Source organism: Mobula birostris, chromosome X, assembly GCF_030028105.1.
Source record: "Mobula birostris isolate sMobBir1 chromosome X, sMobBir1.hap1, whole genome shotgun sequence".
Classification (NCBI taxonomy): Eukaryota; Metazoa; Chordata; class Chondrichthyes; order Myliobatiformes; family Myliobatidae; genus Mobula; species Mobula birostris.
The window spans coordinates 69358998-69607954 of NC_092402.1; the positions used below are offsets into that span (position 1 = coordinate 69358998).

A 248957-nucleotide genomic window follows, 5' to 3' on the forward strand; every position below is an offset into this window, starting at 1 on the left:
ACAACCATGACATGTCAACACTGTCTCTTTTGTATAGAAAGAATTATTTTAAATTATGACATAAATGTATGCATTTTTCAGTAGAGGCCAGAGGCAGCTAGCAACAGAGGGAAAACAAGATGGCTCCTGTATACAACTCATACATGTCGTGTAAAATAAAGTGTGTTTTGTCACCACTGTCAGACGTCAAAACCGTGGTGACACATAGTTTGACGGTGTTGACAAATCATCCTCAATGGAGGCTTGAGTATAATTTATGATCACAATAAATAGTAATATGGCTTGTAATGTTTCATTAACCTCTATTTATAATATACATAATTTCCCCTTTATTTCTTCCACACAGAGGCCTACAATATTTCTTTACTATATGTATCCCCGATGACTAAAACCATAAATGAATTTAGTTGCACCATTTCATAATCATTTTATAAAATTTCACCAAATTAAACATAATTAAATTCATAGTAATTCTGCACAATTTCATAGTAATTCCATTAAATTCTGACCTTCCTTTTATGTATTTTAGGAAGTTATGGCCACGCAGCAGCTATCAGTGGAGGAGCGAAGGAGAAGAAACAGGGAATACCAAAAAAAGCAGAGAGAGAAAATATATAGTGAGCCAGAGTTAAAGGAGGAATACCTGAGAAAGGAAAAGCAAAGATGGAAGAAGAGAGTAGAGGGTGGAAAGATAAAAACTATCAGTGAGTTGATTGAAAGGGAAAAGAGGAGTAAGAGAAAGGCGTGGAAACATAGACAGCAAGAGTCAAGAGAGCGTAAGAGAAAGGGCCCAGAACGCCCAGAAACTCCCCCAGATTGTCCATTGGATCAGACTATACAGGAGCTAGCTCACAGTAGGCAGTCTATAGCAGGGGAAGGGAAAGAAAGAAAACAAGAGCAAGGTACTTGAGAGAGATGACAGCTTGGAAAAATAAACTTCAAGAGATATTAAAAGAAAGGAACAAACTGAAAAAGTGTTGGCGACGAGAACAAACTAGAAATTAATAAACACAAGAATCAACAAGAAAAAAAAAACAGCAGATGCTACAGGGAAGCAAACTCAAAAACCCCTCCATCAAGAAAACCCTGCTCTTCCACAATTGTCTCATTCAAGAATTTAACCAAAACAAAATAATTTACTGTCATCCCGCAAGTCTGCTCAAAAATCAAAGAACTTGACTCTGTCAGGCAAGGCTCTAAAGAAATATTACCTAATACACCAGACAAAGCAGTTCGGGCTGACATACAACACACTGCAAAAGAGAAGGACTACCGACAAAAAAACCCACTTACATTCAAACAATAACCCAAGTGGTTCAGGATTTCTACTATAATGCTGCACGAATGATGACTGACAAACAGGACACGATAACACGGAAGAAAATAAAGCATCAGAGAATGATTCTGACTGACACAATATTCAACCTCCACAGGGAGTTCATCAAAAAGGAACCAACTGTAAAACTCAGTTATTCATCCTTCTGTGCTTTACGTCTATTCTTTATGTCAGATCAAAAGACATGCCAACGCCAGTACCATGAAAGTGCAAAGCTGATGCTTGAGGTCCTAAGAGTATATGGCATATAGCAAATTGGAGGATAGTTTTGAACTTGTGTGTTGTTCTCAGACAAGCCAGGCATGTCTTCTGCGCTGCTGCACCCGGTGTCTCCACAAGCACACACTTCCCACCCCACAGCAAGAGTTGACTGATGTTGAGTGGCAGCAATGGGAATGAGTTCAGGACCAAACAGCAGATGGAATTCACTACAATACAAGACTTGTGAAGCACAATGGCACACTGGCAGAGCTCATCAAACTGTATGAAGACAAACTAAAGAGTGAAGCAACAACACGTGTGCTTGGTTCAGAGCCAGTCCAGGGAATACAGGAGCTTGATACAGAACTGCAATGAAAGCACTGTAATTGTGCATGTGGACTTTTCTGAGGTATGGAAATGCAAATATAGTTCTGAGGTACAGTCATGCCATTTTGGTCAGAACCTCCCACAGCTCAGTCTGCACACTGGCATGTATGACACAAAAGAAGAGAAAGCAGGATTTTGTATAATATCAGAATCCAAGCGACAAGATGCTTCTGCCACTTGGACTCACATGGAACCAGTCCTCAGACATATTGGTTTAAAATTTCCAGAAGTTGATACCATTCAGTTTTGGTCAGATGGCCCCAGCAAGCAGTACAAAAACAAGAAGAACTTCTCTCTCCTCTGCAGTGTCCCTCCAACACTTGGTTTCCAGAGAACAACCTGGAACTTCTTTGCAACTTCACATGAGAAGGGAGCTCCAGATGGCATTGGGGGAACCGTGAAAAGGACTGCAGACAGCCTTGTACTACGGTGGAATGGCAAGACCTTCCATGAGATGGTAGGGAGAAGCCTTTGCAGTACTCAGCTCTAGGGGGGAGAAGATGGCGACGCGACACAGCTTGCAGTGGCCGCTCCGGTGAATGATATCTGTTATTTGTCAAGTAGGATACCGTGCACAATCCTGATTCGATGGAGACAGACATGAGAGTACAGAGGAACATCTGGTGAAATTTCTGAAATGCCTGTTTCGCTGTCACTGCTACTGTGTGATCCAGAATCTCCAGCGGGGAAGGCCCTGAGTCCTCGGCTTTGCTTGTTGCTCAGCAGCCAGGACGGGGTCGAAGCGCTTGGCAGAGATGGTGCTCAGTGTCAGAGGGCTGGTCAGAGGCTCGAAGTTTTTGGACGGACTCAGAGTCGGCTACGGTCGGGTGCGCCAATGCATCAGCAAGTTTGCGGTGCTTCCATCTGCGTGTAATGATGGGGCTATCGGGAGTTTAGACTTTTTTTTATCATGCCCATGGTCTGCTCTTTATCAAATTACAGTATTGCTTTGCACTGTTGTAACTATATGTTATAATTATGTGGTTTTGTCAATTAGTCTTGGTTTGTCCTATGTTTCTGTGATATCTTTCTGGAGGAACATTGTATTATTTTTTAATGCATGCATTTCTAAATGACAATAAACGAGGACTGAGTGTCCTCATAATCTAATCTAATCATATTGCTGAAGGTGACATGCAGGCATATGATGCACTCCTTTCTCAACCACTAAAACCTGTACCAGCAATGAGGAAAATCCATTAGGTCATACCTTACGGAAACAGCATCCATTACAGATCATTGTCATGTTTCTGCAGTGAGCTACAGATGTGCCAGTGTTTCAGCCCAACAACTTTTCAGTTGACTGAAAATACACATGCCAGGGTACAGGCTGAGGAGAATGATGGCCCTACCACAATGGGAAAGAACAGAGGGCCTTTGGCAATGCTGATGGAGGAAATAGAGTAGGCACCCCAGAGTGGTCCTGACGGGGCTACGACAGACATATCTGCTGGTGTCATTAATTGTGGAGATTGGCTTGCAGTCATTTATGACCAAAATTGGTGGTTAGCAAAGGCTGTCACTGTGGATGCTCATCATCAAGATGTTCAAGTGGAGTTTTTCCACCCTCTTGGGCCCAACACGCGCTTCCATCCAAAACCAGGTGGAAAGGATATGTGCTTCGTATCAGTTAGAAATATTCTGGTCAAACTGATGGAGCCATCATCACCGGGTCATGCAAGCAGGACGAGGGAGATCTACCACCTGTCTGCTGATGTCATGGACTTCATAGAGGAGGAGCATATTAATCGTCTACTTCCTGATAAAGCTGACTGAACGTTTTTGAAGATTTTCAAGCCCAGAAATGGATGGAATTTTTCTTTTAAGTTCCTGGTGTGTTTTCTGATGTTTATACTTAAACATTGCAGTTGTACTATAGTTTTTATTTTGTTTACCGTTGTTAATATTTACAGAAGGATAAAATGTACATGACAGATTGTTATACTTTGTACCAAATTGTTAATTAAATTTGTTAAGCAAGGAAGCATTGACTTGAGTGGTGAAAAGGCTGGAATTGTTTGTTGTAATTAGGCCACTCCCACCAGTGTCAGGTTTCTGTCACTTTCTTTGTTTTAAATTAATATGCTTACAATCTGTTCCTCCAAAACAGTTGATTTATTAAAGTAATTGTCTCTTTAAAATTAGAAATGTGTTTATGTCCAAATTTGTTATTTTGTATATTTATTGCTGATAATAAAAGTTGCATGATGTAACAGTTTTTAAAGGAGTACACGTGAAACACTATAAAAAATGAACAGAAGTGTTTATTCAACATTTAACAGCATATATGTGTACCTATAGTGTAGACACAATGATTTCATATCTCTAAGTCTATATAAGACTAAATAAATAGGAATAATTAGCTTTTTATTGTGTCTGACGTGTTGACAAAAACTAAGTAGTGACAGGAAAAACACATTTTATGAAAAAATTACATAATCAAGAGGTTGCACTGAAATATTGCTTGATTGCTGAGACCTTGTTCTGTAAACATATGTTCAGATTTCTTAACATTTAAAATTTTTTCTTTTCAAAATTAAGACCTGTTTTATCCAAATTCTCAAGAATCAGTGAGGTGTATTTTTACTACAATCAATTGAAACACCTTGACTACACATGTTGATCTCCATTTAACTAATTCTGTGATTTCTAGATCCATTTGGCTGCACCAGTGATGATTTGGTGTGTCATATTAAAGGGGGTGAATAATTATGCAATCAATTATTTTGTGTTTTATATTTTTAATTAATTTAGATCACTTTGTAGAGATCTGTTTTTAATTTGACACGAGTTTTTTTTTGTTGATCAGTGTCAAAAAAGCCAAATTAAATCAACTGTGATTCAATGTTGTAAAACAATAAAACATGAAAACTTCCAAGGAGGGTGAATACTTTTTATAGGCACTGTATTTATACACAGTAAACTATATAATCATCATGATTATGTGCCATGTGGTATGACGTAGGCTATCATGGTCTATGATCATGATTGTTCTTGGCAAAATTTTCTACAGAAGTAGTTTGCATTACCTCCTTCTGGGCACTGTCTTTACAAGACAGGTGACTGTCAGAGACTCTTCAGAGACTGTCTACCTGGCATCAGTGGTCACATAACCAGAACTTGCGCTATGCACCAGCCGCTCCCATGGCTTCACGTGACCTTGATCGGGGGGCTAAGCAGGTGCTACTCCTTGCCTAAGGGTGACCTGCAGGCTAGCGGAGGGAAGGAGCACCTTACACCTCCTTTGGTAGAGACGTATTTCCACCCCGCCGCCCAATGCTGTACAATACAACCACTATATACCCATCGACAACATAGTAAATTTTAAATTGTCCCATTCAGGCCTAAAGATTTAATCACGGTGGAGGATTTTGTACTCTTGAGGAATAACATCTTTCCTGACATGGGGGGTAGGGGGCACTCTGCTTGCCAGGTGGGACTTGTGGTTGTGAAACAATCTCAGGTTCTGGGGCTGCCTCCGTGGTGGTCGTAGGAGTTAGTTGACTGGAACTGCAGGAAATGGTTCAGACAGCTCTGGACACCTCTCTTCTCCAACAATTGACTCTGCTCTCCTCAACTGATCAATGTGTTGTCTCCAGATGACACCAGACGCAATCTCCACTGTGTAGGAGAGTGGTCTAGTTCTGTCCTTAATCTTTCCAATACCCACTTTTGATCACCAATGTAGTCCCTCACCAGGACTGCTTGTCCAGGAGTGAAACATTGAACCTCCTTGTTTGAGGAACATAAATTTGTCTCAGCTGTTTGTCCTGCATACTTGTCAAAACCACAGATTTGGCAGTGCAGTAGATATGGCAATCGCGCTTGCGAATGTGCATGTGTCAGCTAATTATTATCTAATTGTGATAGTATTTAACTCCATACTTGTCATCGTAGTGCTTGTCGAGACTGCATTCGGCCTTGCCTGAGAAATTGGACTGTTGGGTCAATTGACTCTGAAGACTAGCAGTATTCGTTTAATGTTTAGGTGTTCTTTTCAGCCGCAGTGTAGGCTTCTTTTCCCTTTTGAGAGTTTTAATTAACGGCCCTGTTTGGCCCAGTGTTTATTGTTTTATTTTCCCTTTAACGCTGTTCGTATTAAAGTCTGTGAACTATCGACCCACTTCAGTGTCTCTCACTCCGCACTTGGGCCATATCTGAACCTGGTGACAATACTCCTTCTGAGATTGCAGGAACAGTGTAGCTGGCGAGTTGTTGCTTGTGTAGTGTGCTACATTACGATATGCATGAAAGAAATCATCGAGCTACTGATTGTGTTAGTGTAGTGTGTTCTGCTAATATTGCTTGCAGTGCATTTTTTAGCTCTGGATAAACCTTTGCACCAATACATTTGTAGCTGGGTGGTATGGTGCAGACGTAATCTGTCTTATTCCATTCCTTTTCAAGAATAACTGAAAATGTTCTGCAGCAAACTGTGGTCCATATTGTCACTGACTAAGTGTTCTGGAATATCAGTCCTTGAGAAGAGGCTTCTCAACACATCAACAGTGAACGAGGCTGTAGTGGAGGCTATTGGGAGCACTTCTGGCCATTTGGTAGCTGCATCCACTGCTATCAAGAAGTTTGTGCCCATGAATAGTCCAGCAAAATCCACGTGAATCCTCTGCCAGGGTAATGCAGGCCATTCCCAGAGATGGAGAGGCGCTGCTCTTGGCATCTTCTGGATGTGTGGCATCCCGAACAGTGCGTGGAAAGTTGCTCGATCTGCTGATCTCTCCCAGGCCACCAGACAAAGATTTGAGCCAACACTTTCATTTTGACCACATCTAGATGACCAAGTGTGTACTATAGTTCCTCTCAGCTTGGATGGTACAAAAATTCTCAATCTCTACATAAGGCAACCTCTGTCAAGGGAATGTTCATCTTGGCACTGGTAAAAATGGGGGACTGGAGTTTCTGTGTGGGGTCTTTTCTGGTTTCCCTTTGGATCAGCTCTGCTGTAATAGGGTGACATTTGATTTGCATTAGGGAGAATACAGTATGTCAAGAGGAGTGTCTTTATTTTGTAAATTTTCAAGGTATTTCCTTTTCTGAGGGTAAACGGGTCAATCCATCAGCATTTCCATGATTGGTTGTCCTCTTGAATTCGATCTTGTAATTGTGTCCTCCGAGAAACAGAGCCCACCGCTGCTGCTGTTAGTGGAACCCCCTTCAGTGGATTGAAAATGGACACTAGTGGTTGATTATCAGTAATGAGGGTAAACTCTCTCCCATATAGTTACTGGTTGAAACATTTTACACCCCAAACCAGACTCAAAGCCATTCTGTCAATCTGTGCGTAATTCTGCAGCTGCAAGGGAACATGATGCAAAGACTATGGGGCACTCACTTCCACCTATACCATTCAGCAAGGTGTCACAGGCAAGCTTCCCTGGATGATGTGAATCATAATATGTGAGTACAATGTCTGACATCACCATTTCCTCTACCTCTTTGAAAGCCATCTGACACTGTTTTGTCCTTTGCCATTTCTTCCAAAACTATAGTAATGAGTTCAAGGGGCAGAGTACAGTAGCCAGGTTTGGTAGAAACCTGTTATAGTAATTGCTACAAGAATCACCCTTTGTAATAATGATCAGAGAGGCACAGAGAAACTGTATTTACCGACAAGTACCTTTAATGTCTCAGTGGAAGAGCATGTGAACTTGCACAACTGATACCTGTGTGCATACCAGCTAAGTTCTCTTGACTTTCCATGAACAGTCAAAGAACAGGAAATATAATACCAGTTTAAAAAGGAGTTTCTGCTGCTGGCCACATGTTCCTCGAATCTCCATGTGTCTGTGGGGCATCTCACGTCCGCGATAGTTGGTCTCCTACAGAGTCACCAGCACCAGCACACTTGAAGTGTCTGTTTTTATACCCATTTCTTACCAATTCAAATGTTACATTCCAATGTCATTGGCTGTAGGTCGTGTGTCTGACCTTTAAAACCATTTTATAGGCTCTGCTCCAGGCCAGGATCCATGTATTGCCCTCTTCCCAGCAAGTTTTCAATCGGTAATTTATGGCTCTTTGTTTTCAATCAGGCACCAGGTTGAATCATGCAAACTCTAACATTCACAAACCTGCATGTTATATCCAACAAAGAACAACTCACAATTAACTTCTATTTTGAAATTATCCCTCATTCAGCAGATTATATGAGGCATCTGAAGCACCTTCAATAATTCCAAAAGACTGAAGCAGGGTAAGTACCGGAAGGCTTTTATTCGCAGTAAGACGTGACCTCCATGCTGAGTGTCTGCCCTTGGTCTGAGGGGGAGGAGCAGGGTGAAATCACCTTTATTCAGGGGTCTGTGGGAGGAGCCACAGGGGCAGTCAGCAGAGGGGCGTGTCCAGACAGATAACCCAGTTACAACATATATATAGTTTACCACAGCATCATTGTGTCTATTATAAAACAGTGATCAAGCCAAGTGACTGACTCACAAAATGGAGGACACAAACTCTTCATAAAATGGCAGCCTCCATCTCCTCCCTCATGGCAAGAACAAAGGTAATTGGTCTGTCTGCTTCCACTGTCCTTGAATCATTCAAAATCATTTATTTGGTCTGTAGTTCTTTCTGGCCAACATTGATTGACAAATCCTAAAAAGGACTGCAAGTGTACACACCCTTCGGCCTTGGGGCATCCTTTACTGCTCGAATTTTCCAGGCACACTTGTGTAATCATTGTGTGTCAATAGTATGACCACGGTAAGTGGTGCTTGGTTTAAAGAATTCATACTTGTTGTGTCATGCTCTGAGCCCACAACCTTCTAATCTTTATAATATTGTCTTAAGATTTTGGAGATGTTCCTTGTCATCTTCACTGATAATAATTGTGTCATCCAGGTAACACTGGGTGCCTGGGCAGCCTTGCAGCACCTGGTCCATAGCTCTCTGCCAGAGTGCAGGTGCAGGTGCTACTCCAAAAATAAGCCTATTGTCAGTGTTTGGTGAGAAACACTTTGGATTCTCCTTTCACCTTCATCTGTTGGAAGGCCTCAGCTAAGTCTACTTTGCTGAAGTGTTTCCCTCCAGAAAAGTTTGCAAAGATATCCTCTATCCTGGCCAGAAGCCATTGATCTACTTTCAGTACTAGGTTGATGGTCACCTTAATCACGACAGATCCTAACAGACCCATTCTTCTTGGCCATGGGCTTCACTCAACCTTGGAAAGAATTCCTTCAACCTCCATGTGATGTATCTCTGATGGTACAGGAACTGGACAGGCTTATAAAACCTGGGTGTGGCATTTTCATTTAATACTAGATTAAGATTAAAGTCTGTCACGAGCCTTGTGGCCCATCAGGCCGGTGCTTATGTGTTTCCGTGGCGCAAAGTGACTGAGAGTGCTCTTTTCCATAAATGCTGCGTGGCCTGCTGAGTTCCTCCAGCATCTTGTGTGGATTTATAAAAGATATTAGTAGATAGACTGTCTCTAGAGATGGAGATGTCAGAAATGGCCCGTAAATTTGAGGGCAGGGTGGAAGCTGGAGGGAAAGTTGATGAAGTTGACACGCTCAGCATGGGTGCAGGAAGCAGCACCATTGCAGTTGTAAAAGATGACCTGATTTCCAAAAGGCGTAAAGTCAATATCACAAATGACCTGACTTGGTCCAACCAAGCAGAGTTCACCGCCAAGAAGGCCCACCAGCGCCTTTCCTTCCTGAGAAAACTAAAGAAATTTGGCCTGTCCCCTAAAACCCTCACTAATTTTTATAGATGCACCGTAGAAAGCATTCTTCTAGGGTGCATCACAACCTGGTATGGAAGTTGTCCTGTCCAAGACCGAAAGAAGCTGCAGAAGATTGTGAACACGGCGCAGCACATCACACAAACCAATCTTCCGTCCTTGGACTCACTTTACACCGCACGCTGTCGGAGCAGTGCTGCCAGGATAATCAAGGACACGACCCACCCAGCCAACACACTTTTCATCCCTCTTCCCTCCGGGAGAAGGCTCAGGAGCTTGAAGACTCGTACGGCCAGATCTGGGAACAGCTTCTTTCCAACTGTGATAAGACTGCTGAACGGATCCTGACCCGGATCTGGGCCGTACCCTCCAAATATCCGGAACTGCCTCTCGGTTTTTTTGTACTACCTTACTTTCCATTTTTCATTTATGATTTATAATTTAAATTTTTAATATTTACTAATTTTTACTATTTTTAAATTTTTTAATATTTAATATTTGTAATCCAGGGAGCGGGAAGTGCAAAATCAAATACCGCTGTGATGATTGTACGTTTTAGTATCAATTGTTTGGCGACAATAAAGTATAAAGTACACTAATGGTCTGGATGATGGGGTGGCAAATTGGATGAGTAAGTATGCAGATGATACTAAGATAGGTGGAGTTGTGGATAATGAAGTAGGTTTTCAAACCTTGCAGAGAGACTTAGACCACTTAGGAGAGTGGGCTGAAAGATGGCAGATGGAGTTTAATGCTGATAAATGTGAGGTGCTACATTTTGGTAGGACTAATCAAAATAGGACATACATGGTAAATGGTAGGGCATTGAAGAATGCAGTAGAACAGAGGGATCTAGGAATAATGGTGCATAGTTCCCTGAAGGTGGAATCTCATGTGGGTAGGGTGGTGAAGAAAGCTTTTGGTATGCTGGCCTTTATAAATCAGAGCATTGAGTATAGGAGTTGGGATGTAATGTTAAAATTGTGCAAGGCATTGGTAAGGCCAAATTTGGAGTATTGTGGACAGTTCTGGTCACCGAATTATAGGAAAGATGTCAACAAAATAGAGAGAGTACAGAGGAGATTTACTAGAATGTTACCTGGGTTTCAGCACCTAAGTTACAGAGAAAGGTTGAGCAAGTTGGGTCTTTACCCCTCTCCACCCCTCTCCGCTTTCCGCAGGGATTGGTCCCTCCGTGACTCCCTGATCCACACGTCCCTCCCCACGGATCTCCCACCTGGCACTTATCCCCGTAAGTGTAAGTGCTACACCTGTCCCTACACCTCCTCTCTTGCCCCCATTCAGGGCCCCAAACAGTCCTTCCAAGTGAGGCAACACTTCACTTGTGAGTCTGTTGGGGTCATCTATTGCATCCGGTGCTCCCGGTGCGGTCTCCTCTACATCGGTGAAACCCGACGCAGATTGGGGGACCGCTTCGTCGAGCACCTCCGCTCCGTCCACCACAACAGACAGGATCTCCCGGTTGCCACCCACTTCAACTCTTCCTCACATTCCCATTCAGATATGTCCATACATGGCCTCCTCTACTGCCATGATGAGGCTAAACTCAGGTTGGAGGAGCAACACCTCATATACCATCTAGGTAGTCTCCAGCCCCTTGGTATGAACATAGAATTCTCCAACTTCTGGTAATTCCCTTCCCCTCCCTTCCCCTATCCCTATTTCACTCAGCCCCCTCCCCCAGCTGCCTATCGCCTCCCTCATGGTTCCGTCTCCTTCTACTACCCATTGTGTTTTCCCCTATTCTTTCTTCACCTTTCCTGCCTATCACCTCCCTGCCTCCCCTCCCTGCTTCCCCTTTATCTTTCCCCTTACTGGTTTTTCACCTGGAACCTACCAGCCTTCTCCTTCCCACCCTCCCCCCACCTCCTTTATAGGGCCTCTGCCTCTTCCCCCTACAGTCCTGACGAAGGGTTCCGGCCCGAAACGTCGACCGATCTTTTCCACGGATGCTGCCCGACCTGCTGAGTTCCTCCAGCTTCTTGTGAGTGTTGCTTTGACCCCAGCATCTGCAGATTATTTTGTGTTTGGCTTTATTCTTTGGAGCGTAGAAGGTTGAGGGGGGACTTGATAGAGGTATTTAAAATTATGAGGGGGATAGATAGAGTTGACGTGGATAGGCTTTTTCCATTGAGAGTAGGGGAGATTCAAACAAGAGGACATGAGTTGAGAGTTAAGGGGCAAAAGTTCAGGAGTAACATGAGGGGGAACTTCTTTACTCAGAGTGTGGTAGCTGTGTGGAACGAGCTTCCAGCAGAAGTGGTTGAGGCAGGTTCGATATTGTCGTTTAAAGTAAAATTGGATAGATGTATGGACAGGAAAGGAATGGAGGGTTACGAGCTGAGTGCAGGTCGGTGGGACTAGGTGAGAGTAAGAGTTTGGCACGGACTAGAAGGGCCGAGATGGCCAGTTTCCGTGCTGTAATTGTTATATGGTTATCCTTCCCCTAATTCAGGACTTTAATCTTAGTCTACTCTAGTCCTTTCCCATTAACAACCCTAAAATTTACAGAATTATGTACCCCTCCTGACAGTCCTTCCTCTTGCCCAGCAACGTTCCCAAAGGTTAGATTCAGTACTGCCCATCTGTAGTAGGAAAGCATTTCTAGATGCTCTACAGCTTTCACGCTAACAAATTATAACCATATAACAATTACAGCAAGGAAACAATATGATGAACTGGTAAGCAAGGCTTTGGGCCTGCTTCAGGCTGCTCTGGGGTTTGGATCTGAGGGCTCAATTTGGTTTGGATTGTTGTTGCTCACTTCTGTTGTTGGCATGATTTGTGTTTTTTTCCCTTTTCTCTGTGCATCAGGTGTTGGTCTTTATCTTATTTTTAAAAATTGGGCTATTTTGGATTTCTTGCTTTGTGGCTGCCTGTAAGCAAACGAATCTCAAGGTTGTAATATTTATACATTCTTTGCTAATAAACACACTTTGAATCTTGAATCTTTGAATCTTCAATCTTATGTTAGAAGATATGCCTTCAAATACTCAAAAGTCAACAAAGTTCTAAGCACCATAACCAGTATCAATTATCTCTTAGTCCAGTTTGACCTGTTATGCTTATACTTTACAATTCATTTAGTACCACCAACATTTGTGCTGGCAATGAGCAATATGCTTTTCACTGAGATTATTTTTCTTGATCAGTTGATTTTAGTTTACATCTCTATGATTTTTGTTGAGAAGAAAATAGTGTACCATAACTGGGTACAGCTGTTGTGTATTTAATATTTCAGTAATATTGTAAAGATATTGATTGATTAAGCATTCCTTGTTTAAATAATTCATGTGAATGGTATACATCATCACATGATTTGCGTATGCCTTGCTTAAAGTAAAACTGAAACTGAGACCCCTTCCCTTGTGCTCCCGTCTTTTTCTCCAGTTACATTTATGTTTTGGAGTTACAACACATAACAGTGGTGACAAGGAAGTTTTAAACGAACCTGAGACAACAACTTCCTGTTGAAGCACAGCAAAATGTTTGAGTTTTAAAAGAAGCGCAGTGAGACATTCCACTTTTTTTAAAAAGCACAGCATGAAACAGTTGAGTAAAGAAAACATGATAATAATCATAAAAAAGTGCAGAAATGTATGGCTACATCAGAAAGATTGACATGTTTGATTACACAAGAGATAACTGAATATTCTGTATGGAATGGACTGAGCAGTATTTTGAAGCAAATGGAATAACCAATGAGAAACAAGTACCAATTTTGCTGAGTGCATTGGGTGAAAAAGCATACAATTTGCTTAGAAGTTTAACTGCTTCAACCAAACCAGCTGAAATGAGAATTGCTGATATTGTGAAAATAAATGCAGGAACATTTAGAACTAAAACCATTGTTGATTGCAGAATGCTTTAGCTTTCATAAGTGGAATCAAAGGGAAGGGGAGTCCATTTCAGCATACGTGGCTGAATTGAAGAGACTGTCTGAGCATTGTCAGATCAGTGATGGGCTTAATGACACACTGAGAGATTGTTTAGTTTGTGGAATCTTACAAGAAAATGGATCCTAACTGAAGCACAACTTATATTTAAAAGAGCAATTAGAATAGCTGTATCAATGGACACAGCAGAGACACAATTGAGTTGCAGGCAGGAATGATAGTCAGCGTTTACAAAATCGCAATGCTTAAACAAAAGCTGGCCTGGCTGAACAAATTGTGTTACCATTGTAGCAGGGGCTCACATACACCAGAGCAATGCAGATTTAAAGGAGAAACTTATAGAAGATGTAACAAAGCAGCACACATACAAGGAGCATGTCAGGCAGACAAAAGCAAAAGGACGGCACAGAGAAGAAAAAAAGATAAAAAGTCAAGTTGCAGTTTCAAAAAGAGCACTAATCTGCATGTTGTTGATGGAAAATCTGATAACCATGAGAGTTGACATAGGACTGAGTAGCCTTGAGATTTACAATGTGGAAACTAACAATAGACAAGCAATATGGGTTACATCAGAAGTGAACAGCAAATTAATTAATATGGAATTAGACACTGGCTCAGTTGTTTCAGTCATTCCACAAAATGAGTTTGAATAGCATTTCAAAGATACTAAACTGAAGCCTGCAGATATCCAGCTGAGAACTTTAAGACCATAAGATCTAGGAACAAAATTAAGCCAATTGACCCATTCAGTCTGCTCCATCATTTCATCATTGCTGACCCAATTTCCTCTCATCCCCAATCTCCTGCCTTCTCCCCGTATACCTTCACACCCTGACCAATCAAGAATCTATCAACCTCTTCCTGAAATATACATAAAGACTTGGCCTCCACAGCTGCCCGTGACAACAAATTCCATAGATTCACCACTCTCTGGCCAAAGAAATTCCTCCTCATCCCTGTTCTAAATGGAAATCCCTCTCTTTTAAGGCTGTATCCTCTGGTCTTAGACTCCCCCACTGTAGGAAACATCATCTCTACATCCACTCTATCGAAGCCTTTCAACATTCGATAGGTTTCAACAAGATCCCCTCACATTCTTCTGAATTCCAGTGAGTACAGACCCAGAGCAATCAAGCACTCCTCATATATCAAGCCTTTCGATCCTGGAATAATTTTTGTGAACCTCCTTTGAACCCTCTCCAATGTCAGCACATCCTTTCTTAGATAATAAGCCCAAAACTGCTCAGAACACTGTAAGAGAGGCCTCACCAGTGCCTCGTAAATCCTCAAAGCTACACTCTTGCTTTTATATTTTAGTTTTCTTGAAATGAATGCTAACATTGCATTTGCCTTCCTCACCATCGACTCTAAGTTTCCACATATTGACAGGGACTCCCATACTGTAAAAGGGCCAGATGGGATAGAGTTTGTCAAATGTGCTCAGGAAAATTCCCTTAATCAGTACATAGAATTCCCAATGAGACAATGTGTAATACTTGATCTGCTATTAGGGAATGAGACAGGGCAGGTAACAGAAGTCTGTGTAAGGGAACCCTTTACATCTAGTCATCACAATGCCATTAGTTTCAAGGTAGTTATGGAAAAGGTCAGGTCTGGTCCTCAGGCTGAGACTCTAAATTGGAGAAAGGCCAATTTTGATGGTATCAGAAAGGATGTGGCAAGTGTGGATTGGGACAGGTCGCTTTCTGGCAAGGGTGTATTGGTAAGTGAGAAGTCTTCAAAAGTGATATATTGAAAGAAGAGAGTTTTTATGCTTCTGTCAGAATAAAAGGCAAGGATAACAGGTTTATGGAACCTTGGTTTTCAAGAGATATTGAGGCCCTGGTTAAGAAAAAGAAGGAGGTGCATAACAGGTATAGGCAGGAAGGAGAAAATGAGGTACTTGAGGAGTATAAGAAATGTAAGAGAACAGTTAAGAAGGAAGTCAGGAGGTTGCCCTAGTAGACAAGGTGAAGGAGAATTAAAAGGGCTTCTACAGATATATCAAGAGCAAAAGGATTGCAAGGGACAAAATTGGTCCTCTGGAAGGTCAGAGTGGTAATCTATGCGTGGAGCTGAAAGAGATGGGGAGATCTTGAATGGATTTTTTTGAGTCTGTATTTACTCAGGAGATGGACACAGAGTCTATAGAAGTGAGGCAAAGCAGCAGCGAGGTTATGAACACTATACAGATTACAGAGGAGAAGGGAGTGTTTGCTGTCGAGGTAAATTGGGGTGGATGAATCCTCAGGGCCTGCTAAGGTGTTTCCTCGGACCCTGTGGGAGGCCAGTGCAGAAGTTGCAGGGGCTCTGGCAGAGATTTTTAAAACATCCTTAGCCGGAGGTTTGGAGGATAGCTAATGTTGTTCTGTTGTTTAAGAAAGGCTGTAAGAATAAACCAGGAAATTGTAGGCTGGTGAGCCTAACATCAGTAGTGGGAAAGTTATTGGAAGGTATTCTAAGGGACTGGTTATATGAGTGTTTTGATGGACAGGGATTGATCAGGGATAGTCAACATGGCTTTATGCATGGTAAGTCCTGTCTAATTAATCTTAATAGAGTTTTTTGAGGAGGTTACCAGGAAAGTGGAAGAAGGCAAGGCAGTGGATGTTGTCTACATGGACTTTAGCAAGACCTTTGACAAGGTCCCACATGGGAGGTTGGTCAAGAAGGTTCAGTCGCTTGGCATTCAGGATGAGGTAGTAAATTGGATTAGACATTGGCTTTGTGGGAGAAGCCAGAGAGTGGTAGTAGAGGGTTGCCTCTCTGACTGGAGGCCTGTGACTAGTGGAGTGCTGCAGGAATCGGTGCTGGGTTTGTTGTTGTTTGCCATCTATATCAGTGATCTGGGTGGTAATGTGTTTAACTGGATCAGCAAATTTGTGGATCACACCAAGATTAGGGGTGTAGTAGACAGTGAGGAAGGCTATCATGGCTTGCAGTGGGATCTGGACCACCTGGAAAAATGAGCTGAAAAATGGCAGACGGAATTTAATGCAGACAAGAGAGAAGTTTTACACTTCGGTAGGACCAACCAGGATAGGACTTACATAGTGAACGGTAGAACACTGAGGAGTTTGATAGAACAAAGGGATCTGGGAATACAAGTGGATAATTCATTGGAAGTGGTATCACAGGTAGATAGGGTCGTAAGGAAAGCTTTTGGCACACTGGCCTGTGTAGATCAATGTATTGAGTACAGGAGTTGCAATATTATGTTTAAATTGTATCAGACGTTGGTGAGGCCTAATTTGGAGTATTGTGTGCAGTTTTGGTCACCTACCCACGGGTGAAAGGTGTAAATAAGATTGAAAGAGTGCAGAAAAAAATTTACTAGGATGTTGCTGGAAGTAGGAGACCTGAGTTATAAGGGAAGACTGAATAGGTTAGGAATGTATTGCTTAGAACTTAGAAGATTGAAAAGAGGTATACGATTGATAGAGGTATTCAAAATTATAAGGGGTATAGATAGGGTTAATGCAAGCAGGCTTTTTCCACTGAAGTTGGGTGAGAGTACAACTATAGGTCAGGGGTTAAGGGTGAAAGTTGAAAAGTTTAAGGGGAACATGAGGGGTAACTTCAGTCAGAGGGTAGTGAGAGTGTGGAATGAGCTGGCAGCGCAAGTGGTGCATACGAGCTCGATTTCAATGTTTAAGAGAAGTTTGGATAGGTACATGGATGGTGGGGGTATGGAGGGCTGTGGTCTGGGTGCAGGACGATGGGACTAGGCAGAGTAATGGTTCAGCAGTGACTAGATGGGCCGAAGGGCCTGATTCTGTGTTATAGTTTTCTATGACTCTAAAACAATCAGTAGTTCTTCAGTTGACAATAGCTCCAATACACTGCAAATGATTACCCTGGATTTTATCAGACAAAACCTTTGGTGGTAGCTTTTTTTTCTTTCTTTCTTTTTAAATCTTTTTATTGAATAAGTATACAAAAAGGTAAGCCATATAGGCACTAATATACTGTTAGAATATAATAAAATTACAGGAGATATTAATACAAAAAAATGATACAAACAATGTAATTTAAACATAACGTACCAAGGTAACATAATAGTATACTAATTTTTATATATATGTATCAATAGAGAAAAGGAAAAAAAAGCCCAAAAAAAACCCACCGTGCAACTAACTAAAAGCAAAGCAAAGCAATGGGCTAACTTGAAACCAAACAGAGTTAAAAACTTAAAATCACGTCCTCAATCCCGACCTCCATTAAAAACAGTAAAAAAAAACAAGAAGGGTATATATTACATTAAATGAAAATATTGAATAAAAGATCTCCTGGTCTGTTCAAATTTAAATGAGGAATCATAAAGATTGCTTCTAATTTTCTCCAAATTCAAGCATAATATCGTCTGAGAAAACCAAAAAAAGGTAGTTGGAGCATTAAGCTCTTTCCAATGTTGTAAAATACATCTTTTCGCCATTAAAGTAAGAAATGCATTCTACGGGCTGAACGAGAAAGATTACTGGAAATTTTAGGTAGTCCAAAGATAGCAGTAATAGGGTGAGGAGAGATATCTATATTCAATACCTTGGAGATAATATTAAAAATGTCTCTCCAAAAGGTTTCCAGAGTAGGACAAGACCAAAACATACGAGTTAAAGAGGCTATCTGCCCTGGACATCTATCACAAAAAGGATTAATATGAGAATAAAAGCGAACTAATTTATCTTTGGACATATGTGCTCTATGAACAACTTTAAATTGAATTAGGGAATGTTTAGCACAGATAGAGGAAGTATTGACTAATTGTAAAATCTGCCCCCAGTCATCCACGGAAATAATAGATCCCAATTCTTGTTCCCAATCTGACCTAATCTTATCAAATGGAGCTTTCCTAAGTTTCATAATAATATTATAAATAATAGCCGATGCACCTTTCTGACATGGATTAAGGTTAATTATAGTATCTAAAATGTATGTAGGAGGAAGCATTGGAAAGGAAGAAAGTATAGTACTTAGGAAATTTCTAACTTGTAGATATCTAAAAAAATGTATTCTTGATAAATTATATTTATTAGATAATTGTTCAAAAGACATAAGGGAACCATCTAAAAATAAATCCAAAAACCGTGAAATACCCTTAGTCTTCCAAATTTGAAAAGCACGATCCGTAAAAGAGGGAGGAAAAAATGTTACCTAAAATAGGAATCGCAAGCCCAAATTGGTTAAGATCAAAAAATTTTCTGAATTGAAACCAAATATGTAAGGTATATTTAACTATTGGGTTAGATACCTGTTTAAGGCGTTTCAAATCAAAAGGAAGAGAGGAACCTAAAATAGAGCCAAGTGTATAACCCTGAACAGATTGTAATTCCAATGCTACCCATTTAGGAATGGATAGTATATCCTGGTCAAGTAACCAAAATTTCATATGTTGAATATTAATTGCCCAATAATAAAATCTAAAGTTAGGTAATGCTAAACCTCCATCTCTCTTAGCTTTCTGTAAATGTATTTTACCCAGTCTCGGGTTTTTATTTTGCCAAATAAATGAAGAAATTTTGGAGTCAACTTTATCAAAAAAAGATTTTGGAACAAAAATTGGTAATGGCTGAAATATATATAAAAATTTTGGCAAAAAAAACATCTTAACTGCATTACTACGACCAATCAAAGTTAAATATAAAGGAAACCATTTAGATGAAAGTTGAATAATATGGTCAATTAAGGGTGAAAAGTTAATCTTAAATAAATCTTTGTATTTACAAGTAATTTTAATCCCAAGATATGAAAAATAATTATTAATCAATTTAAATGGAAAGTTATGATATAAGGGAAGTTGTTTATTAATCGGGAAAAGTTCACTCTTACTAAGATTTAATATATAACCTGAAAAAAGACGAAATTGTGCTAATAGCACTAAAACAGCAGGGATGGATTTTTGGGGATTAGAAATATATAAAAGTAAGTCATCAGCATAGAGTCATATTTTATGGGACTTTAAGCCCCGAGTTATCCCAGTAATATTTGGAGATTCTCAAATGGCAATTGCAAGAGGTTCTAATGCAATATCAAATAATAAAGGACTAAGAGGACAACCTTGTCGAGTACCTCGAAAAAGAGGGAAAAAAGGTGAGCTTAGAGAGTTAGTACGGACCGAGGCTACAGGAGAATGATATAACAGTTTAATCCAGGATATAAATTTCGAGCTAAAATTAAACATTTCAAGCACCTTAAATAAGTAAGGCCATTCTACTCTATCAAAAGCTTTCTCAGCATCTAAAGAGATAACACACTCAGGAACATTTTGTGAGGGGTATAAACAATATTTAACAGTGTACGAATATTATAAAAAGAGTAATGACCTTTAATAAAACCCGTTTGGTCTTCCGAAATAATAAAAGGAAGTACTTTTTCTAATCTATTTGCTAATAACTTAGAAAAAACTTTAGAATCAACATTTAATAAAGATATTGGTCTATAAGATGCACATTGAGCAGGATCTTTATCCTTCTTTAATATTAGAGAGATTGACGCTCTATTGAAAGATTCGGGAAGTTTACTAAGTTTTAATGAAGCCTCAAAAACCCTACAGAACCAAGGGATTAATGAAGGTGCGAAACATTTATAAAATTCTACGGTAAACCCATCAGGGCCAGGAGCTTTCCCCAAATTCATAGAGAAAATAACATTCTTAATCTCATCCATGGTAATGGGAGTATCTAACATCGAAGACATATCCTGTGAAATCTCAGGGAAGTCTAAGTTATCTAAAAAATCATTCATATATTTAGAATCTCGAGGAGACTCTGATTGATATAAGGAAGAATAAAAATCACAGAAGGTTTGATTAATCCCCGCATGATCAAGTATCAGTCAGTCATTTTGGTTATAAATCTGATTAATTTGAGATTTAGCATAATTAGACTTCAGTTGATTAGCCAACAGTTTGCCAATTTTGTCACTGTGTACATAAAATTCACTTCTTGTTTTCTTTAATTGGTTTACAATCGAGGACGAAAGTAATAAACTGTGTTCCATTTGAAGTTCAGTTCTTTGTTTATATAACTCCTCAGAAGGAGCTATAACATATTTCTTATCAATTTCCTTAATCTTTTCCACAATTACCAACTCCTCCTGCTTCAGCTTCTTCCTCAAAGCAGCAGAATACGAGATAATCTGACCACGAATATAAGCTTTAAAAGTATCCCAAAGAATGTTCACAGAAATATCCTCTGTATAGTTAATTGTAAAAAAAAGATCAATCTGTTCATTCATAAAGTTAACAAAGTCCGAGTCCTGAAGCAACAGCGAATTAAAACGCCACTGTCTATTATTTTGTGTATTGGCCTGAATTTTAATAGAAAGCTTAAGTGGAGCATGATCCGAAATGGTTATAGAGTCATAATCACATTTAATCACTGAAGAAATAAGACGAGAGTCAATAAAGAAATAATCAATTCTTGAATAGGAATGGTGAACATGTGAAGAAAAAGAAAAATCTTTTTCCTGAGGATGCAAAAAAACGCCAAATGTCCGTCGACCCAGAATCAGAGAGGAATGAATTAATCAAAGTTGCAGATTTATTAGGTAAGGTCCGTAGAGGAGCCGAACGGTCCAAAGCTGGAGATAAACAGGTATTAAGATCTCCGCCCCAGATCAATGAAAACTCATTCAAATTCGGGAACTGATTGAATAATGATTTATAAAATTCCGGACAGTCTATATTAGGAGCATAAACATTAACCAAAACTATCTTTTTATTAAATAGTAGACCACTAACCAATAGAAATCTACCATTCGGATCAGAAATAGTATCAGCTTTTTTTTAATCAACTGCAAAGTATATTCACAGGATCTAAAACTGTGTATACATCACCCACGATGGTAAGAAATTGTTTTGACCTGATCATCCACAACCTGGCGAAGGATCATGGACCAAAAAGGACAATTGTTTCTCTTTTCCCCCAATGCTGCCTGACCTCCTGACTGTTTCCAGCATATTTCCTCAGTAAACCACAAATGAATACCTGAGTTATAAGAAAAAGTCGAATAGGTTAGGACTTTATTCTCTAGAGCGTAGCAAAATGAGGGGAGATTTGATGGAAGTATACAAAATTATGAGGGGTATAGGTAGGGTAAATGCAGGGAGGCTCTTCCACTGAGTTTTGGTGTGATTAGAACTTGAGGTCATAGGTTAATTGTAAAAGGTGAAAAGTTTATGGGGACCCTGAGGGGTAACTTCTTCACTAAGAGGGTGGTGAGAATGTGGAACGAGCTGTTAGCAGAAGTGGTGGATACGGGGTTGATTTCAACATTTAAGAGAAATTTGGATAGTTAGATGAATGGGAGGGGTATGGAGGGTTAAGATCTGGGTGCAGTTCAATGGGGCTAGTCATAATAATAGTCTGACATTGGCTAGATGGGCTGAGGGGCCTGTTTCTGTGCTGTAGTGTTCTATGATTCTATGAATTATCTTTCTGGGAGCTCTGTGTACTTCTTTCACTCTTCATCTGCAGTATTTGTCAATGGCAGTCTTGGGAATTTAATTAGCGTAAATTTTGTGCTTAGTATTGCAGTTTAAATCCTCCAGAATGGCACACCAGAAGCACACAGTTATGTCAGATGGGAAGTGCTCGTTCAACAGATTGGTTAAAGGAAGGAGCCCACCTACACCTGTCTGATACCTTTGCTTGCATTCTTGAAAACCTGCTCTACAGGCCAATAGATTCTTCTGAAAACAGATTGCTGTGGGCTTCAACCAGGATACTGTAGCCAACATCTTAAATACAGTTACATGCTTCTGGAGCCTGGAGAATCAGTAATCTTATCAAGCCTTTCTTGTTGCAAAGCATTCTATGTTTTGTATCCTGAGACCTGTTATAATGACTTTCCAATTCCCAAGAAATATTGTTTCTTTCTCTATAGTCATAGTCATACTTTATTGATCCCGGGGGAAATTGGTTTTCATTACAGTTGCACCATAAATAATTAAATAGTAATAAAACCATAAATAGTTGAATAGTAAATGTAAGTTATGCCAGTAAATAAGTCCAGGACCAGCCTATTGGCTCAGGGTGTCTGACCCTCCAAGGGAGGAGTTGTAAAGTTTGATGGCCACAGGCAGGAATGACTTCCTATGACGCTCTGTGTTGCATCTCGGTGGAATGAGTCTCTGGCTGAATGTAGTCCTGTGCCCAACCAGTACATTATGTAGTGGATGGGAGACATTGTCCAAGATGGCATGCAACTTGGACAGCATCCTCTTTTCAGACACCACCGTGAAAAAGTCCAGTTCCATCCCCACAACATCACTGGCCTTACGAAGGAGTTTGTTGATTCTGTTGGTGTCTGCTACCCTCAGTCTGCTGCCCCAGCACACAACAACAAACATGATCACACTGGCCACCACAGACTCGTAGAACATCCTCAGCATTGTCAGGCAGATGTTAAAGGACCTCAGTCTCCTCAGGAAATAGAGACGGCTCTGACCCTTCTTGTAGACAGCCTCAGTGTTCTTTGACCAGTCCAGTTCATTGTCAATTTGTATCCCCAGGTATTTGTAATCCTCCACCATGTCCACACTGACCCCCTGGATGGAAACAGGGGTCACCGGTACCTTAGCTCTCCTCAGGTCTACCACCAGCTCCTTAGTCTTTTCCACATTAAGCAGCAGATAATTCTGCTCACACCATGTGACAAAGTTTCCTACTGTAGCCCTGTACTCAGCCTCATCTCCCTTGCTGATGCACCCAACTATGGCAGAGTCATCAGGAAACTTCTGAAGATGACAAGACTCTGTGCAGTAGTTGAAGTCCGAGGTGTAAATGGTGAAGAGAAAGGGAGACAAGACAGTCCCCTGTGGAGCCCCAGTGCTGCTGATCACTCTGTTGGACACACAGTGTTGCAAGCACACGTACTGTGGTCTGCCAGTCAGGTAATCAAGAATTCATGACACCAGGAAAGCATCCACCTGCATTGCTGTCAGCTTCTCCCCCAGCAGAGCAGGGCGGATGGTGTTGAACGCACTGGAGAAGTCAAAAAACATGACCCTCACAGTGCTCGCTGGCTTGTCCAGGTGGGCATAGACACGGTTAAGCAGGTAGACGATGGCATCCTCAACTCCTAGTCGGGGCTGGTAGGTGAACTGGAGGGGATCTAAGTGTGGCCTAACCATAGGCTGGAGCAGCTCCAGAACAAGTCTCTCCAAGGTCTTCATGATGTGGGAGGTCAATGCCACCGGTCTGTAGTCATTGAGACCGCTGGGGTGCGGCGTCTTCGGCACAGGGACGAGGCAGGACGTCTTCCACAGTACAGGAACCCTCTGGAGCCTCAGGCTCAGGTTGAATACATGGTAAGGTACTCCACATAGCTGAGGGGCACAGATTTTGAGCACCCTGGTACTGACACCATCCGGTCCTGCAGCCTTGCTTGGGTTGGGACGTTTCAGCTGTGAAGCCCACCGTGGGTGGTTTCGTGTGGGGAAGGGGTATAGTCATGAGAGCAGGGTGGGGGACTGTGAGGAGGGGAGGTTGGAATATGTGTTGGTTGGGGGCCGACAACAGATGGCTCATGTGGGGGATGGGCAGGGGCCACAATGTCAAATCTGTTAAAGAACAGGTTAACTTCATTGGCCCTGTCCACACTGCCTTCAGCTCCTCTGTTGCTAGTTTGCCACATCTACCACATCAAAATCCTTAATTGTTTTGAAAACACCCTTGTTTTTAGACCATAAGACCATAAGACCAAGGAGCAGAAGTCGACCATTCGGCGCATCGAGTCTGCTCCGCCATTTTATCATGGGCTGATCCATTCTCCCATTTAGTCCCACTCCCCTGCCTTCTCACCATAACCTTTGATGCCCTGGCTACTCAGATACCTATCAATCTCTGCCTTAAATACACCCAATGACTTGGCCTCCACTGCCACCCGTGGCAACAAATTCCATAGATTCACCACACTCTGGCTAAAAAAATTTCTTCTCATCTCTGTTCTGAATGGGCGCCCTGCAATCCTTAAGTTATACCCTCTCGTACTAGATTCCCCCACCATGGGAAACAACTTTGCCACATCCACTCTGTCCATGCCTTTCAGCATTCGAAATGTTTCTAAAAAGAAGCGGCCCCAACACGGACCCCTGTAGAACACCACTGGTAACTGGTAGCCAACCAGAATAGGATCCCTTTATTCCCACTCTCTGTTTCCTGCCAATCAGCTAACGCTCTATCCACGTACGTAACTTTCCCATAATTCCATGGGCTCTTGTTTAGCAGCCTCATGTGCGGCACCTTGTCAAAGGCCTTCTGAAAATCCAAATACACAGCATCCCCTGCATCTCCCTTGTCTAGCCTACTTGTAATTTCCTTAAAAAATTGCAACAGGTTTGTCAGGCAGGATTTTCCCTTAAGGAAACCATGCTGAGTTCTGCTCATCTTGTCATATGCCTCCAGGTACTCCGTAACCTCATCCTTGACAATCGACTCCAACAACTTCCCAACCATCGATGTCAAGCTAACAGGTCTATAATTTCCTTTTTGATTCCTTGCCCCCTTCTTAAATAGCGGAGCGACATTTGCAATCTTCCAGTCCTCCGGAACAATGCCAGAATCTATTGACTTTTGAAAGATCATTGCTAATGCCTCCGCAATCTCCACAGCTACTTCCTTCAGAACACGAGGGTGCATTCCATCTGGTCCGGGGAGATTTATCTACACTTAGACTATTCAGCTTCCTGAGTACTTTCTCTGTCGTAATTGTGATTGCGCACACTTCTCTTCCCTGACACCCTTGAGTGTCCGGTATACTGCTGATGTCTTCCTCAGTGAAGACTGATGCAAAATACTCATTCAGTTCCTCCGCCATCTCCTTATCTCCCATTACATTTCTCCAGCATAATTTTCTATCAGTCCTATATCTACACTCACCTGTCTTTTACTCTTTATATACTTGAAAAAACTTTTAGTATCCTCTTCGGTATTATTTGCTAGCTTCCTTTCATAGTTCATCTTTTCCCTCTTAATGACCTCCTTAGTTTCCTTTTGTAAGCTTTTAAAAACTTCCCAATCCTCTGTCTTCCCACTAATTTTTGTTTCCTTGTATGCCCTGTCCTTTGATTTAACTTTGGCTTTGACTTCTCTTGTCAGCCACGGTTGCATCCTTTTTCCATTCGAAAATTTCTTCTTTTTTGGAATATATCTGTCTTGCACCTTCCTCACTTCTCGCATAAACTCCAGCCACTGCTGCTCTGCCGTCTTTCCCGCTGGTGTCCCTTTCCAGTCAACTTTAGCCAGTTCCTCTCTCATGCCACTGTAATTTCCCTTACTTCACTGAAATACTGATACATCTGCCATGATGGCTCAGTGATAAAAAATTGGAACCGATTTACTAAGTTGGATGTTTCTATAATAATGATTCTCTGCAAAATTTATTTTTTACATCTAGAAACAATTAACTCTTGAGTTCTGTGTTATTGTAAATTACATCATAGAGTCATGGTAGTGACACACATCTACTAACTCAAATTATTCACATAAAGATCTAATCACTCTGACCAAATCTGGAACCAGGTTGTCTGAGAGGCGCCAGACCTAACTAAAATTCTGTCACATTATCCACTCCAATAAATTAGAAATTCAGTTATGGTGGACTGTCATTGTGAAGATGATGCTGAGATCAAAGGCTTATTGGGCCTTATTTAAATTATTTGTATTTCAGCAACCTATAGTTCCCATAGAGACAATACTGGGCAAGCTTGCCAGTGAAAATGATCCAGAAAATAGGCACAGGTGTAATGGGCAAAATCCTGACTTTTGTTTTGCTGACATTGATTTGGATGGCATCTTGACTTAGACAGGTCTTAATATTGGACAAGTTATTTGGAGTCAGAGTTTGAATCAGTGGAGGAAGTAGAATGGTGTTGCTGTTTATTTTCTGGATAGGAATATCTGTGATTTTAATTGTAAGTTAATGTCAGCATTTTAGGATTTGGGGAGTGGAAGGAGAATCTGGGGATTGAAGGAATGGATTATGAGACCATTCCTTCGAGTGGTCCAACTGTGGAGCACAAGGTAAGAACCAGATAAGTTTTTACAATACAGTAGCTTCATGGTGATCTTTACTGAGATTTCACTGAGAAAAGTGGAGAAAGGAGCCATTTACCTTTGTGAGGTAAACAGATGGGGTTGTTTTCTGTTGTGTCAGTGAGGGTTCACTTGAAGCAAACCAGTGCTGATGATGGCAATCCTCCCAAAAATACAGTGAGTACCCCTGCAGCAAATGTAGTAATAGGGCCAAGAAAGGCGAGGAAAGATATTTTTTGATCAACTAGAGGATGCCAGTTCAGTCTTCTGACATTCTGTCTTCTTGATAGGTTCTGTCACAATCATTAGAGAGATTAGGTCAATACACATAGACATAGACATAGACATAGAAAATAGGTGCAGAAGTAGGCCATTCGGCCCTTCGAGCCTGCACCGCCATTCAGTATGATCATGGCTGATCATCCAACTCAGAACCCTGCACCAGCCTTCCCTCCATACCCCCTGATCCCTTTAGCCACAAGGGCCATATCTAACTCCCTCTTAAATATAGCCAATGAACTGGCCTCAACTGTTTCCTGTGGCAGAGAATTCCACAGATTCACCACTCTCTGTGTGAAGAAGTTTTTCCTAATCTCGGTCCTAAAAGGCTTCCCCTCTATCGTCAAACTGTGACCCCTCGTTCTGGACTTCCCCAACATCGGGAACAATCTTCCTGCATCTAGCCTGTCCAATCCCTTTAGGATCTTATACGTTTCAATCAGATCCCCCCTCAATCTTCTAAATTCCAACGAGTATAAGCCTAGTTCATCCAGTCTTTCATCATATGAAAGTCCTGCCATCCCAGGAATCAATCTGGTGAACCTTCTTTGTACTCCCTCTATGGCAAGGATGTCTTTCCTCAGATTAGGGGACCAAAACTGCACACAATACTCCAGGTGTGGTCTCACCAAGGCCTTGTACAACTGCAGTAGTACCTCCCTGCTCCTGTACTCGAATCCTCTTGCTATAAACGCCAGCATACCATTCGCCTTTTTCACTGCCTGCTGTACCTGCATGTCCACTTTCAATGACTGTGTATAATGACACCCAGGTCTCGTTGCACCTCCCCTTTTCCTAATCAGCCACCATTCAGATAATAATCTGTTTTCCTGTTTTTGCCACCAAAGTGGATAACTTCACATTTATCCACATTAAATTGCATCTGCCATGAATTCGCCCACTCACCTAACCTATCCAAGTCACCCTGCATCCTCTTAGCATCCTCCTCACAGCTAACACTGCCGCCCAGCTTCGTGTCATCCGCAAACTTGGAGATGCTGCATTTAATTCCCTCATCCAAGTCATTAATATATATTGTAAACAACTGGGGTCCCAGCACTGAGCCTTGCGGTACCCCACTAGTCACTGCCTGCCATTCTGAAAAGGTCCCGTTTATTCCCACTCTTTGCTTCCCGTCTGCCGACCAATTCTCTATCCACATCAATACCTTACCCCCAATACCGTGTGCTTTAAGTTTGCACACTAATCTCCTGTGTGGGACCTTGTCAAAAGCCTTTTGAAAATCCAAATATACCACATCCACTGGTTCTCCCCTATCCACTCTACTAGTTACATCCTCAAAAAATTCAATGAGATTCGTCAGACATGATTTTCCTTTCACAAATCCATGCTGACTTTGTCCGATCATTTCACCGCTTTCCAAATGTGCTGTTATCACATCTTTGATAACTGACTCTAGCAGTTTCCCCACCACCGAAGTTAGGCTAACCGGTCTATAATTCGCCGGTTTCTCTCTCCCTCCTTTTTTAAAAAGTGGGGTTACATTAGCCACCCTCCAATCCTCAGGAACTAGTCCAGAATCTAAAGAGTTTTGAAAAATTATCACTAATGCATCCACTATTTCTTGGGCTACTTCCGTAAACACTCTGGGATGCAGACCATCTGGCCCTGGGGATTTATACGCCTTTAATCCCTTCAATTTACCTAACACCACTTCCCTACTAACATGTATTTCGCTCAGTTCCTCCATCTCACTGGACCCTCTGTCCCCTACTATTTCCAGAAGATTATTTATGTACTCCTTAGTGAAGACAGAACCAAAGTAATTATTCAATTGGTCTGCCATGTCCTTGCTCCCCATAATCAATTCACCTGTTTCTGTCTGTAGGGGACCTACATTTGTCTTAACCAATCTTTTTCTTTTCACATATCTATAAAAGTTTTTACAGTCAGTTTTTATGTTCCCTGCCAGTTTTCTCTCATAATCTTTTTTCCCCTTCCTAATTAAGCCCTTTGTCCTCCTCTGCTGAACTCTGAATTTCTCCCAGTCCTCAGGTGAGCCACTTTTTCTGGCTAATTTGTATGCTTCTTCTTTGGAATTGGTACTATCCCTAATTTCCCTTGTCAGCCACGGGTGCACTACCTTCCCTGATCTATTCTTTTGCCAAACTGGGATGAACAATCATCGTAGTTCATCCATGCGATCTTTAAATGCTTGCTATTGCATATCCACTGTCAACCCTTTAAGTGTCATTTGCCAGTCTATCTTAGCTAATTCACGTCTCATACCTTCAAAGTTACCCCTCTTTAAGTTCAGAACCTTTGCTTCTGAATTAACTATGTCACTATTAACTATGTTAGCTATAGTGTGCCAACTATTAACTATAGTTGGCACACTATAGATTAATGATCAAATATCTAAGTTTGATCAAATTTCACTTTCAATAATGTCAGCTTAATAACCCATTTCAACAATTACTGTACAGAAATCCAAACAAAAATGTTTGATTTCTTGTGAACATTGAACCACACAGTCAGAGCTTCCTGCCTGTGAAATATTTTAATATGGAATTTGATACAGAACTGGGACCTAGGGATGAAGTTGCAGCATTCGTTCAAATCTATAGTCCAATTGAAAATGTGTGTCAATAAACTTAACCATGTAAATGAATTATTCAAGCAATTCCATTAACTTTTGCAGGGTTCTAAACAAGCAAAAATGTACTCAGGGAAATATTTTCTTTTATGCAAATAGCTGTGATTTCAGTCAACATTGTAACACATGGTACTTAACTGTAGTATTTACTGAACAAACCAGTCAATGGTAGTTGTTCAGCTAGTCAGGCAGCATCTATAGAGGGAAAGGAAGGGGGAAGAAGTCAAAATAAGAAGATGGAGGAGGGGAAGGAGTACAAACTGGCAAGTGATAGGTGAGACTAGATGAAGGAAGGAAGTGGTTCCCCATTCTGGTGGCACTCTCACCCCTTCTCTCCCTCTCAACCCTTCTCTCCCCCTCTCCTGCCTTCATGACTGGCATGGATGTCAATATTTTAATCTCGCTTTAAGGCACTTTGCAAATGCTCCTTTAATCTCGTGATAATGAAAGTTAGTTTTCAGGTGATGTTATGTATGATGCACAGAGACTGCAGTGCCTTAAAACTAAAAGTTTGCAAATGCTCCTTTAATCTCGTGATAATGAAAGTTAGTTTTCAGGTGATGTTATGTATGATGCACAGAGACTGCAGTGCCTTAAAACTAAAAGTTTTAGTTCAGGTAGAAGTTACTGGGCATCAAGCAGAAAATACTCCAAGGTTGGAGTCTTACCTCACATAAATGAAGATGACTGTAATTGTCAAAAATCCATCATTGCAAGAATTCATCAGGACAATGACCTGGGTCCAACCATTTAAAGCTGCTTCATTAATGATCCTTCTTCTATCATTCAGGTAGAAACATGATGATTGTCCAATATTCAGTTGACTTCGCAACTTGTCAACAAATGAACCATTCAGGTAATTGGATGAGAATCAATAAGAGATGAAATGTAGATCCATTATTATAACACAAGAAACCAATGCTATTGTTGTTAATTCTACCAAAAGAAAGCTGACAGTTGCCACTCATCATGGTCACAGAATAGGAAGAATTCTGTGCATGTATCGAAGGATACTTTAGAAGGGTATTTGGATTGAATTACAAGCCCCCCCCCCCCAAAAAAAGGAAAAAACAATTCAGGGTACCCTGAATTTTATGTGTGTCAATCAAAGTATAAAAGGGATGTCTTTTAAGGTCAGTAGGTTAAGGAACCAATTGGCCGAACAGGCTATCTTAATCCAGTGTTTTGTAATAGCAAAAGGTTAATTGATCTGGTAGTGAAAAGGTCTTTAAGGAAAAGTGATCATAAAATGATAGGGTTTTATATTAAGAATGAAAATTATTTAGTCTTAAATCAAGGTCTTAAATCTGAATAAGGCAAATTATGGAGGTGTGAAGCATGAGTTGGCTGCTGTTAGCTACTTTAAGATATATGACAGAGACAATAAATGACTAACTTTTAAGGAATTAAATTAAAAAGTAAAGAAGAAAAGTGATCAGAAAACCACAGAAGTGAAATAAGTTTACAACATTACCAAATAAAAAACAATAAACCTGAGAATTTATTAAAGGATGTCTGGGTATTGATAAGGAAATGAAGAGTCTTTAAAACATAGAAGCAGGTTGTAAGAGCCGCATAGGTATATACTTCTGAACAGATATTTTCTGTTTGTGTTCAGAAGTACAGAAAACCTCTCAGAAATGGTAGGTCTGTAATGGACAGGTCCAGAGAGGAGCTCAAAGCAATTAAAATAGTTTTGGAGAAATTAATGGGATAGGAAGGTAATAAATCCCCGTGACCTAAAGACAGTTCACCATGACTATTCCTGGGATGGCAGGTTTGTTGTAGAAGTTCATATTAAGTAGACTGGGTCAATACTGTCTGGAGATTAGATCAGTAAGAATTGATCTCATTCAAATATACAACATTATTTTGGGATTTAGCAGGGTGGTTGTGAAGATTATGTTTTTCCTGGCTTATGTATCTGGAACCTCAGATAAGGTATTACCCGTTTACAATAGAGACAAGACATTTTGTCATTCAGGGGGTGACAGAACCTTGGAATTTCCTACCTAAGAGGGCTGTGAAAGTTCAAATACTGACCATTTTCAAAATAGAGATTAATAAACTTTCAGACATTAAGGGAATTAATGGATATGGGTTTAATGCAGGAAAGTGGCACAGAGGTAAAAGATCAACCATGACCTTATTGAATAGGGGAGGACACAAGTGGCCAAGTGACCTACTGATTCTGTTTCTTCTGTTAAATTATTGCAAATTACTTTGTCAATATCCATAAAGTACTGTATATCTAATGGTTGTGTCCAGAATAGAAGTCCAAAACTTTTTAAATCTATAAAAATATAGATGCTGGAAATCTGAAACAAAACCAGAAAATACTTGAGGACTCAACAAGTCAAGCAGCCTGTGGACTGAGAAGTAGTCAATGCTTTCGGTTTGTGATATTTAGATGTAACCCAATATGCCAGAAACATATAAGACCTTAAGATATAGAGACAGAATTAGGCCAAATAGATCATGGTTGATCCATTTCCCTCTCATCCCCATTACCTGCCTTCTCCCTGTAACCTTTCACACCCTAACTAATCAAGAACCTAGTAACCTTCACCTTAAATACACCCAATGACCTGACCTCTACAGCTGCCTCCGGCAAAGAATTCCACAGATTCACTGCCCGCTGAGGTACAGAAATTTCTCCTTATCTCTGTTCTGGATGAATGTCCCTCAATTCTGAGGCTGTGCCCTCTGGTTCTAGACTTCCATACTATAGGAAAAATCCTCTCCACATCCTCTTTATCAAGGCCTTTCAACATTGGATAGATTTCAATCAGAATCCCCCTTATTCTTGTGAGTTCCAGTGAGTACATGCTCAGAGCCATCAATTGCTCCTCATACATTAACCCTATCATTCCTGGAATCATTCTTGTGAACCTCCTCTGAACCATCTCCAATGTTAGTACATCCTTTCTTAGATAAAGGGCACAAAACTGCTCAGAATACTCCAAGTGGAGCGTCACCAGTGCCTAGTCCTCTCAAAATGAATACTAACATTGCATTTGCCTTCCTCATCACCGACTCAACCTGCAGATTAACCTTTAGGGAATCCTGCACGAGAACTCCCAAGTCCCTTTGCACCTCAGAATTTTGAATTTGCTCCCTATTTAGAAAACAGTCTACCCTTTTATTCCTTCTACCAATTTGCATGATCATACACTTCCCGACACTGTATACCATCTACCACATCTTTTCCCATTCTCTTAATCTGTCTAAGTCCTTCTGCAGCCTCAACACTACCTGCCCCTCCACCTATCTTCATATCATCTGCAAACTTGGCCACAAAGCCATTAATTATGTCATCCAAGTCATTGACATTTAATGTAAGAAGAAGCAGTCCCAACACTGACCCCTGCGGAACACCACTAGTCACTGGTAACCCATCAAATAAGGCTCACTTTATTCTCACTCTTTGCTTCCTGCCATTCAGTCAATGCTCTATCCATGCTAGTATCTTTCCTATAGCACCATGGGCTTCTAACCTATTAAACAGCCTCCTGTGTGACACCTTGTCAATAGCCTTCTGAAAATCCAAGTACAACAACATCCGCTGATTCTCCTTTGTCTATCCTGCTTGTTGTTTCCTCAAAGGATTCCAACAGATTTGTCAGGCAAGATTTTCGCTTCAAGAAACCATGCTGACTTTGGCCTATTTTATCAGGTGCCTCCAAGTACTCCGAAACCTAATCCTTAACAATCAACTCCAACATCTTCCCAACCACTGAGGTCAGGCTAACTGGTCTATACTTTAACAACAAAAACAACAGGAATTCTGCAAATGCTGGAAATTCAAGCAACACACATCAAAGTTGCTGGTGAACGCAGCAGGCCAAGCAGCATCTGTAGGAAGAGGTGCAGTCGACGTTTCAGGCCGAGACCCTTCGTCAGGACTAACTGAAGGAAGAGTGAGTAAGGGATTTGAAAGTTGGAGGGGGAGGGGGAGATCCAAAATGATAGGAGAAGACGGGAGGGGGAGGGATAGAGCCAAGAGCTGGACAGGTGATAGGCAAAAGGGGATACGAGAGGATCATGGGACAGGAGGTCCGGGAAGAAAGACAAGCGGGGGGGGGGGGGGGCGGACTCAGAGGATGGGCAAGAGGTATATTCAGAGGGACAGAGGGAGAAAAAGGAGAGTGAGAGAAAGAATGTGTGCATAAAAATGAGTAACAGATGGGGTACGAGGGGGAGGTGGGGCCTTAGCAGAAGTTAGAGAAGTCGATGTTCATGCCATCAGGTTGGAGGCTACCCAGACGGAATATAAGGTGTTGTTCCTCCAACCTGAGTGTCTATACTTTCCTTTCTTTTGCCTCCCTTCCTTCTAGAAGAGTGAAGTGACATTTGCAATTTTCCATTCCTCTGGAAACATGCCAGAATCTGATTCTTCAAAGAATGCCCCCATAATCTCTTCAGCTACCTCCTTTAGAACCCCGAGGTGTGGTCTGTCTGGTCCATGTGACCTACTTATCTTCAGGCCTTTCAGCTTCCCAAGCACCTTCTCCCTAGTGATGGCAACTTCACTCACTTCTGCTCTATGACACTCTTGAACATCCAGCATACTGATAGATTAGATTAGATTCAACTTTATTGTCATTGTGCCGAGTACAGATACAAAGCCAATGAAATGCATTTAGCACCTGACCTGAAATGCAAAGAATAATGTTATTTACAAAATAACTGGGAATAAAAAAAGTGCTAGAGCACACAAATATAAAAGTATTGAGACAGTACAATATGGATGCAATACTGCTTAGCGCTGTGATGAGAGGTTCAGCAGTGTCACAGCCTCAGGGAAGAAGCTCTTCCTGTGCCTGCTGGTGTGGGAGCGGAGGCTCCTGTAGTGCCTACCAGATGGGAGGAGAGAAAACAGTCCATGGTTAGGGTGAGATGCATCCTTGATAATGCTTTTCGCCCTGCCCAGGCAGCGTTTATGGTAGATGTTCTCAATGGTGGGCAATTGGATGTCGATAATCCACTGGGCAGTTTTCACCACATGCTGGAGTGCTTTGTGGTCTGATACGGGACAATTTCCACAGTGAAGACTGATGCAAAATACTTATTCAGTTCATCTGCAATTTCCTTGTCTCCCATTACTACCTTTCCAGTGCCATTTTCCAGCGGTCTAATACAAATTATACACCGGCTTTGTGGCAAAAAAGTGCAACTGCGTCTCTTCCACCTCAGGCAATTGAAGAAGCTTGGTATGAGCCCCCAAAGCTATATAGGACCCTGGTCAGACCCCACTTGGAGTACTGTGCTCAGTTCCGGTCACCTCACTACAGGAAGGATGTGGAAACTATAGAAAGAGTGCAGAGGAGATTTACAAGGATGTTGCCTGGATTGGGAAGCCTGCCTTATGAGAATAGGTTGAGTGAACTTGGCCTTTTCTCCTTGGAGCGTCAGAGGATGAAAGGTGACCTGATAGAGGTGTACAAGATGATGAGAGGTATTGATCGTGTGGATAGCCAGAGGCTTTTTTCCCAGGGCTGAAATGGCTATCACAAGAGGGCACAGTTTTAAGGTGCTTGGATGTAGATACAGAGGAGATGTCAAGGGTAGGTTTTTTACGCAGAGAGTGGTGAGTGTGTGGAATGGGCTGCTGGCGGCGGTGGTGGAGGCGGATACGATAGGGTCTTTTAAGATGCTCCTGGATAGGTACATGGAGCTTAGGAAAACAGAGGGCTATGGGTAACTCTAGGGATAATTTCTAAGGTAAGGACATGTTCGGCACAGCTTTGTGGGCTGAAGGGCCTGTATTGTGCTGTAGGCTTTCAAACATAACACCATCAATCCTGTATTCATCATCTTTTTCGATATTGTCCCCTTGTTACACTTCAACTCATCCCACTGACTGCAATTTTGCCCGATAACCTGCCTGTCATCCTGTCAGTCTCACTAGGTACTGCCTCTGCTTGTGTACCAACTGCCTCATCCTCAGTCCTATCACTCCAGGGCCCATCTCCTGCCAAATTAATTTAAACCCTCCACAACAGTTCTTGCAAACCTGCATGCAAGGATGTTAGTCCCCCTTGGGTTCAGGTGTAACCTGCCCCTTTTGTACAGGTCATACCTCCCCCAGAAGAGATCATAATGATACAGTAATCTGAAACCCTGCCCCCTGCACCAGTTCCTCAGCCACCCATTCATCTGCCAAATCATCCTATTCTTACCCTCACTGGCACACAGTACAGGCAGCAATCCAGAGATTACTACCCTGGAGGTCCTGTTTTCAGCTTTCTACGTAGCTCCCTAAAATCTCTCTTCAGGATCTCCTCTCCTTTCCTCCCTATGTCATTGATGCCAATATGTACCAAGATTTCTGGCTGCTCGCCTTCCTCCTTTAGAATGCCGTAGACCAGATCTGAGATATCCCTGGTCCTAGCACCTGTGAGGCAACATACTATCTTGGTGTCTCTATCGTGTCCACAGAATTTTGTGTCTACTCCTCTAACTATGGAATCCCCTTTCACTACTGCACTCCTCTTTCCACAGATACTGCTTGACTTGTTTATTTTTGTAGCATTTTACATTTTCTGTTTTTTAAATATCCTACTCAGATAAGTCTAGCCTGCTGAGCAAGTCCCACCATTAAGCAATTTTGACTCATCCTAACAGAGACTCCCTTTGTTCTACCCTACCTCCTCTCCTACTTGCAACTTTCTTTTTCACAGTTCAGATGAAGGGTTGTAACCCTGAAACATTAACTTTTTTTTCCACAAACGCGCGTAGTTTCCTCCCTGCATTGTCTGTTTTTATTCTCCTTCTATAGCCTTCACTCCTGCCGTTTGAAATTCTTCAGATTTTTTTCATACTTTCAATATTGAGGCTAAACATTGCATTTTTTTTTAGCAGTTTCAACTAGTAATGAAACTGCACTGGGCAGATGTTGAGAACCACTTGGATAACTGGGAAATGTTACAATACTCCGTGAATCAGGGAGTAGAACAGTTGAAGGCAATGTTACTTTTTACAAGAATTAAATTAAATGAGTCACAAAGCAATCCTGATTTTACCATGCAACTTGTTTTCAGGGATATTTATCCATTTGGGTGACTTTCTGTATTTGAAATGAACAAAGAGGCATTTAAAATATCTTATTTACCATTTTTTTTGCACAGAAAACCCCACGTGTAAATCAAATCACTATGTCCCGTTTGGTAGGTGTGTCACTCTATTTCTTGGTTATTGACGACTCTCTAAAAACCTGAAATCCCTCAGTAATATTTAGCAATGAATCCATAATAAATATCTTGCAACTGAACGTGGCAAAAAGGGGAGTTAGTTGAAGCGGCCTTTCAGAATATGCGACGTGCTCCTCGGTGTCTTCGTTCTGCTGGCCGCGCCTGACAACCTGCAGGTCGGTTTTCACAGCAACACAAAGGCGTGAGAACAAGATGGCACGGATACTTTAAAAAAAATCTGCGCCAACTACTTAACGGATATGACGGAAGCTTTTCAAAACGTGTGAATGTGGAGGCTGGAGGCTCTGCTCTGCACTTCGGGACTAAACTTTGCGATGGATACAAAGAAAGCCCCGCATTAGAAAAGTCGTCGTCCCCATCAAACTGACTCTTTTACACGGCCAATTAAATATATTTTCCTCGATTTGCTTTCCGTTCGGAGCTCTGAAACGGGGACAAACACGTCTGTTAATCGATCTGAGATGAGCCATCACGTCCGGCTACACAAAAAAGGAACAGAGTAGAGAATCTCAGTGAATGATAATCGTAAAGATGCGGGATACCAGCAACGCCCTCCGAAAAGAGGCAAGGACTATATAAGTGGGAGGGAAGAGCTCAGGATCACTTCTCGCTGACAGGCGGCGGGTCAGTATTGTGGACGGCTCCACCCGCACGACACGACACGACACTGACATCCTGCTGAGAAGCGAAAGCTTCGTAATTCCCCGGAGCTCGGCTCTTGTGCAGGCAGGAAGGGACGGCAGCTGTTCGTGCCGAGATGACTGCTCGCGCCCTTCACTGAATCCGTCCACTTACCTCCCCCCCCCTCTTTTGTAGAGTTTTATGATTTTCTTTTATCTTTTTCGTTTTGATTTTTAAAAAAAAATACTTCATGGAGCCGAAGGCTAACACGCGGGAGGCGGGGGCGCCGGCCGCAGGTACCGGGACCCCTGAGGAAGCCGGGGCCCCGAAGCAGGGGGTCACCGACATAATGGCTCAGTTAATGAGGTTTGGTAAAACGCTCCTCTGGCTCATGCCGATTTATCTGACCGGCTACTTCGGGCTGAGCGTGAGCTTTCTAGTTTTCGGGCTGATACTGTGGATGGGCTGGAAAATGCGGAGGGAGAGCAAGTGGAACAGGCTGAAGGACGGCTTATACCTCTTGGAGAACGAAGAGACCGTCACTAGAAGAAGGACAAGCAAGAGCCTTCCAGCTTGGGTAAGACAAGGGCGGGGGTAACTTTGGCTGCGCAGAAAGTGCAGGCGCGTTTGGTTGCAAAGTTTCTCTATCTATGGGGAATCATCATCCGACTCAGAAATATTGGGGAAGAGGGATGCACGGTGTCCCATCCCGACGTGAGTGTACAATCGATACATCACTGCAGATGTGTGGGCAGCAGTGAAGATTCTTTTAATAGAAAACACACAACGTATATGTTACAGGAAACAAGAGAAACTCTGCAGATGCTGGAAATCCAATCGACACACAAAATGCTGGAGGAACTCAGCAGGTCAGACAGCATCTATGGAAGAGTACAGTCGACGTTTTGGGCCGAGATCCTGCCGGAGAATCTCGGCCCGAAACGTCGACTGTACTTTTTTCCACAGATGCTGCTTGGCCTGCTGAGTTCCTCCAGCATTTTGTGTGTGTTACAGGAAACATCTATTTTCAAGTTTCCAGAACACTTTTTTTACAAAAATTGTTTTAATTTTAACTCGAAACCTTTACATGTGAAGGATGATCTATTATTCTGTTTCAGCGGATTAGGCTTGGTACTGGTAGGGTGGAAGTTCCAAAAAGGTGAAGTCACAAGTCTGCATTCCAAAGCATATACTTCCATTACAAGTCTTCATTGAAGGAATAATTTTAACTGTAGCAGATGTTAGTTTTTTTTTGCATATTATTCTTAATTAGATCTGATTTGAAATATGTTATGGGAGATTTGGCGTGATTTGGCATGCTTTGAAAAAAGTGGTTGTCTTCGATGTCGTCCCAAGCGGCTGTGAAGCAAAAAAAATCAATTTCCATCTCACAGGTTTTGATACAAGCTTGCCTTAATGCTGTTTTCATATTAAAAAAAAATGAGGTTTGTGGTTCCCAACCATTATCTTCCAGGGGAAGGTAACCAATGGAAGCAAAGAATGAGAGAATATTTAGAGTTTAGTGATGGGGTGGGTGGAAACTGAAGGGCAAACACATAATCTTTTGGGCGCAAAACAGATTTCTGTGTTATGCCTTTTTCATAAGGCGTTTTCTCTCTGGATACTCCTGAAGCAACACACCATTTCTGCCTGAGAAAATTATCTATGTTCTGGGGGCAGTCCATTCCTCGGGGTTTTTATTGATAGGGTAACTTAAACAAAAGATATGAATCTGCATTGCACTCCACTATGTTGAACAGAAAATGAAACACTGAAGAAACTTGGCAGTTATGAAGCTCAATGCTGTGTAGTCAATTTCTGTTTAAATGCCTGGTGCCATGGAGGCTGTGAAGCAAGAAATACATTTTCATGTCACAAGTTTTGATACAAGCTTGCAGTTCGGCCTCAATCCCAGAGATACAGTAACCATTCCATAAACTGCAGCTATCTACTTTGTCACTAGGGCAGATGCTGAAGTAATTAATTTGTGAGGGAGGAGAGTGACCTCATGGGGGAAAAATGCACATCCCTTTTTCATTCTCGAAATCAAATGTACTGTTTCATTGAAAATGAAGAAATGCACAGTCCATGTCTGATGAATGAATTTTTAAAGGATTTAGTCAGATTGTACAACTTCAGTGCATTGATGTGTTTTCTTGGAAAGAGATGGGCTTTCTACATGCAAGGTGACAAATGAGAGCAAAGAGTAGGAATTTAGTGATGGGGGGGGGGAAGCACTGGAGCAAATGAAAGGACCCAACGGGTGCGATTACTGTAAAATAAAACAGTGTGAGTCAGAAATAACATCTCCTCACTGGCAGTCAATACAGGCTCATCTCAAGGATATGTACTTAGCCCACTTCCCTACTCTCTCTATACCCACAGTTGTGTGGCTAGGCGCAGCTTAAATACTATTTATAAATTTTGCAATGACGCATCTGTTGTTTGCAGAATCTCAGTGACAAGAAGGTGTACAGGAGTGAGATAGATCAGCTGGGTGAGTTGTGTTGCAATAACAACCTTGTACTCAATGTCAGCAACACTAAGGAATTGATTGTGGTTTTCAGGAAGGGGAAGTCAAGAGAACACACACCAGTCCTCATTGAGGGGTCAGTAGTGGAAAGGATGAACAGTTTCAAGTTTCTGAGGGTCAGTATATCAGAGAATCTGTCCTGGGCCCAACACGAAGAAGACACAAAAATGTCTATACTTCATTTGGAGTTTGAAGAGATTTGGTCACTAAAGACTTCAGCAAATTTCTGCAGATGTACTATGGAGAGTATTCCGACTGGTTGCATCACTGTCTGATCTGGGGGCTCCAATGCACAGGATCGCAAGAGACTACAGAGGGTTGTAGACTCAGCCTGCTCCTTCACAGGCACTAGCCCGCCCAGCACCAAGGATGTCTTCAAGAGGCTATGCCTTCAGAAGGCAGCATCTATTATTAAGGACCCTCACCATCCAGGATATGTCCTCTTCTCATTACTACCATCAGGGAGGAGGTACAGGAGCCTGAAGACCCACACTCAAAGTTTTGGGAACAGCTTCTTCAGGTTTCTGAATGGTCCATGAACCCATGAACGCTATCTCACCCTTTTGCACTATTTATTTCTTTTTTATATATCATATTGTAACTTAAAGTGATTTTTTTATGTATTGTTGCCACAAGACAACAAATTTCATGACGCATGTCAGTGATAATAAATCTGATTCTGATTCTTTCTTGAGTGTGGTCAACAGCATTAGCATCAAGTGCTGCTAGTTCATCAACTGCAGAGTGCTGTCATTAGGTTTCCATAAGCATGTGCTTCATTTCTCAACCCAGAACAGCCTCACCTAATGCATCAGTGAGATATTTCCACTTATTTACCATTATATAGGATATCTGAGTGACATGCTCATTTTAAAGAAAGATGCTTTACGACATTTGTACTCTTTATTTATACCAAGATTATAAAAGTCCGAGTAAATATGCTGTACCCTATATTACTTTGGGGGTAAAATTTCTCATAAAAATAGGAAAATGCCTGAATTTTATTTTAGTGACTCATAAATATGCAAGAATACAGTTGTGCTAGAAAGTTTGTGAACTCTGTAGAATTTTCTCTATTTCTGCATAACTATGACCTACAATGTGATCAGTCCTAAAACAAGATAGAGAGCCGAATTAAATAAATAACACAAAAACATTATATTTGTTCATTTATTTATTGAGAAAAATGATCCAATATTCCATGTATTTGTTGGAAAAATTATGTGAACCTTTGCTTCCAGTAACTAGTATGACCTCCTTGTACAGCAACAACTTCAACCAAACGTTTCCGGTAACTGTTGATCAGTCCTGCACATTAGCTTGGAGGAACTTTAGGCCATTCCTCCTTACAAAATTGCTTCAACTCTGGGATGTTGGTGGGCTTCCTTGCATGAACTGCTTGCTTCAGGTCCATCCACAATATTCCTAAAGGATTGAGATCAGGACTTGGCCATTCCAAAACACAAATTTTCTTCTTTTTAAACCATTCTGGTGTTGATTTACTCTTGTCTTTCGGATCATTGTCTTGTTGCATCATCCAACTTCTATTAAGTTTCAGGTGACACCTAGTAGCGTTGTGGAAACATCCAAGTGATCTTTTGCAAACTTGAGGTATGCAGCAAGGTTTTTTTTGGAGAGCAGTGGTTTTCTCTGTGGTGTCCTTCCATGAACACTATTCTTGTTCAGTGTTTTTCTTATAGTGGACACACGAGCAGTGACTTTAGGAAGTTCTAGAGTTTTCTGCAGGTCTTTTGCTGTTACCCTTAGATTCTTTTTCACCTCCTTCACCATTGCACATTGTGCTCTTGGTGTGATCTTTGCAGGAAGAGTAGCAACAGTACTGAGTTTCCTCCATTTGTAGACAATTTCTCTTACTGCAGACTGATGAACACTCAGGTCTTAGAAATGCTTTTGTAGCCTTTTCCAGCTTCATGCATCTCTAAAATTCTTCTTCTAAGGTCCTCAAAGTTGTTTTGATTGAGACGTGATGTACATAAATAGATCTTTATTGGGAAGGGCAGGCTCTGTCAGTAACCTGACTTCGTGTGTCTTTTTTTAAATACATAGGGCAGGGGACCTCTACAACCCACACCTCCAATCTCATCTCATTGATTGCAACACCCAACTCCAAATAGCTTTTGAAGAAAGCATTACCCCAGAGGTTCACATAGTTTTTCCAACAAATACATGTCATACCGGATCATTTTTCTCAATAAGTAAATGAACAAATGTAATATTTTCTGTGTTATTTATTTAATTGGGTTCTCTTTATCTAGTTTTAGGACTTGCATGAAGATCTGATCACATTTTATATCATCTAGCACCACTAAATGGTCTGAGAATGCATTTTGGTTAATTAAAAAGGACACCCTTTCCCATATTTTCCTCATCAATTTAATCTATTTTTGCATAGCAATACTCCACACTGTAGCAGACCCCTATATTCCATCCTTTCTGATATTGATAAGTAATAATTGCTTTATTCAGTCATGGATTTTCATGTTTTTTTCCCCCAAACAGCCACTTGCTGTGGTGAACAGGACACTGGAAGGTGCTTTTGGAATAGCTTGAGAATTCTCAAGAAAACTGGGGTAGGTAGCATAGTGGTTATGTTACTGGTCTAGAACAGACATATAAATTACACTAAGGTAGCTCATGAATTTGGCTCAGAGGAAGATACCTGCCACCTTACTTGTTCTGGCCTGCAACATTTATCTTTGAAATTTTACTTTGAACAATTCACTGAAATGACTTAATAAGCTTTTCAGTTCAAGGGAGAGTTAGGGATAGACAGTAAATACTGGTCTTTTCAGTGATGGCTGCTTCCTAAAAATTAATTCAAAAGAAAATCAGAATAGCCTTCCTGACACAAGTGTTCGGTTATGGGCCAAATGCGGGGGGTGGGGGGAGACACTGAAGTGGATGAGCTAACTTTTAATAAGAACTGTGCAGAACAAAAAAGAAGAAAAAAACAGTAAATGCTAGGCCAACAGGGCAATGAACTAAAACTCTCAAACAGCAAGCTAATGCCGACACTGCGGCTCGGATTCACTAACTGAATACTAAATAAATACCGCTCTTTTACAATGTCAATGTAGTCTCCCTTCCCAGAACAAGATGAAGGTAAGCAGAGAGCATAGATGTTGCTGTGCTTTTAGTCAAGATTCAACAAAGACTGGAATGAGAGGGAGGAAGTTAAGTACAAGCACAATGAAACACTAATTGGCTGGAATGGGCATACTCACGAGCTTGATTACTGAACCTGTTCTACTGCCTGCCTGCAAGGGCAGAGTCCGTAGTGTGACACTTCTAGTCAATGGGGTGAAGGTCAGAATGTCAAAGAAATGTTGTTCACAAGGCAATCATGGCAAAACTTATGTCTTTAATGACCAGATCAGTTCATCCTTTTACGTATGTACCGTCAAACTAGTTTTCAAGAAATGTTAGATACTCATTTCTCAACAGATGAATGAGCACTCCATGATGCCAGATAAAAATTAAAATTAAATATTAATAAAAACAGAATGTTGCGATTACTCAGCAGGTTGGGCAGCATCTATGGAAGGGCAATTTGGGTTGCTGGATGGTGGGAAAGAAAAAGGTAAAAGGGTAGCTATTGCATTTCATGTGGTTGCATGGTAGGGTGCTGTGAGAAGGGATTGGGTGTCAATGTAGATAGAAGGGTGAAGCAGTCATTTGGAAAATTGAAATAGTAAATGAGGACAAGGTGTATCTGGTGTGACATCCAATTGAAGGCAGTATCTATTATTAAGGACATCCAGAACATGCACCCTTCACATTACCATCATCAGGGAGGAGGCTCAGGAGCCTAAAGCTTTATAGGAATAGCTTCTTACCCTTGACATGGGATTTCTGAACCGCCTATGAACCCATGAACTCTAGCTCTCTATCTATTGTAATTTTATGGTCATTTTCATCTCTTGCACTGCTGCTGCAAAACAACAAATTTCATAAAATATGTCAGTAACAACAAATCTGATTCTGTATTGATGAATGTGAGAATGAGTTCAACAGGGTGAGCAAAGTGGTAGAGGTTGTGGGTTGGGCTTTTGTTCAAATAAAAAGAAAAGGGCTTTTGAGCCATCCGGGAGTTAGATGAAAGTGTAGAGGAATTAGACGTGTATGGTGAAAAATAAGCCAGTTGGAATCAATGCACTGTCAGCATTGTTCATCAGAGGTGTCATAGAAGTAGGTGGCAAGTCACTGGGGAAGTGAAGAAAGAAAAGGGGAAGAAGCTAGTTACGTGCAGCAATATGCCAAAACAGTGGTTTTACTGGGGCAGTTCTGTTTTCAGTTATCTCCTATTTACATCTCCTACAGGGCTGCTGTTAACTCTCAACTAATTTTCGCATCACTCAGTTACACTTAATCTCAACTCTACCCAAGACACTTCTTTTGCTCTCTTCAACCCCTTAAAACATGCTTGATTTCTGACTTTTCCTAGTTTTGGTGAAACATTAACTCTGTTTTTCTCTCCATAGAAGCTGCCTGACCTGCAGAATATGCTTGGTGTTTAATGTTCTTCAGGTTTCTAGAATCTGACATCTTTTGTTTTAAGCTAATGTGTTGGAATGTTTTTATTTAAATGATAACTTTGTGATGTCAGATTGTTACTTGCCCTTTTTTTGTTTATATCTTGTAGCTTGTCCTTTTTAAGTTCCTTTAATATCCTGGTTCAAATACTTCCAGGTTCAGACATGATTTTTTTTTTATCATAGCTCACCCATGTTAAGAAAATCTTAGAACTGTATTTTGTGATCTTTGCCCTTGGACACATTGCCCAAATTGGAACAAAACAAGTTTCGCAACTTCTTCTGATAGCATATATAGATCTCCCCCTCTTGTATATTTTGATCTCCATTCAAAGAGGATTCCTTTTACTTCCAAAAGGGTTTATGTGCTCTTTCACCTACATTTTCAAGCCTGTTTTGCTTAGTTTAAGAAATCTGACACCTAATTTGTTTATGGCTTGTTGAGCATTCTAATTTCCTCACATATAACAATCATTAATATTAATCAGAGTTGCCATTAGTGGTTGAGAATCAGTTAGAGAGTTTAATACTGCAGGAGCACAACTATATCACAGAGTTGTCGGACTGTGGTAGGTCATAGAAATAAGGAGGGATAGAGTGTGAAGATAGATGAGAATTTGAAAGCTGAGGTATTGCTCAACTAGTAACTTATGTACAGGTCCTGCCCAGCTTATGAAATTCTGACTTTTGGGACAGCTTGTACATGCAAACAAGCATTGGGGGAGCTGGTAGGATGGATTTGCCAGCTGCTGCAGGCATTATCTGTCATGTGGAACTTGGTTTATAGCCGTGTTTCTGATTTGTGAACTGTTTGAGTTACAATGGAGCCCTGCCATAACCTGGGGAGGACTTGCAGACCAAAGCACAGGGGTATGGGTGAACAATACTTTGGGGTTTGGGAAATGGCTTGGAGTATTCTATTTGGATTCAAGTTTATGGAAGCTTGGAGTCCTGAGAATGCATTGGAATTGTCAAGTTTGGTGGCGCTAAAGCAGAAATGAGGTTTCCTCAAACAGAACAATCAAACAAATCTGCATTTGAATCATGTTGCTGAGATGGAAAAAGGAATCCTTTGAGTTGTCTGAATTACATCATGGAGTCAGATATGATACTAAACTTGCAAAAATATATCTGGTTCAATTTTGGACAGTTGCCAGGGAGAGGGATGGAGTTGGTAATAGAAAAGATTTTGTGTCAGGACCAAAGACTGTGACTTCAGCCTGCTTAGCAGTTAGTTGGATAAAGTCTGTACTGTTTCAATCCTGTATACAAATAAACAGTTGGATAACCTAGATTCAGTGGAGAGGTAATGTTAAGGTAGAGTTGAGTATTGCTAGAGTATGTGTGGAAAGTGAAATGCTTTTTGGATGGTGCCAAGGAAGAGGATATAGAGGAGAAATAGACTGATTGCATCACAATCACATACAATACTGTTGGTGACTTGGAGCACCTTCGGTAGTGTAGCAGGGGCAGAAACCTAATTTATGGAGGTATTTATAGAGGCGGTCCTAGGAAAGATGCACCATTCTAGGAGGTTGCAACATGCTTGAACAAAATCAGAAAATACTGGAAATGCTCACCAGGTCAAGTGTTACTGCCTATCCTTACTCATTGCAGTCTGTTGCTCAGGACATCAAAGATTCAGTTGCAAAGAGAAATAGTTGATATTTTGGGTCAAGGACCCTTCATCAGAGCTGCTTTTTTTTCTACTCCCTCTCCCTGCATTCCCCATTTGCCTGCACACCTGCTGCCCAGCCTGATATTTCATTCTTAACTTGGAGGAGTCAGGAAGAATGTAAGATCTAGGTGGTTTGTCAACACCCAGATTAGAAGCAACAGAAAAGTAAGATTTTAGGAGACTGAACTTCAGAAGGAGCTCTACAAAGCAGTCACCAAATCTGTGTTTGATTTCTCTAATGTAGAGGAATCCAAAGTAAAAGAAGAGGTGTTGCATCAGTGAAAAGTTAATTCTCTTTCACACCAACTGCTGTCTGACCTGTTGAGCACCTCCAGCATTTTCTGTTTTTGTTTCAGATTTTTAGTATCTACTTTTCATTCAAGAAATTTGGGGAGAAAAGGGAGGTTTGAAATATGTAATTCTTTGCTACATTGTAGCTGATATAGAAATTGATGTGGATTTTAATATTTAGTAGAACAGTAGAATAATCCTAAAGCGCAGATTTTCTAGACTATTGGATGTTACTTCTATTAATACCCAAGCACATCAATTTCACTTTTTTTTACATGTCACAGCAGTATAATAAATTTTCCCATGATCCAGTGAGTTTAAAGGCAGCAGGAAGTAAAACCTAGTGAGCTTCAGCACGTATGCTCCATATTGACTTCTGGTAATCCTGACCCAAACTCTGGTCACACTGTGGAGCTTGAATTTAGGACGCATGCTGCACTCTCAATCGGATCCCCAGATCACACTCCAGGTTTTTCTAAACAATTGAGTGTTGGATTATTGGATATTATACAATGTGGCCACTTTACTAAAGTACTTCCTGTACCTAAAAAACATGGCATCTGAGTGTATGTGTGTGGTCTTCTGCTGCTGTCGTCTATCCACTACAATGTTTGATGTGTTGTGTGTAGGGATGCTTTTCTGCATACCACTGTTGTAATGCATTGTTATTTAAATTATTGTCTCTTTCCTGTCAACTTAAAGCAGTCTGGTTGTTCTCAGAATCAGAATCAGGTTTATTATCACTGGCATGCGTCATGAAATTTGTTAACTTAACAGCAGCAGTTCAATGCAGTGCATAATATTGAAGAAGAATAAATAAGTAAATCAATTACAGTATACGTATATTTAATAGATAAAAAATCATGCAAAAGCAGAAATAATATATATTAAAAAAGTGAGGTAGTGTTCACAGGTTCAATGTCCATTTAGGAATCAGATGGCAGAGGGGAAGATCTCAGATCTGTCTCATTAACAAGGTGTTTTTGCCCACAGAACTGCTGCTCACTGGATGTTTTTTGTACTATTCTTTGTAAATTTTAAAGACTTGTGTATGGAAAAACCCAGTAGATCAGATCCTCAAGCCCCCCTGTTTTGGCACCAACAATCATTCCACAGTCAAAGTCACTTAGATCACATTTCTTCCCCATTCTGATGTTTGGTCTGAAGAACAACTGAACTACTAGTAAAGTTTAATAGCAGTTGGCAGACCAATATAAGGTGCATTACTACCACCTACTGAGTTGGAATGTGGAGCAAAGAGACAGGAAGTATACCAACTAAATTCTCCCCATCAATAAACTCAAATAATATCAAAAAGTCGAATGCTTTTCAGAAAGTCAAATACACATTACGATGGCTGTGACACCCAAACAAACTTCCCATGTTAAACTGTTTCTGTCCCAAAGGTCTCAATTTAGCAATTCGATGTTTCCTTTGCACCTCATAGGAGCTGCATTTAATCAATCTATGCTGCACTGTTTCTTGACAAGTTCACTCCCTAAAAATACCTGTATCATGCATATTAATTCTGAACAGGGAATTATTCAGCCTAGTATGTACAAGATGTAACTGTAAGTATAACTTATTGTCTCCTTTTATACCCACCTCCCAGTTGAGTTCCCACCATCCCCTGAATTTTATATAAATCCTGTCCTTTCTTTTCCTTATCCCAAATTTGTTGCCACAGTGATTGAATAGACTTTTTAGTTAAGGATTTCACCTCTCTCTTATGCAAAGGCACCCTTATGAATTTATGTCACTGATTTTAAGTGACTACTTGGCAAGAATGTCTGCCTTGTCATTTCCTTCAACCCCAACCTGGGCAGGGTCCCATAGAAAATGTACACACACCAGCCTGGACACTGCTGTCTTAACAGATGTCCACAGAAGAATGTCTGGCCTACAATCTGAAGTATCTGTTTAAATAGATGTCAAGACCAAGAACGAACCAGAGCACAGAGGTATGTAATCGGGGTGTACTTCTTCGGCCCATTCCAAGGCTAAGATGATAGCAACCATCTCAGACGTAAATAATAGTCTGATCATCTTTTCTTAATTGCCACCTGAAACTTTGGAGCACAAACAGAAACACCTGAATGACCTGTCGCAGGTTCTTTTGAAACAACTGTGTAGACATGTAAGAAACCTTGCATAATATTGCTGAACTTCCTGTGCCACTGATAAACAATCACTCCTCATCTTGATCTTTTCCTGAAGGCCCAAATCAATCACAGGCAAAGGTAAAGACCATGGAGGGGTGACAGACATTCGACATTAAACCATAATCCACAACCCATGATTTTGTGCCCATTCATTTCCCATCCACTCCGAACTGAAGACCTTACAAATACAGTGCTTCCCAACACTCCACTGATGCTGCCCATATTGGGTGACCAACTTTACGTCCTCTTACGTTAACCCAGTAAACCATTGCTAACTGTAACCTGTGTAGATGTAAAGGTACTTCACCCATTTCTACCAGTAATGCTGAAATTGGGGATGATTTAATAGCACCGCTACATTATCTCAATGCTTGAGTTTGAACTTTATCTGGAAGGCTTTAAGACTGCTGCTAGTGAGACTCACTTGTAAGCAACACATCCATATTCAAAGACAGATCTGATTAAAGCAATATACACTTGTTTAAATGACCTCCTACTCACACCTCAATCACACCCAACTAAACACCTGAGCACATTAAGGTAATTTTTGTACACTCCTCTAGAATCTTATTCACCTGCACTTTCCATGTATAACTTGAGATCAATTGTGGGAGTAATGTTTCTGTTAGAAAAACAAATAACTTGAGTCTTTGCAACAGAAAATTTAAACCCCCACTGATGTCCCCATTCCTCTACTTAGAAACATAGAAAACCTGCAGCACAATACAGGCCCTTCGGCTCTCAAAACTGTGCCAAACATGTCCTTACCCTAGAACTATCTAGGCTTACCCATAGCCCTCTATTTTTCTAAGCTCCAAGTACCTATCCAGGAGTCTCTTAAAAGACCCTATCGTATTGGCCTCCACCACCGTTGCCAGCAGCCCATTCCACGCACTCACCACTCTCTGAGTAAAAAACCTACCCCTGACGACATCTCTATACCTACTTCCAAGCACCTTAAAACTGTACCCTCTCGTGCTAGCCGTTTCAGCCCTAGGAAAAAGCCTTTGACTATCCACACGATCAATGCCTCGCATTATCTTGTACACCTCTATCAGGTCACCTCTCATCCTCCGTCACTCCAAGTTCACTCAACCTATTCTCATAAAGCGTGCTCCCCAATCCAGGCAACATTTTTGTAAATCTCCTCTGCACCCTTTCTGTGGTTTCCATGTCTTTCCTGTAGTGAGGCGACCAGAACTGAGCACAGTACTCCAAGTGGGGTCTGACCAGGGTCCTATATAGCTGCAACATTACCTCTTGGCTCATAAACTCAGTCCCACGATTGATGAAGGCCAATGTACCGTATGCCTTCTTAACCACAGAGTCAACCTGCGCAGCAGCTTTGAGTGTCCTATGGACTCGGACCCCAAGATCCCTCTGATCCTCCACACTGCCAGGAGTCTTACCATGAATACTATATTCTGCCATCATATTTGACCTACCAAAATGAACCACCACACACTTATCTGGGTTGAACTCCATCTGCCACTTCTCAGCCCAGTTTTGCATCCTATCAATGTCCCACTGTAACCTCTGACAGCCCTCCGCACTATCCACAACACACCCAACCTTTGTCATCAGCAAATTTACTAACCCACCCCTCCACTTCCTCATCCAGGTCACTTATAAAAATCATGAAGAGTAGAGGTCCCAGAATAGATCCCTGAGGCACACCACTGGTCACTGACCTCCATGCAGAATATGACCCATCTACAACCACTCTTTGCCTTCTGTGGGCAAGCCAATTCTGGATTCACAAAGCAATATCCCTTGGATCCCATGCCTCCTTACTTTCTCAATAAGCCTTACATGGGGTACCTTAACAAATGCCTTGCTGAAATCCATATACACTACACCTATGGCTCTACCTATATCAATGTGTTTAGTCATATCCTCAAAAAATTCAATCAGGCTCGTAAGGCACGACCCACCTTTGACAAAGCTATGCTGACTATTCCTAATCATATTATGCCTCTCCAAATGTTCATAAATCCTGCCTCTCAGGATCTTCTCCACCAACTTAACCACTGAAGTAAGACTCACTGGCCTATAATTTCTTGGGCAGTCTCTACTCCCTTTCTTGAATAAGGGAACAACATCTGCAACCCTCCAATCCTCTGGAACCTCTCCCGTCCCCATTGATGATGCAAAGATCATTGCCAGGGGCTCAGCAATCTCCTCCCTCGCCTCCCACAGTAGCCTGGGGTACATCTCGTCCGGTCCCGGTGACTTATCCAACCTGATGCTTTTCAAAAGCTCCAGCACATCCTCTTTCTTAATATCTACATGCTCAAGCTTTTCAGTCTGCTGCAAGTCATCACTACAATCACCAAGATCCCCTTCCATAGTGAATACTGAAGTAAAGTATTCATTAAGTACCTCTGCTATTTCCTCCGGTACCATACACACTTTCCCACTGCCACACTTGATAGGTCCTATTCTCTCACGTCTTATCCTCTTGCTCTTCACATACTTGTAGAATGCCTTGGGGTTTTCCTTAATCCTGTCCGCCAACACCTTCTCATGGCCCCTTCTGGCTCTCCTAATTTCATTCTTAAGCTCCTTCCTGCTCGCCTTATAATTTTCTAGATCTCTACCATTACCTAGCTTTTTGAATCTTTCGTAAGCTCTTCTTTTCCTCTTGACTAGATTTACAACAGCCTTTGTAAACTACAGTTCCTGTACCCTACCATCCTTTCCGTCTCATTGGAACGTACCTATGCAGAACTCCATGCAAGTATCCCCTGAACATATGCCACATTTCTTCCGTTCATTTCCCTGAGAACATCTGTTTCCAATTTATGTTTCCAAGTTCCTGCCTGATAGCCTCATATTTTCCCTTACTCCAATTAAATGTTTCCCCAACTTGTCTGTTCCTATCCCTCTCCAATGCTATGGTAAAGGAGATAGAATTGTGATCAATATCTCCAAAATGCTGTCCCACTGTGAGATCTGACACCTGACCAGGTTCATTTCCCAATACCAAATCAAGTACAGCCTCTTCTCTTGTAGGCTTATCTACATATTGTGTCAAGAAACCTTCCTGCACACACTTAACAAACTCCACCCCATCTAAACCCCTCACTCTTGGGAGATGCCAGTGGATATTTGGGAAATTAAAATCGCCCACCACAACAACCCTGTATTTATTACACCTTTGCAGAATCTGTCTCCCTATCTGCTCCTCGATGTCCCTGTTACTATTAGGTGGTCTATGAAGAAATACCCAGTAGAGTTATTGACCCCTTCCTATTTCTAACTTCCACCCACTGAGACTCCGTAGACAACCCCTCCACGACTTCCTCCTTTTCTGCAGCCGTGACACTATCTCTGATCAGTGCCACGCCCCCACCTCTTTTGTCTCCCTCCCTGTCCTTTCTGAAACACCTAAAGTCTGGCACTCTAAGTAGCCATTCCTGCCCCTGAACCATCCAAGTCTCTGTAATGGCCACAATATCATAGCTCCACGCTCTAAGCTCATCTGCTTTGTTCATGATACTCCTTGCATTAAAATAGACACATCTCATGCTATAAGTCTGAGCGTGTACCTCCTCTATCACCTGCCTATCCTCCCTCTCACACTGTCTACAAGCTTTCTCCATTTGTGAGCCAACCTCCCTTTCTTCTGTCACATCAGTTTGGTTCCCACTCCCCAGCAATCCTAGTTTAAACGCTCCCCAATAGCCTTAGCAAACCTCCCTGCCAGGATACTGGTCCCCCTGGGATTCAAGTGTAACCCGTCCTTTTTGTACAGGTCACACCTGCCCCAAAAGAGATCCCAATGATCCAGAAATCTGAATCCCTGCCCCCTGTTCCAATCCCTCAGCCACGCATTTATCCTCCATCTCGTTCTATTCCTATACTGACTGTCACATGGCACAGGCAGTAATCCTGAGATTACTACCTTTGCGGTCCTGCTTTTCAACTTCCTTCCTAACTCCCTGTAGTCTGTTTTCAGGACTTCCTCTCTTTTCCTACCTATGTCATTGGTACCAGTATGTACCATGACCTCTGGCTGTTCTCCTTCCCACTTCAGGACATTGTGGATGCGATCAGAAACGTCCTGGACCCTGGCACCTGGAAGGCAAACTACCATCTGTATTTCTTTCCTGCATCCACACAATTACCTGTCTGACCCCCTAACTATAGAGTCCCCTGTCACTGCTGCCATCCTCTTCCTTTCCCTACCCTTCTGAGCCACAGGGCCAGACTCTGTGCCAGAGGTGTGACCACTGTTGCTTCCCCCACGTAGGCCGTCTCCACCAACAGTACTCAAACAGGAGTACTTACTGTCAAGGGGGACAGTCACTGGGGTACTCTCTAGTATCTGACTCTTGTCCTTCCCTCTCCTGACTGTTACCCACTTATCTGTCTCCCCAGGCCCCGGTGTGACTACCTGCCTATAGCTCCTCTCTATCACCTCCTCATTCTCTCTGACCAGACGAAGGTCATCGAGCTGCATCTCCAGTTCCCTAACGCAGTCCCAAGGAGCTGCAACTCGATGCACCTGGTGTAGATATGGCCGTACGGGAGGCTGGGAGTCTCCCGGACTTCCCACATCTGACGCTGAGCACAGAACACCGGCCTCACACACATACTTTCTGACTGTATTCTACACAGATAACCTACCTTGCCTTGACCCGTTATCGCCAAAGCCCTGTTGAGCCAAAGCCTTCCTACTCTGTCTCCCTCTGCTCTGATGCCCGCTGTATAAATCTGTCTTTTTAAACTCTTCTCGCTGTTCTCACTGGCTGACGTCCATGCGCTTGTGCAGTCGTGCCCCGTTCAAACCGCTGAAGAAATAACCATTATTCATAATACTTCATTATTAGCTGCCTGCATTTTCTAATCATATAATTTATGACCCTGCCTCTCTTCCACACTACACCGTCATCAGTATATGACAATTTGGAAATATCTGAGCCAACATTTAAGAAAATATCATTAATCATAACATTAAAAAAGAGGGAGTTACACAAACTCCCCTGTGGAGTCCCAATCTTTATCTCGTACTGAGAATGTTGCTCCCACCCTAATTTGTATCTTCCCATCACATAAAACATCTTGAGTCCATTTGAACATTCTACCATCTCTTCCCATCTTTTCCAGTTTAACCAACAATCCTTCTGTCCATAACATATCGTAAGCTTTCTTGACATAAAGAAAACTGTTACCACTGATTCTTTATTAACTTGGGCCTTATGAATATCAGATTTCAGATTTAACTCCAAGTCCATGGTCAACCTCTCAGTACGAAATCTGGATTGGTGTAGCAAATTTTCCACTACTTTCCACAAAGTATGAAAGCCTTTCTATAATGATTGGTTCCATTATCTTACATACATGTGAAATTAGGTCTATAACTGGAAGGATCTGATTGATTCTTACCAGGTTTCAATATATGGATAACAATCACTAATTTCCAGGAAGCAGGAAGTCGCCCTTCAACCCATATTATATTATATTAAAAAAATTCAAAACCAACATAAGTTTTGAATCTAATAACTGTAAATATATTATCTTTCCCATGTGATGGCTGACCAGGACTATTAAAAGCCCTTTCATCCAAGTTCAGACAATGTAAATTCAACATTCGAGCATGAACTGGAACATTCTTTTTTCTCAGCAATCTGAGGATTGCTTGCCAAAAATATTTCTCTGTAAGACCTCTTCTTTACTTAAATTGGCCAAATTAGTACACTGATATATGTTTTTGCTAATAGTTCTGCTTTTTCAGAGTCAGTAACTGCAACCTTCTCCCCACCATACAAAACCAGTAATATATCAAATTTAAAAACACAAAGACAAGGAAATCTGCAGATGCTGGAAATTCAAGCAACACACACAGAATGCTGGTGGAATGCAGCAGGCCAGGCAGCATCTATAGGAAGAGGTACAGTCGACGTTTCGGGCCGAGACCCTTCGTCAGGACTAACTGAAGGAAGAGCTAGTAAGAGATTTGAAAGGGGGAGGGGGAGATCTGAAATGATAGGAGAAGACAGGAGGGGGAGGGATGGAGCTAAGAGCTGGAAAGTTGATTGGCAAAAAGGATACAAAGCTGGAGAAGGGAGAGGATCATGGGATGGAAGGTCTAGGGAGAGAGAAAGGGGAAGGGGAGCCCAGAGGAAGATGGAGAGCAGGCAAGGAGTTATAGTGAGAGGAACAGAGGGAGAAAAGAGAGAGAGAGAGAGAGAAAAAGGGAAAAATACAGTAAAAGGATACCTCCTCTTATTTACCCCTCGATCATGACCCCACTAAGGAGCACCAGGCCATTGTCTCCCACACCATCACCGACTTTATCCGCTCAGGGGATCTCCCATCCACTGCTACCAACCTTATAGTTCCCACACCTCTCACTTCCCGTTTCTACCTCCTACCCAAGATCCACAAACCTGCCTGTCCTGGCCGACCTATTGTCTCAGCTTGCTCCTGCCCCACCGAACTCATTTCTACATACCTTGACACAGTTTTATCCCCCCTTGTTCAATCCCTTCCTACCTATGTTCGTGACACTTCTCACGCTCTGAAACTTTTCGATGATTTTCAGTTCCCTGGCCCGCACCGCTTTATTTTCACCATAGATGTCCAGTCCCTATATACTTCCATCCCCCATCAGGAAGGTCTCAAAGCTCTCCGCTTCTTTTTGGATTCCAGACCTAATCAGTTCCCCTCTACCACCACTCTGCTCCGTCTAGTGGAATTAGTTCTTACTCTTAATAATTTCTCCTTTGGCTCCTCCCACTTCCTCCAAACTAAAGGTGTAGCTATGGGCACCTGTATGGGTCCCAGCTATGCCTGCTTTTTTGTTGGGTTTGTGGAACAATCTATGTTCCGAACCTATTCTGGTATCTGTCCCCCACTTGTCCTTCGCTACATCGACCACTGCATTGGCGCTGCTTCCTGCACACATACTGAGCTTGTTGACTTCATTAACTTTGACCCCAACTTTCACCCTGCCCTCAAGTTTACCTGGTCCATTTCTGACACCTCTCTCCCCTTTCTTGATCTTTCTGTCTCTATCTCTGGAGACAACTTATCTACTAATGTCTACTATAAGCCTATGGACTTTCACAGCTACTGGACTATTCCTTTTCCCACCCTGTCTCTTGCAAAAATGCCATCCCCTTCTCGCAATTCCTCCGTCTCTGCCGCATCTGCTCTCAGGATAAGGCTTTTCATTCCAGGATGAAGGAGATGTCTTCCTTTTTTAAAGAAAGGGGCTTCCCTTCTCTCCCATTTCACGCACATCTGCTCTCACCCCATCCTCCCGCCACCCCACTAGGAATAGGGTTTCCCTGGTCCTCACCTACCACCCCACCAGCCTCCGGGCCCAACATATTATTCTCCGTAACTTCCGCCACCTCCAATGGGATCCCACCACCAAGCACATCTTTCCCTCCCCCCACCTCTGCTTTCCACAGGGATCGCTCCCTACGCGACTCCCTTGTCTATTCGTCCCTCCCATCCCTCCCCACTGATCTCCCTCCTGGCACTTATCCGTGTAAGCGGAACAAGTGCTACACATGCCCTTACACTTCCTCCCTTACCACCATTCAGGGCCCCAAACAGTCCTTCCAGGTGAGGCAACACTTCGCCTGTGAGTCGACTGGGGTGATATACTGCGTCCGGTGCTCCCGATGTGGCCTTTTATATATTGGCGAGACCCGACACAGACTGGGAGATAGTTTTGCTGAACACCTACGCTCTGTCTGCCAGAGAAAGCAGGATCTCCCAGTGGCCACACATTTTACTTCCATGTCTCATTCCCATTCTGATATGTCTATCCATGGCCTCCTCTACTGTAAAGATGAAGCCACACTCAGGTTGGAGGAACAACACCTTATATTCTGTCTGGGTAGCCTCTAACCTGATGGCATGAATATTGACATCTCTAACTTCCGTTAATGGCCCTCCTCCCCTTCTTACCCCATCCCTTATTTATTTATGTATGTATGTATGTATTTATTTATTTTCCCTTTTTTTTCTCTCTCTTTTTCTCCTTCTGTCTCTCTCACTATAACTCCTTGCCTGCACTCCATCTTCCTCTGGGCTTCCCATTCTCTCTCCCTAGGCCTCTCCCTTCTCCAGCCTTGTATCCCTTCTCCAGCCTTGTATCACCTGTCCAGCTCTTGGCTCCCTCCCTCCCCCTCCTGTCTTCTCCTATCATTTTGGATCTCCCCCTCCCCCTCCAACTTTCAAATCTCTTACTATCTCTTCTTTCAGTTAGTCCTGACGAAGGGTCTTGGCCCGAAACGTCGCCTGTACCTCTTCCTATAGATGCTGCCTGGCCTGCTACGTTCACCAGCATTTTGTGTGTATTACTCAATTCTATATCCTCTACAACGAAATGGTTGGGAAATCTACTTTCACATAAATCATCAAATACATCCCAATTTGCTTTTTTAAAATTGCATCTGGGGATATGAGAATCTTTCCTCTGATACACATCTATTCCCATTGTACAGGTAATGGAAAAATGATCACTCCCCAATGTTGTATCATTATACACTTCCCATTTACACCCCTTGCTATATCCTCAAATACCAGCATATGCTCTGTAGCAGAAATGCTGTTAAATAGTTATCCTTGTACTCCTTGTATATAATTTCTTGGTGTGACTTTCCTTCCTCCCACAGTTTTTAGCCCCAAACCTTTCTCACATTGCTTACTATCTTACAAGATAGTAAGAGTGCCCCATCTCTAAAAGGTTTTGCACCTACAATATCTCATGCTTTTTTCAAATCCTTAGTTAATTGAAGTAGTCAGAAACAGGTCCACATTCAAAACTCAGCAATACCTTAAACTCTTCCTGCTGTTGTGAGTCTAGCATCACTTTATGGACACACAGTCGATCTATGTATATAAGCTATCTTATGTATTTATGTTTATTGCAGTGTTCTTTATTTTATTGTGATTTTTTTTTAGGTGCATTGGATCTAGAGTAACAATTATTTCATTCACCTTTTACACTTATGTCCCTGGAAATGATATTATACAATCTTGAATCTTGTAGTGCTCCTAAGGGAGTTTTTATTTTCATTCATTGTCCTTCATCTTGATGCCAAGATTCCATGTTGATCACCAGATAAAACAACTCCTCCTCCCTCCATTTTGTCAAGGCTGAAGATGAATCCCATGCCACTGAAAGAAAGTAGTCGACATAGAATGACTAAACCATCAAGTCCATGGACAATCTCTTTGCCAAGACTTTTCTTGTCTTAAGATTTATTTTGAACAAATTGCTACTTTTCTGATACTGATGCCAGGATTCTCATCAAGAAATTGTCATGTCCCACAATTTGGCCAGAAAAGCACAAAGCTTCCTTTTGTTTTAGTACATTTAGAAAACTTTCTAAAATAGTCTTCTAAATCATGGTGTCATCTAGCAACAGCAACAAACTTGGCAGGCCATCTGGATTTTGCTGCAATATCACACAGTCCTTGCTTACTCAGATTTAGATAATGCAGAGCAAAGAGTCATGCAGTCAAAAGAGCCTGTGCCAACCATCCAGCTTCCATTTACACTAATCCTATTTTATTCTCTTCAAATTCCACCACTGAACTTATTAGATCCACAAGCACTTGAACTTCTATCATATTTCTCCCATTGGTCAGTTCTATGATGATTCCATCAATTTCAGGTGATTTGCCATTCTACTTCATGTTCTCCTCATGTCCATCCATGGATACAATTCAGTGCTTAGTTGGCATCAACAAAATCCCAAACTGTGTATCAGCCATCCTTGGGTAGCAGATAGACCAGAAAGGTTGTGTGCTGTGCCTCTTGCCACAATCACAGTTCTCAGGTATTGTGGAGCAGCCTATTTCGCTAGCTCTTGTCACTCTATACAACTTGCACTCAGTGGCCACTTTGTTAGGTACCTCCTGTACCTAATAAAGTGGTCACAGAGTGTATGTTTGTGGTACTCCTGTAGCCTATCCATTATAAGGCTCGACTTGTGTGTTTAGAGATGCACTGCTGCATACCACTGTAGTAACATGTGGTTATTCGAGGTATTGTCACTTTTCTGTCAGCATGAACAAGTCTAGCCATTCTCATCTGACCTCTCTCACAGCCCACAGAACTGCCGCTCACTATAAACTCTAGAGTCCCAACCCATCGTCCCTAGACCCCTCAGTTAATGTTAGGGGCCCACAGCATTAAAAAAAGGTGGGGAACCCCTGCTCTAGAGATTGTTATGCATGAAAATCCCAGGAATCAGCAGTTTCTGAGACTCAAACCACCCTATCTAGCACCAGCAATCATTCCACAGTCAAAGTCATTTAGATCACATTTCTTTCCCCCATTCTAATGTTTGGTCTGAACAACTGAATCTCTTGACCGTGTCGGGCATTGAGTTGCTGCTACATCATTGGCTGATTTGACATTTTTTATTAACAAGCAGGTGTACCTAATAAAGTGGCTATTGAGTGTGTTTATCCCTTCTAATTTTATCAGTTGTGCGTGTGACTCACAATCATTCATGAACCTGCTTAATTTAATTGATCACTTGCTATTTCACACGATTGATAATTACTTTGTGATTTCTTCTCTAAGCTCTTCAGTCTTCCAATGTAATGAGGCTTTTGTCAGTTGGTCTGGAATTTACTTACTATTATCCTCTATTTAAATATTATAGCTTTTCAAAAGCCCCATTGCTACATTACATTTTAGAAAATTATCACCCTAATGAATTATGAGACGGTGGGTTAGACATTGTCTGTTGACATCCTCTTCCCACATTCTGTGCCAGTTAGATGAGATAAAATTGTACACTTTCTGTCTCTATATTGTGCATATGGTACATAAAGGCCCTCTGTAAAAAGATCAATGCTCATTTACATTCTGAACTTTAGATGCCGAAAGTGAAAAATAGTAACCAAGTAGTTAATAAAGGAGTCAGAATTTCTGCAGTCTCCCTCAGCAGCAGAACAGTATGGTTCAAAAGGAACTGATTCATCCATAACTTGTAATGACTCAAAGGGAAAAACAGTTAATTCCATTTCCCCTCTTTCCCCATATCCCCATAATTTTGTCTCCTTTGTGTAATTGCCCACTTTCCCCTTTGGAGCCCCCTACAAAATTAGGATCCAACCATTCAGCTGATGATCACTTTTTTTAATATATATAAAAGTGTTCTTTAAAATTCAAAGTATTTATTGACAACACTGCATCAACCAATGGGTTGGAGGAGGGGTGGAACGTGACTCATCACAAATGTATTTTATACAATGGGCAGAGGCAGTTTACTCAGAAAACAGTTTATGTTGAACAGAGGAATCAAATACAGCAACTCCTTCCAACTTCTCCAGAAAAAGATAGTTCCATATTAATTATGTGCATTAAGTTTATCCTAGTCATTTACAGCAGTGTGAACACCCAGATTGATTGACAGGGAAATTAGCTAATCACCTTCACTGTCTCTGTATGCAATCTTGTCAAAAGCATAGCAAATTGTCCTCAACATCAAGGGTATTCAGGGCCTTTTTGCAAATCCAGCATGTAGAATTTCTGTACTATTTTAAAAAAAAAACAAAAATATAGTAAAGTCCAAAAAATATTTACAATGGTAAAGCTATACAGATACTAAGATGCTTCCTTTGTTTGGACCTAAACATTCACATCTCCCTGCAAGGTATTTCAATGCATCGGAACATTAGTTAATGTGTGACTTGGGAATTAGTATTCACTAATATAAAAAGTAACAACAGTTGCTGAAGTCAGGTACAGTCTGCTACTGCAATGTAAATAGTTAAACACTCATAGCAATCAAGTGAAAAATAAATTGAAAAAGGGTTTGCATGGCTGGTTTTCAAATTACACATGTTGCTTATGAATAGAGTAAAACAAGCGCATTACTTCCTGTCAATTACCCCACCTTATGTCTCTCAGGCTAGCTGAATATTTTCATAATACTAACACATCAGTTACAATAGCGGTGAAGGCGGAAAGGAGAAGTGCTGGAGGGTGGAGAGCGGAGGAGAGATGGAAGACAAAAAAATACAGAGAAATAAGTTTAAAAAGAACATTATTTCAATGTGATGTGATTCTTTTCTACAAATTCCTTTATGTAGCATACACTCAGTGGCCACTTTATTAGAAACATCTCTGTACTTGTTAATGCAAATATCTAATCAGCCAATCATGTGGCAGCAACACAATGCATAAAAGCATGCAGATATGGTCAAGAGGTTTAGTTGTTGTTTAGATAAAACATCAAAATGGTGGAAGAAATGTGATCTAAGTGACTTTGATCTTGGAATGATTGTTGGTGCCAGAGTGTGGTTTGAATATCTCAGAAACTGCTGACCTTCTGGGATTTTCAAGCACAACAGTTTACATAAACAAAAGAAAAAATCCAGTGAGTGGCAGTTCTGTGGGTGAAAATGCCTTTTTAGTGGGAGAGGTCAGAGAAGAATGGCCAAACTGGTTCAAGGTGACTGGAAGATAACAGTAACTCAAAAAACTACACTTTACAGCAGTGCTGTGTAAGGAGCATCTCTGAACACACAGGTCAATCTTTGAAGTGTATGGGATATAGCAGCAGAAGGCTATGGACCGTACACCCAGTGGCCCCTCTGTTAGGTACGGGAGATACCTAATCAAGTGGCTACTGTGTATATGTTGGCCTTTGTGGCAAGAGGATATGTCTTGTTCCAGTTACATAGGGTCACACCAGGGCCCTATATAACCAGAGCGAGGAATACTGTGTACAGGTATGGTTTGCCTCCCAAAGAAAGGATACATTTGCAAAGGTTCATCTAGTCAATTCATGAAATAGCAGAGTTTGTCTGATGAGGATAAGAAGTGGGTCTAAATTATCTGGAGTTCAGAAAATTCTTAGTGTTAATATTTCCCTGTTTAGGATGTCGAAAATCAGGAGGTTATAGTATCAAAATAAGGAGTCAGCTATTCAAATATAAATTTCTTCAAAAGGGGTCATGGGATATGGGCTTGGTGCAGGGAAACAATACTGAGATGAAAGATTAGATAAGGTTGAATGATAAAGCAGGTATGAGAGGCTGGATGGCCCATTCCTTTTATTTCTTATGGCATGACTTTGTAAACAGCAGATTCTCAAATGACTCTCACATCATTTTGGCAATTTATGGTGTTGAAACCACAGCTTTGTTCTTCAGCTTGTGAAATTGTGGCGTGACAATATAGCACCCTCTGATTGCTGATAAGGGCACAAACCAATCATAGCTGATACAGCTAAGAAGCTGAATGTTGCAAAAACAATTTGGTGAAAGCAAATGCACGACTTGGTGCAGACTAGAGCTATTTTAGTGTGTTTAACCATCACTCTAAGCCACATTTTGCTACAGAAAACAGAGTAAGACCACAGCTTTTTTTTTTACTGACGCTACATTGCGAATCTCTGTAGATAATAACTCCATTTTACAATGTCATAGAAGCAGTGATAATTTCAACATAGGTGCTTAAACAGCCATGAGACATGTTTAACATTTGAATAGAATAACTTGTAGGCCTGGAACAAGAGGGTAGCTGTGTGCATTTTAGAAGAGTTTTTATTGAAATCAGATACTGATTCTGGGGAATCTTATGAGTTTGTACAACATCTGCAACAGTAGAGTTTTTGTCTTACAGCATAATGTTTTTTCTGTGTGGGTGGAAGACCATTTCAGTTGTTATATAGACTGTTTAGTATCAAATCTAAAAAGTCACACTGATGCTATGTATGAAATCATTGTGCTTCTGACCTCATAGTTATGCAGTGGAATAGGATAACTGTTTAGTTGGTTTCTATCTTAACCAAATAAAAAATTGCGTTAGACAAAGGATTTGTTGAGGCGATGCCTTGCTTGCCACCAGTCTGAAGTAAGATTGGGTTTGTTGTGGACTTGGTTAAGTTCACAACTTGTATGTCCTCATGAAGCAAATCCAAGGTGGTTACTTTGGTGACAGCCATGTTTGAGAATGATGCTGCATGTTCCTTCTCAATTGTTGAAGTTAATGGCTTTGTGAGGTCAAGAAAGGCTCTCTGTACTGATTGGTGCTGCTCTCTGCATCTCTCTAGGGGTTGTCAAGTGATGAAAATCATGTTTGCCAAGTCCTTAGATGAGCAGTGCAATTTGAGCAGCACCTCTAGCTTCTGGGAGGAAGCAGTTGAGGAGGATCTTGGCAATGACCTTTTCTGTAGCAAATAGCAGGGAGACCCCTCTGTAGTTACCACTGTTAAATTTGTCTCCTTTCTTGAAAATGTTATTGTTAGACTCTCTGAGGTCCTTTTGTCATGCCCTCCTGTTTCCAGATATGAGAAGTGAGGTAGTTGATTTGTGATACAAATTCTTGTTTGTGAAGATTCAGAACTTTATCACTTCCTGATGCCTTGTTGTTTTTAGTTGGCTTTGGGCCTTATTGACTTTTTGATAGGGGTGGTCATAAAGTTGGACCATTGTTGCTGTGGAATGGCATCAAGGACAGAGATGCGGTTAAGGAGTTCTTTTCAGTTTTCCTTCCAATAAGTGTGAATTGCCTCTCAGTCCCTGATATGTTTACTACTGCTCTTGGACATTGAGTACTTGGGCCATGGATGGCCTTCACAATGCTGAAGAACTTGTGCATATTGTGTCTGTCAGCAAGTTGTTGGATCTCCTGTGCTCTTTCCACTCACCATCTGCTCTTTCTTTAGTTCAATTGTCTGACCTTAAATAATTTGAACCTTGGAAAATGAGTGTCTTTGGGTCATTCCAAGTGATGTATATCTTGGTGTGCTTGTGCAGCTCCATAAGTAGGAGTTCACCAGAGAATTGGCTGTGAATTCTGTATCTGGTTTAATATTTTGTTCTTGTAACTTGTACTTTATTGGATTTTCACAATTACAACATTTACAAAACCTGCATTATGATAGGAGAGCAATGGTGTTTGCTGTAAAGTCTTCCTGACTTTAAAGGAATTTAAGGACTGCCCAAGTAAACAGATAAAGTGCTGCATTCTTCTGGTAACTTAACCAAGTGATTTTTTTGAAAGCTCTTCATAAGGCCTGCATAAAAGAATAATCACTTAGTTAAGTTACCAGAAGAATACAGCATTTTATCTGTTTACTTGGACAGTCCTTTAATTGCGTAGGGCAACTTGATTCCACTCCAATTCTCATTTAGAAGATGCCCACATACAAATTATTTTAATGTGTGATGGCTATTGCACACTAGCTATAACACTGGCTTGACAGAGTGAGGTCTTGGTCCAACAGCATAGGTCAAGGTAATTGGAGACCAGGTTCTACTGCATGGGCACATATGCACACTATCCACACACACAAGTGGGTACACTCTCATGCCTTCATGCCCACTGTAGAAGGAAAAAATTCACATGGAGTTTGAGGTTTTCTTTCAGAACTACCTTTCTCTTTATTACAAGCTGATGTCAGCAGGGAAGTTACTTGTCTTGAACAAATGGGCTGCTGGCAACGGTGGTGGAGGCAGATACGATAGGGTCTTCTAAGAGACTCCTGGACAGGTACATGGAGCTCAGAAAAATAGAGGGCTATGTGTAATCCGGGTAATTTCTAATGTGAGTACATGTTTGGCACAGCTTTGTGGGCCGAAGGGCCTGTATTGTGCTGTAGGTTTTCTGTGTTTCTAAATGCTCCCTGGTCCAAACTTTTCATTATTCATATACAATTTCTTATCTACTTTCCCCCTCACAAATCTCAACCCTACCTGTGCTGTGCATACATAGAGTGAATAAACCTTTTGCAGTGTCAAGCTTCAGCACCTATGTGCTATGTGTAGTTCTGCTTTTACCTTATATGTACAATGGCAAACTTCCATCCTGGAGTTTTATGAAGCCATTGCTAAGCTAGTAGCCAGGCAAGAGTTCATTGTAGTTCACTTTAGTCTACGGCTTGTTGCTCAGGCATTCATTGCCTGGTGCCAGCATTGTAGGGGCCACCTATATCTCTCTACTTCATGCTCATCCTTCTATCTCTGTCTGCTGTGTTACAAATCCAAGATTTCACTATTCCCTACTATGAGTTTACTACCTCTTAATACACCCCACCTTTCTCAGCCCTCAGCTACCTTACCCTCAACCCTTAGTACCCACTGTTTTTCTGATCCACACTTCCCATCCCCTAGCTCTTTCAACTTCAAACTACCTCATCTACCACTCCTCTTCTCCTGCTATGAGTCTTGGGGCTCAGACACCATGTGTGGTATTGGATAGAAGAGGATTCATCCTGCAAGAGTGAAAACACAGAACTGCTTACCTTAGCAACTACCATTAGGTGTGCCATGCAGAGATTGACCCTGCTCCCATTTCCACTGACATACATCATCATATATATCATGATAATGAAATATATCATTATCATGACATGATGACTACTCTATTTTTACCATTTTCCTCATACTCTGTTCCGCATTCCTGTTTTCAAGACAACAAAGAATCTGTTCCTGACAATCCTTATGCCACAACTTCTTCTCACTTCTTTCCTGTCAGTAAGGCTAACTAAATTGGCCCTTTTATCAGTCATTTCTCTGACATTGGGAATCTGACATAATCTTGTTTCTAGTAACTACAACCCTATGAGCTCAATTTTTCAAAACTCCCAGTTGGTTGCTCCCACCACGTCTGTTTACCAAGTTCCACACAATCTTCCTGGTCTCTGCCTCCACATTGTTAAGATCCAGACTTGCCACATAGTCTCCTAATCTAATCCAATATCTTCAGGATTCCAAACAGTTGGTCTCTTTCCTCCCTGTATATGTGTGTATGGTAAATATATAAGATCAAATATATGGTAAATATATATATGGTAAATAAATATATGGTAAATATATAAATATAAATATATAACTGTTCCAGCACTGTTTTAGTATATGTTCAATGTTCTATTTCATCGTCTTATGTTACTGAATGCCGTGTGGCGTGTGGCCAAGTGGTTAGGGCGTTGGACTAGTGACCTGAAGGTCGTGGGTTTGAGCCTTGGCCGAGGCAGCGGGTGTGTCCTTGAGCAAGGCACTTAACCACACACTGCTCCAGTCTACCCAGCTGAAAATGGGTACTCGTAAAAATGCTGGGGGTTAATCTCGCGATAGACTGGCGTCTTATCCGGGGGGGGGGGCGGGGAGGTGTCTTGTACTCTCAGTCGTTTCACACCACGGAAACCGGCATAAGCACTGGCCTGATGGGCCACAAGGCTCGTGATAGACTTTAATGTTACTGAATGCTGTGATAACCTGATATAAAGTGACAAATATTGGAATGTCATGAGTGATTATGGGACAGAAATTCCCATGATGATAATATAGTTGAAGAAAGCATGAAGTTAAGTTAAAACAATTTGGAAGCTCCAGAGCTAGCCAATCATAGCTGAGACACATTTTGCCTTGATCTTTGGATTTGGCAAGTTGCATCCTGAAGCTTAAGCTTCAGAACCTTGCCTGCTGTATGTGTTTTATACTTTTTTTGCTTTGTTCTGTTCTGTGGAATCAGCCCTGGTGAAAGATAGGTTATCCTTGTGGCTGAAAGCACCTGGTGTCCTGATCAATTTTTCCAAGTCTTCTGTTCCTATTGTGCATGATTAAAAACTGTTTTTTCTTGTTTTATAACCTTTCTACATATTCCTCTGTAATTTTAGAAAAGCACCCTCTTCCTGCCAGCTTTGCACTTCCACATCATGTTTTCCATTAGCCACTGTGACTCATTCAGTGAAATGGTGCCAATAAACTGTAAGAGGAGAGAGGGGAGAAAGGCACGGAGTATCACGCTTGATTCTTGCCCTGTGTGATACTCTGAATTTATCACCTTAATGACTCCCGGCCCCATTGTCAGCTCTTTGATCACCAAGACTTGTTATTCATCTCCAAATGCCTTCCTGCCTTCCTTAAACAATTAACCAAGTTTGAAAAGAGACAAGAGATGCAGAAATCTGGAACAAAATGGCTAACTGCTGGAGGAACTCCGTGGGTTGAGCAGCTTCTGTTTGGGTGGGGGGGGGGAGATGGACAGTCAACGTTTGGATTGTGTCAGAGAGTAAAGGGAAGATAGCTACTAGGCAATATTTCGGTTGTGTGGATTTGCAAAAATGGTGGAGATGGGTGCAAGGGTCTTGTGTTTTGGTTCATCCACAGTAACTATGTAACAGAGGATTTTGTGGTCTATGTTCTGTTCCTCCATGGTCTGTTCCTGGAGACATGCACCAAGGCAGACATTGAGTGCTGCTGAAAGGTCATTAACTTGGTGAAGGATGTCTTTGGTCTGCCCGAAACATGTTGGTCATACAGCATAGTGAGATGTCTGTAAGGGAATGCTGCAGACCGGCACTTTGTAGGCTGCAGGAATACGTGCTAAGGGATGCACTGAAGCTCAGTGCACTAATGCTAAGGGCTCTGTGGAGAAGGACCACTAAGTGGTGTCCTTAAGATACGGCACATGGAAGGGCTAAATCAAATGAGGAAAGCCCTCAATGAAAAGGATATCACTTCAGGGGTCCAGATGAGTGGCAATGATGTTATATTTTTCTCTTGTTTAAAAATGTTTAGAGTATTTAATGTAATGACCAAGAATGTAAAAGCTTTGCACTGTTTCTTCATTTGGATATATATTTTTTATCATGAATGAGAGTTGTGGACACAGCTCAGTGCAAGCAGAAACCAGCCTCCCCTCCATAGATTCAGTCTAGACATCTTGCTGTCTCAGTAAAGCAGTGAGCATAATGAAAAACAGTATAATGTTACTGGCACTATTATAATAAAACAAGAGAGTATAAACATGCACCTTGCACTTTATGGTAACTTGTCAAACTTCAGGTCATGCTACTCATGGTCTGGGATAGAAACACCAATGCCCTTGAACGGAAAAGCATATGAAAGATAGTGGATATGGTTAATATTATTTTGTGACTGGATGGCAACTATATTTGTTGTGTGTGACTGTGGGTACCGTGTTTCGTATCTTGGCCCCAGAGGGGTGTTATTTTGTTTAGTTGTATACGTGCATATGGTTGAATGTTCAGGGTAGGTGGGGGTCTTTCATTACGCTGGCTGCTTTACTGAACTTGGAAATAAGGTATTTTGTCCCCTCATATAAATCATTAATATAGAATGAGAATAGCTGGTGCCCAAGCACTTGATCCTTATGGTATCTTACTAGTCACTATCTGCTAACTTGAGTACAATTAATTTACTTCCACTGTATTTTGCCCAATAACCAATTGCCAATCCATGTCAGTATATTACCTAATTCTATGTGCTGTAACATTATTAACTGACCTCCTGTGTGGAACTTCAGCAAAAGCCTCTGGAAATCCATGTAGAGCATATCCATTGGTTTCCCCAAAACTATTGTACAGGTCACATCCTCAAAGAACTTTAATAGATTGGTCAAACATGATTTTTTTCCTTCATAAATCTGTATTGACTCTTCTGAATTACTGTTCTTCTCAACGTGTTCTGTTCTTATATTCTTCATTTTCATTTCCAGTGTTTTATCAGGTTTCAAGTGCATCAGTTTCTCTAGCTGTTTTTTGACTAATAGTTATTTCATTTAAAGTTGAAAGTAAATTTATTATCAAAGTACATATATGTCACAATATATTAGAAACATAGAAACATAGAAAAACCTACAGCACAATACAGGCCCTTCGGTCCACAGTGCTGTGCCGGACATGTCCTTACCTTAGAAATTACCTCGGGTTAGCCGTAGTCCTCTGTTTTTCTAAGCTCTATGTACCTGTCCAGGAGTCTCTTAAAAGACCCTATCGCATCTACCTCCACCACAGCCGCCAGCAGCCCATTCCATGCATTCACCACCCTCTGCGTAAAAAAAAAAACTTACTCCTGACATCTCCTCTGTACCTACTTCCAAGCACATTAAAACTGAGTTTCATTTTCTTTCAGGCTTACACAGTAAATACAAGAAGCACAATAGAATCAATGAAAAACTACTCACATAGATGGACAAACAACCAGTGTGCAAAAGACAGCAAACTATGCAAATGCAAAAAGAAAAACAAAGTAATAACAGATAAATAAGTAATACATAATTTGCAGACCATGAGATGTAAGGTCCTTGAAAGTGAGTCCATAAGTTGTGAAATCAGTTCATTGTTGAAGTTGAGTGAAGTTATCCACTCTGGTTCAAGAGCCTAACAGTTGAGGAGTAATAACTGTTCCTGAACCTGGTAGTGTGGCCCTGAGGCTCCTGTACTTCCTTCCTGATGGCAGCAGCGAGAAAAGAGCATGGCCTGGATGGTGGGGGTCCTTGATGACAGATGCTGCTTTCCTGTGATATCACTCCTTGTGGGTATGCTCAGTGGTGTGGAGGGCTTTACCCATGATGGCCTGGGCCATACCCACTATTATTCATAAGCTATTTTGTTCAAGGGCATTGGTGTTTCTATCCCAGGCCATGATGCTACCAGTTAATATGCTCTCCACTGTCCATCTATAGAAGTTTGTCACAGTTTTAGATGAAATGCCAAATTAGCACAAACTTCCAAGAAAATAGAGGTGCTGCCATGCTTTCTTTGTAATGGCACTTACATACTGGATGCAGGACAGTCCTTTCAGATGACAACACTGAGGAATGTTAAGTTACTGACACTCTCCACCTCTGATCCGCTGATGAGGACTGGCTCATGGACCCCTGTTTCCTCTTCCTGAAGTCAATAATCAGCTCCTTGGTCTTGCTGACATTGAGTGAGAGGTTGTTGTTGTGGCACCATTCAGCCACATTTTTGATCTTCCTCTAATATGTTGATTCAGCCAACAATAGCGGTGTCTTCGGCAAACTTAAATATGGCATTGGAGCTGTGCTTAGCCACACAATCATAAGTATTAAGTGAGTAGAGTACAGCCTTGTGATGCACCTGTGCTGATAGAGATTGTGGAGGAGATGTTGTTGCCAATCCAAACTGACTGGGGTCTGCAAATGAGGAAATTGAGGAGCTAGTTACACAAGGAGGTATTGAGGCCAAGGTCTTGAAGTCTACTGATTAGCTTTGATGAGATGATTGAACGCTGAACTGTAGTCAATGGAAAACATCTTGACATATGCATCTTCACTGTCCAGATGTTCCTGGGCTGAGTGAAGAGCCAATGAAATGGCATCTGCTGTTGACCTGTTGTGCTGGTAGGCAAACTGGAGCAGATCCAAGTCGTTCCTCAGGCAGGAATTGATATGTTTCATCAACAACTCAAAACACTTCATCACAGTGGACATAAGTACTACTGGGTGAATGTTATTGAGGCAGGTTCTTGGGCACTGGTATGATTGAAGCCTGCTTGAAGCAGGTGGGTACTTCAGAATGCCAAAGCAAGAGAGTAATGATATCAGCAAGCATTCCAACCAGTTGATTAGCACAGGTCTTCAGTACTCGGCAGGTACACTATCTGGACCAATTGCTTTCTTTGAGTTCACCCTCCTGAAGGATGCTCTCATGTCAGCCTCAGAGATCAAATCACAGATTGTCAGAGGCTGTGGGAGTTCGTGAAGGTGCCTCCATGTTCTGTCAAAGTAAGCATAAAAGGTATGGAGCACATATGTTGTTTGCTTTTACTTTATAGAAGTCAATAACATTCAAGCCCTGCCACTGTTGTCGAGCATCCTTCTATGATTCCAGTTTGGTCTGGAATTGCCACTTCGCATGTGAGATGACTTTCAGGAGATCATACCTGGTCTCTTGTACTTTCCTTGATTGTCAGACATGAACGCCATTGAACTTGCCCTCAGCAGATTGCAGACCTCTTGGTTCATCCAGGGCTTCTGCTTCGGGAGTTCCTCATTCTGCAGTATACGCTTGATTCTCTAATATATCTAGCAGGTGTTATGTGCCTTTAGTGAAAACAGTTGTTGTTTATTTCTTATTGCCTGTTTTTGTCAGGGGCCATATTTGTTTCCATAAATACACACATTGGAAGACTTGCAAAGCTCTTGCAGTCCATTTTTGTGTTCCTTAGCAGTCTGCTTTCATATTCTATCTTGCCTTTTCTTTATCAATATCTTGATCTTTTGAGTTCTAAAATGCTCCCCATGACCATTACTGGCACCTGTATGAACTCCTCCCTTTGACCAAATGTCATCTTTAACGTCTCTGATCAGCCTACTGTTTTAAAAACTCAAGAGGAAAAGTGATTAATGAATTATGGATTTTTGTTTTGCACATGTGCACTAGATCTTTAAATGCTACCCATTGCCTGTCCATGTTCTTCCAATGAACCCCAGCCAACCCCTCCTTCATGACTTCATTGTATCCTCTGTGAAATTAGGAACTTATATTTAAACACTGAGGTGCGCCACTTTCAATCCCTCTGTAAAATTCTATCATATGATGGTCATTCTTCTCCAAAGATTCCTTGACAGCAAGATTTCAATTATGACCTTCTCAATGCACAAAATTAGATCCAAAATGACTGTTTCCATTTTTTGTTCCTCAACATGGACTAGAAAATCATCCCTAATGCATTCCATCAACTCATTTTCCATTTTTATTGCAGGAAATTTGATTCGTCTGGTGTATATGTAGGTTAAAGTCTCTCAAAATTACAGTATCACTCATGTCACATGTTATTTGCTCACCAATCCTCACTTTGGCTTTTGCCTGGACCACTTCATCCATACCTCATACTTAGCCCATGTTCAAACATCAGCTGAAGCACCTTTTTAAAATTCATTTACGGGATGTGGGCATCACCAGCTAAGCCAGCATTTATTGCCCATTCCTAGTTGCCCTTAAGAAGGTCTTGGAATTCCCTTGAGCTGTCTTCTTGAACCGCTGCCGTCCCTGAGGTGTAGGTACACCCACAGTACTGTTATGGAGGGATTTCCATGATTTTGACCCACTGACAATGAAGGAATGGCGATATGTTTCCAAGTCAGGATGGTGAGTGACTTGGAGGGGGATTTCCAAGTGGTGGTGTTCCCAGGTCCTGTGCCTAGGTCGGTGCCAGGTTCATTCCTTATTATTTTCATTTTAGCGGTTGGATACAATTGAATGGCTTGCTAGGCCATTTTAGAGGGCATCTAAGAGTCAACCACATTTAAGAGTCCTCCCCTGTAAGACATTAGTGAACCAGATGGGTTTTTACGACAATCAACATGGTTTCATGGTCATCAGATATTTTCAAATTCAAATTCACCATCTACTATGGTGGGATTCGAACTGATGTCTCCAGCGTAAAATTGGGTCTCTGGATTACTGATCCAGTGGTAATTATCACTACACCAAATCTCCCCACTGAATTCCAGAGATGAGATGACAGTGTTGTGAATGGCAGAGAAACATAGTTTTCTTTCCTTTAATTCCATGCACAGAACTTTATAATAAGGCTCAGCAACCTTGGGTAAGGGAAAATTGCTGCTGCCCAATAATCCCTACTGCAAGTGCTGCATGAAAAGGGACTGAATTTGGCCAGAAGGAGCCTTTCCTCATGAACACGTATCATCTTAATATCACAGATGATAATTTGCTATTTGGGTGAGCAACTTGACCAACAATTGACCTCAACAAAAGTTAGTCCCTTCATGAGAGCTGATAGGTGAAAACAATAAACAAATCAATATATTTCTAACTTCTATGCTTAATGATTGTCAACTGTAATGGTTTCATTTACTGAGATCATAATGTAGCACAACCATTTATTTATACCTCCTTGCTTAAGTTTGTCAATTTAAAAAAAACTGGAAGAGATTGAATGAGATTAGACAGCTGTTGTGCTACTATACTCACCCTAGTGACTGTAGCAGAGTGGGGGAGGAGGTGGAGCTATCTTCCTGTCTGCAGAGGGAACAAAAAATAGATTGTCAGAATGATATTTTAAAATGAACATGTTACAAATTCCTTTACTGGGATTATTGAAATTTACATCTTCTCATTCAACTGAAAAATAAGCCTTATTGACTAATGACTTTTGCACAGCACTGTATTTGTCAATTTAGAGCAGAAAATGAGTTTGTAAATCTGGCAGGAGCAAAGGATGTTGGGAAAGGGGAGGGTGCAGACACACCTAACCCTGAGACACCAGGAAAAGTAATTTGATTCCAAACAATTGGTTTATTGATCATTACAGAATGTCCCTCTGGTGCTTTCCACTCCCTCCCCTCTCCCGTCCCCCTTTTCCAACAATGATTCCCCTCTCCCTGCCCCCTTCCCACTCTTAGTCCACAATAGAGACCCATATCAGTATCGGGTTTATCATCACTCACATGTGTCATGAAATTTTTTTTTGTGACAGCAGTACAGTACAATAAATACATAAAATTGCAGTAATGTGCAAATGTCTTAGGCTCGCTAGCTATATATGCATATGTGCCTAATACTTTTGCACAGTACTGTATTAGTCCTGATAAAGGGGCTCGACCTGAAATGTTGACCATTTATTTCTCTAGCATTTTGTATGTGTTATTCTAGCTTTCCAGCATCTGCATCTTGTTTTTATGCAGTGTCTAGAGGCTGGGATATGGAATCTTTAGAGAGGGTGCAGAGGAGATTTATCAGTATGCTGCCTGGATTAGGGAGCCTATCATATGAGGATAGGTTGAACGAGCTTGGGCTTTTCTCTTTGGAGTGAAGGAAGATGTGAGGTGACTTGATAAGGGTGTACAAGATGATAAGAGGTTTCGGCAGAGTGAATAACTAGAGACTTTTTTCCCAGGATGGAAATGGCTAATACAAAAGGCATAATTTTAGGTGATTGGAGGAAAATATAGAGGGGATATCAGAGGTAAGTTCTTTACACAGAGTGGTGGGTGTGTGGAATGCACTGCCGGGGGTGATGGTAGAGGCTGATACATTAGGGGGATTTAAGAAATTCCTAGATAGGCATGTGGATGAAAGAAAAATAGAGGGCTATGTAGGAGGGAAGGGTTAGATTGATTTTAGAGTAGGTTAAAAGGTCAGCACAACATCGTGGGCCAAAGGGCCTGGTTTACTGTGCTGTAATTGTCCTTGAGAAGGTGGTTGTGAACTGCTTTCTTGAACTGTTGCAATCCTTTCTGTTCAAGGTGCTCCCAAAGTGCAGCTGATGAGGGAATCCCAGAAAATGGTGAAGGAATGGCAATGTATTTCCAAGACAGCATAGTCTGTATTATGCAGCACGGAAATAGGCCCTTCAATGCAACCTGTCCATGCCAATCAAGGTGTCTTCTTGTGTTAGTCCCATGTGCTTGTGACTTCAGCACATGGGTAACCCCCCAAATGATGGTGGGATATCCAGAGTTAGTAATACCATTTAGTGTCAATCATAAGTGGTTAGAATCCTTCTTGTTGGAGATGGCCATTGCCTGCTACTTTGAGGCACAATTGTTACTTGTTACTTATCAACACAACCTTTTGAAATGTTTTTCACAGTACTGATTGATTTCAATTTTATCAGGGCTCCTTGTTGCCACACTCCATCAAATGCTACCTTGATGTCACCTTGCCTCATTTTTGAGGCTGCTTGATGTGCTCAATATTTCCAGGGTTTTCTGTTTTAATAAAAAGTTATACAATATACTCTTGGAAGTAAGATGGCCAATAACTATTCCTGAAGAGAGTTTACAGTAATTGTTTCAGGCTGGTATCAGGAACAGCTTAAACAAAGGCTTTTGAATGAGCTCAAGAATAATGCATACACATTGTTAAATTCAGTTTAATACCCAAAGCTAAGGAGCTATTATCAGAGTCTGGGCCAAAGAGTTTGCTATTTCCTCCAGCTTCACAATTTGAATCAAATTGTAACCTGTTTTATTTACTGTTTTGTTGCCACAAAAATGTACGTGGAATTTGACAAAAGGGGACAGGACTCCTTTCTGAATGATCTTCCAAGGGAGTTTCATAGATGGTCAGGGAGAAGGGCCTTTGTCATTCTGTTTGAGGTTTTCAGTAGCTGGGCTCCATTGTTAATTCTATAATCTGCCAAATGTTGCCTCACAGTAGTTGCAAAACTGGCAACTCCAGATGAAATGTGATAAATAAAAATATTAAGTTACAGCTTTAGAAACCTTTTATCTGCAGATGAAATTCAAGATGCTCTTGTGTCATTGAAGCACCAGTAATACTATTACATGGTTTCTTGTTTACTCCCCTAGTGAAACATTGTGACTTGATGACAAGCTTCCTGTAAAGGAACACATACTTAAATGCAGGTTTAGTGATGCAATCTGATTTTTATTTTAATTATGTCTGAATAATGTGAGCTATAAGCGATTATGAATTTCTTGTATGTTTGTTGTCGAATCAGTTGAAACTGAGATCAGTTCCAACAGATAATAATAGCAAAGGGAAACCGTAATTCCCTTAAGTTTCCCATGTTACTCTATTCTGCTACTACTATAGTCAATGCTCCCAAGCTGTAGTGATTTCAAGCTGTAGTCACTTTCCTTTAAAGAGGTGAAGTAATGAAGCCTATTTCAGCATTATACATGATTGCTGACAATTTTGATATCTAATATTGCTAATGTGAGGAATGTAATAAGGGTTGAACAGAAAAATTACACATTACCAATGAGATCAACTAATGTGAATTGCTATATGTCATCTTAGTGCATGTTTTATAATCTAATAAATTGCTAACCTAAAGTGTCACAGTAAGAAGCGTTCTTTGTATTTTTCACTATCATCAATGTCTTTCTTAGTTGTGCATAAGAAGTTAACAAAACAAATTGAGTTGAACAACTTAAGACCAAAACTGGAAAGAATAGATTGAGGTGGATGAGAAGGAACATTCTTCCTCATTTCTGTTTTAAATAGGTGATTCTTTATCCTCAACTGAATTTTACCAGTCTTGCACTGTCATAAAATCTTTGAAAATTGTTATAAATTGGGAGACCAGTGATCCCATTGGACAACAGTGGTTATGCTTAGGCCCATAGCTTTAATATTTGTCCATAATTCTGTAAATTCCTCATCCTTGAAGACTTGGCAGTTCTCTTTTAAACGTGATTAATGGAATTAGCTTGCACCAAATTTTCAAGTTGAGTGTCCCAGATTCTAGTAACTGTGTGAAATATTTTCTGTAGATCTTCTGGTATTTTAAAAAACTATACCATGAAATTGCCAAATCCAAAGGAACTGTGCTCCAGGTTGGGATTACATCCATCCATCCATAATAATCATTAATTAGAGATGATCTGGAGAGAGATGGTTATGAAGCTCTCTCCTTGGTGACATAAAATGGATATGTAGGTCACTATGCAACTGATCCTTTCCATGGTATGGGAGTCAAATTTCTTGATATCATTCTTCTATGTGTATTTGTTTGAACTCCCAGCTTCACTCCCAGTGAATCCTGGGAAAATGAGTATACCTGTATGTAAACTGATTGATCAGAAAAATGGTAATATTTCTTGGCATAGTGTGTGGTTCTGTCCTGCTGGTTATATAATGAAAAAATAGATATGTTTCTGCCTTAGGCTAAGAGAATATTTCTGAGCTGAGATCTGGGATTTCATCTTGCGTAAAGAAGAATACTTTTACAAAGTTGATCCAATTCTGTATCTCATCCTAACATTGGGAGAGGACTGGATCCTGTTCACTCAACCCTTTGTGTAGGGACGCTACAGAAACCTGCAGAAGGGGAGCAAGGTTTGTGAAAATAATAGTTTTGGGAAAATGAGGAGAAAATGGTGTTTGTGAGGTAAAATTGGGAACAAGTACGAAATGGGAGGGCATTTAAATTCTAGTAAGTGGTTATTCCTGATGAGCTGGATAAAAATGGGAGCATTAGAAACTGTTCAGTTATTCCTTTGCTGTGCTGCATCTCTCCAAGGACCTGGAACTCATGTTTTCAGATATAAATAAATCTATCTACTGTGAGCAACTTGCAAACAGTTCCAGAAACTTGCTAATGGAATTTGAGCTTTGGCATCTGCTGTGATTTTGAAAGAAAGCACATTTAGCTGATTCATACTCATGATAATGAATGTTGTTTATCCAGAATTAAAATTAATTTTTATCTTGTTTTTTTCCCCAAAGAGACCATTGCCTATGTCTTTCATACCATTAATCTGCTCTTTCTTGGTAATGCAGCAGACTTTTAAAATTATATCCATATCAAATTCCCTTTTGAAAGTTGCCATTGAATCTGGTTTCACTTTTTTCCTGAGGTACTTTCCAGATTCTAATTCACAATCTCCTTTCCCTCTTAAATCTATACCTTGTGATGACTGAAGGCAACTTTTCTTCCCTTTTTTTTAAATCAAAACACTTCATTTAAACCCCTCCACACCCTCTTTTAATCATCTCTTCAACTACCTACTTCTCTAGCTGCTTCCTCATAACTGAAGTTTCTCTTCTCCTGTGCATCTTTTGTGTTATTTTTCAGTTTCATCTACCTACTCCGAAATATGCCTCGCTAATAATGGTAAAGCCAGGCTTCTGTTTACCTTTTGCCAATTTTCAATACTCCTCATTAAGAGGTTACCTTAAGTGAATGTATTTTGATTTTTGTAAGGGGCATGTGGGGAGAAGAAGGGAATAGGTAATAACTGTGCCAACAAGCTGTCCTCTTTCTGTACGCTTATCTATCTAGCCTTGACATTAACTGCTTTTGGTGTTGGAGAATCCCTCTCCATAACGTCTGGCTGTGCTAAAGTGGTGGTTATGTGGAATACATACTAGAAGTTAGGATGGCATGGCAGTGCAGCTGCTAGAGCCACTTCCTCACAACACCAGGGAGCTGGATTCAATCCTGACCTTGGGTGCAGTCAGTGTTAAAGTCGCATATTCTCCCTATAAATGTATAGTTTTCCACCAGGTGCTCTGGAGTCTTCCAACATCCAAAAGATGGGAGCATGCATGTATGGGCTGAATTGCTTCTTGTGTTGTAATCAGACTTGGTCCCAATATTTAATAATTAATTGGGTTGCAAACTTTCCTATTTTTCTGGAATTTCCAGGATACTGTTGTGTGGAAGCTGTGTGAAAAATTTTAAAAAAGGGGTTTGGGGAAAGTCAAGAATCTTCCAGTTAAGTACTTAGAAACACAAAAAACCTACAGCACAATACAGGCCCTTCGGCCCACAATGCTGTGCCGAACATGTCCTTACCTTAGGAACTACCTGGGGTTACCCATAGCCCTCTATTTTTCTAAGCTCCATGTACTTGTCCAGGAGTCTCTTAAAAGACCCTATCGTATCCCCCTCCATCACCGGCAGCCCAAATTTGTTCCTTTTAAATTGAAATGGGAAAGGTAGGTCCATCCATATGGCACTATCAGGTGACCAATGGAAGTATGAGGATTGGGCTGTAATAAGTGGAAGATACTTCACTATCATGGAACCTCCTGGAACAACAGTGAGTAAATGACTTCATCGTGATAGCCCTGAGTTTATTGCTGAATTGCTCTGTTCTAGCAAAAGAAACAAAGCAGATATTGTTTCCTGTATTGAAATGCTTGCAAGGCAAATGCAGTGAAGATGCGAGTGGTCATTTGGCTCGTTCAAGTCTAGATATTGAGAATTGCTTGCCAGAATATAAATTCCATCTGCACAGTAATGGAGCTGTACCAACTATGTGTCTGAGCAGTAAGTTTTGAGAACTTGAGTTTTTTCACTAAGCTTTGCTGGAAGAATCTTAGGTTTATAAATCGCACAGGATCCTGTGCCTATGGGATTGTGATGAATTTATTCTATCAAAAATTTGAAGAGTGGCCTGGGCCGTATTCAAGAACTCATCTGAGGACCTGAATGAACAATAAAATCCCAGAACCTGCTGAAGATCTGGAAATCAAGAATACTACAAGAGGTGCAGGTATGATCTCCAGAAATCCATCTCATGGGCAAAGTGGAGGTTCTGGACCAGACTGGAAGCAACGAGGGATGATCAACATCTGTGGCAGGATTTGAATGTCATAACCTCCTACAAAGTTAAATCTTGTGACACAAGGGACAGCAGAGCTTCGCTTCCAGATGAGCTCAATGCCTCTATGTTCATTTGGATCACCAAAACAGCGAGGAACTATTGTGAACACAAAATAGCAACACACACAAAACGCTGGAGGAACTCAGCAGGTCGGGCAGCATCCGTGGAAACAAACATTCAATGTTTTGGGCTGAGACCCTTTGTCAGGACTGAAGAGGGAGGGGGCAGGGGCCCTATAAAGAAGGTGGGGGGAGGGTGGGAAGGTAGAGGGAGATGAGTTATACAGCTCTTGTTACATGCACATGCAGTTCAACTCTTTGAGTGAAAAATGCAGAAAGTTTCAAGTTAATGACTCATCTCCTTCTACCTTAGGCCACAAACTTATCAATTACCCCTGCTGTGGACCACTTCTACAAAGAAGGGATCTGTATGCTCCACGACTGCTGGACTAAGTGTGTAAATGTAGGAGGGGACTATGTTGAAAAATAAATGTGCTAGGTTTTCTAAAGTTGACGCCTTCTACCTTAGGCCACGAACTTATCAATCACCCCTCGTATATCAGGATGCTCTTTATTGATTACAGCTCAGCATTTAACATAATCATGCCATCAAAACTAATCAGTAAACTCCAAGACCTGGGCCTCAATACCCCCTTGTGCAATTGGATCCTGGATTTCCTCACTTGTAGACCAACCCCAGTCAGTTTGGATTGGCAAAAACATCTCCACAATTTCCATCAGCACGGGAGCACCACAGGGATGTGTACTTAGCCCTCTACTCTACTCGCTTTACATCTATGACTGTATGTCAAGCAGTGGCAAATCAAGGCAACTGAACTTGTGTTATCACCATTTCGCCACTCATCGAAGAGGCTTCTTCAATTCTAATCCATGGTAGGTACTTTTCCGGCTTCTCAACTGAGTTGTTTAAAGGTATAGCAATCACATGAATGTCGTTAAGAGTCGCAGAGGTAATGAGAGGGCCATTAGCCTTATCTTTGCATGAATGGAGGTGCGAACTGTTGTGGAGACACCAGGGTAGAGATGTTAGGACTGCATTGTAAGTAGCTAATACCCCACCCCCTTCTGTTCAGGGATGGCTTTTCCAGTTTGACAAAGATGGCATCTTTAACCACCTCCCCCCCCCCCCCCACCTCTCAAACCATCTGTCCTCCCTGTCCAAAATGTGCACGTTGTTATCATCAAAGGAGTTTATAAGCTGGAAAGCTACCCACCATGGATTAGAACTGAAGAAGCCTCTTGGATGAGTAGTGAAATATCTTCTAGACAACACAAGTCCAGTTGCCTTGATTTACTACTGCTTGATATACAATGACCCGGATGATTGGGAACCTTCATAGACTATGACTGTGTGGCTAAGTACAGCTCCAACATCATATACAAGTTTGCTGATGACACCACTGTTGTGGGCTATATCAAAGAGGGTGATGAATCAGCAGATAGAAGGGAGATTGAAAACTTGGCTGAGTGGTGTAACAACAACAACCACTCACTCAGTGTCAATAAGACCAAGGAACTGTTTGTAGACTTCAGGAGAGGGAAACCAGAGGGCTGCCGCCAAGTAGAAGGTACAAGTGCCTCAGGACTCGCACCACCAGGTACAAGAGCAGTTACTATCCTTCAACCATCAGGTTTTTGAACAAAAGGGGCTAGCTACATTCATTTAAGGACTCTGCTATCCTGTTATTTCATGTTCATTATTTATTGCTATTTATTTATTATCTACATCATTTGTTTACAGTTTCCAGTTCCTGATGTTTACAGTTTACAGATCCTGTTTACAGTTACTGTTCTTTTGATTTGCTAAGTATGCCTGCAAAGAAAGAATCTCAAGGTTGTATGTGGTGACATGTATGTACTCTGATAATAAATTTTACTTTGAACTTTGAAGATGAAGATTCTGACAAATGCAGAAGGTGAAAGGTGTAGGCAGATTGGCTGGGAATTTGATGGTGATTTTTTTATTAGTTGGGCTGCTACTACAGTTATTCTCAGCAGGGACTGGGAATGATTTGGTTATAGTTCTAGCTTCTGATCACGCTCCAGAAACTCTTGGTGGAGTTGTGGGTTCAGGAACATGGTTGTGATGCCCATGTGTGCAGAATAGCTCATCAACACTCATAGTCCATACTTGCGTGAATAACAGCCCACCGAGGTGTGAGGTTGACATGCAGTACCTATGAGCCTGATCCAGAATGAGTCAATCCCTTCAGGAGAGGGTGAAAAAGAAAATTAACCAAAGAAGTGATGAATGAAGAAGGAACTTGTAGTACTTGTGGATGAAATGGAGAGTCATTCTCTATTGACAAAGTGAAAGGCTTGGTCTTCGAGTTCGTGCATGTTTTAACATCTATTCAGAAAGATACTGATCTAGTTAACATTGATTTAAAATGCTTCAACTTCATGTAATTTCCTTTTTAAATTAGTATAATTTAATGGGCTTGTTAATCAGTAAGCACCAGGCTTAGTCCTTTGCTGATTAAGTAATTACTAAGGCAAGCATTATCCTTAATTGAAAATCTGTTGTTTATTTAGCGATACAGCGCGGAATAGATCCTTCCGGCCTTTGGAGCCACACCACCCCAGCAACCCCTGACAAACCTGATTTAACCCTAACCTAATCACAGGACAATTTACAATGACCAATTAACCTACAAACCGGTAGGTCTTTGGACTGTGGGAGGAAACTGGAGCACCCGGGGAAAACCCAGGGAAAGCATACAAACTCTTTACAGAGGACACTGGGATTGAATTCTGAACTCCAATGCCCCAAACTGTAATGGCTTCGCTCTAGCTGCTACACTGTTGTGGCATCCATTCTGTTCTAGTTATAGTGATTGAGATGAGACAGTGGTGGAGTCAGAAAAGATTGAACACTAATCTGTAGTGGTAAACTCGGGATTTCAAGTAAAATGCTAGATAAAGGGAATGTCCTGAGGCCCACAAGGTAGTGTGGGGAACTCCATTGAAATAATGGCTACTCTCAATGAATTATGAATAAATGCAGTGCATCAGTGTACATATAATGCGTATTGATTAAACAGCAGCAGCCATTTTGTTCAGCATTAAAAAATCCATTTACTTAATACTAATCTGCTGAATAAGTAGAACTTTGCCTCTCTTCCATAAGCGTGGCACGCCTTAATATTCGTATTTACTGCAACTTCAGTGCTCAGTGATGATCTGTTAATCAATTGTGAAACTGACAAAGGAGTGAAAATCCTGACATTACAAGTGCTAGGAATCTAGGTTGGGATGAAGGTGGGAGGGGGAAGGTGGGTAGGTGAAAACAGTGAAGGACAGACAATTGATAGTTACTACAAGATGACTCCTGTATATCTACTAGGCAAAGGATGTTTTTACATCACAGGACTGCACCCTGTCAGTACTCCATCAGTGTCTGCCTGTTTAAACAGCAGAAAACTAGATAGCACAGCAGATTGGCTGTTAAGAATCATCAGTATAGTATGAGTCTAGAACCCTGAGGACATCTGGTGGGCCAAGAGTTAACTGGTTGCAATTTTACAATTGTCATTATCCCATAGCCAGCTCTGGATTTGCCGTATTTAATTCATTCAGAGTCACAGCTTCCTAGAATCAGAGCTGTAAGGCTGTCAGTCCAGCAGCATAACTGCAACTCCTTCAGACTCACAGGTTAAGGCCACCTATTGAAACAAAGTAAACAGCAGGTGTCAGTCTCAGAGGATTTTCTCCCTGGACTCTTTCTATTCCACAGAGACCTAGACTGGCATTGAGTCTGGTTTTGTTTATTATTGGTATCTGTAAGTCACCAAGGGCTGAGTTGATTGAGCAGGTCCAGTCTTCATTTGCATATTAGCTCTTTTTCCTTGGAGGAATGGCATAATCTCTCTCTTCTCACCCCAACCCCCCCCCCCACCCGGCCCCCAACTCATTCAGCGTCATGGATGTTACTTAACTTCAATATTTTCCATTATGTTGCACATTTGATGTAATGAAACTTTCAAAAGCACTTTGCAAGAATGTTGCCATATTTAAAAAGAAATGGAAGCAAAGATGTTTGCCCTAAAGCTACTGCCTTAAAGAAAGACAGTAAAGTTGAGAGTTATAGGAAGGAATCAGCATGTAAATGGGTGAAGAAGAGAGAAATTGCCTTTAAACTCACAAGAGAGCATAGGCCATCAACTTTTTGCTGTTGATGTTTCTGTAGCAGGCAATTTCTTTTTTTACGAGGGCGAGTTGCTAGCTCGACACTCAACCCAGCACAGATGGAAAGCATGCCAGGGGAGCCAGCTGGGTTTGAACTTGAGAGCCTTCACTCCGAAGTCCGGCGCTGATGCCACCATGCCACCATGCCACCAGCCAGCTCAATGGGTGAAGACTTGTTGTTAAAAGCAGGATGAAAGAAGTGACAAGGACTTGAGTTATGTGGGCTAAGGGAAATTAGACAAGGAGTGGTGAGCCAATGGAGGACTTTGAAAACGAGAGCTAAAGATCAGCAAACACAGTGATGGTTATATGGTACTTATTGAGAATTGGGACAAAGACAGCAAAATTTTGAATGATCTGCTTTATGAAGGTGGGAAACAGAACTACGTTTAAACGAAACATCATAATTGACCATGATTGGAGATAAGTGATTATCTCATGAGCTGCTTGCCTTAATAATCTTTTATGATTTATAAATTAGTTACTTTTCTGAATATTTTGTAGATAGGAGGTAGCTGGGCTGGGTAAGTCTGGTCTCCACCCAATCTGCCCACCAAATAGTGAAGTGTGAAAGAGAAAAAATGATTTTTAAATCAGTATGGTGTATACTTTAATTTAGCTCCATCCTGTCCCACCCTCTGCTACGGAAATGCTTATTCTGCACTTGTGAAGCTTAATGTTACCTGATATATGCATCATTACTGAACTTTAAAAACAACTATTTTCTGGCAAAAATGTCAGTTTGTGTTTGTGCCTTTTTTTGTTATATTGTAGTTAATGCCTGTGCTCTCAGATTGACACTAAAAATTCTGGCATTTGAATCTGTCCAGATCCTTACTTTCACAGAGGAGGAATTCTTCTGAATAATAATTGCAATGTAAATGAGCAAACATTCTGGGAGGGATTCCAGGATTAAAATCAATTTGTTTAATTTGTTGATGGCATTGACTGCAGAAACAAAGCTTGAAAATTTTGGACTGAGCCTCTGGCTGTGATTGAAATTTTGGAGTCAGTCATTTTCCCTTTGGTTATTTTTGAGTCATTATGAAGGGGAAATGATGCCAGAGTAAATCTCTCTAGTTGGGAAACTTTTTTTAAAAAAAGCCTGGTTCTGACTGAACTTTCTATAATTCTACAGTATTCCTTTAACAATCATTAACACCTAATGGCAAGAAGCATGAAAAATGGATGAACTCCTACTTCAGATGATAATAGTATGTTTATTGAGTGACATGGATAATAAATGATCACTTGTGGCATTGTTTGTGTAATATCTGGGTTTTGAAGCATGGAAACAAAGGTACAGTAAGTCTGATTCTATTTTTGACTTCAAACTCAGGACACCTTGATATCAATTAGAGGCTAATTGCTTTTTGGTCATGTCCAAATCAAACAAGCACTTGAATCCTAGATTTGAAGTCAGGCCAGATCAATTGTCAAAAAAAAACAGGAAATGACTGACCACATTCTTTATTTTTGTGTACTACTGTGTTTCACTTATGATTACCTGCTATATTATACCAAGTGGATATTATTATTGCTGTAACTATTGCTTGCAGTGGCTAAGATGAAATGTAGTTTTTGAAGAAGCTGGATATCGCGTAATGTATCCATAACAGTATTGTTCTGCTAAGGTTAAGTAGTGTCCCTTTAAGGTCTATCACAAAGGCGGGGGCATTGGCAGCAGGGTGGACCCAAATGCAAGACACATCTTGTGAGGTTAATTAGATTTAGTTTATTGTTTGATACCAGGAGAGCACGGCAGGAGTAGGAATAGCGAACTGGACAAGGACTGAGGACTACGACTAGGCTGGGACCAAGGGTCTGGGCTAGGACTCGGAATCGGCTCCCAGAACTAGAGGAGACATGAAGAGGCTAGGGTGTGGACTCCGAGCCAGAGACTGGGCAAGGACCCAGTACCTGGGTCTTGCCTTGGGCTCGGACCCCAGAACCAGGCAAGGACATGACATGGGCTAGGGAAAGGAGGAACATGGGAACACAGAGCCTCGGTCTCGGGGAGCAGGTACATGGAACCATGGACACATACACAGAGTTGGGACTCCTCCTTGGGTACAAGACATAGGGCCGGGACTCGTGACCCTCCGCGGGGCAACGGCAAGACGGCCTAACTTACCCCACGGAGGCGAGGACAAGACAAGGCAAGACCAACACGAATGAACACCAGACAGTACCTATCTAGCTCCGGTGATGGAACTAGACCGGTGCAGGCGGGGGCTGCAGACGAGGGCTAGAGGCGAGAGGGGCAGAGAAGGGATTCAGACAAGGGGGTAGGACAGGAATCACAGACCGCCAAGGCCAGGACTAGACTCAGAACTGGAAGCCGCCAGGGTCAGGACTTGACATAGTACTTGAATGCCGCCAGGGTACTTGAACGCCGCCAGGGACAGGACTTGACATGGTGCTTGAACGCTGCCGGGGCCAGGACTTGACATGGTACTTGAACACTGCCATGGCCAGGACGTGGACGTGGTACTTGGATGCCGCCAGAGCCAGGATGTGGTACTTGGAACCTCCGGGTAGTGGCGAGCTCTCGACTTGTGGCCCAAGAACAGTAGACAGCGGCTCCTGATTCTCTCTGGCGGGTTAACTGATGGACCCACCTTGATGAGGAAACTTTGCAGGCTCGCTTCGGCGAGGTAACTGGACAGGGGTACTCCGGTGAGGAAAGGCAGATTACTGGCACTCGCTTCGGCAGAGACTAGGCTTGCTCCGGCCAGATGACATTGGCACGCTGTGACTTTGCAGACGCTCCCGCGCTGAATGGCTGAAAGCCGGAGACTATAAACTACCAGTTCAGCCGACGTTAATTGCCTCTAATCACCAAAGTCGAGGAACACGGGAAAATAGGGAATCAACAGTCCGGATCGTAACGTAAACAAGCTAAATTTAAAGGGACCCCGATCTGGACCATGACAAGGTCATAACATCTAATTGTTGTAGAGTCCGGCTTATTGATAGGAGTTTAATTATACTGAAGACTTTACACTTTTTGTGCTGCTGGATAAGAAGCCTGTATGTTCTTGCTGCCATAGTTGGTTTGTTTCATCAATAATATTTATTATTATAAAGTACAATGCATTATATTATGCATATTTGCATTAAGCCAGTACCTAAAATGGGGTGACATAAATCTCCCAGATTTTTTTGTCTCTAGCCTCATTCTTGCTTTCCAGTGGTTGCATGAGTTTTCAGAGAAAGGAGGGGATTTCTCTTCGGAACAACCAGTGAGATATGAGAAAATGTAACTCCCTTTCAGCCAACATGACTGTTTGTTTCTTGAGAAAGCTGAGTGAGTCATAGTCCTAAAGTGCTGCTGTCCTATTGGTTCCTCCCTTTTCCTGACCTTCTGCTTGATTTACCATTTGTCCTTTCTTGCCCTTCACTTTTGCCCCTTCTGATCTATGCTTAGCATTGACATTCCTTCCAAAGCACAATAAAAACACTGGAATGTGCTCTACACATTTTTCAGGATGCTATAGTACGCATCCACATTTAGTTGGATCCTATTTCCTGGATGGTGAGAGGAATGCATGGTTTTACCTTGAATTGTCTCTTCTTAACATGCCTCAACAGGCAAGGCTTATACATTATAATGTCACGTGACCGGCAACAATGAATATCAATTGAGTCAGGTTTTATAAAAACAAACAAACATTTATTAAACTCTGCTCAACAATAGCGAAAAATATTCAAACCGACTAATTTAACCAGAAGTTAACTGCTATACGGCAACTCTGGAACAGTTCTTAAAAGGGTAAATACGAAAACAGTTCTGAAAGTGGTAAATTCAAAAACAGTTCTTAGAATGGTGAATTCGAAAGTCCAAGAGATTTATACAGTCATTTAGGAGAGACTTTCCTGAAGTAAAGAATTCCTCGAAGACGTGACGTTACTGCTGATCCCAGCCGGAACCTGCCTTGTCCACAGGGTTCACGACGACGGAAATAAAATGGTTTAAAGGAACTGACCTTTTCCTCTGGAGAATAGACACTGCACAATCCTTACTGCTTTAGCAGAGGGTATCTCAAAATGAAGGTCACTATTCCTTGAACGAAGATTCAATAAAGGTCGATCCTCTCCAAAACTGCAGAACGATATCAGCTTTACTCGACTCAGCAAATTCCTGTACTTTGGTAAGTTCTTCACTCTCCAATACTACTTACAATAGAAAGTAGAACTCCACTTCAAAATGAAACTGTGTCATAAGATGAATACGCAGCATAACGGAGTATCTGAGGAATTAAATAACGAACTAAACTTAAAACTCAACTGGAAAAACTAACTGTGTCACACCAGGGGTCTCCCTTTATATACCTGGTGAGAACATGTCATCACATGACCTCACATCGGTGGGAAAATTACATTATGTGACCTCCACAAGACCATTACATCATGCTCATCAGATACTCAATTACATCATAGTCATAAGACAGTCACAAGATACCCATGAGGTATGTAACACTTAAACAATATGTCCTTTTCTTCCCTCAAACATTGCAGACCATAATCTTCTCCAACTGGTATGAAAAGGCATCTTTTGCATTGTTAAGGATTTATTTTTAAGTACAGATGGTAACATTAGACAGCTTACAACACAGCATGAGAATTTTGAAAAGAATACTTAAAATAAAGTGAATTGGGAATAGTGATTAGGTCTAACCAAAATTTTATTTTAAAAGCTTGAAGGTTAGAGAAAAAAAGATATTGAGGCTGATGAGGGATTACACAGATCTCAGATCCTGGAAAAGAAGTAGTTCAAATAATCTAGTTCCAAGAGGTCTGCATTCTCCAAGCGATATCATGGTAGATCTCTTTTAAAAGCAGCAATTTTCTGTCTGACTAGAGGCGTCCACTGTGCCCCTCAAGATTTTGTACTCTAAATCTCACCTGTGATTTTATAAATGTGGACTGTTTTATTTCTGTTACTATGTATTAATAACAACTTGCAAGGTAATAAAAATATTGTTTTTCCTTTGGCTATCTTGTGCTCCCTCTTGCAGAAAACTTAAGCTAATATGCTTAAATTTAATGTTTACAAGAAGCCTGGATAGGTAAGTGGATGGTAGGGGTATGGAGGGCTATAGTCCCAGTGCAGGTTGATAGGAGTAGGCAGAATAATGGTCTGGCACAAACTAGATGGGCCAAGTGGCCTGTTTCTGTGTGGTAGTGTTCTATGACTCTTGACGCTATGAAAAGAACCATGTGCTGGGTTGTGAACCAATTGTAGTTGAGGCTCTCAGTCAGAACTTACAGGGGCCCCAGCAGTATGTCAGTAATGAGGAGTCCCAAGGATTGTGCTAGAGTGCAGAGGAGATCCCCAGCAGGAGTGCCAGTGCAAATGATTCTTCAGAGGAAGGTCAAAGAGAAATAATGATTTGTCCTGAAACATCTAGCTTCTGCTTGTGCTATAAATGGCCAGCTGCATCACCAACACCAACCCAACCCCCTGTCTTTCTCAACTTGCTAATTTCTTACTGTTAAATTAAAAAAAAAAATCAACCTACAAAAATATTACTTATGCAAGATAAGGGCCAGGTTTGAATGTCCCTAATTTCCGGCTGAGTCCATTGATTCAGCTGTAAAGTGATTCTCACTGATGCCGCATAGTATGGATGATGGAAAGTGTGAGCAGATACAGTTTATTTCCCTAACCTTGTAGCTTTCCTTTCAAACTTCCATTCTCGAATCTGCTCCAAAGCTAAGTGAGGTAAACTTCACCAGGACAGATGGTATGAATTTGGTGTGTTCTGCATACTGACCACTTGTTCTCTGAATGTCAGTTGGCTGAAGCATATTGTGATGTGTATCTTGACTAATCTACAACAATATTGCATCTATTTGTATTAAAGTATTGCAAAATGGTAGTTTCCATTGTCTATCCAAGCCAGTGGTATCTGGCACGAATAATGAAACAGTTGTATCATGTGAGACAAACACAGATGCATTATACAACTGCATGGTCACACTCAGGAGAGCAGGTTTTCCATGTTCACCAACTGCTTACGAATGAGAATCTTCATTCATATCATTCTTGCAGTTGATGAGGTATTTTCAAATTGGTTAAAATCAGATTGCAATTATGTGGGCAGTGGGAAAACTGTCCTTCTTGTGCTTCTTGGTCTTGTCACTCAAGATTGAGTGTCACGCAAACTTGCCACTTTGATCTGGCCCATGCCTTCATCAACCAGGTCCAATGTTTGCCTTTATTGGGATCTTCCTCCTCCTTACACAAGTCAGCTCATTGTGAGGGTGTAGCCAGGGTTAGTGGGAGTGTGGTCCAGGTTAGTTGGGGTGTGCGGGGCCCTTGGACAATAGTATTAGGGTTAAGGGTAGGATCTTGTATCTTTCCTTTGGGATCAATAAAGTATCTATCTATCTAGAAAAAATATAATTGTTTTTAGCAAACTTGGCCCAAGCCAGCTAAATTAAGGTCTAATCAATACATTGATTAAGTGGCAGAGTCTTTGAGGAGAACACAACCCTGATTTGTGTGGAATCATTAAGAAGTTTTACAACTCTTATAAGGAATGAGGCAGAACATGGAGGCACCTTCATGAACTCCCACAGCCCTCAACAATCCTGTGATTTCAGTTTCTGAGTCTGACATGAGAGCGTCCTTGGCGAGGGTGAACCCACGGAAAGCATCCAGCCCAAACGGGATACCTGGCTGAGTACTAAAGACCTGTGCTGATCAACTGGATGGAGTTCAGCAATATCTTTAACCTCTTGCTTCGGCAGTCTGAGATACCCACTTGCTTCAAGCAGGCTTTGATGATACTGGTGCCCAAGGGAATGTGGTAAACTGCCTCAATGACTATCGTCCAGTAGCACTTGCATCCACTGTGATGAAGTGCTTTGAGAGGTTGGTGTTGAAACATATCAACTCCTGCCTGAAGAGCGACCTTGCCTACTGTCACAATAGATCAACAGCAGATACCATTTTATTGGTTCCGGACTTAGCTCTGGAACACATGATGGCGAAGATGCATACATCAGAATGCTGTTGTTCATTACAGCTCTGCATTCAACAGTATCATCATCCTCTCAAAACTAATCAATAAGCTTCAAGACTTTGGCCTTAATAGCTCCTTATGAAATTGGATCCTCAATTTCTTCACCTGCAGACCCCAGTCAGAACGGATTAGCAACAACCCCTTCACAATCTCCATCAGCACAAGTGTACCACAGGGCTGCGTGCTTAGTCCCCTACTCTACTCGCTTTATACTTATGACTGTGAGGGTAAGTACAGTTCCAATGCCACATTTTAAGTTTGCTGACGATACCACTGTTGTTGGCTGAATCAAAGGTGGTGAGGAATTGGCATATAGGATGGAGATTGGAAATCTGGCTGAGTGGTGCCATAACAATAACCTCTCACTCAACATCTGCGAGACCAAAGAGCTGATTATTAACTACTGGAGGACTATGAGCCAGTCCTCATTAGAGAATCAAAGGTGGACAGAGGCAGTAGCTTTAAATTCGTTTGCGTTATCATATCAGATGATCTGTCCTTGGATCAGTATGCAAGTGTCATTACAAAGAAAGCATGGCAGCACCTCTACTTTGTTCGAAGTTTGCACAGATTCAGTATGTCATCAAAAATGTTGACAAACTTCTATCGATACACAGTGGTGAGTATCCTAACTAGTTACACCATGGCCTGGTATTGAAACACAAATACCCAAGCATGGAAAAGTCTACAGAAAGTAGTGGATACAGCCCAGTCCATCATGGGCAAAACCCCCACCCCACCATTGAGCACATCTACATGGAGTGTTGTCACAGGAAAGCAGCATCCATCATCAGGATCCCCACCTTCCAGTCATACTCTCGTCTTGCTGCTGCCATCGGGCAGGAGATACAGGAGCCTCAGGACTCACACCACCAGGATCAGGAATAGTTATTTTCCCTCAACCATCAGGCTCCTGAACCAAAGAAGAGAACTTCACTCGCCTCAACTCTGAACTGATTCCACAACCTATGAACTCACTTTCAATGACTCTGCATCTCACTGTATTACAGTGCATTCTGGTTATTTGGGACACGTGGGGCCAGTACATTTTGGCCCAATTAAGCAGCTGCCCCAATTAGCCAAAGTTTTATGGAACTGGTTAAAGAGGCATAAAAAAGACAAACTGAGTAACAAATTGTGTATTTAAATAAAATACAGAACATATTTTTCGGGCCGACTGAGTGATCTGGCACCTTGCTGTCTCTGGAAGATTTTGTGGGGTTTGGAGCAGACTGTGCAGCCTGGAGACAGAGAACCTTGGAGACAGGGCACGAGCTCATGATTGACTCCATTTCTTGCTGATCTCACCGATAAACCAGAGAGCAAGACTGAAATCAACGAGGACGAGAGAGGAAGGTGAGCGGGTGTTCAATGCCACCTGCCTGCATTTGACTGGTCACTCTCTCTTCCTCTCGCTCACTGCTGCCAGAGGAAGGTGCAGGGGTCTTGGTTTAATCAACACGGTTTGTGGGTTGGACTCTGTAGTTCATATTATAATGTGTTTCTGGTTGCTACATTTTTTGTTGCTATTTTGTGCAATTTTGATCAGGGTGGACTGACTGCAGCCTGCAGTTAATGAACGACACAGCACTAAATTGAACTAAACTGAACATTCCTAGACTGTTTCAATGGTTTGATGTTTTATATTCTGTGTTTTTCACTCGTTTTCTGCCGTTTGTGTGATTTGTTTTTTTGCATGTTGGGTGTTTGATGTTTTCTTTGACTGGGTTCCATGGTGTTTCTTAGTTTCATGACTGTATGTGGGAAGACGAATCTCAGGGTTGTATGCTGCATACATACATAATAAACGTTCTTTGGACACTACCAATACTACTGTAGTACTATAAAACTGTGTTAGTTCCTAATAGTTATCAACAAACAAATTAATCTGTGTCGCGTTCTTTTGACTACACATGAACAAAATGAGTGCAGACACCTAGTACAGATAATGGACTACCTTCATACAATGCTGTCAACGGTGGTATCCTTAAAATCTTCATTTTCATTGTAACATTCACAGTGAATATCAATACCTTCAAATTCTTTGTAGTTTTTAACTTGTTGAAGTAGAGAAAACTTTAAATTTTCACTCCTAGCTGTGCCTGGTATTTCAGGCCTGAATGCTTGAAGCCACAGTGAGCAAAATAGTTCTGAATTGTCTTACTGCTTCTTTCTTGCTATCAGTGACAAAAATTGCTGCTTTTGAACACAAGCACACGTAACTGTCACTATTTTAAAACTGTTTGCTCGAAGTATAGTGTTGTGTCATGGCCGCAGAAGCGCATGTGCCTGACACTAGTTAGAAATGGTTTGGCAACAGTCTCCTGCCCCGATTAAGCAGCACAGTGCCCCAAATAAACAAAGGGAATCCCAGCTATTTTTACGATTAGCTTTTGTCCTTTGAGTTGTCCCAAATAAGTGGCTGCCCTGATTAACTGATGGCCCAATTAACTGGAATCCACTGTATTTATGTATTTATTATTATTATTCTTGTACTTGCTCCAATTGTCTTTTGCATATTGTTTGTCAATCTTTGTGTGTGGTTTTTCATTGGTCATATGGTATTTCTTTGTTTTCCTGCGAATGCCCGAAAAAAGAACCTCGGTATGTATGGTGATATAATATGTACTTTGGTAATAAATTTACTTTGAATTGGAAATAATAGCACTAGCTATTCGGCTGAAATTGGCAACTTCTCCATTGAGCTCAGTTAGGGTGCTGCAGTATTATAGCAGAATTGATCTATCTTTTGCTAACATCTTTCTTTATCATAGTCATAGTCATACTTTATTGATCCCTGGGTGTGGTTGGTTAATTTCCAATGAGGCGTGTCCGAATGTAACTATTTCCAGCGCTAAAAAAACAAATAAAGCTCTCTCCACCAGCATGTTAGAGAGGGTGCAGCTTCAACGTGTTACTGTGAGAAAAAAATACAACAAATAACCTAAGTTAAAAAAGTTTAAAAAGTAAGAAACAAGACGGAGCAACTGTAACAGGCTGCATGCACGACCGGCGCATGCGCACACATAAGTGAAGTCAGATTATAAAACACAGTTAGTGACATTAACTGCTTTTGGTGGTTCTTCCCAGTTTGCTGCGTTTCATTGTTTCTTTCCTTGCAACACTGTGTGTCAGACAGAGTGATAGCAGCACTGGGGCTCCACAGGGGACTGTCTTGTCTCCCTTTCTCTTCACCATTTACACCTCGGACTTCAACTACTGCACAGAGTCTTGTCATCTTCAGAAGTTTTCGGATGACTCTGCCATAGTTGGATGCATCAGCAAGGGAGATGAGGCTGAGTACAGGGCTACGGTAGGAAACTTTGTCACATGGTGTGAGCAGAATTATCTGCTGCTTAATGTGAAAAAGACTAAGGAGCTGGTGGTAGACCTGAGGAGAGCTAAGGTACCAGTGACCCCTGTTTCCATCCAGGGGGTCAGTGTGGACATGGTGGAGGATTACAAATACCTGGGGATACGAATTGACAATAAACTGGACTGGTCAAAGAACACTGAGGCTGTCTACAAGAAGGGTCAGAGCTGTCTCTATTTCCTGAGGAGACTGAGGTCCTTTAACATCTGCCTGACAATGCTGAGGATGTTCTACGAGTCTGTGGTGGCCAGTGCTATCATGTTTGCTGTTGTGTGCTGGGGCAGCAGGCTGAGGGTAGCAGACACCAACAGAATCAACAAACTCATTCGTAAGGCCAGTGATGTTGTGGGGATGGAACTGGACTTTTTCACGGTGGTGTCTGAAAAGAGGATGCTGTCCAAGTTGCATGCCATCTTGGACAATGTCTCCCATCCACTACATAATGTACTGGGTGGGCACAGGAGTACATTCAGCCAGAGACTCATTCCACCGAGATACAGCACAGAGTGTCATAGGAAGTCATTCCTGCCTGTGGCCATCAAACTTTACAACTCCTCCCTTGGAGGGTCAGACATCCTGAGCCAATAGGCTGGTCCTGGACTTATTTCCTGGCATAATTTACATATTACTATTTAACTATTTATGGTTTTATTACTATTTAATTATTTATGGCGCAACTGTAATGAAAACCAATTTCCCCCGGGATCAATAAAGTATGACTATGACTATACTATGACTAAAGTGCAGTGACACCTGTTAAGGTATAGTTCTCAGCACCCAGGGAAGCCTCTGGAATTTCCTGTTCAATGAGTCTTCAGAGTTCAAACTAAGGTCAAGAGTGTTGAAGACAGCAGTGTGAAAATGGAGGCAGGTTGTAAAATGGGTATATGAATAGTCTGTCCTGGTTCAACCATGTGGATGGCATAGCCAAGAATACTCATCAACACCTCTACTTTCTCAGGGACACTTCATTGAGATATCTTTTTTAAAAAATCAATGCACCATAGAAAGCATCTTATCCAGATGCATCATGGCTTGTTAAGGCAACTGCTCTGTCTGTGCCTGCGGGGCACTGCAGGGTTGTGGACACAGCTCAGCACATAATGGAATCCAGCTTTCCCTGCGTGGACTCTATCTATACTTCTTACTCCTTCAGTTAGGCAGCTAGCATCATCAAAGACCTCTCTCATCTAAGACCTCATGTTCTTAGTATTATTTTATTTGCACAGTTTGTCTTTTGCACGTTGATTGTTTCAGTCGTAATTATGTTTCTCAAAAATTCTGTTTTTTTCCTGTAAATGCCTGCAAAAAGGAATTTCAAGGTAGTATGCAGTAACATGTATGTATTTTGATAAATTTATTTTGAATTTGAAACATTCTCTTTTTGCCATTCCCTTCAGGCAGAAGATACAAAAGCCGGATAGTGTGTACCAACAAGCTCAAGGTCAACTTCTATCCCACTGCCATAGGATGCAACTGATATCCATTTGTAACCAGCAATAGGGGTTCACATAAGAGAACATCTTGCTTTGATGGGCTTTTGTTTCAGTTGCATCTGTAATTTTTTTATTGCATACTCACTGAAATGTGAGAGCCAGGTTTGATTTCTCCAATCTGTGATGATAAGAATGCCACTACTGGTCTCAGCTGTGCTGGCTTCAGCTGAAATTTCTTACTAATAATTGTTCGCTAGACTGGTTAACAATCAATAGTTTATCATCTGTGGTTCTATACAGCCTCTACCTAAGCAGCACTTGGCAATTTCAGGAGAAGAGCAAGGGGAAGTAAATGTAGAACTAAAGGCAGAATACAAGCTGCAATACAAATGGTTATAAGGTGAAAGATAGCCAGTGTACGTGTGTACCATGTGGCTGTTTAATTAGGGATGACTAAATGTACATGCTGTGCCATAAATAACAATCCATTAATTTAATAAGCAGTGAAAGTAATGGCAAAAGTTTATTATAATGCTTTGATCTTTTCTTTCTCAATGTCAAATATTCCATATATAAATGGCTCTTTGTAGTGGATACAGAAGTATGAGGTAATATTATTCACAAATGGAGCTTGTTACAATGATACTTTCACCTACTTTCAAGTGTTTCTCATGGAGTGCAGTACATTACTTTGAAACAAACCATAAATTCTAAACTGAAGTAGGCCATTCAGTCCTTTGAAACAGCTTTGCCATTCAGTATGATCATGGCCAATACCCTCTCAATATTGTATTTCCATTCTCTCGCTGTCTTCCACGATGCAATTTTCCATCTGGAAAAGAATCCATCTCCTCAACTACATTCAGCCATGTGGCTAACACAGCCCTCTGGTAATGAATTTCACGAATTCACCATCTTCTGAGTTTCTCCGTATGTCAGTCCTAAACCCCTTGCCCCGTATCCTGAGACTGTAGTCCCTTCTTCTAAGCATCCGACCCCAAGGGGAAACGTCCTCCTACATCCATTCTGTTGGGCCATTCGGAATACAGTAAATTTCAATTAGATCCCCTCTAAACTCCAATGAATGTAAGCCTGGTCAACCCATCCCTTCTCGTGTATCAGTCCCAACTTTTCAGGAATCTGTCTGGTGTAAGGACACTAAACTACATGTGATACTTAAAAGAATGGGTTGTGCAAGCCCTGCTCATGGAACTTCTGAGAAAACCGTCAAGGTTTTTCAATATTTTGAAATGTCTGTGATAAGAAGTATTCAAAACTATTAAAATACAGTGGCACAACAGGTAGACCCAGGTTCCATCCTGACCTCTAGTGCTGTTTGTGTGGAGTTTACATGCTCTCCCTCTGACTGCATGGGTTCCCCTCCTCCTAAAATATTTTAGTTGCCTCCCACATCCTAGAGATGTGGGTCTGAGGAGCCTGTTTCTGTACTGTATGACTGAAACAATTCTTTTAAATTATGGCTAGTTTAACACTGGATCAGTAAGCAGATTCCCAGCTAAGTGTTTACTGGAATCTGTCAGCAAGTTTGATACATGAGTCTTCTAACTGGAAGTCTGAAAATTTTGAGTTTTTTGTAAATGCTGACAGTTCTTGACAGAATTTCTGCCACAGAACTGAGTTTAGTCCTGATCTTGAATGCTGTCTATGTGAGTTTGTACATTCTCTGGGTGTTGTGGTTTCTTTCAGTGGTTTAGACAAGGAATCTACACTGCTTAATACTATGCCACAGTGCTCCTGGTCCCCCTGTCTGAATGCTCAGAAGTATGCATGCCTAGTTTTTTTTAAAAAAGGGAGTCTGCTTACATTGCCTCTTGCACAGCAAGAAGGAAAATGGTGGTGGGGGGAAGTCAGCAGCTACCATTATACATGAGAGAGACTGTAGGATCCAGGCTGTTTATGAACATCCAGCCCCCAGCAATGGCTGCACTGAATGTGTTATCTGGGATGCAGTCCTGAACCACACATCTCAGTGTTGGTTATCCTCATTGCTCACTCCAGCCTCACCCAACACTAACCCTCACAGGCAGCCTTTGCGTATGCCTGTGCTCATTTTACATTGAGCTGTTGGGTGTGAGATCACTTTAATCTTAGTATGGATGCACCATAACCAGGCCTTAACCAGGTTCTTAGCTGGACGTGTTTGTGGCAGGTTCTGGCACCGCAATGTTGTCAGTAATACATCTCTATAATGATATGTTGATCCCTTTTAATGCTAATTCCACTAGTGTTCCTGGAACCTCATCCTATTAGCTAAGAGAGGGAATTCATATAAATAGATTTTTTTTGAGGAAATTGGCATCAGGAGCCAGAAAGCATATTTCCTGAAGCCTAATTGGCTTCAGCAATGGTCAGACAAGCATCGGCTGCTTTTCTGAATTTTTATTTTCCTGTCTGTATCCAGAGATACAGGAAAACCACTAATGCAGGTTTTTGGTTTAGAGACCAATCAATCACAGGAACTGGGAGACATTTCATGTGGATCAGTTCCCACAGGAGATGTAAAAGGCAGGAGCTAAATCAATCATTTGGATAGGCTCTCATTGATTTGGGTCTTAATGTACATTTCACAAGCAAATTCAACTATTGTATTCCAAGGTGATGTAAATTAGCTTTGACCTAAGTCAATGTTGCTCTACCTGACTTGAATCCTGCCATTTTTAAAAATTAAAAACAAAGTTTTGGCATTTGAAAAATAATTTGTAGTAACTTCAGGGATGACCCCTGAAGAAATTTGTATTCTGTCAAGTTTGTCTGTAAATGAAAAGTGCCTAACATTTTGTTTAGGTCCACCAATATCTTGCACTTTGAATTCTCATCCTTGTTTCCAAATCCTTCAATAGCTTCACCTCCTCCTTTTCTCTGTATGTAATCTTTCCAGTGTATTACTTCCTGAGCTCTGAGTTCTTGCCTCCAGTTTTTGCCTCTTGATCATCCCTGCTTTTCATCATTCCATCATTCATGGCTGTATCTTCAGTTGCCAAGATCCTTCCCTTTGGAATCCCCCCCACCCCCACCAAACATCTGTGCTTTGCTCTATTTGAAGGCAGTTCTTGAAACCTCAAAGTTCAAAGCTACCTATTTGGCTGAGTTTTTTGTCATCTGTTCTGATGTTTCTTTGTGTAGCTTGGTATCAAGTTCTAAGTTCTGTAAAATATCATGTATTGTTTAAGTATGTTTGAGGTGCAATTAAAGATTAGCTTTATTTATCACATGTACATGGAAACACGTGGTGAGATACATTTTATGTCAATGACCAACACAGTTCAAGGATGTGCTGGGGGGTGGGGTGCAGCCTGCAAGTGTTGCCATACTTCTGGCACCGACATAACATGCCCAGAATTTACTAATCCTAACCTGTATGTCATTGGAATGTGGGAGGAAACTGGAGCGCCCAGAGGAAACCTACACAAGCATGGGGAGATTGTACAAACTCCTTACAGATGGTGCCCGAATTGAACTCTGATCACTGGCTTTATTAAAGGGGTGTCTATTATTGGTGAAGCCATCCTGGATGCCTTGCATGTTGTTCCCCAGTGAGCTTTTGGTGGGATAATTTTGTGAGCACCATGGGCAACAGTCTCCTTCTTCCCTTCTCTCATCTTCCTAGTGCCTTTCCATTGCCTGTCCTGTTCTGCATGGCTACTGTTCCATTTGTACAAATTCTTATCACTTGTCATCAGATTGCTTATCTACTTCAGAGTTCCTTGTATGTGTATGTTGGAACAATCTTGCTTGGATATGGGCAAGTCTAAGTGATGTTCGAAGTGGTGTTCAAGACTGGTGATCAGAACTCTACAAGAAATCCATATATGACCTATGGAAGGCAAAAAAGCAATTCCAAGGAAGTTACAGACAGAATTGGGAGCATATCAGTTATGGCAAGGTTTGTAGGCCATCACTTCTTACAAAGCAAAACCTAACATCGTAAATGGCTGTGATGCTTCACTGTCGGATGAGCTCAACGCTTGTCATACATGCTTTAAAAAGGAGAATAAAACTACACCTGTGTGAATCCCTGTAGCATCTATAGGCAATGCCTCAAAAAGGCAGCATCCATCATTAAGGACCCTCATCACCCAGGACGTGCTCTCTTCTCATTGCTACCATCAAAAAGGAGGCACTGGAGGGTGAAGACACACACTCAGTGTTTTAGGAACAGCTTCTTCTCCTCCGCCATCAGATTTCTAAATGGACAATGACCCCATGAACACCACCTCACTATTTTCTTTTTTGCACTACTTATTTAATTTATATTTATTATTATAATTTATAGTTTTTAAAATTATGTATTGCAATGTACTGAAAACAACAAGTTTTATGACATATGCCAATGATGTTAAACCTGATTCTGATTCTGGTGTCTGTACTATAGGTAGAGAGAGAACATTGTGATTACAAGAGAAAATATTGTTCTCCTAATATTCCCATCTGTGTGTTCAAGTGTCTGACATTTACTGGACAACAAAGAAAAGGTCTCTAAGAATGTAGAGTACTTGCAGTCAGCCATTTAAAAATGGCTGATACATTCAGTTAATATTACACATCATCTTATTTATAAGCATTCTAAAGATATCCAAGATAGATCCTTATTTTGGTATCAATGTTTTCTCCACTTTGGCTTCTTTAATCTAATATTAGACTCTTGCAGAGGTGTTCCATTGCACTGCAAGAGTCTAATATTAGATCTACTTTCAAGCCCAAATTAGGTAAGACTTGGAACAGTGGCAAAATCTTGAGGCTTGTCCCAAATTGGCTAAGATTCCACCTCAGAATTCCACTGAGCCAATTAGACATCCAGAGACAGTTATCATCAACTTGGATGTGCTATAATTTTCAGGTAGTTTAGTAAGGGAAGTATGTGATGTGACAGATTCTACTACTTTGGCAGTGCCTTGTTATCTAGGATGACTTGCTGTCACTCTAATTTTGTTGTTTTCCAGGTGACTCACGAGATCAATGTAGGGCAGGATGTGCCTGATGGGTGAGGGGGTGGATAATTTGTGAAGTGGTACACTCCTGCTGATTGTTCAGGCATTGTCGCAAGTTTCACAATACCACTCCAAAAGTTCTTCCTCTACTTTCAGCAGTTATGGGCTAGAGATTCCCAGGTGCCAGTGGGATACTGCATTTTTTTCCAGCAGGTTTCGGACAGGCACTCCGCTGGTAGACTGGCAGGAGATGCGGTTTTCCGCTTGTGGGCCAATTACCTGGTACCGCTTTAGCTCCATGGCTTTGTTCCGGACCGACTATTCCAAGCCACTGAACAATGTCCATTGCTCATCTTCGCCGACCAGAGAGTGCGGCTGCACGGTGAACTGCGGACCCCCTCACCTCCCAAAGAGGCTCTGAGTATGTGCTTCAGCCCTTTAGTGTAGTGTTTCAATTCACAACCTCCAACTTATCTCTGAAATGCAATGCAAAAATTGTTTTTCACAATGAAAGGCTTTATCAACACTGTTGATCAGCTTATGTGCAACTTCTGAAGCTTATCAAATTATCTGATAAGAAATTTTGAAATAATCTCAACTGCTTTCATCCAAACAATGTGAATTGCAAAACAAACTGGTAAGAAATTACATGACATTCAAAATCAGATTTATTATTACAACTTTGTTTTGTGGCAGCAATGCATAAATATACTCCAAATTATAAGAAATCTGCTGTATGTATAAAATATTAAATAAGTAGTGTAGAAAGGGAGTAAAAAAGTACTGATGTAGTGTACATGGATTGATCTATTCAGAAATTTGATGGTAGAGGGGAAGAAGCTGTTCCTAAAACATGAAAGTGTGTCTTCAGGCTCCTGTACCTCCTCCCTTAATGGTAGCAATGAGAAGAGGACATGTACTGGATGTTGGGGGTCCTTTTTGCACCATCGCCTTTCAAAGATGTCCTTGACAGTGGGGATGTCAGTGCCATTAAACATAATAAAAGAACAACCATGAGCAAGCTTCCAGACATAGTCATGCCATCGAAGATATCAGCAGGCAATCACAATTGGAATTTCTGATACAGAGATACTGTTATGAGGATTGATGCAACAATCAATAATTAAAATCAATGAATCAAATAGGTTATGATAGCATTATGATTAATTTGCTGCACCAAATGTTCAGATGACTGGACTAAAGATCTTCCTCCACTTTCAAATCCTACTATGGGAACTGTAAATTTAAATTGATTTTTTTTTACAATTCAAGTTAGTGCAGTAATAATAGTTAGAAGAGCAGATTGGAGATTCTGCGAACATGAAAGAGACACCTGGATGATATGTTGCCTCCCAGGTGCCAGGGTCAAGAACATTTTGGGTGGGGTCCACAGCATTCTAAAGGGAAAGGGAGAGCAGCCAGATGTTGTAGTACATACTGGTATCAACGGCAGGTAGGAAAAGGGAGGAAATCCTGAAGAGAGATTTTAGGGAGCCAGGTAGAAAGCTGAAAAACAGGACCTCCAGGGTAGTAAACTCTGGATTGCTGCCTGTGCCACGTGCCAGTGAAGGCAAGAATAGGATGATTTTGCAGATGAGTGCATGGCTGAGGAACTGGTGCAGGGGGGAGGGTTTCAGATTCCTGTATCATTGGAATCTCCTCTGGGAAAGGTATGACCTCTACAAAAGGGATAGGTTACACCTGAACTCATTGTGGAGCAATATCCCTGCAGGAAGGTTTGCCAGAGCTATTAGGGAGGCTGTAAACTAGTTTGGTGGGGATGGAAACCAGAGTGATAAGTCAGAGGGTGGGGCAGCTGGTGGAACATGTAGAAAGTCTGTAAGGAAGGATAGGCAGTTAATAAATTGCAGTCACTGGGATGGATTGAAGTGTGTCTGTTTTAAAGCAAGAAGTATTAGGAACAAGGGTGATTAACTTAGAGCAAGGGTCAGTACATGGAACTATGAAGTTATGGTCAATAGACTTCTGCCTGTCACAAGGGCAGAAATGACTGCTGGCTGTCCCAGGGTTTAGATGTTTCAAAAGGGACAGGGAGGGAGAGTTGTGTAGTGGCATTGTGAATCAGGGAGAGTTTCACAGCTGCAGAAAGGGAGGATGTTAAGGAGTGATTATCTACTGAGTCAGTATGGTGGAATGGGAAACACGAAAGGAGTAATCACTATTGGGAGTGATTATAGACCTCCTTCCCCCCCCCCCCCCCTCCAATAGCAACAGACACTGAGGAGCAGATCAAGATTTAGGAAGGTGCAAAAATAACATGCTTGTTATGGCTGACTGCAACTTCCCTAATATTGATTGGTACTTCCTTAGTGCAAAAGGTTCAGATGGGGTGGAGTTTGTTCAGTGTGTCCAGGATGGATTCTTGACACAATACGTAGCCAGGCCGACTAGAGGAGAGGTCGTACTGGATTTACTGTACTAGGCAACGAACCTGGTCAGGTGACAGATCTCTCGGTGGGTCAACGCTTCGGAGACAGTGATTACAATTCCCTGACCTTTGCCATAGCCTTAGAGAGGGATAGGTGCAGATAACATGGAGAAGTATTTAATTGAGGGAGGGTGAATGATAATGCTCTTAGGCAGGAACTCACTATTCACCAGTGAGAATGAATGTGAGGACAGAGTTAAACAGGCTAAAATGCTAGAACATGTCGATGTTAAGAAATAGCAAGTGCTAGAACTTTTGAAAGTAGATAAGCTCAGGGAAAGCAACAATGGAAATGTGGAGGTTGTTTAGGGAGCACTTCCATGGGGTTCTGAGGAGGTTTGTCCCATTGAAGCAGGGAGAGGATGAAAGAACCATGGTTAATAAGAGAACTAGAACATCTAATCAAGAGGAAGAAAGAAGTTTACTTAAGGTTTAGGAAGCAAGGATCAAACAGGGCCCTTGAGAGTTACAAGGTAGCCTGGAAGGAGCTGAAAAATGGACTTAGGAGAGCTAGAAGGGGACATGAGAAGGCTTGGCAAGTAGGATTAAGGAAAACCCCAAGGTGTATTACATGTACATGAAGAACAGGAGGATAATTAGGGGGTAGGATCAATCCTGGATGGAGGAGGAAATGTACCTAGAGTTGAAGGAGGTAAGGAAGGTCCTTATTGAATACTTTGCTTCACTATTCACCAGTGAGGATGAATGTGAGGACAGAGTTAAACAGGCTAATACAGTGACATGCAAAAGTTTGGGCACCCCGGTCAAAATTTCTGTTACTGTGAATAGCTAAGCGAGTAAAATATGAACTGATTTCCAAAAGGCATAAAGTTAAAGATGATGCATGTCTTTAATATTTTAAGCAAGAAAGCTTTTTTATTTCCATCTTTTACAGTTTCAAAATAACAAAAAAGGAAAAAGGCCCAAAGCAAAAGTTTGGGCACCCTGCATGGCAGTACTTAGTAACAACCCCTTTGGCAAGTGTCACAGCTTGTAAATGCTTTTTGTAGCCAGCTAAGAGCCTTTCAATTCTTGTTTGGGGGATTTTCGCCCATTCTTCCTTGCAAAAAGCTTCTAGTTCTGTGAGATTCTTGGGGTGTCTTGCATGCACTGCTCTCTTGAGGTCTATCCACAGATTTTCGATGATATTTAGGTCGGGGGACTGTGAGGGCCATGGCAAAACCTTCAGCTTGCACCTCTTGAGGTAGTCCATTGTGGATTTTGAGGTGTGTTTAGGTTCATTATCCTGTTGTAGAAGCCATCCTCTTTTCATCTTCAGCTTTTTTACAGACGGTGTGATGTTTGCTTCCAGAATTTGTTGGTATTTAATTGAATTCATTCTTCCCTCTACCAGTAAATATTCCCCGTGCCACTGGCTGCGACACAAGCCCAAAGCATGATTCATCAACCCCTGTGCTTAACAGTTGGAGAGGTGTTCTTTTCATGAAATTCTGCACCCTTTTTCCTCCAAACATACCGTTGCTCATTGCGGCCAAAAAGTTCTATTTTAACTTCATCAGTCCACAGGACTTGTTTCCAAAATGCACCAGGCTTGTTTAGATGTTCCTTTGAATCTTTTGAATCCTGTGCCTTCCGAATTGTTTCCAGAAACTCCAGCTGTTGCTGCACTGCTGATATCCCTGCCAGTGTTCCCTTCCAATCAAATTTGGCTAGCTCCTCTCGCATGCCTCTGTAACTCCCTTTATTCTACTATGATACTGATACATTTCACTTTAGCTTCTCTCTCTCAAATTGCATTGTGAATTCTATCATATTATGATCACTGTTTCCTAAGGGTTCCTTTACCTTAAGCTCTTTTATCAATTCCGCTTCATTTCACAACATTCAATCCAGAATATCAGACCCCCTAGTGGGCTCAACCACAATCTAAAAAGCATCTTGTAAGCATCTTACAAATTCTCTCTCTTGGGATCCAGCACCAACCTGATTTTCCCAATCTACATGAATACTGAAATCCCCCTTGACCATCGTAACATTTTCCTTTTGACATGCATCTTTTTACTCTCCCTTTCTAATTTGTAGCCAACATCCTGGCTACTGTTTGGGGACCTGTGTACTACTCCCATCAGTGTTTTTTTACCCTTGCAGTTTCTTAGCTCCACCCACAATGATTCAACACCTTACGACTGTGTCACCTTCTTTCTAATGATTTGATTTCATTTTTTACCAACAGAGCCATGCCATCCCCCTCTGCCTACCCACTTATCCTATTGATACAATGTGTATCCTTTGATGTTAAGTTCCCAGCTATAATCTTCTACCAGCCATGATAGCCTACAACATCATACATACCAATATGCAACAGTGCTACAAGTTTACCTACCTTATTCCGTATACTGTGCGCATTCGAATATAACACCAGCCCTGTATTTGTCACCCTTTTTGATTTTGTCCCCCATGTTACAGTGCAACTCATTCCATTGACTGCCTATCATCTGCTTGTCCTTTCTGACAGACTCACTACTTACTGCTTCTGCTTGTAAACCAGCTTCCCCATCCTCAGGCCTATCACTCCGGTTCCCATTACCCTGCCAAATTAGTTTAAACCCTCCCCAACAGCTCTAGCAAACCTGTCCATAAGGATATTGCCTCCCCCCTCCCCTTGGATTCCCTTATTACTCATCTCTTTTGTACAGGTCATACCTTCCCCAGAAGAGATTCCCAGCCTATCCAATCTCTCATTGTAACTGAAGTCCGCCATCCTAGGCAGCATCCTGGTGAATCCCTTTTGGATTCTGTCTCACGCTATCACACAGCTTCTATAATGTAGTATCCAGGTTCAAGAACAGTTACTGCCCTTCAACCATCAGCTCTTGAACAAAAGGGGATAACTACACTCAGTTTCCCCGTCATTGAGATGTTCCCACAACCAATGATCTTGCTTTAAGGACTCTATCTCATTATCTCTTGGTATTTTTAATGCTATTTATTTATATTTACATTTGCACAGTTTGTTGTCTTCTGTACTCGGTCCTGATTATAATCCTTCATTGATCCTGTTATAGTAACCATTCTATAGATTTGCTGAGTATGCCCACAGGAAAATAAATCTCAGGGTTGTATATGGTGAACTGCAAACTACTTTGAACTGCAAACAATATTCCAAGTGTGGTTTAAACAATGTCTTGTACAGCTGCAATATGATGTCCCAACTCTTATGTTCAACATCCCTGTCTACGAAGGCAAGCAAGCTAAGTGCTGCCTTCACTATCATATCCACCTGTGTTGCCAGTTTCAAGGAGCTACTCTATGTACTTGCACCTAAAAGTTCTATCATGTATACTTCTGAGGTCCCTGCTGTTTACTCTACATGTCTGACCAATATGAGATGTCACATTTGTTTGGGTTAAATTCCATCTGCCACTGCTCCACCCAACTTTCCCTCTGTATCCTTGGGTAACCATCTTCACTATTTACAACTTCGACACTGTTCAAGTCATCAGCAAACTTAACAGGCTACACAATGTCTATCCAAATATATGTATATGACAAACACTGGTGCCAGCACTGATCTCTGCAAAGATCCCTGCAGTCAGAAAAAACCCATCCTCTGCTATTCTCTGCATCCTATCACCAAGCCAATTTTAAAATTCATTTTTCCAAAATATACTGACCTAACTTTCTAGACTAGCCTACTATGTGGAACCTTGGCAAAAACCTCACTAAAGTCCACGTTGACCACATTTACAGTCTTGCCTTCATCAATTTTCTAGATAGCCTCCTCAAAAAAATTCTGTTGGATGTGTGAGACTCTTCCTAATCAATCCTTGCCTTTCCAAGCAATTATAAATCCTATCCATAAGAATTTTTTCCCAATAGTTTCCTTACTAATGATGCAAAGCTTACTGGCCTGTAGTTTCCTGGTAAATCCCCACTACACATTTTTTTTGAATTTGGAAACAGCATTGGTTTCCCTCCAGTCTTCCAGCACCTCACCTGTGGCTAAGGATAATGCAAAATCTTGCTTCTGATATTTATAAAGATTTGGAATTCTCTTTAATTCTGTTGGCCAGGACCATTTCATGCCCTCTTTTTGCTCTCAAGTGCTTTCAGAATCATTTGTTCAGCTACGCTTATTTATCACATGTACATCAAAACATACTGTTGTTTGTGTTAACAACTAAAATAACCTAAGGATGTGCTGGGGGCAGCCCACAGGTGTCAGCAGAACAACACAAACAGCAACAACAACAGCAAAACAAGCCCCTTTCCCACCCTCCTTAAGATCTCTCTTGTATTCTCTATAATCCTCAAAGGACTCAATTCATAACCATTTCCTATACAGACTTCCATTTTCCTGTTTTTTTTAAACCTTCAATTTTTGTTGTTAACTAAATTCCCTAATCTTATCATCTTTGCTTCTTACCCTTAACAGGGACTTACCAACTCTTACTATTTTGCTTTTAAACACCTCCCACTTATCAGATTTTTTTTTTGTTGTTTTTCCCTCCAACAGCTGCTCGCAATCAACTTGTAATAGGTCCCGTCTTAGACTTGAAATCAGCCGCTCCTCCTATTCAAGACCTGAATTCTAGGTCCAACCTTGTCCTTTTCCATGATTACCTTTAAGCTTACCGTTCTATGGTCACTGTTCACAAAGGGTACTTCCACAGACACTTCCACCATTTGTCCATCCTCGTTCCACATGAATGAATTAGCAAACTCCACCCCACCTAGGCCCAGAAGGTAATCTCAGTTAATACAGTATTCAGAAAGTTATATCAGCCATGACTGAAAATATTTTAAAACGAAGTTGAAGTTAATTGAAGACAACAGAATAATTAGCTAAAAGTATATCATTTTTGACTTTGGTAGCTACTGCAATTAAATAAAATGTATCAGCACAATGTACTGTGCTTTAAAAGCTTGGCAATTTTATGCTCTATATATCATCAAGATCATCTCACAATTTCAATAATAGGTGACCCTGCTTAAAGGTACAAGTTATATTTCTTCTATTTAATACATTTGAAAGCAAGTGTGATCAGACAGACCCAGGTGGCCGGTTTATGTGTAAGCTGAATCAGATGCAGAATCAACTGGTGTCAGCGTAGAGAAATACCAAGAAAGCTGTTGCTCATAATCGGAATCTACTAACTCATGCAGGAAACTGTGCTAAAGAATAGCTTTCTGACAGTCATTGATTACTCATGCAAACACTTTGTTTGATTGAAGAAAAGGGACCTGCTTACAAACAGCCCTTGAAGTCTTTAGCAGATTAACTAATAAGCACTGAGCAAATAGAAAATGTGGTTTCCTGAGTGGGTCTGAATGTGATATTACTGCCACAGTGCCCATTTTTGTGCTCTGAGGTCTATTGTTTATATGAATGCGTGCGTGCTATTGTGCCAGGCAGCTGGAGTTGACCTAAACCAAAATTGCAACATTTCCTCAAGCAGATAAAAGTACCGCAACAGATGCCTGAGTCACTTCAGCTCCTCAAGCCTGTGCATTTATGGATTGTTTTCTTTCAGCTTCAATTATCTCTTGTTGATTCATGTTCCTTGATTCCTTCTGAAATTTATCAAAATCCTGAAAATTTCAGTTGATCCCCAATGCTACAGGGAGAAAATTGTAGCTCTTTTGGGAAAACAAAAATATGACTTTGTTTACTTTTGCAGTTTGCACAAAAAAAAGTTTCAATGCTAACATGCAGTTTAGGCAGATCAAATTGGTGGCATTGCAAGGCTTCCCCTATAGTTCAGTGACTAATAGTTTGAGCAAATTATTGGAATCTGCAGCTGTTTAATGAGTTCCCACCCTGCTCTACTAAAACACAGACATTGCAGTTGCTTAAAGTTGCTGCTGAGGTGCAAGTGCCTTATTAATCCTTTAGCCTTGCCCCACAACCTTTTTATTTAACATTAGTTAATCTTAACAGTTCTAGCCCTTAACTATAATGGGGAGAGCAGTGAACGTTTTAAAGATAATAGATACACAGATCCTCTAGAATCTTGCTCTGTGAAGCCTGTGCAGCTGCTGCCCAAGTTTAAATGAAGCTACATACAGGCATCTCCCATTTCGTGATATGAATTTTGTGACCAGAAATATCAGGACCCTGCTGGATATTTCAGAGTGACAGACACCACTTCACTACCATAGCTTGATCTTAAATACTTTAACATCTTAATGAGTGAGTCATGTTGTGCAGCACTTGGAACTGCTTAAAGAACAAGGTGGTGTATACAACTCCAGAAAAGGGACAAGCTCTTCATAGAGCGAGCTTTGCCACCAGTCGTGTCCCCCACCGCTGAATTGAGCATGCCTAATGACTCTTTGGCTCACTTGAACAAGGAACCAAAGTGCTGCAATCATCAGTGCTCATGCCCCAACCCCTGAAGCCAAGGAGGACTTCTGCTTTGTTCTGGGGGGGGGGGGGTGGGAGTGAGGGAGTTGTTAATTTAGTTTGTTCTGCAGTGAAATGAGGTGACCCTGCGTGACTTCAATGTTGGGATGGGGAAGGATGCAGCCCTCTAGCAAGGAATGATGAGGTTTAGCAAGGAACTCTAATGAAGTCTTCTGACATAATTGGAGCATTGTCTTGTCATAACCAGCACCCTTTTTCATTAGTGATCAGCGCAAGCCTCATAGTAACACCCTCTGTGGAAGCACTGGCATGTACTGTAACCTGAGAAGGGACTGCAAAGATGTCTATCACCTGTGCATGATGGGTACTAATGGCCACTGGACTGACCACCATACACACGTCTGTAATCTCTATCAGACTGGCCCCAAAATGCCAGTGTCAACAGAAATGTTGCTACAAGAAGGTGAACGTGGGTAGCTCATCTCAGGCAGTGCATTGTGGGTAACCTGTCAAGTCCCAATGTAACAAACCGTGTGTAAGGAGCCCTGAAGTTCACTGAGGTCCACTACCTCTTTGACCAGCTGTTAATCAGCCAGATTTAGATCAGCAATGGTTTTGTGAAGCACCCTGCAACATTTTACTATGTTATTGGTACTGTATACATATGTTGCTGAAAGTTCATTTAATGACTAGTAGACTTTATGGGACATTGTTAAATATTTACAGCAGTCCTGTTTGCAAAAGTACCCATAGATATCATTGTGATAGCATGTTGCTTGAGAGGTCAGTAATGAGAGGGCAGTAGTTACAAAGTATTGAGGTAACTTGAAGGAAATTTTCTTTTCCACTCAATGTATGGTATGGCTCTGAAACTCACTGCCTGACATGCTGGTGGAGGGAGAAACATTCTCCACATTTAAAAGGTATCTGATTGAGTACCTGGAGAGCCATAACTCATAGGGCTGATTGAGAGTTGGGAAGTGAGATTAAAGTTCATTTTTGGCTGGCATTGATACAGTCCCAAGTAATGGCTTCCTTGACTGTCAGCTGTTTGTTCTTCCATTTGATGCTGGGGTGAGCCTTCCTCAGGCCACTTGTGATTATCAGTATTTTAAGAGTTATTGTGATGATTTTCATCTTAAAATGAAAGCATGTGTTTACAATGATAAATATTGAAGGGATCTAGAATCTTCACACAGTGCAAGAGTAACTTTTTTTTAATTTTGTTTTATTTATTTTAGAATTCAGATTAGCAGATGAGGCAAGATTACTTTAACACTCAGGGAAGAGCCATATTTTAAATGCTGCAGCATTCCCTTGATGGATTTGTTGATTAGTTTGTTAAATTAACAACATGTTCTCTCTTCACAGATCAACTTCCAAGATCTCGAGCGTGTAGATTGGTTAAACAAGGTAGGAACCTCTACTTTGACTGCAAGCTTTTCTAACCTTATGCAACCAGAAGGTGAAATTGGCTGCAGTGATTTCACTGACTGCAATGCACATCTCCAGCACATGTAGGCAAATGAGATGAGTTTGGCAAAATACATGCAGTCAAATTGAAATTTAAATGGAGTGGATTCTGGTTAATTGGGACACATTGGGACCAGTACATTTTGGCCCAATTAAATGGATGTCCCAATAGCTAAACAACATTCAATCTCTGTTGAGGGAGTTTTAAGATTGATAAAATTTTAGCTATTGATGGGACATGAACTGAATTCACTGAAGTCGTGCAGAGGTAAAAGATTAGCCATGATCTTGTTGAATGTGGGAACATATATAAGGGGCCAAACAGCTGCCTCCTACTTCAGGGAGTACAATACAATGATGACATTTTCTTAAATCTACACATTAATTTATTTTTATTTTGTAATTTCCAATGTAGCCTTCTCCCTGTACACAGATCCCATTTTTCTTGCTAAAAATTTCTGTAGCACAATTTCTTCACAAGAGTTTCTGTTACTTTAATACACAGAAGAATAAACAGTCTATTGATAGAGGTTAAGGCTACAAAAAGATAGAGTAATAAATGATCAGTATTAAACACAATAGCAATTACAAATGTTATTATTCTCCATAAAACATCAAATATAAAGATGCCTTGCTTGTACAAATAGCCTGTATAGAACTGACCATTGCTGCAAAAAAGATGGTACTTTGGAGCCACTGACTTTTCTGATTCAATGAAACTGAAAACATTACAAATTTCTCAAAACCACATTGTGCCCAGTCATTTATTGGATTCAAAACTGCACTATCTGGCACAAATATGATGACCAAGGAGATGTCTAAGTCTTAAAGCTCCTATTTTAACATGAGTGGAGCATTTGAACCAAACCTGCTTCATGCCTTTCAAGTGGGTAAGCGTAAGTGAGACTTTATTTCATGAAAACATGCCAACCCTGATTAACTTGATCTTCAAATAAAAATACCTGGTTTTCTAGAAGGGTTATTGTCAAAAAATGTGCATAGTTTGACCATTCTCTGACTAGAAAGGGGATCTTCTGATTTTTGTTTCATCAATCCCCTCCTGAAATGAGAAGTAAACTTGGAAGATGAGTTTCCATGGGAACACCCTGGTGAATGGGTTACTGAGTGGCCTAGATTCCTAAAGATTATTGTGTTGTGCTGTCAGTTTGGAAAGATAATGCAGGCTTAGAAAAAGGGCAGACAATAACTAAAACAAAAACATGATGCTTGGGTCTTTGGTGCATTTGTTAGATCTAAGATAAAATTCTCAAAAGTAACAATCTAACTGAGACATTGTCATTGGTAGGTTCTGCAGCAGGCATGGCCATTTGTCGGCCAATATCTGGAGAAGCTGTTGGTGAACTCCATTGCTCCCAGTATTCGTGGTTCGAACAACCACCTACAAACGTTTGCCTTCACAAAAGTCAACTTTGGAGTGAAGGTAATTAAGTATCTGCGTATTTTAAATAGTGTTCCAATAACAAGTGTTAATTTTCATGTAGCTTGTGTCTGTTAGTTTCTTCACTGTTTGATACACTGAATCCTATAGCATATCTACAGAATAATTGGGTGTCAAGCTATCTGCTGTTGCTATTATCTCTTTATTTTCTCTTACCCACCCCTGAAGATTAGTCCTGGTGCTGCAGTATAGTTTGCTGTACACTTTTGTGTATTTTGTTCAAGTGTAGTTCTTCCCATTTTAAGCCTTGACTGTAAGTGTTAGCAGGCAAATTGACCATAGAGTCCATTTGACTAATGTGTAAGCTTATTATTGTTCTCATTTAGGCTTCTACAAACTCCTCTCATAATAGTAAGAAAAATGTAAACTAAGATGGTTCTAGAAGGCAGCTTTAATAAGGCAGTATTTAATGCATGTGTGAATTTCCAGATATCGATCAGGTTGGATTGTACTGTGATGAATACAGCAAATGAACACAAACTGAACATAAATATAAAGGTCGAGAAGCAGGAAGAAGACCAGATGGCTCATCCAACCTAATCCATCATTCAATAAAATTATGGCTGACCATTTCAAATCTACCTCACACAATCCCTATGTCCCTTGATTCCCTTAGAACTGAACGAGCTATCAACCTCAGTCTTAAATATTCTTAACAAATCTGCATTCTCAGTCTTCTGGGTGGACAATTCCCAAGGTTCACAGCCCCAGATTTCCAGGAACATCCAGTGGTCTTTATCTGATCTACCCTACTACTTGCATTCTTAAATTTATTTGATTAGTTCCTCTTTTTAATTCCCCACTATAATTTCTCTTTGCTCTGCCCCCTAAAGGACCCTTCTTGTTATCTTCTTCACTTATGCATAGTTACATACACTTTAATATTATTTTTGTTAATTTGCTTTCTTTTTATCAACATTTTGGTTGTTTTTGCTGATTCCCAAATTACTCCCACTCCTCAGGCAGGTTCTTTCGTATAGTCCATAATCTTTGTAGTTAACACGTATCGTTGAGTTATTATTTCTAAATGAAATGAGTGATTAAATTCCATTGAAAAAAAGTATCATACTGGCGTAAATACCAGTGGCCCATTTACATAGCACAAGGCTCGCCAAGTTCACTGTCATTCTCCCAGTGACATACTATAGTGTCCATTACTAGGGTGTGAACCTAAGTTGGTAAATCTTTTTGACTACAGGGACCATGAGTCTTTAACCAACACTTAAGCATATGCACTTCTCAGTAATAATACAAACAAAGAAACATAGAAAATAGGTGCAGGAGTAGGCCATTCGGCCCTTCGAGCCTGCACCGCCATTTATTATGATCATGGCTGATCATCCAACTCAGAACCCTGCACCAGCCTTCCCTCCATACCCCCTGACCCCTGTAGCCACAAGGGCCATATCTGACTCCCTCTTAAATATAGCCAATGAACTGGCCTCAACTGTTTCCTGTGGCAGAGAATTCCACAGATTCACCACTCTCTGTGTGAAGAAGTTTTTCCTAATATCAGTCCTAAAAGGCTTCCCCTTTATCCTCAAACTGTGACCCCTCGTTCTGGACTTCCCCAACATCGGGAACAATCTTCCTGCATCTAGCCTGTCCAATCCCTTTAGGATCTTATACGTTTCAATCAGATCCCCCCTCAATCTTCTAAATTCCAACGAGTACAAGCCCAGTTCATCCATTCTTTCTTCATATGAAAGTCATGCCATCCCAGGAATCAATCTGGTGAACCTTCTCTGTACTCCCTCTATGGCAAGGATGTCTTTCCTCAGATTAGGGGACCAAAACTGCACACAATACTCCAGGTGTGGTCTCACCAAGGCCTTGTACAACTGCAGTAGTACCTCCCTGCTCCTGTACTCAAATCCTCTCGCTATAAATGCCAGCATACCATTCGCCTTTTTCACCGCCTGCTGTACCTGCATGCCCACTTTCAATGACTGGTGTATAATGACACCCAGGTCACGTTGCACCTCCCCTTTTCCTAATCGACCACCATTCAGATAATAATCTGTTTTCCTATTTTTGCCACCAAAGTGGATAACTTCACATTTATCCACATTAAATTTCATCTGCCATGAATTTGTCCACTCACCCAACCTATCCAAGTCACCCTGCATCCTCTTAGCATCCTCCTCACAGCTAACACTGCCACCCAGCTTCGTGTCATCCGCAAACTTGGAGATGCTGCATTTAATTCCCTCATCCAAGTCATTAATATATATTGTAAACAACTGGGGTCCCAGCACTGAGCCTTGCGGTACCCCACTAGTCACCGCCTGCCATTCTGAAAAGGTCCCGTTTATTCCTACTCTTTGCTTCCTGTCTGCTAACCAACTCTCCACCCACACCAATACCTTACCCCCAATACCGTGTGCTTTAAGTTTGCACACTAATCTCCTGTGTGGGACCTTGTCAAAAGCCTTCTGAAAATCCAAATATACCACATCCACTGGTTCTCCCCTATCCACTCTACTAGTTACATCCTCAAAAAATTCTATGAGATTCGTCAGACATGATTTTCCTTTCACAAATCCATGCTGACTTTGTCCGATCATTTCACCGCTTTCCAAATGTGCTGTTATCACATCCTTGATAACTGACTCCAGCAGTTTCCCCACCACCGACGTTAGGCTAATGGGTCTATAATTCCCCAGTTTCTCTCTCCCTCCTTTTTTAAAAAGTGGAGTTACATTAGCCACCCTCCAATCCTCAGGAACTAGTCCAGAATCTAACGAGTTTTGAAAAATTATCACTAATACATCCACTATTTCTTGGGCTACTTCCTTAAGCACCCTGGGATGCAGACCATCTGGCCCTGGGGATTTATCTGCCTTCAATCCCTTCAATTTACCTAACACCACTTCCCTACTAACATGTATTTCGCTCAGTTCCTCCATCTCACTGGACCCTCTGTCCCCTACTATTTCTGGAATGGCAGATATTAGTCACCATTAGCATTGTCGAACAAACCCCTCATAACATAATGTTCTGAAATGTGTCTGGTTGTGGTGTTCTCAACACTCATAGAATGAATCTAGTGTTTTCAGTTGTTCACTTGCTAAATTTGATGAACCAATAAGGAAATTTTTCTGTAAGTAGCAGAAGCCTGTTTATTGCAGACCAAATTCATTGAAACGGGTTCCAAATATCAAGGAAAAGATGGTAGATGTAAGTGACTAGCGATCATATCAAACCTCTAAAATGTCTTTCAGCCTCTGAAGATTCATGGAGTACAGGTGCATACAGGTGCAGACGAAAGGCAGGTCATTCTTGACCTGCATATCAGGTAATTGATTCCTTATTCAATTCCACTTTCCTGGTTAAGCTCCAATGGAAAAGATATTTTCATGTAAAGTGTGTGCTGGCCAATCATATTCATAAATTATTAGACAACTCCTGCTTGAAATACCAATCCAGTGGTCTCACGTTGCCCTCTAAAGTCCCTCTATGCTCATGGTTGTTTTCTGTAATAATCAGGCCATGAAACATAACCTCATTTTTAAAAGCTTATTCTAGGGCTCTGTCATTATTACTGAGGGAGGGAATAGGACAGTCAGGAGAGAGAACCTGTCCAACTCCTCCTCATTTCCCAACCTTCCCCCATTTTTTTACCCAAAGCCCTAACTTCCTAGTGAGGACCCAACTAATTCTTCTGTTATCCTAATTCCATTTGCAATCACACTACCTTTCAACTGCTGTGGACACATTGGGTGCAGTGAAGTGTAAGTGAAAATTTGTATGGCATTACTTCACTGACACATGATATAATACAATTATTATGTTTCTATAACTCCATATGCAGGAAACAATTCACCTGTGATTTAAATTTATTTGTACTTTGGCTAGGTAACCTGCGTAAATTCTGGTTTCTTTCATTTACCAATGTCATTGGAATATTGATTGGAAAATTTGTTTTTGGTTTTCCAGAATATTTTTAAAGGTGAGGCTGATGATTAACAGTTTTGGACTGTACTTTCATTGGTGTCAGTTGAGCTTTTTTCTGAGCTCTTTCTAACTTAATATGAAACAGTTTACCTGACAAATGGTAGTGGCCACTAGATGGCCCACTGGAATAATAATTGGTGGAGTTCTGAAACTGGGAAGCTTCAGATATGCTTATCTCCACAGGTGGGAAATCAATGTTGTTTCTAGATTGTACACCAACTCATTAGGAATGGGAAGTTAATTGTCTACCAATTATTAACCTTGCTCACCAAGTGACACAGAAGCACCTGGCTATAATATGTGTGGATGAAATGATAATGAAGACGTGGAACGCATATGGAGGCTGGGAGAGGGAGAGACAAAGACTTTGGAAGATAAATAATTTTAATCAGAATAATTGCCTCTTTGTGATCATTGTTTAACTCCAAGAATAATCTCTTGGTACTGGTAGGAATTAATTGTTGAGCCATTATTGTTCCTGGGTGCTGGTGCCAGGTTCAATTCAAAAGAGAATTTATTTCCTTTGTTTTAGCCACACATGTACTATTGACGTTGTTCATGAAACAACTTCTGCTTTAAACAGTGAAAGTGGGTGTGTACTGTACTTCCAAATCTCAAGATCATAGGGAATCTATGATGTGAATGATAATGGGATGGTTGGCAATGTTACTGTCATGAATGGATATAACCATGTTTAAACCATTAACTGGATACCCATGTATCTGATGTCAAAAACATCACATAACAATATACTTCAGATACTAGAAATCTGATTTAAGCTAGAAAATGCTGGACGTATTCAGCTAGTCAGGCACTTTCTGTGGAGAGAGAAAAACTGTCAGTGTTTCAAAGGAATGATCTTTCTGAATAGTCCTGATGCAAAGTTCATTGATCTGAAACACTAAACCCGCTTTTCTGTCCACAAATGTCACCTGACCTATTGAGCATTTTCTGTAAATTCTGTTTTCTTTGAGGTTTTCCCCCATGTGGGTGGGCAAAAATATTCAATCCATTAAGAAGGCAAAGTAATGCTTATATATTTATTGACCTTCCCGAAGTGCTTGTGGCTAGGGAATATGTAGCACACCAAAAGCAGGAATAGCTGTTTCAAAATGGAGGAAACAAACTATGTTGATTGCTAAGTGACAGTGGTGAAGCACCATAGAATCTTTGGCTGGTGAGTTGGCACATTGAAGCATTTCTGTAGATACTGGGATGAGGTGTAGAGACAATGGCACTTTTTAAACAAATTTGGCAAGTAAGACTCTTCAATTGTGTTATATATTAGAAATAGCCCAAGTATGCATACCACACATTATTGCTTTGCAACATTCTCTACAGTTATTGCTTGAGCAAAGTGTTGTGCAAAATTACTACACTTGTTTTCATAAACTATATACAGAGGGCACCAAGGTTTCATATTGGTTAGCACGACACTATTATTGGTGTTGGAATTTGGAGTTCAATTCTGGCATCCTCTATAAGCAAGTTTGTACATTCCTTTCCGTGTGTGAGTGGGTTTCCTCTGGGTGCTCTGGTTTCCTCCCACAGTCCAAAGATGTACTGGTTAGTCGGTCAATTGGTCATTGTAAATTGTCCTGTGATTAGGCTGGGGTTAAATCGCTGGGTTTCTGGGTGGTGCAGCTCAGTGGGCCGGAAGGGCCTGTTCCATGCTGTATCCCAAAATAAAATAAATAACATCTGAAAAATTAGTTCAGTCTCATTTTTAAATATTTAACCATTGTACATAGAACATAGAATAGTACAGGCCCTTTGGCCCACGATATTGTGCTGACCTTTTAACCTGCTCCAAGATCAATCAAACCTTTACCTCCCTCGTAACCTTCCATTTTTTCCTTTCAACCATGCACATATCGAGGAGTCTCTTAAATGTCTTTAGTGTATCTGCCTCTACTACCACACCTCTCAGCATGTTTCATCCCGCTTCCAACCCCCCCCCCCCCATACTTCTCCAAACACTGTAGAATTATGCCCTCTGGTATTTCCACCCTGGGGAAAAAGTCTCCAGCTATCCACTCTATCCATGCCTCTTACCATCTTATACACCTCTATCAAGCCACCTTTCATCCTCCTTCACTCTAGAGAGAAAAGCCCTAACTTGTTCAACTTTTCCTCATGAGACATGCTGTCTAATCCATGTAGCATCTTGGTAAATCTGCTCTGCACCCTCTCTAAAGCTTCCTATAATGAGTTGACCAGAACTGAGCACGATACTCCCAAGTGTGGTCTAGCCAGGGTTTTATAGAGATGCAACATTACCTCATGGCTATTGAACTCAATCCCCCCAACTAATGAAGGCCAACACACCACACGCCTTCTTAACAATCCTATCAACTTGTGTGGCAGCTTTGAGGGATCTATGGACGTGGACCCCAAGATCCCCCTGTTCCTCCACTCTGCTAAGAACCCTGCCATTAACCCTGTACCCTATCTTCATTCGGCCTTCCAAAGTGTACCACTTCACACTTTTCCATGTTGAACTCCATCTGCTAGCTCACAGCCCAGTTCTGCATCCTGTCAATGTCCCTTTGTAACCTACAACAACTCTCCACACTACCCATAACTGTCACAACCACGGATTCAGCAGTGCAGTCGATATGGTAATTGCGCTTGTGAATTTAGCTAATTATTATTTAATCATGATAGTATTTAGAAACAAAGAAAACCTACAGCACCATACAGGCCCTTCGGCCCACAAAGCTATGCCGAACATGTCCTTACCTTGGAATTTATCTAGGGTTACCTATAGCCCTCTATTTTTCTAAGCTCCATGTACCTATCGAAAAGTCTGTGAAAAGACCCTATCGTATCCGCCTCCACTGCTGTTGCCAGCAGCCCATTCCACGCACTCACCACTCTCTGTGTAAAAAAAAAACTTAACCCTGACATCTCCTCTGTACCTACTTCCAAGCACCTTAGAACTGTGCCCTCTCATGCTAGCCATTTCAGCCCTGGGAAAAAGCCTCTGCCTATCCACATGATCAATGTCTCTCATCATCTTATACACCTCTATAAGGTCATCTCTCATCCTCTGTCGCTCCAAGGAAAACAGGCCAAGTTCACTCAACCTATTCTCATTAGGCATGCTCCCCAATCCAGGCAACATCCTTATAAATCTCCTCTGCACCCTTTCTATGGTTTCCAAATCCTTCCTGTAGTGAGGCGACCAGAACTGAGCACAGTACTCCACGTGGGGTCTGACCAGGGTCCTATATAGCTGCAACATTACCTCTCGGCTCCTAAACTCAATCCCACGATTGATGAAGGCCAATGCACCGTATGCCTTCTTAACAACAGAGTCAACCTGCGCAGCAGCTTTGAGTGTCCTATGGACTCAGACTCCAAGATCCCTCTGATCCTCCACACTGCCAAGAGTCTTACCATTAATACTATATTCTGCCATTATATTTGACCTACCAAAATGAACCACTTCACACTTATCTGGGTTGAACTCCATCTGCCACTTCTCAGCCCAGTTTTGCATCCTATCAATGTCCCACTGCAACCTCTGACAGCCCTCCACACTATCCACAACACCCCCAACCTTTGTGTCGTCAGCAAATTCCCAATCATATTTAACTCCATACTTGTCGTTGTAGTGCTTGTGGAGACTTGGATGGAGCACAGTAACACTTCGCTGCCTGCTTGCTTGTCTCCTACCTGACCAATGAATCTCACGGCCAAGGTCAGCTGCCCTCTCTCTGCTGGGTCCATCCTTGTGTGGTCGAGACTTGCTGTCACCCGGTTTGGATATGGTCCAAGTGTGGAGTGAGAGACTCTGAAGCGAGTCAATAGTTCACAAAACTTTAATACGAACAGTGTTAAAGGGAAAATAAAATAATAAACGTTAGCCCAAACAGGGCCGTTAACTAAAATTCTCAAATGGGAAATGAAGCCTACGCTGCGGCTGAAAAGAAAATCTAAACATCAAACGAATACCGCTAGTCTTCAGAATCAGTTGATTTGAAAGTTCAGTTTCTCAGGGAAGGCCGAAAGCAAACAGGCAGCGAAGAGTTGCTGTGCTCCATCCAAGTCTCGACAAGCACTACAACGACAAGTATGGAGTAAAATACTATCACGATTAAATAATAATTAGCTGACACATGCAAATAAACAAGCACAATTGCTGTATCTACTGCGCTGCTGAATCCGTGGTAGTGACAACAACACCACCAATCTTCATACCAGCATGTAACAAGACTTGCCTATATTAATTGTGGTTACTTGCTAAAGCTAGGCTGGGTTGGCCTTGTTGCACAACTGTCATTATGTGATCCCTCAGTGTACGCTAAACTTACAGAGGGGGCTTTCTCTTTCCACTGTGATCCTTGTATTTAGTGGTACTTACTCACTCCAAGGTTAAGTAACAGAAAGACCATAAGACAAAGGAGCAGAAGTCGGCCATTCGCCCATCGAGTCTGCTCCGCCATTTTATCATGAGCTGATCCATTCTCCCATTTAGTCCCACTCCCCCACCTTCTCACCATAACCTTTGATGCCCTGGCTACTCAGATACCTATCAATCTCTGCCTTAAATACACCCAATGACTTGGCCTCCACTGCCACCCGTGGCAACAAATTCCATAGATTCACCACCCTCTGACTAAAAAAATTTCTTCGCATTTCTGTTCTGAATGGGCGCCCTTCAATCCTTAAGTCATACCCTCTCGTACTAGACTCCCCCACCATGGGAAACAACTTTGCCACGTCCACTCTGGCCGTGCCTTTCCAACATTCTTCTAAACTCCATGGAGTACAGTCCAAGAGTGGTCAAACGTTCCTCATATGTTAACCCTCTCATTCCCGGAATCATTCTAGTGAATCTTCTCTGAACCCTCTCCAACGTCAGCACATCCTTTCTTAAATAAGGAGCCCAAAACTGCACATAGTACTCCATGTGAAGTCTTACCAGTGCCTTATAGAGCCTCAACATCACATCCCTGCTCCTATACTCTATTCCTCTAGAAATGAATGCCAACATTGCATTCACCTTCTTCACCACTGACTCAACCTGGAGGTTAACCTTAAGGATATCCTGCACGAGGATTCCCAAGTCCCATTGCATCTCAGAACTTTGAATTCTCTCCCAATTTAAATAATAGTCTGCCGGTTTATTTCTTCTACCAAAGTGCGTAACCATATACTTTCCAACATTGTATTTCATTTGCCACTTCTTTGCCCATTCTCCCAATCTATCCAAGTCTCTCTGCAGACTCTCTGTTTCCTCAGCACTACCAGCCCTTCCACCTATCTTTGTATTATCAGCAAACTTAGCCACAAAGCCCTCTATTCCATAATCCAAATCGTTGATGTACAATGTAGAAAGAAGCGGCCCCAACATGGACCCCTGTAGAACACCATTGGTAACTGGTAGCCAACCAGAATGGGATCCCTTTATTCCCACTCTCTGTTTCCTGCCAATCAGCCAACGCTCTATCCACGTATGTAACTTTCCCGTAATTCCATGGGCTCTTGTTTAGCAGCCTCATGTGTGGCACCTTGTCAAAGGCCTTCTGAAAATCCAAATACACAGCATCCCCTGCATCTCCCTTGCCTAGCCTACTTGTAATTTCCTCAAAAAATTGCAATAGGTTTGTCAGGCAGGATTTTCCTTTAAGGAATCCATGCTGAGTTCTGCCTATCTAGTCATATGCCTCCAGGTACCCTGTAACCTCATCCTTGACAATTGACTCCAACAACTTCCCAACCACCGATGTCAAACTAACAGGTCTATAATTTCCTTTTTGCTTCCTTGCCCCCTTCTTAAATAGCAGAGTGACATTTGCAATCTTCCAGTCCTCCGGAACCATGCCAGAATCTATCGACTTTTGAAAGATCATCGCTAATGCCTCCGCAATCTCCACAGCTACTTCCTTCAGAACATGCGGGTGCATTCCATCTGGTCCGGGAGATTTATCTACCCTTCGACTATTTTGCCCGACGCTGGCCCCCTAGGCCTGAGTCGACGTAGTAGTAGTAGTAGTAGACTATTCAGCTTCCTGAGTACTTTCTCTGTCGTAATTGAGACTGCGCACACTTCTCTTCCCTGACACTCTTGAGTGTCCGGTATACTGCTGATGTCTTCCTCAGTGAAGACTGATGCAAAATACTCATTCAGTTCCTCCACCATCTCCTTATCTCCCATTACAATTTATCCAGTATCATTTTCTATCGGCCCTATATCTACCCTCACCTGTCTTTTACTCTTTATATACTTGAAAAAGCTTTCAGTATCCTCTTTGATATTATTTGCTAACTTCCTTTCATAGTTCATCTTTTCCCTCTTAATGACTTTCTTAGTTTCCTTTTGTAAGCTTTTAAAAACTTCCCAATCCTCTGTCTTCCCACTAATTTTTGCTTCCTTGTATGCCCTCTCCTTTGCTTTAACTTTGGCTTTGACTTCTCTTGTCAGCCACGGTTGCATCCTTTTTCCATTAGAAAATTTCTTCTTTTTTGGAATACATCTGTCTTGCACCTTCCTCACTTCTTGCATAAACTCCAGCCACTGCTGCTCTGCCGTCCTTCCCACTAGTTTCCCTTTCCAGTCAACTTTGGGCAGTTCCTCTCTCATGCCACTGTAATTTCCTTTACTCCACTGAAACACCGACACATCAGATTTCGGCTTCTCTTTTTCAAATCTCACAGTGAACTCAATCATGTTATGATCACTGCCTCCTAAGGGTTCCTTCACCTCAACCTCTCTAATCACCTCTGGTTCATTACACAATACTCAATCCAGTACAGCCGATCCCCTGGTGGGCTCAACAACAAGTTGTTCTAAAAAGCCATCTCGTAGACGTTCTACAAATTCTCTCTCTTGAGATCCAGTGCCGGCCTGATTTTCCCACTCCACTCACATGTTAAGATCCCCCACAATTACCATAACACTGCCCTTCTGACAAGCCTTTTCTATTTCCAGTTGTAATTTGTAGTCCACATCACTGCAGCTGTTAGGAGGCCTATAAATAACTGCCATCAGGGTCCCTTTACCCCTGCGATTTCTTAGCTCAACCCATAAAGATTCTGCACCTTCTGATCCTATGTCACCTCTTTTTAATGATTTAATATCATTTCTTACCAATAAAGCCATGCCTCCCCCTCTGCCTACCTGACTATCCTTCCAATACACCGTGTATCCTTGGACGTTCAGCTCTCAGAGACATGCATCCTTTAGCCAGGTCTCAGTGATGGCCACAATATCATACCTGCCAATCTGTAGCTGTACAACAAGATCATCCACCTTATTCCTTATGCTGCGTGCATTTAAGTATAACATCTTACGTCCAGTATTTGGTACTTTTTGCTTTGATTGCACTGCAACTCATCCCAATGGCTGCAAATTTGCCCCATCACCTGTCTGTCTTTCCTGACATCTTTATTGCTCACTATCTTAGATTTATTTCTGTTTTCCCCCTCCTCTGCTCTATCATTCCGGTTCCCATCCCCCTGCCAAATTAGTTTAAACCCTCCCTAACAGCTTTATTAAACTTTCCTGCCAGGAAGCAGCTCAGAACCCTACAATCCTTTAGTGTATGCATTAGCTTAAGCTGAAATTGCCACATGACTTTGTGGGGAACTGAGGAAGAACCAGTTCCACTGATCTGAGCAGTCTCATTGCTGACCTTTCTCATGCACTGGAGAGATAATACTAGATAGCAGTATTTGGCTCCTCAATGATGGGAAAGGAAATACAAATGTTTGTGCTAATTAGCGTACGTTTTACTTGTTTCTCCATGTAAACAGCAGCATTAACCTGGAAGATACTAGCGGTGGAGATGTTAAGGATCTTGGTGCCTGCTGCGAATTAGGCCTTGCTGTTGTTACACATCAGTTGAAAACCAGGATAAATTTTGTACTGACCTGGTGACTGTAGATGCAACACACACAAAATGCTGGAGGAACTCAGCAGGTCAGGCAGCATCTATGGAAATGAATAAACAGTTGACGTTTCAGGCTGAGACCCTTATTCAGGACTGGAAAGGAAGAGGGAAGATGCCAGAATAAAAAGATGGGGACTAGCTAGAAGGTGATGGGTGAAGCCAGGTGGGTGGGAAAGATAAAGGGCTGGAGAAAAAGGAATCTGATAGAAGGCGAGAGTGGACCATTGAGAGGTGATAGGCAGGTGGGGAGAAGAGTTGTAAGACCAGAATGGAGAATAGGAATGAAAAAAAAAGAAAAAGACAAAAAAAATACTGAAAGGAGAAATCGATGTACCTGCCATCACGTTAGAGCACCTGATACAATAGACAACAGCAGCAGATTCACTGGTGTAGAGTTGCCTCAGCTGGAAGGACAGTTTGGGACCCTGAATGGAGGTTGGGAGGAGGTGAATGTACAGGTGTAGCATTTCTGCTTGCAGGGATGAGTGTCAGGAGGGAGATTAGTGGCGAGGGACAAATGGACAAGAGAATCATGGAGGCAGTGATCCCTGCGGAGAGTTGGGGAGAGATAAGGGTGTGTTTGGTGGTAGGATCCTGTTGAAGATGGTGGAGGTTGTGGAGAATGATTTGTTGGATGTGGAGGTTCATGAGGTGGCAGGTGAGGACAAGAGGGACTCTATCACTGTTAAGGCAGTGGGAAGATGGGGTGAGCGTGGATGTCCAGGAAATAAAGGAGATTCAGGTGAGGGCAGCATCAATAGTGGAGGAAGGGAAATCCCATTCTTTGAAGGAGGAGGAGATCTCTGATGTCCTGGAAAGGAAAGCCTCATCCTGGGAACAGATGTGGCAGAGCTGAAGGAACTGAGAAAAGAGAATGGCAGTTTTACAGGAGACAGTGGTAAGAGAGTCAAGATAGATGTGGGAATCAGTAGGTTTATTAAAAAATGTTGGTAGACAGTTTGTCTCCAGAGATGGAAACAAAGATTGAGAAAGGGGAGAGAGGTGTCAGAAATGGACCAAGTGAATTTAAGAGCAGTGTGGAAGATGGAGGCAAAATTGATGAAATTGGCGAGCTCAGCATGGGTGCATGAAGCAGCACCAATGCAGTCGTCAATGTAGGTACAGTTAGGCTTGGCAATTTGTAGCTGGGTGTGCCACTGTTTGCAGATATGGTTAATGATACACTAGTTCTCAGCAATGAAATATAGTATCCAAATAACTATAAAATATAGTATCCAAATAAATCTCCATCAATAACTGCAACCTTCACTTGGCAACTTGTTGCTTGAACCTAAACAGCTTGTATCAGTAGGCTGCACCAAAAAGATATAATAAAATACTGCAACAAAAACATCCGAAGTCTGTTTTATACCTCAAGCTTATCTTGACCCTGTGCAAAACAGGCTTTACAGTGAGGGTGGTACTGAGGTTGGAACAATGTTTCAGTGCATAAACCATGAAGTTGCACACTTGTTCATTTCATTATTTTGATATTCATCGGAAGCATCACCGAGCTGGTGCAAGAGGTGTGCAAACACACAAGTGACTGGCGCAAAATCTTGCCAAAGGAGCTAAGTTGAAACTTGCAAAAGACCAGATTACTTCTAACATAAAAGCTTGCTATGGATCACAAAATCTTCCTATTGCTGAACCTCTTTAGACCAATCTGTAGCTTTATTCAACTTCCGAGTTTTATTTCATAGTGGGAGGTTCAATGATACTTTTCTGCGCAATGTTCTGAGCAGCCGCAGCAATTCACTATATGCCACTGGGTGCAAGGTCAGTTTTTTTTTTAAAAGTCATATTTCTCCCCAAAGCAATAGGCACTCCTTTTGTCACTTCTACAATGTTGCATGGAAACCACTGTAGAGGTACAAGAAGAAAGCTAGGATTGCTTAGACAGAGCATGGAAATGATCAGCTAAATGGCCTTCTGTGTTATGCACTTCAGCTGTAGAGATAAACTGTGGCTTTGATTGTATATGAACCAGGATTGCAAGTGTATCTGTGTCTGCAGTGCTGGGAATGGGCTGCACTAAATATTACAATTTGAGGACCAATTCTAATTCACCTCTGCTCTTTGGGTTTAGAAAACCCTAGCTGACTGGCTGCCAGCAGCAGAATCTAGCCAGTCAAAAGCATTTGAACTTGCTTAAAGGGTTAGTTACTTTACTTCTGTGAAATGTGCACTGACTGGAAGGAGCAGCTCTGAGTGCTCATTCTGGTGTTGGAAATCAGAATGTCCTGAAAGAGAAGATGATAGAAAAATGGGTACAAAGCACTTCTGGAATTGCGGCAGCACAAGATGCCTAGACTCCACAAATGTACAATAAAAGGGTGACCTATTCTTTACTCCAGGGACAACTGACACCTGTTGGTAAGATTAAGTTTAGAGACACAGTGCCAGTGCTCTGCAAGTATTTTTTTAGTTTGGTAAATGCCTCTTCCATGATAGCTTGGAAGAATTAATGAAGAGGTGAACCAGGCAGTAACAGAATGATTCATCCCAACGTGCTGTATGTTCCAGGCTAATGTAGAGATCTCGTCAGTTGATTGTGCTCTCTATCCACACATGCAGCCTGATCTGTGTATTTTTAGTGCTTTCTGTTTTTATTACAGTGGAGAACTGGGCAAATAGCTCATCTGGGATAGTCGAGTAGAAGTGGCAGGTGGAGAAAGGGCTTCCCGGTTGATGCCTCCTCCTCATGAGGCAGACTTGCTCATCTGGACCTGCTCCTATCACTGCACCAACTTATCATTTGAAATAACAAATAGTGTGCTGAAAAAGGAATAATTGTACATCAGGAAAAACGTTTTCAAAATGCTCAAAGTACTCATAGGAGTGAAAGATGGGTTTTGAAAATCCAAACTAAGCTACAGATTTAAGGCTTCACAGCATGTTGGGGTGCCCCAATGACATGAAAGTAACTACTGAAATGCAGGGCTTCTTCCATATTGCAGAATTTGTCCCAGGTTTGATGTATGTATTTCAACATCTTATGTGGTCTATCACACAAGGAACATGGAGAAGTAAATGAATAAATGTTTTTTTAATGTAACCAGGTTTAGAGAGTTTTATTTAAATAGATTGAACTTGTGCAAATGCTTTTATGTGAAATTAGTTTCTTGCTTTTTCTGATACAGTCTTCCAACACTATCTCTGTCTTACTATTTGAGATTGCTATGGTCTCTATTGGTGCTGCTTGATATTAGGGCTTTGCTGGTTGTGACTTAGCCAAGTTTTCCTTCAAGCAGTCTGGCCAAAGCAAATCTGCTGGTGGTTTTGGCCATGAGTTACCAGCTACTCTTTGATATGACTGTGAACACATAGACAAATTCATGATCACATGTCACCCTCACTTCACTAGCTGACAACTCCAAATTGATATTTAATTTGGCCTTTAAATAAACCAAAAACACCAGTTTGCCAATACACTGTGCACACTGAGATTCTCTAAAATGGGGTTTCCTCTGTTGTCTTTCCTCTGTAGTTACATTGGTGACTGTGAAATCAATGTTGAAGTAAAGAAGTATTTCTGCAAAGCTGGAGTGAATGGTATCCAGGTAGGTCATTTGATGGGAAAGAGGAAGCTCAGTTGCCTTTGTAAATCTGTACCTACTAAGTTAGAGCATCCTTGTTGCAAATAACACTTGAAACGGATTATGATTCCATTTTAAAATGCCATACTCAGTGCCACAGCAGACAAATGCACTGTCATGTGTGAATCTGAAAGGTTCCATGTTCACCCCTTAGTATCTGTTCTGATCACTGATGACAACTGGCATAGTAGTGATAGTACTGGATCACATGTCTAAGTGCCCAGGTCAGACAGAGGCAAAATTGGTCAAAGTCCCCATCTGGAATTTTTTGATGGAAAGTATGTGGTTATGGTGTTGAATCAGATTTTCTAGTAATGGGTTCCAGTAGATGGGAAGCACTAGAGCTTAAGGCCTTGCAATGGTACCTCTTAGATTTAAAAATTACTAACATGACAAGATTAAACTATGGAAATCACTATTACAATTTCACCAGTGGATAATATCAGCATCTGGAGGTTTGCTAGATATTACTGAATGATTTGACAGTTCAAGAGCTGGTAGTTAAAATGGTTTAACTGACAAGGACATAATAAGCCCTTGATTTTTGACTGTTGACTGTTACATCACTATTAGCTGAAGCAGCTTCAAACTGCTCCTGGATCAAACCTTTCCTAAACATTGGTGTATCTAGGTAGGTTGATCGGTCAGCACCTGGATTCTTTACTTTTCCAGCTAAAGGAAAAATGAAGAAGGTCTGTATAAAATATAGAAAATCAACTTATGAAATAAAACTGAGTTTTGCACTGTTTCACAGTGAATATTTTCTTTAAAATGAAGCAAATTGAAGCTATTTTTTCATCTCAAGAAATGTTTCATGTTGATGACCATACACAGCACTACATGAACGGCCAAGAGTAGGGCACCAATTTGTCTGTTTGTGGGTGTGGACAAGGAAACTCAGACCTACATTGGAGCAAGCACCAGCAAGCCCTGCACAGGGATATCAGGTGCAAATATGTTTGTGCCTCACTTAAAAAAAAAATTGCTAATTATACAGACAGCGTCTAATACTGTGACACTGTAATTTCCTTTGGAATCAATAAAATATCTATCTAATAAAATTATGGCAAGAGCAAAATGCACTGTTTGCAGTCTGCCACCAGCAGGTAACGCGCAGCCAATTTGCACAAACAGGCAATCTGCAGCCATCCAGATGCACCAGCGGCCAATTTGCAGCCAACCCTCCTAGAAAGCAAGCATCATCTGGGTTGTAGGAGTAAGTGGATGAGACAGTATGGTGTCAGCCACTGTGACAAAATGGCTGGTTTTACGCCAGGTTATGAGAATATTGGACTCAGAATTAGGTCAATGATAGGGCAAAGAAACAAGCTACAGAAATAGAAAAAGCCACGGAGTTGAGGTAACAGAATTGGGAATGAGGGGAACAGATGGGCACAGTTGACTTGAGCCACGGTCCCTATATAAGTATTGAAGTGTGGCTTCAGAAGGAGAATCAGTGGTATTAAAGCATAATCTTGCTGCAATGGCTGCTGTTATATTAGCCACCTGTTCAACGCAGCTGTTCCATAAGAGGCAAGCTTGGGGAACAAACTGCTGGCCAATTTCCGTATTCTTGGCTGTGATTCTGCACCATGAGTGATAGATGTCTTCTGTGCAAGCTCAGAGCCATTGATTCTTTCAGTTACTGACGTTTGTCTATCTTCCCCACAGCTCCATGGAATGCTTCGAGTGATTCTTGAGCCCTTAATTGGAGACATGCCATTGGTGGGAGCAGTGACCTTGTTCTTCATCCGACGCCCAGTAAGGAAATTGTTGTAGAAGGAAAAAAACAGCTACTGTAACAGAAGAGGAGGGATTAGAAAAAATTGATTTGAGATTGATCCTGCAAATGATTTTGGGCTCTTCTCTACAGGAATGTTGAGTCATATTTAATGCCTTCAGCCAGAATCCAACAGGATGTGTTATAACTTATTTTATTAAATTGCTTCGTAAGACCGTTTGAGCTGCTGACTTTGTCAGTGTGTGTCATATTTTTCAGGTTTTCCTTGGAACTTCCTAGGTGATAGTAGTGTTGGTATCAGAGCTATATTATAGTTGAGTTGCTATTGCTTGTGATCTATCTTTGACCTTTGCTTCTTGACTGCAGGGAGAAATTCATTGGTTCATCAGTTTAACTGATAGAGCAGTACTTGTTTTTTTAAATGAGAGATGTAGATCAAAATATGTTTTAAACCAAAATGAATAAGACATTATGAGCCTATACAAATTTGATTGGCATGTTAGTTTTAGAGTCACAGGTCTGACACTGAGTGCAGAATGACACCTCTAGTGTCTTAAATTAAAGCTGATATTCTGAAAGTGATTGAGAAACTTGGTGTCCTTTCAGGTGCTGGAGATTAACTGGACAGGTCTTACCAACCTGCTGGATATTCCAGGGCTGAGGTAATGATTTTTATAGGATCCAAATGAAAAATAAAGCCAAAGTATTTGTAAGATTTTTTCCCCAAGGACAATATGAAACTATTTTAAGTTCTAGAAGTTTATCAGCTTCTTAGAATGAACAATATGTAACTGAGTAAGATCAATGTATGTTGAAAAATGTAACTAATAATACAATTTCACAAATATACAAGATTTAATTGAATGATTTAATGAGGACCTATTTGTTTTGGTAAAGGAGAGATGAGGGCCATATGGAGAATACGGTAAATAAATATTTCTCATATTTTCTTCTGGCACTGAGAAGGCCACCTGGTCCATTGATCTATGCTAGCTCTCGAAGCAATAATAATAAAAAAGTACTTTATTGATCCCGAATGGGAAATTCTTTTGTTACGGCAGCAACATTTAAAAACACATTTAGCGGTGTGCAGACTTAACTAATAATAAAGTACAGAATAATAATATACACAATAATTTACCAATGTGCCATTAATCCCATCCTCCCATTTACTTCTGTATAAACTATTATTCCCCCATTTTACCATCAATTCTCCCCCCCCCACCCCTCCCCCCAGATTCTACCATTCACCTACACATGGGACAATTTGCAGTGGTCAATTAACCCACCACCCACCCGTCTTTAGTATGTAGGAGGAAACTAGAGCACTGGGAAGAAGCCCACACGGTCACAAGGAGAACGTGCAAACTCCACACAGACAGCTCAGGAGGTCGGGATTGAACATGGTCTTTGAAGCTGTGAAGTAGCTGCACCACTGTCCAGAAAACAATGTGTCTGAAAACATTTCCAGGGAGCATCTAAAACACTTGATGAGCCATGATTACTATTCATGAACCTGATCTCTAGTTAAATTCACCTTTGAGTAACTAAGCATTATATTGTAGATCAGCCTGCTTTAAAATTAACAGTTCCCCTTTAGTTTTGTAATTTTGTAGTGAAATCCTCAAAGACACTCTCTCTTTATCTCCCACTCTCTTCCCTATTACTCTATAAACCTTGCTGCCTCTTTTTTTCACTTGAACAGTTCAAAGTCTGACACCATACTTATGGACACCATTGCCTCTTTCTTGGTGTTGCCAAACCGGATTACCTGCCCTCTTGTTGCAGATTTGCACGTGGCTGAACTCCGTTCTCCTTTGCCTCGGGTATGTATCATGACATCAAATCATGACCAACAAAGTCATTTTCTGTAAAGTAATTACTCCAAAATCAGTTGGTGCATTTTTAGTGGTGTGTTTGCCATGAAATCACCTGTTCAGACACTGTTGAGATCAACAATATATTAAGCCACTTAGTAATAATATCATGCTGGCTAATTATAGAGGCATGGAAGTAGTTTGAACTTTTTAGAGTTATAAAACAAGGGTGGAGTTTCATTTTACTACCTTAGGAGTGAAGCATTTCAAGGATCAACTTCATTTGTCATATACATTTACATGTATTAAGAATTTGCTGTAGTGTGTTGGTCAGGGCGCGGCATGCAACAAAAAACAACAACATACAACAATTATAAAGAATTATAATTTATTTTGTATATAAAAGCTAATAAAGTTGGTGGTTAAAAATTGTTATGGAATAAAATTTAGTTAAATAAACAAATACAGTGGATTTTAGGTAATTGGGACACATCAGAACCATTACAATTTGGTCCAGTTAAGCAGCTGCCCCAATTAACAGAAGTTTCATGGAAATAGTTTAAAAAGGTATAAAAAAGACAAACTGAGTAACAAATTATGAATTTAAATGAAAAAACAGAACAAATCAGAACACTAACAATACTACTGCAGTGCTATAAAACTATATTAGTTCCTAATACTTACCGACGGAGGAGTATATCCGTGGCACATTCTTTTGACTGCAAACGAACAAAATGAGTGCGGACACCTAGTACAGATAATGGACTGCCTTCATACAATACTGTTGACAGTTGTATCCTTCAAATCTTCATTTTCATTATAACATTCAAGATGATTGTCAATACCTTCAAATTTTTGTAGTTTCTAACTTATTGAAGTAGTGAAATCATTTCATTTTCACTCTCAACCATTTCTGGCATCTCCACTCCTGAATGCTTGAAGCCACAGTGAGCAAAATAGTTTTAAATTGTCTTACTGCTTATTTCTCGCCAACTATAAGTGACAAAAATCACTGCTTTTCAAACACAAACACACACAACTGATGCTATTTTAAAAACTGTTTGCTCGAAGCACGGTGTTGTGTCTAACAAGCGCACAAATGTGGGCGACTGACACTTGTTAGAAACTGTTTGGCAACAGCCTCCTTCCGCAATTAAGCAGCATGGTGTCCCAAATAAACAAAGGGAATCCCGGATATTTTCTAGATTAGCTTTATTCTTCAAGAGTTGTCCCAAATAAATGGTTGCCCTGATTAACTGATATGCCAATTAACTGGAATCCACTGTGCCAGTATATATTTATAATGTAAGCTGCATTATAAAAAGCGGTTTTAAGTGTTTACAGTGCAGTGCAGTGATGGGGTAATAGATAGAGTAGGGTGTTGGGGGGGTGTGCTGGTTGATAAGATTAACTGTTTGTGGGAAGAAACTTTCAAGATTGCATGAAGATATTGTTTTAATGGCCCTAAACATTTTCCAGAAGGGAGCCTTTCAAAAAGGCAGTTTGCAGGATAGGCATTGTCAGCAGTGAGTTTTTCCTGCTCGCTTCTTTGTCCTGGACATATGCAAGTCCTGTATTGATGGTAGACTGCAGCCAATAACCTTTTCTGCTTACCTGACAGTTCTCTGTAGTTTTTGTACGCTGTGAGAGGATACTGCACCAAACCAGACAGTAATGTCTGATGTGAGGATGCTCTCTATGATGGCAGTGGAGAGTTGTACTGGCATGTTCTGGGGAAGATGGAATTTTACCAACTGCCACAGGAAGTACATTCTCTGCTGATTCTTTTGTTTTATGAAGGAGATATGGTTCTCCCATGAGGTCCTGCAAAATAATGATGCCCAGGAATCTGAATGTTGAAACAGTGCTAACTGTCGAGTTGTCGATGATGAGTTGGTGCAGAGGAGACACATTTTTCCTGATGTTGTTATACATCTCCATGGTTTTGAGAGCATTTAGCTCCAAGTTGTTGTGATTACACCAGGGTATTAGCTTGTTTACTTCCTTCCTGGTGGTACTTGGTTTCATTCCCCCCTTCCCCCTACCAGGTGATTGGTCCTATGACTGTAGTGTTGTCTGCAAACTTTATCAGCTTAACAGATTTACTGAAGATGCAGTCATTGGTGTATTGAGAAAATAGGAGAGGGGAGAGGACACACCCCTGTGGCACTCCAGTGCTGACTGAGTGGGATGTGGAGATATGCTTGCGTAGGCCCACGTATTGCAGACTGTCAGAGAGGAAGTTTGTGATCCACCTCCAGGTGGGACCTAGTAGATTAAGTTTGGTGAGTTTTTCTTGCAGAAGCTCAGGGTATTGAAGGCTGAACTGAAATCAACAAAGAGAATCCTGACATGTGTACCAGAGGAGCTAATGTGTATGAAGTCTAGACCGATATTAACAGCATCATCTAGTGCTCTGTTGGTTCTGTAGGTGGACTGCAGCAGATCTAGAAAGTTTTGAGTTCAGGATTTGAGAAATGACATGATCAACTTTCAAAAGTTTTCATCTTGACTGATGTGAGTGCAACTGGCCTGTAATCATTGAGTCCAGTGATCTTTGATTTTGTGGAGACTGGAATGGTAACAGATTTTTTGAAACATGCTGGAACAGTGCATAGTTTGAGAGACTGATTGAAAATGTCAGCAAAGACTGAGGCAGCTGGTTAATGCAGTGTTTGTGGATGGCAGGGGAGACAGAGTTAGGGCAAGCAGCCTTCTTGATATTTTGCTTCCTTACCACCTCTCTTCCTTGACAACAAAGGGTGTGGGACATTTGTTGGTGATCTGGCTGAATGGACAAAAGAGGGGGATCTTTGAATGGAGGGTAACTGTGAAGTCAAACAGCCGTGATCTGTCAAAGTGATCTTGAAGTGTGATCTGAGTCGAATTTCAGATGGTAGAACAAGCTCACCTTTGTTGTGTTGATTTCAATAGGATGAAGGTTAGTTCCATGAAAGGTGACCAGTCCACTCTGCCACCTTACTGTCTAGGCAATGATGATAGGATTCCTTCTCCTTTATTTTACTTTTTAATTGGTCTTATTTAATAGAAGGAATGTTCCAATGTATATGAATGTCAGAAAACTGAAGTGTAAATAACTTATCCAGAAATTAATCCCAGGTTGCTGACACAACTAGAAATGGAGAAATCCCAGCAATGTTGCATTGTTTTTGAACTGAATTATTTAATATAGTTGACACCAGGTGCAAGGTCTAACTAGCTGCCTGTACTCAGTTAATCAACATGCCAGATACAGTAATCCAGTAGTTTGGTAAGAGGGATTTAAATATATGCTTTTAATTTTAGGGAATAGTGCGGATCCACCTAATTGAAGCAGCATGCCTGGAGTCAAAAGATACGTATGTCAAAGGAATCATCAAAGGAAAATCTGATCCATATGCAATTGTACGAGTGGGCACACAGACATTCATGAGCAAGACCATCAGTGAGTCTGTGAATCCCAAGTGGAATGAAATGTATGAGGTGGGTGAATTTCATTGTGGTTTCATCCTCTTTAACAGTACAATTCCTGCACTTCTCAGGGCCTGGTAAGGCAGTTCTGCCACGTAATGATTGTAGGAAGCTAAGATTAAGATCAGAACTCAATGCCAGAATTCCCAACTGGCACCAAATTATCAGATAAATACTCACCATTCTTAGGTCTTCCTAGTGTGGCATCACAACAATTCCTGGCTCCTGCCCGGTCAGGTGGGAACCTTTAGGTATGCCAGAAATCCATTGTATAATGACTTTATCACACAAGTATCGCAACAGCCAATCTGTAGGCAGCCACCAGAGATTCTAATAGACATGGAAGGTGAATACTTGTAAACAAGAAATTCTGCAGATACTGAAAACCCAGAGATGCTGCCTGACCTGCTGAGTTCCTCCAGCATTTTGGGTGAATACATCTCATACCTTAAGTGAGAAAGTTCTATTTTTCAAATAAATACAAAATCTTTTCCTAGCAGCCATTAGAAAATAGAACCATTACATTACAGCTAGGATGACAGGTAACTTGATGGAGGTGTACTGCAGATCGAGTGCAGCTCCACAGGCCTTCCAGCTCACAATGATGTGCCACCTTTTAGCCTACTCTGAGATCAATCTAACCCTTCCCTCCTATATAGCCCCTTTTTTCTATCACCTATGTGTCTATCTAAGAGTTTCTTAAATACCCCTAATGTGTCTGCCTCTACCTCCACCCTGGTAGCACGCTCCACACACTGAACCACACTCTGTGTAAAGAACTTACCTCTAAGTGTTCCTCCAATCACTTTAAAATTATGTCTCCTGGTGTTAGCCATTTCCGGCCTGGAAAAATGTTTCTAGCTATCCACTCGATCTGCAGTACACCTCCATCAAGTTACCTGTCATCCTAGCTTGCTCAACCTATCCTCATAAGACATGCTGTCTAATCCAGGCAGCATCCTGGTAAATCTCTGCATTTTTCTAAAACTTCTACATCCTTCCTATAATGAAGTGACCAGAACCGAGCACAATATTCTAAGTGTGGTCTGAGTAGCTTTATAGAGCTGCAACATTACCTTGTGACTCTTGAGCTCAATACTCTGAGTAATGAAGGCCAACACACTAGTACTGTCCAAAGGTCTTAGGCACATATATGTAGCTAGGGTGCTTAAGACTTTTGCATAGTACTGTTGTAATTTTATGTATTGCACTGTACTACTGCCGCAAACAAAAAAAAATTCATGATGTATGTGACTGATGATGTGGGCCTCTTGTGGACTGAGAAAGGGAGCGGGGAGGGAGTGGGAAGCACCAGAAAGACATTCTGTAATGATCAATAATCAGATGACTGATTTACCTTTGGGATCATCTTTGGTCCTATCTTTGAAATTATCTCTGACTCATCTTTGGAATCAGATGACTTTGCCTGGTGCCTCAGGGTTGGGTGTGTCTGTACCCATGCCACCCCCTATCCTGGTATTTCTTAACTGCCACCTGCCCCACAATCCTCCCGCAGTGTTCCACCCTCAACATTCCAAATCCTTTCCTCTCACCAATGTTTTTCCCACTACTGAAGTAAGACTCACTGGTCTGTAGGTCCCAGCGTTATTCCTACTCCCTTTCCTGAACAAAGGAACAGCACTTGCCACCCTCCAGTCTTCTGGTACTACTCCTGTGGCCAGTGAGGGTGCAAAGATCATCTCCAAATGCACAGACATCTCTTCCCTTGCTTCCTGTAGTTAACCTGGGGAATGTTAATTCTAATGTTTTTCAAAATTCCAGCACTTCCTTTTTTCTAACATTGACATGTTCTAGCATATGCGCTGTTGTACACTGTCCTCATGAATGTCAATGTCCCTCTCACTGGCGAATACTGAAGCGAAGTATTCATTAAGGACCTTCCTTACCTCCTCTGACTCCAGGCACACGCTTCCTCTTCCATCCCTGATCGATCCTACCCTCACTCTAGTCATCCTCCTGTTCTTAAGATACATGTAGAACGCCTTGGGGTTTTTTCTAATCTTACTCACCAAGACCTTCCTGTGCCTTCTTCTAGCTCTCCTAAATCCATTCTTCAGCTCCTTTCTGCCAACCTGTTATATCCCAAGAGCCCTGTCTGGTCCTTGCTTCCTGAACCTTAAGTATGCTTTTTCCTTCCTCTTGACTAAATGTTCCCCATCTCTTGTCAGCTATGGTTCCTTCATCCTACCATCCTTTCCCAGCTTCAATGGGAACCCCATGGAAGTGCTCCCTAAGCAGCCTCCACATTTCCATTGTTGCTTTCCCTGTGTACATCCGTTCCCAGGTCCCTGTCTAACGCCATTATAATTTGCCCTCCTCCAATTAAATACTTTCCCATACTGTCTGCTCTTATTCCTCTTTAAGGCTATGGTAAAGGTCAGGGATTTGTGGTCACTGTCACCAAAATGCTGACCTACAGAGCGACCTGTTACCTGACCAGGTTCATAGAGTATGAGGATATACCCCAAACATCATGAACACTAGTGATTTGCTAATCAACAGTACGTATACAAGATTCCCCCAGTACAGCATTTATTTTTCCTCTTGCACTAGTAGTCAATAAAATAGCAGTGTCCACTATTAAATACAAAATTAACAAAACCTGTATTTTCTCAGTCACATGGTTGAATGAGCACCTTGCTTTCCAACTCAAGATGTCAGCAATATGGTAGAAATATGTTCAGCTTTAGACAGAAGAGGATACATTTATTTTATTTTCCCATTTTAATGAACTATACCACATGAAAAATCATTCATATATTTTCAGATTCTTTCAAATAGAAGCAACGTGCTTTTTGAAAGTTATTCGCCAGGCAGGATCAAAGTAATACTGTGCTAGACATTACAGTCTTGGAACAAATTGCTTTGAGAAAATGTCAGACTTCCAAGAGATAGAGAATTGGAAATCTCAAAACTAATTTTACTGTATCTTGTGTGCCTACTTTCTGACCTGTTCTCTGTATCCCACAGGTGATTGTCCACGAAGTTCCTGGTCAGCTGTTTGAAATTGAGATGTTCGATAAAGATCCAGATCAGGATGACTTCTTGGGCAGGTGAGAGCTCTGTGTATGTTTGTGTATAGACACATCCACTGTCTGTGTTGTATATGAGGCTGTGTACACAGACACAAGTTCAGTAGTGATCTGCATACAAGTATACATCAGTGTACCTTATGTTTATAGGAGTGCGAGTATGTGTGTGTGGGCTTTATAAAATAGAACAGTACAGCACAGTGCAGGTCCTTCAACCCATGATGTTATACCAACCTTTTGATCTAATCTAATGCTTCCCTCCTGCATAGCCCTCCATTTTTCTATCATCCATATGCCTATGTAAAGTTTCTTAAATGTTCCTAATGTATCTGCCTCCACACCACTCCTGACAGGGCATTCTGCACACCCTCCACTCTCTGTAAAAAGCTTACCTCTGACATTTCCCCTGTACTTTCCTCCAATCACTTCATATTTGCCTTTGCCTGTTGTTGCGTGAATGAAATCACCAGAGAGAGAGTTACTGGTAGATACAAAGCAGCTTCTTTATTCGACAAAACAAGATATCGCAGGCATCATATGGAGACGCTTTCGGTGGAAAGGTCTGCTGACCCAGTGTGGAGCTCGATATTTATTTGCTAAACACAAAGGGCAATCCATATTTACAAAGTTATAGATAATGCTGTCTTTGAAACTACATGCAAACTTCACACCTTCTGGTTCACATTCATCCCACCGTCCCCAGCAGCGTCTAGACTGGTATTCACAGCTTTTAGGAAATGCATTGTTACAAACTAAATCCACAGTACATTGTCAAGGAACAGAAGACTGGTGGCCAAAGCCATTTGCTAAATGTAAATAACCTAAACCCAAAAATCACTCTAACATTGCCACTCTGGGAAAACGTCTCAAGCTTTCCACTTTATATATGCCTGTTATCATCTTGTGCACCTCTGTCAAGTCACCTCTCATCTTCCCTCACCCCAAAGAGAAAAAGCCCTAGCTTGCTCAATCTATCCTCATGACGTGCTCTCTAGGCAATATCCTGATAAATCTCCTCTGCAGCCTCTCTAATAACTTTTACATTTCATAATTTGTGCCCACAAGGAATGACAGTTTCTCAGGCTGAGGCAGGTCTAACATGAGAATTGAGGCCTATGTGTTACTAGTTAAAGGGGACCTTGCCTGAGTCACTACTGGGGAAGCCATCTTGGAAAATAAGGACCTGGAAATAGAAACAGTAGACCATTCAGCCCCTCATTCCTCTCCATTTAACAAATTTATAGCAAATCTAACATTTTAATTCCGATTCCCATTCTGACATGTTGGTCCATGGCTTCCTCTTATACCATGACGAGGCCACCCTCAGGGTGGAGGAGCAACACCTTATATTCTGTCTGGGTAGCCTCTAACCTGATTGCATGAATATTGATTTCTTCTTACAGGTTAAAAAGAATCCCTCCCTTCTTTTTCTATTCCCCACTCTGGCCTCTTACCTCTCCTCATCTACCTATCTCCTTCCCCAGGTCCCCTCCTCCCTCCCTTCCTTTCTTCTATGGTCCACTCTCTTCTCCTATATGATTCCTTCCTCTCCAACCCTTTATCTTTACCACACATCTGGCTTCACCTATCATCTTCTGGCTGTCCCTTCTTCCTCTCACGTGACCCCCCCCCCACCTTTTTTATTCTGGAGTCTTTCCCCTTCCTCTCCAGTCCTGAAGGGTCTTAGCCTAAAATGTTGACTGTTTATTGATTTGAATGAATGCTGTCTGATGTGCTGAGTTTCTCCAGCATTTTTTGTGTGTTGCTTAGGATTTCTAGCATCTGCAGAATCTTTTGTGTTTGTGATCTTCTACTTGGCAGCCTGGTTCCTGCACTAACTTCATAAATCTTGATTGATTTCAATATCTAATACCTACCTATTTCTCTCTTGAATATGCTCAATGACTAAGCCTTCACAGCCCTCCTGGGCAGTGAATTCAAAAGATACACCGCCACCTGGGAGAAGAAATTTCTTACTGCTTTTTTGAATGGCTGATCACTAACTGTAAGACTCTGACCCTTAAGGCTGATTTATACTTCTGCGTCAACTCGACGCTGTAACCTACGCAAGTGGCCTACACGCGTTGTGAGCATTTATACTTGTGTTGGTGTGTCTGCGTCACTCTGCAATTCGCACACGTCACGCATGTGCACACACCTGCCCGTGCAAGGCTTCATGGTCATGGTAGTCTTTCTCAGGGTAAACAAGGAGCGAGCGCCTTTTTTTGTAAAAGCGCAATGTGTCCATAATTTTGGAGGTCTGTAAAGCTTTATGGAAAGCATTGCAGCCAGAGTTCCTTCCCTGCCCTTCCGTCGCCCAGTGGGAAGCTATTGCAGCGTAGGAGGAAATGCAATGCTACCAAGCGTACCAATCATAGCTGTTGCGGTCTGCGTTGCCGCGACACACAGTTACATTTTGGGAGAGGTGCGTGTCAGGCTACGGCGTAGGGATCTGCGTAGGCACTGCATAGGGTTCACGGCTACGCTGTACCTACAGCGTCGAGTTGACACAGAAGTATAAATCAGCCTTTAGTGCCACACGCTCCAGCAGGAGAAACATCACAGAGTCATAGAACACCACAGCACAGAAGCAGGCCCTTCAGCTGAACCATTGAACTGCCTATTCCCATCAACCTGCACCAGGACCATAGCCCTCCACATCCATGTTCCTATCCAAATTTCTCTTAAATGTTGAAATCAAACCCTCATCCACCACTCATGCTGGCAGCTCATTCCACACTCTCACCACCCTCTGAGTGAAGAAGCGTCCCCCTCATGTTCCCCATAAACATTTCACCTTTCACCCTTGACTCATGACCTCTAGTTGTAGACCAATCACAAACAAGAGAAAATCTGCAGATGCTGGAAATCCAAGCAACACACACAAAATGCTGGAGGAACTTAGTAGGCCAGATAGCATCTACGGAAAAGAGTACAGTCGACGTTTCAGGCTGAGGCCCTTCGGCAGGACTGGAGAAAAAAAGAGTAGAGTTAAAATGTGGGGGTAGGGGAGGGAAAAGCACAAGGTGATAAGTGAAACTGGGAGGAGGAGGGGTGAAGTAAAGAGCTGGGAAGTTGATTGTCTCACCCAACCTCAGTGGAAAAAGCCAGCTTGCAGTTACCCTATCTATACCCCTCATAATTTTAAATACTTCTATCAAATCTCCTCTCAATCTTCTACATCCTAGGGAATAAAGTCCTAACCTGTTCAAACTTTCCCTGTAGCTCAGGTCATCCAGTCCTGGCATCATCCTTGTAAATTTTCTCTGCACTTTCAAGCTTACTTGCATTTTTCCTGTAGGTAGGTGACCAAAACTGCACAGAATACTCCAAATTAAGCCTCACCAGTGTCTTATAAAATTTCAACATAACGTCTGAACTCCTGTACTCAATACATTGATTTATGAAGGCCAGTGTGCCAAAAGATTTCCTTATGATCCTATCTACCTGTGATACCACTTTCAGTGAATTATGTACTTGTATCCCTAGATCCTTCTGTTCTACCACACTCCTCAGTGCCCTACTGCTCACTGTGCAAGACCTACCCTGGTTGGTCCTCTCAAAGTGCAACACTGCACACTTGTCTGCATTAAATTCCATCTGCCATTTTTCAGCCCAGTTTTCTAGCTGGTTCAGTTCCTGCTGTAAGCTTTGATAGTCCTCTTTGCTGTCTACTATACTCCCAATCTTGGTGTCATCTGCAAATTTACTGATCCAGTTAACCATATTATCATCCAGATCATTGATGTAAATGACAAACAACAATGGACCCAGCAGTGATCCCTGTGGCACACTATTGGTCACAGGCCTCCAGTCAGGCAGGCAACCATCTACTACTCCTCTCTGGCTTCTCCTGTAAAGCCAAAGTCAAATCCAATTTACTACCTCATCCTGATTGGCAAGCAAACTCTGCACAACTACGTAGTCAAACTTCTAAGAATTTCATACATTTCAATGAGATTGCTCATTCTTCTGAAGTCTAGAAACTGTAGACACAGGCTGCTTAATCTCTCCTCATACAATAAACCTGCTATCCCAGGAATCAATCTGGTGAACCTTTGACATACCCACTCCATTTTCTTCCTTAGCTAGGGAGACTATAAGCTGTGCACTATATTCCAGATCTCACTCAGACCCTACATAATTGGAGCAGGATATCTTTAGTTTTGTACTTGAATCCTCTTGCAAGAATGGCCAACAATACCATTTGCCTTCCTAATTGATTTCTGGTAGTTTTTTTTCATGTAGGTTCTTCCTTATGTGTGCTTTGCATGTAATTATTCCAACTTTCCTAACTTCAGTCTTTGTGCCTGAGCCTTGTGCTGCCTCTTCACCTCTGCTACCAACCAGATATTTTGCCAGGCTTCTACTGATAATCTCTCTTAAGTCTTGTCTACTTTTCTATCATCTCACAGTTCTTCCTCCCCAGCTGTTCTTATTCGTCCAAAACTCAGTTCCTTTGCAATCATCACTTTTCACAAAGACAGGAGATTGCAGAAGCAAGACCTTTGTTCAAATTCCATCAGGTAAAAATTATTCTATCACACATGATAGAATAGTCACACAACAGAATATCACAGGCAGGGTTCACAACTAAAGCTGGTAGAGATCTGCTGCAAATTTTAGGACAACCATGTACATAATCTAGCTTTCCATCATATATAATAGTAAAATATTATAAACAAGCTTTCTCTTACAGTGACTCAGTTGGGCTGCTTGGGTCACCTGATGAAATGGGAAAGAAATCCCAACATTTTGTAGATGGCCCCTACGGAAATAATCATGGTTGGTTGTATCTTTTTTTCATTTCAGAATGCAGCTGGATCTTGGGGAAGTGATGAAAAATCAAACTGTGGATGAGGTAAAGATTTGTAGAGGTTCAAAGATAATTACTGGGCAGGGATAAAAGGGGAGGTGGGAGGCACTGTCTACATAAAAGAAACACTGAACTGTCAAAACTAAACTACCAACACAACCGACAGATGATGCAATAGCCGTTACTCTACACACCGTCTTTACACATCTGGAGAAGAAGGATGCTTATGTGAAAATGCTGTTCTCAGACTATAGTTCAGCATTCAACACTATAATTCCATCCAGGCTCAACAGGAAGCTCAGATACCTTAGCCTTGACCCTGCCTTGTGCTGCTGGATCCTGGACTTCCTGTCAGATCGCCGGCAGGTGGCAAGAGTGGGCTCCCTCACTTCCACCCCTCTGATCTTCAATACAGGAGCACCTCAGGGCTGTGTACTAAGTCCCCTCCTTTACTCCCTGTATACCCATGACTGTGTTGTCACCCACAGCTCTAATCTGCTAATTAAATTTGCCCAAACACTACATTGATTGGCTTTATCTCAAACAATAATGAGGTGGCCTACAGGGAAGAAGTCATCTCTTTGACACAGTGGTGTCAAGAAAATAACCTCTCCCTCAATGTTGCAAAAAACAAAGGAGCTGGTTGTGGACTACAGGAAGAATGGAGGCTGGCTAACCCCTATTGACATCAATGGATCTGGGGTTGAGAGGATAAACAGCTTTAAGTTCCTTGGCATCCACATCACTGAGGACCTCACATGGTCTGCACACACCAGCTGTGTGGTGAAAAAGGCACAATAGCGCCTCTTTCACCTCAGACAGTTGAGGAAGTATGGTATGGGCCCCCAGATCCTAAGAACTTTCTACAGGGGCACAATTGAGAGCATCCTGACTGGCCCCCATATCCTAAGAACTTTCTACAGGGGCACAGTTGAGAGCATCCTGACTGACTGCATCACTGCCTGGTATAGAAACTGTACTTTCCCCAACCACTATCTATTCCAGCTGCTACAATTGTGAAACGGTACCGCAGCATAAAAGCCAGGACAGCTTCTTCCACCAGAACATCAGACTGATTAACTCATGCTAATTTGAGTGTATTTCTATGTTGCATTGGCTGTTCTATTTATTATAAATTACTATGATTGCACATTTAGATGGAGATGTAATGTAAAGATTTTTACTCCTGTATGCGAAGGATGTAAGAAAATAAAGTAAATTCAATTCAATTACCTTTGCTACTATGTTCTTCACTGTGCTATGTTAGAAGAAGCTTTGTGCTGCTTATTTCAACCTTCCTTTATGTATGCTACTATCATTTGTACTCTTGTTGGGGAAAAGGGATAACTGGAAGATTTGTGGCTTGATATCACATATAAGTAATTTGTATCATGTTTTGCCAGATCATTCGCAAGTAAAATATTTGCCAATTCCCCCCCTCCCTCAAGAAATTAAAATTACTGCTAATGGTATGTAATTTTATACTTGAATAGTAGGAGAGTTGAACGAGGGGACACAGTGACGTGATTGGGGAGGGGAAGTAGTTTAAAACCTAGACATCTTTATGTAGAGCAGGATGAATATCTGGAATTTTCTACCCTGGAAATTTGTGGAGGCTGGATCACTGGGGGGGGGGGGGGTATTAAAGAGGAGGCAGATAAATTTGAAAGATTTAGGAATGAGGGCAATGTGTTATTGACACAGAAAAGGAGATGAGTCCTGGAGCATATTGCTAGGACAGGCTTGAGGAGGCTTATTTTCATGTGACTTCTTTTTGTGTGTTTTTTTTGCCTGACTGCACCCTCTGGCTTTTTCTTGTGTAGTGGTTCACTCTAAAGGATGTGGAGAGAGGAAAAGTTCATCTGAAACTGGAGTGGCTGACCCTGTATGCTGATCCAGCAAAACTGGAGCGGGTAATCGCAAGTCTGAACTTTGAGCTCTTAGTGTCTTACATTTGAAAACTTGGCTTGCCTGATGAACAGTGCAGTGGTCAACAATTGATATATGGCTCTATACATAGTTTGGAATTTGGTTTGTTCTTAGTTCATATTGTTAGAGAATTGAATTCTTAGCTCAAAGGTAAGTTAGAATTTGATCAGAAGTAGACAAGTCATTCCTGAGAAATGATCCTGTTCCATAATATTGCCTTTTCTTTGAGACATTTGATTCAGCTTTGCCTTCATTGTTTTTGTTTTTGTAAAATACCACTCATATACTGCAAATTTACTCTGTGGCCACTTTATTAGGTACACCTACTCCTTAATGCAAATATCTGATCAGCTAAATCATGTGGCAGTTACTCAATGCATAAAAGCATGCAGACATGGTCAAGGGATTCAGTTGTTCTTCAGACCAAACATCAGAATGAGGAAGGAATGTGATCAAAGTGTGGTGCCAGTTTGGAATATTTCAAACTGCTGATCTTTTGGGATTTTCTCTTGAATTCACAGCAAATGGTGTGAAAAACAGAAGACGTCCAGTGAGCAGCAGTTCTGTGGGTGAAAACGCCTTGTTAATGAGAGAGGTCAGAGGAGAATTGCCAGACTAGTTCAAGCTGATAGGAAGATGGCAGTAACTCAAATATCCAGGTGTTACAACAGTGGTGTGCAGAAGAGCATCTCTGAATGCTCAACATGTCGAGTCTTGAAGTGGATGGGCTACAGCAGCAGAAGACCATGAATGACCACTTAGTGGCTACTTTATTAGGTACAGGAGGTACCTAATTAGGTGGCCACAGAGTGTATAACTGAAATAATATCAGCTAGCCATTGACAGCAGATCACAGGAGAATGATTCTTTCTGCTGTATTACAGGCAGGACTATGGATGGTGATAATGGATAAGCCCCATAATTCAATCCTGTGGTTTAGTGATGGTTTAATCCAAATGAACGAACTTAAGAGACTTCTTTAATAATTGTGCATCCCTATCGGTATTTCTCTCTTACCTTCATAAAGTCTCTGGTATTTCACCTAATTTCCCATTGAGTTGTAGCAGGGTATTCTACCAAGGATGCATCAGAGTTAACTGACACATCCACTTGACATAATTGGTTATTGGAGAGTGATCAGCAGCAGGATCCTCTTTTCAGTCTTGGAAGGGTTTTGCAGTTATACCACCCCTTACTGAAATTAGCAAACACAGCCTTGACCAGACATTGAATCTTGGCCCTTGGTCTACACTGTTTAATTGTAGAGCACCTTTTATCAATTGAACTATCAGAGGGAATAATAAGTCTTGAGATCAGTACAACCTTGTTGACTTGCGTCTTTCTAAGTACATACAGCAGCACAGTGAATGGTTCAAAAGAGAGCCGAGTTGACTGTGAAGAATGTGATTCGAGTCATGGACTAGTACAAGGAGACAAAGTTCAATTAATGTTGTGCCTTCAAAGTAATAAACACCTTGAGGCATTACTTAGGAATTCCTGATCATACATTCCAGACACTAACCACTTGTTGCTTTAAAAAAATTTTCCTTGTGTCACTTTTAGGTGTTTTGCCAATCATCTTTATTCTATGTTCCCTAATTCTTGACCCTTCTGCCATTTTCCCTTAACAATTCCATTGTTGTATTTAAAATAAAAATTGTTTGTAGTGCTGAAATTTCCTCCTCCTGACAGTGGAGGCATTGCAATTTACACAGTTTCCATAATAAATGGCATGTTATAGCTAGTAATGGAGATATACAAATAAGGAGAGGATACAGCTTTTCAAATGGGGACTATGATTCAGTCAGCTTGCATCTGCAACTCTACTTCAACACATTGTCCTACATTTCCGACACAAGAAATATACATTTTGCAAAGGGAAGGTCATAAGTAATATTCCAGTCAATGTATGAGGTTCAAACTTTGTGAGGGCCTTCACTTAACATGAGGAATGGGAGTAAATTAGATGGCAAGCCATTGTGAGGCCACTATGTACATCTACGAGTTCCAGCAAAATTCTAGCAGTAGTAAAGGACTGGGGAAGAAGTAATCCTCCATGAGCATAAGGCATGAGCTAACTGAAGGATGCCAGGCAGAGAAAGTTTAGCTACTCAGTCTTGTTTGTTCCAAACATGAGATGCCAAAGGCTTTTTGGCATTTTTGGCTCAGAAATCACTGAGCATATGTGATTTCTGGGAGAGGGGAAGAGGTTAAAAAAAAAAGGGAGACAAGAGACTACAGATGCAGGAAATCTGGAGCAATACACAAAAAAAAAGTTGGAGGAACTCATCAGGTCAAGCAGCATCTATGAAGGGAAATTGACAGTTGACATTTCAGGACAAGTGGGGAAAATTCCTGGCTGACAACTTTGGGTGGTTCAGAGTAGTCTAAGAGCTGTGTTAGTTAGCACCCAGCACTTATTGACATGATCCCACGCCAGCCCGTAACTAAGGGTCTGTATAGCTAGTGAAACGCGTCAGAAGGGGGGAAGAAAAGAGTGATTCTACCCCTTCAAAAATAAAATTTAATAGAATTCTGCTTTTACCCATTAGGCACTGCTTATAAATAACTCCATTGCTGCGCAGAACAGCGAGGAACCGTCTGCTGCCATTATGGTTGTCTATGTGGATCAAGCACTAGACCTCCCGGTATGTACAATGGCTGTGGGGTGAGTGGCTTTGATCAGCAATAGATTCCATTTCACAGTTGAACTGGATAATAAAAAACACCAACAACGCATTCAAACATCAATGCAACCATTACCTTGTAATCTTCTTACATCACATTACAAGTGTCTTTGTCATTAAGGTTTACAGTGCTTTGATCTACCAGACAAGCCAGATACTCTTAGTAACAGACCCAGCTAACTGGGTAGTTTGTCAGTGATGTGAGTACAAGGTGATAATTGGAACTCAAGTGAAGATATTTCTATTCTCCCTGTGACAAATGGCTTATCTGCAGTTTGGCAGTAGTTATTTTCCAATAGTAGGAAATTTTCTACTTCAATCATATTGTGTGGCACTACAGTCATGCTTTTGGGGTAGACTCAGAACAACTCAAACTGGGCATCCATGAGGTGCTATGGACCATCTTCAGCAGCAGAAATGTCGATCCCCACAATCTGTAACTTCATTTACCTCAGTCTACCATGATGATCAAGTCAGAGGATCAATGAGGAGGTAGAAGGGTATGCTGGCAGTAGTATCAGACCTGCCTAAAGATAATGAGTTTCAGGCCCAGTGATGTTGCAAAACTGGACTATATCTGTGCTTAACATGAAAACAAAAACAGCATGCAGCAAACAGAGGTGAGCAATTGCAGAACAAATAGATCAGATCAGAGCTCTGCAGTCCTATCATTTCTAGTCATGAATCATGGTGGACAATTAAACAGCTTCTTGAAAGATCTCTTTTGTAGTTACAATTGAACCTACCTCCATTGCTCTCCATGGCAGTGGATTCCAGACTCTAACCTCATATCTTTGATGACTTTATCCTGCACAATGATGACTCTCCCTGTTCCAGGGAGAACAATCCCTGTTTCAGTATATCTACATAATTCCAGATCCTTACTCTGGAATAATTTTCTTCTGCAACCTCTTTAAAGCCTTACATCATTCCTGAAGTATGACATCCTGAACAGGACATGGTGCTCCAGTTATATTTAAACCAGAGTTTCATTAAGGGTGTCATGACTACCTTGCACTTGTACTCTATGCCCAGATCCTGCATGGTTTTGTTTAAACCAGTTTCTCAACTTGCACCAAGACTTCTAATGAACTATACACATACCCCATAACTCTGTCCCTTCTTGTATCCCCTTTCTCGTTATACCCTGTACTTCATATTGCCTCCCATTGTCCCTAGCATTATTCAACTCTTCACATTTTTCAGCACTAATTTACATTTGCCACCTACCTGCGATTCCATCAACTGGTCCAATTCCCCTTAAAGTTGGTACCATCCTCCTCACAGTTAAATGTCTCCAATGTTGTTATCTGCAGATTTGGAAATTATGCTCTATGTCCCTAGGTCCAAGTCATTAATCTAAAGAAAAGTAATGATGTTAGCACTGACCCCTGGGGAACTCCATTGTAGACTTCCCACCAGACCAAAAAATAACTCTTCACTACTACTGTCTGTTTTCTGTCACTTAGCCAGCTCTCTCTACAATTTTGATGATAAGCCTAAAATGTGACACTTTATTCAGAGGCCTTTTGGAAGTTCAAGTCTTGTATAATGACATGGGGACCCTACAGTTCACCAGGTTCATGCTGGTTGTGTAACTTACAACTACCAGCACATTTCTTTGGAATTTAGGAGGCAACCACAGCACTTGGAGGTAACCAAGTAATCATGAAGAAAATGAACGAAATCTACACAGGCAGCACCCAAGCACAGGATCAAAGCCAGGTCCCTAACTGCTACAGAGGTTATCAACTGTATTCTCCTCATCTATTCCTTCATCATAAATTCTGTCAAGTCACATGATTTATCAACTTCTGACCCAACTAGAATCACAGCTACATTTTCCTTTGCTGAGGTGCCAGTGGCATCTAATTTCTTGATGAAGAAATACTGAGAGAACATAAAAATCACTTACTGTAAACCTAACTCTTTGGTCCTTTATAGGCTTTGAGAAGCCTCAGCCAGCAGCCAAACAGAGAATCATCGGGCCTGATATATAGATAAGACCATAAGACATAGGAGCAGAATTAGGTCATTCAGCCCAGCGGTCACCAACCACCGGGCCACGAGGAAACGATATGATTTGGCGATATGAGTCGGCTGCACCTTTCCTCATTCCCTGTCATGGCCACTGTTGAGCTTGAACTCACGCGAGGTCATTGCCCGTGTGTCATCCATGTCAGCACGGGAAGGAGATCAACTCCTCCAGCTTGCAAATGACGACAGGCTGAAAAGTATGTTTGACATAACATCTCTGCCGGCATTCTGGATCAAAGTCAAGGCTAAATATCCTGAGATAGCCACGAAAGCATTGAAACCGTTGCTTCCATTTCCAACATCATATCTCTGCAATGAATGCAACGAAAACTAAACTGTGGAATAGACTGGACATAAGGAACCCCCTTCGAGTATCACTGTCTCCCATCACCCCTCAATGGCACCGTCTTGTTGCAGGGAAACAAGCCCAGGGCTCCCACTGATTCAGCGATATTGGTGTGTTGCAATGATTTTATATGTTCATACGAGGAAAATATGTTCTGTGTGTTTAATATCCAAATGTTACTTAAAATGTTATGATGCTATTGACTTATAAGTGACTTATAATTGACTTATCACTATATTCATGCGAGGAAAATATGCGCTGTGTGTTTAATATTAAATTCATTAGATAAACCCTTTTAGAAACGAAATTGAGTGTATTAGCCACTTATCACCTATATTCCGTTTGTGATTGACACCCCCCCCGAACAGAATCGCCAAAAATGATTTGTAGAAAAAAATCGGCACGTACATGCATGTGCAAGTCATGCATGCGCACACAGGTGCCCGCGCAAGGCTTCATGGTCATGGTAGTCTTTCTCGGGGTAAACACAACGTATTTGACTGCTATTCTTGTCCGTTGGCAACCCCCCCCCCCCCCCCCGGGTCAGCCGGTCCACAAGAATATTGTCACTAATAAACCGATCCGCAGTGCAAAAAAGGTTGGGGACCCCTGATTCAGCCCATCAAGTCTGCTCTGCCATTCCATCATGACTCATCCCAGAGCCCTCAACCCCATACACCTGCCTTCTCATCCTTTGAAGCAATGACCAATCGGGAAACAATCAACTTTCACCTTACATATACCCACAGACGTGGCCTCCATCGCAGTCGGTGGCAGAGCATTCCACAGATTCACTATCTCTGGTGAAAAATACTCCTCCTTACCTCTGTTCTAAAAGGTCACCTCTCAATTTTGAGTCTGTGCCGTCTAATTCTGGATACCCCGTACCATAGGAAACATCCTCTCCACATCCACCTCATCTAGTCCCTTCAAGATTCGGTAGGTTCCCCCGCATTCTTCTAAATTCCAGTGAATACAGTCCCAAAGCTGCCAAATGCTCTTCATCTGTTAATCCCTTCATTCCCGGAATCATCCTTGTGAAACTCCTCTGGACTCTCTCAACACATCCTATCTGAGATATGGGGCCCAAGACTGTTGACCATACTTCCAAGTGTGGCCTGACTGGTGTCTTATAAAGCTTCAGCATTACCTCCTTGCTTTTATATTCTGTTCCCCTTGAAATAAATGCCAACATTGCACTTGTTGCCTTTACCACAGACTCAACCTGTAAATTAACCTTCTGGGAATCTTGCATGAGGATTCTCAAGTCCCTCTGCACCTCCGATGTTTGAACCTTCTCCCCATTTAGGTAATAGTCCACACTATTGTTCCTTTTACCAAAATGCATTATCATACATTTCCCAACACTGCATTCTATCTACCACTTTTTTGCCCATTCTTCCAATTTGTGTAAGTGTTAAAGAGGAACCTGCCAGATGTGAATCAGGAATGTCAGGTCTGTGTAGCTCTTGGGAAGGTAATTTGGAGAATCATGGCTCCCCTCCTGGCCACTGTGCATTCCATTTGTCTTTCTATTCATCTGACTCTGTCTCTGTCCTTGTTCTCACTCTGCATTCACCTCTTCTTGTTTCATTAACTCTTATTTTTCTTTTTATCTACAGCTAAAACAAGGAACGAGGGAACCGAATCCTCTGGTACAGGCTTCACTATTGGACAAAACCTTTGAGAGCAGGGTATGAATGAGGCACTTCTGGGACTGTTGGTTAAAATAAATGCAGTATACTTCAAAACCCCTTAACAGAGAGGTGGAAAAAAAAAACACGGGCAAGAATGGAAGAATTGGAGGGCAGGTGAATTAATTTCTTTTCCGTTAGAGAGCAGTCAAATGTACTGCCTGAAAGGGGGTCAGAGGTAGAAACCCCTCCCCATGTTTAAACAGTACTTGAAGAGCTGTGATCCTGTGGGGCTATGGATCCATGCAGGAAGGCAGCATTAGACTGGGAGCTCATTTTTGATCAGCACAACGACAATGGGCTTAATGTTCCCCTGTGTTGTTGAGTTTTCTATGATTTATGTAAAATGGAGCAGGCAAGAACTACTAATGTAAACTGTGTGCTGGCCCATTCACAATTCCTTGACTATCACCACACCCTCAGAGTTTCCTTTAAGACTGTCTTCTGTTATCATTACCATGCAATTTAAAGTGGATTTGCCCCAGTATATAATCTATAGAACAGTTTGCATTTTTATAGCACCTTTCACAGTCTTGGGACATTCCAAAGTGGCTCAGAGCCATGAAGTCCAGCCACTTTTTTAATGTTGGAAATATGGTGGCCAAGCAGCAGGATCCCACAAATAGTGACATTTAACACCATCATTCCCACAATCCTGATTAGGAAGTTGCAGAACCTGGGCCTCTGTACCTCCCCCTGCAATTGGATCATCAACTTCCTAACCGGAAGACCACAACCTGTGCGGATTGGTGATAATATATCCTCCTCACTGGTGCACCTCAGGGGTGTGTGCTTAGCCCACTGCTCTACTCTCTCTATACCCACGACTGTGTGGCTAGGCATAGCTCAAATACCATCTATAAATTTGCTGGTGATACAGCCATTGTTGATAGAATCCCAGGTGGTGACGAGAGGGTGTACAGGAGTGAGATAGGCCAACTAGTGGAGTGGTGCCGCAGCAACAACCTGGCACTCAACGTCAGTAACATGAAAGAGCTGATTGTGGACTTCAGGAAGGGTAAGACGAGGGAACACATACCAATCCTCATAGAGGGATCAGAAGTGGAGAGAGTGAGCAGCTTCAAGTTCCTGGTTGTCAAGATCTCTGAGAATCTAACCTGATCCCAACCTGATGTAGTTATAAAGAAGGCAAGACAGTGGCTATACTTCATTAGGAGTCTGAAGAGATTTGGTATGTCAACAAATACACTCAAAAACTTCTATAGTTGTATCGTGGAGAGCATTCTGACAGGCTGCATCACTGTCTGATATGGGAGGTGGGGGCTACTGCACATGACTGAAAGAAGCTACAGAGGGTCGTGAATTTAGTCAGCTCCATCTTGGGTAATAGCCGACAAAGTACCCAGGACATCTTCAAGGAGCGGTGTCTCAGAAAGGCAGCGTCCATTATTGAGGACCTCCAGCACCCAGGGCATGCCCTTTTCTCACTGTTACCATCAGGGAGGAGGTACAGAAGCCTGAAGGCACACACTCAGTGATTCAGGAACAGCTTCTTCCCCTCTGCCATCCAATTCCTAAATGGACATTGAACCCTTAGACACTAACTCATTTTTTAATATATATTATTTATGTTTTTTGCACGATTTTTAATCTATTCAATATACATATACTGTAATTGATTTACTTATTATTATTTTATTTTGTGTTTTTTTTCTTCTATATTATGTATTGCATTGAAGGGCTGCTGCTAAGTTAACAAATTTCACAACACATGCCAGTGATAATAAACCTGATTCTGATTCTGGTGACGACTAGATAAACAGTATTGGTGATATTATTTGAGGAATAAATACTTAACTATAACTCTTCTTTAAAAAAAACACTCCCAGAGTCTTTTGAGACAGTCTTAGTTTAACATTTCATCCAAAATACAGCACCCCTAACAATGCAGTATTCCCCCAGATTTTCCTGAAGTAAACTTGATTCCATAACCCTGTGACTCTGAAACAAATATGCTGCTCACCAAGCCAGCTGACGTTAAGATATTGGAGTATGTACAAGTAAACGCCATCTCACAGTGCCAGTACACTTGGTTTTTCAACAGACAGACAAAATTGATGTTGTTTTCCCACTCTGAGATTTCACTTTTTTTGCTTCTTCCCACAGACTGTATATAACACAAATGCCCCAATCTGGGAGGATGCCTTTACATTTTTCGTTCAGAATCCAAAACAACAGGAGCTTGATATACAGGTATTTTTCAGAAACTTACGAGAGGTGATCAAAGCAGTTTTACATGTTTACTGTAATTTAATGGGAGGTGGGGTGGAGATAAGTCTCTACCAAAGGAGGTGCAAGGAGTTCCTTCCCTCCGCTAGCCTGCAGATCACCCTTGGGCAAGGTGTAGCATTTGCTTAGCCCCCCGATCAGGGTCTATGAATCCACGGGAGCAGGTGGTGGATAGTCATATGAGCAGCTGGTGCATATCACAAGTTCTGATTATGCGACCATTGGCACCAGGCAGACAATCTCTGAAGAGTATTGATAACGGCTGGGGTAAACATGAAATAATCAAATTAAAGAGTAACAAAAATATTAATTACAGAATTGTACAGCATTTTAATTAAATCAGTATTTCTTGCTTTCTATTCTAGGTTAAAGATGATGACCGTCAGTTTAGTCTGGGTTCCCTGTCCCTGCCTCTGTCGCAGTTACTGATGAGCTCAGATATGACCTGGGATCAGTGGTTCCCACTAGAGCATTCTGGACGTAACAGCAAAATTTATCTGAAAATCATGATGCGGGTGAGTGAGAGGGCAACATCAGAGAATTTGTACCTGTATATAAAGACAGCCTATGGATTGAAACTAAAGGAACAGTGCTGGGATACACACCACGAACAATCAGGTGGTCTAACTGCAAAATTCAGGAAAGAGAACCAAGAGAATAGAACATAGAGATACACTTTTATATTCATTGTCTGTACAGCAATAGTGTCTGCTTATTATAGAGCCTCTCTAACTCTCATTGCAATAATTTCAAAGAAACGAAAATTCAGGTGGACTATGAAAGGTAGGGTGAAACACTTGGCTATATTTATGCCCGGGTTCTAAAGGTGTTGGAACGTGTCTGGCAGCACACAAAATGTTGGGTGAACTCAGCAAATCAGGCAGCATCTATGGAGGGTAATAAACAGAACATTCAGTCTGAGACTTTTCATCAGGATTTTTCTTTTTCTTTAGCTCACATGCCCCCTCTTATGGTCATGTGGAATGCACCTCTTTCTCTATTTTCTTATTTTAATTCTGATCATCAGACTATTATTAAGTTTGTTTCAGTAACATCGTAATTTGAGATACTTCTAGTCTATTAACAAGTTTTTAGATACTTATACAGCCACATCAGAAAGGCTGCCATTTTTAACTCAACAGTCATGATGCACCAAAATGATATTGTATGGCCACCTTACTGGATATTAGGTTGCACCAGTACCATATCAATTGAATTTACTAAGGTAAATTTTGTCAATCATTTTGCCTTTCATTCTATCTAAATTGCCTCATCTTCTATTCATCATCTACTCTGTCTCACAATTGTGTTCCTTACAGTTGAATTTTCATTGACAATGGACTGTTTAGCTTCTACTTAAAATTCCACTTTGAACTAGTTTAACTTGTTTTTGAATGGTGTTAAAGTAGTAAACAGAGATTCCATGTGAAAAGGTTAAGAAACAGCTCCTTGAAAAAAATGCATCCTTCTGCCTTCACTTCTTCTTTCATACTTTCACTTGAGCAGTTTCTAACTGCACCACTGGCTTCTTGTACGTTTGTAATATTTTCACATTCTAGTAGAAGTGAAAAATGAAATAAAAATTAAACATGATTGTCCATAGCATTTTCACTGAACAATATCCCTTTAGATTTGAAATAGGACTCAATTAAATGTTGTACATAAAACATTTAATTATATTAAAATAAAGCAAAATAAATCAAGTATCACTCTACTTCCCAGTTTTTTTTAAACCTTATTTGTATGTTTGGTTGACAGGTCCTGATTTCTGATGCTGTTGACCTAGAGAAAATTCCCAGAGCTCGGAGATCCACAATGGAAAAAAAGCAGGGATCATCCAAATCTGACAAGATAAGCATGACTGCTACTAAGTTAGTGGAGGCTTCTGGAGTGGGGAGCCTGATTCAAGCTCCCTTACCAACGGAAAGCAGTGCCCCCAGCAGCATGGGGACTGAGGTACTGGGTCACTTTATATTTTCACACACTTAAGCATTTAGTACTTAGGTTGGTGTCGTTCAGAGGTGTCAAACTACTGGCCCACAGGCCGCATCCGACCCACGAAGGGGTCCAATCTGGCCCGCAGGATGATTTGGGGGGAAAAAAGTATATTCACAACCATTTACTATGTATCTGTACAGCAGCTGCTCTCTCTCCCACCACTGTCTGTGCCGCCTGCTGCACCGGCAGCTTGTTGTGTGTACTTAGAAAACAATAGGCGGCAGTTAACCACCTGCTCTGCATAAGCACCTACCACCCTGCACTGAAGACCACTAGGGCCCCACTTGCGTCGTCAGACACAGTACTCGGGTAAGTTAACACCTGTAGCAAGGCTGAGACTGTTTGCTGCTGTGGTTCAAAATGCTTTCCAAGAAAAGAAAAGTTGACATCAAAGGTCGGATATTCAACGATAATTGGAAAGATCGTTTTTTCTTCTGTGAGGTCAACGGCAAACCTGTGTGTGTCTGATATGCTCACAACAAGTGGCTGTGGCAAAAGAGTACAATATCAAACAACACTATGGGACGTCACATGGAGAGAAATATGACAAGTACGCAGGACGACTCAGAACACAAAAGGTAAACGAGCTTGAAACAGCTCTGAAAAAACAGCAATCAGTGTTCACCAAAAGTCGAGAGACTCATGATGGAGCTGTCAAGGCCAGCTATGTTATTACCAACAAAATAGCTGCTGCGTCGAAGCCATACTCAGAGGGGGAATTCATCAAAGCATGCATGCTGACGGTGACTGAGCTGGTGTGCCCTGAGAAGAGACAGGCTTTTGGTAATATCAGCTTGTCAAGAAATACTGTGGCAGAGAGAATCGGGGACCTTGCAGGAGATTTGAACAGTCAACTAAAAGACAAAGTGAAGTCATTTATTGCCTTCTCTATTGCAATTGATGAGAGCACCGACGTGACTGATGTAGCTCAATTGGGAATATTTATTCGTGGTGTTGATGCATCTTTGACCGTCACCGAGGAGTTTGTGGAGATGGTGCCCATGACAAACACAATGGCGAACGACGTTTTCTCCAGCCTCGTCGAGGCCTTGGACGGACTGGGGGTTGACTGGAGTCTCACTGTCAGCGTGGCAACAGATGGCGCACTGTCCATGGTCGGGAAAAAGGCAGGTGTTGTTGAGAAACTCAGAGAGAAAGTTCAGACACAGAATCCAGAGCAGGAATTCTGGAATTTTCATTGTATTATACACCAAGAAGCGTTATGTAGCAGGAGCCTGAAAATGGACAATGTCATGGATGTAGTAATCAAAACGGTTAATTTTATTAGAGCCAAGGGACTCAACCATCGGCAACTTGACACTCTTTTGTCCACAAGTAATATTGGACATGGCCTGCCCTACCACACTGAAGTCCGCTGGTTGAGCAGAGGGGTTGTGCTGAAACGTTTTTCTTGATTACGTGCAGAAATTGGACTATTCATGAACAAAAAGGGGAAACCAGTGGCAGAGTTGGATGACCCAAACAGGCTTCATGATCTTGCATTTTTGGTGGATATAACAGAGCACTTAAATGTGCTTAATGTTAACATGCAAGGCCGCAACAAACTTGTTACGGAATACTACGACAGCATTCGTGCCTTTCAAATTAAATTAGGTCTGCAACTATCCCAGAGCAACCCAGCTCATTTCCCCTCTTTGCAGTCTATGCATGTCGCTCATGGGAATAATGACAACATGGACAGGTACAAGGACAAAATATCACGGCTGAAAAGTGAGTTTCAGAATCGTTTCCAAGTCTTCACTCAGCTCGAGAAGGAATTCTTACTATTTTGCTCGCCGTTTGTGATCAACGCAGCCTCAGATGTGCCGGAGGAATTCCAAATGGAACTAATTGAAATTCAGTGTAACTCGGCTTTGAAATATAAATTTGAGACTGTGGGTCTGCACTCGTTCTATCAATACCTAGGACCAATGTACCCCAAGATGACAGACTTTGCCTCAAAGATCCTTTGCAAGTTCGGGACAACATATCTCTGTGAGCAGGCGTTCTCCATAATGAACATTAATAAATCCAAACTGCGCTCACAGCTGACCCACAGACATCTCAATGACATTATGAAAATCACAACTGCCCAGAAACTGGTCCCTAATGTTGACAGCCTGGTTAAAGCCAAGAGATGTCAGGTGTCTGGAAGCAGAAAGTGAAAAATTAGTGATACTGTTCGATGCACTGCGACATGTAAGCAAAATGCATTATGAAATATTGAATGTCATAATATTGTGATTCATTCATTTTCTGACTATTACTGTAAATGTGATCACTTCAATAAAAATTAGAGGCTAACTGTGTTCATTGTCTGAGATTGATTGCTGGAAGCAGGCAAATAAAAATTAGGTGCAGTTGTGTAGCCTACATTTACAATTTGTTTCATTAGGTCTACATTTGTGTCTGCTAATGTTCAATTTCAGATGGTTTATTAATGGAAAGGGTGTGACTCCTAAAACAATCTCAGCCAAAATAGCATCGTTTTTTCTCTCTCTCATCACAACTTTCTTGTAGCCTACGACTGTAAGTTAATACCAATCATAAAAATAATGCTTGCTAGGCAATCTTCTTCATAAGAAACGAAATTTGTAAAGTGAAACACTTTGTAGTTATAGCAGAGACTGAGACACATGACACCAGGTTGAAAAAACAAAGGCAACGAAAGCTGTGGGAGCATGCGTGTGTGCGTTCACGCGTGCACAACTGATCCAGCCCACATGAAGTTGCATTTTGCCCAATCCGCCCCGTGACCTAAAATGAGTTTGACACCCCTGGTGTAGATCAAACTTAAGCTGAAGTCTTTAGAATATAATTAATCAGCCTGCTGACTGTCAGTGTTTGATTCTGATTTATAGTCATGACATTTAAAGTGGTGTCCCAATAACTATTGTAAGACAGCACTGGAATTCTGGTGAATAAAGTTGGACTTCAGTTAGCAGAACATTGATTCAAAGTCCCATTTAAAAGCTTTAATTAGGACACATTCAGTTCAAGCCATGTACAGAAGTTCATTGAGTTGCTCAGCCTGGACCAGATTCAGTGATTCAGACAACCTAGTACAACCTTGTACTAGATTGTCTGTAGCTGAGGGTAATTAGCCAAGGGTAGCAATGTCCACTTCCTATATCAAGGACTGAAATGGCTTGATCTTAGAGTTTATTGTGAAAAGTCTGATGGATGGATTTTTGAGTCTAGTTCATTGTTGGAGTGATTGATTAAGGAAATTGATAGATTGCAGGAATAGATATATTAATATTGATTGATTGCGAGGGTTGAATATGGGACTTAACTATGGGGATAGGATTGATTAATGGGGATAGGGATTGGGTAATTGCATAGAATGATTGATTGCGATAATTGATTACAAGAATTTTTTGTGGGAAATGAGCATTAAAGAATTTGCATAAAATCATGGGTAATGTAACTTGAGAATATACCATGCAATTTGAAAAAGCTGCAGCTTTGAAGTTGTATAAGAAGCTTCTGAGGAAAATTACTATTTTATTAAAATAAGAATGTATTTATTAAGTAATTAGTTATTTTATTGACATTCTAGTAATAATATATCAAGAGGTTATAATGTGAAACTTGTGAAAACTTGCACTTGTTTAAAGAGAAGAAGAAAGCAGATTCTTAAATGAGGATACTGATCAGTCAAACACAATTTTCTGGTCATTATTTTCTAGTCAAAAACTTGGAACTGTGGTGGAGCAGAGATTTGGGAGTCCATGTTCACAAATAAGGAAAAGTTGGTAGACCAGTAAACAAGCAATCAAAAATGAAAGCAAATTGCGATCATATCGAATTGTGCAGCAAATTCAAGAGTCTTAATCTTGTTCCTGTCTTGATTTGTGGTCTTTTAGGGGGTGATACGGATTCATTTGTTGGAAGCTGAGAACCTGATTGCAAAGGACAACTTCATGAGAGGAATTGTGAAAGGAAAGTCAGATCCCTATGTTAAAGTGAGAGCAGGAGCCCAAAGCTTCCGAAGCAAAACTATTAAAGAAAACCTCAATCCTAAGTGGTACGAAATGTATGAGGTCAGTATGTTCAGACTGTGAAGTTTGAAACTACATCAGCAGTGGGTGACCTGGGTAACAAATGGACTCTGTGAATTTTTAATTCAACATGTTCAGTATTCAAGATGTATCTTTTAACTCTATTTTTCCATTGCTCAGAGGCAATTCCTGGGTCTGGGACAACCACTGACCTTTCATTTTCATTCAGTTTTTCTGGATTTGTTCATTATATTATTTCACATTTGTGTAAAATTTCAAGCCCCTGTTAACTTTGCTTATTGGATGTGACTTAACCACATTCAGTCAAATGAATACTCTATTTTGTAATAATTGTTTTCCTCTCAGGTCATTGTAAATCACATTCCTGGTCAAGAGCTAGAATTTGAGCTCTTTGACAAGGACGTGGACAAGGATGATTTCCTCGGAAGGTATGTTAGTCCATCCAGAAATTCAGAATTGTGCAACAGTACATGGTTTTAGAACAAAGTGCATGCCTTTTAATTAGAGCTTTGACCATCTAGTGCCAATATCTGTTTGCTCAAATATGTTTATCAATTTGAAGAGGGAATCTCTGGGGTATGTGACACCATATCAGGCACACTTAGTTAGCGATAAACATTGCAGGGGTTATTAGATTCAGAGTAAATCTTATTAGATACCATCAGCCACTTCCAGGGCAGGAACAGCACATGTTGGTTGATTGAAGATTGGATAAACCTGACTCCAATCAGTGAAGAAGTCAGGAATCCACAATGCAGTGAGAACATTTGCTGGATTTAATCAATTGTATCTGGTGGGGAGAGGAGAAGCATTTCACAAAGTTAAAGATGGTGACGTTGTATAAAATCTTAAAAGTTTGGTGGCTGGTTACAGAAAACTTCTGGGGAAGGAGGAAGAGGCTGTAATCTCATGGGATGGGGCTTCTGTCATGAAGATATACCGTGTAATTTTTTCCTATCTTGATACAAGTAACCATCTCCCCACCCCTGTTGCCTGGCACAAGTTGGTTAGAGCTGTCTGGGTGAAAGAAAGATTCTCTTTGTCTCAGACTTTGGAAAGGCCTGGTAGTTTTCAGCTGACCTGGGTGAGAATGAGGAGGTGATAGATAGGAGCTGCAGGGAGATAGTCACTCTTAGATTGCAGAAGACAGGTAACTGGGTGACTGTCAGGAGAAAGGGGGAAATGCACAGCCAGTGCAAAGTACACCTGTGGCTGTTCCTCTCAATAATAAGCACACAACTTTGGATACTGTTGAGGGGGGGCAGGCTACGGGGGGGGGTGTGAAGCACAGTGACTGGGTCTCTGGCATTGAGTCTGGCACTGTGGCTCAGAAGAGCAGAGAGGTGAAGAGAACTGCAGTGTTGATAGGAAATTCCCTAGTCAGAAGAACAGAGAAGAGGTTCTGTGGGCACAGTAGAGACACCCTGATGGTATGTTGCCTTCCTGGTGCCAGGATCAAGGAGGTCTGTGATTGGGTCCATGGCATTTTCAAGGGTGAGGGTAAGTAGCCAGAAGTCTTGGCACCAATGACATAGGTAGACAAGGTGAGGAGGCCTTGAAGAGATATTTTAGGGAGCTAGGTAGAAAGCTGAGAAACAGGATCTCCAGAGTAGTAATCTCTTGATTGGTGACTGTGCCACATGCCAGTGAGGGTAAGAATAGGACGATTTGGCAGGTGAATGTGTGGCTGAGGAACTGGTGCAGAGTACAGGGATTTATGGATCACTGGGATCTCTTCTGGGGAAGGTACGACCTGCACAAAAGGAATGGGTTATACCTGAACCTGACTGGGTCTGATATTCTTGCGGGCGGTTTGGCTAGAGTTGTTTGAGAGGATTTAAACTAATTTAGCAGGGGGATGGGAACTGGAATGATAGTGCTGAAGACTGGGGAGCTGGTCTACAAAGAGAGGCAATGTGCAGTGAGGAGAGGCTGTTGATAAGGCAAAATTGCAGTTGACAGGATGAGTTGCAATGTAAAAGGTGGACAAAATCAAAAAGGGTGAATACAAGACTGAAGGTGTTGCATTTGAATGTACATAGTAAATGGAATAAGGATGATGAACTTGAAGCACAGTTACAGATTGGCAGATATGATGTTGTAGGCATCACTGAATCATAGCTGAAAGAAGATTATAGCTAGGAACTTAATGTATCGAAAGGACTGGCAGGAAGGCAGTGGGGGCGGAGTTGCTCTGTTGGTTAAAAAAATGAAATCAAATCATTAGAGGTGTCATAGAGTCGGAAGGCATTGAATCATTGTGGATAGAGCTAAGGAACTGCATGGGTAAAAAGACCTTGATGGGCACTGTATACAGTAGTAAGGATGGGGTCTACAAATTATAACAGATGACAGAAAAGGCAAAAGGACAATGTTACAATAGTTAAGAGGGATTTCAATATGCAGATAGATTGGGAAAATCGGGCTGGTGCTAGATTCCAAGAGGGGAATTTCTAGAGTGCGAGTGAGATGTTCTTTAAAGCAGCTCATGGTTGAGCCCACAAGGGGATCAACTATTCTGGATTGGGTGTTGTGCAATGAACCAGAATTGATTAGAGACCTTAAGACAAATGAACCCTTGTGGGGTAAGTGATCATAATATGATTAAAGTCACCCTGAAATTTGAAAAGAAGCTCAAGTCAGATATATCAGTATTACTGTGGAGTAAAGGGAATTACAGAGGCATGAGAGAGGAGTTGGCCAAAATTGATTAGAAAAGTCACTGGCAGGGATGACAGCAGAGCAGCAATGGCTGGAATTTCTGGAAGCAATTCAGAAGGCACAGCATATGCATCCCAAAGAGAAAATAGTATTCCAAAGGCAAGATGACACAACCATGGCTAACAAAAATCAGATTCAGGTTTATTATCACCGGAAACACGAGGAAATCTGTAGATGCTGGAATTTCAAGCAACACACAATAAAAGTTGCTGCCTGGCCTGCTGCGTTCACCAGCAACTTTTATGTGTATTGCTTATTATCACTGGCATGTGATCTGAAATTTGTTAACTTAGCAGCAGCAATTCAATGCAATACATAATCTAGCAGAGAAAAATAAATATAATAATCAATAAACAAGTAAATCAATTATGTATATTGAATAGATTTTTAAAATGTGCAAAAACAGAAATACTGTATATTAAAAAAAAGTGAGGTAGTGTCCAAAGCTTCAATGTCCATTTAGGAATTGGGTGGCAGAGGGGAAGAAGCTGTTCCTGAATCACTGAGTGTGTGCCTTCAGGCTTCTGTATCTCCTACCTGATGGTAACGGTGAGAAAAGGGCATGCCCTGGGTGCTGGAGGTCCTTAATAATGGATGCTGCCTTTCTGAGACACCACTCCCTAAAGATATCCTGGGTACTTTGTATACTAGTACCCAAGATGGAGCTGACGAAATTTACACCCTTCTGCAGCTTCTTTCAGTCCTGTGCAGTAGCCCCTCCAGAGAGTGAAAGCTAACATAAAAACCAAAGAGAAGGCAAAAAAAAAGAGCAAAAATTAGTGGGAAGTTAGAGGATTGGGAAGCTTTTAAAAACCAACAGAAGGCAACTAAAAAAGCCATTAAGATGGTAAAGATGGAGTCCAAAAGTAAGCTAACCAATAATATTAAAGAGGAAACCAAAAGTTTCTTCAGATATTTTGAGTGTAAAAGGGAGGCGAGAGTGGGTATTGGACTACTGGAAATCGACGCTGGAGAGATAGTAATGGAGGACAAGGAAATGGTGGAAGAACTAAATAAGTATTTTGCATCAGTCTTCACTGTGGAAGACACTAGCAGCATGGTGGAAGTTCCAGGTTTCAGGGGTCGCAAAGTGTGTGAAGTTATAACTAGAGAGAAGGTTCTTGGGAATCTGAAAGGTCTGAAGGTAGCCAAGTCACCTGGACCAGATAGTGTACGCCCCAGGGTTCTGAAAGAAGGAGCTGAAGAGACTGTGGAGGCAATAGTAATGATCTTTCAAGAATCATTAGATTCTAGAATGGTTCTGAAAGACTGGAAAATTGCAAATGCCACTCCATTCTTCAAGAAGGGAGAGAGGCAGAAGAAAGGAAACTATAGGTCAGTTAGTCTGATGTCAGTGGTTGGGAAGATGTTGGAGTCGATTGTTAAGGATGAGGTCTCAGGGTACTTGGAGGCACATGATAAAATAGGCCATAGTCAGCATGGTTTCCTCAAGGGAAAATCTTGCCTGACTAATCTGGTGGAATTTTTTGAAGAAATAACAAGTAGGATAGACAAAGGAGAATTGATGGATGTTGTGTACTTGAATTTTCAGAAGGCTTTTGACAAGCTGCCACATGAGGGTGCTTGACAAGCTATGAGCCCATGGTATTACAGGAAAGATTCTAACATAAATAAAGCAGTGGCTGATTGGCTGGAGGCAAAGAGTACTAATATGGAAGCCTTTTCTTGTTGGCTGCCAGTGACTGGTGGTGTTCCACAGGGGCCTGTGTTGGGATTGATTATTTTTACGTTATATGTCAATGATTTGGATGATGGAATTGATGGTTTTGTTGCCAAGTTTGCAGGTGATATGGAGCTAGGTGGAGGGGTAGGTAGTTTTGAGAAAGTAGAGAGGCTACAGAAGGACTTGGATAGATTAGGAGAATGGGCAAAGAATTGGCAGATGGAATACAGTGTTAGGAAGTCTATGATTATGAACTTTGGTAGAAGAAATGAAAAGGCTGACTATTTTCTAAATGGTGAGAAAATACAAAAAAACAGAGATGCAAAGGGACTTGGGGTTCCTTGTGCAGGATTCCCTAAAGGATAATTTGCAGATTGAGTCTATGGTGAGGATGGCAAATGCAATCTTCACATTCATTTCAAGAGGACTGAAATATAAAATCAAAGAGATAATGTTGAGACTTCATAAAGCACTGGTGAGGCCTTACTTGGAGTATTGTGAGCAGTTTGGGGCCCCTTATCTTAGTAGGGATGTGCTGAAACTGGAGAGGGTTCAAAGAAGGTTCACAAAAATATTTCCAGGATTGAATGGCTTGTCAGAGTGTTTGATGGCTCTGGGCCTGTATTCACTAGAATTCAGAAGAATGAGGGGTGACTTCGTTGAAACCTATTGAATGGTGAAAGATCTCGACAGAGTAGATGTGGAGAGGATGTTTCCTATGGTGGGAGAGTCTAAGACCAGAGGGCACAGCCTCAGAATAGAGGGGCATCCTTTTAGAATGGAGATGAGCAGGAATTTCTTTAGCCAGGGAGTGGTGAATCTGTGGAATTTGTTGCCACAGGCAGCTGTGGAGGCCAAGTCTTTATGTATATTTAAGTCAGAAGCTGATAGATTCTTGATTGGTCAGGGCATGAAGCGATACGAGAAGAAGGCAGGAGATTGGGTTTGAGAGGAAAATAGATCAGCTATGATGAAGTGGTGGAGCAGGCTCATTGAGCCAAATGGCAGAATTCTGTTCCTATATCTTATGGTCTTAAAATGCCACCATTGCCAAAGATCCAGCAAAAGAATTTTGTACACATAAATCAGAGCCTGAACCGTCCTTCTTCACCTTTCTCTCCCTTTACCATACCTATTCATTTCTCCTTTCCCTGATATTTCTGTTTTTATTTCAACCAGAGTGACCCCATGGCCACTCCATGCTTTGTGCTGGTGTGGTCCTTGCACCGATGCTGCTGCAGCAGCTGTGCCTGTGGCTCTCTGTTTGCATTAATAACCTGAAGTCAAGAGCCATTCTCCTCAAACCTGACTCTAGGGGCTTATGTAAAGTTCTTGGACCTTCATCCATTGGTGCAGCCTCTAACTTTTGGAAGGTGCATTTTTTTTCTGATGAGCCAAGTGCCTGGTTACCCTGGGTCCACATAAGGGGATCATTGTGGGGAATTCCCCCTGCCCACCTCCTGATGCAGCAGATCATATTATCAGATATACAACCTTCATTGTCCGTGAGCTCTTCCTTCTCCACCTGCTCCTTCTGGGGGAAGTGAGATAGATTGGGGAGCATCTACCCTGCATACAGCTGATTATAGGGGGAGGACAAGAGGGATAATTCATTGTCCATTTTCAAGAAACAGCCTCTAACTGTTCAAAAAAAAATATGCTGTTGTATTCACTTGTAACGTAAATGATTTTTCTCTTTGATCTGAATTAATCTCTTCATGCAGATTGAAGATCAGCTACAAGGATATTATGAAGAAAAAATTTTTGGATGAGGTATGGAAGTCTGGTTAATTGAAATGCTATAGACATCTTGCTGTTGCTTTTGGGAGTGTTAGATCTCCAAGTACAACAACAACAACAATCAAGAGATCAAGTGAAAAGCAAGAGCATCCGTCATTTTCTGTTTGGCTGTTTAGAAGTGCTCAATCTCTTCCTGTCATGACTCCAACTTTTGCTGACTTTCAGAGGCTGATGAGGAAATGTTATGGATTAAGAAGTTTAACCAGCTAAGAGTTGCTAGCTTGAAGCACTTGCCTAGCTGTAACTTGCAGAGTTACCTATGACATGGTGGGAAGGATTCCAAGTACCTACCGTTATGTTCCAGTGAAGGCAATGAAAAGTAATTCTATAGTATGATACAACCAAACAGATAATTCAGCCAGTCAAAACAATTTCCACATGAGCCACCTAAATGGATCCTTACAAACATGTGAATTCAATTTAGGAGGAGGTGATTCAGCCCATCGAGTTTGTAACTTCAGCTGCACATCCTCGCCCACTCTGGTAACCTAGCTCCCTTTGCTTATCCAAAAACCTGTCTCCCTCTGCCTTAACAATACAGAGGCTCCCCTGGCTATGAATGAACTGAGTTATGAAAGTACAACTTCATATAAATTCTTCCATATATTTTAAAAGCATTTTCAAGATGGTAATAATAATGTTTCATGGTATTCATTGATTAATATTTCCATTAGTTTATGGGCAGTGTTGGTGTGAATATTTGATGAAATGAAAAAATTACAGAATATGTATGTAGAACATAGAACAGTACAGGCCATTTGGCCCACGATGATGTACCACCTTTTAACCTACTCCAAGATCAATCTAATCCTTCCCTAAGAGTCTCTGAAATGTCCCTAATATATCTGCCTCAACCACCACTCCTGGCAGTGCATTTCTGACACTTACCACTCTGTTTTTTGAAAAAAAAACCTCTGATATCTCCCCCCTTTACTTTCTTCCGATCACTTTTAAAGTATGCATTGTATTAGCTGTTGCTGCACTGGGAAAAAGGTGCTGGGTGTACACTATCTATAATCCTTATCAACTTGTACACCTCTATTAAGTCACCTTTTGTCTTCCTTCATTCTGAAGAGAAAAGCCCTAGCTTGCTCAACCTTTCCTATAAGACAAATTCTCCAATCCAGGCAGCATCCCAGTGAATCTCCTGTGCACTCTCCTTAAAGCTTCCACATCCTTCCTATAATGAGGCAACCAGAACTGAACACAATACTCCAAGTGTGGTCTAAACAGTTTTATAGAGCTGCAACATTATTCGTGGGTCTTGAACTCAATTCCCCGACTAATGAAGGCCAACCAACCATACACCACCTTAACCACCCTACCAACTTACAAAACTTTGAAAGACATGGACTGCAAGATCCCTCTGTTCCTCCACACTGTTACAAGATAATCCTGCTATTAACCTTGTACTCTGCCTTCAAGTTTGAACTTCTGAAGTACATCAATTCACACTTTTCTGGATTGCACGCCATCTGCCACTTAGCCTAGCTCTGAATTCTATCAAAGTCCTGTTGAAACCTGTGATAACATTCTACACTATCTGCAACACCATCAACGCTCATGTCATCTGCAGACTTACTAACCCACCCTTCCACTTCCTCATCTAAGCAAATTATAAAAGTCACAAAGAGCAGGGGTCCCAGAACAGATTCCTGTGGAACATCACCAATCACGGACCTCCAGGCGGAATATGCACCATTTACTACCGCCCTCTGCCTTTTGTGAGCAAGCCAATTCCAAATCCATGCAGACACATTTCCTTGCATCCCATATCTCCTGACTTTCTAAGTGAGGCTACCTTATCAAATGCCTTAAAAATTCATATACACCACATCCACTGCTCTACCTTCATCAATTTTTGTCACTTCCTTGAAAAACACCTGCCCTTCAGAAAGCCATGCTTGACTATCTGTAATCAGATTATGCTTCCCTAAATGCTCAAAAATCCTATCTCTAAAAATTCTCTCCAGTAGTTTACTGAAATATGTCTTTTGTGTTTTATATTCTGGGTTTTTGATCTGTGCACGATCTATGCGGATTGGTAGTAATACTGTATCTCCTCCAAGCTGACGATCAACACTGGTGTGCCTCCGGAATGTGTGCGTAGCCCATTGCTCCACGACTGTGTGGCTAGGCATGGCTCAAATGCCATCTATAAATTTGCTCACAATACAACTGTTGTTGGCAGAATCTCAGATAAAAATGAGAGGGTGTAAAGGAGTGAGATGTACCACTAGTTGAGTGGTGTCACAGCAACAACCTTGCACTCAACACCGATAAGGTGAAAGAGCTGACTGTGGACTTCAGGAAGGGTAGGTTGAAGGAACACGAACCGATCCTCATTGAGGGTTCAGAAGTGGAGAGTGTGAGCAATTTCAAGTTCCTGGGTGTTCTCCTGAAGTCCACAATCAGTTCATTGGTCTTACTGACCTTGAGTGCAAGGTTGTTGTTGCGACACCACTCTTAACAGCCAATCTGTCTCACTCCTATATATCTTCTCATCACTATCTGAGATTCTACCAATAACAGTTGTGTCATTGGCAAATTTATAGATGGTGTTTGTTTGAGTTGCGCTTAGCCGCAGTCATGAGTGTAGGGAGAGTAGAGCAGTGGACTAAGCATGTATCCTTGAGTTGTACCTGTGTTGATTGTCAGCAAGAAGGAGCTATTTGATAGTGGTCTTCTGATGAGGAAATCAAGGATCTAGTTGCACAGAGGTATACAGAAGGCCAGATTTTGAATTTTGTTGATTAGTACTAAGGATATGATTGTGTTGAATGCTGAACTGTAATCAATAAACAGCAGCCTGATATAAGTATTGCTGTTGTCCAAATGATCTAAGGCTGAGTGGAGAGCCAGTGAGATTGCATCCACTGTAGACCTATTTGTGGCAGTAGGCAAATTGCAGTGGGTCCACGTCTTTGCTTAGGCAGGAGTCAATTCTAGCCATGACCAACTTCTCAACACACTGCATCACAGTACATGTGAGTGCTATGGGATAATAGTCATTGAGGCAGCTCACCAGGCTCTTCTTGGGCACTAGTATGATTGATACTTTTCTGAAGCAGGTGGAACCTCCAACTACAGCAGGGAGCGATTGATGATGTACTTGAACACTCCAGCCAGCTGGTTGGCACAGGTTTTCAAAGGCGGGTTTATGCCTTTGTAACTTCCTTATGTCCTCTTCACAACCTACTTTCCTACCTATCTTTGTAAAACCAGCAAATTTAGCAACTATACCTTTGATGCCTTCTCTGTTTCCTGTTGGTATCCAGCTGCAACATTGTTGATTGCTGATTGAAATTGTTTTGAGATCACTATGATTTTGTGGTTATTATTTGTATTTTGGTATCTCAGAGCAAGTTCCACACATTAGAAAGTAGTTCATTAGAGGAACCAAAAGCAGTAGATGAGGTTGGAGGGAGTTCATCTCATCCAACCTGGCCTATTACGTGCTCCTGCTTGCTTGTCATTTTAACTTCGTTTCCCATTTCCACACTGCCCTTCTCATCCCCTCTCCTCTTTATACCAGCTCTCTCCCTCTCCACTCTCAGTCCTGATGCAAGATCTTGACTCAAAATGTCAACAGTTTCCCCCCCCCAACCCCCACAATGCTGCCTATCCTGCTGAGATCCTTCAGAAGTTTTTTGCTCCAGATTCCAGCATCTAGTTTCTTACGTCTCAAAAGTGTGTCTTGTTCAGAGCATTCAGCCAGCAACCTTTCTGCACCCAAAGATTATTGTGTGCATGCCATTATTTATAAATAGATTATACATACGTTCTAGTTATTAAAGTTGGAGAATGAAATGATTATCATAACCTTTATGTGATGTAACATTATGTTTGACTTCCTTTTCTGCAGTGGTTCATTTTGAATGATGTCAAGTCAGGGAAACTTCATCTCAAGTTGGAATGGTTGCCACCAAGTATGGATTCAATCATCTTAGACCAGGTATCAGTCCCCTATTTACAATGCAGCATTTCGCAAGATATTGTCTCCATACCCAAGAGGCTGCACATCCGATATAATGCCCTTTGAGCATCATGTATTAGGCGTGTAGTGGTGGGTAGCGATGGGATGCAAGTATTTGTGTTGAGTTCTAAATAACTTGGATGAAGTTTAGCTGTTGTGGACTGAGTCTAGTTTATCAAATTTGATGCTAGAGGGAAAGATGAATGGCTTTTATTTTTGAACTGAGCGAAAGTACTTTCTGGCTTGAAACCAAATGCACACATCATGGTTGTTGTGCTTAGCTGGAAAGCGTGAGTCTAACGATGTCAGTGGACTCCAGTTCACATCATAGCCAGTAATCTCAGTCATCTCTATCATCTCCATGTGAATTAGAAATTGTCATAAGTTTTTTGCTTTGGAAAAGAATTTTAGAAAATACTGCAGAATGAAGTGGGATTGTTAAATTTAGGATTTTTTTGTGCAAATATTTTGTTTCAGGTCAAATGATGTTGTGACCAGCTAGACTGAAACTAGATTGTGCATTATTGGATTTTAATTTTTAAATAAGAAGTTGGAATAGGCAGCTTTTTTAATCGAAGAGCTTATATTTTCCAATAATGGTGTTTCCCCACAATTCATCTGTTTGCAGGTGCTTCAGGCCAACAAAACCATTTTCACACATAATGAGGTGGAGCCATCTGCTGCCATCCTGTCCGTCTACTTAGACAGAGCACATGAACTTCCTGTAAGCCTTGGTTTTCGTGATTGTCAATAAAATGCCAATTTCTGTCCCATGTTATAGTTGATGAAACTAATCCTTGCCATCACATGGATAAGGCTTTATCAAAGTGTCTTACTGTATATACTGTACTATATTCAATACTTAACCATTCTATACTTGATTAAACAACCACTGAGTTGAAGTTGCTATCTCTTGTTCACTTACTGTGATTCTCATTGTAGATCTTTCATTTTCATAGATGAAGAAAGGAAAGAAGCCCCCCAGTCCAATGGCTCAGCTCACTGTCGACCACACCACATATAAAAGTCAGGTAAAGGAATTTGAATTTGAAGCTTCCAAAATACATGAGACTCTTGAGAAAATCATATTCTTCAAAAGTTAGTAGCTTGGTCAGTAAGGGTTTGAAATGGCTGTTGAGGGAATAACACATTGAGATTGATAGCTGAGGTACATTAATGATGCTGAATAAGAGAGCTCATTCTGTATCTTGTGTGCTGTACTGAGTCACAGAGATCAATCCTGTATCTAATTCATTCTATACTCTTCCTGTGGGTATTTGATAGGATAAAGTTGAGGCAGCATTGATCTGTTTTCCACTTATGTTATCCTTGTCAAAGATGTTTGATGGGATAGTGTAGAGGGTGCTTTATCCCTAACCTAAAATCTAGTTGACCTGAGAATGTTTGACTACATGTTTTGTTCTTTTCTTAGCAATAAGACTTCCACCTTCATGATCTGAAAATTCAACCTCCCCCCTTTCAAATAGATTACGGAAAGAACTATAATCTTATAATCAAGAAAATAGATTATAGGAAAGATACTAACATGGACAGAAGATTAGCTGACTGGTAGAAGGCAAAGAGTGTGAATAAAGGGGGGCTTGTCTGGTTGGCTGCCAGTGAAAAATGAGATTGATGTTGGGCCCGCTATTTTCACATTGTATGTTAATGATTTGAATGACAGAATTGATGGCTTTGTGGCGAAGTTTGTAGATGATACAAAGGTAGGTGGAGGGTCAGGCAGTGTTGAGGAAACAGAGTCAGCAATATGACTTGAACAGATTACGAGAATGGGCAAAGAAGTGACCATCAGATAGATTACACTGCAGGGAAGTATATGGTTATGCACTTTAGTAGAATAAATAAAGGCTTAGACTATTTCCTAAGTGTGGAGCGAATTCAGAAATTGGAGATGTAAGGAAACTTGGAAGTCCTAGTGCAAGATGCCCTAAAAGTTAACTTGCAGGTTCAGTCATTAGTAAGGAAGGCAAATACAATGTTAGCATTCATTTCAAGACTAGAATATCAAAAGTAAGGATGCAATGCTGAGCTTTATAAGGCATATTTGGAGTATTGAGAGCAATTTTTGGCCCCATATCTACGAAAGGACATGGTGGTATTTATGAGGGTCTGGAGGAGGCTTACGAGAATGATCATGGGAACAAAAGGGTTAACATTTCAGGAGTGTTTGACTTTGGACCTGTTCTTACTGGAGCTTGAAGGAGGATCTCACTGAAACCTACAAAATATTGAAAGGCCCAGATAGAGTGAACATGAGGCTGTTCCCAATAGTGGGAGAGTCTCAGAAAGAAAGGATATCCTTTCAGAACAGAGATTAGGAGGAATTTCTTTATCCAGAGGTTGGTGAATCTGTGAAATTTATTTTTATTTATTAAGACGCAGTGCGGATTAGGCTGTTTCAGCCCTTTGAGCCGTGCTGCCCAGCAAACCCTGATTTAACCCTAGCCTAATCACGGGACAATATACAATGACCAATGTACAGATGATGTTAGTATTGAACTCCAAACTCCAACGTGCCAAGCTGTAATAGCGTTGTGCTAATGGCTAGGCTACTGCAGCACTCATTGCCACAGACAGCTGTGGAGGCCAAGTCATTGGGTATATTTAAAGAGGATGTTGATATGTTCCTGATTATTAAAGCCATCAAAAGTTACAGGAAGAAAGCAGGAGAATGGGGTAGAGAAGGAAAATAAATCATGATTAGATAGCGGACTGAATACCAAGTGGTCTAATTCTGCTCCTATGTCTTATGGAAGAAATGATTTAAAATTAAACAAAGCAAACTATGTGATACATTGACTTATGACTTAAACACTTCTGGAGCTTTAAGATGGGAGCCTTGTTGCTCATTAAGTTTACCTGCCTCTTTGTGAATTGATGTTATTCTCTGTCACAGGTTATTAATAGCACAGACGTGCCTATTTGGGAGGAGACATTTTCGTTCCTTGTTAAGGATCCAAACGTGGATCATCTGGAGGTTCAGGTAAACAGTGAGAACACCAGAATATAAAATGTTTTTATTCGGATACTTTATCGTGAAAAGACACCTCATCACACCTGTCCATCCACATGCTAACCTCAAAAAGATGCTGGAAATCTGAAATAAAAACAGAAGATGCTAGCAGTACTTAATAGGTTAGGGCAGAGTCCAAAAACAGGTTAATAACCTTTCATCAGAACTGGGAAAGTGAGAAAGCAAGTGATCAGAGTTGTAACGGGGGCAATGGGAGACAGCAAGAGGAATATCAGTGCTAAGGTTCGTCCATCGTCATCGATGAAAACCTCGACACCATTAGTACTTTTTAAGAGGTCGAGTTGCTAGCTCGATGCTCAACCCAGCACGGATGGAAAATGTGCAAGGGAGCCGGCCCAGCCGGATTCAAACTCGGGACCTCTCGCCCTGAAGTCCAATGCTGATGCCACTGTGCCACCAGCTGGCTATGATGGTGCTGAGACTAGTGCTTCATTTGGATTTAAATGAGGGAGAGTTGTGCAGCATCAGCCTCATTCTCTCTTCCCAATTCCCATCTGGATCCAGTGGCAAGACAAGAGTTGAGACGGCTGGAGATGGGACTAGGCACAGTGGATGACCAGGATGTCTTCTGTGTCTTGTCCTGCTCTACACGTTCCATGACTAGACCACCGCCTTGACCGTTGGACCTTCCATTGCTCTTGTCTGCTCAATCCACCGGAGTCTGTCTTCACATGTTGGGATAGACAATTCCCTATCTCACCAAGGGTTTGAGACTCGTCGGCTACCCTCACCTGGTTTAGCCGGCTTGTCAAAGCCGTTGCCCGGGGTGTGGCCGCTGTTGTATGCAAACAGCTACGGGGGGCCACAGGTGAGACCTGAGTGCCAGGTGGGGACCAAAGATGGACTAACCGCCTTGAAAGGGACGCGACATGTTCCCCCATCAGAGGTGCTACCCCTCCCTGACACCCCATTATCAGTGCTAGGGTGGAGATCAAGACTGCTCATCTAATAGTCGCTTGGTAATTTAATTTTCTATCCTACCCCCACTCTGACCTTTCTGCATTTGGCCCTCTCCTACTGTATTCTAACAAAGCCCAAATGTAAGCTTGAACAAGATCCAATCTTTCATCTGTGTCTTTATACAGACTGACTCGATATCAAATTCAACAATTTCAAATCGTTAACCTTTGCTCTTTGTGTCAGAACTAGCCAGTTATATTGTTATCCACACTAACTTTCTCCACTAATGCTGCCTGATCAGCTATTTCCAGCATTGTGTTATTTCTGATTTCCATCAACTGTTGTGTTATGCTCTTCATTGTTTTTCTCCTGACTGCCCTCATTTACCTCTCCATTTACTTCTCCAGATAGATAAGCCAAGGTCAAGACGCATTCACAATTCCTCTATCACACATCCTTTTTATTCCCTCCTCTCTGCAATATAAAGTATGTTTGTTTTATTTTTCCAGTTATGAATAAAGGTTGAAAGATTAACTCTGTCTGTGTCTCATATTCCACAGATGTTGCATAACCTGCTGAGCATTTCCATCATTTCAGCATGCCCATCTTGATATATCAGCCAGCTCATAGCATGCCAACACATTCAGCTCAGCACCCCTAATTTAAGCGAGGCAGAAACACGAAACAATTTGAAATAACCTGAATTCACTTCTGTTGAATCCAAGTATGTGCCTGATTAATTTGTCTCAAAATTTTCCCCTAGGTTAAAGATGACAGTCACACTCTGGGAACTCTTACCATTTCACTCTCTGAATTGCTGGCTTGCAAGAATTTGACCTTAGACAAGTGGTTTCAGCTGGAAAATTCAGGACCCAATAGCCAAATTTTGTTGAAGGTTATCCTTGGGGTAAGAATACAAAATAAGTATAGATTGTATACGTATATCTATATCTATGACTGTGCGTCTCCTGCAACATGTGAACATATTGTGACTGGTGCCCTTTATCAGAAGTTGGGTTCTCTGTCTATTGTAAGTGTGTTTTGATATTCTTTATATGATGTTTTTATTATCCCACAGATCCTAGTTTCTGAGCATTCCAGGGAGCTTTTCTCAGTTCAGAACACAGCTCAAGAACCAACTAGTCATGAGGTGGAGAATATGTCATTCTCAGCTTCCGCTAGTGATGAGTGTGAACCGAAACCAGTTTCATCATTAGTAAATGATCCCAGCAGCCATTCAGTGGCCTCCCTTACCTCAGAGCATAATGCCAACATTCCTGAAAGCGAGTCAGCGTCATCAGAACAGGATCTGCGTCAGAGAACAAATCGGTAGAGAGGAACATTTTATTTTCATTCATTCTTCTTTTGCTTATGCTTTCCGAACATTAGCTTTGTGTAACCTGGCAAATAGCAAGAGTTAAGTTATATCATAATGTTTTGTTCCTTAAGGTTTACTGTGTCTGTTAGAAGATGGAAACATGGTATTCTAGCCCTAGCTGTGTAGTGGTTGAAGAGCTACTTAGAGTTTGGGGTCATAAATGTACAACTGTGCATGGAGAGTGTGGGGGGGGGGAGGGGAGATTGAGTGGCACCACCTCCCAAAATGCCAAATACTTACAATTTATACCTTTTTAGATACAATAACACATGACAGGTGATTGACAACCCCTCATCTATCTATCTAGGACCTCCTATGACCCTATGCACAAGTGTTTCAATGATGCCAAATACCTTAACTCTAAAATATCCGTGGTTCTAATACCTGACCCATTTCTCTTGTTGTCTGCATCACAAGGAATTGGGGGAATAATTTACGTTTACACAAAATTTTCCAAATTTACTGCCAGGATAAGTGGCCCAACATCAGCATCCTCACCCACGTTCCTCTCAGTTGCTGCATTGTGCATGCCTGGTTCACACCAGACTCCTTAAACAGACACAATATTCTGAGCTCTGCCATGGGAAGAGATAAGCAGGAACAAAGGACAAGATTTAAGGTTATTGTACAAGGCTCCTTGGAAAAAAACAATTGTGCTCAAATGGGCTGAGAAATGGCAGATGGAGTTCAACCCGGAGAAATGCGAGGTGGTACACTTTGTACTCTACCTTGCAGATTGTCCTTCCAAAGTAAATGACAGGATACTTGCAGAGGGATCTGGGGGTACATGTCCACAGATCCCTGAAAGTTGCCTCACAGGTGGATAGGATAGTTAAGAAAGCTTATGGGGTGTTAACTTTCATAAGTCGAGGGATAGAGTTTAAGAGTTGCGATGTAATGACGCAGATCTATAAAACTCTGGTTAGGCCACACTTGGAGTACTGTGTCCAGTTCTGGTCGCCTCACTATAGGAAGGATGTGGAAGCATTGGAAAGGGTACAGAGGAGATTTACCAGGATGCTGCCTGGTTTAGAGAGTATGCATTATGATCAGAGTTTAAGGGAGCTAGGGCTTTACTCTTTGGAGAGAAGGAGGATGAGAGGAGACATGATAGAGGCGTACAAGATAATAAGAGGAACAGATAGAGTTGATAGCCAGCGCCTCTTCCCCAGGGCACCACTGCTCAATACAAGAGGACATGGCTTTAAGGTAAGGGGTGGGAAGTTCAAGGGGGGATATTAGAGGAAGGTTTTTTACTCAGAGAGTGGTTGGTGCGTGGAATACACTGCCTGAGTCAGTGGTGGAGGCAGATACACTCGTGAAGTTTAAGAGACTACTAGACAGGTATATGGAGGAATTTAAGGTGGGGGGGGGGGTTATATGGGAGGCAGCGTTTGAGGGTTGGTACAACATTGTGGGCCGAAGGGCCTATACTATTCTATATCTAACTCCTGAGCACCTCTGGTTCATGACAGCTCAAAATGGATGACATTGAATCCATGCCACAGGACCTCTGTACAAGCACCAGACCACCTCATAAACTACCCACCTTATCAGTTACCACCAGCCCCATTTGTAGAATAGTCTGTTACTCTCATTAACGACTTCAGAACCCAAAAGGTGGGAGCAAGTAATCTTCAATTCCAAGGGCCTATCTGAAGGAGAAGGTATTTCATATCTTTCTTATACATTGATCTATTGTTTCTCAACCCTTAATCTTAGAGGTGGTTTGTGGCTTAGAGTTACAACCTATCTCTCAAATTGATTGGAATCCAGTCTACAGCTGTCTCATCTCTCTCAACATGAGTCATGTTGTCAGCATAGTTGGTTGTGTCCCAGAATACTTTGTGCTCATGTTGTATATTGAACAAGTATCCATGTACATGCTTACTTTGAGGAACTGATCGTTGTATAAATACAGTGATTTTCCAGAATATGATAAAATTCATAATCTGCTGGAAATCTAAATAGTTCAGCATCTGTTTCACCAGGGCCCTGGTTCTGGCTCTCCCTTTAACCACATTGGGACTCCAGTTCCCACACTCATTGAAACTTGCTGGGCTCAATGAAAATTGAGTGTACAACTTTTAAAAGGAAATAAAGTGTGTTGGTATAATACAACAGTATAAAGCATCTGCTAGTCTGGACCACCTACTGTAGATTAGTGTTACTGTACTTGTCAAGTGGCTGCCTGCTGTGTAACATCAATTCTGCTGTTCTAATAGTATTTATACAGCTGCACTCTGATTTCAATTGATAAATATTCACATTCACTGGAATAGTGTAAATACTAGTTCTTGCTTATATTATCCATGTCAGAAATGTGGGTAATCTCACGTGTGGTTACTGAGTAATCACTCCACTATTCAATTGCTGCTATCTTTTCATATAATTGAACTGTCCTCTTCTTCCAGCAAAATGGATGTTTCAGAGTCACCACAGATCAAGCTGACTCTGCAATATAGTGTGCAACAAGAGAGACTGATGCTTGTAGTCCATTCCTGCAGGTAAGGAAGTTGATCATTAGTTAATAGATCACTGTGGAAAAAGTTCTTTTGATAACAATGATCCCAGCTTGTCATGATTGTGAGAAATATTTATGCTGCCTCATTAGAATGAATTCTAGCAGCTCCCACAGGTAATTGATGGGAGGATCACTTGATATTACTCAATTAATACTGAGGCCAGCACGAAATCAAGATTATTGTCAGTCCCAAAATACCAAGTGCCTGTTTGCTGGATGACTTTGGGGGGAAAATTATATTGGAAAACAGGTCTATACTGGCAGGGCAACCAAAAATCACATTTAAGTAGTGTGTTTAGCTGAATATGGTACGGATGACAACTTTGCTCCTCATCCGCCACCTTCATTTTCTCCAGTTTGCTACCCACCACCTTCATCTCCTTTCTTGCTTCCTGCCAGCCACTCGACTATTTCCCTTATTCCCTTTTACAATGCTCTCCCATTCCTTCTCATCCCCTTTCCTCTCCATTCTCCTCCTTTCTCTTCTGTGTTCTCCAGTCCTTCTGCTCCCTTTCCTCTCATCTCAAAGGCTACATAGGGATTGTATTTGTTTTTCAGAGGCTGTTTTCAATCTCACAATACAGTATTTAAAAAAAGTAATGCATACTAATTGGTTGTTTGTTGCAGGAACCTAAGACTCCATTCCAAGGAGGTCCCGGACCCATATGTCTCTCTCATTCTACTCCCTGACAAAAATAAAGCGACAAAGAGAAAAACAAGTGTGAAGAAGAAGACAATTAATCCAGAATATAATGAAACGTAAGGAATATAGGGGCAATTAAAGAAAGAGAAATGAAGAGAAGGAAATGAGGAAGGTTAAGAGAACTAGGGCTTTTCTCTTTGGAGTGAAGAAGGATGAGACGAGGTGTACAAGATAAGAGGCATAGATAGCATGGACCTTGCAGAGAGCACTCCCCCCCCCCCCCAGGGTGGCAATGGGAAGGCATACTTTTAAGGTGATTTGAGGGACTGTCAGAGGTTGGTTGGTGTTGTGTTTTGTGTTTTTCTTTTTACACAGAGGGATAATTGCGTGGAATGCAGTGCTGGGGCAGTGGTAGGGGCAAATACATTAGGGAGATTTAAAAGACTCCAAGATAGAGACACATGGATGAAAGAAAAATGGAGGGCTGTTTGGAAGTGAAGGGTTAGATTGTTCTCGGAGTAGGTTAAAAAGCTGATACAACGTTGTGGGCCGAAGGGCCTGTATAGTGCTAGTCCTGTTCTATGTTAAAAAGCAAAAGAAAACAGGCAAAAGTGAAAAGAATGGAAAGTTAAGTAGGTATGGAAATGAGAAATATCCAATACACTTAAAGGGAGTCTTACTTTGAGCAGTAAGACCATAAGACATAGGAGCAGAATTAGGCCATTCAGCCCATCAAGTCTGCTCCACTATTGCATCATGGCTGATCCCGGATCCTACTCAACCCCTTTGATGCCCTGATTGATCAGGAAATTTACCAACTTCTGCCTTAAATATACTTGGCTTCCACTACAGTCTATGGCAGAGCATTCCACAGATTCACTACTCTCTGGCTAAAAAAATTAAAAACTAAAAAAATTCCTCCTTATCTCTGTTCTAAAAGGTTGTCCCTCAATTTTGAGGCTGTGCCCTCTAGTACTGGATACGCTCACCAAAGGAAACATCCTCTCCACATCCACCCTATCTAGTCCTTTCAACATCCGGTAGGAAAAATTAATTCTTTGAAATAATTTTGTATGGAATACTTCAGCAGTAAAATCAAAGCACCAACTCTGATGAACTTATTATGACACAAAAGATGTCCCTTTGACCCATGCAGCATCTGAGCAGAGTTATTTAATCAGTTCCACCTTCTTCCAGCTCTCTATTTCACTGCAGACCAATACTGTACCATTCTTCCCATCAAAATTTCTTTTGTAAATTATTAATGGATATTTTACAGTTACCAATTAGTCTACCAGCAAATTTTTGGGACATGGGAGAAAATCAGAGTGTAAACCTATGAGGTCACAAAGCAAATATGCAACTCTACACAGACAGAACCAGAGGTCAGGACTGAACTTGCATCCCTGATAATGTGTGGTGTGGTAATGAAGCAGTAGCAAAAACTGCTTCACCACTGCAGCACAGTTCTTGATGATTGTTTACAAGTATGCATGAAAACCTAAGGGATTTAAGCAAAATAATAACTTGAGACATTTATCTAAGCTTGATAAATTATATTGCAGCATTTTCAATAATATAGTTCCTTCTATTCCCAATGTAACTATTATTCACACGTAAAATAACAAGATACTACTTAATGTTAAAGGATTTAGTGTGCAAAATGTCTTTACATTTCCAAGAATAGTTGGCATTTTAAGCAACTTTAGAAAGAACTTCCTCAAGAAGAGGGATTTCTAGGTATAACAGAACAATACAGCACAATACAGGCCCCTCAGTCTACGATGTTGTACCGACCTTTTAACCTACTCAAAGGCCAATCTAACAATTTGTTAGATTGATCCAACTAGTTGAGAAAGTTAGCTGCTATTCCTAAAATATGGGATCAACTCTATGTGTATGAGTGAGAGTGGGAGATTGAAGAGTTAGCAAATGTGATAGAATCAACATCTAGTGAGTAGTGTAGGAATAATGGGTTGTGTTAAGTTTTTCATATTCTAGAGTTTGTTCTAGTGGCATTTTGTTTTCCAGATTTGAGTTTGAAATATCATTGGAGGAAGCAGAGAAGAGGAAGTTGGAGCTCACAGTAAAAAACAGTGTTTCCTTCATGTCTAAAGAGATTGGAAAGGTACTGTACACTTATGAAGAACATTTAAAAGAAATTTTTTTAAAAAAGCACAGGTCACACTCATGATAGTGTTTTGTAAAATGGACACAATTGCATTAAAAAATCAATATGTGAAACCCTTCAACAGCATCTCCAAAATCAGTTACCTGTACCACTTAAAAGGTAACAGGCACAGGGAGACCAATTTCCCTCTCATGGAACTCTCTGCCCAAGAACGTTGTGACAGTACCTTCACCACAAGGGCCACTACAGTTTAAGAAAGCACTTATTAAATACTGTCTTTGCAAGGAATGCCTATATCTTGGGAATGAATAGATTTTAACCATTAAAAACTGTCTTAAAAAACCTTATCAATCTAAACAAATAAAAATTATTTTTTAAAGACCAATCATGGAATTTATTGCAGAACAAGACTAGTGTTTCAAAGTTAGCAAGATTCTGATTATTCTAAACCCTTCTTACCATTTTTATGTGTTTATTACTCTTTGTGCCATCTCCTTAATTTTGAGTTTTACTAAACTTGGTTTCTAACTAGATCTACCTCTGGTTCTCTTACAGCTCCATATTGATCTCTCTCTACTTGACCTGACTCAGGAGGTAACACAGTGGTAAGTGAGCAAGTCAAGGTTTGAGTAAGAAAAATAGATCAAACTGCTTGCTTCTCTGTTCAGACCATTTCCTTACTGGGCTCAATTATGTCCTTAACCGTTGAAGAAGTTGTCACCATTCATTGTTTTATATGAAGTATGACTATTTCTGCGAGCCATCAGAGTTGTTACTGTACATGACTGTATCCAATATGAGGCTAACAGCTTCTAGAGGAATAAAAACTAAGATAATTTTAAACATGTACAGCAAATTATTAAAATAAAACTATTCAATTTTGCAGGTTCGATTTGAAGGAAGAATAGGATGATTCAGTCGCATTAAACCCGTTGTTCAGTTTGTCTTTGGTTTATGACCAACTATTTTTAAATGGTTTTGTTTCTACTGAAGTATTTCATACCACTAAGTATTATGTTAATTTTAAATATTTTATATTCAATTACTATGTCTTTGTTCCTGTTTTAGCTTTAATTCACAAAAAAAATTCCAAAGACTATGATCAGAGTATTAAGTCAGTCACAGCTCATTCTGTTTATGTTCATCCTTTTATTGTTTGCAAACAATCTTCTTATTCAAGTACATCTTGTTTAACTATGATCATAAAGCTACTTGGTGAATGGAAATGAACTACAACATCCTATATGAAACAGTTTGGGAGATCTTGATGCATTTTCGATTGAGGGTTCACATTACAAAACTTTAATGTAATGAGCAGGCTCATTTCAGAAAGATGGATGGTATGGAAACTAGATAACTACTGCAGAAGAGGTTTGAGTTTAGGATTGAGCTGGAACTAATTTGACAGCATCACTATGCACTTAAACTGTGCAGTTCTCGACAAAGAGAATATTGAAGCGATGGGGTGGAAAGTAGTTTTTTTTCCCCAATGAGACTTTTTTTTTAAAAAAAGTATTAATACAAAATAACAACTAGTTCATGAAATGTAATCCAAAAACTATATTTCAATGTCTATAAGCAATTATCTACAGCATTGCTCAAAGACTTTCATTGCAGATGAGGTTCAATTAATTGGTACTTGCCATAAATTAAATAGTATGGAGGCTAATTCAAGACTGTTTAGCCTCTATTTAACATTTGCAAGAGGTCTACTCTTTGTTTAGGTAGCTTAGAATACCTTGAGGGAAGGGAAATCCTCATCAATATGGCAGCATTTGGTAAATACAGTTATTGATTGGGTAAAAGAACACTGCATTGCCACCCTCCAGGTTTTGCTTTTTGCTTCCGTTTTCTGTAGTGAGGACCAATTTCTACCCCAATTAACATGGAAGTGTTCAAGGATTTGAATGTCCAAGTGCACATAAGAACAACATATACTAAAATAAAATCAAAATATTGCAGCCGTTGGAAATCAGATATAAGGAAATGCTGGAAACAAGTAGCAGGTCAGGCAGCATCTGTGGAAAGGAAAACCAGAGTTAATATTTTAGGATGGGAACCCTTCATCAGTATGGGATTTTATTTGAAGTGAAATTGTATGGGCTAATAACATGGCATTGGAAAATAACCCTCAAATTTTGAGATTTGGCTATTTACAGATACTGGCAAAATTGTCAAATGTGCCTGAAACAGAGCCCCAGGGTTCATCAGATCATGCCTTGGTTCAAGTTCTGGCAAGCTGCAGAAGTTGAAAGGTGTCACACTTCTGGAGTGGTGGTTAGAATTTAGCATGCCAGATTGTGTCTGGAAAATTACTTCCACTGAAATGTCTATTTTGTGTCCTGAAACCTTGGCAACAGGTATCTTAAGGTTAACTGTGGGCAGCCACCAGTATAACTGCCAATGGCCAGGAGAAATCTTTTAGTTTTTTAATCAACCAGGCTTTCCTCAAATTCCAGACAACTCCCAACCCTGCTCTTCCACTTTTGTTTTCAGTGTTGGTTATACTTGGATTTAGTAATGGACTTTCTCAATCAAGGGGGGGGAAAAGATGCCTTCTACCCCATTTCTCAGAGCAATTTGATACCCAGTAAATACGGTTGCCTTTCTTGTCTTAGCTCTTAAAGTACCAGTTTCAGTATTCAGAGAAGATAAAGACTTGGGATTCTGAGTAGGGAGACATTGAGAACTTATGTAGATTGATATCCCTCTTAAATGCTGCACCCTATTGTCTTCCAGTGAATAATGGAACCAGTGCAGGTCATGGTAAGCAATGGATACTTTACAGTAGCAGAACTGAAGCCAAAGTTGATAAATTGTATTAATGTCACCCAAGAATGGTCCTAACCAGAAAATAGCTGTCTGCAGAAATACTTTGCTTATTTCCTGGGTTAGCCGAATGGTTGGGAACAATAACTTTACATGTGCCTTTTTTAAAAAAAAAATTATGTATATTCAAGATTTACAGCTTGTAAAAGTCTGAATGAAAATAAAAATCATTAAGTTTCCACGAGGCAACATTTTAACATATAGTTTTAAAAAATACGTTTGAAGAGTAATCATGCACTAATGGTGCTACAAGCTTTCATCACTGCAAAAGCCTCTCACATCGACATATCATAACTCACATATTCAAAAAAAAAATCCTGCTTCAGAGTTTGTGATCACTTTGGTCTGAGCTCTATTGCCATTCCATAGGCACAGAAATAGTCTAATGGTGACACATCCATACCCTTCAGTACAATTGGCAACTTTATTTCTTAGTCTTTAATACTGTATATGAAAAAAAGGAAAAGGCAAGAGTATTCAGCCCATCAAGCAACTCACTTCAGCCACTGTCCACAAATTATTTTATTTTTGTACAGATACTCCAAGTACCACCAAATTCATCCTTCACCTTCCTCAAAAGAAACCTATCAATCAGCTGTTGCTTTCTCTCTTAACTTAAATTCCTATCCACGCAGCTCCTTTTAAGAATTAATAGAGACAATTGCCTCCACCTAAAAATCCGCTTTGCGTGTCCATCTTTGAACAGTTGAAGTCAGAAAGGGATTATGGTTAACAATTTTAAGCAGGTTGGAATTTTGTAACTTGAGTATACAAATTGCATATGGTATGTTGAAGCTACAGGTACAATTATCCAACTGAAATTTCATTTGAAATTTAAAATTCTTATTTGAAGTTCAAAGTTGCAACAGCCTTGTATTCCCAGGTGAGAGGTGTGCATTATCAGTCAGGGGTGGTCGGTCTTGCATTGTTTTTGAATGTCAAATAGGTTGGTGGATTTGTATGCAAAAAATCATGCTAAGTTAAACTTTGTTCCCCAAGGCTCAGTATATCAAAACTATAAAACACAGAATTTTCATTTTTAAACTCAGTTGCTTCAATTTCAGGGAAAAAGAGACATTTTAACGTTATCCATGTTTAGAGTATAGAAAAATAAATACTCCTCTTACTTAAAATAATGGCACTTTAGAATACTGTACATCGACCAGTCTTCCCAAACTAGATTATTTAGGAAATTATTACATTATAAAATTTAATATTCAGCAACTTCAACAGTCAAGAATGATCACTATAAATCTAAGCATTTTTAAACAAAATATTGTAAACTGTATTACTAACCAAAGCCATTAACCTTAATATTGACTTGTTTAAAATCCCATCTAAGTTTTTTTTAAAAACACCAAAAAGTGAATGAGCTGGAACTGAGCTTCCTAAACTGTGACTGAAACTGTCTTCATACAATTTCTGAAGGACAAGCTTCTATCTAGTTTGGACCCGATATCATTTAATGATTCCATTCTAGTTCTTGTTTACTACTCCTCTGCCTTATATTTCAGACAAAAAGTAACACAAGGTCAATGTATGGTGAAAAATAAATCAAATACATTACTAATTTGAATTCTTACCTTCAGTTACTACAGGAAATTCTTTCCAATAGGAATGTTTTAAAGCCATTCTTCTGAATATCTTATCAGTTATCAAACATGACAAGCATAAAGTAAACTGCTACTTTTCTGATTAAATGTTGCCAAGATATATTAGAGCACGTTGTGATTTGGGCACTTAATTATGTATTTCACATTTCATGAATTTAAAGAATTATAGATAAATAATTCTGCATGTACATTTATTGTATTGCTGTATGTATACGTAATCTCAATAAAGTAACAAGAATGCAGCGACAATTATTTACTTGTGATAATTCACTTACTCTTAAGGTTGTTCAATGGCAGCTCTCTTTGGTGGCAGTAGTTTGTGGGTCAAGCCTCACTTGAGGGACTAAAGTACATAAAGTAAAAGCCAAATGCTGTGGAAATATTCATCAAGTCAAAGAGAAATAGATATTCTTGTAGTTTTTAGGAAAGGGTATTACCCAAGACAATAACTACTTCTCTATAGATGCATCATGACCTGCTGATTATCTTCAGCAATTTGTGGCTATAAGACACTTCAGTGAAGCACTGTTAGGAGTATTATTTCTCAGATCTTAAACTGAGCTGGATGCATGTTTCAAAATTATCTTATGGTGAAGAATTATATCCATGCATGCATGCCAATTGGAATAAATTAAACAAAGAATTCCAAGAAGAAAGACTTGCAGTATTTATAGATGACAATTTGAGATGGCTCAAAGTGCTTTACAGCCAGCAACAAACTGACAAACAATGAACGTGCGAAGGAAAAGGAAGTTCATAGAATATGGTCAAAAACATCCTAAGGGAACAGATTGCATGATTCCTAAGTATCTAATAACTATCTGAACTCAATAGCAAGCTTGCAAAGTGAAAGGAACAAAATGGCAAGCACAATATTGCTGTGAGGCCTTGTTGTTTATAAATTGTCTATTTTCCTACATTACAATAGTAACTAGTCTTAGATTTGTCACAATAAATAGTGGATTCCTAAGTTTCAACTAGACCCAGCTAAGAGTTTTTTTTCTAAGTTCAAGTTTATTGTCATCTGACTGTACATAAGTACAACCAAATGAAACAATGTTCTTCCAGACCACAATGCACCCACACAACATACATTAGGCACAGCACATAAAATATTTCCACAAACAAGTTAATAAAATATAAATTGAAGTGCATGTAATGTGCAGCACAGATAAACAGCTCACTGTCCTAGTGACGAGACCTTGATGGTGACAAGGTCAATGAATATTCGTCTCACAGCCCGGGGGAAGAAGCTGTTACCCAGTCTGACAGTCCTAGTCCTGATGCTTCTGTATCTCCTTCCTGATCATAGTGGGTCAAAGAGATTATGGGTTGGGTGGTAGGGATCCTCAATAATGCTTCAGGCCCTTCAGGCCAGAGGTCCTGGTACATATAGGTACCAATGACATAGGTAGGAAAAGGGAAGAGGTCCTGAAAGGAGAATATAGGGAGCTAGGAAGGGAGTTGAGAAAAAGGACCGCAAAGGTAGTAATCTCAGGATTACTGCCTGTGCCACGCGACAGTGAGAGTAGGAATGCGATGAGGTGGAGGATAAATGCGTGGCTGAGGGATTGGAGCAGGAGGCAGGGATTCAAGTTTTTGGATCATTGGGACCTCTTTTGGCGCAGGCGTGACCTGTACAAAAAGGACGGGTTACACTTGAATCCTAGGGGGACCAATATCCTGGCAGGGAGATTAGCGAGGGCTACTGAGGTGACTTTAAACTAGAATGGTTGGAGGGTGGGAATCAAATTAAAGAGGCTAGGCGAGAGCAGGTTAGTTCACAACAGGGGGATGGGAACCAGTGCAGAGAGACAGGGGGGTGTAAAGTGAGGGTAGAAGCAAAAAGTAGTAAGGAGAAAAGTAAAAGTGGCAGGCCAACAAATCCAGGGCAAGCATCAAAAAGGGCCACTTTTCAACATAATTGTATAAGGGCTAAGAGAGTTGTAAAAGAGCGCCTGAAGGCTTTGTGTGTCAATGCAAGGAGCATTCGTAACAAGGTGGATGAATTGAAAGTGCAGATTGTTATTAATGATTATGATATAGTTGGGATCACAGAGACATGGCTCCAGGGTGACCAAGGATGGGAGCTCAACGTTCAGGGATATTCAATATTCAGGAGGGATAGACATGAAGGAAGGGGAGGTGGAGTAGCATTGCTGGTTAAAGATGAGATTAACACAATAGAAAGGAAGGACATAAACCGGGAAGATGTGGAATCGATATGGGTAGAGCTGCGTAACACTAAGGGGCAGAAAACGCTGGTGGGAGTTGTGTACAGGCCACCTAACAGTAGTAGTGAGGTCGGAGATGGTATTAAACAGGAAATTAGAAATGTGTGCAATAAAGGAACAGCAGTTATAATGGGTGACTTCAATCCACATGTAGATTGGGTGAACCAAATTGGTAAAGGTGCTGAGGAAGAGGATTTCTTGGAATGTATGCGGGATGGTTTTTTGAACCAACTTGTCGAGGAACCAACTAGAGAGCAGGCTATCCTAGACTGGGTTTTGAGCAATGAGGAAGGGTTAATTAGCAATCTTGTCATGAGAGGCTCCTTGGGTAAGAGTGACCATAATATGGTGGAATTCTTCATTAAGATGGAGAGTGACATAGTTAATTCAGAAACAAAGGTTCTGAACTTAAAGAGGGGTAACTTTGAAGGTATGAGACGTGAATTAGCTAAGATAGACTGGCAAATGACACTTAAAGGATTGACGGTGGATATGCAATGGCAAGCATTTAAAGATTGCATGGATGAACTACAACAATTGTTCATTCCAGTTTGGCAAAAGAATAAATCAAGGAAGGTAGTGCACCCGTGGCTGACGAGAAATTAGGGATAGTATCAATTCCAAAGAAGAAGCATACAAATTAGCCAGAAAAAGTGGCTCACCTGAGGATTGGGAGAAATTCAGAGTTCAGCAGAGGAGGACAAAGGGCTTAATTAGGAAGGGGAAAAAAAAGTACGAGAGAAAACTGGCAGGGAACATAAAAACTGACTGTAAAAGCTTTTATAGATATGTAAAAAGGAAAAGACTGGTAAAGACAAATGTAGGTCCCCTACAGACAGAAACAGATGAATTGATTATGGGGAGCAAGGACATGGCAGACCAATTGAATAATTACTTTGGTTCTGTCTTCACTAAGGAGGACATAAATAATCTTCCAGAAATAGTAGGGGACAGAGGGTCCAGTGAGATGGAGGAACTGAGCGAAATACATGTTAGTAGGGAAGTGGTGTTAGGTAAATTGAAGGGATTAAAGGCAGATAAATCCCCAGGGCCAGATGGTCTGCATCCCAGAGTGCTTAAGGAAGTAGCCCAAGAAATAGTGGATGCATTAGTGATAATTTTTCAAAACTCGTTGGATCCTGGACTAGTTCCTGAGGATTGGAGGGTGGCTAATGTAACCCCACTTTTTAAAAAAGGAGGGAGAGAGAAACTGGGGAATTATAGACCGGTTAGCCTAACGTCAGTGGTGGGGAAACTGCTGGAGTCAGTTATCAAAGATGTGATAACAGCACATTTGGAAAGCGGTGAAATCATCGGACAAAGTCAGCATGCATTTGTGAAAGGAAAATCATGTCTGACGAATCTCATAGAATTTTTTGAGGATGTAACTAGTAGAGTGGATAGGGGAGAACCAGTGGATGTGGTATATTTGGATTTTCAAAAGGCTTTTGACAAGGTCCCACACAGGAGATTAGTGTGCAAACTTAAAGCACATGATATTGGGGGTAAGGTATTGATGTGGATAGAGAATTAGTTGGCAGACGGGAAGCAAAGAGTGGGAATAAACGGGACCTTTTCAGAATGGCAGGCAGTGACTAGTGGGGTACCGCAAGGCTCAGTGCTGGGACCCCAGTTGTTTACAATATATATTAATGACTTGGATGAGGGAATTAAATGCAGCATCTCCAAGTTTGCGGATGACACGAAGCTGGGTGGCAGTGTTAGCTGTGAGGAGGATGCTAAGAGGATGCAGGGTGACTTGGATAGGTTGGGTGAGTGGGCAAATTCATGGCAGATGCAATTTAATGTGGATAAATGTGAAGTTATCCACTTTGGTGGCAAAAATAGGAAAACAGATTATTATCTGAATGGTGGCCGATTAGGAAAAGGGGAGGTGCAACGAGACCTGGGTGTCATTATACACCAGTCATTGAAAGTGGGCATGCAGGTACAGCAGGCGGTGAAAAAGGCGAATGGTATGCTGGCATTTATAGCGAGAGGATTCGAGTACAGGAGCAGGGAGGTACTACTGCAGTTGTACAAGGCCTTGGTGAGACCACACCTGGAGTATTGTGTGCAGTTTTGGTCCCCTAATCTGAGGAAAGACATCCTTGCCATAGAGGGAGTACAAAGAAGGTTCACCAGATTGATTCCTGGGATGGCAGGACTTTCATATGAAGAAAGACTGGATGAACTAGGCTTGTACTCATTGGAATTTAGAAGATTGAGGGGGGATCTGATTGAAACGTATAAAATCCTAAAGGGATTGGACACGCTAGATGCAGGAAGATTGTTCCCAATGTTGGGGAAGTCCAGAACGAGGGGTCACAGTTTGAGGATAAAGGAGAAGCCTTTTAGGACCGAGATTAGGAAAAACTTCTTCACACAGAGAGTGGTGAATCTGTGGAATTCTCTGCCACAGGAAACAGTTGAGGCCAGTTCATTGGCTATATTTAAGAGGGAGTTAGATATGGCCCTTGTGGCTAAAGGGATCAGGGGGTATGGAGGGAAGGCTGGTGCAGGGTTCTGAGTTGGATGATCAGCCATGATCATAATAAATGGCGGTGCAGGCTCGAAGGGACGAATGGCCTACTCCTGCACCTATTTTCTATGTTTTCTATTTACAATGCCATGGTGATCCTCTTGGCAGTTTTTACTGTCCTCTGTGGGGTCTTGCAGTCTGGCACCTTGCAGCTTCCGTACCACACAATGATGTAGCCAGACAGGACACTCTCACTGGTGCTCCTGTAGAAAGTTGTTAGAATAAGGGTGTATAGCCTTATGCTCCTCAGTCTCCTCGGAGTGTAGACGCTGCTGTGCCTTCTTGACTAGTGAGGAACTGTTTTGGGTTCAGGTTGGATTGTTTGTTATGTTCACACCAAGGGACTTTGTGCTCTTCACTGTTTCCATGCCATTGATGTTCAATGGAGAGTGGTCGACCAGTGCTTTCTTGAAGTTCTAATCATCTCTTTTGTCTTGTCCCCACTGAGACTCAGATTGTTGTTCTCAGGCTGATTAAATAGATTTCCTGAAGAGGCAATTCAGAACTCTATTCACTTTGCCAGTACATTCCTATTCAACACCTGTCATAGCCGCTCATTAACAAACTAAAAATGTCTGATTCTTCCCACAATTCCAAAGGCATATAAATCAAGAATGTATGCTCCTCTAATCCCACAAATTTTCAAATATCCACATTCTTGGGCAGAAAATGGATACTAAATATTCTAGGTTACCAGTGGGATGGTCTGCATCCATTTTGATTCTGAAGAAGAGCCTTTTATTATTTGAGGATAATGCCTAAAACATGCGCTGCTTAAGTAATTGTATCAGAGGCATAGGTTTAAAGGGCTTTTTTTTCCAAAATTCATCAAGGGTAAAATGGAGGAAGGAATCATAAGTAACAAAAAGATTGTGTTAAAGAGGAAAACTGATTCAACAAAAGACATGATCACCCCTTCTAACTGTATTTCTACATGCCCTGCTCCAATCCACCCTACCAGTATTTACCAAAGCACCATTGCCAGAAATGCAATACAATGTTTGGCAAATAACCAGTATTGGCAAGCTTGTACAGTACTAAGTATGCAGCTGATGCCTTAAGGTAAATTTCCACCAACCTTCAAACCTCTTGGTTTGGGTACAATTTACATAGCACTGATTCTGGTTCCAAATACAGCACAGATCAACATCTACTCTAGAATCTCCCTCTTTTACAACTCAAACCAAGCGCAAGTGAAAATCTTCCATTATTTTTGACCAAGAGTGAACTTGAGCTAAAGATCAACTTGTATACAAGTCAATGCTTTCTGTTCTACCATTCATTCCTGTTATGCGACAGGTTTATTACTGTTTGAATAAGGTAATCATTTGCTATCTCTCTGTTAATGCTACAAAAAGTTCAAGTGACTTTTAACATTTTCATTCTGGACTTAGAAATTAATTTTCATGAATTTAATGCATTGGTTGCTATGATACATGTCACAACTTCTTTACTCTCCAGAAATGAATGTTGAGACCAAGTACATAAACTGCACATTAAATATGTATACAAAAGTCAAATGAAAAATCTCTATTAGCTATGGGGAATAACAATTCAAGCACGTATGGTGGTAAATATCAGACCAGGAAGGCAAAGAACATCTGATTCTTTTGAACTAGCATTTCCCAATATGCTATCCTTAAATGCAATAATATATACAGTAAAATCTTATTTTGAAAATAAATGTAAATTGGGTTTTCAGTTTAAATGTAGCATTTGAAGAAAAAAATAAAGAGCTGTCCAACAGCTGTTGTTGGCAGTTTTAAAATTTTAAAAAACTATTTCTGGGGCAGTTAATCTGAACTCACTTGAAGGATATTATATACAAAAAGTTTCATTGATTAAATAATGAATAAATGTAGGAATGGGATAAAGGTCAGGATTTTTATAGTTGAACTTCAGCGTTTACGAGGCAGCATGCATTCTATTGCCCTTTGGAGCTAATGATAACTTAGGTGGTCAGTCTTAAAACATTCTTGGACAAGACATTGCTCAGTACCTACTCCTCCTGCCTCCATGTCAGGATGGTCATCAGTCACTTGGCCAACATTAACACTAATACAGTCTTGTCTTAGCTTCAAATATATGCAGAAATGAAGGATTAAATGAAATATTTCTTGAAATGCAAGAAAGAAACTTATTACTTGATAGGAGACCGAGAAAAATTTCTACATGCCGAATAACATTTAAGGTGCATTTCTCCCAGATTATACCAGTGCCTAAGAAGAATAATGTAGGCTGCCTTATAACCATATAACAATTACAGCACGGAAACAGGCCATCTTGGCCCTTCTAGTCTGTGCCGAACTCTTACTCTCACCTGGTCCCACCGACCTGCACTCACCCCATAACCCTCCATTCCTTTCCTGTCCTCAACCACTTCTGCTGGAAGCTCGTTCCACACAGCTACCACTCTCTGAGTAAAGAAGTTCCCCCTCATGTTACCCCTAAACTTTTGCCCCCTAAATCTCAACTCATGTCATCTTATTTAAATCTCCCCCACTCTCAATGGAAAAAGCCTATCCACATCAACTCTATCTATCCCCCTCATAATTTTAAATACCTCTATCAAGTCCCCCCTCAACCTTCTACGTTCCAAAGAATAAAGACCCAACTTGTTCAACCTTTCTCTGTAACTTGGGTGATGAAACCCAGGTAACATTCTAGTAAATCTTCACTGTACTCTCTCTATTTTGTTGACATCTTTCCTATAATTCGGTGACCAAAACTGTACACAACACTTCAAATTTGGCCTCACCAATGCCTTGTACAATTTCAACATTACATCCTAACTCCTATACTCAATGTTTTGATTTATAAGGGCCACCCTATCCACATGAGATTCCACCTTCAGGGAACTATGCACCATTATTCCTAGATCCCTCTGTTCTACTGCATTCTTCAATGCCCTACCATTTACCATGTATGTCCTATTTTGATTAGTCCTACCAAAATGCAACACCTCACATTTATCAGCATTAAACTCCATCTGCCATCTTTCAGCCCACTCTTCTAACCGGCCTAAATCTCTCTGCAAGGTTTGAAAACCTACTTCATTATCCACAACTCCACCTATCTTAATATCATCTGCATACTTACTCATCTAATTTACCACCCCATCATCCAGATCATTAATGTATATGACAAATAACATTGGACCTAGTACAGATCCCTGAGGCACACCGCTACACACCATCCTCCAATCTGACACACAGTTATCCACTACTACTCTCTGGCATCTCCCATCCAGCCACTGCCAAATCCATTTTACTACTTCAATATTAATACCTAATGATTGAACCTTCCTAACCAACCTTCCGTGTGGGACCTTGTCAAAGGCCTTACTGAAGTCCATATAGACAACATCCACCGCCTTACCCTCGTCAACTTTCCTAGTAAACGCTTCAAAAAATTCAATAAGATATGTCAAACATGACCTTCCACGCACAAATCCATGTTGACTGTTCCTAATCAGACCCTGTCTATTCAGATAATTATATATACCATCGTTAAGAATACTTTCCATCAATTTACCCACCGCTGACGTCAAATTCACAGGCCGATAATTGCTAGGTTTACTCTTAGAACCCTTTTAAAACAATGGAACAACATGAGCAATACGCCAATCCTCCAGCACCATCCCCGTTTCTAATGACATTTGAAATATTTCTGTCACAGCCCCTGCTATTTCCACACTAACTTCCCTCAAGGTCCTAGGGAATATCCTGTCAGGACCCGGAGACTTATCCACTTTTATATTCCTTAAAAGCTCCAGTACTTCCTCTTCTTTGATCATCATAGTTTCCATAACTTCCCTACCTGTTTCTCTTATCTTACCCAATTCAATATCCTTCTCCTTAGTGAATACCGAAGAAAAGGAATTGTTCAGAATCTCCCCCATCTCTTTTGGCTCTACTCTGATTCTCTAAGGGACCAATTTTATCCCTCACTATCCTTTTGCTATTAATATAACGGTAGAAACCCTTGGGATTTATTTTCACCTTACTTGCCAAAGCAACCTCGTATCTTCTTTCAGCTTTTCTAATTTCTTTAAGATTCTTTTTACATTCTTTATATTCCTCGAGCACATCATATTCTCCATGCTGCCTATATTTATTGTAGATATCTCTGTTTTTCTGAACCAAGTTTCCAATATCCCTTGAAAACCATGGCTCTCTCAAACTTTTAACCTTTCCTTTTATCTTAACAGGAACATAAAGATTCTGTACACTCAAAATTTCACCTTCAAATGACCTCCATTTCTCTATTACATTCTTCCCATAAAACAAATTGTCCCAATCCACTCCTTCTAAATCCTTTCACATCTCCTCAAAGTTAGCCTTTCTCCAATCCAAAAATCTCAACCCTGGGTCCAGACCTATCCTTCTCCATAATTATATTGAAACTAATAGCATTGTGATCACAAAATAATCTGCAGATGCTGGGGTCAAAGCAACACTCACAAGAAGCTGGAGGAAATCAGCAGGTCGGGCAGCATCCGTGGAAAAGATCGGTCGATGTTTCGGGCCGGGACCCTTCGTCAGGACTGTAGGGGGAAGGGGCAGAGGCCCTATAAAGAAGGTGGGGGGAGGGTGGGAAGGAGAAGGCTGGTAGGTTCCAGGTGAAGAACCAGTAAGGGGAAAGATAAAGAGGTGGGGGAAGGGAGACAGGGAGGTGAAGAAAGAATAGGGGAAAACACAATGGGTAGTAGAAGGAGGCGGAACCATGAGGGAAGTGATAGGCAGCTGGGGGAGGGGGCAGAGTGAAATAGGGATAGAGGAATGAAGGGGAAGGGAATTACCGGAAGTTGGAGTATTCTATGTTCATACCAAGGGGCTGGAGACTACCTAGACGGTATATGAGGTGTTGCTCCTCCAACTTGAGTTTAGCCTCATTATGGCAGTAGAGGAGGCCATGTATGGACATAGCTGAATGGGAGTGGGAAGCACAGTTGAAGTGGGTGGCTACTGGAAGATCCTGTCTGTTTTGGCGGACGGAGTGGAGGTGCTTGACGAAGCGATCCCCCAATCTGCGTCGGGTTTCACCAATGTAGAGGAGGCCGCACCGGATGCAAAAGATGACCCAACAGACTCACAAGTGAAGTGTTGCCTCACTTGGAAGTACTGTTTGGGGTCCTGAATGGTGGCAAGCGAGGAGGGGTAGGGACAGATGTAGCACTTGCGCTTACAGGGATAAGTGCCAGGTGGGAGATCCGTGGGGAGGGACCGATCCCTGCGGAAGGCGGAGAGGGGTGGAGAGGAAAAGATGTGCTTAGTGGTGGGGTCCTGTTGAAGGTGGCGGAAGCTGCGGAGGATAATGTGCTGGATCCGGAGGCTAGTGGGGTGGTAGGTGAGGACAAGGGGAACTCTGTCCCTGTTGTGGTGGCGGGAAGATGGGGTGAGAGCTGAAGTGCGGGAAATGGAGGAGATGCGGGTGAGGGCATCATTGATGACGGCAGAAGGGAAACCACGATCCTTAAAGAAAGAGGACATTTGAGCTGTCCTGGAACGGAAAACCTCATCCTCGGAGCAGATGCAGCAGAGACAGAGGAACTGGGAATAGGGAATGGCATTTTTGCATGTGGCGGGGTGGGAAGAGGCATAGTCGAGGTAGTTATGAGAGTCAGTGAGCTTGTAGAAGATGTCAGTGGACAGTCTGTCTCCAGAGATGGAGACCGAGAGATCGAGAAAGGGGAGAGAAGTGTCCGAGATAGACTAAGTGAATTTGAGGGCTGGGTGGAAGTTAGAAGTAAAGTTGATGAAATTGACGAGCACAGCATGGGTGCAGGAAGCAGCACTAATGTAGTCGTCAATGTACCGAAGGAAAAGTTGGGGAGCAGTACCAGAATAGGTTTGGAGCACAGACTGTTCCACATAACCAACGAAGAGACAGGCATAGCTAGGGCCCATGCGAGTTCCTATAGCTACACCCTTAGTCTGAAGAAAGTGGGAAGAGCCAAAAGAGAAGTTATTGAGTGTGAGAACCAGTTCCGCCAACCGGAGGAGGGTAGTGGTGGTAGGGAACTGGTGAGGTCTATTATTCAGAAAGTAGCGGAGGGCTTTGAGGCCTTCTTGATGAGGAATGGAGGTGTATAGGGATTGGACACCCATAGTGAAAATGAAGCAGTTGGGACCGGGGAGCTGGAAGTTATTGAAGAGGTGGAAGGCATGGGATGTATCCCGGATGTAGGTGGGGAGAGACTGAACTATGGGTGACAAAATGGAGTCCAGGTAGGCAGATACAAGTTCGGTGGGACAGGAGCAGGCAGAAACTATGGGTCTGCCAGGACAGTCAGGCTTGTGGATCTCGGGGAGGAGGTAAAACCGAGCGGTACGGGGTGTGGGAATTATGAGTTTAGTGGCTGAGGATGGAAAGTCTCCGGAGTTGATAAGGGCTGTGATGGTACGGGAGACAATGGTTTGATGTTTTTTGGTGGGGTCCTGTTCCAGGGGTAAGTAAGAGGAGGTGTCAGAGAGCTGCCATTTGGCCTCAGTGAGGTAGAGGTCCGTCCGCCAGACTTGTGACCTTACAAATTTGTGATCACTGGACCCGAAGTGCTCCCCAACACTAACCTCCGGCATCTGACCTATCTCATTCCCTAACAGGAGATCCAACACTGCCCTTTCTCTAATTGGTACCTCTATGTATTGCTGCAAAAAACTATACTGCACACATTTTACAAACTCCAAACCATCCAGCCCTTCTACAGTATGGGTTTCCCAGTCTATGTGTGGAAAATTAAAATCTCCCACAATCACAACCTTGTTTGTGCTTACTACAAATATCTGCTATCTCCTTACAAATTTGTTCCTCCAATTCTCGCTCCCCATTTGGTGGTCTATAATATACCCCCATAAGAGTTACTGCACCTTTCCCATTCCTCAATTCCACCTAAATAGCTTCCCTAGACGAGCCCTCTAATCTACCCTGCCAGAGCACCACTGTAATATTTTCTCTGACAAGCAATGCAACACCTCCCCCTCTTGTCCCTCCGATTCTATCACACCTGAAGCAATTAAATCCAGGAATATTTAGTTGCCAATCACACCCCTCCTGTAACCATGTTTCACTAATAGCTACAACATCATACTTCCAGGTATCAATCCATGCTCTAAGCTCCTCCACCTTTCTTATAAATAAATGCTAAGCTCCTCCTACCATTAAAATAAATGCATTGAAGAAATCTTCCACCCCTCACTCTCTGTTTATCACTAACGTTGCAAACAACTTTACTATTTTTCTTTTTCTTCCTTCTTCCCTACATCTGTTCCTACACTCTGGTTCCCCTCCCCCCTCGTATCTAGTTTAAATCTACCGGAGCCTCTCTAGCAAATCTACCTGCAAGAATATTTGTCCCCCTCCAGTTCAGATGTAAACCGTCCTGCCGGAACAGGTCTCACCTTCCCTGGAAAACTGCCCAATTATCTATAAATCTGAAGCCCTCCCTCCTGCACCACGTCTTTAGCCACGTGTTGATCTGCGCTATCTTACTATTTCTAAACCCGCCTGCACGTGGCACTGGTAGCAATCCTGAGATTGCTATCCTGGAGGTCCAGTCCTTTAACTTGGCTCCTAACTCCCTAAACTTTCCTTTCAGGACCTCCTCACTCTTCCTACCCATGTTATTGGTCCCTACATGGACCATGACATCCGGCTGCTCATCCTCCCTCTTGAGAATACCGAGGACTCGATCCGAGATATCGCAGACCTTGGCACCAGGGAGGCAACAGACCATCTGGGATTCTCGATCTCTTCCACAGAATGCCTTAATGACTATTGCCTGGTAGCGCTTACATCGACAATCATGAAATGCTTTAAGAGGTTTGTCATGACTAGACTGAACTTGTGCCTCAGCAAGGACCTGGACCCATTGCAATTTGCCTATTGCCACAATAGGTTAATGGCAGATGCAATCTCAGTGGCGCTCCACACAGCTCTTAGACCACCTGGACAACACAAACACCTATGTCAGGATGCTGTTCATTGACTATAGCTCAGCATTTAATACCATCACTCCCACAATCCTGACTGAGAAGTTACAGAACCTGGGCCCCTGTACCTCCCTCTGCAATTGGATCCTCAGCTTCCTAACCAGAAGACCACAATCTGTGCGGATTGGTGATAATATCTCCTCCTCGCTGATGATCAACACTGGCGCACCTCAGGGGTGTGTGCTTAGCCCACTGCTCTACTCTCTCTATACCCACGACTGTGTGGCTAGGCGTAGCTCAAGTACCATCTATAAATTTGCTGACAATACAACCATTGTTGGTAGAATCGGAGGTGGTGACGAGAGGGCGTACAGGAGCGAGATATGCCAACAAGTGGAGTGGTGTCACAGCAAAAACCTGGCACTCAACGTCAGTAAGACAAAAGAGCTGATTGTGGACTTCAGGAAGGGCAAGACAAAGGAACACATACCAATCCTCAGAGGGATCAGAAGTGGAGAGAGTGAGCAGCTTCAAGTCCCTGGGTGTCAAGATCTCTGAGGATCTAACCTGGTCCCAATATATCGATGCAGTTATAAAGAAGGCAAGACAGCAGCTATACTTTATTAGGAGTTTGAAGAGATTTGGCATGTCAACAAATACACTCAAAAACTTATATAGTTGTACCATGGAGAGCATCACTGTCTGGTATGGAGGGGCCACTGCACAGGACCGAAAGCTGCAAAAGGTTGTAAATCTAGTCAGCTCCATCTTGGGTACTAGCCTACAAAGTACCCAAGACACCTGCAGGGAGTGGTGTCTCCAAAAGGCAGCGTCCATTATTAAGAACCTCCAGCACCCAGGGCATGCCCTTTTCTCACTGTTACCATCAGGTAGGAGATACAGAAGCCTGAAGGCACACACTCAGCGATTCAGGAACAGCTTCTTCCCCTCTGCCATCCGATTCCTAAATGGACATTGAAGCTTTGGACACCACCTCACTTAAAAAAAAAACAGTATTTCTGCTTTTGCAATTTTTTTGTAATCTATTCAATATACGTAATTGATTCACTTGTTTATTTATTATTATTTTTATTTTATTTTTTATTTTTTTATTTTATTTATTATTATTATTTTTATTTTTCTTTCTCTGCTAGATTATGTATTGCATTGAACTGCTGCTGCTAAGTTACAAATTTCACATCACATGCCGGTGATAATAAACCTGACTCAGATTCTGAGATATAAATACACACACACAGTTTGACATAAAATGTAGCACTGTGCAAAAGTCTTGTGCAAATATATAGAGCTAGGATACCCAATATTTTTGCACAGTACTGTAGTGATTGTATGTATTGCACTGTACTGCTGCAAAAAACCCCACAAATTTCATGACATGTAGGTGATGATAAAGCTGATTCTGATATGGTTCTCTATTGTGGACTGAGAGTGGGAAGGGGACAGAGAGAGGAGAATCATGGTTGGGAAAAGGGGAAAGGAGAGGGGAGGGAGCGGGAAGCACCAGAGACATTCTGAAAAGATCAATAAACTAATTAATTGGAATCAAGTGACCTTGCTTGGCGTTTCAGGGCTGGGTGTGTCTCCACCTGCACCACCCTTCTGCCCTGGCACTCTCTTTGCCACCTGTCCCACACCCCTGCCACAGCACTCTACTCTCACCATTCCCAACATCCTTTGCCCCTGCCGGATTTATAAACTCACTTTCTACTCCACCTGGACATATACAGTACAAAACATAGAAACAGAAAACCTACAGCACAATACAGGCCCTTCAGCCCACAAAGCTGTGCCGAACATGTACCTACCTTAGAACTACCTAGGTTTTACCCATAGCCCTCTATTCTTCTAAGCTCCATGTAGCCATCCAGGAGTCTCTTAAAACACCCTATCGTTTCTGCCTCCACCACTGCCGCTGGCAGCCCATTCCACACACTCACCACTCTCTGCGTTTAAAAAAAACAACTTACCCCTGACATCGCCTCTGTACCTACTTTCAAGCACCTTAAACCTGTGCCCTCTTGTGCTAGCCATTTCAGCCCTGGGAAAATGTCTCTGACTATCCACACGATTAATGCCTTTCATTATCTTGTACACCTCTATCAGGTCACCTCTCATCCTCCGTCACTCCAAGGAGAAAAGGCCGAGTTCACTCAACCTATTCTTATTAGGTATGCTCCCCAATCCAGGCAACATCCTTCTAAATTTCCTCTGCACCCTTTCTATAGTTTCCACGTCCTTCCTGTGGTGAGGTGACCAGAACTGAGCACAGTACTCCACGTGGGGTCTGACCAGGGTCATATATAGCTGCAACATTACCTCTCAGCTCTTAAGCACAATCCCACGACTGATGAAGGCCAATGCACCGTACGCCTTCTTAACCACAGTCAACCTGCGCAGCAGCTTTGAGTGTCCTATGGACTCAGACCCCAAGAATCCGCTGATCCTCCACACTGCCAAGAGTCTTACCATTAACACTATATTCTGCCATCATATTTGACCTACCAAAATGAACCACCTCACACTTATCTGGGTTGAACTCCATCTGCCACTTCTCAGCCCAGTTTTGCATCCTATCGATGTCCCGCTGTAACCTCTGACAGCCCTCCACACTATCCACAACACACCCAACCTTTGTGACATCAGCAAATTTACTAACTCATCCCTCCACTTCCTCATCCAGGTCATTTATAAAAATCACGAAGAGAAGGGGTCCCAGAACAGATCCCTGAGGCACACCACTGGTCACCAACCTCCATGCAGAATATGACCCATCTACAACCACTCTTTGCCTTCTGTGGGCAAGCCAGTTCTGGATTCACAAAGCAATGTCCCCTTGGATCCCATGCCTCCTCACTTTCTCCATAAGCCTTACATGGGGTACCTTATCAAATGCCTTGCTAAAATCCATATACACTACATCTACGGCTCTACCTTCATCAATGTGCTTAGTCACATCCTCAAAAAATTCAATCAGGCTCGTAAGGCATGACCTGCCTTTTACAAAGCCACGCTGACTATTCCTAATCATATTATGCCTCTCCAAATGTTCATAAATCCTGCCTCTCAGGATCTTCTCCATCAACTTACCAACCACTGAAGTAAGACTCACTGGTCTATAATTTCCCGGGCTACCTCTACTCCCTTTCTTGAATAAGGGAACAACATCCACAACCCTCCAATCCTCCAGAACCTCTCCCATCCCCATTGATGATGCAAGGATCATTGCCAGAGGCTCAGCAATCTCCTCTCTGGCCTCCCACAGTAGCCTGGGGTACATCCCGTCTGGTCCCAGTGACTTATCCAACTTGATGCTTTCCAAAAGCTCCAGCACATCCTCTTTCTTAATATCTCCATGCTCAAGCTTTTCAGTCCACTGCAAGTCATCCCTACAATAGCCAAGATCCTTTTCCGTAGTGAATACTGAAGCAAAGTATTCATTAAGCACCTCCGCTATTTCCTCCGGTTCCATACACACTTTTCTACTGTCACACTTGATTGGTCCTATTCTCTCACGTCTTATCCTCTTGCTCTTCACATACTTGTAGAATGCCTTGGGGGTTTTCCTTAATCCTGTCTGCCAAGACCTTCTCATGGCCCCTTCTGGCTCTCCTAATTTCATTCTTAAACTCCTTCCTGCTAGCCTTATAATCTTCTAGATTCATATCATTACCTAGTTTTTTGAACCTTTCATACGCTCTTTTCTTCTTGACTAGATTTACAACAGCCTTTGTGCATCACGGATCTTGTACCCTACCATTCTTTCCACGTCTCATTGGAACGTACCTATGCAGAACCCCACACAAATATCCCCTGAACATTTGCCATATTTCTTCCATACGTTTCCCTGAGAACATCTATTTCCAATTTATGCTTCCAAGTTCCTGCCTGATAGCCTCATAGTTCCCTTTACTCCAATTAAACATTTCCCTAACTTGTCTGTTCCTATCCCTCTCCAATGCTATGGTAAAGGAGATAAAATTGTGATCACTATCTCCAAAATGCTCTCCCACTGAGAGATCTGACACCTGACCAGGTTCATTTCCCAATACCAGATCAAGTACAGCCTCTCCTCTTGTCGGCTTATATACATATTGTGTCAAGAAACCTTTCTGAACACACCTAACAAACTCCACCCCATCTGAACCCCTCACTCTAGGGAGATGCTGATCAATATTTGGGAAATTAAAATCTCCCACAACAACCCTGTTATAGAAACATAGAAACATAGAAAATAGGTGCAGGAGTAGGCCATTCGGCCCTTCGAGCCTGCACCGCCATTTATTATGATCATGGCTGATCATCCAACTCAGAACCCCGCCCCAGCCTTCCCTCCATACCCCCTGATCCCAGTAGCCACAAGGGCCATATCTAACTCCCTCTTAAATATAGCCAATGTACTGGCCTCAACTGCTTCCTGTGGCAGAGAATTCCACAGATTCACCACTCTCTGAGTGAAGAAGTTTTTCCTAATCTCGGTCCTAAAAGGCTTCCCCTTTATCCTCAAACTGTGACCCCTTGTTCTGGACTTCCCCAACATCGGGAACAATCTTCCTGCATCTAGCCTGTCCAATCCCTTTAGGATTTTATACGTTTCAATCAGATCCCCCCTCAATCTTCTAAATTCCAACGAGTACAAGCCCAGTTCATCCAGTCGTTCTTCATATGAAAGTCCTGCCATCCCAGGAATCAATCTGGTGAACCTTCTTTGTACTCCCTCTATGGCAAGGATGTCTTTCCTCAGATTAGGGGACCAAAACTGCACACAATACTCCAGGTGTGGTCTCACCAAGGCCTTGTACAACTGCAGTAGTACCTCCCTGCTCCTGTACTCGAATCCTCTTGCTATAAATGCCAGTATACCATTCACCTTTTTCACCGCCTGCTGTACCTGCATGCCCACTTTCAATGACTGGTGTATAATGACACCCAGGTCTCGTTGCACCTCCCCTTTTCCTAATCGGCCACCATTCAGATAATAATCTGTTTTCCTATTTTTGCCACCAAAGTGGATAACTTCACATATATCCACATTAAATTGCATCTGCCATGAATTTGCCCACTCACCCAACCTATCCAAGTCACTCTGCATCCTCTTAGCATCCTCCTCACAGCTAACACTGCCACCCAGCTTCGTGTCATCCGCAAACTTGGAGATGCTGCATTTAATTCCCTCATCCAAGTCATTAATATATATTGTAAACAACTGGGGTCCCAGCACTGAGCCTTGCGGTACCCCACTAGTCACTGCCTGCCATTCTGAAAAGGTCCCGTTTATTCCCACTCTTTGCTTCCTGTCTGCTAACCAATTCTCCATCCACATCAATACCTTACCCCCAATACCATGTGCTTTAAGTTTGCACACTAATCTCCTGTGTGGGACCTTGTCAAAAGCCTTTTGAAAATCCAAATATACCACATCCACTGGTTCTCCCCTATCCACTCTACTAGTTACATCCTCAAAAAATTCTATGAGATTCGTCAGACATGATTTTCCTTTCACAAATCCATGCTGACTTTGTCCGATGATTTCACCACTTTCCAAATGTGCTGTTATCACATCTTTGATAACTGACTCCAGCAGTTTCCCCACCACCAACGTTAGGCTAACCGGTCTATAATTCCCCAGTTTCTCTCTCCCTCCTTTTTTAAAAAGTGGGGTTACATTAACCACCCTCCAATCCTCAGGAACTAGTCCAGAATCCAACGAGTTTTGAAAAATTATCACTAATGCATCCACTATTTCTTGGGCTACTTCCTTAAGCACTCTAGGATGTAGACCATCTGGCCCTGGGGATTTATCTGCCTTCAATCCCTTAAATTTACCTAACACCACTTCCCTACTAACAAGTATTTCACTCAGTTCCTCCATCTCACTGGACCCTCTGTCCCCTACTATTTCTGGAAGATTATTTATGTCCTCCTTAGTGAAGACAGAACCAAAGTAATTATTCAATTGGTCTGCCATGTCCTTGCTCCCCATAATCAATTCACCTGTTTCTGTCTGTAGGGGACCTACATTTGTCTTTACCAGTCTTTTCCTTTTTACATACCTATAAAAGCTTTTACAGTCAGTTTTTATGTTCCCTGCCAGTTTTCTCTCATAATCTTTTTTCCCCTTCCTAATTAAGCCCTTTGTCCTCCTCTGCTGAACTCTGAATTTCTTCCAGTCCTCAGGTGAGCCACTTTCTCTGGCTAATTTGCATGCTGCTTCTTTGGAATTGATACTATCCCTAATTTCTCTTGTCAGCCACGGATGCACTACCTTCCTTGATTTATTCTTTTGCCAAACTGGAATGAACAACTGTTGTAGTTCATCCATGCAACCTTTAAATGCTTGCCATTGCATATCCACTGTCAATCCTTTAAGTGTCATTTGCCAGTCTATCTTAGCTAATTCACGTCTCATACCTTCAAAGTTACCCCTCTTTAAGTTCAGAACCTTTGTTTCTGAATTAACTATGTCACTCTCCATCTTAATGAAGAATTCCACCATATTATGGTCACTCTTACCCAAAGGGCCTCTCACGACAAGATTGCTACTTAACCCTTCCTCATTGCTCAAAACCCAGTCCAGAATAGCCTGCTCTCAAGTTGGTTCCTCGACATGTTGGTTCAAAAAACCATCCCGCATACATTCCAAGGAATCCTCTTCCTCAGCACCTTTACCAATTTGGTTCACCCAATCTACATGTAGATTGAAGTCACCCATTATAACTGCTGTTCCTTTATTGCACACATTTCTAATTTCCTGTTTAATACCATCTCCGACCTCACTACTACTGTTAGGTGGCCTGTACACAACTCCCAACAGCGTCTCCTGCCCCTTAGTGTTACGCAGCTCTACCCATATCGATTCCACATCTTCTCGGCTTATGTCCTTCCTTTCTATTGCGTTTGTCTCTTCTTTAACCAGCAATGCCACCCCACCTCCCCTCCCTTCATGTCTATCCCTCCTGAATATTGAACACCCCTGAACGTTGAGCTCCCATCCTTGGTCACCCTGGAGCCATGTCTCTGTGATCCCAATTATATCATAATCATTAATAACAATCATGATTACTCCTTTCCAGAATCTGTCTCCTTATCTGCTCCTCAATGTTCCTGTTACTATTGGGTGGTCTATAAAAAACACCCTGTAGAGTTACTGACCCCTTCCTATTCCTATCTCCACCCACAGAGACTCCGTAGACAACCCCTCCATGACATCCTCCTTTCCTGCAGCCGTGACACTATCTCCGATCAACAGTGCCATGCCCCCACCTCTTTTGCCTCCCTCCCTGTGCTTTCTGAAACATCTAAAGCCTGGCACTCTAAGTAACCATTCCTGCCCCTGCACCATCCAAGCCTCTGTAATGGCCACAACATCATAGCTCCAAGTGCTGATCCACGCTCGAAGCTCATCCGCTTTATTCATAATACTCCTCACATTAAAATAGACACATCTCAAACCATCAGACTGAGCGCGTCACCTGCCTATCCTCCCTCTCACACTGTCTCCAAGCTTTCTCTATTTGTGAGCCAACCTTCCTTTCCTCTGTCACATCAGTTCGGTCTTAGGAGATACAGGTAGGTATTTACAAAGGTGCAGGACACAGGTAAATTGGTTAACTGTGAGGAAAGGGAAAGGGGATAGGCAGCCAGTGGCCATTCCCCTCAATAACAAGCATACAGTTTGGAATACTTTTTTTTGGGGGGTGGGGGTGAAATGACCCAGCAAAGAAAGCCATGGCAGTCAGGTCTCTGGCATTGAGTGTTGCTTTGTGGCCCAGAAGGGAAGTGGGTGGGGGGGGAGAAGAAGAGGTGAGCAGTAGTGATGAAGGATTCATTGGTTAGGGGAACAGACAGGAAGTTCTGTAGATGAGAATGAGATTCCTGCGTGCAAGGGTCAAGGATATTTTGGATCGAGTCCATAGCATTCTTAAGTGGAAAGGTGAACAGCCAGAGGTCGTGATCTACGTCGATATCAATGATATACGCAGGAAGAAGACAGGTACTGCAGAGTGACTTCAGAGAATTGGGTGTTAAGTTTAAAGGGAAGGACCTCCAGGATTGTGATCTTAGGATTGCTTCCTGCGCCACATGGAGGAGGGAGGACTTCAGATTTCTGGATCATTGGGCTGTCCACGCTGTACACACAGGACGGTTTGCACCTGAACTGGAGGGAACTAATATCCTTGCAGGAAGGTTTGTTAATCCTGCACCGGGGTGGGGGGGGGGGGGGTTGTTAAACTACAGTGACAGGCGGAAGGAAAACCAGAGTGCCAGGGCAGATAGTGGAGTTTTTTTAAAGTCTGTCATGAGCCTTGTGGCCCATCAGGCCAGTGCTTATGCTGGTTTCCGTGGTGTGAAATGACTGAGAGTACAAGACTCCACCCCTCTCCACCTCCCCACCCCCAGATATGGATGCCAGTCTATCGCGAGGTTAACCCCAGGCATTTTTGCCAGTACCCATTTTCAGCTGGGTAGACTGGAGCATTGTGTGGTTAAGTGCCTTGCTCAAGGACACACCTGCTGCCTCGGCCGAGGCTCAAACCCACGACCTTCAGATTGCTAGTCCAATGCCCTAACCACTTGGCCTTAATCAGAACGCTGCTTTTCACATTATGTGTCAATGATTTGGGTGACAGAATTGATGGCTTTGTGGCCAAGTTTGCAGATGATACCAAGATAGGTAGTGTTGAGGAAGCAGGGAGTCTGCAGGATATGGACAGATTAGGAGAATGGGCAAAGAAGTGGCAGATGGAATACTGTCTAAGGAAGTGTATGGTCATGCACTTTGGTAGAAGGAATAAAGGTGTAGAACATTTTCTAAACTCGGTGTAAATTCAGAAATCAGAGGTACAGAGGGACTTGGGAGCCCTACACCAGAATATAAAAGTAAGGATGTAATGCTGAGGCTTTATAAGGCATTTGCCAAACTGTACTTTGGAGTATTGAGAGCGGATTTGGGCTCCTTAACTGAGAAAGGAAATGGAGAGGGTCCAGAGGTGGTGAGGTGACATGGGTAGGACGAGTGATGAGGTTCTGCATAGGGAGTTCAGGAAGTTAGGTGCTAAGTTAAAGGGCAGGACCTCCAGGGTTGTGATCTCAAGACTGCTATCTGTGCCATGCGCTAGTGAGGACGGAGCTAGGAAGATTATACAGTTTAGTACGTAGCTAAGGAGTTGGTGTAGGGGGGAGGACATAAGACTTTTGGATCATTGGGATCTCTTCCAGGGAAGACGGGACCTGTACAGAAGAGATGGTTTACACCTGAACTGGAGGGGGACTAATATCCTGGCAGGAAGGTTTGCAAGTGCTGCATATTTGGTTTTAAGCTAGAGTTGCAGGGGGACGGGAACCAGAGTGCCTGAACACTTAGCGGAGAGATTGTGGAGGCAGGAGTTGATAAGATCTCAGACAAAGTTAGGAATCAAAAGGTTGAGCATGGTGTGACGTGTCCTCAGCTGCATATATTTCAATGCAAGAAGTATCGTAGAAAAGGCAGATAAGAATGCTGAAGTTGAGGTAGCTGGTTTACAAACAGAGGCACTGTGTAGTGAAATTGCAGTTTTGGGCCCCTTATCCTAGATAGGATGTGCTGAAACTGGAGACAAACAGGTTTAGGGAACCTTGGCTTTCAAGAGTCATTGAGGCTCTAGTTAAGAAGGAGGTGCATAGCAGGTATAGGCAGCAAGAAACAACTTGAGTATAAGAAATGCAAGAGAACATTTAAGAAGGAAATCAGGAGGGCTAAAAGAAGGCATGAGTTTACTTCAGCAGACAAGGTGAAGGAGAATCCCAAGGGGGATTCTGCAGAAAGAGATCGGGAGATCTTATGGAATTTTTTTGCATCTGTATTTACTCAGGAGACGGACACAGTCTATAGAAGTGAGGCAAAACAGTATTAAGGTCAAGCAAACCCACCAGAAATTCTACTCCACATCGAACAGTTGACTTCTGCTAAACTCAACACTGACAACCAATCTAAAGTAACACATTCAAGATGCTTGAGGAATTGGATTTCCAGCATCTGCTGAATCACTTGTGTTTAGATTTGATCTAAGTAGAGACCATTTCAAGAATTCAACTAATTTTCAACTTCTTTTTCTATTACTTTATACTGAAGTCTGTGCTAACTTTAAAGTTTCTTGTCTAACAAGGGCACAATTTACATCACTGAACAAGAGCACAAGTACATTATAAAGATAAATAGAGGAAAATCTACCTTGTACGCACATACAACTTATATAGTCACATTACGTAAATTAGAAACATAGATAGTACTGCTTTCAACAGTATTGTTTCACAACGAGCTCCATGAATATTACTTTATACTTTATTGTCGCCAGACAACTGATACTAGAATGTACAATCATCACAGCGATATTTGATTCTGCGCTTCCTGCCCCCTGGATTACAAATCAATAATAAATATTAAAAATTTAAATTATAAATCTTAAATAGAAAATAGAAAAATGGAAAGTAAGGTAGTGCAAAAAAAAAATCGAGAGGCAGGTCCGGATATTTGGAGGGTACGGCCCAGATCCGGGTCAAGATCCGTTCAGCAGTCTTATCACAGTTGGAAAGAAGCTGATCGCAAATCTGGCCATATGAGTCTTCAAGTTCCTGAGCCTTCTCCCGGAGGGAAGAGGGACAAAAAGTGTGTTGGCTGGGTGGGTCGTGTCCTTGATTATCCTGGCAGCACTGCTCCGACAGCGTGCAGTGTAAAGTGAGTCCAAGGTCGGAAGATTGGTTTGTGTAATGTGCTGCGCCGTGTTCATGATCTTCTGCAGCTTCTTTCGGTCTTGGACAGGACAACTTCCATACCAGGTTGTGATGCACCCTAGGAGAATGCTTTCTACGGTGCATCTATAAAAATTAGTGAGGGTTTTAGGGGACAGGCCAAATTTCATTAGCTTTCTCAGGAAGTAAAGGCGCTGGTGGGCCTTCTTGGCAGTGGACTCTGCTTGGTTGGACCAAGTCAGGTCATTTGTGATATTGACCCTGAGGAACTTAAAGCTTTTGACCTGTTCCACTTGCGCACCACCGATGTAAATTGGGTCGTGCGGTCCGCTACTCTTTCTGAAGTCAACAACCAATTCCTTCGTCTTGCTGACGTTGAGGGATAGGTTATTGTCTTTGCACCATGCCACCAGGTTCTTAATTTCCTCTCTGTACTCAAACTCATCATTACCCAAGATACGGCCTACAATTGTTGTGTCATCAGCAAACTTGTATATTGAGTTTGATGGAAACTTGGCTAAGTTAGTTGACTAAACAATGAACCTATGGCTGGAAGCACTGTTTATTCAACCGCCACTGTATCATAGAGGCTAACATGACTATTACAGCTCGGGGCATCAGAATTTGGAGTTCAATTCCAACGTCCTCTGCAAGGAGCCTGTACATTTTCCCCCATGGAATGCGTGGGTTTTATCCAAAGATGTACTGGTTAGTAGGTTAGTTGCTTACTGTAGATTGTCATGTGATTAAGCTAGGGTTAAATCAGGGGTTGCTGGATGGTGTGGCTCAAAGTGCCAAAAGGGCCTGTTCCACACTGTATGTCTAAATAAAATACTGTAAATAAAACCTTTCTGGAGCATTTTTATACTGCTCCAGTGCCTCTGGCATTTAACATGCTGGCATCTGACAACATGAGGACCACCAGAGCAACCTTGCCAGATTTGCTAGGGATAGATAATAAGCTAAATTTCCCTGCCTCAAGACCTAAACCATGTTACACAATCCAATTGCTAGACAAGTATTTTGCACAGATAGACCGTAATTTCCAGGGTTCTAAACAATGTACATGTTTTAAAAAATTAGAGTAAACTGTATTCTAGAATGCTCCAATTTGAATGTACATTTCGGGAATAGTATGTAACAAAATGAAATTCTGACATTGATTTTGTAAAGTTCTTTTTTAACTAGTTTGAAAACTAAAAAAAAACAAAGTATCAGTGTTGTTTTACCCTGAGGCAACGGATTCCGAACCAAAGTTTGATCAATGGCAGAAACCACGTCTTGCGGCCTATGATCAACTGATGTTGAAGGTACTGCAAAATCTGAAATGTAACATGTAAATCTTAATCAATACACTTGTTTAGCTTACTGAAATGAAGCTTTTGGACTTAATTATACAATCTCTAAGGATACTATGTTCATGGCCAAAATCTCTTCTGAATTTATAGGTCTAGAATTTCCCTAGGCATTTTACCAATCTATAGTAGAGACTTCAGTTTAAGATTGGTAGAAACTCTGATGGAGAAAGTATTAATAGCTGTTTTAATATTTTCTGCAAGGGTTGCTCTACTCTTTTACTCAAATTACAATGAGAGATCAAGAAAACCCATCAGAAATTCTACTCCACATTGTATTGCATCTAAACCTTGAACAATGAATTACTATAGAAGAACCTAACTGATTATACAGGGAAAGTAACAGAAACATATTATTAGCATTGATACAATATGATGCTCCCTCATGTATTTGGTAAAACTTCAGTGGAGGACATGTGCAATCCTCTTGGAAGAGAAAACTACATAGTAAGTCACCATAAATAACTAGGTCTAAATATCATTCCAACCAGTTATTAGCCAACTTTCTAGGTTAGCGAGAGTTATGTAGCCTAGGAGAGCAAATTAATCATTAAAACTTTAATTTAGGTGAAATGAACATGTACCTGTTTCCTGGGAAATGAACATTTTTTCAGCAGTATCACTGAAAGGTGCGACTGGCACATCTTGGTCCCCGTTCCCAACTGAAGAATGAAATAAGTGTTACATAACATTTTTAGCTATTTATGAGTAATCTTAAGCAGTTTTATTCAAAATTACCTTTTTGCATCATTTCATACAGCCAGATGTCAAACCATTCAAGACCAGATCTTTCAATATCAGGCACCAGATGCAAGGGTGACTCTGGTAATCGAGATACAATCTGCTGACTGTACGGAGAGTAATAAGTAGAAGCCATTCGATGACTCGCTCTATGCTCCATTTCAAATACTGGAACAATAAACACACAAAATTATCAAGCACCTGATATTTGACACCAATATTAATAACTTTAAAATTATATAATATTGATGAAAGAAATGCAGTGAAAGGGGCATCTATATTTTTTAGTTTCACCAAGTACTTTGAAAGTGATATGAAGAGCTTCTGGTTTCACCACAACTGTTTGCCTTTAAATCTCATTCACGAGGCTGATGGTTGAGGGGTAGTAACTGATCCTGAACCTGGTGGTGAGAGTCTTGAGGCTCCAGTACCACCTTCCTGATGGCAGCAGCAAGACGAGAGCATGACCTGTGTGGTGGGGATCCTTGATGATGGATGCTGCTTTCCTGCAACAATGTTCTATGTAAATATGCTCAATGGGGGGGGGGAGGGGGGAGGAAAAGAGTTAAATGCATATAGTTGCATTTCTGCATTTAGAACAAAATTATTACTAATAATGAAGCAAAACACAGGCAATTCACCAGAGCATTATCAAACAAAAGTTAAACAAACTTTTTAAAGGAGATATTAGAAAGTGACAAAAACCTCAGAGAGATGCACTTTAAGGACCTCAAACAAGTTTTTCAAACATTCCTCTACCTCTTTTTTTTTAAAAAACCAGGACATTGGCTGCATCCGCTTATTTTATGAAGACAGCTGCCAAAAGTGGTGAAACACTCTAGTCCAACGTATGTCAAACCCCAAGGACTGCCAGTTCACACTGCATATTTATTGCTATGTAGTAAGTAGAATAAACCTTAAAAACAGTAGATAGAACTATTTATGCCAACTGTTTCATGAAATAAGTTACAGACAGGTTGTGTTAAGAGAAAGTCATCCATAATCGCAATTTTCCAAAACTCCAAAACCGTGCCCCCCACCCTATTAAACCTGATGTTATAAATGAAGTTGCATGCCTATGGGAAGTTTTCCTCTGCAAGTAAGTCATTGTGATATTTGTTACTTTCTGTGAGCTGTAAATAGCATATCTGTAAACAGAAAATGTAGAGAAAATATGGCTCTAATAGCACCAGATTCAAAATGTGCTAGACCATGGGACTTGCCAGACCACAGAATGTCACACCAGAGTTAACTGCTATAGCAAAACATGTACATTATCCAAATATGTTCCTATTAATATCTTAGCTTTCTCCATTTCTTTAAAATGTTAACTACATTTTTGTTTGGTCCTATTACAGTTTACAAACATGCATTCCCGAAAACCTAATATACTTACATTTTTAAATTTAAAAATCTGCAGAGAATTATTGTAGCTACAGATGTAGCCAGTAAAATTATAACCAAGGAAGCAAAATTAGCACTAACCCATTGCTTTTCCTTAACCCAACTTCAGTTTCTGCACTGATACGATAACTCGTTGATATATGTGCAAAAATCCAAAAAAGAAAATGAGTAGAGGATCCAGTATTTTTATCCTGTTCCAATAAACAGCCAACCTGTAGGATTTTCTCTACACTTTGTTTACAGATGTGCTATTTACAGCTCAGAGGGAGTAACAAACATCACAATGATCTAAAAATCTAGTAGTGCTATATTAAAGCAAGGTACAAGACACACATGCTGCATTGTCTATATCTATTAATAGTGAGATTTAGAACAGCACAGGAACAGGCTATTTGGCCCATAATGTTGTGCCAAGCTAATTAAATTAGTAATCAAATGCTCAATTAAACTAATTTCTTCTGCCTACAAATGTCCATATACTTCCATTTCCTGCACATTTATTAGCCTCTTGAACATCTCTATCATAATATGCCTTTGCCACCAACCCAGGCAGCACATTCCAAGCACCCACCAATCTCTGTGGGAAAAAAAAGTTGTCTTTTGAACTTACCCCCTCACTTTAAATACATGCCTTTTAGTATTACACATTTCAACTCTGGGGAAAAAAAGATACTAGCTATTTATGCCTCTTATAAATCCTCAGCTTCCACCACTCCAGAGAAAACAACGGAAGTTTGTACAATTTTAATAGCACATGCTCTCTAATCCAGGCAGCATCCTGCTAAATCTTTTCTGCTCCCTTTCCAAAGCCACAACACCCTTTCTACTCCAGATGCAGCCTAACTAGAGTTTTATAAAGCTACAACATAACCTCTGACTCTTGAACTTTATTCCTTAACTAATAAAGACATGCATGTCATATGGTTTCACTACCTGAGTAGCCACTTTCAGGGAGTTATGGACTTAGACCCCAAGATCTCTCTGCATATCAACACTTAAGGGTCTTGTCATTAACAGTGTACTGTCTCTTTGCATTGTAATTTCCCAGAGCACAACACTCTACATTTGGCTGGATGAAGCTCCAATTGCCATTTCTACGCCCATATCTACAACTGATCCACATCCCACTGAATCCTTTAGCAGTCTTCTACACTATTCACAAAACCACCAATCTTTGTATCACCTGCAAACTTACGAACCTGCCTATCTATATTTTCATCTAGCTCACTTATATATATTACCAACAGGTCTCAGTACAGATCACCACACTAGTCACAGACCTTCAGTCAGAGTAAGTCCCACTGACCACTACCTGTCTTCAATGGGCAAGCCAATTCTGAATCCAGTCAATTCACCGTGCATCTCATGCATCTTAATCTTCTAGATAAGTTTCCAACAAGGGCCCTTGTCAAACATCCTACTAAAATCCATATAGACAATATCCACAGCTCCACCTTCATCATCTCAATCAAGTTAGAAAGACACAACTTACCCCATATAAAAGCCATATTGACTGTCTCCAGTTAGGCCATGGTTTACCAATTGCTCATAAATTGTATCCACAGTAAGAATCCTATCCAGTAGCTTCCCGACATGAGACTTACCAGTCTATAAGTGCAGGACACAGGCAACTAGGTGACAGTCAGGAAGGGGAAAGGGGTTAAGGAGCCAGTGCAGAGTACCCCTGTGGCCATCTCCCTCAACAACAGGTATACCACTTTGGACAATATTTGGGGGGGAGGAGGGGATGACCTAACAGAGGAAAGTAACGGTGGTCAGGTCTCTGGCACTGAGTCTGCCTTCGTGACTCAGTAAGAGAGGGAGGAGAACAAGCATGCTGTGGTGATAGGGGGTTCATTAGTTAATGGAATGGACAGGAGATTCTGTGGGCGAGAACAAGATCCCCAGATAGTATTGAATTGAATTAATTTTATTTCTTACATCCTTCACATACGAGTAAAAATCTTTACATTACATCTCCGTCTAAATGTGCAATGTACAAATTATAGTAATTTGTAAGATATATATTACAAAACAGTCACTATAACATAGAAATACAATTGAGACAGTGTGAATTAATCAGTCTGACGGCCTGGTGGAAGAAGCTGTCCCAGAGCCTGTTGGTCCTGGCTTTTATGCTGCGGTACTGTTCCCTGGATGGTAGCAGCTGGAACAGTTTGTGGTTGGGGTGACTCGGGTCCCCAATGATCCTACGGGCCCTTTTTACACACCTGTCTTTGTAAATGTCCTGAATTGTGGGAAGTTCACAACTACAGATGCACTGGGCTGTCTGCACCACTCTCTGCAGAGCCCTGTGATTGAGGAAAGTACAGTTCCCATACCAGGCAGTGATGCAGCCAGTCAGGATGCTCTCAATTGTGCCCCTGTAGAAAGTTCCTAGGATCTGGGGACTCATGCCAACTTCTTCAACTGTCTGAGGTGAAAGAGGCGCTGTTGTGCCTTTTTCATTACACATCTGGTGTGTACAGACCACGTGAGGTCCTCGGTGATGTGGATGCTGAGGAACTTAAAGCTGTTCACCGTCTCAACTCCAGATCCATTGATGTCAATAGGGGTTAGCCTGTCTCCATTCCTCCTGTAGTCCACAACCAGCTCCTTTGCTTTTGCGACATTTAGGGAGAGGTTGTTTTCTTGATACCACTGTGTCAGGGTGATGACTTCTTCTCTGTAGCTGCCTCGTTATAATTTGAGATAAGGCCAATCAATGTAATATCACCTGGAAATTCAATTAGTAGATTGGAGGTGTGGGTGGTGACAGTCATGGGATACAAAAAGTAAAAGAGGGGACTTAGATCACAGCCCTGAGGGGCACCTGCGTTGAGGGGCAGAGGTGAAAGCACCCACTCTTACCACCTGTTGGCGATCTGACAGGAAGTTCAGGATCCAGCTGCACAAGGCAGGGTCAAGGCTGAGGTCTCTGAGCTTCTTGTCAAGCCTGGAAGATTAGAGACCTTAAGGTAAAAGAATCCTGAGGGGCAACTGATCGTGCTATGATCCAATTCACCCTGAAATTTGAAAAGGAGAAGCTAAAGTCAGATGTATCAGTATTACAGTGGAGTAAAGGGAATTACAGAGGTATGAAAGAGGATTTGGCCAGAATTGACTGGAAAGGAACACTGGCAGGGATGACAGTAGAGCAGCAATGGCTGGAATTTCTGGGAGCAATTCAGAAGGCGCAGCATATATACATCCCAAAGAGAGATTGAGTTGTCTGGGACTGTACTCACTGGAATTCAGAAGAATGAGAGAAACTCTTATAGAAATGTATAAAATTATGAAAGGGATAGATAAGATAGAGGCAGGAAAGTCGTTTTCACTGGTAGGTGAGACTAGAACTAGGGGACGTAGCCTCAAAATTTGGGGGTGTAGATTTAGGATGGAGATGAGGAGGAACTGCTTTTCCCAGAGAGTGGTGAATCTGTGGAATTCTCTGCCCAATGAAGCAGTGGAGGCGACCTCAGCAAATATATTTAAGACAAGGTTGGATAGATTTTTGCATAGTAGGGGAATTAAAGGTTATGGGGAAAAGGTAGACAGGTGGAGATGAGTCCATGGCCAGATCAGCCAGGATCTTATTGAATGGCGGAGCAGGCTTTGCGGGCTAGATGGCCTACTCCTGCTCATATTTCTATTATGTTCTTGTGTTCAAAGAAGAAGTAGTATTCTAGAGGCAAGATGACATAAACGTGGCTAACAAGAGAAGTCAAAGCCAACATAAAAGAGGGCATATAATAGAGCAAAAATTAATGGGAAACTTTTAAATACCAACAGAAGGCAACTAAAAAAAGTCATTAAGATAAAGATGGAATACGAAAGTAAGCTAGCCAATAATATTAAAGAGGATACCAAAAGTTTTTCCAGATATAAAAAGTGTAAAAGAGAGGTGAGAGTGGATATCTGACCACTGGAGTACAATACTGGATTCAAGGGAAAACCTTGTGTGACGGGGTCCTGAATTACCCCTATGAACTGTGCTTTTGAAAAGAGAGAGAGTTGTTCCACACAGACACCTTGTTAAAAAGAGAGAGAAAGAAAGAGAGAGGCGAAGATTGCTCACAGTTTGTTGATACTTTTTGCAAGGACACTAGCAGCTTCCAAGTTCTTACAGAGAGAGAAGGGACAGGCTGCTTGATGGAGAGCTGGTGTTCAGCACGGTGAGATAAATAGAAGGTCAGCTGTTAGACCTACAGACACATGGTTTTGGACACTGAATGAGCTTCGTTGTGCCGCAGAAAGGTGGGTTTTGGAGGATCGATCAGTGGCTCTCGCAGTGTGAAAAGGGTGTGACCGGTGGGGAGTTATTTGTGTGTTCAATCCTCGCCTGGGTTGATAGTTTCACCACAGAAGAATGGTCCCTTTTGTTGTGGTCACAGTCGGTGACTTCTAAAGGATTTTGGAGGACAATGGGAAGATCAACGGCGTCAGCTCACCTGAAGACTCAAATCTCTCCCTCTCTCTCTCTCTCTCTCCATCACTACTCAACTCAATACGAACTGAACTGAACTTTACTCATCTTTGTAAGACTATCTATTTACCCATAGACTCGAAGAAGCTTGGTTTATATATATATATATATATAATCATTGCTAACCTGTTTGATATATCTGCATTTATATTACTGTATTGCATACTTACTAGTAAATACCATTAGTTAATAGCAATACTGGACTCCAAAGTGTTTTCCATCTCTGTTGGTTCTTTAACCCGTCACGGGGTACGTGACACTTGCTTGACAAATCTATTGGAATTTTTTTGAAGAAATAACAAGCAGGATAGACAAAGGAGAATTGGTTGATGTTGTGTACTTGGATTTTCAGAAGGCCTCTGACCAGGTTCCACACATGAGGCTGCTTAACAAGCAACAAGCCCATGGTATTACAGGAAAGAGTCTAGCATGGATAAATCAGTAGCTGATTGGCAGGAGGCAAAAAATGGGAATTAAGGGATCTTTTTTCTGGCTGGCTGCTGGAGACTAGTGGTGTTCCACAGGGGTCTGCGTTGGGACTGATTCTTTCTACATCATGTTAATAATTTGGATGATTATATGAAGATGAGTGGAGGGGCAGGTAGTTTTAAGTAGAGAGGCTACAGAGGACTTAGACAGATGAGGAGAACGGGCAAAGAAATGGCAGATGGAATACAGTGCATGGTCATGCACTTCGGTGGAAGAAATGAAAGGGTTGACTATTTTCTAAATGGAGAAAAAATACAAAAAACTGAGGTTCAGAGGAACTTGGGAGTCCTTGTGCAGGATTCTCCAAAGGTTAACTTGGAGGTTGAGTCTGTGATGAGGAAGGCAAATGCAATGTTAGCATTCATTTTATAAAAGCAAGAATGTCATGTTGAAACTTTACAAAGTACTGGCGAGGCCTCACGGAGTATTGTGGGCAGTTTTGGGCCCCTTATCTTAGAAAGGATGTGCTGAAACTGGAGGGGGTTCAAATGAGGTTCACAAAAACGATTCCAGGATTGAATGGCTTGGCAGTGTTTGATGGCTCTGGGCCTGTATTAACTAGAATTCAGAAGAATTGAGGGGTAACCTTGTTGAAACCTATCGAATGGTGAAAGGACTTGATAGAGTGGATGTGGAGAGGATGTTTCCTATGGTGGGAGAGTATAAGTCCAGAGAATACAGCCTCAGAATAGAAGGGCGTCCTTTTAGAACGGAGGCGAGGAGGAATTCCTTTAGCCAGTGAGTGGTGAATCTGTAGAATTCTTTGTGAAAGGCAGCTGTGGAGGCCAAGTCTTTATGTATATTGAAGGCAAAGATTGATAGATTTTTGATTAGTCAGGGCATGAAGGGATATGGGGAGAAGGCAGGAGATTGGGGCTGAGAGGAAAATCGGATCAGCCATGATAAAGTGGTAGAGCAGACTCGATGAGCCAAATGGCCTAATTCTGCTCCTGTCTTAGAAACATAGAAAACCGACAGCACAATACAGGCCCTTCGGCCCACAATGCTGTGCCGAACATGTCCTGTCCTTAGAAATTACCTAGGCTTACCCATAGCCCTCTATTTTTCTGAGCTCCATGTACCTGTCCAGGAGTCTCTTAAAAGACCCTATCGTATCCACCTTCACCACCGTCACCGGCAGCCCATCCACACACTCACCACTTACTGTGTAAAAAATATACCCCTGACATCTCCTCTGTACCTACTTCCAAGCACCTTAAAACTGTGCCCTCGCGTGCTAGCCATTTCAGCCCTGGGACAAAGCCTCTGACTAACCACACAATCAATGCCTCTCATCTGGCCTTATGGTTTCCAGGATTTCTGTTCCTGAATAATGGAACATCATTAGCTACTTGTCAGTCCTCCAGGACCTCGCCTGTGGCTAGGGAGGACATAAAGATATTGGTCAAGGCCCCCGCAATCCTATCTCTTGCCTCTCTCAATAACCTGGGGGTATATCTCATCATGCACTGGGGACTTATCCACCTTAATGTTCCTTAAGAGAGCGAACACTACCTCTTTGGGGCAGCGCAGTAGCGTAGCAATTAGTGCATTATTTTACAGTAATCATGCGTCAGGGTTCAATTCCCACAGCTGTCTGTAAGGAATTTGTACTTTCTCAACATGACCGCATGGGTTTCCTCAGGTGCTCTGGTTTCATCCCATATTCCAAAGGCAGACGGTTAGGGTGAGTGATTTGAAGGTATGTTATGTTGGTGCCGAATGTGGCGACACTTGTGGGCTGCCCAATCCAGCATAATTCTTGCCAATTTATATTGATGTAAATGATGTATTTCACTGTATGTTTTGATGTACATGTGACAAATAATGCTAATCTTTCTTCATCTTAAAATACAGTAGCAAATCTGCATGCTCTACACTAATTGCCCTATCCTCCACATACTCTCAGTAAGTACTGATGCAAGGTACTCACTTAGAACTTCACCCATATTTTCTGTCTCTAAGTGCATGTTTCCTACTCTATCTTTGTGCCATCCTACCCGCTTTTTAATTATCTTCTTGCTCTTGATGTACAGTATGTATAAAATGCCTTGGATTCTCCATAATCCGACTTGCCAAGGACTGGAGTGGGAAGTGGGCTGACCCCAACAGTCTCAAATTGCGGCATCCTTGGTTAAGGAATGATAGACATTTATGGAATCAAAGGCTATTTGGTCCATTGCATCCATGTGGACCATAACTGGAACTATTCAGATTACTCCCACTTTGCAGTATGTGGGCCTTATTCAAATACCTTTTTAATTGTGATTATGTTTTTTGCCTCAACCTCCCTTTCAGGCATTGACCTCCAGAGCCCCAAATGGCCACCAAGCTCTTTGAACATGTGATGCTATTCATCAAAACCATGGGCCATTTTCCAACAATACCTATATTTAATTCCATTTTTTTGTCCAGTATTAAACGAACACAATGATCGAGTCTGCATTATTCTCCAGAGATTCAATCCTTCCAAGTGAAGAAATATCTCATCTCTGAAATGACCTAGCCCTTTTTTTGGGACTTGACCTCTTGATTCTAGACGTCAGACAGAGGAAACATTCACCCTGTCAAGCCCTGTAAGAATTAAATAAGATTATCAAAATTCCAGATAATTTAAGTCTACTTTTAAACCTCTCAAGTGACATACTTGGCATCCAGGAAGCAATCTGATAAATATCTTTTGCACTCCATCAATGGCAAGTTTATACAGGATAAAACTTTTTAGGCAAGGAGATCAAAACTTCAAATGTCCCACCAAGAATATAATTATGTTTTTATTCTTGGACTTAAGTTCTCTAGTAATAAAGGCTTCATAATTCACATTCTTCCACATTATATTCTATCTACCATATTCTTGCTAATTCACATAGTTTATCTATATCCTGAATGAAGTCCCCTTACATCATCCTCCCTATTCAAATCCAACCTAATTGGTTTATTATTCTCACATGTACCAAGATACAGAGAAAAGATAATGGAACAGCTTGGCTAGAGGCACAGCTAGTTCTGATGCACAGGTCTTCAATACTCTACATGCTCTCAGTTAGATCTCAATATCAATTTAATATTTCAGTAATATTTGAATAATATTGTAAAAATGTTGTTTGATTAGGCATTCTTTGTTTACATAATTCATTATGGGCTATAAGTAAGTACGTGAATAGCATACGTCATTGCACTACCACATCATAAAAAAAATTATCTAGACAAAACATAAACCAGCTCCACACATCAAAGTTGCTGGTGAACGCAGCAGGCCAGGTAGCATCTCTAGGAAGAGGTACAGTCGACATTTCAGGCCGAGACCCTTCGTCAGGACTAACTGAAGGAAGAGCTAGTAAGAGATTTGAAAGTGGGAGGGGGAGGGGGAGATCCAAAATGATAGGAGAAGACAGGAGGGGGAGGGATGGAGCCAAGAGCTGGACAGGTGATTGGCAAAGGGGATATGAGAGGATCATGGGACAGGAGGCCCAGGGAGAAGGAAAAGGGGGAGGGGGGAAAAACCCAGAGGATGGGCAAGGGGTATAGTGAGAGGGACAAAAAGGAGAGAGAGAGAGAGAGAAAGAATGTGTGTATATAAATAACAGATGGGGTATGTGGGGGAGGTGGGGCATTAGCAGAAGTTTAAGAAGTCAATGTTCATGCCATCAGGTTGGAAGCTATGCAGACGGAATATAAGGTGTTGTTCCTCCAACCTGAGTGTGGCTTCATCTTTACAGTAGAGGAGGCCGTGGATAGACATGTCAGAATGGGAATGGGACGTGGAATTAAAATGTGTGGCCACTGGGAGATCCTGCTTTCTCTGGCAGACAGAGCGTAGGTGTTCAGTGAAACGATCTCCCAGTCTGCATCGGGTCTCAAAACCAGCTCCAGTATTTTTCTTTCAATTACTTTTCTGGAGTTAAAAATATAATAGTGACAACTAGAAAGTTTTAAAATGAACCCGAGACAACTACTTACCTGTCAAAGCGCAGCACGTTTTCCTTCAAAAGGGGAGAGAGAGTCACTCAAGATTAAAGAAAGTATACTGTTTGCTTCAAAGTTTAATTGCTCCAACCAAAACAGCCAAAATGAGCTAGGCTGATATCATGAACATAATGCAGGAACATTTGGAACCAAAGCCATTGTTGATTACTGAACACTTTAGGTTTTGTAAGCAGAATCAAAAGGAAGGAGAGTCTATTTCAGCTTACGTAGCTGAATTGAAGAAATTATCTGGGCACTGTCAGTTCAGTGATGGACTTAATGATGCAATGAGAGATCAATACGTTTCAATAGGTACATTTAATGTCAGAGATATGTATACAATATAGATACTGAAATTCTTTTTCTTTGCAAACATCCATGAAAACAGAAGAGTGCCCCAAAGAATGAATGACAGTTAAATGTTAGAACCCCCAAAGTCCCCCCCAGCTCCCCCCTCCCACGCATAAGCAGCAGCAACGACACCCCCTGCATCAGCAAAAAAGCATTGGCACCCCCCACCAAGCACTCAAGCGTGCAGCAAAGCATCAATAAAAACACAGACTTGCAGTACCCCAAAGACTACTCGTTCACCCGGTATTCGACATACCACAGGCTCTCTCCCTAATGAGGGAGAAAGAGGTGTCCTCATTTCACAGCAAGAGTGGAGACATAACAAAACAAGTCACTAATTTATGGTGCTAAAAGTCTGTAGTGTTGCTTTTTTTCGAGCTCTGTGCCCAAAGAACTCTGGTCTCTGGGCACACAGCCAGCTCGCTGCTTCCAATCTTCCGTCTCCCACGACATATCAGGTGGCAGCACCAGCCTCGAATCCTCCCGCTTCCAGAGCCACAAAAATCCAGCGCCTTGAAGGCGCACTAGTCTTCCAGGCTGCGTCCTTAGCGTATCAAAAAGCAGTCAGTCGTGAGGCCCTGACAGCAGGTCCCATTTCCGCAAAGAGCCGAAGTCAGCATGCAACTCCAGGTCAGGGTCTTCAAAAGAACCCTGACAAGGAAAAAATATATATATCTTAAAAGATAGAAATGGAACTGTTTCCGAAGATGCAAGCAAAGGAGTGGCCATTAGGTGCCATCCTTCTCCTAAGCTTCTAAGCAATTGTTTAGTTTGTGGAATCTTACAAGAAAGCAATCAAAAATGGATCCTAACTGAAGCACAACTCACAATCAAAAGAGGAGTTGAAATTGCTGTATCAATGGAAACAGCAGACAGAGACACAATTGAATTGCAGTCAGGAACAGAAGTGAGTGTGAACAAAATTGCAATATTTGGGAGACCACGCCTGTCTGCAAATGGAGTAGCAGCAATTTTGTGCTGCTCTTAGTTTTGTTTATCTCCCCCTAGTTTAAACTTTGAATTAAAAATTTGTATTTGCTGATTCTTCAGGGGCAGCAATATGTCTATGTCTATGAGGAGTGGGAAGAAATGGGAAAGGAAAGATCTGATGAAAGGTCACCATGGGCTGAAGATATCGTTCGGACACTGAATTCAATTAAAGATCAGAATGGGTCAATTAAAGACCAACTGGAAAAGAATAGTAATGAAATGAAGTCATTTCTGGGAAAACTTAAAGACTTGGAAACTCAAGTTATTACACACGAAGAGGAATTGAAGATAACTAAGCAAAAGTTGTTTGAAGCTACAACTCATTTGGAAATATATCAAAATAAGATTATAGACCTGGAAACTAGGTCTCGCCGAAGGAATATACGAATCGTTGGGCTGCAAGAAGGAGCTGAAGATGGAGATTTAACTGCTTACTTTGATAAGTTTTTTCATACTCTATTTCCTACCATATTATCACAGCCGCCTACTATAGAAAGAGCACACACAGCTTTTATTTCAAAATTTAAAGATCCAAATAAACCAAGATCTGTTTTGGTTTGTTTTCATCACTTTAAGATTAAAGATCAAATAATGCGACAGGCAAGAAAACAGAGAGTTTTTAGATTTAAGGAACCTGAGCTCCTTTTAAAAGAGTATTATCCGAAGGAGGTAATGGAACAAAGATCAAGATTTGCTCTGGTAATGAAACAGGCATACAATAAGAAACTGTTTCCTTCTTTGTGTTACCTGACAAGAATTAAAGTTTTTCCTCCGAACTCTCCTCCTCGTACATTTTTTGATCCAAAAGCCGCACTGGAGTTCGTTCAAACTATATCTGCCGCCACTAATGATGCTGCTACCAAATGAACTATCATTTAGACCATTTAGATTAGTTACTGATCAAATTACTTATTGAGGAGTTAAAATTATTAAGAAGCACAAGGATTTATTTAAGGTTAATTTTTTACCCTTACTTGATCAGATTAAAGGTTTGATAACTAAATGGTCACCAATGTTTTTGTCATTAATTGGTCAGATCAACGCTGTTAAGATGATTATTTTACCTAAGTTTCTGTATTTATTTCAAGCATTGCCAATTTTTATTCCGAAATCCTTTTTTGATAATGTTGATTCAAAAATTTCCTCATACATATGGCAGAATAAAAATCCTAGATTAGGTAAAAGACACTTACAGAAGCCCAAAAAGGAGGGTGGCTTAGCATTGCAAACGTTAGATTCTACTATTGGGCATTTAATATTCGTTATTTAAAATTTTGGACATGGAGTTGGGATACAGATCCAAGTCCACAATGGGTCAATCTTGAATGTAATTCTGTTTCAGGATTTCCATTGGGTTCTATTTTAGGGACCCCACTTCCTCTTGACTTTTCTAAACTGGAAAAACAAATGGATAACCCAATAGTTAAATATACTCTTCCAATATGATTTCAGTTTTGAAAAATTTTTGGACTGAATCAATTTATGCTAACTAGCCCTATTATATCCAACTTTCTTTTTCAACCCTCTTTTTTGGATCAAGCATATTTGGTCTGGAAAACAAAGGGTATAATACATTTTTCTGATTTATTTTCAGATAATTGTTTTATATCTTTTGAACAATTATCTAATAAATATAATTTACCTAGATCACATTTTTTTTAGATATTTACAGATTAGAAACTTTTTAAGTACTGTTCTTACTACCTTTCCGATTTCATATTCCACTGATATATTGGAAAAAATTTTGGATTTAAACCTTTGTCAGAAAGGTTCAATAGCAATTATTTATAATATGATAAGGAAAATAAATCCAGATGTTTCCAATACAATTAAGAATGACTGGGAAAGGGACTTAAGCTTACCTTACCTACTGAGAAATGGCAAAAAAATTTTCAATTAATTAATTCTTCCTCTGTATGTGCTAAACATGCGTTGATACAGTTTAAAGTTGTACACAGGGCTTATATGTCTAAGGATAAATTAGCTCGTTATTACTCTCATATAAACCCTGTATGTCATAGATGTCATTCTGAGATAGCTTCATTAACTCATATGTTTTGGTCTTGCCCTTTATTGAAGACATATTGGGACGATATTTTTGGTATTATTTCCACTGTCTTGAATATTGATTTACAACCTCATCCTATTACTGCCACTTTTGGTTTACCAATGATAGAAAAACATCATTTGACCTCTTCAGTTTGTCGGATGATTGCTTTTGTTACTCTAATGGCTAGAAGATCTATACTATTGAATTGGAAAGAGATTAGTCCTCCAACTACATTTCACTGGTTTTCTCAAACTATATCTTGTTTAAATCTTGAAAAAATTAGAAGCGTCATTTTTGACCCATCTATTAAATTTGATGAGATGTGGAGACCATTTATTCAATACTTCCACATGATGTAATTTGACCCTTGCCAATCTATTTTGTGATTTCATTATATGGGGAGAGGAGCGGAAGTGGCGACACTATTGGTTCTATCTGAGGAATCAAAATAGCCCTTTCTTTTTTTTCTTTAGTTTTCTTTAGTTTGGGTAGATTAGTTCTTTTTTTTTAAGGGGTTTTTTTTTTCTTTTTCTGTTTTTTTTAAATGATATTTTTATTTTTTTTATATTTTATGTATACTCCTTATATATTTTGTTGCTAATCTGTGTGATTTTGGGATGTCTCTAACCATGTGTTACCTGACTGTAAATTTCAATAATTATTATCAATTAATATAATCCCAATTATTATGTACTTACTTTTTGTAATCTGTTTGATATTGAAATTAATAAAAAGATTGAAAAAGAAAAAAGGAATCTATTCCTGCCTTGCTAAAATTATTCAATGAATTTTAGTAAAAGTGAATTGTTTCCTTTAAATGAATCTGTCTCTATATATGATAATACTCCTTTCAAAGTCACGGATTCTTTTAGATATTTAGGAGTTATAATCACTAAAATATATAAGGATCTTTATAAAGCCAATTTCGTTTCCTTGGTAGACTCTATGAAGTATTTATTTAGTAGATGGAGTCCACTTACATTTTCACTTGTCAGTCGTATTCATATAGTCAAAATGATGATCTTATCAAAATTTTTATATTATTTCAGAATATCCCTTTTTTTGACTAAGAAGTTTTTTGATCAGATTGATTCTATTATTTTATCTTTTATTTGGAATAATAAAAGACCAAGAATTAGTAAATGTCACTTACAAAAGTTGAAAAAGGATAGAGGTCTTGCTTTGCCTAATTTAAGAATGTATTTACAGGGCTGTTAATGTGCGATACATGTCCTTTTGGTTATATTGGGTTGATAAGAACAATCAGTCAATTTGGGTAGACCTGGAATTGAAAGCTATGAAACAGTTTTATTTAACCTCGTTATTGGGAGTTGCTTTACCTATACAATTAGCTAAAGTTGCTAATTTAAACCTATACCCTGTGATCAAGCATTCTTTACAAATTTGGCTCCAGTTCCGCAATTTTTTTTAATCTTAAAAAATTTAAACTTTGTGGTTTAATTTATCGAAATTACTTTTTTAAGCCTTCTTTGAGTGATCCAATTTTTTTACTTTGGAAAAATAAAGGTATTAATTATTTTTTGGATTTATTTAAAGATAGATTGATGTCTTTTGAACAATTAGTTGATAAATATTCTCTTTCATACTCACACATTTTACAATACCTTCAAGTTAGACATTTCTTACAAAAATATTTAAGTAATTTTCCTTACATATTGGAGGCTGACCTGTTAGATACTATTATGAGTATGAACCCTTCGACGAAGGGTTCTATTGGAAGAATTTATAATTTATTATTACAATGGGATAAGCGTCCTTTATTTAAGATTAAACAGGATTGGGAAAAGGAACTCAATTTGACTTTTATGACAGAGGATTGGATGCGGATTCTGAAGCTGGTTAACTCTTCTTCGATCTGTGCTAGTCATTCACTGATTCAATTTAAAATTGTACATCGTTACCATCTGACGAAAGAGAGACTGTCTGAAATATTTCCTAATGTTGATAGTTATTGTGATAGATGTAAAATTGAGACAGCTACACTGACACACGTTTTGGTCCTGTTCTATACTGGAAGTTTTAGAAGTCAGTTTTTTCGACAATTTCTAAAGCACTTAAAATTAATTTACAACCTAACAAATTAACTGTGCTTTTTGGAATAATTCCTCAAAATATCCATGGTATCTCTGTGTCTGACCAACACGTTATTGCGTTTGTTACATTGATAGCTAGGAGGGCCATTTTGTTGAAGTGGAAGGATACATCAGCTCCCACGTTGTCACAATGCTTCTCTCAAGTGATGCTATGTCTTAGTTTGGAGAGAATTAGAAGTCGAACCTTTGAACCTTTATTTGATTTTGAGAAAAGATGCGGTTCATTTGCTCGTTATTATCATTTGAGTTAACTGATAGATTTCCTCCACGATCTAATTGTAAATTTTTGGTACATTTTTTTTTGCTGGTGGTTTGATGTTTATCTTTAGAAGCTTTTTGTATGACGCATGGCTCCGGGGTTGAACACCTAATGGGGTCCCCCCCCACACACACTTTTTCTTGCTTAGTAGGGTTTTTTTTATCATCACCAAAAAATTTTCAGTCTTTAAAATAAGGTTTTTTTTTCTTGAGACATTGTAAGTGTTGCTTACTTCGATGTACTCATGTTAATTTTGGATATAATAATAATAAAAAGATTTGAAAAGAAAGAAAATTGCAATGTTTACACAGAAACCTGTCTGCTGAACAATTTGTGTTACCGTTGTGGCTCACATACACAAGGCATTGGCAAAACTTGCAAAAAATGCCACAATGCAGGACACATACAAAGAGCAGATAGACAAAAATAGATGGACTGTATAGGGAAGAGGAAAAGATAAAAAATCAAGTTGCAGTTTCAAAAAGAGCACTACTCTGCATGGCGTTGATGAAAAATCTGATAATGATAGACATAGGGCTGAGTAGCCTTGAGATTTACAATGTAAAAACTAACAATAGACAAGCAATATGGCTTACATCAGAAGTGAACAGCAAATTAATTTAAAATGGAACTGGACACTGGCTCGGCTGTTCCAGTCAATCCACAAAGTGAGCTTGAACAGCATTTCAAAGATACTAAATTGAACCCTGCAGATATCCAACTAAGAACTTATACTGGAGAAAAGATCATTCCTGTGGGAATGACATTCATGACAGTGAAATACAACAACCAACAAGCCATGTTGGGCCTGTATGTGGTAAAAACAGGACAGCCAGCCTTTGGGGCCATGATTGGCTGGGACAACTACAACTTGTTTGGAGATCTATCTACCATTTGCTGCCACATCCCTTGTAATGAGTCAACTTAAGTGAATTCAGAAAGGTACTGGATGATACCACAATAGTGTTCAAGAATGGTTGTGGAAAGCTCAAGGGTAGTGTTGAATGAAAATGCCACACCCAAGTTTTACAAAACCCATCTGGTTCCTTATACCATCCGTGATAAAGTAGTCTGTGAGCTAGATCACGTGGAGGCTGAAGGAATCCTTTTCAAGGTTGAGAAGAGCCCATGGGCAACACTAGTGTCCTCAGTAACCAAGAAGGATGGTTCTGTCAGGATCTGGGGTGATTTTAAGGTCACCATCAACCTAGTGCTGAAAGTAGATCAATACCCTCTGCAGGGGATAGAGGACATCTTTGTAAACACTTTTAGAAGGAAACACTTCACCAAAGTGGACTCAACTGAGGCCTATCTGCAGATTAAAATGGAAGAAGAGTTCAAGGTGTTTCTCACCATAAACACTCAAAGGGCTTCATCACTATAATAGGCTTATTTTTGAAGTAGCATCTGCACCTTCCCTCCGGCGGAAAGCTATGGACCAGTGCTGCAAGGTTGCCCAGGCACTCAGTGTTACCTAGCTGACATTTTAAATGGTGAGGATGACAAGAAACATCTCCAAAATCTCAAGACAATGTTAAAAAGATTAGAAGAGTATGGGTTCAGAGAATGATGCAATAAGTGTGAATTCTTTAAACCAAGTATCACTTACTGTGGTCACACCATTGACGCTCAAGGATTACACAAGAGTGCTGAGAAAACACAAGCAGTGATGGATGCTCCAAGGCCAAAGGGCATGTCATAGTTGTGGTCCTTTTTAGGATTTTTCAATTACTATAACAGGTTCCTGCCAAACCTGGCTGCTATGTTCCACCCTTGAGCTCATTATTAGATCAGGAAGAAATGGCAATGAACAAAGCAGTATGAGGTAACTTTACAAAATGTTAAGGAAATGGTGACATCAGACATTGTACTCAAACATTATGATCCACATTGTCCAGTGAAACTTGCCTGTGATGCCTTCGCCTCATGGTATAGGTGCAGTCACATCACGTTATGAGTGATGTAAGTAAACGTCGTATAAGCCTTTACATCACATTCCCTACAGAGAAAAATTACACACAGATTGACAGAAAGGCCTTGAGGCTGGTTTGGGGTGTAAAATGTTTCAATCAGTACGTGTATGGAAGAGAGTTTACCCTCATTACTGATCAACCACTAGAGTCCATTTTCAATCCACAAACAGCAGAGATGGGCTCTGCTTCCCACAATTGCAAGATTGAATTTGATAAGCTAACTAATCAAGGAAACACTGATTGACTGTACTGTTTACCCTTGGAAAAGGAAATACCTGAAAATTTTATTTAAAAAAAAAGGACACTCCTCTTGACATATTCTCCTAAATGCAAATCGAAAGAATCCCTATTATGGCAGAGATGATCCAAACAGAAACCAGCAAGGATCCCACACTGTCTCAGGTCTACATGGCGACCCAAAATGGCTGGAATTTGCAGCAGAAATTCCAGTCAAGGGTTGCTTTATGTGGGGCTTGATAGTTGTTGTACTATCTAAGCTGAGAGCTAAAGTATTGGAGGAGCAACATGCTGGTCACCTAGGCATGGTCAAAATGAAAGTGTTGGCTCAAATCTTTGTCTGGTGGCCTGGGAGAGATCAGCAGATCGAGCAACTTGCCACGCACTGTTCGGGATGCCAACACATCCAGAAGATGCCAAGAGCAGCGCCTCTCCATCTCTGGGAATGGCCTGCATTACCCTGGCAGAGGATTCACGTGGATATTGCTGGACTATTCATGGGCACAAACTTCTTGATAGCAGTGGATGCAGCTACCAAATGGCCAGAAGTGCTCCCAATAGCCTCCACTACAGCCTCGTTCACTGTTGATGTGTTGAGAAGCCTCTTCTCAAGGACTGGTGTTCCAGAACACTTAGTCAGTGACAATATGGACCACAGTTTGCTGCAGAACATTTTCAGTTATTCTTGAAAAGGAATGGAATAAGACAGATTACATCTGCACCATACCACCCAGCTACAAATGTCTTGGTGCAAAGGTTTATCCAGAGTGTGGAGAACACACTGTGCACAATGTCAGCAGAACACACTACACTAACACTGAACCAGAAGCTCACCAATTTCCTCCTTGATATCGTAATGCAGCATGCTACATGACCAACAACTCACCAGCTATGCTGTTCCTGGTCATCACTTGCACTCACACTTGGATCTCCTCAAACCCAATCTCAGAAGGAGCATGCAGGACAAACAGCTGAGGCAAATTGATGCTCCTCAAACAAGTTCGATGTTTCATCCCTGGACAAGCAGTCCTGGCGAGGGATTACAGAGGTGATCAAAAGTGGGTATTGGAAAGATTAAGGACAGAACTAGACCACTCTCCTACACAGTGGAGATTGCGTCTGGTGTCATCTGGAGACAACACATTGATCAGCTGAGGAGCGCAGAGTCAATTGTTAGAGAAGAGAGGTGTCCAGAGCTGTCTGAACCATTTCCTGCAGTTCCAGTCAACTAACTCCTACGACCACCACGGAGGCAGCCCCAGAACCTGAGATTGTTTCACAACCACAAGTCCCACCTGGCAAGCAGAGTGCCCCCTACCCCCCATGTCAGGAAAGATGTTATTCCTCAAGAGTACAAAATCCTCCACCGTGATTAAATCTTTAGGCCTGAATGGGACAATTTAAAATTTACTATGTTGTCGATGGGTATATAGTGGTTGCATTATATAGTATATTTTGTATGTGTGTATATATATGACTAGAGGGTAATACGTTACACTTGAGTTGAGATGCATTCCATATTGATTTGGAGTTTATGGCTGAGCAGAAAGCAGTTTTGTGTATTTAATATTTAAGTAATATTTGATTAATATTGCAAATATATTGTTTAATTAAGCATTGTTTACAGAATTCATTATGGTTTATATGCAAAAGTACATGAACGGCATACACATTATGCCATCATGTCATACGTGAGTGCCTCGCTAAAGAGAAACTAAGTGGACAAAACATCTCGTTTGTTGTGTTTTTCTTTTGATTACTTTTCTGGAGTTACAAAATACACAGAATAATAGTTTGTCATAGATGAGAAGGGCCGAAGGGCCCGGTTCAATGCTGTAGTTTTGTATGACTAATGAGAGATAGAAAAGGCGTGTAAAAAAGGACAATGGTGTGATACGCATGGAGGATTTCAATATGCAGGTAGAGTGGGAAAATCAGGTTATTATTCGATCCCAATAGAAGGATCTTATAGAATGCTGACAAGATGGAGTTTTAGAGCAGCTCTGGTCAAGCTCATTAGGGAAAAGGCAACACACACAAAACACTGGAGGAACTCAGCGGGTCAGGCAACATCTATGGAAATTAATAAACAATCTGTGTTTTGGGGCGAGATCCTTCTTCAGGACTGCCATTCTGGATTGCATGTTGTGTAATGAACCAGATTTAATTAGGTATTGCAGAGGGTCCAGAGGAGGTTCACAAAAGTTGATACCGGGAATGAAACTGTAAGAGGATTTGCTAGCTGTAGGCCTGTACTCACTGTAGTTTAGAAGAATAAGCGGGGATCTCATTGAAACCTACTGTATATTGAAATTGGGAACAGATGTTCTCAGGGAAATGCATGGTAGAAATGTGGCAAATGTTCAGGGGGGTTTTGCATAGATACATTCCACTGAGACAGGGAAAGGATGGTACGGTACAGGAACCACGGTGTACAACAGCTGTTGTAAATCTAGTCAAGAAGAAGAGCTTACGAAAGGTTCAGAAAGCTAGATAATGATAGAGATCTAGAAGATCATAAGACTAGCAGGATGGAACTTAAGAAAGAAATTAGGAGAGCCAGAAGGGGCCATGAGAAAGCTTTGGCAGGCAGGATTAAGGAAAACCCCAAGGCATTCTACAAGTATGTGAAGAGCAACAGGATAAGACGTGAGAATAGGACCAATCAAGAGTGACAGTGGGAAAGTGTGTATGGAACAGGAGGAGATAGCAGAGGTACTTAATGAATATTTTGCTTCAGTATTCACTACAGAAAAGGAGCTTGGTGATTGCAGGGATGACTTACAGCAGACTGAAAAGTTTGAGCACGTAGATATTAAGAAAGAGGATGTGCTGGGGCTTTTGGAAAGCATCAAGTCAGATAAGTCACTGGAACCGGACAAGATGTACCCCAGACTACTGTGGGATGCCAGGGAGGAGATTGCTGAGCCTCTGGCAATGATCTTTGCATCATCAATGGGGACGGGGGAGGTTCCAGAGGATTGGAGGGTTGTGGATGTTGTTCCCTTATTCAAGAAAGGGAATAGAGATAGCCCAGGAAATTATAGACCAGTGAGTTTCACTTTAGTGGTTGGTATGTTGATGGAGAAGATCCTGAGAGGCAGGATTTATGAATATTTGGAGAGGCATAATATGATTAGGAATAGTCAGCGTGGCTTTGTCAAAGGCAGGTCGTGCCTTACAAGCCTGATTGAATTTTTTGAGGATATGACTAAACACATTGATGAAGGTAGAGCCATAGATGTAGTGTATATGGATTTCAGCAAGGCATTTGACAAGGTACCCCATGTAAGGCTTATTGAGAAAGTAATGAGGCATGGGATCCAAGGGGACATTGCTTTATGGAGCCAGAACTGGCTTGCCCACAGAAGGCAAAGAGTGGTTGTAGGTGGGTCATATTCTGCATGGAGGCTGGTGACCAGTGGTGTGCCTCAGGGATCTGTTCTGGGACCCCTACTCTTCGTGACTTTTATAAATGACCTGGATGAGGAAGTGGAGGTATGAGTTAGTAAATTTGCTGATGACACAAAGGTTGAGGGTGTTGTGGACAGTGTGGAGGGCTGTCAGAGGTTACAGCGGGACATTGATAGGATGCAAAACTGGGCTGAGAAGTGGCAGATGGAGTTCAACTCAGATAAGTGTGAGGTGGTTCATTTTGGTAGGTCAAATATGATGATAGAATATATTATTAATGGTCAGACTCTTGGCAGTGTGGAGGATCAGAGGGATCTTGGGGTCCGAATCCATAGGACACTCAAAGCTGCTGTGCAGGTTGACTCTGTGGTTAAGAAAGCATACGGTGCATTGGCCTTCATCAACTGTGGGATTGTGTTTAGGAGCCAAGGGGTAATGTTGCAACTATATAGGACCCTGGTCAGACCCCACTTGGAGTACTGTTCTCGGTTCTGGTCGCCTCACTATAGGAAGGATGTGTAAGCCACAGAAAGGGTGCAGAGGAGATTTACAAGGATATTGCCTGAATTGGGGAGCATGCCTTATGAGAATAGGTTGAGTGAACTTGGTCTTTTCTCCTTGGAGCGATGGAGGATGAGAGGTGACCTGATAGAGGTGTACAAGATGATGAGAGGCATTGATCGTGTGGATAGTCAGAGGCCTTTTCCCAGGGCTGGAATGGTTAACACGAGAGGGCACAGTTTTAAGGTGCTTGGAAGTAGGTACAGAGGAGATGTCAGGGGTAAGTTTTTTTAAAATATATACTCAGAGTGGTGAGTGCGTGGAATGGGCTGCTAGCAACGGTGGTGGAGGGGGATACAATAGGGTCTTTTAAGAGACTCTTGAACAAGTACATGGAGCTGAGAAAAATAGAGGGCTATGGGTAACTCTAGGTAATTTCTAAGGTAAGGACATGTTCGGCACAGCTTTGTGGGCCGAGGGGCCTGTATTGTGCTGTAGGTTTTCTACCTTTCTAGAGCTAGATTGAGTGAACATGCAAAGGATGTTTCTGAAAGTGGAAGAGTCTAGGACCAGAGGGCACAGCCTCAGAATAAAAAGGTGTCCCTTTGGAAAAGGAATGAAAGCAATTCCTCTAGCCAGTGGGTGGTGAATCTGTAGAATTCATTGCCACAGACAGCTGTGAAAGCAAAGTCTTTGAGAGGTTGACAGGCTCTTGATTAGTAAGGGTGTCAAAAGCAGGAGAATGAGTTTGAGGAGGAAAATAAATCAGCCATGATCGAATAGCGGAGCAGACTCAATGAACTGAATGGCTTAACATGCTCCTTTGATTCATTGTCCCAAGTTGAAAACTTAAGTATTTCAAGAAAATGGGCCTAAAACTGCACCTTACTCGACACAGCCATCCACTCATTTATCTTCTGATTATTTCCCCTTTTCTTCTCCCACATTTGGATCACATTTGCTTTTGTGTTCTTAATCTATCATGTTGGACTTGTCCTCTACATCACATGTGCTATTGGAAGATTTTTTAAGTCTGTTTGTTCCTTGTATAGCACTAATTTACATCAGGATACAGCAGAATAAACACTCACTTGCCAAATTGTGCACAAAGCAGTGAGCTATTTACCGACTGTACAACCCCTTGGGAATTTGTAAATGACCGGCGGTAAATGTATTTATGTGGAATGTGCAGATTATGTGCCATGTTAAAACCATAAGACAAAGGAGCAGAAGTAGGCCATTCGGCCCATCGAGTCTGCTCCACCATTTTATCATGAGCTGATCCATTTTATCCTATTTAGTCCCACTGCCCCACCTTCTCACCATAACCTTTGATGCCCTGGCTACTCAGATACCCATCAATCTCTGCCTTAAATACACCCAATGACTTGGCCTCCACTGCTGCCCGTGGCAACAAATTCCATAGATTCACCACCCTCTGACTAAAAAATTTTTTTCGCATTTCTGTTCTGAAAGGGCGCCCTTCAATCCTGAAGTCATGCCCTCTCGTACTAGACTCCCCCATCATGGGAAACAACTTTGCCACATCCACTCTGTCCATGCCTTTTAACATTCGAAATGTTTCTATGAGGTCTCCCTTCATTCTTCTAAACTCCAAGGAATACAGTCCAAGAGTGGACAAACGTTCCTCATATGTTAACCCTCTCATTCCCGGAATCATTCTAGTGAATCTTCTCTGTACCCTCTCCAACGTCAGCACATCCATTCTTAAATAAGGAGACCAAAACTGCCCACAGTACTCCAAGTGAGGTCTCACCAGCGCCTTATAGAGCCTCAACATCACATCTCTGCTCCTATACTCTATTCCTCTAGAAATGAATGCCAACATTGCATTCACCTTCTTCACTACCGACTCAACCTGGAGGTTAACTTTAAGGGAATCCTGTACGAGGACTCCCAAGTCCCGTTGCATCTCAGAACTTTGAATTCTTTCCCCATTTAAATAATAGTCTGCCCGTTTATTTTTTCTGCCAAAGTGCATAACCATACACTTTCCAACATTGTATTTCATATGCCACTTCTTTGCCCATTCTTCCAATCTGTCCAAATCTCTCTGCAGACTCTCCGTTTCCTCAGCACTACCGGCCCCTCCACCTATCTTCGTATCGTCAGCAAACTTAGCCACAAAGCCATCTATTCCATAATCCAAATCGTTGATGTACAATGTAAAAAGAAGCGGCCCCAACACTGATCCCTGTGGAACACCACTGGTAACCGGCAGCCAACCAGAATAGGATCCCTTTATTCCCACTCTCTGTTTCCTGCCAATCAGCCAATGCTCTATCCACGTATGTAACTTTCCTGTAATTCCATGGGCTCTTATCTTGTTAAGCAGCCTCATGTGTGGCACCTTGTCAAAGGCCTTCTGAAAATCCAAATATACAACATCCACTGCATCTCCCTTGTCTAGCCTACTGGTAATTTCCTCAAAAAATTGTAATAGGTTTGTCAGGCAGGATTTTCCTTTAAGGAATCCATGCTGAGTTCTGCCTATCTTGTCATATGCCTCCAGGTACTCTGTAACCTCATCCTTGACAATCGACTCCAACAACTTTCCAATCACTGACGTCAAGCTAACAGGTCTATAATTTCCTTTTTGCTTCCTTGCCCCCTTCTTAAATAGCGGAGTGACATTTGCAATCTTCCAGTCCTCCGGAACCATGCCAGAATCTGTCGATTTTTGAAAGATCATCGCTAATGCCTCCGCAATCTCCACAGCTACTTCCTTCAGAACACGAGGGTGCGTTCCATCTGATCCAGGAGATTTATCGACCTTTAGCCTATTCAGCTTCTTGAGTACTTTCTCTGTCGTAATTGTGACTGCGCACTCTTCTCTTCCCTGCCACCATTGAGTGTCCAGTATCCTGCTGTCTTCCTCAGTGAAGACTGATGCAAAATACTCAAATTATCAAAACCATGACCACTTACAACTTTATGGAAAAGTTTACTAGCAGTTTCCCTACACACGAGTAAATAACCCGTTTACATCGTTAGACTGGAATGCTGATACTGTTATTTAACCCTGTCCACTGAGTTCAACTGTGAATTCTCATGAGTGCCTCAAGTTTAGTTATCATTCGGACCAGACATTGATACAGTCGAACGAGGCAGCGTTCCTCTGAAGCCCAGGTGCATAACATACATTCAAAGTAGAGAGAGATAGAGAGAGAGAGCGAGATAGAGATAGAGATAGATAGAGAGAGAGAGAGAGAGAGAGAGAGAGACAGACAGACAGACAGACACAGAGACACACACAGTTACACAAGAAAACACAGCCATTGTCCAATTCCCTAAGCAACATGCAAATTGCTGGTACAGCGCCTGGCAATCCAGCCTGTCATTCCGCCCGTTGAACACTGGAGAACAGCACTGACGGGAGAGACCAGCTCCCAACTGAGCACAGGCTCCACACTACACCGCCTCCAGAGTCGTCTCATCTGGACTGCAGCAGCAGGCAAGCCTGCTTGAGGGAGGCCTTGTCCTCGCTACAATCCAGGCCACACTGCTGCCTCGTCACCAATCAAGGGAAACAGGCCTGCAGCATCTCACATTATCACTGTCCAACAGGGTCTTGCGATTGCAAGAGAAACCCACTCACTGTTATACTGCACGCTGCTTTCGTGCACCAACTCCAATGCCTTTGAGTAGCAGGCAGCAACACATTCTGCATCCAGGTCAGCTCCTCCGAACCTTCTCCGGCCGACCTGGTTAAATCAACTGTTAACCAGACATTCCCTTAAAAATCAACCTGATTTGTCCTTCCACGATTTAAAATTCCTCAATTTTCTCCTCAAAATTTGTCCACTGCTAGTCTCTGGCTAACTGCCCGCAGTTACAGTGTATTCCAATTTTTAGCATTCGTACATCAGCAATCTCTCATGTCTCTGGCCAGGGGCTTGCAATTCAGCCATGAGCACATTTTTTAAGAACTGAACAGGCCATACAACAAGGAAAACTAAAACACACAAATTCAATCACTGCCATAGGAGAGGTTATAAACTCTATAGCTAACTACTACTGCTTTTAGGACTGATGCAGCATCATGCCCACATTGCAGACATCCCACCCTGCAAAAACTCATTTCAGGAAGGTAGCACCATCAATTTGCGGGAGACTTCCGGGAGAGGTGGGACGTCTGCAATAGAGTAGCTCCTTAGCAGCTAGCCAGCTAGTTTAAATAACGTTAACTATGCTTTACAGTCTTAACCCACCATGGGCAATAGAAAAGTCACTGTTGCAAACAGCGCAGCGAGCAACACTGTCATTATTTTGACCCCTGTTAGGCAGGGGTACACTTTAGTGTAGTCTGGGGTGACGTACGTTTTATATTTTTTTGGAACACTCTGCAATGGCGCGCTCTCTCTCGTGGTCGCTCGCGCGATCTCGCTTGCTCTCTCTCTCGCTCGCTTGCTTTCGCTCTCTCTCGCTTTCTCGCTCGCGCGCTCGCTTGCCCGCTCTCGCTTGCGCTCTCTCTCGTGGTCGCTCTCGCACTCTATCTTGCTTTTCTCTCGCTCGCTCTCAAAAAAATTGATTTCCGTGATATTGTATATAATTTGCGGGCATCAGGGAGCCACTATCAATATGCGGGAGACTCCCGGAACTTCCGGGAGAGGTGGGATGTCTGACATTGCCATGAAATAGACTAGCCCAACACAATCTAGTTCCATTGCCGGCGCCATCAGTTAGAAAGGAATAACATTGCCCAGTCAGACGTGCTTTTTCTTCCACCTCACCCCCCTCCATAACTAAAGATTAAAAGATTTTAATAGTTTTCCCATTTTCCGAATCACTTTTAGGAATAGCTAATTTCTTTAGGTTTCAGATCAACTCCGGTCCTAATACGTATTAGGTCCTAACAGTCCAAGCTCGATAGTTATTTCCTGTCGCGATTGTAGGGCTCCAACAAAATGAGAACTTACAATTAAAAATACGTCCAACTTTCCTTCCTAACCTGTTAGTGTAAGTTAGTTGCAAATGGGTTGAGTACTGTACCTAGGACACAAATGCGAAGTCACGCTGCTGCTTTTGACGCGCCTGCTTTGAACTGCAAGCTGATAGGCTGTTAAAAACTGCGCGCGTTCGGGTGAGACCGTCCCATTATTATAAAGACTTCTTCATAGTAAGAAACAAAATTGGGATTGGGATAAAGAATGCACGCCAGATAAGACAAAAAAAATTCTAAAACTGCATATGTTGGAACTTAAACAAAAACAGATGATGGAAAAAGCAGGTTGGACTGCATCAGTAGAATTTAAAAATGTTAGTTCCACATCCTCGACCCTTTGAAAGGTGTTCAACAATAAGAAGAAAGGATTTTAAAGAACCAATAAAAGTTCAGATTATTTCGGTACTGGATGTTTGTTGACACTTTTTAATAACAATTTTTATGTTGTGACGTTCTGGGGGGCGTGGTCAACAGCGCGCCCCTGCATTTCTATTGACCGGTACTGTTCATTGTCTTCTGTTAAATTTCTTTTGTGGGATTCTGGTGGGAAGTTCCAGTTCATTTATTGTTACATTTTAGCTTGGGTTATACAGTCATTCGCTTGTGTGGGTGACCCTGACTGTAACCGGGTGGGGGGGGGGGTGATGGTCACCTCCCCCATCTGTGTGAGACTGGTTGGGTTCACTCTCCGGGTCATGGTGCCCGGTCTGTTTTGTGTCTATCACAATAAGACCGTTGTTGAGTTTCCTCGCCTGTCATTATGGACCAAATTGGTGTCAGGAGTGGGATACGAGATCGATGACGATATTGAAGAACCACGACCCGGGGAATAAGACGAGGGACCGAGCAGTGTGCCTCCCCCGCACCCACGGACAGGACTCATGGAGACGGGACCCGGAGTGAGGACCTGGGAACCGAGCATCGTGCCTTACCATGGAGCCCCGACCCGGGGGACAGAGCGGAGCGCGTCACTCGCCTCCGTAGCGCCCCGCACTGGGGAACCCAAGATGCCGCAGCCATGGGAGGATGGGCACCATGGCAGATGCCGCCGGAGCAAGAGGAAGATCAGAGCTTTGACGATTTGCGCCTCAAGGTCCACCCTGAAGCTCCCCAGATACAACGGTACCAGCCGCCTGGAGCCTTATCTGGCGCAAGTCAAATTTGCCGCCTGGCTCAACGAGTGGAGCCCCACCGAGACGGCGGTGCACTTTGGCCTGACACTGGAGGGAGAAGCGCTGCGGGCCCTCTTCGACCTAACGCCGGCGGAGCTGCGTGACTACAGGGCCCTCGTTGTGGCGCTGGAGCGGCGTTTCGAGCAGAGGCCGCTGGCGGAAGCAATGAGAGAAGAACTGTGCAGCAGATGGTGCCGACGGCGTATGGCAGAAAGCCTGGGAGTATTAGCAGAATCCCGCCACTGTGCTTGGCGTGGCTACCCCGCCCAGTTCCCTCCCGCGGCCCAGGAGGAACGTGCCCTCCACGCCTTTGTAAAGGCGCTGATCCCGGAGCGCCTTCGGCAGCATGTTCGCCTGACGTCGCCACCATTGCTGGCCAAGGCGGAGAGGGCAGAAGCGATCGTAGCCAGCATCGCCCCACATGCAGCGAGGCGGAGGAGGCAACTGCCGAGGAGGAGCCCGTGAGACGGGCCCGACCAGTGCCGTGTCGACCCCGCCGCCGGCCACGAAACGATCTCTGCTACCGGTGTGATGAGGCAGGTCATTTGGCCCGGGACTGCCCCACACCGGCACCACGCCACGGCCCAGCGCAGCCATCGGGAAACGCCGAGCGTGCAGCGCCTCCCGAATCCTCCAGCAGAACCCGGCCGTTGTCGCCCCTACGGGTGGGCCGTTTTGGGGAAGAACAAGGCTTAAAAAAAGACTGCGTGGTGTAGGGCATCAGATGCCGTGTGTGTTGGTGGACACGGGGTCAACCGTCACCATCATCCGTCCCGGCGTTCTCCTCAACACGGGCTAGCTATCCCCGCCTGGGACGGCAGTCCAGCTGGCGACGGTCACCAGTGACTGCGGCAATGCGAGGGAAGAGGAGGCTGAGTGTGGGCCGACGGCCAGAGTGGGCAGAGGTCTCCGCCCTGGACCCAGAGACCAAAGCCCTATTCTCGTGGATACCTCCTCTTATTTACCCCTCGATCGTGACCCCACTAAGGAGCACCAGGCCATTGTCTCCCACACCATCACCGACTTTATCCGCTCAGGGGATCTCCCATCCACTGCTACCAACCTTATAGTTCCCACACCTCGCACTTCCCATTTCTACCTCCTACCCAAGATCCACAAACCTGCCTGTCCTGGCCGACCTATTGTTCAGCTTGCTCCTGCCCCACCGAACTCATTTTTGCATACCTCGACACGGTTTTATCCCCCCTTGTTCAATCCCTTCCTACCCTATGTTCGTGACACTTCTCACGCTCTGAAACTTTTCAATATTTTAAGTTCCCTGGCCCCCACTGCTTTATTTTCACCATGGATGTCCAGTCCCTATATACTTCCATCCCTCATCAGGAAGGTCTCAAAGCTCTCTGCTTTTTGGATTCCAGACCTAACCAGTTCCCCTCTACCACCACTCTCCTCCGTCTAGCGGAATTAGTCCTTACTCTTAATAATTTCTCCTTTGGCTCCTCCCACTTCCTCCAAACTAAAAGTGTAGCTATGGGCACCTGTATGGGTCCTAGCTATGCCTGCCTTTTTGTTGGCTTTGTGGAACAACCTATGTTCCGAACCTATTCTGGTATCTGTCCCCCACTTTTCCTTCGCTACATCGACGACTGCATTGGCGCTGCTTCCTGCACGCATGCTGAGCTTGTTGACTTCATTAACTTTGCCTCCAACTTTCACCCTGCCCTCAAGTTTACCTGGTCCATTTCTGACACCTCCCTCCCCTTTCTAGATCTTTCTGTCTCTATCTCTGGAGACAGCTTATCCACTGATGTCTACTATAAGCCTACAGACTCTCACAGCTACCTGGGCTATTCCTCTTCTCACCCTGTCTCTTGCAAAAACGCCATCCCCTTCTCGCAATTCCTCCGTCTCCGTCGCACCTGCTCTCAGGATGAGGCTTTTCATTCCAGGGCAAAGGAGATGTCTTCCTTTTTTAAAGAAAGGGGCTTCCCTTCCTCCATCATCAACTCTGCTCTCAAACGCATCTCTCCCATTTCACGCACATCCGCTCTCACCCCATCCTCCCACCACCCCACTAGGGATAGGGTTCCCCTTGTCCTCACCTACCACCCCACCAGCCTCCGGGTCCAACATATAATCCTCCGTAACTTCCGCCACCTCCAACGGGATCCCACTGCTCAGCACAGCCCCCCCCCCGCTTTCCGCAGGGATTGCTCCCTACTCGACTCCCTTGTCCAGTCGTCCCCCCCCCATCCTTCCCCACCGATCTCCCTCCCAGCACTTATACTTGTAAGTGGAACAAGTGCTACACATGCCCTTACACTTCCTCCCTCACCACCATTCAGGGCCCCAGACAGTCCTTCCAGGTGAGGCGACACTTCACCTGTGAGTCGGCTGGGGTGATATACTGCGTCCGGTGCTCCCGATGTGGCCTTCTATATATTGGCGAGACCCAATGCAGGCTGGGGGACCGCTTTGCTGAACACCTACGCTCTGTCCGCCAGAGAAAGCAGGATCTCCCAGTGGCCACACATTTTAATTCCACATCCCATTCCCATTCTGACATGTCTATCCACGGCCTCCTCTACTGTAAAGATGAAGCCACACTCAGGTTGGAGGAACAACACCTTATATTCCGTCTGGATAGCCTCCAACCTGATGGCATGAACATTGACTTCTCTAACTTCTGCTAATGCCCCACCTCCCCCTCATACCCCATCCCTTATTTTTTTTTTCTCTCCTTTTTCTCCCTCTGTCCCTCTCACTATACTCCTTGCCCTTCCTCTGTTTCCCCCCCTCCCCCTTGTCTTTCTCCCCGGATCTCCTGTCCCATGATCCTCTCGTATCCCTTTGCCAATCACCTGTCCAGCTCTTGGTTCCATCCCTCCCCCTCCTGTCTTCTCCTATCATTTTGGATCTCCCCCTCCCCCTCTCACTTTCAAATCTCTTACTAACTCTTCCTTCAGTTAGTCCTGACGAAGGGTCTCGGCCCGAATAGTCGACTATACCTCCTCCTAGAGATGCTGCCTGGCCTGCTGCGTTCACCAGCAACTTTTATGTGTGTTGCTTGATTTTCCAGCATCTGCAGCATTCCTTGTGTTTGCCCTATACTTGCAGTGGGGAACGCTGGAGGTGCGCGACGGGTTGGTGTTCCAGTGGTAGCAGTTGTCCGATGGTGACAGACATCTCCAGCAGCTGGTGGTCTTCCGGCGGTCAGTGCACGGGCTGGTGGGGGCTGGCCATCTCAGAGTTGCAAAGACGTTGGGCAGGCTGCGTGAACGCTTCTACTCACCTGGGTACAGGCGGGAAGTGGAGCTGTTCGTGCACGGCTGCAACACTTGCAAGTCCCAGAAGGGGCCAGGCCACCAGTCTCAGGCGCCAATGCAGCAGTACTTGGTGGGGGCCCCATTATGGGTCTACTGCCACTCCTGGAAGAAGGAACTATCCCCCAAGCTGGGAAGTCACTGGAAGGGGTGGGGAGAGGTGCTCGACTGTATCTCTGATGTGGTATTTCAGGTGGGGTTGACTGAGTAGCGAAAAGCAGTCGTGCTGCACCATGTCGGCCCTTGGCTACCACTGACCCAGCGAGGCTGAAGGAAGGAAGTGACACTTCGGGTGCTCTGCCTCTTGCCTCTCACAAACAGGTGGCAGCGTCAACGCTCACTGGGACTTTTGGACTAGACTCTGGTGGTTGCCAGGGACAGGGATGGCTGACCTCTGAAGTGGGGGCAGTGTGACGCTCTGGGGGATGATCGACAGCCTGTCTCTGCATTTCTAATGACCCAGCACTGTTTATTGTTGTGTTAAACTGCTTTTGTAGGATTATGGTGGGAAGTTCCAGTTCGTTTATTGTTACATTTTAGCTTGGGTTATAGTTATTCGTTTGTGTATTTGTGGGTGACCCTAACTGTAATGGGGGGGGGTGTAATGGTCACCTCCCCTGTCTGTGTGAGACTGGTTGGGTTCACTTTCAGGGTCATGGTGCCCAGTCTGTTTTGTGTCTATCACGATAAATCAGTTGTTGAGTTAAACGAGCTTCCTCATCTGTCATTATGGACCAAATGCTCACCACAATATTATGAATAAAGTTTATTTACAAGAATAAACCGTGCAATTTTTTTCATTTTACATTCGTAGACAATGGATTATGCAGTATTCAATCACATTTCTTAAGACCAATAGTACTGTTGCCACTCATGTGGCCCCGATGTGCTACAATAATTGAAGGGCTTCCTCACTCAGCCCAGCCCCTCCCTATCTAGTAACAGTAGCTGTTGTCCTTCCCCACAGTGCCTATGCTGTGACCGCACCAAACTTCAGTGCGTCCCCCAGCAGACAGCATTGCTCAGTCTACAGACATTTCAATGATCTTCCAGCAGCCCTTTATTTGTGAGTCCCCGGGAACAGCACGTCAATCAGAGTCCTCTGCCGCACAGCTGCTTACCCCCTGACACAAACCCTTGCATTTTTCTCCACACCCTCTTCGCAAACCCACATTCCAAAAATTGGTATGTAAAGAGCAGGCTTGGGCAACATCAGTCAAAGCAATGCATGCCAAACGTGGCAATATTGATAAAGGTGACACGGCTGTGGCATATCTCAGTCCGACACCACATTCACAGCAGTTTATCGGATTCTGGTGACAATAGAACCAACAATAGCACCCTGGAAAGAAATAACTCATACCTGCAGTTCACATCCAGGTAACCTAGATGTGACTGCAAAAAGGAGGCCAAAAGCCAGTGGGAATGTGGGAAGCGAGAAAATCTGCAGATGATGGAAATCCAAGCAACACACACAAAATGCTGGAGGAACTCAGCAGGCCAGGCAGCATCTATGGAAAAAGGTACAGTCAATGTTTCAGTTTGAGACCTGGGAATGTGGGAAAACATTCCAGGTGGATTTCCCTAATCTCAACTAAACTATTAGCTCCAATAAAAATCATTTTTGCCAATTATAATTTCCAAATGGTTATTTTTATTTACCTTGTTAAGGTTTACAACTCTATACATTTCTATTTTTTTCAATTTACTTCAATCACCAGCTGTAAAAAAACTAATTCATCAAAGCAAGATAGCAGAGTGGGTTTTGTAATTCAACTTGTTATTCTCTGTTGAAAAATACCTTTAGATAAATAATTGGGAATCTAATATCAGAAATCACAAGATCAAACCCATGTTTAAACTAAGTGGGTAGAGTTAAGAAACTACAAGGGTAAAAAAAAAACCCTGATGGGAGTTATATACAGGCCTCTGACCAGTAACTTGAGTGTGGGCTACAAATTACAAGAGGAGATAGAAAATGCATGTCAAAAGGGCAATATTATGATGGTTGTGGGGGATTTCAATACAAATAGATTGGGAAAATCAGGTTGGTGCTGGATGCCAAGAGAGAATTTGTAGAATGCCTACAAGATGCTTTTTAGAGCAGCTCATGATTGAGCCCACTAAGGGAACAGCAATTCTGGACTGGATGTTGTGAAATGAAGCGGAATTGATTAAGGAGCTCAAGGTAAAGGAACCCTTAGGAAGCAGTGATCACAATATGATAGAATTCACCCTGCAGTTTGAAAGGGAGAAACTAAAGTCACATTTATCAGTATGACAGTGGAGTAAAGGCAATTACAGAGCATAAGTGAAGAGCCAGCCAAAGTTGTTTGGAAGGGGTTACTAGCAGGGACAACAGCAGGGCAGCAATGGCTGGAGTTTCTGGGAGCTATTCAGAAGGTGCAGGATAGATAGATCCCAAAGCAGACAAAGCCAACATAAACACAAGAGAGAGAGCATATAATAGAGCAAAAATTAGTGGGAAGTTAGAGGATTCGGAAGCTTTAAAAACCAACAGACGGGAACTAAAAAGCCATAAGAAGGGAAAAGCTGAAATATTAAGGTAAGCTAGCCAACGATATCAAAGAGGATACTAATATTTTTCAGTATATAAAAGAGCAGGGGTTCCCTACCTGGGGTCCACAGATCCCTCAGTTAATGATAGGAGTCCATGGCATATAAAAGGCAGGGAACCCCTGATAAAGAGTAAAAGAGAGGCAAGGGAAGGTATCGGACTGTTGTAAAATGATGCTGGAGATGTAGTAATGGGGGACAAGGAAATAGCAGACGAACTAAGTATTTTGTATCTGTCTTCACTGTGGAAAACACTAGCAGTATGCCAGAACTTCAAGAGTGTCAGGGGGAAGTAGTGAGTGCAATTGCTATTACTAAGGAGAAAGTGCTTGGGAAACTGAAAGGTCTGAAGGTAGATAAGTCAACTGGACCCCAGGGTTCTGAAAGAGGTGGCTGAAGAGATTGTGAAGGCATCAATAATGATCTTACAAGAATCAGTAGTTTCTGGCATGGTTCCAAAGGACTGGAAAATTGCAAATGTCACTCCACACTTCGAAAAGGGAGGCAGAAGAAAGGAAATTATTAGCCAGTTAGCCTGACCTCAATAGTTGGGAAGATGTTGCAGTCGATTATTAAGGATGAGATTTCAGGGTACTTGGAGGTACATGATAAAATAGCATGGTTTCCTTGAGGGAAAATCTTGCCTGACAAATCTGTTGGAATTCTTTGAAGAAGTAACAAGCAGGATAAACAAAGGAGAATTGGTGGGTGTTGTGTACTTGGATTTTCAGAAGGCCTCTGACAAGGTGCTCTTCACAAGGCTGCTTAACAAGTTAAAAGCCCAGGAAAGATATAGCATAGACAGAGCATTGGCTGATGGGCAGGAGGCAGAGAGTGGGAATAAAGGGAGCCTTTTCTGATTGGCTAGTGGTGACTAGTGGTGTTCCACAGGGTCAGTGTTGGGCAGTGTTGGAGAGAGGGGAGAGAGAGGGGGTGGTTGTGTGGGGGGAGGGGGGATTGTGCAGGGGAGAGGGGGTGTAGTGCAGGGGGAGAAAGGGGAGAGAGGCAGGTGGTGACGGGGTTGTATAGTGGGGAGAGGGGGTTGTGTGGGAGAGAAGGGGTTGAGGTGGGGTAGAGAGGGGATGGAGTTGTGGGGGGAGAGAGGGGACGGGGTTGTGGGAGAGAGAGGGGACGAGGTTGGAGGGAGAGAGGGGACGAGGTTGGGGGGAGAGAGGGGACGTGGTTGTGGGGGGGAGAGGGGACGTGGTTGTGGGGGGGAGAGGGGACGTGGTTGCGGGGAGGAGAGAAAGGGGACGGGGTTGCGGGGAGGAGAGAAAGGGGACGGGGTTGGGGAGAGAGAGGGGACGGTGTTGTGGGGGAGAGAGAGGGGACGGTGTTGTGGGGGAGAGAGAGGGGACGTGGTTGTGGGGGAGAGAGGGGAGGGGGTTGTGGGGAGGAGAGAGAGGGGAGGGGGTTGTGGGGAGGGGGAGGGGACGTGGTTGTGGGGGAGAGAGAGGGGACGGGGTTGTGGGGAGGAGAGAGGGGACGGGGTTGTGGGGAGGAGAGAGGGGACAGGGTTGGGGAGAGAGAGGGGACGGTGTTGTGGGGGAGAGAGAGGGGACGGTGTTGTGGGGGAGAGAGTGGACGGGGTTGTAGGGGAGAGAGAGGGGACGGGGTTGTGGGGAGGAGAGAGGGGACGGGGTTGTGGGGAGGAGAGAGGGGACGGGGTTGTGGGGAGGAGAGAGGGGACGGGGTTGTGGGGAGGAGAGAGGGGGAGGGGGTTGTGGGGAGGGGGAGGGGACGTGGTTGTGGGGGAGAGAGAGGGGACGTGGTTGTGGGGGAGAGAGAGGGGACGGGGTTGTGGGGAGGAGAGAGGGGACGGGGTTGTGGGGAGGAGAGAGGGGACGGGGTTGTGGGGAGGAGAGAGGGGACGGTGTTGTGGGGGAGAGAGAGGGGACGGGGTTGTGGGGAGGAGAGAGGGGACGGGGTTGGGGAGAGAGAGGGGACGGTGTTGTGGGGGAGAGAGAGGGGACGGTGTTGTGGGGGAGAGAGAGGGGACGGTGTTGTGGGGGAGAGAGAGGGGACGGTGTTGTGGGGAGGAGAGAGAGGGGACAGTGTTGTGGGGAGGAGAGAGAGGGGACGGGATTGTGGGGGAGAGAGAGGGGACGTGGTTGTGAGGAGGAGAGAGAGGGGACGTGGTTGTGGGGGAGAGAGAGGGGACGTGGTTGTGGGGGAGAGAGAGGGGACGTGGTTGTGGGGGAGAGAGAGGGACGTGGTTGTGGGGGAGAGAGGGGAGGGGGTTGTGGGGAGGAGAGAGAGGGGATGTGGTTGTGGGGGAGAGAGAGGGGGACGGCGTTGTGGGGGAGGGAGAGGGGGACGGCGTTGTGGGGGAGGGAGAGGGGGACGTGGTTGTGGGGGAGGGAGAGGGGACGTGGTTGTGGGGGAGGGAGAGGGGACGTGGTTGTGGGGGAGAGAGAGGGGACGTGGTTGTGGGGGAGAGAGAGGGGACGTGGTTGTGGGGGAGAGAGAGGGGACGGAGTTGTGGGGGAGAGAGGGGACGGAGTTGTGGGGGAGAGGGGACGGGGTTGTGTGGGGGAGAGAGGGGACGGGGTTGTGGGGGAGAGGGAGGGGACGGGGTTGTAGGGGAGAGAAGGGGGACGGGGTTGTGGGGGGAGAGAAGGGGGACGGGGTTGTGGGGGGAGAGGGGGTGAGGGGAGAGAGGGGGTGAGGGGAGAGAGGGGGTGAGGGGAGAGAGGGGGTGAGGGGAGAGAGGGGGTGAGGGGAGAGTGTCGTGGTAGTAGTGAGTACAGTTGCTACTAGAGAGGTGGTGCTTGGGAAGCTGAAAGATCTGAAGGTAGATAAGTCACTTGGACCAGATGGACTGCACCCCAGTGTTCTGAAAGAGGTAGCTGAAGAGATTGTGATTGAAGAGATTCGAGTGATCATTTCAAGATTACTAAATTCTGGAATGGTTTCTGAGACTAGAAAATTGCAGATGTCACTCCACTTTTCAAGAAGTGAGAGAGGCTGAAGGAAGAAAATTATGTCAGTTAGTCTGACCTCAGTGGTTGGGAAGATGTTGGAGTTGATTATTAAGGATGTGGTTTTGGGGTACTTGCGGGCACATGATAAAAATAGGCCAGTCAGCATGGTTTCCTTAAGTGGAAAGCTCGCCTGACAAACCTGTTGGAAATTTGAGGAAATAACAAGTAGGATAGACAAAGCCGGGGGGGGGGGGGGGGGTTGTGGGGAATAAAAAATTAAAAAAAAAAAAAAAAAAATCGGTGGATGTTAAATGCTTGGATTTTCAGAAGGCCTTTGACAAATTGCCACACAGGGGCTGCTTAACAAGATTTGAGCCCTTGGTATTATAGGAAAGATACTAGCATGGATAGAGCCTTGGCCAATTGGCAGGGGAAAGAATGCAAGTAAAGGGAGCCTTTTCTGATTGGTTGCTGGTGACACCTGGTGTTCTGCAGGGATCAGTGCTGGGACTGCTTCTTTTCATGTTGCACGTCAATGATAAGGACATTAGAATTGATGGCTTTGTGGCCAAGTTTGCAGACGATACGAAGAGAGGTAGACAAGTAGTGTTGAGAAAGCAGGGAGGCTGCAGAAGGACTTGGACAGATTAGGAGAGTGGGCAAGAAGTGGCAAATGGAACACAGTTCCAGGAAGTGTATGGTCATACACTTTGGTGGAAGGAATGAAAGCATAGACTATTTTCCTATTGGAGAGAATTCTAAAATCCAAAGTGGAAAGGTATTTGGGAGTCCTCGTGCAGAATGTTAGCATTCATTTCGAGAAGACAAGAATATAAAGGCAAAGATGTAATGCTGAGGCTTTATAAAGCACTAGTGAGACATCAGTTGGAGTATTGTGAGCAGTTTTGGGCCCCTTATTTAAGAAAGGATGTGTTGACGTTAGAGAGGGTTCAGAGGAGATTCACGAGAATGATTCTGGGAACAAAAGGGTTAATTGTATGAGAAGCGATTGATGGCTCTGGGGCTGTACTCACTGGAAATTTAGAAGAGTGAGGGGGGAATCTCATTGAAACCTATTGAATGTTGAAAGAGCCTAGAGAGAGTGGATGTGGAGAGGATGTTCCTATAGCGAGCGAATCTAGAACTAGAGGGCACAGCCTCAGAACAAAGAGATGTCCATTTAGAATGGAGATGAGGAGGAATTTCTTTACCCAGTGGGTGGTGAATCCGTGGAATTCGTTTCCACAGGCAGCTGTGGAGGCCAAGTCATTAGGTGTAGTTAAGGCGGAATTGATACGTTCTTGGTTGGTCAGGGTGTGAAAAGTTATGGGGAGAAGGCAGGAGAATGGGGTTGAGAGGGAAATGCATCAGCTATGATGAAATGGCAGAGCAGACAATGGCCAAATGGCCTAATTCTACTCCTATGTCTTATGTTCTGCCACATAAAGGTTGTACATTAAGAAACATTGTATCATAAACTAATCTGCAATATTCTAATTGAATCTCACCTAGTATAAAAGCGATAATAATCAAGTCATAGCATTTTAATCACTTTTATTTCCTTATAGAAATAAATTACAATTTTCCATTCACATTTTTATCATTTAAGTAGACAGAATTCCTGCTATGATCTAAAGAGGTTGCATTTTATGATATACACACAATAAGACTCCATAGTATTTTGAACAGAAATAACTTTTCCCCATTAATACTTATTACAGACCAAACAAAAAGAGGAACAAAAACTTTCTAACCTCTTCCAAATGCAGGCTGATTTAAATGAGGAATGTTGTCTCTTTAAAAAGATACATTTCATATTACATTTTAGGAGTACACTCACTATCTGTTTCTCTACTTTCACTACAAGTGTACACAAAGGACAAGATTAAACAACAGTATTACCTGACCATACAGCACTTTTACACAATTCCTCCAGTATAACAAATAACTTTTACACCCACCTTGAATTGAAATCAGCAAACACATTACTGCACTTAAACAATGATTATAACCCGGGTCTTCATATTCTAAATCCCAGGACTAAAAGGAAAAAAATGAACTTACTAAAATAGAAGCCACATTTGCTTCTACTCTACATCCCTATTTCTTAGTCAAGGGGTTTGTGGTTAATGTTGTTTAATTCAGTTATTAGCCCATCCTTTAGGTTGAGGCCAACATACTGCTATTTGGTGGACCAGGTGGATCAGATTGCTGCTTGCTGTTATTTACATTTTAAGTGTCATAAGACTATAGGTTTTCTGCAACAAAATAATCTATTAATATATTTCTTTAAGTTTCTCTAAATAAAATAATGAGTCTCTATTTCTACATGTAGTTCACTAGAAAGAAGCTATATTAAAAATTTGTGCCTGCACTTTTTTTTAAATTCAGTAAGGATATATTTTATTTTTTTATTTTCTTTTGGTATGTATTACATTCAAAATCATAAAATCATGGCAATTGCTTGGTTGGTTTGCTGTGTTTCTCCAGGAAATCAGACAGAAACAAATGTCCTACACAAGTGACTGAACAGTAATGAATTCTGGGGTTGTGAACTGAAGTATCTAAAGTAATGAGATTTGTTGTTATTGCCAGGTGCCCTCAACAGCCTGCAAACAGTGTACTGT

The 248957-nt window shown here is 41.8% G+C and overlaps 1 protein-coding gene across 1 annotated transcript; it reads left to right on the forward strand.

The window, feature by feature from the left end:
- Positions 1-36957: 36957 nt before the first annotated feature.
- esyt1a (extended synaptotagmin-like protein 1a) lies at positions 36958-183876 on the forward strand. Its single transcript, XM_072249614.1, has 31 exons — positions 36958-37885; positions 109489-109530; positions 110897-111031; positions 114274-114347; positions 126398-126470; positions 128178-128267; positions 128854-128909; positions 129953-130073; positions 133371-133547; positions 136527-136609; positions 141401-141449; positions 143228-143317; positions 145886-145981; positions 150026-150097; positions 152225-152311; positions 152713-152862; positions 154106-154303; positions 158215-158391; positions 158716-158798; positions 164500-164548; positions 168441-168530; positions 169180-169275; positions 169511-169582; positions 171469-171555; positions 173270-173413; positions 173585-173835; positions 176299-176391; positions 177036-177167; positions 179083-179179; positions 179738-179787; positions 180069-183876. Exons 1-31 carry the CDS (start codon positions 37559-37561, stop codon positions 180088-180090), a joined length of 3363 nt encoding a protein of 1120 aa, XP_072105715.1. The 5' UTR covers positions 36958-37558; the 3' UTR covers positions 180091-183876.
- The last annotated feature ends 65081 nt before the right edge of the window (positions 183877-248957 follow it).

What these genes read in the sequence shown, in the direction of transcription:
- esyt1a (XM_072249614.1), top strand. Translation starts at nt 37,559, where the DNA reads ATGGAGCCGAAGGCTAACACGCGGGAGGCGGGGGCGCCGGCCGCAGGT. An exon ending in ATTCTTGACCTGCATATCAG is followed by an intron (nt 114,348 to 126,397) that starts GTAATTGATTCC and finishes TTTCCTCTGTAG; the next exon opens with TTACATTGGTGACTGTGAAA. An exon ending in CTTGTAGTCCATTCCTGCAG is followed by an intron (nt 176,392 to 177,035) that starts GTAAGGAAGTTG and finishes TGTTTGTTGCAG; the next exon opens with GAACCTAAGACTCCATTCCA.